This window comes from Phalacrocorax carbo, chromosome 7 (assembly GCF_963921805.1).
Source record: "Phalacrocorax carbo chromosome 7, bPhaCar2.1, whole genome shotgun sequence".
Lineage (NCBI taxonomy): Eukaryota > Metazoa > Chordata > Aves > Suliformes > Phalacrocoracidae > Phalacrocorax > Phalacrocorax carbo.
Genome location: NC_087519.1, coordinates 40,535,354 through 40,809,314, shown reverse-complemented (window position 1 = coordinate 40,809,314; position 273,961 = coordinate 40,535,354). Strand labels below are relative to the sequence as shown.

General features: G+C 39.2%; 5 protein-coding genes and 1 long non-coding RNA gene across 18 annotated transcripts; 1 reads left to right on the top strand and 5 right to left on the bottom strand.

The window, feature by feature from the left end:
* Positions 1-3,600: 3,600 nt before the first annotated feature.
* On the bottom strand, positions 3,601-19,415 carry LOC135314381 (uncharacterized). Of its 2 annotated transcripts, none has more exons than XR_010373883.1 (6): positions 17,335-19,415; positions 9,271-16,850; positions 7,093-7,169; positions 6,067-6,141; positions 4,927-5,779; positions 3,601-4,350 (listed from the first exon to the last, which is right to left on the bottom strand). It is a non-coding gene; the product is annotated as an uncharacterized LOC135314381 (long non-coding RNA). The 2 variants fall into 2 exon arrangements; XR_010373882.1 differs by having other exon boundaries at positions 5,731-5,779.
* Positions 15,084-35,179, top strand: CPB1 (carboxypeptidase B1). Its single transcript, XM_064457653.1, is given in 16 exon segments — positions 15,084-15,170; positions 15,267-15,335; positions 16,982-17,004; positions 17,006-17,119; positions 19,371-19,467; positions 20,934-21,039; positions 21,802-21,905; positions 24,236-24,291; positions 24,293-24,330; positions 24,424-24,516; positions 25,239-25,281; positions 25,283-25,323; positions 25,326-25,402; positions 33,628-33,712; positions 34,936-35,065; positions 35,067-35,179. Coding segments are annotated over 16 exon segments (1,218 nt in total). The 3' UTR covers positions 35,122-35,179.
* A 13,705-nt stretch (positions 35,180-48,884) lies between these two features.
* On the bottom strand, positions 48,885-53,229 carry NCBP2 (nuclear cap binding protein subunit 2). Its single transcript, XM_064457649.1, has 4 exons — positions 53,125-53,229; positions 52,177-52,358; positions 51,272-51,410; positions 48,885-50,679 (listed from the first exon to the last, which is right to left on the bottom strand). The coding sequence occupies exons 1-4, from the start codon at positions 53,203-53,205 to the stop codon at positions 50,608-50,610; spliced, it is 474 nt and encodes a 157-aa protein (XP_064313719.1). The 5' UTR covers positions 53,206-53,229; the 3' UTR covers positions 48,885-50,607.
* A 2,712-nt stretch (positions 53,230-55,941) lies between these two features.
* On the bottom strand, positions 55,942-59,263 carry PIGZ (phosphatidylinositol glycan anchor biosynthesis class Z). 3 transcript variants are annotated; one of them, XR_010373881.1, is made up of 3 exons: positions 58,687-59,252; positions 57,825-58,244; positions 57,142-57,259 (listed from the first exon to the last, which is right to left on the bottom strand). XR_010373881.1 is itself a non-coding variant. In XM_064457648.1 (2 exons), the coding sequence occupies exons 1-2, from the start codon at positions 59,082-59,084 to the stop codon at positions 56,683-56,685; spliced, it is 1,911 nt and encodes a 636-aa protein (XP_064313718.1). In that variant the 5' UTR covers positions 59,085-59,263; the 3' UTR covers positions 55,942-56,682. The 3 variants fall into 3 exon arrangements, 2 of the variants coding, with proteins under 2 accessions (XP_064313718.1, XP_064313717.1); XM_064457648.1 differs by having other exon boundaries at positions 55,942-58,195; positions 58,687-59,263; XM_064457647.1 differs by having other exon boundaries at positions 55,942-58,244; positions 58,687-58,898.
* Positions 59,264-59,934: 671 nt separating this feature from the next.
* LOC104046548 (melanotransferrin) lies at positions 59,935-80,636 on the bottom strand. Its single transcript, XM_009506708.2, has 15 exons — positions 78,862-80,636; positions 76,154-76,308; positions 72,294-72,393; positions 70,631-70,813; positions 70,125-70,281; positions 69,177-69,244; positions 68,247-68,434; positions 67,883-68,063; positions 66,791-66,942; positions 66,291-66,387; positions 65,239-65,433; positions 63,463-63,619; positions 62,458-62,525; positions 62,166-62,353; positions 59,935-61,343 (listed from the first exon to the last, which is right to left on the bottom strand). The coding sequence occupies exons 1-15, from the start codon at positions 78,905-78,907 to the stop codon at positions 61,065-61,067; spliced, it is 2,214 nt and encodes a 737-aa protein (XP_009505003.1). The 5' UTR covers positions 78,908-80,636; the 3' UTR covers positions 59,935-61,064.
* Positions 80,637-81,833: 1,197 nt separating this feature from the next.
* DLG1 (discs large MAGUK scaffold protein 1) lies at positions 81,834-249,802 on the bottom strand. 10 transcript variants are annotated; one of them, XM_064457636.1, is made up of 25 exons: positions 249,373-249,802; positions 248,957-249,088; positions 234,365-234,531; positions 191,761-191,925; positions 152,749-152,847; positions 148,451-148,504; positions 145,663-145,713; positions 144,499-144,623; positions 142,982-143,151; positions 142,185-142,324; positions 139,515-139,659; positions 130,380-130,506; positions 128,037-128,193; positions 126,777-126,879; positions 115,022-115,136; positions 108,183-108,359; positions 107,289-107,358; positions 102,072-102,171; positions 96,833-96,874; positions 93,633-93,683; positions 90,998-91,099; positions 90,573-90,745; positions 86,859-86,968; positions 86,392-86,483; positions 81,834-83,596 (listed from the first exon to the last, which is right to left on the bottom strand). In XM_064457636.1, the coding sequence occupies exons 1-25, from the start codon at positions 249,389-249,391 to the stop codon at positions 83,490-83,492; spliced, it is 2,793 nt and encodes a 930-aa protein (XP_064313706.1). In that variant the 5' UTR covers positions 249,392-249,802; the 3' UTR covers positions 81,834-83,489. The 10 variants fall into 10 exon arrangements, with proteins under 10 accessions (XP_064313706.1, XP_064313708.1, XP_064313710.1 ...); XM_064457638.1 differs by having other exon boundaries at positions 102,072-102,168; XM_064457640.1 differs by lacking the exon at positions 102,072-102,171 and adding an exon at positions 101,340-101,373.
* Positions 249,803-273,961: the final 24,159 nt, after the last annotated feature.

Sequence of the window (273,961 nt, the reverse complement as noted above, 5' to 3'; positions counted from 1 at the left end):
TTCCCCTGTATTGTTGTTGACCTCTTTCTTATGTCTAATCTTAAAATGAAATGTTGTGCAGACAAAGGAGACAAGTCCATACATCTGCTTTGTAAATTCTTTTGTATATTTATGATGCTGGATAAACAACAATACAATTTAGAAAACTATCTACGTTTTTTTAAAAAAAGATAATTTTTTATTACAAAAATATCTGAGCTTACCTCATAACTCTGAATTCATAACATGAACCTTCGAAGATTTCTCTTTACAAAGACCCCACCACAGTTTAAATACCCTTTTTGATAGACAATAATTTTTAAACCTTTTCTGTCATCTCAAGAATAGGAAAGACAGAAGGGCTAAAACCACTTCTCTGCAAGAATTGTCATATAACACATGAAATGTGCATTTAGAAGCAAGGCCAGAACGTACTACAGAAATACAAAGTATTAGAGAAGTACTAAGACTAGACTCAGGCTAACCCTGCTTCCGTTTGTATATGTAGTCTGCCATTTGCTAGAATACATTGCCTCTCAGGAAGCTATTTTAAGACTGAAAAATAATAATATAATCTTTTGACCACAGCCTTTTAAAACAGCTACTTAATTTACAACATCACACCCATCAACCCAGTATCAAGTGCATCCACAGAGTCGCAACAATTTTCTTTTAAAGTTTCATTGACAGATTGTTAAATACTCCCCAGTTTGCCAAATTTTCCAAGAAATACAAACCTCCATTAAAAAATGCTGCTGTGAAAGACAATTCTGTGCAAAGTTAGATACACAAATAAAAATAAATCAAGCTGAGACATCGTCCCATGTGATTTCCTGAGGGAGAATACCCCATAGGATTTCCCGAGCTGGGAACAAAACAATAAGAAACAATCCATGAATTAATGCTCAAATCCAAACATAATCACTTTATTCATCAGAAAAATCACTTTTATCCCCTCTAAAACTTTTTAAAAATGTAAGTACTGTTATTTATCAGCTCCCTAGTGAAAAATATTTGTGGGTTTAAAAAAAAAAAAAAAGATGAAGCAAAACAGATGCTGCAGTGCAGAGAGCACAGCAAAACAAGGAACAGTTGTTTGCTTGCTCTCCAGCGTACCATCCACATTATTTGCAATCATGCAAGACCTCATTAGGCCATGTGCTGAGCCAGGATGCAGCCCTACTACCTTGGGAGCTGCACACGTGCATCTGAGATCAGGATTTGGCCACACACTTTGTTTCCCAGCCCAAAAAGCATAATCCTTGCAATATAAATTCTTACAGATGCATAGGCAGTCATGGCTACAGTATAACTTCACCGTGGCAGAGCTCACGTTCTCTGCGTCGGACACAGCTCACAGATATCATGCTTGCACTTTCGTCAGGACACCGACCAATAAAACATGAAATGAGACTATCTGTTCACTTCATTTACCAGCTAGCACAAAGAGCAAGGAGCTCTTCATAATTCTGTCACGTCAAAGCCCACCAAACCGTCAGCTTACCCCAGAAAGCAGCACTGTCCTCTTGCTGTCAGGCAACCAGTGGCCAGCGAGCCTGTGGCACTAGTCCTGCAGCCTGGTGCAAGCCCCCAGCTGAAGGGGAAGGCAGTTACACCAATCTTTTGCTCCCCCCAGCACAAAGAGTTTGTTTTCGGTGCAGCACAGGGCTCACAGAGACCCAAGCCCAAACAGGGGTGCCCCGCTACAGAGGAGAGAGGCGGCCTGGGTGCTCTCCTGCACAGCTCCTGACAGGGCTCTGCCCCAAGGTATGCACCAGGCTACAGCCGGGCTGCTGGGAGAGCAACCTCAGTGCCCTGGGGGCACTTATGGGCCTTAACGACCCTGACAAGCACCACCTACGAACTCTCCACCCTACCCTTGGCCCAGGACCCCATTTCAGCCCAGCCTGGGACTCTCTGTCCCAGCTCCAGTGACACTGAAGGACACTGGTCTCTAGTCCCGCCCCAGCCCAGCCTGTCCCCAGCCCCACAGCCCTGTCTGGCTGTCCTAGGCTGTGTCTGACCCTGGTGCCCCTCACCAGGCCTCATCCTGAAACAAGAAATCTGAGAGGTTTGGAATTAGTCTGGTTGGGGTCTCTGGGATTAAGAGCTGGCTGTAGCAGAGACCGGGATGTAAAACTTTTCCACACAAGTTTAGCTAAATCCTGCATTGCATTGCATCCTACATAAGCCACACTTCAGAATTCATAATGAGGGAGTGCTTTGGATGGGATTGCCAAAATAATTTCAGTCACGTTTTAGCATCTAGCTGCTTTTTAAGACTCAGTCTCACCTGGCGGCAAGTCTGAGTTTAGTTGGAGATTTAACTCAAGGTTTCTTCCAAACCTAAAGAGTCCACCTGACAAGCATTAAAAAAACAGGCAGTGAAGAGATGCACAGGGCAGTCTGGCTTTGGCCTAGCGCAAAACTCCTTAGCAGGCAGGTCAAATGAGACATTTAGAGTCCTGAACTTGTAGCTACACTCTGTTACCATTTTCTTCTTGGCTCCCTAGACCAGAATCCAGACTTGGTTTCCATGTTTCAAAGTTCAACCAGTTTTATCCATTCATAAACAGCTTTTTCTCAAAATGTTATTATTTCTTTTTGCAACACCTATGAGGGGAAGTTTTGGCACTCTGTAGCACTGGAAAATTTTAATAACAGATGGTTCAGACAGCTATCAGGAGTGACATGTTATCCAGCTTTGGGTCAAAGCAATAGACTACCTAACTTGTGAGAAACTTTCTATCAGTTTAGAGACTACTTGTAAGGCAGAGGCTAAACTGATGGAATAATTTACTTACTAGACATCAGCTTCAGATTTCTCAACTCTTGCTGCGGTTCATAACAGCCGGCAAACTCTCTGCCGTTCATTAGAAACAGTGTTGGCCTTGTGCTAAGGTCACAGTTCATGATGCTGAAAACATTAATTTATAGCAGACAAATACAGCCTGTGATAAGCTTGGAACAATTAGAAGAGGCCTTGGCAGAACTTTAGCACAATTTGAGATGTTTTTTTGGCTTCTTGTCCCTTGGAATGGTATTCCTCTAATAGGTGTTGTTTCACAGGAAATCATTAAGATCAATACACTTGAACTACCTTTGACTCTTTCAGAATTTGCAGTCTCTCCCACCAAAGAGCTTACAAACTCTGATAGCAGGATATACAGTTCAAAGATGGCAGGAGAGACTCTGCTTTACGATGTTATTTGTACATTCTGGAAGAGGCATGAGTCACGGTGACTTACATTTATGATGAACTGTTTGTGTTGTGAACACGTGCTTTACAGGGTTCATCATCTTCCCTGTAAAGCTTGTAAAACCTTGGAAACATTGATCCTAGAGACCTGCAAAAAGTATACAATTCTTCAAACCTTGCAGATTTGCAATGAGGAATGTTCTTAGATTACAAAACCTATGAGTTATTTGACCCTGCATGTAAAATATAACTCCCTTCTCTCCCCTAGCCTTAAAACTTGGTCTAGCTGGAAAACCAATCAGAAATTACTCCTCTCAGGATTTGTGCAAGAGTTAAAAACAACAAACTGAAAAAATTTAGTTCTGAATAACATTGAAACGAGACTTCAGAGGAGCTAAGACAAAAAAAAGTAAATAAAAGCTTTCACTTCTTTTATTTAGGGAACTTTATTTTTTCTTTTTAAACAAACAAATTTTTCTTTTTTCTCAGCACTGGGCTACTTCATAGCAACATCATTACATTCTTCCTGAAGGGCATAAACCTTAAACAGCTATTTTATTAATGTGCAATTTGGGACAAAATGGGGGAAAAAGCAAATAATTACCTGAAATAGTATTAACGCAACTTAAAAAAAATCAACTCGTAACACTATATAGCTTCCCGTAATGATCTGCAAAGATCTTCGTACAGTTGCATCCTTGTGACTGCATGGGATTGTGGCCTAAGTCAGCACTTCTCAAAATGTGGTCCCTAGAAAGCAGACTGTTCCCTCCAAGTTTCCATATGCTAAACTGCATTAAAAGAAGTACAACATACATTAAACTCTTTTTCCTTGTAAGTAATTGCTGCTGTAATGCTAGAAAATTATGAAAGGAATGGAGGTCAGCACAATTTCTGAATGGGCAGAAAAAGACTACACAGGCAATCTTTCTCTAACCAGGTGGCCTAGCCCAGAAACAAGCTTAAGAACTCCTGATGCAAGTCCATTTGCAATGCAGATTGTGGATTGTTTTTTCTTTAAATGCTTTTTGCTTGTCAGGTTGCTTGTATATGCTTCCATAGTTTGTCTGCATCCTTTGAGTCTCCTAGCCTTCTCCCTGACTGCAGTTCCTCAGGGCAGAGTGAATTATAAAAGAAAAAATGGTATAAATCAAAAGTCCTTGTAGATTACACTGTGGGGGGAAAAAAAGAAAGAAACATAATGCTCTTACTGCCTAACTCTCAATTATAGAAAAATAACATCAGTGAGAAAATTACTACTTTCATAATTACTCCTCTCAATAACTGTTTTTTGAAATCCCATGAAAAGCTCTCAGAGAGCATTTTAAACTTTGAAGTAGTGAAGTAGATCAAAGTATGTGTATGTTTATTCTCTCTTATTAAGGAAGCTGTATGGTATTTGACAGCTATAGGCAATGTGAATTGTGTAAAACTTGTAGGATCATAACAGCAATAAACTTGAAGCAGTATGTACCTTTATAGATTTAAATACCAAATAAGAATGTAATGTTGCCAGTTAAATGGATTGTGATGTTTTTCTCTCCTCCTCAGGCTAAACATGCAGTGTTTTAGACAAGAAACAAAAAAACCCTCACGGTTAGAAAGGCAAATGATATTTCTTTTAGCCATGAAAAGCATAGCCTTCCTGTGCTTTAACCAAACTGTATTTGGGGAAAAAAAAATACAATTAAAACAAAGTCTGAATTGAGGATATAGGGGGTAGGACATAGTTAAATGGATTAGATCACCTCTGGAACAGAGGCTTTCATCAGGAACATGTGTATTGCTACATCCACTATCACCAAATCCTCAGTGCAGAAATACTGCTATGGATATGAATAAATCAGAGGCAGGGTTAACAGATGACAATATCTTCTTTAACAGAGAGAGCAATTGCAGAGAGATTAAGAACACCTTTTCTGTGTCAATCAGTGTCTTGACCAATGAGTCCATCAGCATATCTGTTTCTTATAAGGCATGGATACATTTGCTAGATCTATATCTGGAAAGAATGTGACCGCTTAGTGTCACTGGCCCAGACTTTGCAAAGAAAAACTCACAGAGAAGCAAAACATCGAGGAAGACGTTTTGCCTGAAAGCACAAGTTCATCCTCTGAAGCAACATCTACCCTTCGCTTTGTCAATTTTCCAACAACAGCTGCTAGTTATCTGTCATATTAATATGCTTTCAATATACTGTGCTTGAAGCAGCTGGACCAACTTGAAACCAATTTGAAAAACATGTTTATAGAGAAAGGCAAAGGAAATGACCTGTAACATTTTAGACACAATATGTTCCACATGAGAGCTCCATCAGCTGAGTTTTTACCAACTCAGTTGTTTTATTATCATTCAAGGTCTCCAGTTTTCATTGTGCTGCTGTTAGTAGGTCTGGGATGCTTCTGACTTCCAATCTGTCTTCCCAGTATTTTCTGTGGTTCTTTGGTCCCAGAGAAGAAGCAGCAGTAAAACAGCCATTTAAGTGAACAGCTCCACCACACATCCCTGTGCACCTGCAGCGGAGTGCAATGACTAAACAGAGATTTGCTTACCTAGTAGGTGCGTGAGAATAAGCAAGCAGGGATTTCCATTCTTCTGTGGCTATGAAGAGAATGAGCTTTGAAGGACAAGTGCTACAACATGGGTCAAAATAAATGTTTTTTCTGCCAAACAACTTCCCTGTAAAATGTGACGAATCTTCCTTGTAACAGTGTGACCCACCTCCCACCCACCACCACTGATTCCATAAGAATTTTGTGAAATATAACAGTTAGAAAGATCACAGTTTTAACTATTTTGGATGTTAGGGTCACATCTTAGAATGTAATGAAGGAGAAAGTTGATGAAAAGATAATTCGCTCATCTTTCGTTCTGCATAAACTTCTTACCTTGATCCAGAATTATTTCCAGTAAGACAAACTAGTCACTTTTGTTTCATGATCTTTGAGGCTGAGAATGTGAATCTGAAAAAATAAAAACCAAACACACAAACATTTTCCCTACAAGTTCTATATTTTTTCACATTTCATAAAGAAATTTATACATGCCTTTAAATGGGTATTTGATAAGGGAAGTACTTCAGGCCCATTGGTCTCACTTGGTAGTGATAATTTTGAATGTTTTGGTGTTTTTGAATTTAAATTCTCAAGCCTAAACCCAACATTTACAAGAAATCTCCTTTGTGCGCCCATGTGATTTTAAAACGGAAGTTTTACGGTGATCAGTGGCATTTTAAAGTAATGAGCTTTGCAAAGTGTCAGTTAACTAGAGAAAAGATTAATGTACAAGATTGACTAAAACAGTCAGCCCTACATGTTCTCTGTCAGCTGATTAAGATGCTGTTGCTCTGCAGAAACATCCTTGTTTCAGTCGTGGTCAAAAACAAGATGATCATAAGCTCCTGATGAAATACCATCATGGGAAAGACATTTCAATGCTACAACGTGTGACATAAAGTGCTGTCAGGAGTTAGAAAGGCACTGATGCTATTAAGCAAAGTCTCTAGCCATTCTTCCTCTGAAATGCTAGTTGGTTAGCCAGAGATAGAAGCAGAAGTTGAGACTGAAACAGCACAGAGGAAGACAGTGAGGAACAGAGTGCATGCCTGTCTTACAGTCTAGCAAAATAAAATCTGAGATAGGATTATTCCTCATAAACACAAGACAGAAAGGCAAATGAAGCTCTTCTAAAGCTAAGGGATAATGGTGGTATGTTAATAATTGAGTATCAGCTTATCATGAACAAATTAAGGTTATCAATTAAAAGGCAGTTTCCAACCATCAGAAGAGTGATGATCACGAACAGTTTTCCAACAGAAGCAGTGGGAGCACCAGGCTAAACAGACCTAAGGCGGCAGTTGGTACATTTGTGAACAGGTTAAGACAGCGTGATGGCTGAGAAAGTAAGGAGCAAACCTGGTTTTGAAGCTCAAAGTTCCTGTTCCCCTGGAAAACTGCATTACACAGCTCCTGATTTTGATGCACTCATTGATCTGGAATATCAAGGGAAATAGGTATAAGACCAAATTTTTGCGTACACTGAACATCCTGGAGGTCTGTAAATTACTTTTTTTTTCCTGCTTTTACTCTGTTCTGGCAGCATAAGGGAGTATTTATTTAAATAATACTTAGACATACAGTAAGTAAATGTGAGTGCACACACACCTTGCAGGGTATCTGAGCATGCAAATATAAAACCTTTACTAATGACAACCACATTTTTTTAGACAGAACTGCATCTATTAATGAATTGAAAGTCTGCTGATAGTGCAGTAGAGGATTGAGACTCTTCTAATCTCAGTCTGCCTTTCACCTCTTATTCTCAACCTGGCTTCCAACTTCTTATCATGCCTTCAAAATTTCTTACCTCTGTTTTACATCCGATCAGCCAGGGGATACGGAAAATCCAGCTGGAACTCAGCAGCTTCAGATTTTAAAGACTGTTTCTAACTTTTCTGTTCAGCATGTTGGCTGAACTGCTTTGCCACCCAATTTGAAACATTGCTTTTCTGTGAACCTGCTGATACCTGCATCAGGATTTAAGCTAGCAAATCTGCATTGCTGTGCCCTGTGCCACAAGGCCTTGTGAGCTCTAGAGCCTGAAATACTAGGCATTCCTGCTCCATGCTCCATTTATTACTGCAGAGGGTTTATATGGGTTTGGAAATGTCGCCACCCCAACAGACCCCTATAAGCACTACCAGGATAAAAGTATGAACAGCAACGCACCTTGAAGACACGTGAGGGCTGTAAAAAGACTTAGAAAGTCTATAAATTGACTCCTCTATATAATATCACTGAGTTCTGCACTGCAGAACCAATGAATCCTTATTGGATTTTTCATTCAAAATGGAAATCGGACATCAGCAGTAGGATAAGGAGAAGCAGACTTTTTCCCCCTGGGCCTACGCATTCTTTCAGCAGTGCTGTTAGTCAAACCCCTCACCTACAAATTACAGTGCCACTGAGTATATAAAAGCCCTTGCCTATATATCACAAGAACTGCAAATCTTAAACATTAATAATTTTAAAAATTAAAATGCAAATGTATGTTTCATTAATAAATTATTTTCATGTGTTTTTTACTAAAAGTATGATGAATCTCTCTAACAAATTCAACTCTGCACTTCCGAGTTTAAATTGAATGTTAAATGTCAGTAAAGCAAGTAATAATAATAAAAAATGACCTCTCCTTTAATCTTAAATACCTCTATGTTTAGCATAATTTGGAAGGTTTATTCTGGGATTGCGTAAACCTCTCAAGGATACTTTTCATGCCTACTAAATGTAAGAGTGGTCTGTCTCATGTAATGTACACCCTGTTGGCTTGCTCCATGCGGATCGCTCATGAGGAACAGGGCTTTCCATTAGCACATGCTGAAGCTTCAGTTGAAAGACCTTAAAATGGCCAGAAGGAAAGGGGAAAGTTTCTGCATCTCGAGGGTACTGGGATATGACTGACAACCTTACTGGATTTGATTGCTATTATTTAGCCCTGACAAAACCACTCAGTTCAAGACCCAGAAGCTTGTTATTCAGTGGGGTCGAGGCGGGGAGGTACTGAACACCATGATCTGTTCTTATTTTCCTGTAGTAAATGATGATTACCAGTTTCTTCAAACATGTGAGAAGCTCCAGCAATTTCTCTACCATTTCCATGAAGCACTACAGCAACATTTCCACATCAAAATATATCTTTTTTGAGAAAATGTTTTCAATAATTCACAGAAAGTGTAAGGATTTCAGGTAGCTGTGATGTTTCAGGAGGCAGTGGATCAAAGCATGGCCTCTCTCTCTACTCCTCCTTCATCCTTTCCCAATAGATCTGATTTCAGGGTTGTAAGCTGAGAAGTGCAGAGATAAATTAGTAGCAAAAAGCCTCTGGCTAAAACCAGACCTGCGTGGACCCCATGTTTGAAATACCTGTATTACAAACTAGTTTTACAAACTGTTTCCAATCAAGTTGGTAAAAATAATATTGTTTCAGTCATGCTCTACCAAGCAAAAAAGCAAAATGGCTGAATTTAAACATCCAGATTGGCATGGGTGTAACACAGCAGAATCTGGACACTGAATTTGAAGCAGCTATCTTACCTCTGATGCGAAAAACATTTCCATGTGTGCAGGCAAAAATATTTCCCAAGAATGGTGCTGGTTTGTGTTCTGCAGCTTGCTTTTTGGCTTCATCAAGGTCCTTTTCGTGCAAGTTTAACAGAGGTGTGTCCAGCTGAATTAATTTCCAGAAAAATTAATGAAAGTGAGATTAGACTATGGCTACATGTTGAAATTTTTTGCACTCCGCATGTTTTCCTTTGAAGCCTTCTGTTTACTGAAAAATAGCAAATTATTCATTTCTTGGGAAGTCCAGTTTTATCTTTAGTCATTGACTTCCTTCTATGAATAAAAGGAATTTTTCACCTAGACAAAAATCCATACCTCAGTCAGATTTGGTTCCACACACTTCAGTAGCATGAATTTGATTTCTTGTTATTTTTCCCTGTGATGTCTTACAAATAGCTAATACACTTGCTTAAATCAGACAGAGCCTCCACTCAGTTTGAACTTTGTTTACTTACAAGTTCACAGAGGAACAAAGAGTGCCAAGATTAATTCATTCAGCTTAATTTGCTACCCCATACTCTTATAATGAGTGAGCTCTCACTATGGGTTTTGCAATTAGTGTGTTTTAATAATGCTGTCCAAGTATAGATTATTAGTGCAATTAATTGCTTTGGGAAGAGTTTTATGAACACTTCTGATCAACTAAGAACGACGAGTCTTTTGAAAAGGAACATATTGTTACATGAACAAACTGATGTGCAGAATACCCAATTAATCTATTTGTGCTTTTTGGTTTGGTGGTTTTTACAGGATTTTTTGCTGGTTTTTCCTTTTTGCAATACGATGTATGAAATCTAACTCCAGACTCTGGTAAAAAGTAAGAAGGAAACTAATTTTAATGACATTTTAATGTATATGTTTTGATGGGGAGGAAGCCAGAGAATTAGCTGAAGTTCTACTTGACCATAGTGGAGTTCTACTTTCTTCTGCAGCTTGTGAGTTTGGGTTATTTCAATAAGTGTGAACTGAGAAAGAGTTTATCATTTTCTAAATGGTCTTATTTTTCTGAAACAGTAGAACTCCCTGACCTTTGCCCAGGTATAACAGCAGTTGATACAACCTGCCTCTCAGCAAAGGGCACCAGATTTCAAAATCATTCAGAGTTGAAGGTCACTATCTAAGCACTAAGCTTCAAACTTTTATCAAGTCTGCAGATGAAAAACAAGCTATACAGGAGAGGAAGAATGTTCATGATTTACATAATCCATGAAGGCCAACACATACAAAAAGCAAAAGAGAAGAGTAAATGACCCAGAAATCTGTAAAAAGAAATTTCAGTTAGGCCTAAGTGCAGAATGAAGCTGCTCAGTCCAATCTCTTCCTTGAACCTTTCTTGCTGACCTTTTTTTTATTGCGTCCTGGACTCTCCTGTCACCTTTCATCTGTCTTTACTCCCACTCATGGTGAGCCTGCTGTGCGGTGTTAACTCCAATACAGCATCGCTATCTGGATCATATTTAGCTGGACAAAATGGAGATTCATATCTCTGTCTAAATCCTTCTGTTAAAACTGGAGGTGGATGATTGCACACTGACAGCCTGATTTACCTTCAGCCCCTGCAGAGCCCAGAATGGGAACGAGGGGAATACTGAGAAAGACAATGTGCTAACAACCCGTATTAGATATCCTGGAGCGGCTTCAACAGTGGGCAGATACTCCTGTATCTCGTTACAGAACAATTCTAGCACTGCCTCAGCAGCATCTGTTTCTGGACTTGCTGGAGACATCATATAGGTGTAAATGTTGTGCTGATCTACACCAGAAGAGAAACTCCTACACCCATTAGATACTGCAAGATGTTGAGAGTTGAAAGTTTCAACTGGCTTCTTTTAGTAAGAGTACCGCGCATGTAGTTACTTGCGTACTTTTTCAGATCATTAAATTTTCACTGTAGTCATGATCTCTCACTATGCTGATCTCAGTGCCTTAAAAATTGTAAGGGGAAGGACCTTATGCTTTTTTTGTGTCTTTGATCTGTCACTGAGTCCTGCCACGACCCTGCCAGCCTTACAGATGCCAGGGAATAGGCTTGAGTATGAGAACCTGCCACACTCTTGTACATAACAGAAAGCCCAGCCAGAGGACAAGCTAATTAAACAGAAGCTGTCCATAACCAATGGGTGTGAGGTCAGTCCTTCTCATTGCTTCATTAAATATCTTTTCTCTGGCACTAAACAGATTCTTTGTGCTTGGTTGCTGGCACCGCCAATACCTTCATTCACTGCTTCTATTTTTGTATATTTCAGACTTTGGATGTATATTTCAGAATCTGGATGTATATGATATATAGAGCAACTTCTAGCTGGGCATATACAATACTTCCAAACACTAAGCAATCCATGCATTGATCATATAATGAAGCTGCAGTACATTCAGTCTTAATCCTGACTACTAGAGGTCAGTGGTAAAAATATGATATCTATTTCACAGGAGATACCCTGGCAAGAATCAAACAACCCTACAAAAGAACAGTTACAGTTTTGATAGCAGAAGTAGAAACACATCCCAAAGTCACAGAAACTCCATACCCTAGATCTCATCACTCCCATTCTTTCCTCTCCTTATCCAGTTCCTATTCACATGTTGAATAGCATCTGTAAATGGGGGGGGGGGGGGATAAAAAAATACCTCCACATAGCTACCAAAACTGTAGGATATGATCATGTCCCAGGGCACTAAAGTTGAAAAAGCCTTTGATGAATTAAAAGATGCAATATTAATAATATATAAACACAGAGAAAGTGTCAAGAAAGCTTGGAACATATGCTGGATAGCAGATTCTGCTGACCCTGGCCTCTTCAAAGTACTCACAAAGGTCTTCAGAATATATTCAATAGTATTACTCTTCGAAACTAAGGTTAGCACATATTACCTTAACAAATACATGATGATAAGAAGGTCCCCATAATTCAAACACATACGGCTGGTGTGGCACATGTTACGATTTTGCTACAAAAGCAGTGTTACGACTGGGCATCGAGGAGTTTCTCACTGATCTTTTAGAACATAATAAACATTAAACAATATTAAGAAGATAAATTTTTCAATCAAGGATTATAAGAACCGATGATATTTTGTGAATAAAAGATAGCAGACTTTTAAAAATATAGCTCAACAAACTATCTGATTCAGGAAATCTGTATCTACTGAAACTCCTAGAAAAAGAGACATTATTTATCCTCAGACTTTTGGACTTGGTTTGATAACAAATGGGATGAAAGGCTTCATAGGATAAAGAATGCTTCTGAAATGCTAACACTGATGTGTATTTTTTCATTTTATCAATCTGTGGTTAGCCTTTATAAGCTTTTCAAAGTGGAGTACCAGAGTATTTCTACTCCTAAAATTGAAATAAGAAATTACTACAAAAATGAATTTCAGCTGGAATATAGCCAATTACTAGCATAAAAACTTTTTACAGCTCATGTCACTAAACAGGGAACACACTTTGTGGGTGACAACATCATAGAAGGCTTTATTTTTAATCATCAAAAAAGCAAACAACTGCAACAAAATTGCAATAGCTGACACCTTTTTCAGCTGTGCTCACCTTAAGTATAAGACAAAATACATGTCCTGAGGAAAATTACTATACACCCTCCTTTTGGGATTCAGCTGGTTATGTTACTTTCTTGATTAAAAGAGTTAAATCTTCCTTCTGAATCTTTTCAAAGATATAGGTAACACTAGCCTCTGCACTCAGTGTTAAGTAGTAAAGGTCAACTGATGTGCTGTTGGCTTGTAATCAGACATGAAAAAGAACAGAAGGCTTAACAAAATTTAATTTGCTGCCCCTTTATCATACAAATATTAAACATTTATATTGTACAGTTAGAAAAACAAGACAATGTTTAGAGCTAGTTTATGAGCTAATCTGACAAATAACCATCAATCCTGAGATGCAAAATAAATCACTTAATTAGGACTCCAGGTCATTGTTTTTTTTTCTGACCTAGCCTGGGATGGAAACAGCAATGACTGCCATTAGAGTATTCAGAAATGCTTGCCAGCTCAGTAGTTGCTGGCAGTAACGCTATGTCAGTGATCGTTTGGACAAAAAGAAGACATACAACAAAAAAACCCCATCTCCAACTGCATGAAAAAGCAAAGAATTTCTTACAAGTAAACTCAGGCATTGAAATCTGGCAGTCTTCTATCTCCAAGACACTTCTCAGTGCTCAACAGGGAATGATGACATCTGCAATTTGTTTGATCACTTCTTGTGATCATGTATTCATTGCAAGATCTGGGCTTGATCATCTCTGCATTATTGTCTTAGCAGTGTTCATGGGATCAGACCATTTTATCTGATACCATTGATCTCATCATCATAAAATTAAAACTTCTGAAGACTTTGCAGTATTGGTTTGGCACTCTGACAGAGTAACTCCCTCTGTCATCCTTCTTAGGAGACTTGAATCTAAGATTATTGCTGGGCAAAAGCTGCAGTGCTACAAATTATGTCCTTAATTGTAAAGTAAATTCAAATTCTATGATTTGGCAAAGACAGTTTTGGATAAATAGGCTCAGTGCAGTTTCAGAATCTCCTTTGAGGAACATATTTATCATGGGTCATATTGTTAAGCATAAACCGCTTCATTTTTGGTACATTGATTTTAAAAATTTATTTCTAGGTATTCCGTATATAAGGCTGCTGCAGCTTTACTGAGTTAACTCCAGTGAACCTCACAAATAATAAGGTGCAGAGTGTGGTGCCACATTCCTTCTTAGAATGGTCACTGACAATTCAAATTTGTCAATAAAACAGAAGGCAGAACTGAGCTCATAAATTCCATCTTTAAATATTGATATACTGATTCATTTCGAGGTTCCCTGTCGAAAACATCAGTCACATCAGGACACAGAGCCAACTGACAATTAACATGACATTTAATGCCAAGTACTCGTTAATGAAAACTAAACAGACGCAAGTGCAGTGATGCAAACGTATTGTTTCTCAGATAGTTCAAGCACAACGTGAAAGGTAAAGCAATAAATGCTTTTGTATGGCAATATTTCATTGACCTTCTTGGCCTACATGTAGTGCCCACAATAGTGCTTAACTTAAAAGATATTTACCTCTGACCCTTACATGATTAAATTAGAGAATATGCAAGAATCAATGAATGCATTATGGGGAGTGTATGTACAACTCTACTGCAACTAGAAATTTCTGCACTCTCGGTTCTGCAGACACCTGACTTATAAGATTTAGCAAAGTGACTGAGCAAAGAACAAATTCAGTACTTTTCTCCTCTGCTGGGGAAAAAAAAAAAAAAAGATAATTGGTACATCCCAACTGTGCTTCCTCTTCCTTTGTCAGAGTCAGCCCCCTATTTTTCAGGAAGAGGGACAATGCTGTGTGATTAAGACCAGTCACATTGCAACAACACCTGAGACATCTACCATTACATAAAATAACAATAAAGTATTATAAAGTTTGTAATCCAGCAACCAAATTATTGCAAAAAAACCCCAACTTAGTCAAAATTCGCATAAAACAGAAAAGAACAAAGTAAATTAAATTCACTTTCTCCTACCAAGAATTTATCCAGCTCAAGTTGCAAGATTCTTTAGCTAGACACCCTTGAGACTTTCACACGTTTTCACAGGTGTGGAGCAGAACACACATTATAAATAGTATGCAAACAAAACAAGGCCAAGGGAATAATCTATCAGTTGATCAGTGAGTTGTTCTGGTATATAATTCATAAAAAGCATGATAAAACTTGTTATAAAAGCAGCATAGAAGAACTGAAAACCTGGAGGTTTTCCTTTAAACAAAAATGTGGGCACTCTTGGTTCTTATAGGTACTGCAGCTGTTTCTGCTCACCTGCAGGATCTTGCCTCGATGAGTAGGAACAGACATCAAGTTATATATTTGCATAATTTCTTCCGCATAAGCAAAAGCCTCTCAATTGACTTACCTGTTTCAAATGCAAACTTTTTCTCCCCTTTTAGGCAGAAGGTGTTTCATGTGATTCCACAGAATGATGAGCAGGTGGAAACAATCAATTCCCTTGCCAACAACGTGCAGGTGAAGAACTTGGGGAAGGGGCTACATTGCATCTGAAAGGAACATTTCTCCTTTTGTTCAGCTAACAGATATCTTAAACAAATAATGGATGTTACTGAATTAAAGACCTAATTTTGATTCCATTCAAGTCAGCTGGTGTGTTTCTTCAGAAGGAACAGGACAAGGTGATAAAGCTAGAGCTATGCAAATACATTCCAACACCTTCCTAGAAAATCTGGTTAACCCAGTCTGACTATCAAAGTGCCCACCAGAAGTTATTAATAGAATAAGTTAATCTGAAATGCTGTATTCAGTGTGGGGTGCTTTGAAGAGTGTATTAGATGATAAAACATGGACATTCCAACTACCAGAATTTTTACCATTATATTTTGTTCATGTAAATAATCTAAAAATCCTTACTCGCACCAAATTGAACTTTTCTTTGGCCTCTAGTCTCTCATGTCATCTTTTCTTCTCTGGCTTTTATTTAAAGCTTCCTTTCTGTCCAACCAAGCTGCATGTTTCTTACTGACCTTGATGAAGATATATGACAAAAATCACATGAGAAAAACAATAAAGACAGCAAATGTGTTTTCAATATTTCTCTTCAGCTTTGATGTTGTAAAATAGCAGTTGGTGAAAAAGACACCACTATCTGTAGGATGAAAGGATGGTATTTTTAATAAAGTACAGATGTGGAGAACTATCATCAACAGGCTAGTATAGCATGCTGGAACAGCATTCTGTAGAAGAATATGATATTGGAATGGTGCTGCCAGTATTATGTAAATTAATATACCATGCCTTCTTTTAAGTGTGTAGTATAACGGGATTGTTTATTTTGTTTTTCTTTTAAGCAAAGAAAATATTCCTGGACTACCACTGTTACGGAAAGCAATTGGTCAGGATTGATGTAGTAGTATATCCTGGAATAGTCATCTCGCCTGAAGACACATAGTCCATGGATATGCCCACTAGCCCCAATTCCCTTTACATTCATGAGATGGAAGACTGAAAAGGCATAAGGTTGGCAAACTAGCTTTGCTTTCATTGGCCTTTAATAGGGTGCTAAATCCAGATGTCTGGAAGCCGACCAGCAAAAATACGTGAAATAGTAATAGCACTGTCATTTGTCCACCCTTAACTAAACATCTCCAAAGGCACAGGCACCTCATACCAACTTTAGTGAACTGAGTCTTAAAAGCACACATACAGACCACAGTCCTTTCCCACCTTATTTGTGTAAAGTATTCATGTACCATTCCTCTACTACTGAGTCAGGAGTCCATTCCTGTCTAATGCTTATAGACAAAAACCTCCAGTGAAATCCCTACAAAGAATGAAAGAAGTTGTAAAGATAGCTATAATATTCACAAGTCTGTACGCACTCAGATGCTGTAGAATACTTGGCATTTGTGAAACTGTCACTGCCGTCTCCAGAATTCTGCCATATAAATTGCAGGGCCTAATAAAATCTTCTTAATCAATTTCCAGTTAAAATTTAGGTTGATACTTCTGGCAAGCAAGGTTGGGTCACTGTAATAGAATAGGAATGAAATTCAGTATATTAATCACAATCAACATCACCATCACACATACACCCACCTAAGAATCACAGCCATATGTACGTATTTATTTGTTTATGTATTCGTTTGGCCTTCCTTCAGTTTGACTTTTGGCAGCCAGACTCTCACACTGGTAAGGCCAAAAATGCAAATTCATTTCCGAGTTGAAGTTGACAAATCTTTTGAGGTTGAAGATCTTTTGAAAGAAAGGGGAGTATAGGTAAGTTTGCTCTCACTACTGTATTTTGAATAGAAGAAGATTCAATAATGGGGAAAAAGTGTTTTATCTTTTCATATTGGTCAACTGATTTTCCTGTCACAAACTTCATCCCTTCTGTGGATGCCTCTACTGGGTTCAGCTTTCCTATGGCAATTTAAATGGACTGTAGCTGCTCTGCATTAAAGGAGTGAAGTGAAATGTTGTAAGAGGTAAGAGACAAGAAGCAAAGACTTACTACCAGGAATTTCCCTGAGGTAAAAGCTCACTGCAGTGCACAGGGCTGGAGTACCTAGAGGGGCAAAAAACACAGCTGGTGACAGTTGCTGGGTGAAGGGCTAACGGAGTGGGGAGAAGAGATTCCCAACATGGCCTTGGGGTTACGCAAGTCAGATGGCAGATCCATGGCAAGGACTTCTCCAAAGAGAGATCTCTTAATTGGCTGAAATATTTCATAAGTATATTACCCAGAAGAAAAAAATCCCTGAGTTTTCATGACCAAATACAACTGCAGCATAAGTGGAAGGAACAGACCACACTGCCACATTACACATCCCTGAGAACAGAAGCATTGTAGTGAGTAGCACTAATGGGAGGGTAAGGGAAAAAAAGAGCAGGACCAGGCAACTGCTTATGCTTCATACCTTCCAGTCACCATGCAAGCATTAATCGAGGATGAGAAGTTGACTTGGGGCTGGAGTGGAGCGCGGCTGCCTGTCTTCATTGCTCCTTTAGCTCCACCTGAGCTTTGTAAATTGGATCAGCCCTGGCTTGATTATCAGGCAGCTTCAATGTGTTATGGCCATTCTGTCAACATCATGTACTCAGACACTGAAAGTCAGTGTTAACTTGATCAAATTCTCATGACTTCATTTGGCTGAGTGGAGAGTTTTTGTCTCTCAGCCCCATTGTTGTTGCCACCAGACCAAAATCCTTGATTGGACACCACACAGTTCTCATTAAACATAACTTCTATGATCTGCTAAATACAAGGACAATCCATCCCTAAACTTACTGGCCTCATGTTAACCATGTCTGATTTGGACGACGCTAGAGGAACAAAGTCTAGAAACATTCTAGAAGAAATAACTTTCAATAATGCCACAGCCCGCATACAGCACAGGAATCCAATTTCAGTGGAATTTCCTCTTTGGCAAAGGAGAAGTTACTCCACACGTGTTAGTTTTTCCTATGATATTCGTGAACTCCCTCAGGTCCATGCACAAATCTTTTGATTTGAATCTTTTTTTGAACAAAGGCCATAATGTCTGGAAGGCGTCCCTGACAAACTTGAGCAGAGCGTCCTTGTGACAACCCAAGCTGTTAAAATTCTTTTGAAGTGCAGCTGCAGTGCCATGACATCATGTCAGTGTAGTCATTTGCACTGTTTGTTCTGAAGGCTGGTGGTGCCCCACAAACTGGCCTCCTGCTCTTCTATCCCAGTCACAAATGATCAAGGACATATCCTGGATGAGTAAGATTTGTAAGAATGTTAAGACAAGCACTGGAAAAACAAGAGGACCTCATTTTTTTGATAGCCAAGGTTGAAATATAAGCAAAAGGTCCTCAAGAGTATGCTAGACCATGAGCTGTGCCTTTGTGTGAGCCCCAGGGAAAGAACAGGAGAGATCCAACCAATCCAGACAAGACGCTGGGGTTTTCTTGCCATTGTGTATTCTGCTTTAATAGCCCGGCTTACATGCAGTAAAGTAGCTTGGAGGATGGATAACACTACCTGTAATAGAGCTGTCAAACCACACCTAAACTTTGGAAGCTTGGTTCAACACAGAATTTCATCAGGTAAACACCTCTGGGTTGCTGCATGGGAGTGTTACACTGCTGCAGTCTAACTGACCTCCAGTGCCTTAAGTTCAAGAGAGAGCCCCTTTCCTATTGAGGCAGAGGCCATCTGGCAGCATGAGGTCAGCCCAGAGCTCATTTTCTACACACACTCTGTCTCAGCATTGCCATTCTTCTTAAGGCAAACCATTGCCACCCTGGAGGTTTGTTAGTATGGGAGTAAGTAGGCAGGTGCTAATTAGAAGGAAGCTATTGCTCCCTGATCATTCTCACAGCAAAGCTGAGTCAGGAAATAGGTTGAAACCTGAACCTAATATCTCTTATTTTCAAATGCATAAATCAACCCCCCACATTTTCCTTCACAATCCATGCAGCCTTAATTCCAGGAAGACCCTGAAATGTCTACCTGGTGCTTACTTTCCTGCCAGCAAATTGTATGTTTCTCTTTACAATTTTCATGGTGCCTTATTGCAGAGTTCTGACTGACAGCCTGCAGGCTGCACTGGATGCCCAGTTTGACAGCAAGGCCCATGCCACCAGGCACAGCTATGAAAAGTACAACTGGGAAATGGTAAAGCCTAGAAGTTTGGCACTTTATTAGCTTGGTACCTTAGCCTCTGTAGTCAAAATGGCTTCTGATGTGCTTCCAGCCTTCTTCCCTTTTCCTCTTCTGTTCCATCCATTAACATGATAACTCCTTCTCCAAACTCTCCTTCTCCTTTATTGCTCATTACTGAGTTAATCTGTATAACCCATCCCCCTACAATTTCCTCTGCTTCTGCTCCCGGTGCTGCAAAGAAACTGGCAGAAATCCAATGACTAAGCTTCAGTACTAGTTTGCTCTTTCCTTTTTACTCCTTCTCCCATCCCATCTGCTAAAACACTTTATTCCATTCCTTGCCCCCAACTCTAACTCTTCACCTTCCACCATAAGCTCTCCCGTCCTCCCTCCTTTTTCACAGCCATGCTTATTGTTCCTGACACATACTCTTGACCATATCACTCTTCACACCTTTGCAGTGGATCCTTATCATCCATTGCATCACAGTTCTTATACTTAAAAGAATGACAATCTCCCTTTCATGTCTTTCCTTGCAAAAATCTTTCTTTTTTTTGCCAATCGTTGCCCACTACACACCTGTTACATTTTCAAACAAGAAAATTCATATTTCCTCTCCAAGCAGTATCTATAGACGATATACAGACCTAATCAATTTTTTTCCACCAGAACTCTCCTAAAAAAAAAAAGTTTCCTTTTACAAGGCTATTTAAAGAACAAAAGCTCCTCTGACTCTGCAAAGGTTATTGGCATGCAAAAAACCACAAACATCCATAATGTCAACCATTATTTCTAGTATTCTGTTGCCAGTTTGTCTAGATCTGTCTGCTGTTTCCTGTCTTTTTCTTAGTTTATAGGTAGCTCTTTGGGCATGAAATAGATTTTTTTGTGTGGCTGTGACAACTTTTTGGTGAGCTTCTGAGGGCACCTGTAACAAAGGGAATCTGTTTCAATATTAAGATAATAAAGGCTGTTATGACTTCCCTTAAATAATAAATGGAATGAAGGAGATTTTCTTTCTTTTGTATCTGGCATTGGCGAATTGCTCCTACAAATGCCCGTCCAGAACTTCTGTCAGTAAATCAAGAATGATGACGAGAGCCATGAAACTGAAAAACATTACAATGCGTATAAGATGTAAGGCATTCAATCTACTTAGCTTAGAAAAACCGTTTTCTTTCGTTAAGGGAGTTTAAGAGTTGACAAGGTCATAACTACATAGGGTTAGCATTCAAACAGTTTTGTAATCCACCAGACATACCCCAATGGCGGGTTTAGATAAATTCATACTAGAAAATCTTAATTCAGACATATAGCTCTAGTACAAGGAGGAATTAATTCTTAGAAATCTATAAACTGTATTAAATGTTAGGTCAAGTTAGATGCTCAGAAGGACTGCTCTGGCTTGAAGTCTGTGAACTAGTTACTCTGGATCTGAAGATGGAGACGTCAGTAAATTCAACCTCCTTATAAAACAGATAGCTGCTTGGACTGCTGATATTGCTGCTCAGAACCCAGACCTTGTCTCTTGCAGTGTAATTGGGGAAATGTAGGAAGGCTGGCCAATGTACCTTCTCAAAGTAAGTGCTTTGATTTCTTTGTACCAGACTTGTCCTCTATTAACCTCCACAAGCTTATTATGTCTATTAAAACACCAATGATGCTAAGATAGTAAAATACATTTTGCATAAAATTTAATACATTTTGGTCAATACTACTATGATATTTTTCACCTTTTAAGATTTTTCTTAAAAAGAAGCATGATGAATTATTACAAGTTCAGACATGAATTTAACCACACTCCTAAGAGCTATTTGAACGATCATATACCTTTATGTTTTCTCCATCTGTTGTTTGTAAACCCATTTACTCTAAAAGTATCTAGAAATGTTAGTGTCTCTAGCAATAGTAAACAAATTTGTTTGTATCTTCATCTTATATAATTTTTTGGCATAACCTTTATGAACATATATGATATGACGACTTAAAGGTGAAAGGATAAAGATTACTTGCCAAAATTACATAAACATTTACAATAATATATCAGTCAAGCAAACAAGATCAACTCTTAGAGACACTACAGGAAATAAATCAACAGTGCAGAATAATCAAATAATTGGGGGAAGCTTATCTACATTAATAAAAATGAAATCATTAAGAGTCTATAGTTTTAGCTTGAATATCATGGTCAGCTAAAGCTGAGAGCACTTGATAGATTTCCAGTTAATCCAGGAATACTATATTTGTATAAAGTTTGACTTTTTAGGCCAGCAAGCTGACTGGCTTGTTCTGCATACAAATTATTTTGTTCAAGACCTGGGGTTTTTGTTGGTTTTGTTTTCCTAGACATAAGAAAAAGTGGTACAAATGAGAAGGCCATCTTTATGGAGTGTAGTTTCCTTGGAAGAGAATGGATCTCCCCTGCTTTCTGCCAGTGTTGTGTGAAAGAAGTCAGTAAGCTTAATGATGAAAAAATATTTTACAAAATGCAACTATGTTTAAGAAAATCTTAAGTGAGCAGCATGAGCTGAGGCTAGCGCAGATTGCCTTTTTACCTCTAAGTACCTTTCTGCACATCCCTTCTCTCACCTCAGATGGTTAGGAAGTAACTACTTAAACCAGATATTAATGGTTGGACCAGTAGCCTTTCAGCATCCTAAGACTACCTAAAAGCATGTGTAAGAGGTACTGACAACTACACGCATTACTTACGCAGTCTGTAAATTCCTTTTTGCACCTATAGTCAGAGAAAGGTGAGAGACAAGCAAACAGGTCTTATAATACTATAAATATAGTTCTGTTCAAAGAACATTGTCATAAGGAGTAAGGAATAAGAAAATTCAAGGACAGATCAGAAGGCATCTGAATGCACGGCAGAACAGCCACCTTCCTACAGTGTCATGTGCTGTATGCCCTGCAACCAGCTTTACTCAGTAAGGCAACAGAGAGGGTGGAAACCTACCTGCACTGAGTAGAAATGCAGTGCAAACTTGGTGCAAAGGGTGCACTGAGGAAATGTACCCAAGAGAGGAGGAACACTCTAAACGAAGCTCCCTAAAACTCCACTCAGGAAGAAGGAAATGCATATACCTCCCTTTGAGCTGCCACTTCAAGTGGCCACTTTAAGAATTGTTTCTAAAATGTGAAACCATAATTCAGGAAAGAGCTGCACTGATGAAATTAGCTTCACTTCAGGCTGGGATACTTTAGGCCTCTAATTAAACAATTTTATCTTCTTTGTCGTATCCTTCTCACCACCTCCTTTTAAAGCAGGTGGGAGTTATCAAATGCTGCAGAGTCTTCTCTACAGAGAAGAGGTATATTCCCCCTCAGTGGGGAAAGATCAATCGACTTAGCAGAGCAACTCACCGATTGAACCTCAAATTTTGCATGAATTCCTGCTTGAAAAATTAAAAAATAAAAAAATCAAACCCAGAAGCAGCAGCTGGGATTTAAAACTCAAGTAAAGGAAAGCCAAAGTACGTGAGTGAACCACGCTGGCAGAGGCCTTGGTGGCAAGTATGATCTCAGTCTTATCAGACAGCCATGAGGTTCTGTGTAGGGAGCAGCGGAAATTGGAAGTGACATCTAAGTGGAGTCAATGGGAATGTAATTTCATTGTCTCCTAATAAGGCTGCAGACAGTATGTGCTACCATTTTTCTCTTAGCAATTCACGTCACTACAGCTGTCATTTCGCTGTCTGGTCACTTAATTCATGGGTGTACCTGACACCAGCAATGTCTCTGCTCAGTGGATCCAAGTGTGGATAGGCAGAAGTGCTTTAAAAGTGCAGTCCTCTGAGAGTCATCAGCGGTCCACTTGGGATTGCTGCTAGACATAAAATTAAAAAAAAACTAGAGAAAAACATGACCAAGATGGTTTGTTATACATGTCTCAAAAAAAAAAAAAAAAACCAGGAAAAAACAAAACAGGAAAAATTAAGTTCTAGTGATATGAAACTGCTTTTCTAGATTCTACACCCAACCTTCCCACTTGCTAGTTACAGGACAATAGATGCCTTTCTCCGTTCCATTGCTCCCTGTGTTGTCCTTTACGTCTGTGTAGAGTAAAGGAAACATGGGCGCAACATGCCGCTTTGAGCAGGCTTCCATGTTCATTGCATGCTCCCTTGAGACTGATATGCATCTGTGAACGAGCATACAAAGTGTCAGGCCATGAACAATCAGGATATACAGGTTTATGGCAGGAGTTCTTATGTTTGTTATTCATTGTGTGTCCGGAACAGCGCAGGGAAAAATCTGCCTCTCTGTGAATATGTGCATTCACGGCATTATGACTGGAAATGCGTAAGGATATTCTTTGGAAATATTCTCTATAATTTTGTTTATTGATGAAATTTCTCTGCACAACAGATATAAAAAAATGGGAATAATGATTTTTCCTTCTCACATAAATTGAACCCAAACCTTTAAGGTGACAGGATTTAGGGAGAATATATGGACAGGAACTTTGCTCTGTCTTTAAACAAGAAGCTCAGTAGATAGAAATCTCTTTCCAATGATTTATTATCCTATTCAAAATCAACATTTCTTTACTATATAATTTATCTACCAGAATGAGATGGCTTTCTAACAGCAGTGTGGTTTGAGTCAGTGTAAATCCTCTAAGTATATGTAATATCACAGACCTGCCATCTCACAATGTGGAGTGACCTGGAGGAATTAATTTGTTCCTGATCTAGACCCAGGCCTTTAACTACACACAGAAGATACAGATCTATGAAGGCATCATCAGCTTTTTCTATTTTTCTCCAAGTAGGCTGTTGAGACCTTTGGAAAAGATACTGTCATGACCACACTTCTCAACAGCTTGGACTGTTATTAATATTGAAAATTACATTTACACTTGGACAAATAAGTACATTCTTCTTTCTCAAGAGTATTGCTGGAAAAGCCAACTGTTAAAACTTTCTCTTAGTTTTAATCTATGCTTCACCATTCTATTTCAGGACCCAATGTGGAGAAAGACACACTCTAAAAATGCTTGTAGCCATTGCATTGGTACAGATCCCAACAGGAATTTTAATGCTGGCTTATCCAGTAAGTCTCTCCTAACAATAGCTGCAAGTGATCATAGAGAGGTGCAGTAGCCAAGGTGTTTAATTACGGATATTCCCTACTTGATGGTTGGTCCACCTTAAGCTTGAGTGAAGACCACCAGTATAGCATTGTGGAGTAGCTTGTGTTCAATTTTGGGGGCAGTTTTGGGCAAGAATCAGACTTTGGTTACTAGCGCCATCAGTATGGCTACTTCTGTGAAAATAAACACGCACGTGCATTTATAAAGACATATATACAGTTACACACACGTATACACACACATATATGTATATATACAAATGCATACTTCTATGAGCTCAGAACAGAAGTTCTCTTTTGGTTGGTTTCACTCAGTGGAGAGGGGTCTCTTTTGAGTGGTTTCCACTTGGCTGTTCCCTGGAAGCATCCTAGAAATGGGGGAGATATGCAAGGAGAGGACTGTCAAGTGCTGAAGCAAATCAATATCCCAAATCACTTACATAATGTAGGGCATTACATCAATACTCATGTTCTTCCAACTATACACACTGTACAGTGCATATTTATTTGATGCTATGTCATGTTGCCCAGTGCCTTAATGGTGCAATAAAATATTCTCTCCCCTGATATGGCATGTGTGTCAGTAGGCTTTCCAAAGCTTTTCTACAAAAGTGGTGTAACATGACTCTCCTAACAGCCAACTTTCTTCATTGAACACTCATTAAATTCACCTTTCTTCCCAGCTCTTGGGGCCTCAGAAAATCCTTGTGATTCCACTTACTGTGGCTGATTTTATTCGTGAACATCTTTCTACAATCAAGGCATACTTGAGATTCACTCCTATTCCCAGCTGCTACTGTTTCCTTATCTGTATACTTACAAATTACCATTGAATTACAACGAACTGGTAAGTCTTTTTGTCATTTTGACATGGTGAAAAGAATAAGTAAAAATCATCACTTGCTATTTAAGTCCATTTAACTTCAAGCAGTTTCTTTAGCATCTGGAAAGAATCTGTACTGCCGGTTTTTGAAAATACTTCAGTCTTTCATAGCAAGAACAAGGGAAACCATGATGATTTCAAGACAGTTTAAGCACAGGATAAACTCAAGAGCCTTATTTAATTTCCTCATACACAATGAATTTGCCACAAGGTCAGGTTTGCCTTCCAGTCATGCTATACAGAAATCCACTGCACTGTGCAGCACTGCTCCAGCCTGACTCAAGAGGTGGCTGTGTATGCAGCTTTAATACATTACTCAGAAACATTATGCCCCCTAAGTCAAGCTAACAGCTTGATAACTGGTATCATCAACAGCAGACAAGGATCTCTGTCTACCACTTCCTACCGACCCTTATTTCTCACTGAGGTAAAATGGTGAAACTCCTATTGGTACAGGTTCAGGCCAAAAATTAAAGTGTAATTAAAAACAGTTAGATACAAAACAAGTAAGCTGTTTCACTTCTGAGGCCTTTCTAAACAGGGCTGGATTCAAACACATCTTTTATTTGGAAGAGGAGAGGATGAATGTGGTGTTTTAAAGGACAACACCTCTTTTATTCATCCTAGAGAAAGGCCATACCCTAACACCACCTAAGTAAGATAACAAGAGCCTGGAATATATTTTTTTTATCCTTAAAAACAGAGAGAGGGATTACAACTATTAAATATGTATAAAAGTTGTAAACATTTTATAAGGTCAACAATCAACACTCATGAATAATGATATTACTTCAGTTCTCTGGCATATTAGTAATTAGAAGCTGTTGGCAGGGAAAACAACGTAGCAAAACAAAACAAACAAATCTTGATTCCTCCTCTTTCCTGGATGCTGCCAAAAGTCCAAGGCAACAACACTGTGTTTTGCTCTGCTGTGCCGGTTTGACAGATTTATGACTGCTTCCAAATCGATGTCATGATTCTGAAGCACAAATAAAAACCGGGGCCAACAGTGAAGTTTCTTGTTACATTTTTTACAACTTAAAAGAGAGGATGAATTTTAGATGAAGATTTTGTTTTCTTAATTTATATTCCAGAAACTTTTAATCGTAATTATTCCAGGGAACTGTAGTAATTTCTTGTCTTCAATTTTTACAAAAGCTTCACATTTCACACACTGCAGTTCAGTCTAAAGTAATAAACCAACACAAAACCCTTGGAGGTACTTTGTTGTCAAGATCACAAAGTTCCCATGTGTTAAAAATTTGCATGACATTCTGCCCAATTTTTTGAATCAGGAGCAACTGTGATGAAACATAACTAAAGGTACAACATGTTTCTCACAGTATTAAATGGGAAAAGTTTACACTGACAACTCATTATTAAAACAATGCTTAACAGAAGAATCTATGTGCTTTTCTAGGTTTTCAAATTCTTTTACTAGATTAATATTTTATATTAGCAATGTTGTATTCTAACACACAGTAAAATTTAATGAATCACCCCTCAATAAAATTTTTATCAATAAAAACTCTCCTGCCACAGAGGGCAATTCTGCTGTTACTGTTCAGCATAAAAAAGAGATAGCTCAGGAATACAGGCTATATATTTCTCTTCAGCCATTTAATTCACTTTGTAAGTTAGTCTTTCCAACATCACTTTATCCTGTATTTTAAATCGGGCACACTGATCCCAGAGGGAGTTCCATTATTTTCCACTACAAAGCAATCACAAATCTCACCACCATGACAAGGTGACCTTATGAGTGTTTTTCACGTCTTAATTAAGGGAAAATATTTCCTTTATTGGTGATCCCAACAAAAAGACAGCAGGATCCCAGAGGTGTTCAACTTGTGCAGTATCTGATTTTAACAAGGGAAGACTTCTTGCCCAAAATCCTTCTTTTGGAGAATGAGATCAGAGTACCACCCAATCAACATTGCCTGTAGTTGGGATAATTAAACAGAAAGGGCCTAATTCACTCCAATGTCAGTGAATTAAATAGAATGACTGACTTCAACAGGCTCTGGGTCAGGTTCGAAAGTGCAGCTTCTCCGGTTACTTCAAATAACTAAAACACATTCATTTAAGCTCTGACTGAAGAAAATATGAGATTTTCAATCAACAATTGTACTTGCTTGAAATGAGACAGCTACCAAAAGAGGTATTATTTTGTATTCCAATTGTTGTGTTTCATGTCTGAAAGTTCTGTCTAGATTTAGAATTTAGAGCAATGCTAAAGAATGAGAATCTCAACTGTTAACAGAAATTGTTTGGGCAAATAAAAGGATCATAAATCATTTTACAAATGAAAAAGCAAAATTTATAGCACCATTATCTTAGATGTTATTTTTACTCTGACAGATCTAATAAATTAAAGGAAACAGCGTTGCAATTCCTTATCTCTTTCAGGGAGCAACTGGACATGTACTTAAACAAAACCTCACATGTCTGCTTATCATTAACAACATTTTGTTGCATTGTATTTAATTAAAGGTAGCATACTAGCATGGGTCTTATGCTGCATTTCAGTGCCAGAGATACAGAAGGGCACAAAAATTGAGTAACTTGAGATTGAAGACACTAAGTCTGCAGAAGAGAAAGATACAGAGAGTGCTTGTACCTTCCTTTCCTGCAAACATACTGAACAGTGTGTCCTTGTGGCTTAAAAGACCTTTTCTGTTCACAGCCTCAAGAAATCACCAGAAGGCATAAAACTGTTCTGGTCTTGGTTTCACAGGTAGAACAGGACACTCAGAGAATCCCAGACATCCTTTATGCTCCACTGTATTGCTATAGCAAATCAGAACAACCTCAAAGTTACTTTGAATCGGGGATTAGAACTATCCCTCAACCACCGCCAGCCCTGGGGTGTAAAATTTGATGAAAGTCACATATGCCCCTTCCTTCCCACAACTTCCCACTCTTCTCCTCAGATGCAAGAGGATCTCTGAGAATCTCAACTCCACAGCTCACAAAGATTTTCCTAAAACTTTTCTCCCTTTATTCAGGGTTGTTGTTTTGCTCCTACACACACACACACTCCTGGGGTCTTGCATGGAACTTTCACTGTTATCCAAACAGTACTTGAACAACAAAAATAAAAACACCCAGGACAGGAAAATCTAGGTCAGGAATTTCTGAGAAGTTACACAATATTCTTGTGATGACACCCTCAAAGAAATATGTACTAATTTTTGGTGAATCACATTTTGCCTACTTCATAATCCTCTCTTGACTTATTTACTATACCCTGGAGTGTTCCCCTGCACACGGAATACACTCTTGAATCCATCTCCTACAGAGAATAGAAGCATTAGCTTTTCACAATTAAAAAACGTGCTTGGCAAGACCAGTATCTCTCCACACCCCAAAAAGATTGTTTTAATCATTATTTTACTCTACACAATTTTGTCCTCTTGCAATAAAGAGCTCTGTATTTAATCGTACTTTTCATAAACAGTTCAGCCTATATTTTTTAATCAGTTCATACTTTGGCCTTAACTTCCTATTAGGTCACCGTATGCTTTCCTCATTTTCAGCAGACAAATCCAGCTTTATCAATTCTTGTTTGTATTTGAATTGGCTCTGAACTATGATTTGAAAGAGCTAAGGAACGTATATTGTGCCCTTCCTTCCTTTCCAGGTTCGATTCCATTTCTCAGTTGGAACAACAAACTCAGCCCCAAATACATGTCTGCAGCCAGCTCATATACATTGTCAGATTAATGTATGTGTATTATTACAGTTTGGCAGGCTACAGAATATTACATTAAATTACAATCCAAGATAATTTTCTAGACACGTGATTCCAGTTTGTATTGCTTGAAGGTGTACTGGCCATACTGGTTACTGTTTAAACTCACTGAAATTCACCTCCCATATTGGGTTAGTCTAGTATTTCATTTCCTCTTGAGTGCTTAAAAAAGAATATAGTAGAAAGTGGAGATATGGCCTGAATCTGTGCAACCTGCAAGAGTGAATTTCAAATATATTGCATGACTTCGTGAATATCAGTCTGATTATTTAACCTGATGTCTGGGAAAAAAAGTCTCTTCACTCCTGACTTCATTCCTGAATGTGTTTAAGATATACATGTTTAAGATCTGTGGGTAAGAATTTTTGAACAGCAAAAATCCTATCATCTAAGAGACTCAGACAATCCAATGAGGAGTTGCAGCCTATGCTGCTGCTGTTGCATCTGGGCTGTTGCAACTCCTGTGATTGTACTACTTGTTACAGGTAAATACTGGTAAAGGAAGCACAACAAACAGGAAAGTCAGCTGAAAAGCAATACTTGGAATTGGTTTCACAGCTCCTCCAGTAGTTTGCCACAACAGATGTCGCGCAACAGAACTGCTCCGTACTGACAGTCTTACAATTGTGAAAATGATGTTTTAGTAGCAGAATCTTCCAGATGAAGCTCAAGTATGAATCTGGCTCAAAGATGAGAGTTTCCAACAGGTGTAGGGCACATTCACCTTACCTCAGTCACACTGGAAACCCCCTCACCAAGGACTGATTTCCTAAACACTCTGTGAGACCACCACAAATGGACTTGCAAAGAAAAAAAAGAAGCATCATAATGAAGTCCTCCACTTGGCTGGATTCCCTGGACTCTTAGGGGAGATGCTTAACTATGAGCAACAACAGAACAGTGAACTAAATCACACATCAATCATGGACTCTTTTGAGGGGAGTCTGTTTTTATTGGCAAAACAAGAAGCCTCAGAAATGTAGCTTCATTTGGCTAAAGCTAACTTTGTAAATACCACATTTTCAGGCTTCTATTACAAAGGAAGTTGAGGGCCACATAAGTAGCACATGAGACCAAGGTGAAGTGAAAATACAGTCTTCAGCCTCGCAAATCAGTTTGCAGTCCAGTGAGGGACAAGAGCAAGAGGCCCAGTTGATCAGTGAAAAGGTTTCTCCAGATCACTGTCGGTCTGTGAGGGCAAAGGGAGTTGTCCACATGCAGCAGCTGCAAAATCAACATCCCTAAAGCATTTCTAAACAGCCACAATTTGCTGACAAATCTAGCCTGCTGCTACAAGAATAAAACGAGGGACATGCTTCCAAAAAAATTACCTATTAGCACACAGAAGATGCTTAGCCTGATCATTTATCTTGTTAGTTCAAAACTCCAGATGTGGTGAGAAAGAGAGGCCAGTAACATATCTTTCATTAAAAGCTAATAACTGAAAGAATAGGTTTAAAGATTGTCAACTATGTAAGATAATGTCAACTGAGAACACAACTCTGCTGCTTCACTGGCCCGTGCACTCTGTACACAAGATCAAGCAAAATGGTAGTAATTGCTGGGTAAATACAGATGGTCGATGCAGGGAATACTACCTTCTCCTGAAATGACCAGCTCTGCGAGTTCAGCTGCAAGTCAGAAGCTGAAAAGCCATTTCTGCTCCCAGTTACAAGGTATTAATTTGGAGTTATTTCTAGGACTTCAGGGCACCAGTTGTTTCTCTGCTACTATAACTCTTAGCAAAATTTTCCATGCAAGAGAGGGATTCTTAACAGTAAATAAAAAAAACAAACAAAACCCCAAACAAACTCCAAACAAACCACAACAATTCAGTTAAGCCAGTTGTACAAAGAGACCTAAAAAATCACTCAACAGCAAAGAGTATCCTCAAAGGTCAAAAAGACAGCAACGTTTCTCCTTGCAGCTGTATTCCACGTAACATACATGCTTGAAAATCCAAACCACTTTTCAAAAGCTAAATATCACTTTCCCTTTTGGAAAATGTCGGGTGTTATTTATATACCTCTGCATAAATCTCTATGTTATTTCCCTGTTACAGATGGTTTTGAGTAATTGTATTATTTTTAAAAAGACAAAATTTTCCTTATATTTTGTATTTACATTCACAAGTATTTACTTAATTTGTATTTTTTCCTGTTGTTTTATATTATATTATTATTCTTAAAAGGTGATTTTAGTTCCTATAAAGTTGAAATTTCTTTTTTTTACCTTTAGGTTTCGGACTATAACTTTATTAGGAAAGCAAATGGTAGAGAGTCATTTCAAGTAAAAAAAAAAAAAACAGCAAAACTTTTGATAAAGTGTCATTTCATGATGAAGTCATAAATGCTCAGTCATGTTTTTCACTTAGAGACGAGCTGCTTCCAGATCCAGAAACCTGGATCTCCAGCCTGGAGAGCTTGAGGAAGTTGTTTATTTGGATTCCAGGCTCTTAGCTGCTGGAAATCTCAACTGCTCTTTCTACAAATCTCTCTTTTTACAACTTCCTGGCAATAAAAAAATCCCTCAGGTAAAAAGATTTCCTGACATACTTTTTCTGGTATCTGTTCTGGTATGACTTAAAGCCATCATTTGGCAGCTGAGTGAAAGGAATGCTCTATGCTTCCGAAAGAGCAGCTCTGCTGTTCTATAGTCCCTACCATGCAATTTGCTAACGAGAGAGCAAATACTACTTACCAACAGGTCCATACATAGTATCAGACTATCTTTACAAATTTAATTTCCACTTTGTGTGTATTTGAAAAGAGGAAGACTCAGTTTACATCTAAAAATTCATTTACTATTGAAAGAAGATTTGACTCAATCTCAGCTGCTGATTAAATGTGTACATTATAAACAAAAGATGACTGAAGAAAACAAGGTATCACTAGCAGATAGTAGCATCCAACCTGCACAATTCCCTCAACATGTGTTAAAAATTATTACGGATTTTAGAAAAATCAGCTTGTTAAGGGATTAAAAAAACCCAACCAAAACAAAAAAACCCAGCACTGGAGAAAGCTCAGATACCCCAATTGCTCTGAATCCTAGACGCTGAAATGCAAAGCAATAACATTCTTCCTACAATTGCTTGTGTTTGGACAATAGGGAAACCAGAAACTAAATCCCACAGTCAGGTACAGTCAATGCTAAAGGTGGAAGGACAAGCTTCAAATACTCTGTGGTCTGCCTGGTTTAAATATTCTTAATGTGCTAAATGACCATAGATTCCTACAGCAAACTCCCACAATTCCAGGATGTTCAAAATCCAACATTTGGGAATCGGGAAACACTTGCAATTCTGCAATAATGTAGGCTGCAAGTGCTAATGCAAACATATTTTGATGCTGTTTTGTAGAAGCTGAGAACACTCACTTAACTAAGATTTTCTAAACACATTGTCCAATATGCCTTTTTTAATATTTCACAGGAACACTGAAGCATAGGGATGAACAGAGAATATTTTACAATATTTCTTCTACTGGGAAGTAAGCCAGAGTATAACCTACAGAGAAAGAAGGGGTTTGAGGAAATTCCTAGACTAGTAAGCCATTCAGCTGCAAGCTATAAAGAAAGATATGGCAACCCATTGCTTATTCTTATACTGAACATCTGCTTTCAAAAATCGTTCATATTTATCATCTGTTAGTAATAGTTTTCATGTTTTATTACCAACATGCTGTATAATGAAGAACTGGAAAAGCCACAGGTTCCAAAGAAAAGGCTGTAATTTTCCTTAATGCAAACACACAAAGCTTCAGAGTACTATTGATGGGCCTGATCCAACCCTCACTGAAATCAGTGGGAGTTGAACGAGTCCCTCTGTGCACAGGAAATGAATTGAAATTAATGAGACTACATATGGTTCCAAGGTAATTTATGCCTTTTTCTGGCTGTTAATATTTATAAGACCTTAATCTGCTTCTACTTGTATCAGTGTTGAACTCCACTGACTAAGCTGACTCTACTCTGAATTTGTAGCTGCATGAATAGAAGGGAAGGAAAGGCGCGATTGACTGTACCAAGTTATTACTATTTTCTAAGATTCCCTTATCTCTAAATAAGATTCCTTATTTAGTTTTAATCTTCTACAAGTTTCTTCTAAGTATAGAAAATCCTGTTACCTATTGTCCCCTTACCTATCCAACGTATTCCAGACTACACAGCAGGCTGTACACAAATAGAGCAACACACAGACTGGACTATACTCCGTTCAAGCTTGGAGGATGAGGTCTTTAGTGATAAACTCTTTCCACATCAACAGGACAAGATGTGCCTTGTCAGCTACTGACATCTAGTCATTCCGAGAAGTGAACAACAGTTTTCAAATAAAAACTTCTCAGGCATGGCTTTTCAGTTTATTCAACAATGTATTTGTTTAGATTCACTCAGCTTCTGAAAATCCACATTTATCATTCTTCTTTTCGTACAGAATTCCATTGCTCGTGCTGCATCCAAACAGCTGGGCAGTTTGTGAAACACCAAATACACATACGGCCAAGGAGCTAAAATGATCTGTAAGTACCGGCCTACATATACTTGCCATACATATCAGGTGCTACTAGGACTATCAAATGCAGTTTTCTAGCAATTATTGTTCCCCTCCCTAAGCAGTCCCCTTCTCTCTTTGCAAGCATATACTCAGAGGTACATATGGAATCCATAATTTCTAAAATATGTGATGATATAGTCCTTAAGGATCTCACGGAGTACATGACCCCTGGAAGGTAAAGTGATATGGTAAAGTGTTTAGGAATCCATGTGCATAGCGTGAATTCCTAAATCATACTCAGCCTAGATCTAAACATAAAAATCTCAAAATGAGATTTTCTACATTTCCGGTACCTCCAAGTCAAAGTGAAAAGATGATGTGAATCCTAAAGAATGGCTTCAACCACTCTAGCAACACAGATAATTATTTCTTTTACTTTGCATTACAGTCTGAGAAATGTACTAATTACAGTTCCATTCTTTTACCCTTCTTGAGATCTCAGCTGTCAGGATATGGCCTTTGCAGTGTCAAAAGCCAATCTGAGGTTGCTAAATCTAGATTTCTAGAACTTTAATATCTCCTATACTTAAGTTCTCTTAATTTCCTTTAATATGGAAACTAATCTCTTTTCCCTATTTATCTTGCCTTAAAGAATTAAAAAAAAACCAAACAAACCAACATTTAAAAAACAGTTTCTCCCAATGTTTAGAATATTTATGGAGATTTTTCCTTTAAAAAGGCTTTGGTGATGCTTAGCAATTCTGGAAGCTCCTTCCTTAGCAAAAGAGACTGCCTTCATTGTACCAAAGTACTGCAAAGGGAGGGCACCATTTGTCCAGGAAAAAAAGATGGAGCTGATATCCCAGATCTGCAGTTCTTTCAGATCTGTATGAACCCAAAAAGCTACCCAGTGAGAGGGTATTTGCTTCTGATACCAAATTTTTCTAAACAACCCCATGCATGCGTGCCCTTCTCTTCCCCCCATGGTCTCACCACAATATTGACAAGGAAGGAGCGGTTTAACTTGTTTACATTTGCTTGGATGCATCAGCTGGAACAAAGCTCACAAACGGCCAAAAATCACAAAAGTTTTTCCATGAGCAGAAGAAATCAACCAATTCACTGAATATTCCTTTTTATCTGTCCTTTCTGCATTTTTGGCTACGTGACTTGACTCCAAAGTATATCACATTTCAATGTGTAGCCACACTTTTCCAGTTAAGCTTTATTTTATTTCTTTATCAACAGATCCTGCTGCAGGGGGCTCTGACAACTGGGCTTACAACCAAGGCATCAAGTACTCTTTCACTTTTAAGCTCCAAGACACTGGTAGATATGGTTTTGTTCTCCCTGAATCTCAGATAAAGCCAACCTGTGAAGACTCTACTTGCTGTTAAATATATTGCCAATTATGTACTTGCGCACTTGTATTAGAATCGAGTTCTAAAAACTGTTAAAGAAGGTTTTATTCAAAGATTCCTTCCTTTTTATTCTTCCCTAACAATAGGTTTTTATTTCTCTGTACTTAATGTTCTTAGTCATACCCTTAGTCTGTCATAGGTCAATAAAACTACAACTTTGTCAGGAGAAATTATACCTTTTATTAAGGCAACTGATGTAGTCAGGAGGGTCTAAAAAGAAAGAGCACAAGAAGCTTAATCAACTTAAGGTAAAGGTTGCCTTAATGATTAAAATTATCTTTACACAGAGCAGACAGGCAGAGCATTAGAACTTACACAGCCGAAATGCTAAACAGAATGAGAACCGCTAGGTGATTCATGTAAACGCACTTTCACCCAACCATTCTTTGCCTAATGGCAACAGGTGCAAGAAAAAGTTCACGTCACATACTTTTAAAACAATGTTACCTGTGATATGCTCTTGTGAATGTTCTCAAAATCCACCCTGGATCTGCCCTGTCACTGAAAACTAGTTTGGATCTGAGGTCACTGCTAGTCTGATCTGAACTTGGTGCTGAAGCTTATAATTACTATTAAAGACCAAGACTTGATACAAATCGTGCTATAAACTACCCTGCATTTAAGGCTGTCATGCTCACCACAGTAGCATTTCTCAAAATATTCGCAGAGTCCTGGTACTTTCTGGGGCTCCACATGTTCCTACTGTCATGAGCAGAAGAATCAAACAGCCATAAAGACTAAGTCTGGTGATAAATGATTAACTGTTTCTTTCATGAGAAGCTGTAAAGAATTATCCCCTCCCGATCAATTTTCTATACAGGTAACGTGGGTCTGACTGGGTCAGAGCGAGTGAGAGTGATAAATAGTCACTCTGGGCAGCTTTCTCATGCAGCTGCAGAAAATGTGTTTGGCATTTATTACTGCTGTTTAGAGCTTGGTTAATATGGGACGCACTCTGCAGAAAGATCGGTAAAAACCTTAAGTCAACACAGAACCTGGCTGATCTCCCTGCCATTGATGGAAGCTCTGAACAGAGACTTCTGCTGTCCGTTGATGCTCCTGGAATTAGCACTGTTTCTGGCAGGTCCCTAGCTGATGCACTCAAAACAGCCCATGAAATGCATCTTACAGAGAAAATGGTTCTCCCAAGACAATCACCAAATTCAGAGCTGTCAAAAACTAAGCGTTCTCCTTTTTTGCCTCTTTGTGGAGGGAAACAGAAAGACAAGGTCCAATTTAAAATGACACTTCCATTTACGTGTGTAAGAAAAAGAAAGGAACACATCCACTAGCTCCCACCAATTAGCCCAGCAGCACTCAGATTAAACTAGTCCTCACACACGACCGATCCATCTGTTTTTGATCACTGGTGAAACTGAACCCATGTGTGAAAGTAGCACGTACTTAAGTAAAAAGACATGTCATTCTGTTTTGCAACAGAATTGGGGGAAGGGTAATCAACATTACTAAAAACAGCACAGGATGCAAGCAGAACATGCTGGCCAGAGCCAAACATGTCACAAAGGGCAGGAATATAACTTACTCAGAAAATAAAATATTTTGGCTAATTTTAACTAAGTATTAACAACCACCCAGGGACTATCCTAACTAAAACTGTGTTATCTGGGAAAATACCACAGGCCTTACACTGACTGCAAGGTGAATCATTGATACTCAGCACCATTCATTACTAGGAAGGCTCTTTGTAGGACTGCAGGCAACCAAACACAGAATAACAACTGCAGTTAAGGGGTAGGTCATGGCATCCAGCAGCTCCAGCAGTGGTAGGGTTACCCCAGTTAACTTAAAACTGTGACTCTGAGGCAGAATACGGCATGTTTGGTAGCTCTGACATTCAGAAAGTCAAATCACAGCAAGGCGCTGATATGCAGCTTTTCTGTGCCTTCTCCACAGAAGGCACTCACTAGCACCTCTGGTCAAATTACATAGAGGCAGAAAAGAAGAGCAATTAAACATGATATATCATCTATCCAGCTTGGAAAATAAAAAAAAAATACAGGGAGAAATTTAAGCAGGAAAGGACATTCTGCTAGCAGGTAAGCTGTTGGGACAGAGACACTGGAGAAAATAGAGAGGAAGCAAAGGGACAGCAACAAGTCACAATGCTTCAAATTTCAGCATTGCTTTCAAAAAACATAGGAAATCCACATGCAAAACTGATGGATATTATATTTTCAAAGACACCATCATAGTTATTTGGAACCAATTCCTCAGTTATGAAATAGGTCTTACAGAGAACTAGGAGAGAGACAGCGAAAGAAATAAAAACATATATAGACGATGGAGCTACATTTTGACATTTGTAAAAGGCAGAATTTTTCAGCAACCCTAAAGGAAAATTTCCAGTGTTCTCCAATCTGCGTCTTTTTCTTGCTTTCTAAAACGAACAAAATCCATAAAGGAACAGTAATATTTTACCAATGTTAAGATATAAATAGAGCCACCTTCTCAAACAATCTGGTTTTGATTTAATTGCACAGTTTAAGGTGAGTCTTTACTGTGAACGCTATAAGCCCACACTGCAATTTTGTAGCATATATTTTTAACCATAATCATGTTTATTAAAAAAAAAACATGAAAAAAACTGGGGAGTAACTCTGTAGCCCTGACATACCTGGGAATTTTGTCAAGAATGGAAGGCTCTATCAAAGAAATACCAGCAATGCATACTCGCGGCAAGGAAGGCTGGCATTGTCCTGGGCTCCTTAGGCAGAGCAGGGCCAGTGGGTGAAGGCAGGTGATCCTTCCCCTCCACTCAGCCCTGGTGATGCCAAATCTGGAGCACTGGGTCCAGTGCTGGGCTTCCCAGTACAAGAGACATGGACGCACTGGAGCGAGTTCCATGAAGGGCCATAAAGATGAGTGAGGGACTGAAGCATCTGTCATACAAGGAGAGGCTGAGAGAGCCGGGACTGTTCACCCTGGAGAAATGAAGGCTCAGGGGGATCTTACTTTGGTGCATAAATATCTGATGTGAGGGTGTAAAGGACACAGAGCCAGGCTCTCCTCAGTAGAGCTCAGTGGCAGGACAAGAGGTAATGAGCACAAATCAAAGCTCACGAAACGCCATGTGAACACAAGAACAGGTCACCCAGAGATGTTGTGAACTCTCCATCCTTGGAGATGTTCAAAACTTGACTGGACACGGCCCTGGGCAACCTACTTTACGTGACCTGCTTTGAGCAGGGGGTTGAACTGAGTGGTCCCATCCAACCTCAGCTGCTCTGTGGTCCTGTGAAATTAATCTCAGCCTGATGCAAGTCAACCAAGGACTGAGATGAACAATTTCAGCTTTTCCTATTTGATTTATACTGCTCCTTTAATTAGATAACATGAAAAGGAGCATTCTGTTTTCTTGGTTAAGAATCACATCGAAAAGCTGCCTTCTTATATTAAGCTATTGTTTAGCTAAATACATTCAAACAGTCAATTCATTTCAGTGCTCCAAAACTCAAAAGGGATTAAGAACTGATGATCTAAAGACAATGTACTGTCCAGGAGCCAGGTCTCACAGGAGCCATACAGGAGATAACCGACCACTCACAGAGGGAATGACCCTTCAGTACAAATCACAGCTGCAAAGGCCCAACAAAGGCAGCACTGTACAAATTCTTGATTCTTTAACATACAAAGCAGGTAACTCACACGCACAAATTAATGAAGTAGAGTAAGTCCCGACAGTTGTGTGAGTGTTAAACATGTGCTTCTGGAGCAGACATCTACAAGTTTGTTCAAAGTTCTCAAGCAGCTGCTGACACATAGTGGTAATTCAGGGAAGGAAACTTTTGTTTTTAATGATCCAGACTCAACTGCCTCAAAAACTGTACTAGAAATTAAACCTATGCTTACAATGCAGCCTGTCCTGAACTCCGCTTTGCTGACATATGGCCTCAGCATGCTTCCTGTCACTTTGAATTTTTCCAAGGACAGATGTGGGCTGTGCATTGAAGCAGGTTGCCTCTGTGCTCCCCACTGCATTCAGAACAGCTGCATTACAGCTGCATACAGTCTTTTACCACAAGACGAGAGGAAACCACCGAATGCCGCTTTCGAGAATGGGATTGCATCCCTGTCCTTTACAGAAAGGACACTAGGCTACTTGCAGTAAACTTTGCAACCACAGAAATCAGGGAATTTGCTATCAATCAATTAATATATAGACAATAGGGAAATATTACAAACATCTACAATCTTTTCTTTAAATCTTTTTAAACAAAGCAACCCAGTTTCTTGGCAAACACTGAAGTGTTTTCTTCCTGCATTTAACAGAAGACCTAAGATGCTTAACTCTGGAGTTCTTCAGGGAAAGAATGAATCACATTGCTTTAACATAAAATCAACTCCCAACTGGCTTCATGGGGGGAAAACCCAAATATTCATGTTTCTCTTTAATACATTGATAGATTAGGCCATAAGAACCAGCGTAAAGGCTGTAATGAAGAAAAAAGGAAAACAGTTGAGGAGTAATGGCTGTCGTCCCTGCAGATCCCTGTGCTGCTGCTGCTGTGAGAGAGTGAGGCCACAGAGTACAGCTCAGTGTCACAACGATCAACCAGTTCATGTCCAGAAGTGATACAGCTCAGATCGTCTCTGTTCCTACCAGTTAGTCCATAATCTAATCAGCCTGTTACAAAAATCAAGAGATGCTAGTAAATTTTACAAATGACAAACAGAACTCAAAAGACAAATATGCTGTGATGCAGCATTGACACCATTGTTGACAGGTATATTGCATCATCAGCACGGTCCCTTTTCCACCATTGCAAATGTGCAACATCCTCTGATTATGAAACTGTAAGTACAGTAGTAGATGCACAAAGCCTGCTTTTCACTATATTTTCATGTCCCTGTTCATAGGATGTGTGTGCATAAAGATAATAACCTCACATACTTAAAGTTTTTGAAGTTCAAGTGTTCAACACACTTTGCAGAAACATTCTAATGTCTAGGATTATAGTACATTCAAATCCAGAAACTGAGATCCTTTTCTCTTAAAAAAATATCCCTCGCATATGACAGCAGATAACTCTGTTCACCCATTCTCTTCCTAGGTCCATGCACAGTAATGACACCAAGGTCTGTGAATTCACCCTTCATCCACCCTTAAGTACAAGAAAGGAAAAGCAGGTCTTCCTTGTGGTGTATTCAACTAATGAGTTCAGGCCTATTGAAATCAACAGTTATTTCATTCAAAAATTAAACTGTGAATACTGCAAAAAACATTGGAATTTCACTGAGGGCTTTTTATGTTATTTTTCACATAGCTTCTATTAATTCTTTAATTCACATTTTTTAAATGTGTCCAGAAATTGAATGAATAAAGGGTTCAAAAGGGAATGTTCATTTTATACAGACTTTCAGCAAACTGTTCCTACATTTTTCTCCACAAATGGAAATGCTGTTCATGACCCGAACACTTTCTTTAAGGATCATAAACAGAACATTTCCTATTCGAATGGTACGTTTTATACCTTCCCTTTTCGATATGTATCTTTGATTCACGTCTGAAAAGCAACAATATAATCCAAATGTGGAATACCTTTCCTCCATTTAAAAGGACAGCTGAATAGTAAATGAGGCTTTATTTCCAGCTTGTGTCACCACTATTCCTTTGCAGTTTCAGTCTCTCACATCTCTACTGGACGTTATACCATCACTGACAGCAGTTGTGTAAACAACATATTCAGCAATAAAAATGTTTAGAAATAATGAATTATTTTAAAAGGTTCTTAACACAAAATGAATTAGTATTATACGCTTTCTGAATTAGAAAAATAATTACACCTCAGAAGTTAAAAAAGAATTAAAACTTGCTTTTAAAAAAGCCCTATTACACTATACTTACACTAGACTTCTTCAGCTATCTGTGTATTTTGGAAATCATGAAGAAGTTAATTTCCTAGGATCGTGATGATAATGTAGCTCAGAAAGGAGAACTTCCTGGTTCAATTGCGTAGCCCAGTGCAAACGTCTGGCTAACAGTGAAAAAGTAATTATTGAGAGACAGACAATTCTGCATTTTATGTGCACTAAAATATTCACTTCAAAATTATTAAAGCTTAAAATATTAAAAACTGAAATAAAGATTCCAGTGCCCTCACATTAACCTCATCCCAGACTAAACTCTATGTGGTTGTATCTGTACGCCCATAAAACATATTACATTCTCCTAGACTTAACAGCTGCAATGAAACTCTCTTCCTGAACAGAGTAGGTGCTTGCCAAAACCATTAAAAAAGGAAAATCATGAGCTTTGTTATAGTGCCATGCATGCAGGGAAAAGCACCCTGACGCAGAAGGCAGTCACAGCACAGCTGTCTGCATGCTCTGAAGCCTTTACCCGATATAGCAGTGATCATCCTTCAACAGCTGGGATAGACACATCCTTTTGCAAATATCCAGTGAAAATATGCTCTCTCCAGTGCTGCCCATCAAACTCTACAGTCTGAGTGCCCATCACAATCCTGAGCACCTTAGAGCTTTGGTACTTCAAGCATACAGCTTTGTGTGACATGTTTTCTCTCCTCTCAGGACAGCTCTGGGTTAATTACTTTCAGATTTGTCTGACGTTGGAGCCCTGATTCATTCTTTCTAGAAAGAGATTAAAACTATCTAGTTGTCAGTTCTATTCATCTCCATATTGACAATAAATGTGTTGTGCTTGCCGATGCAGGCACCGCTCATGGAGAACTCCAGCCTGGGAAGTACTCGGCTCAACCAGGAAGACAATTCACAGAGCACGACAAGAAACAGCCCCGCTTGTTTATTTACATCAAAGTGATTTTGTTTACTAACAGGGAGTGAATCACACATTAAAACTCAGTCTCACACCAGTTTTAGTTCAATTAAATATGTTTAGGGAAAAATACATGATCAAACATAGAATCATCACCGTATCTGGGGACTGTTGATGGACACCATGTGTTTATTCAGGCCTCTTTTAATGTTTTATTAACTTTGCCTTGGTGACCATTTTGTGTCTAGAATCTGAATTACTGGATTAGCACAAATCAGCTGGAATCTTCCTTTGCTTCTCATACCCTGCCAGCTTCCCGTGCTCTTCTGAAGCAAGGTCTTTCTCTGTCAAACTCTGTAGACCAAGTAGTATTTGTTGGCCCTCATGGCCTTGGATTCTGAGAAAAATACCGTCCTGCAACTGATTTTGGATGTTTACCCTGAGGGATTTTGAATCTCTCCTAACAAAAAACCATGGTTACTTTTTGTGACACTGTTTTGCTCAGCTTCCCTGACTCACTTTGAGATACAACAAACTAGGAGTCAATACTGTCCCCACATGACCTTTCAAGAATTCTCCAGGCATGTTAGCATGTTTCATGTTTAGTTTATGGAGAAATAAGTAGATAAAGTTCATTAAAGCACATTCAGTACCCTAGTGCTATGCACACAGACCTCACTGAACTCACCAGGAGATAAAACTAAGTTCCTGACAGGGCTGCATTCTATAAAACAATTCATCAAAAGGTCCACCATGACTCAAGGTGTGTGTTTGTGATCTGAGTAACTTACAAATTCTCTGCTGAGTTTCCCTCTGGGGAGCTTAGACAAGACCAAACACCTTCTCCTTACAGTTGTGCAGGATGGAACATTGCAAGGTTGCTGATTGAAGGTTTTTTTCAACCTAATATGTAGATTTCAAAGAGGAAATTCAGCTGGGAATTTAGAGGAGTAAAAGTGCAGACTTTGGGACACTCCTGGATTTAATGGAAAAAAGTCCTTTCCAGATCCTGGAAACACATTTCTCCTCTTACTGGTGTAAATTCAGAGGGGATTAAAAAAAAACAAACTACAAAAAACAAACCACAAGCCAGTCCTTTGCCAGCATGCACTATCATGGTTACTACACACAGAACCTTTCAGTTCTACAGTGCTCAGTGTTAGGAGGCATGCTACATCTCAGCAACCTTAAGGCACTTCTACCTCTGCTATTTCAGGGTGTGTTAGCAGATAGTTTACTCAGACACTAGTCACTTTTGTTTCAAGCAGAATCCAAACATAAAAGAGTTTCTTCAAGAAATTGAGACGCTGCAGTAGCTGTACAGTGAAATGAGATGCTTTTGGAACACATCGTTCCAGAACAACCACTAGACTTAGCTGACTGAGGACTCACAGAGCACACTCATCTTGAAGCGAGACACGGATTCTCATGACATCTTGTGGCAGCGTGACAAGCTGACAGGGGTTTTGTTTTCACAAAAAGTAATTTAAGATGTTGCAAAACAGTGATATTACAGAAAACCAAACACACAGCAAAAAAACACCAACTTATAATCAAATTAAGCTGAACAGACTAGCAACACTTTTTCAAGTCAGAAAATTTCCCCGTAAAAATATTTAAAGATACAAGGTCTAAAACAAGGAGACCATTATTTCAAAGTAATAAAATAAGGTCAGAAAACTCAAACAAGTTCAGTTTGAAGCAATTCAAACTGCATGTGAGCTACAGATCTAAAGACAAGTATGTATTATTAATATATTCTTACCTATTCTAACTAGAAAAGCAGAACCTTGTTTTCAAATTGTGGCTTGCAGGTACAGAAGGGAAAAGCTTCATTGTCCAGAAATTTATTACAAGCTGGATCAATTAGGCTAATTTGTGCTGATATTTATGCTGCATATAATTGGAGAAATTCAAAATAGCAAATTTTATTTCCTATTTGTTTTCAAAGTGCGTTCTGAGGAAAAAGTCTTTTAATTATACCTGAAATAACATGAATTGTGGTTCAATACTGTCCTAATTGAAAAACATCAGTCCCAGAAGAACCAGTAAACGGCCCATCTTGAAAAGGAAATCAGAGGTAGCTCTAATTAAACAAAATTAAACCCAACAAAATTACTTAAAATATAGAGTTATTTTCAAAAACATACTCATCCTTAAGGTAGTCAAGAAAGATGTTTTCCCAGTCATTAACTGAGTAACGCTTAAGTCATGCCATTTTTTGATGGAAGGTATTTCAGGCTCTCTCTATGCAACTTCGCATCTGAAATACTGACTCAGCCCCTCATAAGCTTCTGGAACAGCTGTAGATTCTCCTGTCAGAGCAGAAGCAACTGGCTTCATCTAGACTTTGTTGGAGGATAACAGAACAAAACACAAGCAGGTTGTATGTCATCAGAGATTATCATTGGAGAACAAAGAGAAAGCTTCTAGGAGGTGAACAGTCAAGAAAGGGTTTTCAAAAGCAAATTTCTGCTGTAGCATCTTCAAAGCAATAAAATCCTACACGAGGAATAACTCATATTTGGCCTTTAAATGTGAAAAAAAAAATTCTATATTCCATTTATATCTTGCACTCTTACATTACTGCTTCTGCCAGATTTAGCCACGGCACAAAGGTACAATGAACAACTAAGACCCTCTGTTCTGCAGAGGGATTCACATGAAAAGCCATTCTATGCAGTCCTGTTCCCACTGATAAACACCCCCTGGAAATCCAGGTGAAGGTGCTCCTGGGAAGGAAATGAAAAAGGAAAGTTTTAAACATAGTCTTTTCTCAGTTGTTCCCTAGCTGTAAAATGGTACAGCAGTACCGTCAGACTAGTGGAAGACTTAAGCAAAGATGCCTACAACTGCTCTGGAAGGTATTAATATGAAGCAAATCACATCAGTCCTGCATGGAGAGGATTTATTCTACTAGCTCACTACTTTGTTCTTAAGATATTTTGATTATTTTGTAAAAATGGTTTAAAAGATCTGCTCTACATCCTGCAAGTACTGCTCATCTTTCCAAACCATGTGTAAAAAGTGTACTTGTCTTCCTTACACTCGCGTGTAACTGTGTCATGAAATACATTAGCGCAGGTAGGCAAGACAGTATTGTCAGAGCTAGGATTGAGGAGACCAAGAGGCTCAGCTCCTCATCCATCACACACTTGTCACACACAGCATAAGCCACCTTATGTGTCAGATCAAAAATTTGTAAGATTAAAAAAAGGCACTTTGCCACAGAAATCCTCTGAAGCAATAGACATTAAAGTCTGCAAAGTGCCTGAAGGACACCTGTAACTCCACAGAAATTAATTGGACATTTAAGACCCTGCCTACTGACTTGTCAAGCCGCACACCTGCGCTTTGTATATAATACAGAACTTCTTTTCATAACCTGCTAGAGATTGAAAAACAGATTTTTGGCACAAGGGGATTTGCTGGCACAGTTGTACTAAATATAATTAATGGGAGGCTCTGAAGCATGGATTAGGCATCTAAGAGTCAAGCTCTCCTTCAATACCACAGGTGTGCTTTTAGCAAAATCTGAAGAGGTTGCTGGGGGTAGGGAAAAAGTCACTAGAGGCAGCGTATCACATATCGCAGTATAAAAGACAACTAAGCGGTCCCTAAACAGAGAAACAGCGATGGGCTACAAACCCACAGATCCTGATCTCTAGTTGCCTGCACTCTGAAAAATGGTCTACAGATGAAAAGTAGTGTTTTGTACATTTTTACAACACAAACCACAGCAAAATGTCGAGACAGTACGACATGCAGCGTGCTGCGCAAAAGAGCTTTCAGCAACTGTCTTCGCTATGTCAGAATACAAAAGCATACTAACTTCGTAGTCACTAGAGGGAGCCATCTGGCATTTTACACGTGCTGCTCCTCAAGTGTTTGAAACTCAAATTTCACAGTTCTAAAGGGAAAGATTATTTGCATCAGATCTAAACATACTAGCTAGAAGAGTCTGGCTACATATTTACTATTATTTTTACTACTATTTATTATTATTATTATTACCTTTTTTTTTCTGTAAGGAACCCTAGTAGAGACTCAACCTTCACGTAGAAGCTAAAATAATCTTGGAGAATATTATCTCACTGAAGTAAAATACATCTTTGTCGTCAAAAGCAGGCTGGGAAGCAGAGTGGCAGAGGTTCCACAGTGCATAAACTGTGGAATCCTGACACAAGAATGAATTTCTTCTGCTTTCAGAAAGCAGTCTCTGAAGGTCAGGAAACCTCCTTCTTCATGTAACTGTCTTCAACTGCATCTTCGTGGTGCAGTCACTGGGTGAAGTTATATTGTCTTAATGGACAAATACTGTATTTTTATGAATTCTCCAGACCTAGATCATTTGCCCAGAAATGAGAATGAAACGTAGAAGTCTCTGCTCAATCCTAATCCACAATGTGCTATAGACAATAAAACGTAACTGCGAAGCATTAAGAAAGTAGGACCTGCAGAAGACATCTCTGGGCCAAGCTTAGAGCAAATTATACATGTAGGTGATAATGAAAGACTTTTGTGATCTACTTTTCTCTCAAATTCTGTTTTCTAGGATTGATCATGACTAGTTATGTCTCTAATGGGATGCTATGCTGGGAACTTCAAATGCCTGGAGTGCACAGTTCTAACTTTGTGTGTACATATTCCTTATGGGCTATACAAGGCTCTGGAATAAACAAGATTGTGACCAATATGCTTAACTGAAACTTCTAAAGTATCTCCTTGTGCAGGACTGATGGCTGTTCCTGGATGTGGAAGAAAGAAGTAAACTTTCTTAATTTCCATAGTTTAAAGTCTGAAAATGAGCCTTGAAGGAGCTTTATGCTAGAAGCCTTTTACCTCAGCATACAAATCATAAATTAATTTTTAAAAATTGAGCAATTATGCCCAAAAAGAAACTGTCCCTGTCCTTTACTATGGCTTCTCATCCAGTCTGGATAGAGCATGTTTTCAAGAAAAGAGCAAGGCCTGTTTTCAATTTGCACCATTACTGAAACCTTGGGATTCAAACACAGCCAACCTTGAATAACCTTCCTCTGTCTACATGGGACAGAAAGAGAGATGAAGCAGTAATAGGGACAACCCCCGCCAGTCACAAGCTGGGACTCAGCACTGGTCTTAGCTAGACAAGGGCAGGGAAGCCTCCTCCCCCAAGCCATGAGAAACATTTACACCATCAAGTTATCCCAAAAAGGAGAGCAGGAGTTGTGTGCATTACTACAGAGCAGCTCAGAGTATATCCAATCCCTGTGCAAAAGCATGTTTAGATAGGAACGGGCAGGAGACATAATGAAAGCAGAAAATGAATAAATTAGGCCATTACTACCCAAACATGATTGATGTTTTGAAGCCCGGGACACTTCTCTCTGCAGTCTTCACCAATTTTTGGTACTTCACCTGTAGTCATAGCAGGCCCTATGCTTATCTGAAAGTACCAAATATACTGAGCTAGGAGCAGAAATCCCAGAGACTGCAAAAACGAATGCCCACTCTAATTCTTCATTTATCTGCTATAGCGTAAGGTACAACTTGTGCTTTAGAAACTCAAATGGACAACAGTTTGTTAGCTGTTCAGTCCTTGTGGACTGCTTTCCTGTGACTAGTATTGTCTTTGACTGTATAGACAAAGGCCTTTGTACAAACCATCTGGATTTTAGTAGTGTTTAGCAATATTTACCTTCACAGGAAGATGAATCTGACAAGATATGGAAGGTGAGCTGCTGATATTAGCTTAAACAGTTGAAACATTTTGTCTTTCAGAATCATCTGTGTAGACAGAACCATTACATTAACACCAACAGTGGTTGCACTGGCACCAACCTGAGCAGGAGCTTTGCTGCTGCACAGGGTGGCAAGTACCTGACTGATACAAAGACCACCTTGAATCAAGCTTGCAGGGACACTGGTAACAGGGATTATTTTATCAGTCATCGAAAATGAAGGCCTTTCATGCTCCAGTTTACACTCTACTCATTTTACGCTGTAATACAAAGACTCAAATGCTGTGAATACAAACCTTATTTGCAGTTACTGGTGCCAGAGAGAGGCATGTAAATCAACCCATCACGAGCCTGCACAAGAAACTGAAGCTCTTGCTGCCTTAATTTATAACAGCCTCTCTTCCATCAAGGCATGTCTAAGCTTTCAATCATATTCTTAGCTGCTGCGTTTCTTTATGGATACAATTCCATGAAAGTACATAATTATGATGAAAAAGTATTTTTAAAAGCTAATAAAGAGCTTAAACTTCTATGAAAGTGTATATAATCGTACTGAACTGGCATGTCAAAAAATCACAGATCCTGTATTTCCAAAAGAACCTAATCACAACGAACTGGCATGTAAGAAAGCTAAACTGAAGTTGTAAAGACTTAATTCAATTACTTCTGTAAAGCACTAGCTTCAGCAGAGGCATGTCCGATTTCCATTAGGGAAGGCAAAAATAAAACCATGTTCAATCAATTTCCTCTATATGCGCTTTGGAGATAGTAAGACTTCACATGATATATCATGTGCTTTTAGATCCCATTTTGATTGAAACTTCTCCCAAAATAGAAAATCTCACTTTAAAACAAAATCTTTCCATATGCATTGCATGTATGCAGTGAAAGACAGTGATAGTTTTGAGGGAAAATCTTATCAACTCAATTTCATTTGAGAACTACTGTCTTGCAGCACTTACAATTAAAAAAAGAATTAAACCTCATTTTTGTAAGGAAGTGCACCCTGAAGACTACTCGTTACACACCGAGGACTTTCATGTCCACTTCAATGATTTCAGTAAATAATTTCATTCCTGTTCTATAATCCAAAAAGTACCAGAATGAAGAGCATTAACCAAACATCTTTCAGCATCCAGTTCAGAACTGAACAAGACTGAAAATCCAGTCAAAGGGAAGGAATATTCACTCTCTCCATCTTAAAAGACACTAGAATACAGGACATGGACAAGAGGCTGAACACAGCTCCTTTCTCTCACTGATTATGTTAAAAAAAAACCCAAACAAAACCAACAATCCATTTTGATGTTGCAGCTTTATTTGAAAGTGACTTAGTTTTGGCAACACAATTTTAAATACAAAATTGATACAATGAAAAATAAACTTCAGAGATTTCCTAGAGCAACTTACAGGCTGTAAATTAATAATCAAGTGTACTATACAGAAAAAGGTAGCTTTGTTCAAAGTCATGTTTGCAGACCAGCACCAAGTGATCCTGAAAATCTAGTTTTATTCTATGTGCCAAAAAAAGCAAAGCCCACCTGAAATCTCACTTCCTAAGTAAGCAAAGTGTCATTGCAGTTGTTCTACCTCACTCTATTTCCAACTTACAGTAACAGTTGTGACTAACTGTACACAAGAGACACATCAAGGTTTCCAACAATATCTTCAGTGAGTAAAGATCGGCTTTTATATACCTGCTATTTTAAAGGTTTTTAAGGAGTCATGGACGATGAGGTATTTGGAAAAAACTTTATGAATTGCCAAAAAACTCAGAAGTCCATAATAAAAATAATCCAAAGCCTTGTAACGGTTCCCTTTAAACTATTTCATTTCAGCAGGTCAATTTCACCAACCTTGGGATCACTAATTATTTTCATTTCTATGTCTGCAGTACATCAAAATCCCATCATATAAACTAGCAATGTTAATAGGATCTGGCGGGGGCGGGGGGGGGAACCTAAAGTCCTGCAATTCTTTTACCATTCTTACCACATGCTCAGTAGAAAGCAGAACTCTCAAAAAGGCATCTTTTTTTTTATTTTTACTTTTGTCTGCAATCAAGTTTCTCAAATAGAAAATCTATTTTAAGAACAAACTTTCTCATTATACACACTTCCTCAAACATCCCATTTTTGGGGGTAATTGTACAACTTGGCTTTATGGCATCCTTGTAGGCATGGGAAAGAGACTGTTCCTCAAATATTAAGGCCATAGAGAGCTACCAGACAGGAGCAAAATACTGCAATCCAACTGTGAAAATAACTGCTACTGTAATTCTTACACTTGCTGTTCTCTGTATCCCACAAAGCAAAATGGTTCTCAATCACGCAACGTCGTGCAATCACATTATACTTTGTAGAAGACTACAAGGGTCTGTGTTCTGCTCTCTGCTAGGCTTCCTTCTCACCTGATGATTCCTGGGCTCATCAGTCTGACTTGGTTTATTGTGGCCGTTCGTGTTGGTGTGCTAGGAACAGCATCAGTGTAAAAGGATGCTAATCCAGTAACCCCAGGAAATCTGCAACTTCAAGTCTTCCCTAGAAACTGGAAAATTTCCTTAGAAATTGCACTTCCTTTTCAGCTTCTTTGCCTTTTTCTTTCATCTCTGAAACCTACACCAATCCTCCTTTATCGCCGCTCTCCACCCTGTGATACCAATGTAAACGAAACCCAGAAACAGAATAATCAAGTTTTGCCAGTGAAAAAAAGCACCATACCATTAAATCTTTGTTCCTTTTAGTACAGTTACAGCAGCATTTAGAGACCAAAGCCTCACACATACTATTGCTTAAAACCTTACTCCCAGGTCCTCTCTGTTAATGTACTCTGCAATGCTTCAGAACCTGGTATTAACACAGAAGATATATTGATCATACTATGTGATCACAGGAACACGGATAGTAGTTTCTGTTAATTTCTAGCTACATAAATTTGTGTGCAACAGACCTACTTTGTGCCTGGTGACATTTACAATGCAGATTTAGTTCTCCCCCGAGGCTGACGAGTCATTCACCATTCACTGGCATTGAACAGTTTTGCCATAGCCACCTCTTCCAGCATCATAGTCTTGCCGATATTCATCTCGGACCTTACGAAGGAGGAAAAATGGAAAGTCCAGTAAAGACAAACAATTTCTCAAAAATGATCACACCATCAGAATATAGTCAAACTGAGTTCACAATATTTAAGTGGCCACAAGGAGCTTACTGACAAAACAGAAGGCAAAGGGCATCATGCGGAAGCCCAGAACGCAGCATAAACTAACTTCCTTTTTAATAATGTCCAGGGGGACCCTTTAATCAAGACAGCCAAAGTGAGAATGGCTAGCCTCACGCTTCAGCAGTAAAAGCATCTGCTACCTGCTCAACTTCATGCAGCTATGTGCTGTCCTTGTGTGTTCTTGACAGCCTTATATTTTCTGGGCCTATTTATAAGCATTATCCCCCCAAGCAGCCAAGAAGCTTCCGAAAGCACTTTCAGTGAAACAGATGAAAAAGTTATTTATTCCTTGTGGATAACATCATAATTGATAAGATGTCTTACAGACTAACATATAGTGCTACCTTAAACAATAATTCCTAAGCTGCTATTTCTGAAGTTGTTCTGAATACATTCATTCCAAAAGCAGTAATTTGGCAAAGTCACCAGTGCCTTAAAAACTAGACTGTACAACAACCTACCTGGCCCCCTGATCTTCCACGACCGTACTGCCTACCCTCCTTAAATCCTGCATCCCAGTCTGTCCTTATGATCCTATCATCAAGTCTGGTTCCATTGATGTATCGCATTGCATTTTCAGCATCTCCTCTTGCATAATACCTTAGGAATAGGTTAACGAAAAAGAACAGGGCTTCTATTTTCAACACACGAGAAAAGGAACAATATCCAATGGGCTACAAAACCAAGTATTTGCTTGAATCATGTTCCTGCTTGGCTAATTCTGAAATCAACTGCTTTTATGAAGCTATGTGGGCTGACAAAACAGCCAGTGAACACAACAGTGTGCAGGAACTCAAGCATATTAAAAATGTGTATATCGGATCAAGTTCTTTAACCATGCTCACCCTTAAAAGTGTAAAGGTCTATTACTAAAGAAAGAATGAGAAGCCCCATGCATGCTCCGTTCATGCTGCAAACTTTCACCATTTCGGTGAGTTTGCTGGAACCAGTAATGGAGCAATCTCAGACACTTGCATGTAACGAAGTCAACGTATGACAGAGATGCAAGATACCAGCTGAAACTACACACGTGCTTGTATGAGAAGAAACATCTCTTTACTCAGGCAGAGACTGACTGCAGTAAAGTTGGTCTCTTCACTGCAGAGACCAACTGTCTAAAAAGTGCCTGGCTTAAAGTATCAGAGTGAAAGCAACCTAATAACCGCCACTCAATGTGAGGTCTAGGCTTGCCCTCTCTTGCCTGGGGCTCCCACAGACACTTTAGCAACCAAATAATTTTATTCTCAGATGAGTTTCCTGTGACTCAGAGCCTGCATCTGAGCTAACCTGTGCCCTGCCTGCTCCTGCCTGCCACCGCAGCACGGCTCCTGCTCCTCCCACCAGGGGGGATACAGCAGAAGGATACTCCACGAAGCAGAAGCCGCAGGCAGTTTTCTTCACTTTGTCCAGCCCCATGATGACCTTCTTGATGTCGCCGCTCTTACCAAAGAGCTCGTGGATCTGCTCCTCCGTGGTGTAGAAGGAGAGGTTCCCCACGTACAGCGTACAGCTCTTCCTCAGCAGCCGCTCCTGCTCGTACCGCGTCCCCTGAGCCACAATGACAGCGTTACCCTGGTACCTCAAATGTACGTATTCTTCTCGGATGAGATGGAATAGCGCACGAGTTAGTAGTAGTTAAGGAAGAATCACAGTTAGGAGTAGAAACTAACACCTGAGAATTTTAACGAGGTAGTAAATAATGCTTAGGCCAGATAAGAGAGTATTAGCAATGCATGCCTCACTAATGAGAGCCTCCTAAAAGACTGACAGTGGAGACATCCCGCCGCAAAGAAGGGTGTGAAGATAAGGGAAGGCCAGATGCGAAGACACCAGTGATAGCAGGGAACATCTTGGCCCAGAAGGCGCCGAAACATAGAAACTGTGGAAAAGATAATTCCGGCGGGGGGAGATTGCGACCACCGACCCAGCTGAGAGACGAAAGGAGTACCCCCCGCCCCACCTTCAGCATGCGCAGTGAATTCAAATCACACTGTAGCTATTAACTTAAGCGAAGAAGATACAGTCCAATGGAAGAAGAGGATGCTCAGTCAGGTCAACGGTTATGTATTAGACAGGCGCGGTGGGGTAACTTTCACGTGCAAATGTCAAAGAGGAACTACAGCAGGTGTGCGTGCTAGGCGGAGAGACCCCCATGCAGCCGGCGCCGAATCAGACAATGCCTGCTCTTTAACACACCCGGTGTTAAGGAGTTTTATTCCCAGTTTTCAGTGACAACCGCACGGCGGGGCCGACCCGGAGTCTGGCCCAGGCGGACCGCGCGGCCCCCCCCCGCCACCGGCGGCGCCCCGCTCACCCGGAAGTGCTGGTCCCGGTACTGGCTGAGGTCGGCGTAAGAGTCGCTGCACAGGACGCTAAGCGTCCCGCCGGAGCACATGGCGGCGGCACGGCACGGCACGGCACGGCACGGCACGGCACGGCACGGCCCGCCGCACCGCAGACAGACAGACCTACCGCCCCTCAGCGCCCCCGCGCACGCGCCCACCGCCGCCCCACGGGCAGCCAATGGCGAGGCGCGCCCCGGCTCTCGCGGGAGCCCCGCCCCCCTCTCGCGAGAGCGGCCGGAGGATGGTGCTGCGGCGGGTGCTGTGGGCGCTCCTCAGCGACCCGCGGGTGACCGAGCGCCTCTCCCAGTGGCGGCCCCTCCGCGCCGCCGCCCGCCTCACCGCCGCCGCCATCACCCGCGGACAGCTCGGCGCCCACCGGGCCGCCCGGGACCTGGGACCGCGCCTCACCCGGCTGCGCGACACCTTTCTCCGCGAGCTCAAGGACGGCGCCCGGGCGCAGGGCTGGCCGTGGCCCCCCGGGCGAGGACCGGGGCGGGGCGGCCGCCCCGGGGGAGCGCCCTGACCGGCCGCCGCGGAGCCGCCGAGCCGCGCCCGCGGCGGGATCCCGCCCCCGCTTCCCTGCGCCCGGCGCGGCAGGAGGAGGAGCGCGTTGGAGCCGGCGGAGAAGCGGACCCGCCGGCCGGACCCACCGGCCGCCCCCGGCCCCCAGCGCCGGCCGCCGAGGAGCCCAGCCTTACCCCGGCCGCGGACGTCGGCCGCTTCTCCAGAGCCGCGAGCGGCGCCCGAGCCCGAGCATGAAAACGCGAAGCACGCTGCTGATCGGTATGATGGATTTTCATTGCACAGTCAGTTTACACTTTCCACAGTACTCGGTAACAGGCAGAAGGCTGACTCACATTGAACATCGTCCAGAACACTGTCAAGATAATCACTTCTAAGTGCTTGATGAGAAACTCGAAATAAAAACAAATTTCTCAGTGGAGTCCCTTTAACAATTTCTGTCTATACAACAGTAATTTTCTACATTTATATTGCAACTTCAGTACAAAAAGAGCTCTAAATGTCGATAGTGGTGGTGACGGGCAGGATAATCGCTCACTTTACAGGTAGGTAAAAGAGATTCAGTCGCTATCCTAAATGCACACCTCAAGTCTGTGGTAGCAAGAAGTGTTTAGAGGGAGAAAAAAAATGACGAATAGAGCCATCCTAACTGTAAATATGGGAGAAGATGTATCCATCATATGTGATGCACTGGGCTGGGTTACTTCAGTTGCTGTATCTAACATGTGAGACTATAGCAGTCAGCCTTCCTTCATAGCACGTTTCAGTATTTGGGTCCAGCTGACTAGATTCTTAGTTGACTGGGGAGGATGATTTCCATTCTTTGTATCACCCCAGGTGAAAATAACCTTGCAAATTATCCAAGATAGAGTTCCCAGCATTGCTGGTAAAATTAAACCTCCCACCAACAAGGACTTAGGTGTGCAGGGATGGAAAAAACTGGATCTATGGTGTAAATGATAAAGGTATAGGTAGTGAGACAAAAAGCAGTGTGTGTTCAGTCTGAATTAGTGGTTGTAGTCCAGGTTCCTGTCCTGGCTCTATCGCAGGTTACCTGTGCAGCGGTGGAGAAGTCGCCATGCCATGGGAATGGTGCTCCATTGCAGCCCTGAAGAGAACTCCGGTGATATGGCCAGAGGTCATAAGTTTTTTGAAAATAATTTTCAAAATTTAAAAGATGCTGTTTAAGAAAGCTGAAAACAGTAAGCAGGATGTGGAATACCAGCTGTGGCACATGTCTGTTGTCCCAGTGTAAGACAGCAAAAACGTAATTAACTTGGAAAACAATTGGCATCATGATCCTTTCATAACTACTTCCGCTACTTCATGAGTCATCAGTACAAACACACATACACCCCCTCTCCCCCCACCTCCCCCAAAACACGCACCTTTAATTTACAGGCCTGTCAATATGAAGGATGAAGGGTGTGGGATGAACATGTAAGGGAGACTTACCACAAAATGCTTTAGAAGAGAACAAGAGCTATGTTTGTTAAAAATCTAGATTGTATATTTACTTTGGAAGGTACAGGCATGTCCTTCACACCGGGATTTTTCCTAACTTCCCTTCAGAGCCTGGCCTCAGGCTATACCCTCTCTGTTGAAAAACTGCCTCAGAAGATCTTATGTAAATCTGGGTGGATGAAAAACTGCAAAAAGCATTACTGCCTTTGTGAGCAGAACAAATTCAGGTGTCAGATTTGTTTCGCAGAGAGAGGCTTGACGTACAGCGCATGTGCCAATTTAGTATCTCCCTCCGCATCAGGATGGTTTAGATCTAGAAATTCACGCAGACAAAAATGAAAATTGTTATTTGTGCTACACTGTTAAGCATATAAATCATTCTCAGCTGAAGCTCGGGGTTATCTGTATCCTGCTTTAAAATCAGACAGCTCTCCAGTAGAGAGGATGCGATCTGTCATTCTCACTAAGCTGCTTTAATGGGGAGTGGTTACTGAAAGGGGAGGGGGGTGCAGGGGATGCGGCTTCTCCCTGGGATCCTCACACGCTCCCCTGCAGCAGAACCGGTGGATCTCTAACCCTGCAGTAAGACAGTTTGGAGATCCATCTGCTCAAACACATACACAGGATCAAACCCCTCTGAGTTACCTGTTTTCCATCCGCGCAGCTCCTTGACCCAGCTCACCGTAGGGCCGGCAGTGCACCGCTGCGGGTGCCAGAGCCACGACAGAGCGATGGAAGCTGCAAGACATGCAGGGGGAGCACGGAAGGGAAGGACTGTCCCATTTGCGGTAGCTAAACAACAGACAGGCTTCATGCCATCAAAATGCAGCATTCTCGAGCTGCTGTATGCAATACATATGTAGCGCGTCCACAAGAACAGAACTGTAGCAAGAAACACTGAACAGGCAAAGCTTGGATTTTAGGATTTAGTACAAGTACTTATGCTGAAGCATCTTCTGTGTTCTAAACCACATCAATGCTGGTGATTTTTCAAGACACAACCACCCAAGGCAATATTACAGCGCTGATGCCTATATTGTGGCTGCAGTCTGGTCTAGTGATTGAGTGCGGGCTCCGAATTTTTAAGAGCGTAAAATAAAAGCTTAGAGTCAGAGCAGCTTTCGTCTAGTCCTGTAAGCTCTCTCCAGCAGCTGAGTTCATGCCTAGTATCAGTAAAACCCACATAATCCACAAACCTCTGTCAGAGGTTATAAGAACTTTCAAAAATAAAGCTCACATGGGAAGAGCTAAGCTTGAATCAGAGTTTTGTTTCATCCTCTGATTTCATCCTCTCTCTTCAGGAAAATTACACAAGTTGATATGAAACACCACAGGGGCTGAATAACTCAGATCTTAAGCAGGTTCTATCCAGAAACTGGCTATACTGGTGAGCGTGAGAGTTTGAAGGGAAGAAAGAGACTTGGGAGACCCCCTAGTGCCACTGCTTGGGCTGAAGGTGGGCCTGTGAAGAGGAAAGTCTCATAGCACCTTTAGGCAGCACCCAAGTGAAGTGGAAAACTAAAACATTGCTCTCCTGAAATCTAAAGGCTCTGCTGATCTCTGCCTAGCTGAAGGATGTAGAGTCCTAACTGACTTCTCCAGTTCCCACTGAACAGGAAGGGCATTTGAGGTGGGTCTTCCATTGATAAGTGTGGAAATATCAAAGTCTCATTCTTGAACGAGACACTGCATTTTGTAATTGTGGCTCTGACTGTACCAGGGATTATAACAAAAACCTGACAGTCATTGCAGGTAAAATTGTTTGCACGCTGCTCAACTGTTTGGCAGAGGGTTTCCTCTTCAGACCCAGCCATATCAATGACTTCTATATGCGTGTCCCTCTTCTTGATATTAAGCAGAGACCTAGGAGGCATGTAGGTGTGAGCAAAGAGTAGAGTGTAATGTCTTGGGTGGTGCGGGGACTCTGGAGAATGCACGAGGTGCTCCAAGTGAAACAAGCACGGTATCAGTCCTCCCTGGTGTAAGCACCCAAACAGCAAAGCCCCGAGAACATTGAAAATAACAATGACGTGTTTCCACTTCACAGCTCTGTTCTGTGATGTGCTGAACAGGACTAATGGCACGATGAGAGGAATGAGAAACCGAGGTTCTTGATGGCTGAACAGGGAGAGAAATGCCAAAGGAACAAAATAAAACAGCAGTAACATTGGATTGCCCTCAGAATGCACTAATAGCCCAGATGGCCCATGGTAATATGACTTGACCCGTACTAATTGATGGATATATTTCTTTAACATTTTAAAACCAGCACCAATGGCCAGAATATGTAAGATCCCAAAGAGCATTATTCCGTTGACTGTAAAATGTGTAATGCGTGGGTGACTCCCATGCAGTGCGAGATTATGAGGATTAAGATTATAGCTAAGAAAATTGAAAGGGGTTACTATAATTTTCTCATTCAGTTGACCTATTACATCAAACAGGCTGCTCTTTTTAATGTTGTAGAGGTTGCCTAACTCCAGGGAGGTGAAATAGAGGGTATCAGCTGTTACAAAAACAATGGCAGTAAAACATGCACATAGGACAAGCTTCAAAAAGTGGTTTATGGCAGTTTTAATGCTCTTTTGAGAGTCTACAATTAAGCCTGCCCAGTAAAGCAGGGGCATTAGGGCAAAGGCCAGAAAGGTTGGCCTGTTGAAAAACCCAGCAGTCGTTATAATACCTATGAGAGGGCTGCTTGTAGGCTCTGCTAAACTGCCGGCAGACTTTCTTGAGGATACCAGTACCATCAGAAGAGCAAAGAGAAGTCCCTCAAGCGTGTTGGTAAACGTTCTCGTGTAAAATACCAGAGTGACATACGATCCGGCAAGAAGTACCAGTGCTTTCCATGGATCCGCTTCCCAGGAAGGAGCTAATCGATAAACACTATAGTCGAGTATGAAAGAAAACATTGTAAAGAGAAGGCGAGGTGATACGAGAAGGGTGTAGCTGTTGATGCAACTTGAACATATGTCCAGCTGCTGCAAAGACTTGATCACCCAGTAGGTAACTCCAGATGTCATTAATGGGAAAACAGCTGTTCTGCAAGGAGAGCTGGAAAGGAACTCCCACGGGTAATAGACCTGTAGGTTTAAAATATCTCCTATAAAGGAAGAAAAAAAAAATACATCCATCTATAACGTATTTTATTCAGTAATTCAGCACTAGGGACGCAGCTTAGAGTAAGGCATCACGATGCAGAGCAGACCATAAACTTTTGAGATTTCTGTCAACACGGAAATTTCCCGGAGCGCGCCGTTGACCTTTGCACAGCCTCAGGAGAACAGAGAGGCCGCTGCGGCGCCGCGGCTCCGGGCCGCGCCCGGTGCGGGAGCGGGTGCCTGGGCGCCGGCTCCCCCGCCGACACCCGACGGCGCCCCGCGGCCGGCAGCGGGGCCGGGCCCCAGGGCGCTCCGGGGCCGGGCCCGAGGGGGCTCCCCCGCCGAACCCGCAGGAAAGGGGAAAGGCAGCCCGCGGGGTGCGGGGGCGGCCGGCACCGCCCCGCTCCCGCCGAGGGCTCGCCCCGCCCCGCCCCGCCGCCTTACCTGCCATCACCTCGGGCGACTGGAAGAACTCGTCGGGATGCAGGTAGCCGGCCTGCGGCAGGAGGCACCAGCCCGCCCGCAGCGCGGCCAGCAGCGCCCACAGCCCCCCGGCGCCCATGGCGGCACCGGCACGGCCCGCCGCCGCCAGGGGGCGCCCGGCCGCCGGCCCGGCCGCCGCAGCGGGACCCTGGCGCGCATGCGCACCCCCGGCCCCGCCCCCGCCCTTGTGATTCTCTCGCAATTGACCGAAACGCGGGGCTGACGTAGGGCCCAGGAAAGGGGCCGCCGCCGCCTGCGGGTGACGGTTCGCCAAGAACAGAGCGCGAGCCCGGCCGTTTCCGTCGTCTCTTGCGGAGACCAGAGGCACCCCGGGCCCGACGTGACGGCCGCGCCGCCATCCCGCAGCCGCATGGAATTGCTCATGACGAGAGCCTCGCTGCGCCCGTCAGCAGCTCCGTCACCCAGGCAGGCCGCAGGGAAAAGGGCATTGCTGCCCCTCCTTTATTATACTGCGCATGTTTGAGAATAACTTCTGTAGGAGGAAACTGCGAACGTGAAATTAATTGTGCAATTCCTGCCTACAAGCAAAATCCTTCCCTGAAAGAAGAGAGGCGATGAATCCAAACATTTGTACAAACAATGCAAGACAACAAGGAGGACATAGGCTCCTCTTGGGCCCCTCCAAGGAAAGGAGTGATGCTCAGTAACAGTGGGGTAATGACAACACTAGCAGCCCCGCAAAACCAAAGGACTTGGAGATCTAGCTACGTATCCTATTTAAAAAGCCACTCTGCAAGCTAGAAAGGACCCACATGTGGCAGAAACGTACACACTAAACACGTGGATTATGCATCTAATACATCAACTACGTATTGGACAGAAAATCTTAACACTGCATATTCCAAGGTACGCGGACAGGAAGCCGCGGCCAAGAGGCTTCAGCTGAATGGCCAGAGGTGTCATGGGTGGCAGGAGCAGAGCTCAGACCCAAGGACTTCAATCCTATGTGACTGCAGGTTTGGGTGCTGCTGCATTGCATCACTACTTGCTACTGCAGACACAGCTCTAAAATATAAAACGAATAGCAGGAGGCCATATTTTCTTTCTCTCCCTCTTAAACCCAGGTAACCTTGGAGCAAACTAAATGGGTGACAAAAACTGGGAAGCACGATAAGAGAAGCAAGGAGTGAGTGTTAATTTCCCAAAGAAGCGAGAAACTGTAGTTTAGCTATCAGGCCAAAGTCTGGATAAATTGTAATTACTTCTCATGTTTATTTATTAGTTTTCATTTATTTACATCATTATAATCTAGTTTTACCAGGGTTTTTAAAATTATGTTGAATGTCTTTTCATTGCAGCATCATGAGGTGGTAGGTGTAGTCAGGAGGACACTGCCTGCAGCAGCACAGCAACGTTTGTTGTTATTGCAGCTACAGATAATAAAAACTGAAAGCTACTAGCCAGTAGGTACAGAAACAGTTAATCAGAAGTGAACTACTCTGTTTCACTAACAGCAAATACAAGTTTTATGCACAGGCACTCAGCTAACCCCAGGTAGGACAACAGCCACAAGTTTCTTGATGGAGATAGCATGAAATTAAAGATCCCAGGGCAGATGACATCTCTCTCAAGCAGAGAGCACTGGTTGTGGAAAGTCGACAAGCTCAGTGGATGCACACATTTGGCTTCATTCTTTCCTCTGCCAGCAGGTAGTCCCTCCAAGTCTCTCTGGCCGCCTTTTTTGTCCAGTGACCTTGAGATTCCCCCTACTGTCTTCTGCTGGAAGGTGGAGGACCTTGCCCGTGGCAGAAGCTGTATTCTGGACTGCAAGTCATCTCTCTGTCCACAGCCTGTCCATCCTCTGTGCACTTACCTCTTCTGGCAGCAGAGCTCGGGGGATCTGTTGCCCCCAGCAATGGTAGGATGGGATAAGCAGGGAGGTAGGAATCTGAGTGTAACCAGCCAGGAGGCCAGAGAGGATTCACTAGACAAGATTTTTGATACTGCCTTCCAAGGTGCAGAAATTCTTCTACAGGTCAGAAACCCAGTATCCATATAACTGCATCTGGGAATCCTCCAGCCCAGGGTGGTTCAACATCAGCAACGATGGCAAAGGTGCTCCAGTTTTGGTCTGATCTTGTAAACCATGCTGACACTGTATTGCTGGCTTCTGCCCAAAATTCCACCCCATCCACCTGGCCAGCGGCAGCTTCCAGGCCCACCCCACTCCCCTGACAAGCAGGTGCTGTTAGCACTTGCCCTGAAAAGAGGCAGGAAGAGGCATCCAAATGTTAGCACGACACGTAATCCATACAGCAGCCTATCTGAAGAAGGGGTGGTAGGCCAGAGGTGGCCTGGAAGTTGCCATTTGAGCCATGCTAGTCCAAGGCTCGTATCTGACATAAAATAAGAAGGGGAATGACAGTAGTCATGAGTAGGTGTTGTCTTATCCTACTACCTGCCCCAGAGCACTGTGGTGTTTGCATCCCTTCAAGGGAATCAATATATTCACTCCCCAGCCATTCTACATAGGTCCGCCTCTCTCCTACTGGCACAATCTCAACAGCAGAATCCTTGAAGATCAAGTTTTTTCCTTGAAAAGTTGAAGAATCAAACATTTTGAATCCATTTCCATTGCTGCTGTTTCCAAAGTAGACCTGAAAACAATGAAAAATTTTCAGTATTTTGCAAGATTAAGTGCCACACTCCTCTCATACAACACAAAAGATGATAGGAATTGTTTTGTAGATGAAAAGTTCATACACAACTGCAGAACCTCTATTATGCGTTTGGTTTTATATGCTCCAGTAGATTAGATACAGAATTCTGTCATTGGCAATTACAATAACAGCATTTGTGATTTTGTTTTTTTTAGTTTCTATCTGGAGAGTGCTGTATTTTTAAAAAAAATCTTCTGTCTAAATATTGTTGTGTAATACAGGGTTTGGCTGCACAGGAGTTACAGAAGTGACTGAAGCCTAGCATGGAGATACCCAGCACTGCTTTTAAACTAGTTAACTTCAGTACTGACAGGAACCTAGCTGTGTCAGCCAGGCATGGCCTGCCTAGATGGTTTACCATGTACGTGGCTGCAGCATAAATATACCCAGCAGTGTTCGGTTGCATTCCTAGGAAAATTCCAGGATGGAAAAGTGTTAGCATGTACTCTATTTGTTGTAGACTTTGAAGTCATGCCATTTGGGAAAACAGTTGAAGCTCCAGGAAAATTACTACTGAAACAAGTGGCTGCGCAAAAAGTTGAAACCTCTTGCGCACCAGGGTGGTTTTACTGGGAGAATTACACGGGTTGTATTTTACTTTCTCCGTCCCGCTCCAAAACAGGGCTTTGCACAGTGCACACTCTGCCAGTCCCATGATGCAGGGGACATAACATGGCAGTATGGCCCTCTTGCCTTTATCCTTGGCCTGTGTTAGACCATATATAACTTCCCCCATAGCAAAAAATGGATTATTAATACCTGGGCTTCATCCAGTAGTCCATAGAGAGCAAAAATGCTGGTATCTGGGTGAACCATAATGGCCTGAGCTGGCACCTGAGCCAGGTGACACTCAGCAAACTGGGTGACTTCAGCCCGGGCACCATTTGGACACAGTAACTGGAAATCACTGGACTTCAACTTTTGGGCCCAACTCTCAGTATTCTTGCCTGAAAAAAAGAAACTGGTCATTGTCACTCTTTGAATGCTTTAGAGCAAAAAGGCTCTAGAAAAATTACTGTATTATAATAAAGAGAGATGTAACACTAAGTACCATCTGTGTTCTCAAACACTGTCGAGTGCTTCACAAAGGCCACATCCCCAGCATCTTGTGCCAGGCACCTTTAGGAAATGAGAGATAAAAATTCAATTTGAAGCATCTTTATGTGAACCACATCTTTCTTCTAATAACTGACAGGTTTAGAATTCTATTTTTCTTACATATATTCCTACAAACAAATGCACTGGACCCTAAGGTAATAAGCAAAACCAGAGAAATGGAGCATCTTGAAAGGCGAGAAAACCAACATCTTTGCAAAGTATTAAAAATATTCCAAATTAAGACTTTTAAGAGAGAAATACAGCAGAAAATTTTTATTAAAAGCAGATTAAAAACAGAAAAGGCCAATACTAGATGAGCAAAGAAGAAATATTACGTGATACTCAATGCAGTACTGCCCAGCTGCTAAGTTGCTTTCACTCCTTTTTATATCATCCACAAAGTATATATCATTAAGACTTTTTTTAAATAACAAAATTTGAGTGCATAACCCAAGAGTTTATCAGATTCTGAATACGTGCTTGTGTGCACAGTCACACATATCCTTTTTTTTCCTCTTTTCTTTCCAAGTTAGAGTGACCTTGGCACTGGCACAGACACTGCTTTTACAGCCCTATACACTGGAGATACCTAGCTAATCTAACCACAGTTTCTAATATTGTTCCAAAACTAAGTTCAGTTTCCTCTAATTTTCTGAAGCAGAAGCAGCCCAGCATGCCAAGGGCACCCTAAAATCTCCTCCTCTCCTACGACAGACACATCCCTACACCTTGCAGAAGATTGTGACCCTCCATTTTTCACCCAAATCATCTAGTGTAATGAATTATGACATACCTGTATTGCTGAAGACATCTGGGGACACATGTCCTGCTACATTCACGGCACATACTATCTAATTGTACCAACAATAGCCCCTTTTTGCCGACTGGAATGGAAAATAGTTCCTCCTTGCAGTTTGACAAGCTGACAGACTAAATAACAACCATATGTATTAATTACCTGAAGGCTCCACTGTAGCTGTAATAACGTTCTTGGCTACCTGCACTGCATTTATTGTTTCCACTATTGTCTCCAATACACAGTTCACAGAGTTTTGATGGGTAATTGTCTTGCTTAGCTGAAGGCACGCAGCTGGCAGAGAAAAACTCACTCACAGCTGGGGAAAGAAAGACAAACCAATATGATGAGTGAAAAGCATGAGCTCTTCAAAAGAAAGGTAGTTACACTGTCATGAAGTTATAACCAATGCAGGTTTCAGTAGAACACTAGGAACATGAGTTACAGCTGCCTTACTGGAATTCACAAACTACAACTTTTAAAATATTTTCAAAGCACTATTTAGCTGATTATGTTATGAAACCAAAGAGCTTTCTGGCAGAAAGGAAACAGGCAAGCAAAATTTGCATCTGGAGCCCTATGGTCATAGATCCTTTGCTTGTTGTGCTACATTGCTCCATTGCTAAATACAGTTTGAAAATAAATGCAATAAAATTCAGGATAGGGATACATCATTTACTGCAATGATATCTCAGAGCTGGAAGTACTACCTAGAGGGGATACATCTGTACAGACAATGTTGAGTTTCTGTGACTATCCTATTATTGACCTCTGACTTGGGTCAATATCCTTAAGCAAAAGCTGCGACAGCCAGGTGTGAAAGCAGGATTTTTAAGACCATATGATAAGCTTAAAGTTGATTAAATACACAAAGCAATGGACTCTTCAAATGCATCTCTGAAAACTGCAACAAACTTTGGCAGTTTGATACACCGGAGCCCAGGGCTGCCATTGACAGGCTGGAGAAACATGCTGACAGGAACCTCAAAGTTCAACAAAGACAAATGCAGAATCCTGCTTTTAGGATGGTGTAGGACCATGAAAGGCTTGGGGCTGACAGACTGAAAACCAGCTCTGTAAAAAAAGGACCTGGGGATCCTGGTGGACAACAAGTTGACCAAGAGTCCGCTGTGTGCCTTTGTGCCAAGGAAGGCTAATGGCATACTGGGTTGTGTTCGTGGAGCAGTCAGGGGAAGTGATGATTCTCCTCTGACATCTATGCCAAGTTTTGAGCTCCCAGAGTTAGAAAGACATTGCCATTCCAGAGCAAATATGGTGGAAAGAGAGTAGGATGCTCAGAGGGCTGGAGCACATGACTCAGCACTTACCAGGCTGAGAACCAGGTTTGGTTGGCCTGGAGATAAGACAGCTAACAGTGTATTGCTGTTTTCATTTACACAGTGGGTTTTTCAAGAAGACAGAGCCAGAGCCTTCTCAGAGATGCAGAACAAGAGATGCAGAAAAGAAGCAACAGACCAAACTTACAAAAAGGAAAATTCTGATTAGACACAAGAAAAAAATTCTTTATACCAAGGACAGTCAAACACTGGGACAGGGGTTCACGGAGGTTGTGTGTGAATCTCCTTCCTAGGAGTTACTGAAAACCTGCCTGGGCATGGCCCTGGGCAATCTGATTTAACTGGATCTGCTTTGAGCACTTGGTTGGACTAGATGACCTTCCAACCTAAATCAGCCAATGATTTTGTGACAAAGGAAGGGAATACTTTTGTGTTAGATGTAACATTCTCAGTATGACCCCTCCCTTAGCCAACTCTGGTGGCAAACCTAACATTTCAAATTGTTACATTAAAAACACAACACCCCTTCACAAACAGATAAGCTTAATATAGAGTTACAAAGTATCAAAATTACTTCCCTAATCAACATTTATAACTAGACTGTTACTGCATTTTTTGATAGGTAGTACTGTTGCCTTACCTTGAGGAATATTACAGTCTCTGGCCTTAATAATGCCCCTCTTAATTAGTATACCAATGGGGATATTCCACCCAGCGTTTCTCCCGAACCCTGTGTGGCAGGACTTCTTCCCTTTCAGGTCGCTGATGGTGAATGCATTGGACAGATTTCGCTTCACTAACACCACAGCATAGTATGCATTGCTGGTGTCATCAGCTTGCAGAAAAAAAACAAAACAGATTACAGCTTCCTTTAAGCATACCCACTGCTTAACGACCATCTACAGATCCATGACATTTATCTGGTGCCAACTTCAATTGCACTGACAATCAGCTAGCCAGGAGGTATGCACGTACGTGTAATTACTCTTCACTTCTACTACTTCACAATGTTGCATTCCCTTATAGCCTGTATACTGGTACTGCTATGCACTTGGACTGAATAATCTAGAGACAAACATGAAAATGTTCTTGTTGATACCAGCTCTTATAAATACATCCCTCTGAAAAACATCATTTGGGTCGTTACCGATTTAGCAAAACTGCTTTAGAAGTTATTTTTATATGAAAACCTCAAACCGGTATTAAAAATTTCCATGAGTTTTGCAGCACATTAAAATCCTGCCCTAGTGACACAGTGGACACAAGCTCTCTTTTCATCAGTGACTCTGATGCAGCCACATTGACAGGAAGAATTTGTTTCTAACTAGAATCTACTGTGTAATTTCTGTATTTTTGCTTCTGTTAAAAATATTGTGATTTTGCAAATACTAATTTTTTCCATTGTAAATATTTTTTTTTCAGAATTGAAAAGACAAATAAAGAGGTACAAGACTCAAAACTGCCAAGGACTCAACCTGGTTCTGCAGCAGGACAGATAAAAGTTGCCACAAACTCACTGTAGAAACCCATCCCACACTTGTTTCCTCCTCTGTCCGTGACGAGGGGATAATAATTCTCATTTCCTTTAAAAACAGCTTTCCAGCAGAACTAGGGAACAGAAGCTTTGCTTTTAGAGGTTTTCAAACAACTTGGAAAAACAAGGTCTATATTTATGTTTCCTGACCTTCTTACCAGAGTAACTTTCTCCAGCAGCTGGTACAAGGCCATATGTCTTCCCAGCTGTGTAAATATCAGCTCCACCCAGAACTACAGCATCACTTTCCTTTTTCTGAAAAATAAAATAAAATTTAGGATTTCTGTGAAAAAAACAGCATATACCTTCCCTGCTACAATGACAACACCTCTAGCATCACACCTGTTGCATCTCAAAGGGCAAGTCTGACAGCAAAAGAGCATAGACCGCTAAAAAAAATACCCCCAAACCTGCATAAAGCATCATCAGTGAAATGGGGGCAGGAGATTTCACACATACAGAGCTTGACCTAGATGGGCAACCATGCCCCCATCACAACTGAAGATCATCGGTGTTCCTGTCCATACCATGTGAGCTACAGATCACCTTCTTGAAACCCAGCGTCCCTGCTGGTCGCCACGTATCTCTGATCCTACCTACCGAGCAAAGAGCAGCTTGGGTTAATACGGTTTATGGCACAAGGACTGTAGCAGCCTACCTGGATCAGCTCCATGCACTGTTCCTTTGTCTCGGCTGAAACACACTGAATTGCTGGTTTCAAATTCTTTTTGTTAAAGGCAATGGCCATTTCACCACATTTCCAAATCTCCTCAGTGGATACAACACACCAGTTCAGGCTTTCTGGCAATGCTGCACAAAATTGGAAAGCAAATACTACAGTTCACTTGCTTTGTAATAGACAAGGAGGGATACACACTGCCCACTGTCACATACGTACCATACACGTTACTAAAAATGTTTACTTCTGTGTTTCTCCCCAGCTCAGACTTACACCTGATCAGGAACCAAAGAACTCTCCAAGATGTGGACATTGGTATGTCCACACTGCAAACCTCCCCATAGCAAAGGAACAAAAACTCCTGCAATTGCTGAGCATTAAGCACAGCCATCACGCGTTGGTTGAGTGCTGCAAAAACCACCCTGAACACAGGCTTCCTCATACCTGACAGTCACTGGGCAACGCCCAGAAGAGTCCAGGAGGTAGGGGGGGGCTTTGTCACAGCACCCAGCACCTCTGGGAGGCTCAGCTGCCACGATTAAGCTTCTTAGGGCAGGGATTCTTACAGCCTGTGTTTCTGACTTTGCCAGAATGCACATCAAGTGATTTCTACATTGTTTCGATAGTATAAAAGACCCTAACACTTCAATAAAGAGCAACCAGGGGTTTCTTCAGCTTCTGGAGGAAATTCTCTGCTAGGAACCCTTCATCCATTCTTATAGACTACCCAAGGATTTACACAGCAACACATTACTATTTCCCCTTGTTAGCAGGTAAGAAATGGAGTACCAGGTATCAGTAGCAGTTTACCAGATTAGTGTGTCTCATATACCAGAAAGGGTAGAAAATGCCTGCACCTTATAACACAAAGTGGGCCAGTTTGCACAGGAAAGTATTCTGCAATGTGGTAGTGTTTCTAGGCCAAGAAGTGACCTTTCTCCATGCTCAAAGATTAGAGGCATCTTTCCATAACCCTCCAAGAGTCAGAAGAAAATAGAGCAGAATAAAGGCAGTCTCTGTTATCAGCTATCTTTGTCCTTGGTTATGAATAGTAATCTAAAGACAACTTACTGTTGGGGTTGCAGCTCAGAGCTTGCATGGCATGAAGATACTCATCCCCCAGCCATGCCTGGTAATTCTGAGCTGTGATTGCCACGAGCGCTGTGGTGGAGTCTCTGAACAGAAGGTTCTGGGCACCGTAGGCTGTGGAGTCAAACATCTGAAACTTGGTGTCTAGCCCACTAAATCTTTGCTGTAACGTTGAAGAAAGAAAAAAGCACCTGTCACATATCCCTCTTCCTGGATTGTGTGACATCGCACACCCCTCCAAACCCTGCAGAGCTGAAGGTGCCCAGATATCCTGTCTTCAGTTCAGCTACGTGGGTGGGAGAACCCCTCTAAAATGCAACGCGCTGATGAAAAAACGGTGTCCTACTTGTCCCTTGTTCAGGAGCTGGAAGACAACTGTCCCATCTGTGTCAGGCCGCACAACCACAGCACGAGCTGGGATTCGGGCCAGGTGGCAGGTTCTCCACTCTGTCACATCAGCTGTGTTGCCGTCACGGCACAAAAGCTGGAAGTCCTGGGAAAGAAGCTGCTGGGCCCACGAAGAAAGACTTCTTCCTGAAATCAGACAGAACATGCTTATGGAACAGACATCAGGTGGGGCTGATGTTTCCAGCTCCACAGCTGCTCTAAGCATCACACGCGGAGCAGAACACACACCTCTTCCTGAGCATCTTGGAACTATTCCTGCCTGCACAGTCTATCCCATGCATCTATGTGGTCCTTTAGTGTTGTAACTCTGACAAGACAATAAACAGCATTAACACTTGTGAGACTGCACTGAACTGTACTGGGGTCCGCAGCAGTACCAAGAACATCCCTAAGTCCAGGATCACATGCAACTTCTTTGGGTTTTTTGTCCCTGTAAATGATGGTCAGACAGGCCCAGTATGTTAAAGTAACGCTATGCTCAAGGTAGATTTCACAAAGTGCCAGATAAGGCAGGCCACATCTTTTTAACTTCTGCTAGTCTCTGCTGAAATCCCTGGGTAGGCAGAGCAATGTAACAGTCCAGGTCAGCATAAAACTAAGAGTTTAGTGCTGTTTGAGCTCTCTTTCCAGAAGAAGCTAAAGATTCCACCTCGAATCTTTAATGAAAAGCATTTAAAAAAAAAAGATCACGTGGACTCATCTGTCTCCTGGTGCATACATCTGTGGGTACATCTGTTTTTACCATTAGAGCTTTTTTTTGCTAATTCCTCAATTCAAAATATATCAAACATTTTACATTATACTGTCATTACAGACACTGTACTTCAGACCTTGCAGCCACTATTCAACAAGGTTCTGGATTACTCACCATCTGTATTTTCAGGAACTGTGGTGTGCTTCACAAAAGCGACTTCTCCAGCACCTTCAGCCAAACACCTAACAAACACAAAACCAACCACACAGATGCATTACGAAGCACAGCTCCCATGCACTGGACACTGCCGGCTGACAGCCAGAGGGCTGTAAGCTACGTTCCATCACCACAGGGACTGACCTATTTCCTTGTGCTGAGGGTTTTCCTCAAGGCAGAGACTAGTGGCTGTTAGAGCATGAAGTGATCTACCACTGTCATTTGGTAAAGATGGAAAACATGCTCAGTGCCACCTGGGACAAACACAATGACCTTTGTCTAGAAGAGTTCTCTAAGGCAGTCACACAATCCTTTGGGGAACACGCAGGGAGGCGCAAGTGTTTCACATGAGCAAATTCTGCCCTTGCTTGGTCAATGCTATTACTGAGGGAGCGGGAGCTGCAACACAGCACACAGGTGGGAAGGAGGAAAATAAGGGAAAGATTGCGGTGCAAATATGGAGGGCAGAGCAAGTTGATAATTCAGTGCAACTGAGGTGGGATGACTGAAATAGGTGAGTAGGGTGGCAGCTCAGCTCTCAGACTCCAAGGGTCACCAGGCCTTACTGGGAGAGATACAGCCTGCTGGAACAGAGTGTCTTGTGTCAACAGCTGCTGGACAAAGCAAACAGCAATGGGACTTCCCTGCCCCGCGTAAGTGCTAAATATCCACTTGATTTTATTACTCAGCTATTAATATCTGAAACAGTGGGTTTATAATTACTTTTGTTCAGTCTCTATGTTCAAAGCACGGTTGCCCTAACGCAATGGCAGATATTCTAACAAGATCAGCAAGAAGCTCTAACAAGAAGTTCTCTGGCTTCAATTTCCTGTCAGTGAGGCCTGGACACGGTGACTATGGATAGAGCATAGCGATAGAAGAAAATGACAGAGCCGTGATTTTTACCTGAAAGCCCCACTGTAGTCATAGTATTGCTCTTGGGAATTTCGTTTGCATTTGTTCTGCCCAGCCAAATCCCCTTTGCAGAGCTGACAGAGCGATTTGGGGTAGTTTACACCATTTGCTCCAGGAACACAGCTTGCATTGAAATAACCACTTACAGCTAAATGTGGAATTAGAATGAGAAATTTTTAGCAATGAATAAACAAGATCCTACAATCTCATTTTAACACCTCTACACAGTACATCTCTAAAACCATTTACAAGGCATAAGTCACTTTGTTCTTAAGATGGTTTTCAAGTTTAAAAAACAAAACCAAAAAAAACCCAAAACACCAACAGAAAACCACCTGCAGTCTTCATCAAACCTACATTAGGTCTATTCCGTCTTACAAGGAGCAACAAAGGCAAGGAACAGCAGCTAGAAGCACACATTTCTGTCCACACACAGGGTCCCAAGACCGTACAGAAAGGCATTGCTGAAGAACAGATCCTTCCCCTGTAACTCTTACCTTTCGGAAGGTCACATCCCACCGCTGCCAGACGCCCACTGTCAATTAGATAACCCACTGGCACATCCCAGCCTGCAGTTCTGTTGATGCCTGTGTGACATGAACTAACACCCTTCAGGCTGTTGATGGTGATGTTGGAGCTCTTCCTTACCACAGCCACGGCATAATAGGAAGTTCCAATCTCTGCAGCATAGGAAAAAGAGAAGCAGGCAATGTAGCCTCGCACTACAGTGCTATACACTGATCTGTGGCCTGTGCGGCTCCCTGCCCACAGGCAAGTCACTGTTCACATCCTTGCTGAGAACCTGCTGGCTGTGAGTGAATGTCTTCCATTATCTTTTCAGTGTGAAAAGTCTTGGGTTAAAGGCCACAGGCAACCTGTTCTACCTTTGAAGGTCACCCTGTTTTGAAAGAGAGGTGGCATGAAAGACATCCAGAGGTTCCTTCCAAGACAACGCCTTCCATGATCCTAAATATGTTTGGATTGAAACCAGTATAATTAATAGTAAAAAAAAATTATTCCCCAGTTGTCTATGAATTTGATCTTAATTTTGACACAAGATAGCAAGTTGATGTCACTGTAGCATTGCAGCTGATTTCATTCTCTGTGTTTTACAGTTTGATATAACAGTCAAGAGTTTAGGGTCTGAAGTGACCATAAGGTCATTCAATCTGACTTTATTTAGATCAGAAACAGTTGAATTCCATTCACTTTTCTCTATTTTGAGCTCATAACCTGACTAATGGAGACAGCCAGCCCCTTGATCACAAGGCCCATTTGGTTTTGAGAAACTGAAGTACAGTTCCCTCACCAGGGTCATGATGCCTTTAGCAGTGGTGGTGGGGTACAGGTGATCCAAGTCCTTGTGGACTGAGCCCAACAGGCACTTCTGAGGATGCCTTGTCCAGATCACACTAAGACCCAGCTGCAAACCAAATCCAGCTCCATCTCCCAACAGAGTGGTGGGACACCACTGATTTCAGTCTGCTTCCAGAGCTGTTCCTTCCCTTGGGTCTCTGAAAGTCATGGGGGACATCTTCCAGCTCTGACCTACACAAACGCGTTGATACTGGGCCCTTAATCAGGATGACAATTCACCACTGAATTATTGTCTCCACCTTGAAAAGAACTCAAAGCTTAAGGGCACCCAGATAAGAAGCAGGTAATCTTTTGCACTATTAAAAATAAAATCTAAATATTCTAATTTATGGGATTGAGAAATAAACCTAATAACAATTCATGCTTTGCAATTCATTAATTTATCTGCAAAGTACTGAACAGAGAAGACAGTAAGCAGTGAAACAAAAAAAAACACCAAAAAACCCAAACAAAACCACACACTAAAACACCACACAAAAAAAAAAAAAAACCCACACAAAACCAAAAACCAACCCAAACAACAGTACCAAAACACAAAACAACCCAACAAACCTATTACAGCTATTTTGACATAACTGTTCCAGGACAGACTCTGCCACAGCCCTGCATCTCCTGTTTCCCCAACACATTCTGTTATGGGCAGGAACATCCAAGAGGGAAGCTGACCATTACCTACTGTTCAGAGTCTTCAAGAGGAGGACCCCAAAATAAAATTGCAACAGTAAAAATGCATAAGAGCGAGCTCATATTAAGTAATTGAAAAGCCATTTAGTTAGAATATACCTTGATCATATACTTCCCCAACCACAGGTTTCAGACCATGCTCCTTTCCAGCCTGGTAAATCAAACGGCCATCCAGTGTCACTGCATCTGCCAAATCATCCTGTGCAGAGACAAGGGCAGAATACAGGCTGAAGCTTAATTATCAGTATTTCTCAACAGCCAGAAGCAGAGTATCTGTGACTTCAAGAGAAGAGGCCCCTTAACCTGCATTAGTGAAATTTTTTTTCTCCAAAAAGTTCTTTTAAGAGCACTCAAATTTCAGAAGAACAATTACCAAGGGGGATTTTAGAACTTCAGAACAGCCTTCCTTCAGAAAAAATGCAGAAACCAGCCCTGGAACATGATGGCCTCGCCAGCCTTCATAGTCCAAAGGATCCTGCAGTTCTGTGATGAATGTTAAGGCCCATCGATTTGGAGTTTCATTCATCTCTACAGCTAGTGCTCCTAAGCTTGAAGATTTAAGTAAATATATTTTTGAGGTCATATGCAGGTAATTTGAAGTAACGTCTCTGGGGCTGCAAAATCTGAATGCCAAAGTGTACTCAAAAGCAACCTTAAAGCATGCTGGTTTGTACCTCAGCAGACAAACAGCCACACATTTTGGGAGGGGGGGGAAGCAGACGGCAGTGAATTTCAGAGCAGGAGGAAGGCATTTAGAAAGTGTCCAATACACTTTCTGTGTATTGTGGGGGAATACAAATCCAGAGCATCCACTGCTGGGAAGGTGTCCAACAATACTCAATCTTTTCAGCTGACTATAACCCCAAGCTGGCTGGAATTCTGCTACAGAGGCAGGACTGCTCCGGATAGCACAGGACAGGACTCCCCACAGCAGCAAGGACTAGACAACACCTCTGGCCAGCCAGACCTGGCTCTCACTGTGTACTGAATCTAGTGGGCACCAGGAGAGGGCATCTCGCACAGAGACGAGATACCGCTGAGAAAATAATCAGCTGCTTGACATTTTGCATTTCTAAGCTGATTCCAAGTTTCTTATCAGTTTGCTTAACCTCTGGTTCAGCACTGGAGGGGCTAAACTAGTTTACCCATCCCTTGGCACTTTGCTGAGCATTGGTTAGGGTAGGGCTAGGCCTATACTGCCTAGTATATCACAGTCATTTCCCACAGGCTGAGCTACATAAAAAGCCTGAAAATTTTTTAAGGGATCAAGCGAAAGCATCACTAATACATTGATGTTCATACCTAAATCAGGTTCGAAGTTGCCATGTAATTTGAAATATTTTATTTATTTGGCTCAAAGGAGAAAAGAGGTTATATTTATTAATTAGCTGAAAAAATAGATGTCCTAACAGTTGCTTCTCATGAAGGACTGCTGAACAAAGCTCCAAGGGAACCTGGTGAGGAGTTGGGGTTGGGAGATATTTGCATCTTAAAGAACAGACCAAATCATTCTGGAATAACCAGATCTGATACTCCACTGGTGAGAGTTGGAGCACAGGATGACAGTTTAGCAATCAAATATGGCATGTTGTTTAGAAGGGACACCTGACAGTGAGAGGAAGAGGAGGACGTGGGAGTCAGAAGGACCTTACCCTCAGGGAGAACAAAGTGAGTGTCTAGAATTGGTGGTGGACAGGAAACAGAGGAGATACTATGGGAAGGGCTGGCCACTGAAGACAAGGACTGTATTACATGGACATATTTCCATGTGAGACAGCACTTTTCTGATGGGAAAGCTGAGCCTTTGAGCTCTGTTTAGCACAAGAGCCTCCTATCAATGGCTTGTGTATCAATAACAAAACAAGACAGAAGAAATGCCTATTGTATTTAACATGAAGTAGTTTACAGGCTACAGACCTCTCCTTTAAATGCATACAATCACTGCTGAGGAGTCATTCCAGCAACTGTGTGGGTATTTTACTGGTTTTTAGTAGCAAGCATTTACAAATACATTTAGCAAGAGCATGGGACTATTCCACATATGATTTTTTGGTAAGTGTGCGTGCGATGGTAATACCCTGTCAATTATTTTCAGAGGGACTTAATTTCTGTGTGTCACAACATTTAAGAATTACCTACAGAAGTGTTTAAAGACCTGCTGAAGAATAGCTCTTTGTCTGGTCATATCTGATCGCATTAAATATTGTCAGGTTCCCTAGTTTAATATTTAGACATTTCTCAAGTTTTAAACACCCTAAAAAAAAAAAAAGGGTTTTTACTTCATCCATGTGCTAACACATTCACAGGACTAAGTCCAAGTTATGTAGTGTTATAAAACTGCCTATCTCTGCCTCTTCAGCCATTGCATCCCACTCCCTTTTTGGCCTCAAAGAGCAGAGTTCAGTGCGGATGCAGACTCAGGGGTTCCACACAGTCCTACACAGAGTAGGCCAGCTTAAATATTTAGCAGATTATTTGCACAAGAAAAAAAAAAAAAAAAAGGTCTCAAGGACAAAGCCTCATCTGAAGCCTTACAATGAAGATTGATTTTATCAGAAAGCTACTTACTCATGCTATCTGCCTGCAGGTTTCTGAGTTCAGCTAATCAAGTTTTATAGGAGTCTGAGGTTTTAGATAGGTGCCTGCTGCTTGCAATGGCTTACAAACGCAATTCTCTGTGCACTGTGTTTCAGAAGCAGACACTCAGCAGCCCTTTTAATAACCTCCTTTGCAGAGTCTAACAGGTCCCTCTGTGGAATGCAGCAATCAGCCAAGCAGTTTTAGGAATATCTGACATGACAAAGAATTTCCCGTCTAATCCTGAGGTAAGATTCACATATGTATCAATATCTGCTAACGTTCCTCAATACTGTCTTGATTACCTCGCTCAAGAACAGTATTTATCAAGAGGCAATGCGGTACTTTTAGCAATCAGACAGCCCTTTTGCTTCTGTTGACAAAAATATACAAGATAGCAATTTCTGAAATTTGTTCCTTTTTTCTGGCCACACAATGACCAGCCCTCCTCTCCCTTCAAACTGCTCTGCCAGGCCTCGCGTTCTGGCTCTGAACCTCTTGTCCTTGAAAGGCTGCATCTCCTCCACAAAACCCTGATTTTTGGGCATCTCTACACAGGGTACACAAAGAATATTATTTATTGACACAGCCATCCATCCTCCCCTTCCCCCACACTCTGCCAGTGAAGACAACCATAATTACCTGCCTCCACATTTCCTCCAACATCCACTTGTTGCCTCCCACCCCCTCCTAAGGAGGGAATTATTTCCATGCATCATTTTGCAAAGCCACATGTTTACAGTCTTTAAAACCTTCCCTGGATCTGTGCCCCTTTTGGAAACTGACCACACTCCGGGCAGCTGAATTAATACAGCTGGGTTTGCACGCCCTTTGCACACCCTCCTTGTTGCTTTCTCTCTCTTGTACTCTGGTATTGGGAAGTATGATTTGGCTTTACACTCATCTCATCTGTATATATAGCAATTTCCATGATGGGACCCTGAAATGCGAGTTTCATCCAGAGTTTATTGAAATACAATCTACTTATAGGCTCAGCAGCACAGCTTTACCTACTCTTTGCATCTTATAGCTCCATCCCTTCTTAAATATCTGCTAAATAAATCTGACACAATTCCCAAATCAAAGATTAGCATTTGGGAGGAAATATTTAAGACCCTTGCTGTGTTCATAATGACTGGCCATATGTGACTACCCAAGTAGATGACACAGGGCCATTCTGACACTCAGGTTCATATGTAAACCTTTATATCTTTTTTAGAAAATGCACGCTTTGATTTCTCAGAGACATGAATGCCAGGAGGCATATGGTCAGCTGCCTGGATCATCAGACACTCACCACAGAGCTGTGTACACTGCCACTGGATTATTATTAGGCACATGGGGAAATTAAATCAATGACACTGCTGTCGCTCACAACTCACCTTGATCATCTGGGTACAGTTGGCAGCTGACCCCCCCACTATACACTCCAGGGGGGGAAGGATGCCAGCCCCACCAAAGGCCTTACTCATGTCATTACACTTGGAAAGTTCTTGCTCAGAGACAGTGCACCACCGGATACGTTCCAGGCTGAGAGCTGCAAACACAACACCGAGAGAAAATATTATAAAACACATTTGTAGCAGAGCTTACCATTTAAAGGTTCCCGAATAGCCAACCTTTCATTCCATTCTTCCTCCCAAATGAGAAAGAAATCAGGGGTCTTTCAATAGTGAGTCTTTAGAGATAGTTCTCACTTTCATTTAGATTAACAGGAATACTGAAATTTTTTGAACTGGAAACAGGATGGACTCAGATACTGAAACCCAGTGGCATTTGCTTCTGACGTAAGAAACATGGGTACAGTGGAATAGGTCAGGGCACCCAGACTGTTCTTAAAACCTTGCAGAATACATCATCTTTTCTCAAGCCAAAAGTGTTTAAAACAATTATTCAAAATTATATACTACAAAACCAAAGAGACTGTCCAAAGACAACTCTGTCTCCAGCATTGCTAGTTAGTACCTGGAGTCCTGCCCAAGCCCTTTTCAGTCTGAATAAAAAAACAGAAAAAAGTAATCTTAGGTCTCGCCACTAGGCTTATTATGAAAACTAGAAAAGTAAACTTGCCCCTTCAAAACTGTTCCATAAGAGACTGTTTCCACAGTCATGAAAAGGGGAAGGTGGTTCCATGAACGAAAAGACTCAAGTTCAGTAGTGGGGATTCCATTAGTCAGCGAAGAAAGGTGTCTTCCAGCAGGCCCAAACCCTGCCCTTCTAAGCACCAAGCTACAAACACTTTGTTGCTTTTGTGAGGGTATGTCGTCATGCACCAACGATGCAGCTGTACAAAAAATGCATGTGCAAGTATTGTTTATGCTGATAAACAGGGATAGATCGTTTATGTAGCAGGGGGCACCACACTACATTGCTTTTCTACAATTCTGACTTTTAAGCTGGACTCTGCTGTAAGTTGTCATGTGGTTTTCTAAAAACTCTAACCAGCCCTCTAGTTCCCCACCATTCACATGCTGCCGAGATACCGCATCTAACCTTGCAAGTTAAAATTACTCCACTAGTGCTCGATAGTAGCCATGCACATTTTCTGACTTAGTGGCTGAAGACTGAACATTTAAGTCATAAAGCTTGTTTTGCACCCGATACTGAAGCAGAGGGTTTGTCTTGCTGTTCCCCTGCAACTCAGAGCTGACCCTACGGCTGTCAACAAACATTAAGTCAGACTTGGAAAACTTGCAGGAAGTTTTCATGGCAGCATCTGCTAGGGGAGGGTGAAACAATTGCCCACCTCTGAGTTGCAGGAATTCTGAGAACCAAGACGATTAGAAGAAAGGGACAACAGAGTCATGGTAAAGAGGCATCTCATGGAAACTTAATGTCTACCTCATCTACCTGGGTGAAATTTTCACCATAGATTTCTCGGGGCAGGAGGAAGAAACTAGGTTTTCACTGATAAAGGGGTATGGGTTTTTCTTCTCCTAAACACAAGTAGATGGAAATTAAATTGGGGTTTCCACATCTCAGTATGTATGGCTGACTGCCATTCTTCAGCCTCAGCATTCTGGTTTTAGATATAAACACACAGGAGATAATGCATGAACTGTATGAAATCGTTAGCCATATACACCTGAAACATGAAACAAAGCTCATTTGGCTCCATATTTCAGCCAAAATAGTAAACCAGCATGAATCTGTTGGTTTTTTCCCCTCACTTATCTAAAAGAGGTAATTAATTTGTCCCTTTCCAAACTGCTGACCTCATCTTTATAGGAAAGCCAGATCCTGGACAACTTCGTGCTTCCCTCCTTATAAGTTAACCTATTTGAAGTCATCTTGAGCACAGGTAAGATCTGCCATTAACTTCTCTTCCTACTGCCAACCAAGAACTTCTTTAAAAAGCAGGTAACTCTCAGAACCCAAGTTTATTCACAATTTTGGCCCTTCTTATATCTGTAGATATACATAAAGCATGAAATGGCAGGAGCTGGCAACTTCCATTTGAAATAGGCTCAAGGTCCTGAACAAACATATATCAACAGCAAACATCCAGTTAACTCCTTTGCTGAAAGTAACAGTACTACACTGTGTAACATCTTATCAAATGGCTATTAATACAGCTATTAATACATTATCAAGGGTTTTTAACAGAAACAATGTAAAAAAAAAAATACTAGAATCATTTATTTTTTAAGAACTGCAGAGTGCTTCAGAAACAGCGTCTACTCCTCCAGTGAAATTAAAAGCATTCACCTTTAGAATTTGAGAATGACAAGAGAAAGCCAACATGTTGCACAGAGCACGATAAGTGGAATAAAGCAATTATTTCTGTTTTTACAAAATAAGTGTCATAGAACTGTTCACACCTGTGAGAAACAGGCACCACTGAACCAAAAGTAGATTCAGTGCTGAGGAAATACAACCTTTGACACCAATGAGTCAAGACACGTACATGGTGTTCAATATAGCTTTTTCCACTCCTTTTCTATTTTTCCTGTTCTTTCTTTGTATTCCTTTTTCTGGCCATATAAGATTGGTTCTGAAATGGTTCTAGTTTCCCTCTGCTCTCTCACATCACATACAAGTCAACACCAAAGGCACTGTACCACAGCAAAAGTTTTTGGAGGGTACTTACCAGCATGAAAGAAGAGAAGACAGAAGACATTTCTAGAACTCTTCATGGTGAAAATGTTGGGATTTGTGCTTTTTCCAGCCTTCAGAACCCCCAAAGATCAAGGCTCTGCAAGTGTGCTCTCCCCAGCCTGCTCCTTGGTGAAAATGAGCAGCGTTCTACTGCAGGTGCACTTTGTTCAACAATTTATCTTGCTTATCTTGGCACACATCACCTTACAACTACTACTAGGAAAAAAGCCTACCTCTCTTCACACCGCCTCTATGCTTGCAAAAAAAATTCAGACTAGGACATTGCAAAATATCTGAGGCACCATTGAGGTTGTTACTGCTTTAGCACCACCTATAGACTTAGACAAACAGCTACACACCGACTCTCAGGGGTAAGGCAGGGCTGTGTAAAGAAATCATAATTTTGGGTTCTACGTATTCCCTACGTGTTGGGGCTCAGGATGCAAAAGTAGATTCAAGTTCAGCGCTTCACCCGACAGAGCTGATGGTCACTTTTTCGCCACATTCTCAGCATTGTCATGAATCCCATAAAGCCATAAGAAGAAACCCAGGCTTTTAGAATAGTGAAGCCTATACACTCTACACGTGGTACAGTGCATGCTTAGTGCCCATCTCCTGAAATATAATAGCAAATGCTATGAAACAGCTGTAGTGGTTTGATTTTTTTTTTAAGGTTTTAGTGAATGCCCAGGAAGGCTTCTTTCTCCCAGAAAGAGTAAACACTCTGCTGACAGCAGCTCTCTCAAAAGCTGCTGTGACTTTTAGACTGGCTTTCACAGAGCAACACTCATTTGTGCTGCCCTTTTCTTCATTCCTCATTAGTCAATGAGCTGCAGCTGCCTGTACACTTTGTTTAGATAAAAGCCATTTAATGCTGCTTTGCTCTGCTGACTGCCATTTCTCAGCTCAGCACCCATCTACCAAAAAAAGAACGTCTGTGTCCTCCCACGAATCCACACACACATATCTTTGCCATCTTTTACTGAGAGCATGCCTGACAACACAGCTGATGCACCCTTAGATAGTCCATACATCCAGTAATGTTGCACAGATGCTGTCCGGAGTTAGTTACTTAGCTACTTGACTACAATTTGGCCAGGCTGCTAGTTTTAACACCTACTAGTACCTGTAAGACAACAGCTGAGTTTAAGTCAATTAATTGCTATTTCAAGTGGGGAACTTCAAAACGCAGAGCATGACCCCGCCAGACCTTCTTCTTAAACAAAACCTTATGGCTGAACTCTGATTCTCGCTATCTAGACTATCTGGAATTAGTCATCCCCCTTTGTTGCCTGAAGCGCTAAAGAACAACCTGGCACCCCTGGAGTCCTTCCAAACTTCTGGAAGGATCCGTTATTCACATCACTCCTGTCCCCCTCCCACTGGCCAAATTAACCTCTCAGGCCCTCCGATGCTTGCACAAAGGCTTACATAAAGATAGATGACACGACTGAACCGCAGTCCTAGCACCAGTTCCTTAAGACTGCAAGGGCAAGATTAATAAAAAATAAATTCGGTACCAGGCCTCTCCTGTGGTGGTTCTGATCCTCTATGGGAAAGGTTCAGAAGGCAGATGAGCAGCCTTTTTGTACAGGAGGCCTATTCTGAATGCAGCCCCCTCTAAACCATCACACAAGCACAGCTCATGATAATTTAGCTCATTTTCCTATTTTATTCAGAATTCTATGAATATCTATGCTTTAAGGGGATATTAAATTTCTTAACCTAATTTGCAGCAAAAATTAGCAAGAATGCTCACAAGGGAAATGATTAATAAAACTTAATAATAGGGAGCAGCAAATACATCATTGAGCATGCTTCTGTATAGCAGTTACAAATAGTTGGGTTAGCAGGCAGAGAAGAAAAGCCATGGTGCCTTCACCAGGTCAGCAAAAGTAGGGTGGTAATGCATCTGTGTAACACCATTTGGATTTCCTAATTACTCCAGTTGTTAAACTGGAAGTCTTAAGAGAAGGACATGTCTTGTAAAATGTATCTTTAAAATCCAGAAAGAATCAAAGATATATCGGCACCCGAGACTGGAAAAATGAGATCCAGAAAAACAGCAATTAATGCAAAATCCTAAGAATTACAAGATAAAACAAATCGAACCTGGGCATCGGGGCTACCAGAATCAACTCTTCTGCCAGGGCTCAAGGGCAACATCTGAACTAAACAAAACCAAAAATGCAAGATACCCCAGAGTCCTTTGGGTTTTCCTGATGTGAGACTGGTTTTCACTGGAGCATGACAGCTGTGCAAGGTAAGTACTGGGGACTTCAGTCCAAGTGCAGTATTGGGGGCCGCCTAGCTAGTACAGGACAAATGCCTGGGAGAAAAAGTTCTGTGAAAGTTATTCAGACATTCCAATATATGACAGAGTAATTCTTCACATATCTACTCAGCTGAACAGGAACTATAAAATTCTCTGTGGGTTAAAAAAAGAGATAGGAAAAATAAAAATGTACACAATATAGAGATCTCAGACGTTATTTTGGTTTTCAGATTTGATAGCTGAGATTAAAAAATATAAGGATCTAAAAGTTGGTGTGTTTTAAGATGTCTCACTATACACCTCAGATAATCAGTAACTTGCAAAGAGCTAGACTACAGTAAGCTTTTAGCTCCTTTTAAAAATTTCTGACATTATTTATCAAAAGTTGCACCATTCTTATAAACCTTCCACTTGCACAGACAGGAGTCTCAGAAAGAGCACACTTACTTCACAAATATAGAAAAACAAAAATTATTTTGGGCCATGCACCAGCAGCTTGTGCTTACTCTTAAGTCTTATAAGCTTCCACATAACACCAGCAATATTTGTGTCTCAAGTTTAAACCTGCGTTTGATGTAATAACTTCACTGGCCCCAATCTAATATTATTGTCATTTACAGTCGGAGCCAATTATTTTAAAATGCTACAACATCTGTATTTCTTTTGATTAAAAACACACTTGACAAATATATTGTACAATAAAGTTTATTAGCTGTTCTCCTCTTTCTAACAAATGGAATGGATAGTGTTGATAATTCTTTACAAACCAAAGTTAATTTGGTTGTGTGACTGCCCCATGAATGCTCTAAGTACATCCCTCTTATAAACAATCCGTTTCAAGTAAGCAATGGCAGGTACCAAATAATATGGGAATTAGAGAATTTAATTACTGACGGTAGTTTCATGTTTTGGTACAACATATTTATAACATTCAGCACAGAAATTTGTGCGTTGCAAATGGAAGATCTTGTGCCTATGCAATCCGCGATGAACATGTACAGAAAAATAAAAACGTATTGTTGACTCTGAAATCTCCCTTTGGTTAAGACATGCATATTACAAGGCAGGGGAGGGGGAAGGAAAAAACAAACCCCACACCTGAAATTCCGTAGAAAAGAGGAGAACTTGCACATATTTTTTTACTTGTAACTAATATTCCCTGGACTTTATGCCCAGTCACCATAGCCCATTTGATTTCTCGTGGTTAAGGAAGGTAGATTCTAATTTGTATTTTTATTCAAAACAAAAAGCTAGGAGTAGGTGGTAAAAGAAAAATATATATTTTATATATATATTTATATGTGTGCGCAACTATGTAAAGAAAATAATTCCCATAGTTACAGAGTTTAGTTAAAGAAAGTTTAATATATATATATTTATTATAACAAAATAGGCAGTTATTGTGGGTAAAATAGTCATTAAAATCTGACCCCTAAGAACACACACGTTTTTAGGCTACGAATCACTCTCTCATTGCCCTAATGACCATCTCTGCAGCTGTTTTCTGTAGTACTGCCAATGGAAATATGGCATTCCTCTGAAAAATACAAGGTTTCCTAGCACCTAAACATATTTTAGGCTCAAAAAATGTGTGACCCTTATCTATAAACAATTTCTGTAAGACACTATAAATAGTGTTTCACGAGGAAGATTAAAAACATTACACATCTTTGTCCCTAGCAATTTTATTGGCAAAAAAATGAAAAAATAGATTATAAGAATATCCATATGAAATTATGAAAATGAATATCCCTTGAGGAGTAGTAATGGGAGGTAATGAAAATGTTAACTCAAAATTTGAAAGTTCCTCTCTAACTGCCTGGAAAGAAAGAAAAAAAAAAAGCACCCAATCCCTATGAGAATAGAATTTAACTCCGAAAATAAAACCTGAAATTGATTGCCCTGACCAAACCATGCTATGAAAGTTAAGCGTGCAAAGTTACTTGTGATTTACAACTTCCTTGAATACAACTTTTCTTTCAATTGTTATGAAATTTTAAAAGAATGTCTATAAAGCTTTTCTGAAAAATCTTTGAAAGTTACTTTCCCTTAAACATTAAGGAATTTTAACCAAGCAATTCCCTCCCACCCCCACCCCAAACTAGTAGCTGGTCAGGCCATTCCACTGTCATGTTTGAAAAATGGCAAACCAACAACACACAATAATACAAATTATTTAAACTAAGAGAGACACCAAATGTAAAGCATTATGGGAACTGCAGAATGTGATGGTTAGGGTATGAACCACGCTGGAAAGAACTAGATGCAGGCTCCACCGGAAGGGCTTAGAGTCGTCAGATGTAGTAGGTGATGTCAATTAGAAAATGAAAAATAAAAATCTGTTTTCATAATTTCTCCTTTGCTGGAACCCAGATGTAAGGCCCAGACTGCTCCTCTATGATCTGTTTCACTTGGTTGTAGATTTCCTCCAGTGTGTCTCCTTGGACAATAGCTGCAAAACATAACGTGGCAATCAGCACTAATCTTTCACAGCTCCGTACAGAAACCAAGATGTTCCAAGCCAAGCTGTTCTTTTTTTCTCAGAGTGGCAAGAGGATTTTAGATCACTGAAGGAACAGACACCTACTGGGATTCCTGGTTTCTGTGCTGGGGTGAAGCACATTGTTGATGGTATCACAGGACACACAAAGCACCATCTCTCCCACTCAGAGGCCTGGGATTAGGAAGTGGTTTTCCCTTTACTGCAAGTACGCAATACAACTGAGGAGTGTTTTTTTGCTGTTCCTAACCATGTTAGAGTTTGTCTGAGTCAATTTACATCCTCTGGTATTATTTTTGGTCCAACTTTCATGTGTGTTTCCAACACAACAAGGCAAGACAGAGTACAGGGCTGTGTCCTCATGCAGTCAGTCTGAGGCCTGGCTTGGTGGAATGCAGACTGGTGAACTCCTCAGCTGCATCCTGAAACTTCATAGCACAGCTGGCTGACCTTGGGATTTCTAACTGCTAGCACTAAGCTTTGCTTTTGGCCAAAAAGAGGAGGGACTCATGGTGATTGCTGCCCACCCATTAGATTCAAGTTTTATAGACAACAGGCTCCCTTATACAGTTAAAAGTGCAATTTATATTCAGATGGTGTAGGCTAGATATATTTTCTCCAAGGCTAGAAAATAATTAGAAATGAGCCAACATGGATGTCATATCAGGGTAAAGTACAGTCTGGTGAAAATGAGGATGAAGTTTGAGCTGTTCTTACCACACTGCAGTCTGAAAATGCAATCACCATTAGGCAGCAGCTTCTTTTTAATTAGGATTACCACCTCAGTGTTGGTAATCCAAGAAACAAAGTTAAGCATGAAAGATAATTTTGGACGCAGGTCAGGCTCCCTCTTTTATGCATTAATATATTAGTGCTGCTTCCAAGCTTTGCTTTCATGCAAATTGCTTCCTTTTTATTCCTACTCATCGTTCCCATCTCAAAAACTTTCTCCCCATCTGCAGCCCATTGTCATAGTGCCCGTGGGAGGAGGCTGTTCAATTATTGTAGCTCATGCATAATATTCACAGCACAACAGTGCCTTAGAAAGACTCAGCAATGTCTTTGCAATGCAAACAGCCACAAGCTTCAGCATCTTATGTCTCTCCAGCTATGTTTAACCACACCTCTTCCAAAGCTTAATACCCTCAGAACAGAAGATGGATGCGCTCTTCATGTGCTTCAGTACAAAGTTTAAGTCTGTTTAAACTTAACCTGCTGATGAAGTTGATTTCAGTTGCCCCACATGATGTGGTGTTTTTTTACCAGGTTAGGGAATGCTCACACATTCTGTTTTACTGCCTGACTTATATGGGTGGCAGGCTCCAAATTGTAAGCAATAAGTGGGATTTGTAATGTCTTCAAATCTCAAACAGGTTCAGAAAAGGATTTCTAGCCTGAACTGGATTATCAAGGGCAGAAGTCTGACCATGGCTATCATCCTTTGTCAACAAGCCTTATGTTTCTGAGAAGAAACATGGCCCTGAGCACAAAAGCTCTTAAGAAGTCCCACAGTTTTTTGAAACATCTTGAACTATGTCCCTTAATTTCCTGAAAATGTGTCCTACATAATGCCCTGAGACAGCCTCGGAGAACACCGGCTACCAGATAAATAATTAATGAATATGTATTAAAATAAGCTCGTTCATGTCCTGAACATACCTGACACATTCGCAAGTCATTTGGTAAGGGACGCTATGACTGGAAGGCTTTGCAATATATGTTAAAGAGTCCCATAACTTTCTGGGTGCAGGCAGATAGAGAGCTATGGGAAGACTGGGAGAGCTAGATGCAGTGTTGGGATTAACCGATTGCTGCGAGGCAGCAGGGAGGGAGGGAGGCAGGCAGACAAAAAGGCATGGGCTCAAGTTGTTCATTGTGTGGGTGGCACGCAATGTAGGGAACAAGGCAGCAGGAAGACAGAGGAACTAGTCAACTTCCTGCCCCAATCTTCCTCCCATGTAAAGCCACCACCCCTTCCCATGTCTCTGCCCAGGTGGAGCAGGCTGTTGCATTCACAGCTCTGCCCACATAGATGTGTAAGCAGGAACTGGTCAAAGTAGTTGTGTCACAGAAAGGAGGTGAAGGGGGCAGCAAACATTGAAACACTGCAAAAGAGAACATAACATGAGGGAAAGGAGCGGGAGTCTATCTGGGACAGGAATAGAGAAGGCTCATTTCTGTCCTCCAGAAAAATCCTGAGTTGATCAATCTCCTCGTCTGCAAGCCACAAAGCAAACAATTAGCATAGTTTGAGTGCTTGCAGCCCATCCCTTGCTGTTAGAGTTAAGTCCATGGCACACACAAATTTGATTTGCTAAGTACCATAATGCTGTAATGCCCCATTTCCAGCAGCTTAATTAATTACCATCATTCCTTACTTCTTGATTTTAAAAAAAGGAAATTAATCATTTTCTACAGGGAGCTTTGCTGGGCAATCTCAGCTTTGCAAATAAAAAGCTTTAAGCATGCAATATATCAACAAAGCAAACATCTGCATTACAATACCTAGGAAAACAGGAGAAAGTCTCACAGTTTTTAAAACCTAAATTAAGCTCCCAGTAAATATTGAATTATTTGATCAAACTGAAATCATTGTAAAGATACTAAGATGGCTCTTTTCCTCAGAACAATCACAGATTAGCCAGAAAACAAAGTTCAGCCTTACCTCAGCAGTGAGGCAATTACTATTTTACAGCAAGCAATAAAATTTCAACTCTGGCAAGGGAACAGTTCCAAGCAAAACACACCTGTGAAGTGTTCAGTAAATTCTTGCTCCAGTTTCATGGCTCTCTCAAATGTCTTCCTGGCTTGCTCTTCCGTTAAGCGTTTATTCATTTCCCTGCAATTGAAAACATTGTAAATTTTAAAACTACTGTCAAATACTTGGAGGCTTTTGAAATAAGGTTTTAAACTTGTCTGAGTATTAACCCTAATCAGATGCAGTCTCCTAAATGACACACCTAAGCAAAGACTGTAGTGGGAACGAGCTGTTTTGACACTATGTTGCATGGCATTTAGCACAACGACATTCATTCTCAAGCACTTTAATTTGAATTAGAAATCCCATCTAAAAGTCCCTAGAAATTAAACTCGGGAAATTAAATATTGTTTAAAATGCAAATATTACAATTGTCTTCACATAGCCTCCAGTTGGCTTTTCAAATACAATGACACTCTCAAACAATTTAGCTTGAAGTACTTTATTTTTACTCACATGATATTTTCCACTGTTTTGGGTTTAATAAAAATGGAGATTGGGTACAGCTGGGCGATCTGCAACCTTTTGATCGCATTACCAGAAACATCAAGAATGCAATGTTTACCCTAAAAAGTGAGAGAGAAGGGAAAATGGCACTAAGCAATGTTTAAGTCACAGGTATACACCTAATAATTTAGAAGAGCAAAACACATCTCCACTGAAGCCAACAAAATTAGAGCATTTGCATCAATGATATTACAATTTCACCACTTTGGCACAAGGACCCACAATGCTCCTCTGTTGGGATCACACATCATTTGAGATGTTCCTGACCCTTCTTCCTTCCTTTCTCCACCAGCTGTTGCAGCCCAATCAGCAATGCAGAATCATCCAGTGGAACAGCTGCACTTCAACCACACCACCAAAATGATATCTTTTTTTAAAAAAATAATTTGAGGATCTTTAGGTGACCGTGTCACAGATGCAATTTAGAGCAGCCAGATGACTTAACTGCATACCTGAGGGAGTAATCACCTCTGACGGCAGGGAAATATGCCACCATCATCAGAATCGTTAGATGGAACTGAATACAAGCACTCTCTTCCTCCCAGGTACCACACAACAGAATAGCAAGTTTGAGGTGGTGAATGCAATTTATTTGGGCTGATTATTTTTAATCTCTTGAGAAACAAATAAAACTTAACCGTTCCTTGGCCAGTTGGAAGACAATGTAGTAGGGTTGCTTTTCTCCCCACCTCTATTCTCCCACTGTAAGCAATTTTCCAGCTCTTTGGGATATCTCATCTCAAGGACTCTTCCTGTTCCTCAGCTCCTCTCATCTCTGATGCACTCATTTCCACCTCACACCTTTTTATTTCTTTCCAAGTAGTATATGAGTAATTTGGCATACCACCATTTTAGAAAGGGATGGGGGGGAGAGGAAGAGAACACCACTGTCATGGGACTAAAATAAGAAAAGCTTTTTCTTTAGCAGGAGACTATTGTGAATAGCAGAGTTCCATGAGCCAGCATACAAACCCACAATCACCATAAAATCAAAGGTTACTCATATCATACAACACATTTTCTGAACTCCTGGGAGATCATTCCTGGAGGGCACTTTGAAAAGCAAGGAAGTGACTGCAGTCTGAAATGACTGACACATTTCTGTTTCCTGGCAGAAGAGATCACTAGGATCATTTACGTATGATCTCTTGCACAACAAAATCACAGAATTTTAGTTCAGGAATTCTTAAATAGGGCAGAAGTGTTCTTCCCACACAAACAATACATAACTGCTTGCTTTCAACTGATGATAGCTGTTTCCCTGATTCAGTCCATGGACCTGGATACTAACTGGCATCATTTAAGAAAGGTGTTTGTATGTTCTAGCAGAGTATTTTACTACATGTGCTGACCCATCCACATGTTTCAAACAGTTTCCCTTTAAATGTGGCACATGCTCTGAGAATTGAGAATTAAGAGCATTATGTGGTCCATTTTCCTTTTCAGGATAAGACACTTAGTATTTCCCGCGTTTGGCCCAACAACTGATGCCAGGTGACAAAGGATTTGGGGCAAAGGGTGGAGGACTAGATTGCCAGCACAGTACCTGTACTGAACCTTATGGGATATGACTGTGACAGTTTATTCCAAATCAATAACAAAGGTGCATTAACAGTGGTCTCGGACACAGAGCTTTGCAAGCTGCTAGTGATTCCAAAGAGAATATGAAATTTTCTTTCAAGTGAAGATTAGGAAGACAAGGAAAAGAAATCAAGTACTTCATGATATTATTATCATGTTTTCATCCAGGCAAGCTATTTTGCTCTTTGCACAGTGTATTTACACAATATTTTACTTATTTTTTAGTTCCCTACTTGCACTGCATCTGATTGAGATACACAGCACAGCACTCTGCCTTTTACAATAACTGAACAATGACATCAAAAAGCATCTTCATCTGTGTCTGTTACAGGTCAGGAAATGAGAGAGGTAGGGATCACCTAGAAGGATGGGCAAATGAACACAATTTAAAGCTACTGGAAGAATATTATTTCTGGTACTTTTAGGGTAGTAGTGGTCACTTCTATTGTGTCTGCCCCTAAATTCATCATAGAAAACTTGGAAATCATCTTTTGTACCCCAGTAATAAGACCCACTGAAGAGACTCATCTCTTAAGCAAGATGGAGAGGACTACAGGAGGGAGTAGCCCCAGATCAACCCGTTTGCAGCCCTGTCATGATTCTGAAGTCAGGTTCTGAAGGAGAAGCCATTGTTTCCCAGAAAAATAACATAGCTGGAACTGAGAAATTGCTGCATCTACCCAAAGTCCCACAGGGCCTGTGCAAGAGATTTAATAGCATAGAGACACCTGGCAGTTCTTTGTTCTTCATGTCAGTTTATAAAAGATTTACAACCATTTTATACCTTACGAAGCCCACTAGATGGGCAAAAGAACACAGCCTATTTCAGGTCTAGGATGGAACCAAAGGCTTGTATCTGTGCTATCAGGTGAAGCAACTGCCAATGGGTTTATAGTGTTTAAGCTGTTCAATAAACAGTTTCATCATTTAACCAACACACCACGTATGATATTTTCACAACTTCGTTCAGCCTCCAAAGTACTGTTCACTTACTTTAACAACTTTGTAATTAGTTGGGGTTTTTTTTCTTTACTTTTCTCACTATATACCATAGGGTATATTCCAAAGGGTGAGAAAGGCAGCAGAAGAAAACTTAATCACATGAACCACAGAATCTCACCATGTTTACGCTGTTTTTGATTCCAGTAAATTACACTTGCCAGAAATAACAATACTCGCCCATTTGGCCAGAATGGTCTCCACTGCTTTCCAGAGGACTAACTACACTCCGGTGTCACACAGGTTAACCACACTTACCCTCTTGCATTTCCAGACTGAAAGTACTCACACTTGTAAGTTCCAACATAGAAATGAGCTGTTTCTTCCCACATATAGACCAGATAACATTGTCTACTTTAAGTGCACCATATTTGTAAGAAGTAGAACAACACTCAACCTAACATGGAACATCTGTGAAGAATTTTCACCAAAAATTTTTCTTTAAAACAAGCATTTTACTCTAAGAAATATGCTTCCTTCTTCCCACTCTTCTTCAGAGTAAATTCTCTAGTAAATTTCACCTTGAATTTAGAAATATTTAGATTTTGCAAGAAATAGTTAATTAAAATCCGATCAAGATAAAAACAGTAAAGTCAGTCTTCAAAATGTAGTTATGTAAACCATCTTTCCAAAATGGAGTTTATTACATTCAACTCTTTTTCTTTTGTCAGCTAAGTATATAAAGGGAACAAAGAATAACAATTTTACAAGTCGTCTTCTGCACAGGTCTATATCAAATGGATAATCACATTAATCAACTCCACCACCACTATTCTTAATTAGTTAATGATCTATGTATGTGAGCTAGGCTAATTAGCCTGTAATTCCATTTATTTCTCCTCTATTTTCTTTTTATAAGAGGGCACAAACTATGGTTGCTCTTTTCCCATAATGCAGTCATGATACTTTCATTATTCCAAAGCTTCATTATTTCCCTAAATGCATTTGTGTGTCTCTAGTTTTGTACAAACTCCTTTTAAAAGTCAGAAGGTTCCTAACAGCTTCTTGCCATTCTTCTATTTTCCCCTGTCAGCACAGTCAGATAACCACCTTGGTAAATGAAAGTAACTGGCACTGATTTACCTTTTCTGCTACTTCTCGCACTGACTGGACACTTGTTCCATAAAGATGATTATTGTACTGGCCAGCTTCAATGAATTTGTGATCCTGAATATCCTTCTCCATTTGCTCTCGAGAAGTGACAAAATGGTAATCACGTCCATCCACCTCATAATCTCGTTTTGGTCTAGTAGTATCTTGAAATATAAACCAGTCATTTTTAAAGCAAAACAAAACACAATGACTTTTTTATCCCTACAACATCCAAAAATAGTCTCCCATTTACACTGCAAAATTGTCACAAGCAAATAGATGACTGACAACTAAGATAGCTCTATAAAGTTTAGACCATATATTAACTCTCTTAAACTTCACATGCAGATGATGTCTATTAAGAAAATTAACACAAAAAATCATTTAGAATTGCTTTAGTATTTGCTGAGACTTACGTGGAACACACGAGCCAAATTTGTCTGGAAATTCTGAGATCAGATCATCATTTATTCTGTCTTTCATGGGTCCCAAAACAATCACAGGTCGCGTGTAACTGACTATTAAACATAAAGGAATAACATCAGTTACATTTCAGTATGATTGCTTTCTTTCACAGTTCAACAAAATAAGCTGTATCACACAGTAATGGTTTTAATACCTAAAAGAATATGTAATCCTAAAGAGAAGAAAATATGTTGAAGCATGACTACAGCATTAACTGATATACAAAGAAAGATGTCAGATCTTCACTCTCAAATCACTATCCCAGGGGATCAAAGATGTCTGAAATCATGAAGTCTTGGCGGGGGGGGTGGGGGGGGTGGGGGAATCTTTTCACAAGGTAACAACCTTCATTCTAGTGAAAAGAGTAAAAGGAGGAAGTTTGAAAATCTTTTCATTACAAAGAGGTACCTAAGAACAAGCAGAGTTCATGAAATTCTAGTTCTGTGTTGGGAGAATCTTCATCTTTTCCTCTAAGACCGCAACTTAAATAGTCATATATGAAGAGACTCAAATATATATAGTTTCTGTAAGTATTAAGATCCTTATAAATCCTTATAAAATGAAAGTATAGCATCTTTTAAAAGCAGCTTGGGTTTTTTATAAAGTTATAAAGGGCTTTTGGCTGGAAATTAAGCTCAAGCAGAAAATATATGATTATACTGCAAGAACCATGAAGACAATAATGTCCAAGTATCTTGGCATTAGCATATAATTTCAGCTGTATACATTTTAGTTTTCGGTTCAATCTGTCTTTCCTGCACAAGTAAGTCCAAATTAAGTCAAGTCTGACCTATAAAATATATTTTAACTTGACACTCAGAACTATTTCCTTTCAGGGGTATTAATGTATTCATAAAAGGAACATCTGAGATCCAGTAACTGCTAACCTATCAATTTAACAATAAACATCTTTGCTTAAAGTCTAAGAGTGGCCCACTAGTGTCTCAAATCCAAGCACCTTTAAATCTATATTCATCATTACAGTGCTTTATTCCTCTGGGCTTCTTAAGAAAAAAAAATTACTGTGGAAGTGAAGTAGTGGACAAATGCTGATAACATTTGCAGGGAATGTATTACTGCACCTAAGCAAAGGAACAAGGTGCTGGTTCTTTTATGGCCTTCCCCATACAATGGGTCAGACTCATAAAGGGAATTACAGTCATGTATTTAAACGCCAAAGCACTTGTCTCTAAAATCTTCAGTTTTACAATATGGTAGTTACTAACCATCGGCTGGTGTGAGGTCTCATTCACATCTTTTCCCTTCAACCCCGACATTAATTCACGTGGTATTACTATCGTTCTCACGAAACCATTAAGCTGTCAGAACCTGGGAAGCTAATGCCAGGTAAAAAGATGATTCTCAATTTTGTGAGATGCTCTGGGGTGCATACATACACAGACCCCGCAGCTGCTCATTTGAGGGTAGCAAACCTCCAGTGCCCTAGCTTAAGCATAGCTTACTTAGCACATCGAAGAGGGCCTACCATTTCCCCATTTCTAGCACGGTCTCAACTCATGCATTTCTCATCCGTTATTTTATTTGGAGCCTATCAAAATACCAATTATATGATATAAACAATATAGTTTGTGTTAGTCTGGTATAACAATTTTTACTACTTTTGGAAGCTTACTGATGAAATGGAGCCCACATGCTTCGATTAACAAGTTGGAGTGGAAAGCCTATACAGGCATGTGTTCCACAACATTACTAAAAGCAACCGGGCTGTGCCACTCATTGCATGAAACCAAAAATGAAATCTTGACACTCAAAACTCATGTAAATACATGATGCATATTAACTTCGACTGTCACCTTATTTGATAGGTACTAGATATCCAGTGTTCCCAAAGGACATCCATTTTACATATTAATTTACAAATATATGTGCTATATATCAGATAATGTACATCAATCATTAGCACCTGTGGTGGTGAACGGGAACACTAAAAATTCTCTGTTATACACAGTGAAGCAAGGTCAGGACTGAAGTGAAAAGCAAATGATAGTATCCCATCAGAAGTCAGTGAAAAGCATTTTATTTTAAATTTAAGTGTAAGAAAATATTTTGCCCTATCAATTTCCATTTCACTCAATTTTTTTCTTAAAAAAAAAAAAAAAATCACTTGACAATTGCTAATGAAATTAGCCATATAAGAAGCCCATACAGAAATGAGAGACTGCCATGTGTTAGAGACATTTCAATTAAAGCTTACTAAAATAGACAAATGATCTATTGACATTTTTTGCTGTGACAGAAAAAAGGAACTGCAACTGTGAGAATGCTAAAGCAATATGAAACAGAAAAGTGTAATTTCTGAGGTTCACACTGACAAAACTGTTAAACATACCCTATTTTCTTTATGCAATGTAAACCACACAAGTTATTTTAAGTAGAATGCCTCTGGATTGTGCACTAAATAATTTAGCAATTGCATTTAATAATTTATGCCTTTATGCTTTATTCATTTGAATAATGGAAACAAAATAGTCAAGAAGTTTATCGTGGTGCTCAGTGCATAAGGGCACATGAACCATTCTGATAATTCAGCTGATATTTATTTTATACTGAGTGCGATCTACAAACCTTCTTGTTGATTGACTGGTTCATATGACAAGACATATTCCTCTTGGCCACCTAAAATGTAAATGCAAAGATATATATGGGTTTTTTTCTAAACCAACACATTTAAATTGAGTCATTCAATGAACTCTAATGATACAGACATTCCTCAGTAATATGCATTACAATGATACTGATGAAGGACATTTTTCAAGAGCGATGAATTATAAAAATCAAAGATAGGCCAAACACAAAATTTTAAAACGTAATACACATACACTATAAATCATTTCCTCATTTACGTTAGCATGTCAAACTGACATCAAGCACAAGAATTTAAAAGCATTATTGAAATGCTCATATACACGTTTCCCTGAATGAAATGCATGCATGCCATCATTCACTGCTAGAGGCAATGCCACCTGCATCATGAACATCCTCCACACTTTGAAGCCAGCATTTACAATAACAATTTTCTATATTTATACAGAGCTGACCATGTATGTCAAGGCGTATATAGCTTCCATTAACTTTATCATGAAGTGGCATTTATACGAACACCTTCAGTCACACTAATTCTACTAAAAAAATATGACTGTATATACTAAATAACTATTATTTATTAATGAATTTTTAAAGATGAACTTGAAAGCAAAGAATGCTTTGTATTGGTCTCAGCTCCAGAAAGCACATCAGCAGTGAATGAAACTAAAATAACTGAATGTTGACCTTTGACAGCTGCAGGCTTTTTAAATGTTAGTGAAAGCATCTGAAATATACCTCAGTTGCCAACTCTCTAAAAGAGTATTTCCAGTCTAACGAGATATCTCCGAGTAAGGTTTCTTGCAATGGAATTGCTAAAAATAAACTCTGCAACAGCACAGAATTTACAGTCCTGAAGATATGAGCTCGAATTGTATGAAGTTACTATGATCTCTAAATAAAACACAGTCCTTCAATAACTCACTTGTGTTATTTTTGGAACATTCTTTGTAGTTCATAAGCCATACTTAAAACAGGCAAAGGAACATACCAATGCTATACCACAGTTGCACAGAAAGAGATGGCAAATAAAAGCTTTGAAAAATTCATATATTGCTTCTATACATCTATTCTTTATTTCATATCAAATACCACTGATCTTTTAAATCCAAAATTTACCATTTCGTTAAGAGAAATATTTCCCCTATTGGCAATAATTTTGCATTCAAACTACTACAGCAATACATGAATGAACATTTTAATTTTTTTAAGTTTTTGCAGGTGAGAAATGTTAAGACAGACATGAAAACATGCAACCTGTATATTTTAATATCTCAGAAAGTTACTCATGCAAATGGATTTTAGAAGGACAGTATATACTTTCAGAACCCCTTTTAGACTAGGGAGAAGAATAGGGAATCGCCAGCTATTGACTCATCTATGAAAGATCCAGCTCCCATATGATCAGATACTTATTTGGAGAAGTTGCATTGCTACAAGTTCATCAATTAGTTAAGCAGACTGCTAAAGAGAGAACAATAAGTAAAAAGCATCCCCTGACTGAGGGCAAAAAGTATATATTGTCACAGCTTTTCAATACTTTGGAAAAATGAATATTAATAGAATGAACCTTTTGAACAACCGTACTCATCTGTAATCAAGATAACTTTCATTAGACAGCAGTAAGAAGAAATTAAAAAAATAATTTCAATAAAAAATGCTTGGAATCACACATTCATATAAGTAAAACTATGACATTCATAATGAAATCAGAGCTTCTCAACTAATAACAGAGAAAAAAAGCTAACTAGTAGTAGCAATAATGAGCTTTAAAGATACATAAAGCAAGCTCTGGAAAAAACCTTGGAGTGAGGGGGAAGAGAGGAAAGCAGCAAATTTATGGAGAAACAGCAGTGGTTAGATAGTTTTAATGGCCTGTCATTAAAAACAGTTAAAAATCTGTAAGTTTGTCATATAGGCAAAGGCACCTTCCACACATGCTCAATTTTGTCTTATTCCAAGGAACATGAACACCTCCTGCAACTGGTTTCTTAACAATTAGTCTATGACACTGTTAGCATTGCAAGTGCTGGGGATTTCATACACATGCATAAATTCTCTCCTTGAATGTAATCATCTGAAAAAAATGTGGATCACCACCTCTGATAAGATCTACAGCTTCCAAACAAATATATCTGTTAATGGACCACCTTCCTTATTACCCTAACATAAATAATCTGTTTCTGAAGTGCCCATTACACAGCTAGCAGGCAACCAAGAGCTGATCAGTGAGCCACTCAGTGCCATGCTGCATGACTTGTACTGGTCCTTCTTTTCAAATTCCTCTTCAAATCCTCAACTTTTTCATCTTCCTGCTCTGGTCTATCCTGGGTTCCAGGTCTGGGCTGTGTGACCTTTACTGAGGAATTGTTCACTGGAAATGACCGGTGGGATTGAAGTTCTGGCTCTGGTTTAAGACATTTTAAAGCATTGTAGAGCAGCATCATGCAGCATATTACCCACTGTGAACATGTAATACTGCTGTAGCTTGGGTAATAGTAAATAGTACTGTACCTTGAACTAGTAAAAAAGCTAACTCAGTCTAGTATTTAAAAGATACTATGTCTTCAGAGAGAGAGAGAAGACGTGTATGTGTGTCTAGCATGCTCATTTATCATAACTGACTCCAGCACTTAATGTTGTGTCATATGCTTTGAACACAATACTAAGCACCCACACTTGACAAAATAGGTAAATGAAAGCTGAAAGCAAGGGTAAATACATGTTTGCTTATCTTTTCTTTCAGTTGTGAAAAACTGTACACAGTTATTGCATTATTTAACAGATTTCACAGTTCAGTTGCACTTCCAGTATTAAGCTCAACTACAAATAATTATATTTCTCAGCATTAAATTTACATTTAGATTTTGATAGGTCTAGCTAGCTTGCATAAGTAAAAAAAAAAGGAATTAATTCAAATTAAGCTGAACTAAGAAAATCATAGATCATAACTAAAATATCCATAAAGGAGGTTTGCAATGATTCTCTCTAGTCAGTTTTTTAAAAACAAAGACACAGCAGAATTTGCAGTACCCCACCACACACATGAATATGGATTTCACCTGAAGGTGACTGGGAAGTCCTGTTTAACATAGAAATATCCAGAAAGACAGACAAACAAAACCAAAGGAAGAGCTACTAAACAAAGGTTCTAAATAAACAAAGAACTTAAAACCACTTACGGTAACTACTTTCACTATCGCTGGCATTAGAGGTTACATGCTCTGAAATTGCAACACAATAAAAAAAAATAAGAAACGTACACTAATGGCATGAGTCCAAAAGAAAGCAAATTGACACAAAATAATCCAGATGAAAGACAATACCAATCTCAAAATGCTGAAATCAATACCTATTGCATAATAAAGTTTTAAGATACTTCTCATAGCTCTCAGGATCAAGCTTAATTTCATACAAAAGGAATCGATGTTAATAAAAAGAAAAACATTAAAGAGCACATCAAAATAAGATTACTAGAAGTACACTAATTCATAGTTCGTGTGTACCCTGCAATTTTTAGGTTTTCACTTCAAGATGAATTCTGTTGTGCAAAAACTATAGGATTATGCATTTCAACTTTTATGCAGGCAATTTACTGATTATACTGAGAGTCTTGTAGCAGAAATACTGGACTATAATGCAGGAAATATAGTGCAGCACATTCAATAACATACACTTTCCTATGGCATATTAAATGGTTTACCTGAAGTGCAATTCCTCCCCCCCTCACCCCATAATACTTGAGTTTTCAAAAGCTCCTGACTTTTATTCTGAACTATCTATATCAATTTCATGCCTTTTGCAAGGTAATCAATATACTTCAGTAGCTACAAGGTGTTTATATTTAAGCTATGTAACTGTGTTAAATTTGTTTGTGATAAAAATTAACACAATTGAAGAATTTCAGGTATCAATTTACTGTTACCTGAAAATCCTACAAATCCAGTGAACAAATATGAACTTTGATATTGCTGAACTTTACAATAAAGAATCAATATTATGCCACCCAAGTAGTCTGTCTATTTGTAATGAAGAACACTAACATTCACAGGTTAAGACTGCATAAAGAAGCTTGTGTTTGACAAATTCAGTAAAATTAAATTTGAAGTTATGTACCTGTGTGCTATAATGACACATATTGTTGTCATGAGGAGCCTTCATAACACATTAAATTCAATGTGGTTCCTCTCTTACAAGACTGAAGAGATGGAAGCAAGGGGACTAGAGAGGTAAGAAAACCATTATGAAGCAGAAAAGGAGACAATTAGAAGGGCCAAAGCCCAGTTAGAGCTTAATCTGGCTACTGCCATAAAAGACAATAAAAAATACTTCTATAAACACAGTAGCAGCAAAAGGAGGGCTAAGAAGACTCTCCAGCCTTTATTAGATGTAGGAGGAATCATAGTGACAAAGGATGAGAAGAAAACGATTGAGGTACTTCATGCCCTCTTTGCTTCAGCCTTTAATAGTAAGACAGTTGTTCTCCAGGTACCCAGCCCCTGATCTGGAAGACAGGGATGGGAAGCAGAATAGAGCCCCTATAACTGAAAGGGAAATGGTTAGTGACCTGCTACGTCACCTAGACACACACAAGTCTGAAGGAACTGGCAGAAGTGCTCACCAAGCTGCTTTCCATCATTTATCAGCCATCCTGGCTAACTGGGGAGGTCCCAGTTGACTGGAGATTAGCAAATGTGACACCCTTCTATAAGAAGGGCCAGAAGGAGGATCCAGGGAATTACAGGCCTGTCAGTCTGATCTCAGTGCCGGGGAATGTTGTGGAGCAGATCATCTTGAGTGCCATCATGCGGCATGTACAGGATAATCAAGTGATCAGGCTCAGCCAGCATGGGCTTATGAAAGGCAGGTCCTGCTTAACTAACCTGATCTCCTTCTATGAAAAGGTGACCTGCTCAGTGGATGAGGGAAAGGCTGTGGATGTTGTCTACCTAGACTTCAGTAAAGCCTTTGTCACTGTTTCCCAGAGCATTCTGCTAGAAAAACTGGCAGCTCATGGCTTTGACAGGCATACTCTTCACTGGGAAAAAAACTGGCTGGACGGCTGGGTCCAAAGAGTAGTGGTGAATAGAGTTAAATTCAGTTGGCAGCTGGTCACAAGCGGGGTTCCCCAGGGCTCGGTGTTGGGGCTGGTTCTGTTTCGTATCTTCATCAATGATCTGGATGAGGGGATTAAGTGCACCCTCAGTAAGTTTCCTGATGACACCAAGTTGTGCGGGAGTGTTGATCTGTTCGAAGGTAGGAAGGCTCTGCAGAGGGATCTGGACAGGCCGGATCGATGGGCTGACGCCAGTTGTAAGAGGTTTAACAAGGCCAAGAGCCAGATCCTGTGCTTGGGTCACAACAACCCCATGCAATGCTACAGGGCTTGGGGAGGAGTGGCTGGAGAGCTGCCCGGCAGAGAAGGACCTGGGGGTGCTGACTGACAGCCGGCTGAACATGAGCCAGCAGCATGCCAGTGGCCAAGGCGGCCAGTGGCATCCTGGCTTGTATCAGGAATAGTGTGGCCAGCAGGAGCAGGAGCAGGGCAGTGATCGTGCCCCTGAGGCCACTCCTCAAATACTGTGCTCAGGTTTGGGCCCCTCACTGCAAGAGGGTCATTCAGTTTCTGGAGCATGTCCAGAGAAGGGCAACAAAGCTAGTGAAGTGTCTGGAGCTCAAGTCTCATGAGGAGTGGCTAATGTAGCTGGGGGTGTTTAGCCTGGGGAAGAGGAGGCTGAGGGGAGACCTTATCACTCTCTACAACTGCCTGAAATGAGGTTGTAGTGAGGTGGGGGTTGGCCTCTTCTCCCAAGTAACAAGTGATAGGACACAAGAGGAGACAGCCTCAAGTTGTGCCAGGGGAGGTTTAGTTTAAAGATTAGGAAATACTGCTTCACTGAAAGGGTTGCCAGGGATTGGAACAGGCTGCCCAGGGAAGTAGCTGAGTCACCATCCCTGGAGGTGTTTAAAAGACGTGTAGATGTGGTGCTTAGGACATGGTTTGGTGGTGGGCTTGGCAATGTTAGGTTAATGGTTGGACTTGATCTTAAAGGTCTTTTTCAACCTATACAGTTCTGTGTAAAACTTTGTGTAAGCAAGTATGCTTCTAGTGATTAATAAATATTTTTAAAAGTTACACTCATCATATGTACGCTTATTAACACTTTCAAATGTTTTTGGATAAAGTGAACCAGTATCTTTAAGCCACAAACCTCTGGCTAGACTGAACTCCCTCTGAACTTCACTTCTGTGCAGGAAAAATAGGCCAGTATTTCCAAATGTTTGAGACCAGCAATTTCTATCTACTTCCATTTCATTTTCTTTTCTTGGAAAAAGAGTGTTCATATTGGAATGGAAGAGGCAAATAGTAATGTTTGAAATGTTTAAAAGCCTCGTGGTAGAACATGAAGGGGAGACACTGTCTGTTCAGAATAGAAGTATTGTGACAGCCTGATAATGGGCACAATTGGTAAAGAAGCCTGAAATGCCAGCAAGGACAGCAGTCTTGCAGAGCCCAAGTAACAGTAAGTGTGTTAAGACAGTTTCAAGAAGTCTGACTGTGCTGAAGCTATTTGTTTTTATAACAGAATCACCTAGTGACATTTCTGGACCATAGTACATAGCTCAGACTAGGCATGATAAGGCCATAAAGGTTGCTTATGATCATCTGCTTTAAACACTAAGGCCATAAAGGTTGCTAAGGCCTTCTGCTTTAGACCAAGAATTTCCTTGAAAAATAGCCATTTTAGGAATGGAAAATTAATGTTATAGATACTAGAGTTTTTATTTCATTATTGAGGCCAAGTATAGAAGTATGCCACTTCTTACATGCAATTTCAGGAACACTGTGCTTAACAGTTATGCGCTGGGAAGAAATGTTATCTTTAATTACCTTTAGTCTTTAGTGACAAATTTTACCATTCCATAAACATATAACAATGTATGTGTTTAACACTTGTGATGAAAGCAAGGTCTTGACATTTATTTTTTGCCACTTTAGTACAGTGGTGATGTCTGTGTACCCAACAGATCTGTTAGAGTACTCAGCAACTTTTGAATCCTACTGTACTCAAGTAACATTTCTGCATGAAATGTAACTAATGCTTATGTATTTCTTCTATTAGCTATCCCTCTACCTCGTCTAAAAGTGTCATAAGAGTTCAAAAAAGTCAGGCAGAAAAACTCTCATGGCATTTGTTAAGCAAAGGTTTTTTGTTTGTTTTAAGTAGCTGTAAACATCAGTCACCTAGAGAGAGGACTAAAAACCTTAATGGTTTGATTTAATTTAACAGTCCAACTTAATTTAACCCTTTAATGACAATGACTGTACTATTACTGTAAAAAGCCATAGGTTATTTTTAAATAAATCAAAACCACAAAGACAAGATAAAAGTGACATAAAAATAATCACCAAATTAAAAACCACAGTACTGTTAAGGACAAACAAGTAAGCACTGGTAAGCTTCTGAACAACAAAAAAATCTAATGTGATAGTCACATGAACTTAAAGTACCACGTTCCTGAAAGCAAAAACACCCAGAACATTACAAACCAGAAAAACCTTATGAAACATTTTTAGAGTCAACCTCCTTATGCCAGTAGAGCACCAGTCTCAAAGACATCTGTTAAAAAAAGTAGTCATTTTTCAGATGGAGGTTAAAATAACTTGGGAGTATTTTGATCACTTACTCAGGCCTTTTGATCCCATGTCGTCAGGGACCTCCTGCAGAGTAGTCCCCAGAGGGCAAGCAATAAAAAGACAATCACAGAGAAAATAATTGTCAGTAATATATAAAATTGGCGCTACGACAGGAGACAGTTCCCAGAACATCACAGGGTAATTCTACAGGATTTGGCCTGACTGGTACATGAAGTGTAATCAGTGATGCAAACAGCAGAGAATGCAGTTTGTTGTAGACCTGGTCTGAATTAGCAAATTTATGCAACTGGTTTTTTTGAGAAGACACTTTTTTTTAAGTGCTGGCAACAACGATGAAAATCAAAGTAGCCTCTCTTCATTAGGAAAACCAAATTAGAATGGAATGACTTTGAAGTAACCAGTCTAAAGGGACTGTTTCGAGAAGTCTGTAAGCTCCATTGCACTTTCTTCGTTTCTGTATGCTCTCCTCCAAGTCAGAAATGAGGAACCATCACTGACAGCACTGGAAGGCTGTTATCTCCTCCAGCTATGTAGACATTGTTACTGAAGAGTATTACCCAGTTTATTCCAAACTGGTATACTCCTGGGCTAAATTTTACTTTAACAGCAGTTTTATTGATTTTGTAGATTGGTTTGTCATTGGCACCTCAAGCTCATTAGCCTGTTGCAGCTCATGAAACTGTCTCCATGGTAACACCCTACTGCAATCTAGCAGGCCCTTCTACATGTGCTTCGCTCTCCATCGAATGCCACATACTTACGGTCAATATCACTGGTTTCCTGCTCACTCTGGTCCTTGTTCTTGTAGAAGGGAAATTTTCGGGAAAAGAGGTTCTTTTTACGCTTGTCATTGAATGACTGCTGAAGAAGAGAAGGAGGGGCAAAACAAAGGATGTCTAATGTCTGTGTGAACAAAGGCCCAGACCAGCAGCTTTGTGGAAGCTGACTCCTATAACCACATTATGCAGTGCAAATTTCAGTTTAACATTATCTTCTCAGCTCATTAAAAATAGAGATCGGGACCATGGCTTTGCTCACATCTTCCGTATTTCACATGCTTGCTAATGAGAGAACTGGCAGGCTGGTTCGTCTTATATGGCCTGACCTGTACTTCACAAATTTAGGCCTGCTGGGAGTATAAAAAGATGGGGAAAAACAGGCTGCTCTAAGGTGGCCAATCCATAATGAACTCAAAGTCAGTCAAATCACTGATCTTGTCTAATATAGGGGTTACAGTATTTTAAAAAGCCATTGAGGCTTTACACAAGCTTTTGCAAACAGCTGACCTCATAACAACACACCAGAAGTATCTGCCAATCGCAAAGGCGAAACTGTAAATACTTTGGTGACAACTGCTAAATAATATATCACACAGTAAAGAAAAATGGAAGTTAAAAGCTGGCTTCGTACTGAAGGCTCTTATGATAATACTAAGTAACAGTGAAATAGGAAAAAAAGGGAAAAAGAAGTGTGTCTAGCTAAAATATCCAAACAATAAGAAAACCCAAAATAAACTGTATTTGTTTCAATCTTTCACAACTACAATTCTTTGCAAGTTCACCAAAATAAATTACTTCACTCCACCTAAGTCTGCATCCCAACACCAAGATTAACTTCCAAAAGATGCAAACTCATTTTATTTGTTCACTATGGCAATTATTTTTTCAAGGCTGCATTTATAGAGAATTACCATGTGATAAACCCTGTACATCCAAGGATCACATTCAGCAACTTTTGAGATTAACTGCTTGTGTTGCTGAAGAACTTCTGCATTGCAGTTACTGCGAAAACTTCTAGTGTCATCTATAAAGACAAATATATATCCAACCATTTGAATATGAACTATTACTGTGCTCCTTGCCTAAGTGATGGAAAGCATCTACGTATTTTCATTCATATATAGGTAGGTCTACAGGTGTAATTAAAACAGAATTTAGTAATATCTGCCATGTCTTCTGCTGAAGACATTATGTGACTACAGCACCTTTAATTTACTGATCAAAGTCAACAAAGAATCTCAATGTATAAACAAATGGGTAACATTTTTATTGCCATTATACCCAGAACTAGGACTAACTTGAAGCCAGGTGAAATTTCTTTTCATCTCGAGGCATAAGTGAATCACCTGCCCAGTTTTGCCAAGACATGATATTTGCCACGTTTTTGTCATTTGGTTTGCAGAAACTCTATTACAGGTAGGATGACAAAAGGAAGAAAATACCCCCAACTTTCTTTTGAGACCCTGTGCTGCAAGGGGACTGTTTATTTCTAAGCCAAGCAGAGCCCATGTGCAGCAGGAAATAATAAAACTTCCATAGAACCATTTTCTAAAAGCTACTGAAAAAAAATAATTTTTCTATTCATACATTAAAGACTCTATTAACAGCTATTTCTAAAATTTGGAGCATATTAACTTTCAAGTAATTGTCTGTCTGTCTTCAACCAGTGAGCGCTCATCTTCCTCTATTATATTCAATACAGTTGCAAAAAGATATATTACCTTTTTTACCAGTTTTAACTATGGAATGAAATAGTGTAACAACTAGGGGTGAAATAAGACAGCTTTCTCAAGCAGTGGGCCACCTTCTTTGGTACAATTACAGAACTAGCATTTGGCCTTCCTAAAGAGAATGCCTATAGTGCAACACAAGCTGCATCCTGCGACAGTATTAACAATCCTTCTGGCCATCTGTTTTAATACAGACTTGCTTGGCAATATCAGATACTGAAACATCCAGTGATATTTTCATTACCGTTGTTTAAAAAAAAAAGTTTAACATTAGCACCTGGTAAAGAGGCACATGGCACCATGGGAGCACAATCAGTGACATTGAGCTCTCGAAACAGCAATACTGTGTTAAGCAGAAAATCCATAAAACCTTTAATTGGCTGGCATCTCTGTTCAGCTAAAACTGTCAGTCCACTGTAAGAATTGGTAAACTTATCAACCTGACATATGGACAAAAGAACTGGTTTTGAGCCAATCATATGCTTCCAGGAACCATAGTTGGCATGGGCAAGGTTTTAGGTTATGGTCCTCCTGACCTTCTTTATTTGAAATCAACAAATCACTGTGATCAATTTCTCATAACCAGAAAGATTAATGTAATCTACAAAACAAGGGCAATAAAGAAACTTGCCCAGAGGAATAGATCATTGCCGAGTATGCTGAAAAATACTGTAACATGAATTTGAAAAAGTAAAAGTCTCACATCAATATAATTTTTCCATTTGGACAAATCCCTCAGTTTGAGCAAGAGAATAGGGGAAATAAATGTAACAAAGCTGAAATGGTGCAGTTTAACTGAGGTGGTGAGACTCTGCAATTTGTATAGTTAAAATAAAAGGACCGGCTGATTTATTGTACTTCATAAAATGTAATTGAGTTCATTTCACTTCTGAAAATATTTCATAATTATTTTAACTTTCTGTACAGTAAATCTTACTGAACTAATTAAATTTTATATACTGCATGTATAATGGTCAGAGTCAGTTCCATTGCCAAAAAAAAAAAAAGAGAAAATAAAAGTTATATTATACTGATTTTGCATAAAAGATTAGCCAAAAGATTATTTTTAAAAGATACCATGATTATAAAAAGCTAGAGAGAATGGCTTATTAGTTGAAAATGCACAGTAATTGTATTAAATTTTTCATAAGCCCAAGTCAAATCATAAACAGGCATCATAAGCAAGAATATATTAAAACAGAAGCAGCACAGAAAGTGAGACAAATGTGTATATGAAAGGAACAAACAAGAAAAAAATGAACCAGTTCTACCCCAGATCTTTTAGCTTTCCTTAAAATGAAGAGAACATGGATTTGAATGTTTGCCATCACTAGGGTTATTCTTTAAGGTTTTAATGTAGAAGTTTTGAAGAATTGTACAAAGTTGGTATTTCATCCTGTCCAGGGAGTACGATTGTATACAGCCACAGGAAGGCACACAGTCCATGAGGACATGTATGGTGCAGACAGCTTACTGGGAAAAATATCACCATGACAAATACAGGAAGAATACTTCAAGGAGAAACTGTAATGTTAAAATATTTACAGCTGAAGCAAAAGATTGTCAACAGTGTAAGTGTGTTTGCAAAATGAAATGTTACTAAAGAAAAAGAACTGCAGTTCTACATCAATGGCAAGCGTAGTTGCTTTTCCACTCAGTATTCCATGCACATCGTTGGTGCTATGCTAGTGCACAGTCACTGTGCACTAACTCTGCTATTGTCAAAATGTTATTTCAAATACATCGTTAATTAAGTTAACTGTTTGCAGTTTATTGCTAGACAAACTACAAAACCATGCAATTATCTTTCAAAGAACATGGTAACATTTGAAAAATTACTTCATGTCATTAAAATAATCTGAAGTATTTAACCCTTTCTTTATGTGACTTCTAAGAAGTGAACTCAAATTATAAAAATCTTCAGGTTAAAAATTACCGCACCTGTTGATAACATTTTTTGCCAATACCAAATTATGAATGTACCAAAACAGAAAAAAACTGCAAATAATCCAGTGAGTCGTCAAGGCAGTACCGCAATTGTTAATCAGAAAATAGAGATACTGATTTCCTTTTAAACAAATACTTACAGAAACAACCATGACATTTTCTTCATTAATAAACTAAACTGAAACCTTTGCCATGTAGCAGAGGGATGTACATATGGATTCCACAATCTTTAAAGTCCTACACTATCAGGATAAAGTACTGAAGCTTTGACACTTCATATAGGTGATTTTTGAAGTTATGAAAACATTGTAACTGAAATAAATGGCTAAAAGGAATAGTTGGGATCTACAATAATGACTGACTAATGTTACAGCATTAGTGCTATTAAAAAAATTATTATTATTTAACAAACAGCTTCCTTAGGAGCTTAAAGCATGTTTCAGATTTTAAAAAATGATAATATACTATTACTTTAGAAGGCTCTTACATCTAAAACGCATATACCTGTGTCTTGAAATTACTGGTTATACAGTACTGGTAGAAATTGTAAGGTTGCAAAATTGTCTCTCAAATTTCAAAATTAACATAACACTGCAAAAGTACCTCACACTCAAAATAATAAAAAAAAAAGGCTGCTTACCATTATGAAATTGCTATAATTTTGGCTACAAACATTCTTATTACTACTTAAGTAGCTACCCTGCTTTCTGACCACTCGTTCCCATCACAGGTACTGGGACAGGGATTGCATATCTTGCAGTGAACTGCATCAAGCAATTGATTAAAATTAAAACCAGAATTTCTTTTGGATTGGGTTGTCATCTGCATTGATTATTTTACATTATTTGAGCGCAGCCACATCAGTATTTGTGCCAACAGAGAGTGGTGGTGAGAAAAAACATCTTTGAGATGGAGATTGATTCTGGTCAGCAATGGCACTAGCCTTGCAAGGGCATAAGCCAACAAAAACGCATTAAATTGTTTAAAGCTTCTACATCCATAACTATAACAAAGAAGTTACTTTATGCTGTCTGCATAACTGTGTATATAGTAAAACCTCATTTTATCATAGGGACCCTGTTCAGCTCTACTTTCTTGTTTCCTATATGCATTAAAAAACTTTAAAGAAAGGAATATAGTACTTTTTCTGAAAAATTGTAGTAAGCTCCTCCCCACAAGAGCAAGTCCAGCAGTACAGTCCATACTAAAGGACTAAACTGTTTTATAAACAGCACTTACAGAGCTGTTAGAAATGGCATCACTCAATACTTGATTAGTATCTAAAATTCCTATTACATTACAGTATTAATGATGATATATATTCCTAAGCTAAATCTTCAAACAATTTGCAGTGTTTCGGCACTGTTATTACTGAAGTCAGCTTTGGTACGCAGATCTATTTCTATTTGACAGAAATAGAAAAAAACTGAAACTAAAACCTGAAACTGAATCTGCATAGATAAACCACTGAAAAATGTTACCATTGACGATGGCAGGTGTAATTACTACTTAATTAACTCACCCCTTTATCTCCTCTTGCTTTGGAATTGAATTTCACTGTCTTTAAACGGGCTCGTTCTTTTTTCTCAACTCTACCACAAAAACATACACAAAACAAAAATTAAATCAGCAAAATTCCAGAACTTTAAGTTACTACTTGTTACAATGTAAGCATCTAGGTGTACCTTTTGTAGTATAGATTTTTGCTGGTGATGACACCTTCAGAAAATGGCAGCCTGCTAGTGGCAGACTGTTGGAAAAGTAGGATATTATTTCAAGTGATGAGCTCTGAGGGGGTATTGGAGCATTTTGTGATTATACAGCTTCAATAAATTGAGGGACAAAAAGTAGAAGCATGTCACAGTAAGTGAGCAGCCTCAATTACCAGTCAACAGCAGATATTAAGATTCAGAGCCCCTAATCTCTTATTTCGGTCTCTGATATCACAGTAAACATCATCTTTCTGTTTACTCTGGCCACCAAAGACTTTCCAATTTCCCAGGTTTTGGGTAGAATGAATTCATGATAATGTCGTGATTCAAACAAAATTTCCTTGCATCTTCTCTTAGGTAAATGGAGTAACGTTATTAAATGCGTAACTTGTTTACAGTGAGAACAGCAATGGACTTGAAGTTCATTAACTTCAGTATGCAATTTGTAAGGCAATACAGAATTTTAGCAAACTTCACATTGAGTTATTCAAAATCATCCCACTACAGAGTATTAAGGAAAAAAAAAACCAAACACAAAAAAAGACCCACAAACAAACAACCCCAACCAAAAAACAACACCCACACCAAGTGGCTGATGTGGTACAGAATTAACAACAAAGAACAAAGCATATGCAATATATGTATTAATCATATCAGACATTTAATAACAAACACTTCAAAGTCAATAAAATATTATGACATACCTGCGTTTGCTTGGAATAACTCCAATTTCATCACTTTCTCCATCTGGAGTTACCTGCCGTGCTTGCCACCATTCATCATCAGAAGCATTAATGACGTGGAGAATATCACCAAATTTGAAGTTCAATCCTTGACTTGGAAGGCCACTATCTTTAGTTTTGTCATAATCAAAAAGAGCTCTACATTGAAAAGAAAAAAATAAACATTGAAAAATGAAGAAAAAAACCAGGGGAATATCAATAGCACAAAAAATGAAGCTGCCTGTGTTGTTCACAAATGACTGCATCATTCTGACAGTTGCTTAAAGCAAGAATGCCGAATGCATTCTCTCATACATACACACACACTGAGAATATATAGTATAATATTCTCACATACATTTAGAAGCTTTAATGAATGAAAACAAGCTTTGTCCAGAGCAGAACTCTAGTACTTTGCAAAAGGTCCACAGAAGATGCCTCCTGCAATTCAACGAGTGCTTTGCATAGAGCAAGTTACTTTTCAACCTAGGGAAAAACAGGCCAGTATTTGAAGCATACAGCACTATCTAAAGTTCTGTAATGTATGCTGTTTTATACTAAGTTACAAATTGGACTTATTTTATTAAGCAAAAATTACTGTCTTTAAAGTGAAAGTCGATATCCTGCTCACAGGGTAGCAGGAAAAAAAAAGGAAAAATAAAAGCTTAGAAGTACAATCAGAACACGATTTGCTATTCCAGTACCCAAAGAAGTGCATTCTTTTGGAAAATTCCCAACCGTTTTTCAATATCATCTCATCCTTTTTTCTAAGGTAAGCCTGTTTTCAAATAATAGGCCCTAGCCATACCTGAACATCAGCTGGATGGCTACAGCTTTATTAACATTCCCTTGGCCAGCAAGGCTGGTTTATGCAAGTCCACTATTATCCATAACCACATTCATGCCTACTTTGTACTGACTCCTTCCCCCTTCTTATTTATGAAAGCAGAATTATCTGGAAAGGCACATGGTGCACCATACCATGGAACTGATCTGGGTTAAAATTATTCTCTTTTCCCCCTGTTGGATCATTTTATATCTGGATCAGTTTCCCGAGGAACTGAAGAGACTTGCAGCATGTTTCTCCAAGCACAAATGAGGATTTAGTGAAGATGTAGAAATGAATGACGACAGGAGCCTCTTATCAAACTGTAAGAGATACTCCCAAGATTAGGCCTTATAAAGGACTCCTATATTACTTTTAAAGGTGTATGAACCTCGCCGGTGTAAGGTTAGAAGCACTTGTAAGACTCAGGCCAAAAAATCCTCAACTTTATTTCACATGCAAACTCAAAAGTTTGTCAGTGATGCATTTTCTAAATTATATTCTATCTCATTTTAGAGCCTTGATACCAAATCCCTCTCAACCTTAGGGAAGTAGCAACAATAGATTACAATATGATTTAAAATGGTGTCCTTTTCCTCGGCCAAATTCAGTTAGTTTCTTCTTCCCAAACACTAGTTTTATGTACCTTTTTCTGCTAGATTTTTTAATGTCTCAAAATTTTTTTAACCCATGTAAGTACCTGTAAGTCATAACTGTTTGCTCCAAAATGTATTCTAGCTTTGTGAATTTTGCCTTTTTAAAGCACAGACTGTATTTCTTTGGGTTTGAACTATTTGCTCATAACCAATGTAGCATTGCTTAGAGGGAAAAATTTCAACATTTCCTGTCAGATCAATTCATCTTTACCATAATGTCTACTGCAAAATCAGAGTTGGTTGAGACACCATGCCTTTTGGGGGCCATAAAAAGTATCAAAAACTTTTCGTAATGAGATAAAGGTTTTGTTTTAATAAATATTTTCTTAGACGTATATAACTAGACAGACATTTTAAAATGGCTTCAAAATATTTACTCTTAAGATACACAAAGCCCTTTATTTAAATGTGTAATAGTTTTAATTTGTAAAATTTATAACAGAAATCAGGTTTTCCATTTTGAAAGTGCTTGGAGGTTGAAATACGACCTTCCTTCAGTAGTGCAACCTCCACTATAGTACCTCTCATTTAATATCATATTATTGCTTTGTGTGTAAAACTTGTATTTTTATCTCCGTTCAGAGCAAATAGAAATGTTTGTTCAATCTTGCTTCTGCAAACAAGATAAAAAATATTTTTAGTACTTGAGATATGCAGACTCTTAAAAAAAACCCCTGAATTCTTATTTTCTTTGAAATAGTCCAAATACTGCAAGTAAGAAAATTATGCGCCTAGTAGTACTTATTCCTCCAGATTTAGTCTGCATACATTTGTTCAAGAACCACTACGGACAAACATTATTTCATATCTCAAAACAAATTGCATATAATCCATTATGTACTTTTAATGCAGATTCAAGTTGTTTACATGTTCACTGAATTAATTAAAAGCATCATGAAATTTATTGCCTGAGAATTCCTGTTAGCATTCAAGGAATGATTTCTACTAGTACTATTTTGAAGTTTTAGTTTGAATATAAACTTATATAAGCAGTGAGCTGGGCCTAAGAGCATTAATATGTTTTGACTGCATGAGAGAGAAAAAAACACACAAGAGCAAAATGGAAGCACAAATGGATACACACAAATATTATCAACACATCCTCTTCAAACTAGATACATCGTTACACTGGATAGTTTTTGCACAATGAAAGGCAGTTTCATCAAATACTTTTCCTCTGGTAAGGTCACTTCAAGAAAAGTCATTTTATTGGGGAAAAAAGTCAAAGCTGATAAAGATAGCTTTACAATAAGATAAATTAGGATGTCACACAGTAGTGACGAAGCTATGTATCCAAAATTTATAGGAACACCAGGAACTTGTAATGATCAAATAAACAAGCCAAAAAGCAAAACAGAATTAACAAAAATCTCTTTCTATTCTACCTGATTAACATGGCTTTTCCTGTGTGCCTGGCAAGTCACCAAACGAGAACTCATTTCAGAGCCAAGATGAGGTATTTATCTACAGACTGGTATATAAAAATATACCTCCATGATTAACTCCCTGTATGGAGACTTCTAATACAGATTAACAGTACAGTACCATGTGTACATTTATTTAGTGTAAGTTATAAAGACTAACTAACTTAAAAAGAAGTTTGGTATTCCTGATCAACTACTGCTTTGAATGCAGTCCGATGATATTTACACTAAAGTTCTCTTAAATTTAAACTGAGTCATAAAAATTATTTTACAGAGAAAGCATCAAGTCCTTTTTATTTCAGCTTGTATTACTCAGCAACTAAACAGCACTAAAAAAGGTAAATTGGTTCCTTCACTTACTAGTCTACAGAAATTGAAGTAGCATGTTTCATGAGTGTTTATGCTTCAAAGGCAAAAATTTAATGGCTGTGTTAACAGTGCCAAATTTTCCAGAACGTCTTTTTACCTGGCCATAGTCATTAATTTCAGTATCAGGCTGTTGATCAGGTTTTACTGAAGCATCTCTTTAAGGGTATTCCTGTTGAACTGAGTAATCAGGAATTCCTGCAGCAAAAGCATCTCCATACCTTATTTCATGAAACGTGAATTAATCTTACCACTTCAGAGTGAATAAAGGTCAGCTTATAAAGGTGGCTCTCTTTTTCTCCCTTAAATTTTGGGAAAGCAGTTTGAAACTACATGTTTGAACTACCAGAATAACACAGGGATGCCCAATTAAGCTCCTCCTGCAGGCCAGTAACTCTTCAGGCCTGGTGCTAATGCCAGATCCTGTTTTTCAATGATTTAGTTAAAATTTCCTAATGATTTCAAAACTACGTTTCTTCCACTTGGAGATGTAACCATTTTCTACTCTAATCCAAGCAGGAATCAGTGCCATTATTTGAATTTGTAGTGGATTGTGCTGGTCAGAAATGCTCAGAGATAAAAGTAATTTTCAATTTTGAATTCTACACACACTGCACAGACTGGATTTGGCATACAAGATAAGAAGAAGTATGGAAGAAATTTACTCCCTGTCAACAGATTCTCATAGAAACTTGATACCATGAAAGTATCTCACTTTTTCATATGTGCATTTTGCATCTGCAGATGAAAGAGGAGAGCGTATAGATGGATTTCGGATGCAAAACCAGAATCATCATATGAGAGAATCTCTCTCCTCTTAGAATAAAGATGTGAAGAAACTAAAACCAAAGTAAGAGAAGGCCATTTATCAATACATCTTAATTAGTGGGGGGGGGAAAGAATTAGATGCACGAAGAGTTAGCTGATGCTGAATTGCTATATTTGTACTGCCCTCCAAGGACTGTTTGTTACATTGCTATTCATCATATATTTACACACATACAACTAAGAAAAATCTGCCATTTTACTTCAAATATGTAATACTAAGGAAAACACAATTGTGTTTGCCTGAAAATACAAACACCTCCAAAATGCTGTTTACAGTCAGACTCTCCATAAAGACACCAAGTTTCAGTTACAAGGACACAATGATGTATCTGATTTTATTTGCTATTTTGTTACCATGATTTTGAGAAATCTACAGAGATTGTTATTTTTAGAGTATTTTTATTTGATAGGTTTTCTACAAGTGTGGTTGAATGTCTATAAACATTTTACTGTTGGATTTACCATTCAGTTCAGCATTGTGTTATGTAACCGGAATCCTTTAAGGCATATCCAAAACAACTATTACAGAAAAATGATAGCTTCAGTCACAAAAATTGGCTTTGCATTGGTACAATTAAGAAGTACAGAATGATCATACCAGAGTGACTTATAATAAGAAATAAGCTGGATAACTAACATGTTCTGTCAGTATCTAGCAACATGTGAAAAGATTCATAAAACTCACACTTCAGTGAGGTCAAAATTACATCAGAAACCAGACAGAACAGATGTGAACCCATCCTGTGTATACCAAGTTGCCTACCACTCTTTGGCAACTTTCGGTGTGATGACAAGAGTAGATCTCAAAAGCCCTAGCAGCCAGCACCCTCTGTTAAGAATGTGGGTGGAAAAGTACTTTCCCTGAGAAATTTTTGCGTTTTAGATTTTTTGTTCTGACTTATAACAAAAGCTGATTCCAAGAAAAATTTTTGAGAAAGGTAGAGGGAAACACCAGCCTCCATGAGGCTTCTGTGAGCAACCTGGAGAGGGGTACATTTTCTGTAGCAGCTGGCAAAGTCTAAAGCTCTACCTCAATCATTTACAGATAACGACTTCCACCAGTGGAATAAAAGCTACGTAAACACAAAATGCTTGTCAGTGGCTTAAAATACCAGATCAATGTGTGAACATGAGCATAAGTCATTTAGAAGCTAATCAGGCTTTAGCTAACCAAGAAAAATAAAATAATTTAGAATTGTTTAGGCTTAGTTATATGATGAGGGCTAAAGCAATGTCTTGGGATTACGGAAAGGAAGAAGGCCTCACCACAATATCTATAGGTACACCTACCTCCTGTGGAAATTCTAAGACATGGATAGCTGTGATATCAAGCACTTATCCTTAGTATGTAAGGCATTAATCCTTAAAGATTTAGATTTTGACCCAAAAAAATATTTAAGGCAGACAAAGTGAAGGGGGGCGGGGGAAAGAAGAGAGAGAACAAGATCTGCTCTGCAAAACCAGAATCAGAATCCAGATAAAGCTACTAAAATAATAAGTGAAGACGTAAGGGCTACCTACCTGTTATAGTCAATCTAAAGAGAAGCCACGTATGAGTAATTTGCTACATTTGTTTCAAAGCCCTCAGAAATATGTTGCAAAGGACTGAGGCTTTTCTGGGCACAGATGCAATTACTCAGCTAACTGCCTTGTGTAGGACTCGCTTCCTCTCCTATAGCTCAGTAGATACAGCACCATGAACAGTATCTGCTTTGGATGGGAAAAGTCAGCAGCACCCGAGCCTGGGGTTTTAGCAGGTAAGCCAGTGAGGTCCTACAACATTTTAAACCAAGTTTAACCCAAGCACTAGTACTACTGAAGTCTTCCCTGCCCTACTAAAATGTTCTGGCCCCTGCCAAGAGGCTACTGCTGGCCCTTACTCAATGCAGAGACAAGCTGGTTCGGGGAACTCAAAAATCAATTTTTTTAAATGCAATCCTTTTACCCACATTCCGTACTTGAAAGGTTATGCTTTATCAGTATATGATAACTGATGCAGGAGTTATTTGGCACATGAACGAGCTGCACCTTGCCGCCATTTCCCAGTGAAACTACCTATTTTCCTAACTACTTCATACTCTCTTATACTTCCACCTCCTTTTAGCCTCCTTCGTGTTTAATTCTATACGAATAATTTAACAAAGAACATTCAGTTCATTTGCTTTGATGAATTTGCTCTCTTGGTTACCATGGAAAATATTCTGTAACAAAATGCTATTGGATATAAGAATAAGATTTCTTAATGCAAGCTGAGAATACAACTAAACTAAGTTGAAGGGAATAAGATGGAAATCTGTCGATGCTTAAGTAAAGGGAGACTATAAACTTGAACTCAAGAACTGAACAAGGGAGAATACAAAAACTACTGTCACAAAAACCACAAACTGAATTAAGCAAGTTGTTAAGACTTCACATACACTGACTTAAAGAGTAAATATATATGTTTTGGCTGAAGGGTTATCATCTCTCTAAGAGGCGGGACAAAAAGCAAGTAATAGCACCACTCTAAGTTCACACAGGGTTCTCAGGGCTTGTACATCTTTTTCAGCTATATTACATTCATCGATCTAAATTAAGCGTTATTTTTAATATATTTTGCATAAGAATATAAATTTGTTAAGTTCAATGACAACAAAACAATTGTATAAACATGCAAATACAGAAATACTAAGTCTACAGAAAAGCAGAAAATCACACTAGCAATACCATGAAAAAGATTACCTGACATAAAGGGATCTCTTCTGGCTGGTTCGCAAAGATCCTGATCCTGAACTAATGCTACTGTTCATCATCTGTTCCCGTAAATCATGTATTTTAGCTTCAAAACGACTGTATTCTGTAAAAAAGGGAGGCACTGCAATTAATTTCCTCTGAACTTCAGCAATTAGATTACAGAAATGCTGAAAATCTCAGAGAATAAGCATTTGTTACGGTTTTTCTGTTACAGGAAAAACTCTCAAACCCCAATATTTTTATTAAGCACTATGTTTTGTAATTAAAAGCTATATGAAGTTTTACATTTATCAATATTAATAGAAATACAATCTGAAATAATTGTGATTAGGCAAAGCAAATAAACAGAAGCAAATACCCATTATACTTTAAAATTTCATGTTTTTAATCTATAGTTCACGGAACCTATTTTTTTTCCTCATTAAAACAAGCATTTCTACTAACAATTATAATTTTTATAGTAATAAAAAGACTGGTACGGATAAGTTTTAACCCATGACAAAATATAAACTTCAGAACATACATTTGAAATACTTATGTTTATAACCAAGAAGTATATATTTTAAATTTTAAATGTTAAGAAATGGCAGAGAAAAGTGTCTGTAAAAACAATATTGAACTGATACTTTTAAATGACTGGACTTGACTTAGATAAAGAACTTAGCACTACAAGGTAGGAAATATTCAAAATATTTTCTCATTAAGACTATGTTCCCATGGGAGCTCAGGAAAGGAAAAAAAAAGATAAAAATCCAGAATTCTGGCATGAATCTCGATCCACTTGGAAACGGCATTAGCAATTCAAACTCCCTCTGCAGAATTATGTACAATGTTAATCCTGGAAAAACGGATTGTGTTCTTAAGCAGTACTGTGTACTAATAAAACTAAGCTAAATGCATCTGATGTTAGATACAAAGGCAGGCAGTAAAACAGTAATAGTTCTACAGGACAAACATTTCCTGAAGCGAGGTACTTACATGCTGTCAGCATAAAATATGAACTCAAAACAAGTAAGTTTTTCCTTCAGCTGAATAGTTTGGACTTCAGGGTCAACAGACCCACTTGTAAAACCTTTCTAGTTAAAGGAAGTGCTCTGCAGCCACCACCTTCACCAGGAGACCATGTGATGCCAGATTATAACAAGTCAACACTGGGAGAGCCAGGGTGTGTGCAGCAAGCAGCTGCTGAACTGGGTAATGTGTTGCTCTTCCTAGCTGCACCCTCATTCCCTGCAGGCATCAAATTTACTCAGGAAATGCAAGATTGATAGAGAGCTCTAAAATGCAAAAATCTTGAGGGTATCTGTAAACTAGGGTTCCTTCAATAGTCATCTAAATACCACGAACGATTTATCATATTATATTCTGCAGCACTCTCTCCCCACACACTCATCAGAGAGGGAGCACCAAGGCTTAGACTAACCAGCGCAGAAGAAAAAAATATTTAAGTGACAGAAGACTATTCCATGAACCAGTTCCTGGTATATCACTTCATTCATCAAGGTAACTATAAATCTGATGCTCTAGCAATAGCAACTATAAACCACCCTATCCAGATTATGCAATATGAACAGTCTCTTAAATAACCCTGACTTTTGTCCTTGAAAAATAAAAGCTACTATCTCAGTTTTTAAAACAGCATCAAGTGCCTTTTTACAAATAAAGTTCAGATCAAGTAATTTACTGGCACTAAATCAGACTGGTGAGGTTGTTTGACATGAGAAACAAAAACATTATTTCCACCCCTACCAATGCTATCACTAATAGCAAAAGAATTTAAGATAACAGAATGGTAAACTAAGATGAATGTGAGAAAATGACATTTTTAGAAAGCAATGTCACTTAGGAGAAGGACCCAGATGCAGAGAAAGAATAGCCTACTGCTGCCATGCTACTGCTGCACCTCATGGCCTTGGGTAAGTCACCACATTTTACTCCTTTATACTTCAGAAAAATTGTCTTTTAAGCCTCTCACCTGTTTCTTGGGTGTTTTGGAAGATTAAACCTCTAAACCTCAAACATCCTGCAAGAAAAGTAGCTGAGATTTCTGATGGAAGACATTTTTTTAACGCCCCTCTGTGAAAGGAAAGCAAGCATGGAAAAGACCAGATAAACCAAGCATTTTCATGTGCTACAGCCTGTTCAGTACTGAAAATACCTGGAGTTCTTCGCAATAGCGACTGGAAAAGACTACTAATTTCTGTTAAAGAATGATGTGTCGTCTGTTAGAAGAATCAGATTTCTTCCTATGTAGTATATAAGAGAGTAATAGGGGAGACTGTTCCTTACTATCACCTAACTGTACTTTATACTATATATCATCTTCAGGTTGCTGGTCTTGCAGTTTTCTGGAGTAATTTAATTTTTCTCATCAGAACTCCTGGGAAATAAGTGCTGAATGAGTGACAGGGACATCTGTAGGAGTAAGACGGAGAATAATTTTTACATAGAGGCTCCTGCCATACCAATAAAGAAAAAAAAGAAACTAATGAGCTAGGAATGAGAAGGCTCTATGTTCAAAAACAAGGGGTGCCAAGAGATGTCATATTTAGGAAAAGCTTAAACACTCTGTGCAGATGGAATCTGGTAAGCTCCTTTGATGTAGAGCAAGCTAAAAATTTGAGTTATATTCCTCCTGCAGAAGGTTTTAGGAGGAACAGGATGGATAGAAATCTCAAAATCACTGGGTTTGGAGCTGAAAAGTAGACACGATTTTTGTTTTTAAAAAAGAAAGCTTAGTATTAGAGACAGCAGTACTGAATCTAATGTTGGAGACAGAAAATAAAACAACAGCAAGACTCGACAGCATCAGAAAAGCAGTATCAGTTTGGTACCCAAAGGATCAGCACCCATCCCCCGCTGACTAATTAGGCTTATTTCAACCTTTGCATTATGAAGTAAAGTGTGAGCTCTGCTAATCTGGCGAAGAGTGGCTATATTTCTATATCTATGATTAAAAAGAGTTGATGTCAACTATCTTTAGCACCTTCAGTTTCTTATTAAACTGAAGAACGCTTATGGCATCTGGTAGTTTATGAAATGTAGAAAAGTAGTTGCAGGATAGCAGACAGAAGCTATGTGAAAGCTGTCCACAGCTGCTCCATCTTACATGCCCTACAAGAGTGGAACTTCAATAACTAACAGCTGGTAGCAAGACTAGAGACTCATATCTGAGATGCATGTGTACCAAATGCGATCCATACAAAATGCAATTTTATTTGATTACAGAAGCACCAGAGAACTACCTACGTGTCTCCATGTTTTTAATCAATCCCTGCAGTAATACCTTACTGCTTATTAAATGCAAAAAAAAAAAAAAACCACCCCAGCAAACAAATGGCAGAGAAGTAGCATCAAACTTACACTAATGGAAGACTTCATATAATGGGTATACCAGACATAAATGACTTCGTAAGAAACCCCTTAGCTAAAATAACATAACAGCAGAAGTACTGCATAAAACCAAAAGCACAATTTTAGCTTAATACTTGTTTCTTACACTGACAAGAAAGCAAGTATTTAGGGGTCAGAACTAGGCAAGCACAGTGTGATACACAGAATCCTTCAAGTACTTTCCCATCCTCCAGTATTTTCAAGTTCACAGATTTTCACTCTATGTTTAAGTTACCTATTTCATTCAGCTTATCATCACTGAATTCTCCAAAATACCAGAGTACTGTTTTCTTCACAATTCCATTTTTTCTTATGGGGTATGCAGAATATTACATATATAGCGTATGACAAAATTTACCATATTTTTCCCCCTAAATCACAATGAACAGCACAATAAACTTCCATATGGCTAAGCATGTCAAAGCCATACAATGCACATATAAATATAAAACTTTTTTTGAAGTTTTACTTGGCTGCTTCAACATTCCAGAAATTTGGAGCTGGAACAGGCACAGTGAAGAAGATAAAAAGGACACTCTGCTGTCTTGATTAAAATGAAATTAAGAGCTTGGCTGAGAAGGAATATGATTGATCTCTGGTCAAACATGAGTGGGGTAACCAAACAGAAAGGACAAACTATTTAAATGAAAAAGCAAAGTGACTTTAACGTGAATGGAGTAGGCTGGTCACAGGAGCTCCATCTACAAATAATGCTTCCAATTTCCACACCCATCAAAACACGGATATTCCAAAATAGTATTTTAATAAGAACTATAGCAGCACAAGAAACACTGGCCCCCAGCCCAATTAAATTTAAAAAAGCAAAACAAAACCACACAAACCAAACCCTCGATCCTTCTTTCAGGTAAGAATTTGGTCAGGATCTGAAACCTGATGTATATGCAAGGGCAGTGAATGGGACTTAACTCAGGATCTCTTCTAATGTTCTGAATTTTAGGAAAGCTGCTGATGCTATGCATCAAATAAAGGGTAACAGGCAGCAAGACTAACATGAACTGCCATAAAGTAAGAACATAAGAATAGCAGTATCTCTTCTTGGCCAGAATTTTCTCAAAGTTTCCAATAAGCTTAGGGGCAGGGAGGGAGTAGTGCCTGCTACATAGAGCTTGAGGAAGCACAAGCATCTGCTGCTTCAATTCATGGCATTTATCCAATAGTACCCCAAACCAAGCCTACTCTGGTTTATACATAATCAGTTGTTAAGAACATTGGATGAATACATCTGGGCTCAAGTTTAAACTTCAGAATTATACTGGATAGGCAGATGGTACTAAATTAGAATAAATCTGCTCTATTTCATGTCTGCATGTATTGCACAGCAACGAACAAAAAGGAGCGGGGGGGGGAGGGGGGAAGCACGGCGATTAGGAAATCCTGGAAGAGCCCTCTGCTCCTGAGCTCCTAAACTGATTTTACCTAGAAACCTGTAATGTTTTCAATGTCAAAGTTTACTTTAACAGAAATCAAAACTTCAGGGAAAGGGTATGAGCAGTGAAACTCTCCTGGACTGCCTATCTGATGAGCAACAAGACGACAGTGATAAACACAGATACAGGGTGAATAGTCTACACAGGCAGGGGAAGAGAAAAAAGAGGCTGCAATGAAAATGAATTTGGTCTGGAACACACATTCTAGCAAATCAGGCAAAAGAACAGAAGACTACAGCAAGGGACGGAAAATTCGGCAAACAGTGCAGAAGGAAAAGCAACTCGTGGAAGCATGGATGTGTGTACAGGGAACAGATGGCAGCCCAGCACTGAGAAGCAGAGATTCTGACATACACTGAATCCACGAAGAGCTGAAAAAGTTCACTTCAATTAAAAAAAGTATGCCCCTTGCTTCCTTCTTCCCATCTGTCTGTGGAAAGCCCTCCTTTAGCAAGACCCATTGCATCTGTCAAGGCAGGACTCTTGTGCAGACGATTTTATGTAACTACTGATATATATTCTTTTCTCACTCTCAGAATACTCAATTTTCCTTTTCATGGTGCCTCCAAAACAAACTGAGAAACAGAGTCTGGTACTAACTTAGGATGGCCACCACCACACTGATCATCTATTGACCTTCCATTTGTTTTCAATTCTAAGCTTGTGAGGCAGGACTGCCACAGTATATAGATGACTGAAGTTGTATTTATGAGTTCTAGTCATGTACTACTACCACCCCTTGATTATCTATACTGGTATTCAATAAATTCATAGGTATAATTCATGTTTTGCAAATCTTTTCTTGTTACAGACTGTCATATAAATGTTAGTTGGTAGAGGAGGTTGTGGAGTTCAGTACAACCATTCAAAAACACTAGCAAAGAGGTTACCTGTTAAAATGTACGGACCACAATGAAGACATCATAAGTCATTTCTGAGGAGATATAACTTTGCTTCAACACTTGCCATTTTATACTAACATGACCTGAGAGAGCCCACAATGCATTCCACATGCTATTGGTGGCTTTCATGCACTCTAATGCGTAATGCGCTTGTACCTCATTAATCACTGGGAAGACTAAGCCACAGAATTTCAAAACAGATTAGAAAAATTGCATTTGTATTTAGTTAAGAACACGTCCCGCTGAGCCTGCAAAACTCAGAAAGAGACTAGGTCCGCTCACTCCTGAAGTGAATTCACCAAAAATATTGTTGAAGGTTTACCACACATTCACAACTTGTAAATGGCTAAACTGTTCAAGAAAAGCGAACAATTTATTATATTAAAGAGCAGGAGTGAGATTTTAAAGGATTAAAACACATGTAAGCTGCCTTATAGCGTCTATCAGGAAGGACTATATATAGCAGAACCCTTCTTCTAATCTTAATGAGCTCAATTTTAAAGATATTTTAATTGACTAAACTGGATTACTTGCAAATGAGTAGGACCAGGTACAAAACAAGCAGGAACAAAAGTTTGAAAGACTAGAGACTAAGTACCCTAAAACAGGGTGAACTTTAATTGTTTGGGGTTTTTTTTAAAGAATTTTTTATTTTATGAAATTGGGATGTACTAGTCTTTTAAACCACCTTTGTTTAAGACAATCCATGTTCTCAGCTAGAAATTAAGGGAAGCTCACCCTCTTGATACAAAACAAATATTGAAAACTAAGTTTTGCAAAAGCACTGTTGGCTCTGTGCCACACCAGCTGAACTTTTACAAACAGAAGATTTACAATGTATTTCAAGACAAATGCTCATAAAATAATCTTAGCTTATACATATAAAAGCAGTACTGTTTCCCAGAGCTTCGTTATTCTGTTTTAAATTGCACTAGAAAACAGTGCATAGATGAAGCATCACAAACAGAAAAACTGACCAAATACTGCCCATTGAAGTTTGGGGGTTTTTGTCCCCCCTGCATTTTTGGGTTTTTTTGCCCCCTCTTTTGACTCATTTGTTTTAAAAACAAGAGAGAATGAAAAATACAAAGTTGTCATACCTGGATCTTATTTTCAGTAGATGAATACATTCTTTCAAAACAGAAAACACACATGAAAATGCACCTAAAAATCTGGCTAACAAAGTATGAGGCATTTTGACTGAACTGTGAATCTTGAATACATTTTGCAATGGCAAATCACTTATTTGCTTTAATAAAGTTGAAACAGAAGTTTCTGTTAAGAAGCAGAGGTTTTAGAAAAAATACCTTGAAATTTTCTCTTAAGCTTTTGGCTTCACCTTCTCGTAATCTTACACTGATCCATCCAATCACCTAAGAACATGGAGCTAATCCCATCACGTAACCATCTTACTACTCTTTCAGAAAAGAAGTGGATGTATAGAGATAGACTTGATCAGCTGAACTACAAAGACAGACCAATGTAGATTCTAAATTCTAAACAACAGGCAACTGATACCTCACATGAAAAAAAGACTGCTGTACTAGTTAAAATTAGATGGAGTTTTTTATATGTCAGGTGGATCCTTGAGAAGCAAAATATTTTTCATCCACAGAATTATTTTCCTACCAATTATATATTCATATTTTTAATGTCTGTCTTTGGGTATTTTTCTTGTTTTTAAACAATTAAATGCACTCAAGCTGTAATACAGTTATGGTAGCCTACTGGCACTCATACATTTTCAGAATGGCAAAATCTAACCTTCCAGAAATTCTGAATTTTGAGCTATTACTATTACTATGTCATCATCAAAACGGAAGGGTCAATGTGACATGAGGGGAGAGCCCTCCAAGGCCTGCACAGTTCTGAACAGTCATACCCTTCCCCTTGCTGCTTCTCTCCTCAACTACATTCCCTTCAAGCACTAAGACTCTCATGTTCCCATATCCCCGCTATGTAGCATGATCAGAATTCTGGCCACCTCTGAATCCCCAACTCCCAGGAGATACACATGTATCCAAACTGCCTACAGTTCCCTCTCATTCCATCAAACTAATATCACAATTTTTCCTTCCCACCCTACATCTATAGAAAACCCAAAGAAGGGAGACAGCAGTGTGGCACTGAGGTGTCTCTGCAGAGCCAGGGAGCAACAGGAAAATTAAATGGTTCAGAAACCTCTACAAATGAAAATGGCTCATCAAAATGCTTTTGTGTAATGGAGCAACATCACTTCCTTTGGAACTGCTGCAGGTACTTTATTTCCAGTAGAACTCTGGTAAAGCAAAATCCCTTTTTATTCATGAATGATGTCTTAAAAGGAGATAGAAATTTGTAGTACAAGTGGGGAATAAGTAAAAGCTTCCAAAAGAAGAGGAAAAGGAGTACGACATCCTGACTTTCCCACCACTTCTACAGGATAATTCCCATTTCCCAAACTTCTGCTCTGCTCCTACTATGGACTCCTCACAGGTGACTCAACATTTTACAACAATAGCTTGTAGGTAATTTGCAAGATAAAGCATGGACTCTACAAGGAGAAAGCAGAAGTCAATTGACTACAATTGTGGTAGTACAGAAGCGGTGTCTAATGCACGAATCACTTTTGTGAACAGGAGAATATGTTCACATTCCCTATTTGGCTTTCAGCTATCCCAAAGAGTGCTGGTAAGTTGCTGAAATTTGATTCAGTATAGCAGGAATATTTTGTAAGGCATCTCTCAAATTTGCAGAACACTGCTGGAAACTAAATGAATGCTCATTCCTAAAAATATCCTTCTGGGATTACATCTGTTTTCACCCGATTCTATAACCAAGGAACATTTCAGAGATTTAAAGGGGGGGGTGGGGAAGTCAGCTGTTACATAATTTGAGCCTGGATATAATTAAAGAAGTATCATTCAGCCTTATGAGCCTACTCCAAATCCAATAACTAGTGTTTGATAAACTGCATTGTCTAACTGGATTTGAAGAGACAGATATGGAAAATTCAACGCTTTCCATGATAGGGTTTTTCCAAAGATGAATTTTTCTACAGCCTTCTCAGGCTTTTCTGCAAGACAACTGCTTGCAAAAATCCTCTTTTCCCAGAAATCCAAAGAGAAAGACAAATGGGGAATTTCTGACAGAGCTAATGTGGTAGGATGTAAAAACATAAATTAGCATTCCCCACCACATCTATGAACATACAAACTGTCATATACAATTACAGGGAGTCAAGTGAGCTGGTCCCAAGTGTCTTCCAAATGCTCCTATCATACTGAATCTATTTACCCCGTTATAATGAGCCCTGATGGATGTCTAGAATCTCCTTGACATGTCCTAGCTGTCAGCATTTTTTTTTACAGAATTCTCCTGGATTTATTAATACAAATAAACTATATATGCAACACAAGCACTTAGAACTGATGCTCTTAATCTTTACAAAGACATTTGAGAAGCGCCGATGATGAACAATTTCATGAACTCTTCATTTAATACTTGTTAACTTTTTTTTGAATGGCATAAACAAAACGTGTAGATAATTATATATTAGATGTAAAGTTTCCTGACTTAAATGATCAAGTGAGGGGAAAATAAGACCATCCGCAGCTATAATTTAGAAAATCTGAAGATGATCAAAGAACATATGCACTTTTATCAAGTACTATCAAACGGATTATATTTTTTATTTGGAAAGTCAGTTCTCAAACAGACTGCTTTCCTATGATAATAAACAAATGGTAACCTTTAAGGAAATGTTCTCTATATTAATCTTTAAGGTATGAACAGTGAGTATCTGATCCAACTTACCTCCACATCAGACATGAAAGAACATGAAAGCTGGAGCTCCTTTCAAGCTCTTTTATGAAGAGTAAAAAAAAGGCAAGCAGATATGTCAAAGTCAGACATTAGTAACCTGAGCTCTCTGAGGTAGGTTGGCCATATCTCAGTTTATACTTTGCCTCAAAATTACAATGGATCTCAATCTCCTAGTTACACTTTTCCTTCATGGTATACTTCAAAAGCATAGAATGGTATACTTCAAAAGTATAGAGTAAGCCCTTATATGCTTCCAACAACTTCACTCCAAATGGAGATTTTAACCGATTTCAGAAAGACAGACAGTCATGCAGACCAAAACATCTTAAAAAAAAATAAAATGCCTTTGTTTGAATAATGTGTGCCCATAATCTAGGATAACTCAAGTAACATCTCCCACATGCATCCTCTCAAATGGGCCCTATAATTCTTTCAGAATTGCACTCTCAATACAGCTCAGCTGCATGCAGTCTTGTTCTGAATGCTTCAGTAATCATGCAGGAATGAGTACAGCTCTAGGTTTGAAGTCTACAAGTGACAGTTGTCGAGGAATTTGTAAAAGGCAGCATATGTTGTTCTGGGCAAACCTCTGCGCCATGACTCAAAATCCCATCAGTCAGTCAAGCACCTCAATACATGTTGCAAGAAAATAAGTCATCTGCTTGGACAAGCGGTAATGAAGAAAGCTGTTATTTCCAATGCAGAAAGAGCAGGAACCATCCAAAATGCTTAGCGCTCTTATTCTGAAAGGAAAGAATGAGTTCCGACATTCAGAGTATGAAGGGATTCTTTTCTTTTTAAAGCCTGAAACCCAGGAGGACGACTGAAAAATTGCTGCTTTTGCATGCAGTCTGGATACATAAGGAAAATAAGAAGCGCTTATGTCCTGGGATAGATTCTACCAGAGAAACATTTCTTCTGCTACTAGGAGACATATCTCAACACATCTTTCTGGCAGAAGAAATAGTGACCAAAAATGCCCTCTCCGAACAAAAAAGTGTCGAGATGCTCAAAAGGACAACTCATGGGCAAAGAAAAGCACAAGTTTTATTTCTCACTAGGGTGAGGGATCCCTATGCAGGGAGCAAGAATGTGTACCAATTTGACCCACCAACACTGAAGAGCTAAGCAGAGGACAGGCCAAACGTCTATCAACTGAAATATTTGACAATTCTGACACAAAGCCAAAGCAAGTATTCCAGAATCAATGGTGACTCTACTGTTCTTTCAAAAAAGTAGTCTCAGAGCAAGCACTCCTAGACAACAAATCCTGGAACAGAGCAACCTACAGATTCAACATGTGAACAGGACACACCCCCTCTCAGGACAATACAAGCACTAACATGGGCTGGATGCAGGGATTTGACCATGAACCTGACACAAACAGATCAGCTGGCCTGATTACTGACAGTTACTGGGTCAGTGGAGATACATTATGTTGATGTGGGGGGAGGGGGAGGGGAAAGGAATGTAAAAGCCAACATTTCAAAGCCTTGGGGAAGACAGGATAAAAGAAACATGACAGAAGAGAAGAAAAAGAATCAAGAAGTGTGCAGCCATCAGCCACCTAAATTTCAGATGAAGGCAGCAGTCCTACTCAATGTCCAGTCCTGATAAACAACTACACTTACCCCTTGCCAGTACTATTAAAGAAAAGGTTTAAGCAGACAAATCACTGCAAGGGAGATGCAGTGATCAGAGAAAGCTGTTGATCATCACAGTTCATAATAAGACATCAAAATTGTCTTATCTATATAAACAATAATATATGGGTTTACAGACTCAAGGTAAGCATTTAATTTTAGACTATTGAATTTTTCAGGTCTCAAATAGACAGAGGCATTTGAAATGTGCTGTAGAAATACAAAAGGGCAAATATGTGTATTGTGATGAGGCAGTATTATTTGGCTTCTGCGGAACACACAAGGATGGTGAATCAGCATCAGCTGCAGTCTCCTCTGGACCAGAAGAAATTGCTAGATAAACAGAAATACCAGCTCAGTATAACACAGAGAAATGAAAACCTGATGGTCTCCTTAGGTCATCTGAATCAACACAACAGAGAAGGAATTAGTCTTTTATCCTCCTACCACTAAGGAAAATAAAACCACCACATTAAAGGGTGAAGACCATTGTCAAATATAAAAGTTAACATGTTTTTTCTACCAAGTTCTGAATGTCTAAGGCAACCCTTACCTTCTGGACGGTACTGAGCTACAATAGTTACGGCTTGGCCTGCATTCTTCAGGGCTGCTGCTGCTTGTTCATGGGTTGCTGCTTTTAGATCTACTCCATTTACCTACAAGTAATACAAAAAAGCTCTTGATCAGAATAAATGTTTGCGTTTCTCATGACAGAACAGAGTTTCCGTGCCATGTGAGTTTCCCGTTCCCAACATTATAAGCTAGCTAATAAAAGCAAAAATTACTGATCCTTACTGAAAACCAAAGTCAATAAATCCTCTCTCACATATACCTTCTGTTAAGAAATACTGTAATCATCGCAGTATATCGCTTAATGAATTTGTATTCGCTAGGTCAATTCTCATTTAAGACCTTTTTCTTTCTTTATAAGGAGACACAGAGCGCATTACTTTCTGCGACGGTTCACCTCGCCTTTCTACAACAGTGCTTCAGGGTCCTCCTAAGCCAAAGCATGCCTACAGGATGCTGTCTAGTGACAAACCACACCCTCCATGGAATTGTCTAGCCTTGTTTTCAATGTAGCAAATTTTAAAATAGTGTCAGAAAAAAACTGAAGCAGAAATGTGTGTTACATTTTAGGCCAGAAGTATTTCTCATAGTTCAAACTAAACTAAAGATGCACTTTATTATTAGCAATTTAATAACGGTAGAGTCAAAATTATTTTTTCCTCTCAAGTAACTACCAAATTACAATGTAATTGTCCAAAGAAGTGATCCTCCTTAAATAAAGTAATTTCACAAGGAAATCCACAAAATCTTTATGACCTTCAGTACTAATACAGAAAAAGTTCCTAAATTAGAAAAAGTCCTTTCTAATATAGAAAAAGACAGGTATGAGATTGATCTATTTAAAACTAATGGGAAATTTAGTAGTTACTCCAGGAAGTAAAGCACACAATTTTAGACACTACTGCCAATTGTCTCCATCTCATTAGAAGGCTTATTTCTGAAGCCTGCATTCTTTCAATTTAGACACATGCACCCCTCAGCTACCAGACTAAGCTGAGTTAATGTCTTCACTGAAAAAAATGTCTTTGAGATAGGAAAGTGCTATTTAAATCAGGTTACAGATGAGAAACTGAGGCAGACAAATGTCCTGAAAGATACTCTGGAAGTATATTAGCTTCTGCACCATTGTCTCAAATTTAGGTCAGTAAATTATATTCTTTGCATATAAATTATATTAACTGGCACTAATGTCCAGGGAGGGGAAAACTTTTGTTGTTTAAATAAAAGAAGCAAGGAATCCTACAGAAATTATACGATCTCCTTTCCTAAGCTCTCCACTCAGGTCAGCTGGCCCTCCTGCAAGTATGAAAGAGATGAAAATTCCTTCTCCATCTTCTCCTCCAACAATGTTGAAACCAAGACCTGTTGATCCTCGATGCAGGATGACCTTTCTAGGCTCCCTGAACAAAAGAAATTAATATGAAATCTTGGTCAACAGTCATGACTAAAAGTAAAACAAACAATTAGAAAACCTAAGTTCTCTGAGAGAAGTAGCATTTGAAAATTTAGGCATCAAAAGTTACATATTTCTTAAGGCAACAATGTCATGGTGTCCCAGACCCCTGCACCTGGTCCTCCCCCTCAAAGCTTAGACTTTCAAGTAATAGCTTCTATTATTTGTATGCTTTCAATTCTGCTTGTTGTTAGGTGAACTGAACAATTCATAAGTATTTATGCATTGTAAATACCTTTTTGCTACAATCCTGTTCAGCACTAAATGCCATTACTTAACACTTTCCATATTATTCGAGAGCCTCAGTATAGCCCACAGTCTTATTCTATCTAATGGTAACAGCAAGCAACAAATTATTATTTCCCTTTCTGAAATTTAAAGAACAAATTCTTGTGGAAACACCAATAATGAAAAATATGGCCTTACTGCTTTAATTTCACTCCAGTTGGTCAAGGAATAGATATAGCAAAGAACAATCCAAGAAGTATGCATAAGCATTTCACGTAAGAAAAAAAAAATATCAGAATTTAGGGCGTTCTCAAATACCTTTGCTGTTTGTTTGCAGCAACTGCAACTGAAAAAGTTAAATGTAAACCAAGTTGTTGCATTCTTTTTATAGGATACCCTCCTGGCTTAGAAGAGAGGAAAGAAAAAATACTGATCAAGTTAAAATAAGGCCAATCAACTACTAATGGAGAAACTCTCCTTCCAAAATTCTACTAATCTGCTACTTGACCCAATACAAGGAAACCATAAATGATTTCAGAAACAGACATTTCTAATAAAGTAGAACAACTGTGCACTGCATTTGAAGAATCACTAGAGAGCACTAAAGAACAATTAACGGACATTCTAAAGTATTTGGAGACATTATTAATTCATAGGATAAACTGAGAAGCTGCATTTTTCCAAAACAAACAAAAAATATCACCTAGTCTCATCTTTAAAAGACTCACTCCATTTTTGTGCTAGCTCTTCAATCAATTTAGTGTCAAACTTAAACTTTACCCCCTATCAACTATAAAGTTCATCTTTTCAGAGTACTATTATTACAAATAAATGACATAGTGAAAACCTATGTATATTGCTCTGGATCACACTAATACCTTAACAAAAATGCTGCAGTTAGAGAACATAAATACATAGTATTTTTTAAATGACTCAAAATTTCTAAACCTCTTTTTGGCAAGGAGGAAGTGGAAGATGGGAAGGTAATTCAAAGAAAATCACCTAAAGGCTTCTCTGAATAGCCTTTGTGTTTCAGAAGAAATCTGAAAACCTCCCTTTACAGTAATTTTAAAGGAAAGCTATAAAATACTAATTCAGCAATGCTATCAGGATGACAAAATCACTTTGGCTTATATGCCCACCCGACCCTAAGTTGGAAGTAACTACAAAGACATATTCAAGGCTCTCCTACCTTCCAATACACTAGAATTAATTCTCCAACTTATTATACCTCTTATGTTTTGACCCTGGGTAGACCCTGCCTCAGAAACTAAGTGACATTATCCAGATCAGATGATGGCATAACAGGGAATTCAGCAACAACATACTGAAATTGCAGCATAACATCCCTATAATTGCAGAACAGAAGGCTAACAAAATTAGAAGAGCTTCCCTTTATCAGCAATGATGAACAAAAGATTAATGCAATATATTGAATCAGTGAAGGAATGAATAGTCTGTTAATGGGAAAGGATTAAGAGCTCTCTAGCCTCTCTGCATTTACTAATCCATCAAAAAAACCCAAACATATTCTGTGGGGGGAAAAAAAGAAAATAGAAAAAAAACACTGCTGGCTTTAAAGTAAGAAATAACCTCTAGTCTAGTCATACTATCACCCTAAAAAGCTCAGCCAACTCATGGAGCATTTTGGCAGGGCATTCTGATTTTAATACTATTCCTGGACTGATAAATCATATGTTTGTGTGTGCACACGCACACACATATATATATATGAAAATACAGCCATTTTTCTCCTTACAGCAATGTTTACAAGTGTTAAGAAACTAATGATTTTCATTTATTTGTTGAAACAGATTACAGTATTCACTAGTATTTTGCCCACAAACACATCTTATGAGCTTCCCTGGTTAACTAATTTGACATGTAGCTTTGGTAATTCATTACCTGGTAATCTCATCATCTCCAAGCATTCCCTTGGGAATTGGGGAGTATCTCCCTGGTGATGCTGGGGGCAAGGACTGTGTCAGATAGGCAGATGGAGTGATATGGTTATCCACTGGCTGAGAATAAGCTTCAAAGAGGAAAAAATTAAAATAAAATATAACAGTTCAAATGATACATTATAAATATCATAGTTCTAAAATACTACATCACATCTACACATTCCCCAGTCTCCTCACACTTTAAGCCAGTAAGCCAATTTTTCAGTTTGACTGTGTCTCAAAAAACCCACTTTTTTAGAAACAGACACTGTGGACAGCTGAAGCCCATGAGGACAGTCTGGAGACTGATCTGTCTTTAATATTATCTTCAACTTGACTAAAGTCAATTGAGAATTTCAGTTTCTTAAAAATCACTATGTTGGTGCAACAGTGAAAACGACAACATTTTAACATTACACTTCTTCCAAACCGTCAAGTTGCCTACCTCTTTCTTTTCACTGTTTTGACGCAGAGCATCCTAGCATCTCCAGAATGCTCTGGGCCGTTCTGATTACCAGGTGTGAACAGGGAGGGATGTTACATTTCTTAGACACCAAACAAAACTATCTTTAATAGACAGGCACTGGTAGTGATACTAGTATGTGCTCAGCCAACAGCAAACATCAGGAAACAAAGGCAGGATAATTCCACCTCCTACTCTTCAAGGTAAGAGGCACCAATTTACTGAGAGGAATAAACAAGCTACTGCAACAAATTTCAACTGTACTGCAAGGGTCCGTTGCTGTATTCACAGGTTCATTGATTAAAACTAGGAGTATTAAAAGGATTTAGTCTAACCTCTTGCATAACAGGCCATGAATCCTGTACATGAAGTGCATATGTTTTACTTGAACCACATCACACATACCACAAAAATTTAGCATCCTAAAGATTTCAAGTGATGGAAAATATTCGACAATTCCAGAAGAGTTGTTCCAATAAATAATTAAAAGGGTACACTGTATTTCCAAGTTAGGCATATTAATTTTAAGTGTACATTCGCCAGGTGTAGTCATACCCACTGTCTCATTACAAAGGATATTCTACAATTCAAAATCTTTTTCCTGGTGTAGATGCTTCAGGCTTTGAGGCTTAAACATGGAGGGTGGGGACACTTCACAGATTCGACATTATTGAAGTTGCCAGACTCTCTTCGCTCTTAGTCACTTGGTGTATCTGATACAGTGCTCAGTCTTTGAGGATTTACACTAAAACCAAAGCTTTTTAACTGAATAGACATGACACAGATTGTAAAAACGACCTGCATATTCTCCTTTTTTGTTTTTAAACCACTAGCAGAACATTTGGATCACATAAAAACTTCATCAAGAGCATTTTTGCTAAATAGCCAGCTCTGCGTTCAGGTGACTGAATTTGAACTGGCACCTGAACTGGGTGCAAATCACCCAGTCTGCACTGGATTGATTCTGTATAATTCTAGGCTCCTAGTAAACCTACGTGCAGTAAATTCCATACATGGAGAATGTATCACATCAACATCATCTTACCCTGATCAATGGTCTAATAAAAGAGGTACTGAGCCAGATATGGAACCACCTATAGTGCCTTAATGCCTGGCATACAGCATCTGGTATCATATCTGATTAGCCACATTACTTCTTATTCTTTAAAGCTTTGTCCCAGTATTAGAGTTCTTTCTGTTTTCTAGAATGTGTTTCAGCAAGCATTAAAATCCACTAGTAATAGCTTAAGTAGTTTAAAAGCACCAGCTATTAAGTATTTAAGTGTGTTATTCAGGCAAAACAGCCCTCCATGAGTTGCATGCTCTAGCCTGGGACTGTACAGAACTTCTGGAAATTGCAACTCTGTATTCACAAGTGGTTTCAGCAAAAATCAGAATCTGAGTGCAAGAGGTAGCCTGTCCCCTTCTAAAACACAGACAAAAGGAAGCTTCCTCAAGTCAGCTTCATGAATTCTACAGCAAAGAGAACACTGCTTTTGCTACAACCAAGTGATCAACAAAAGCATTCGTATTTGAGAATTCCCCAATAATCAGGAGTCGTTCACGACACGTGAGTCCTAAAACCATTTTTTAGAACAGCTGTAACACATGTCCATTGCACCTTCATCCTTCTGTCCCCTGCAAGGATTCAAAAACTAGAGATCCCACTACTTAATTCTTTCTGACTGCCCCTGGCACAATACGTAGCTTCTATTCACTGGTGAAAGATTTGGACAGTTATTGTCAGTTCCAAAACTTGTTTTTTAGCCACACTGGAGTGTTAGCAACGGATTTTCACAATGATTACCAAACCATACAACAATATTTGCTTTTCAATGGAAAATACTGTATGTATTTTAATACAAAATTCTATTTCCATGTCCCTGTACACACTTTTTGTTTAAAGCAACTGATACTTTAAAAAAATGACTCCTGTACATAAATAGTTATTTTGTTTTTCCTCAGAAAATTTTACAAGTAAAGCACAAAAAAAATGGAATGCAGACTTTATGAGCTCTTTTCTAATTAGTGGGGTTTTGATTAAAACCTAAACAACTGTAGCACAGTATAGCAGGTCTGTACATTCTGTCCATACTCTAAGTCTTCTTATTTCACAAAATGAATTTACAGTTGCTTTTAACAAGTCAGTGGCACTATAAAGATGCATATTTTGTAGGAATTAATTAGATTTGTCATAACAAATTCTTTGTTCATTGACTTACAGTGCTTTTCCTTTAATTGTTCTTAAGGTTCCTAAAGCTTGTAACTGCACCGTGTTCAGAAACATAAATAACATCTAATACCGTCTTATTTTTTAAATTTTGTATCCTTTCACAGTGTAAGTAAAACTCAGCTATCAAGCAAAATAAGTGTTTATTATTTCAGACCTGTGGACTGTTCCACATCAGCACTGACTACATCTTTTATAAAGTCCTACATATGGTACTTGCTTAGAAAACTCAGGTCCATTTTTAAGGCTGGTATTCTCAGTGCTAGGGAAGCAAATCTACAAGGTGTAAAAAGGTTCTCCATGGAGTTCCTGCAAAAAAAAGCGCCTGCGCGTCCCTAAAACTGTTTTAGCTGGAGATGATACCTGAAAAACATTCGTGAGGAGCGCGATGGAAATAAAAGGCAAGCCATTACTTTCTGAATCCTCAATCAGGTCTAAACTTCTATTTCCAAGTAAATATTATCACTGATGTAACTGATAAAGGAACTGTGTTTTGGATAAACAGAAGATTACATGCATAAAACAAACTTGCTTTGACAAGAAAAGTCAAAACTCTTAAGGCGAAATTCCATTTCCAAATCCACCCTGCCTTGACATAGCACAGTTCTACACAAAAAGAAGATTAAAGATTTCCTTATAATCTGCAAGTCGAGGACACCAACAAGTACAATCTCTAAAATGGGAAATAAAATTAAAACTTTATTGTAATTTACTGTAATTACACATTCCTCTCTTCCTGTATTTATGCCATTTAAGGAACAACAAGGCTTTTATGTCTCTAGTGAGGACACGGATTATTCCCTACCTTGCAGTATTCTTTTTCTCAATGCAGGGTGGAAATACGGTAGCAACGTGCACACACACAAAAGACAAATACTTTAAAGCTGACTAGGAGTCAAAAGTGCATCATTAGTAATGACTTCAAAGGAGGCCTGAATAGAAAGCAAGTCCTCTGTCTCTCAAAAACAGTGTCGACATTTTCTAATTCTGATATTCTACAATACGCACTATACAGGTAATGTTGGTGTTTTTAAATAGCAAGTTCTAGACCTTCTTAGTAATACTTCAGCTTTAAAGCATTTATACCAACAAGTTACTGGACATTTGTTCCAGGAACCATTTAGTGGCCAACATTTATATGTAGATTACTGAGGCAGTTTACATTCCTGACATACAGCCTACTACAGAAGACTAATAGCGATGATTATTAAACACACAAATCTGTTTAGTTGCCAACGGTGCTAGCCAGCTGGGTGGCATCAGTCCACAGGACCATCCCACTTACAGTGCTGCTGTTCCTCTGCATACAATGAACTTAGGTTGTTTTGTTGAATTTCTACATTTCCTATACTGGAAGTTCTCATCTTGCACTGTCTCACAGGCTGGATGCCACACAGGAGAACAGTACTCAAATGGCAATATGCTCAGAAAGAACAGTCTTCCATAACTGCATTCATTTTGACTCAGAAAACAGATATGACTGTAAAGTACATGTTTAAACTAGCAATCCACACCTCAAGGGTTAAAAGAAAAACCTGATGGGAGTGATAGAAGCAGGCATAGCACTTGAGTATTCCAGACTGTCAAGGGCTGTGGTCAAGCTTTCATTGCTCACAGTACCAGTCTCTAGAGCTACAGCCCACAACTGAGATTTTTTCCACTTTCATTGCCTGCTACATGCTATGGTCTCAGACAGCCCCAACTCTTCTGCAACAAGATCTTCAACATTAATTTCCCCCACGGGCAGCCAGAAAACCGTTCACTCTGATAAATATCAAATGACAGGGGTCAACTTTCAGTCCCAGGTGCACAAACAACCACATCGGTAGGATCTGTACTCAATAAATATTGCCATAAATCAGAATCTCAGAAACCTCTTGATCAAATGTCCCTTGATACAAAGACTCTAAGCCCAAAGAAATATCAAATATCAAATTATTTACTTATCTATATGGATGCTAACTTACTTTGCCCCATCTTTTGCACCAGCAGACCGGATGACAGGACCATAATATTGTGTGGCTGGTACTCCTAGTACAGGAGTTCTAAAAGAAAATGGATTTTGCAGAAAACCTAGATACTGAAATATGTGAACCTGGTTCTCAGTTTTTCAGTATCCTTAGCTCTGCATTTCAAACCCCTATCACCAAGGGAAGTGAGGCAGCCCTATAACTAAACCAGACCAGTTCCAGAGATAAAGTCTTAAAGACAATCAAATTCTGAATTTGGTATTTTGTGGACTTTTGAATGAGCTACCATGTTCACAGAAGTCAGCGTAATGAGCAAACTACCGCATGTTCTGCAGACAGTACAGATACCAAGCCGGTAAGTACTGTGCACTGTGTTTTTTAAATTTTGTGCATTGGGTTTTTTTTTCCCCAAACACTAATTTTATCAGAAACATCTAAAAGCAAGCACACACACACAAAAACAACCAAAACCCAACATCTGGACAGTGCACAGTCTACGTATATACTCAGGTAGTAGACAGGGTTTCTACCTTAACATCATTTGTAATGGGTACATCCATAGGCAGCCTCTGTGCAAATTTAAGAGATTCAGTAGTGAACGGAATATTACGTATTACCTCTCCTTTATGATGGGCCTGAACTCCTAAGAACCTGGATAAGAGGATTCTGATGGATAGAAATACAAAGGAGGATTTCAAATACATGTCTCAAAACAGCTGCAGGTGAGTAGGTAAAGAAGGAAAACTGGTAACTGTTTCAACACTCAATCACAATCCAGGTGGTTCGAGAACATACCTCTTTAATAACTGACATCTGGGAAAAGCTCTTCAGAGTCCCTAGCCTGAAGCTCCTGAGCCAGGTACTGCTCTGCCAAGGGCAACGTCACTTTTGGAGGTCTCATCTGAGATGAGAATAACGGCGCAAACAATCCTTGAAATGGTGGCCCTGGAAACATCAGCTTCTAAAACACTGTGTACAGGAGCCACCATGTTTTGGTATGAGCTCTATCTAATGGAGCAGCTCCTTACAGAAAGCAGAGGTTTTCTAGTCACAAAGTTATAGTACTCCTTTATAAAGAAGCAATAGCCTTTGAGGAGATTCGTATCTCCTTTTGAAATTTCCATTGTAAACGGGAAAATATTGAGGAGTCCTGAAAAAGCTTTTGTTCTGCCCTGTATTAGAAAAATGACATTTAGCATCTTAGCCATACACAGTTGTTTCTGATATGGAAAAGGCTAAACAGATTGCCTTGAATTAAGTCATTAAACATCTCGGGCAAGACCTTTGGGTCTACTTTGTGTGCAAAATTCAGGCAGCAGATCCAGTCGCCGCCGCAGCTGCAGTAACAGCCAACTGCCCTTTGAGCAACAGAGACACACAAGCACATGAAGCCTTGGCTTTCCTGTTGTACGGAAAAGACAGACTGAAGTTTCATCAAAGGGCCCAGCACTTTGCAGAAGAACGTTCTTTGGTTAACTGTTAACAGAAGTCTATCAGAAACAGCATAAAAAACCCAGAGTAACTTCAGACAGAGAACTAAACAATAAAACTGCAGCTAAATGAAACAAAACCCAGAAAATCTACTCAAAAGTACAAACAGCACTTTAGCCCACAAACCTTGTCAAAGGTCACCAAAGGACGTAAGACAGCCAGACACCTGGAATCTGAGAATGTGATTTTTTTCAAAATGCTTCATTCAGGGGGGAAAAAGGTTCCCAGACGAAGCTGCTGGAGCTTGAGGGGAATGACAGCTCAGGAGATTGGATTTTCACTTCTCAGTGTACAAAAGTGCCACTTTACACAAAGGACTGGATACTGGGCTGCACAGAATGCCACTGTCTCTCTCAAGTCCCACTTACAGGGAGAGCAGCCAAATGTGAAAGAAACTTGATAGGGAGGACAGCAATGGGACAAATGAGGGTCTATATGTGTAGCCAGGTCACTTATCTCCAGAAAATGGATGTGAGACTAAGTCATGTATAGTGGGAAAGTAAAGACTCAAGGCAAGATGGCAGTGCACATCTTCATGGCAATCATGTGGGATTACCCTTGACAGACCTTTCCTGAAGAGCCAACGACATGGTAAGAAAGTATTCTTGAAGATACTACTGTCTCTTTTATGGGTCTATGTTACGATGCAATTAACTTCAATGAACTCAATCTCCAAGCTCATCCACCATTTGAGAGAAAATAATTCGCTGCATGAGAAGATGGCCAACAATATGCCCTTATGCATACTGCTAGAGCAAATATTCCTTTAGAAGTACATATTGATATGGATAATGTGAATATAAAAACAAAATAAACACCTAATGGAGGACACCAATTTGTAGTCAAAGAGGAAATACGACTGCTGCTTTCAATAAGACTCTCAGCAGTCTGATCTCACCTACCTAAAACCGAGCTGCTCAACTACAGTAATGAGAATCAGCCATGCCAAGTTTGCTATCTCTGTTCTTAACTTTTTGAGTCTACAGACAGTCTTTTAAGATCAAAGTATTGTTTAATGAACAGTACCAAAGCACATTAACATTTTAAATGAGAATACATATTTATATCCAAACGTTCCTGCATGGTTGCCTAGTAAAGGAGTAGGTTCCTTCCTCCACTCACACAAACTGAACAGTTTCAGTTCAGTTTTCCTCTCAAAAGAGACAGCCAGTCCTCTAAATTGCTATAGTGCTTTGTTCTTTTCCATTTAAGCCTTATAACCAAGTTGTTTTTTAATAATCAGGGGGACTGAGCAAGAGTCAACAAGTATGACTTTTGCCAATATCAGGGTATCATTGACTTATTAGGATTGGGCAAATTATCAGAAACCAGCTCCTTCTCTAACTTCCTCTCCCCAAACTTTCTTGAGGCTTTGCCTTTGCCCCCACAAACGATTCAAAGTAAATATCCCAGTGATCGAGTCAAGATACAGTAGTAACAGATAAGATACTTCTATTATTGACACATGACCACCCACGGCAGTGTAATTAATTGCATTACTGCAACACTACCAGGAACACTGTGTACAAATCATGTTACCTCTCTCCCAGAAAAATCTGAATCCAAGCTGAAACATATGAATAGGTCAGTTACAATGGAGAGAGAGAAAAAGAAGTCTGCCTTCCAAGGACACAGTGGGAAAGGCTGAATATTTGGACAAACTAGATACCATAAGGAAAAATGGCTGCTCTCTAAGCATATATATAAAACTGGGGATGAATAAGTGAAGGCTGAAAATTAGTTTTTACGTCAAAGAATGGAGCATTCAAGAATATCCTTCTAATAAGAAAGCGAAGACATTAAAACCTAATTAGCTCCAAATTGTAATTCAATAAGCTTACGAATAGATTTAAAGATACTGTAGCTATTGCCAATAAACGATGGGCTCATAAGGGCCTTCACTGTGCAGCATTTTTGTTGTTGTTCTTCACATATTTTTTAGATTATATCAGTGGGTTTTAGTCCAAAAGTGCTACTTTTTTCAACTGAAGTAGTATCTGAACAGATCAGTGCTACATATCAATTAGTTGTACCTAACAGCAGGAAGAAAGAAAGAAAAAAACCCCACCCACTAAAATAACTCACTCCAGAACCATTTTATTTGACAAGATGAGTAAAACTGGTCATCTAGAAAAGTCCACCTATTCCATCTTGGAAATATTAAGTTATATAATTCTCATTCCTTTCTCCAAACATTAAATGGTAATATACCTCTTGAAGAAACAGTACATTAAATTAAAATTTTTTCTTCACATTGTAGTTCAACCATGAACTTTCTGAATTTGCATGTTTGACTTCAGAAAGACTCCTTTAAGTAGTACCCTTATGTAAACAAGAAATTCTTCTAACTACTTTCAATACAACATTCACTGGTTTCCCACTTGAATTATCAACAATTGCATCAAAACTGAAGTAAGATTTCAAGTTAACATGGAATTTTACAATATATTTGCAAGCAGACATCAGAGGTGAAGACTTGCCTCTCCTCCCAGTCTCTTTTATTCAAATATGTGCAGCTTGTGAAAAAGCAGGAAAACAGAAAAGTCAGAACATCACCAACCTCCACCTGAAACAGTATTGTCTTATGCTCAGTTCACAGGACACTGAATTTCTACTCAGTGCATTGTTACTCGTCACAGCCTCCAGAATAGGCGTGTGTTCTTGTACTCACCAGCAAGTGATCAGAAATATGGAGTCACTAGGACAAGGCCACATCAGTCACAGAAACACATGAAAAGCCCCTTTGTTGCTCTTTTTTCAGTACACAAGCTATAGGATGTTATTCTATTTAGCATATAATTTTCTTGATTAATCAGCTTTCTTATATGAGATTTTCACACTGTATAATTTTAAAAAGCTTGAAGCTGTTAAAATACTAAAAATGGGGTATGTTAAAGCCGTAAAGAGAAAAATAGTTAAATCACAAAGATAAGCCGAACTTACAGTTTGTGATGTCAGGAGGGGTGTAACTGTCATTCATGAACATGCTGGTAGGTTTTGCAACTTTCAGATAAACAAAGTCAGATGTGTTTTTTAAGGCAGTCACTGCTTCTTCGTGAGTAACTTCTTCTAAGCAAACACTGTTCACCTAACGATAAAAAGAAATTCTCAACACAGAAAAATGTACATTTTCATAGAACACTCACTGAAAGCTGTTGGAGCACTCTGGCATTGAAAGTGTTTATTAGGATTCATTTGCCACAGATATAATTGGTTAAATAAATAAAAGTTATACAAAAGGTGCTTCCCTCAAAAGATTATAATAAACTGTATGGACTCTAATGTTGTAAAGGACACGAGTAATAGGCCAAATATGACACCCAAAATGCCATAAGCATGGCCGATCACAGCATGCTATTGCAAGCACTGAATAGAAGAAAGTTTATTCTAGTAAGAATAAATCCTACATGATCTTGTCATGACATAATTAAGTTTTAGACATTATAATGGGACAACATATCATCACAAGAGGTCAAAAGGAGGGATCAAAACTGGAGAAGATCCCAAAGTGACTGATTTACATAGCCAAGTAACAAGAACTAGTTTAACTTTACAGGCAACAGATTTTTCTGAACTATTGCTATTCAGGTGGAACACTTCCTTTCATTCACAAAAAAAAAGTGTAAATTCCTTTATCAATTAGTGTCGCATATAAAGCCTTAGTAAATTGAGCTGCTGACCCTCTCTTCCATATTTTGAAATAACTTCTGTAGATAAATCCGGGCAACATGGGAAATAAGGCTTATACTGCACTGAACGGGACCAAAGACACTTTCCTCTGATTATTTAACTTCATATACTGTGTAAAAACAATTAGGCCTTGTCAATTCTCTTACAGGGGAGGGGGGACAGGGAGATAATCTACTGCTTAAATATATTCCTTCCAACTGTATTTTCTAAATGCCTTTTTTTTTAAAAAGAGATTTCAACTCCTACCATTCCTGTACCTGAAAAGTCATTTTGCAGTGCATTGGTAATTGCAGTACAACCTAAACACAAAGTTGCGTTCCGCAAAACATGGGAGCTTCTCTCTACATTAGTGACTAAAGCTTTGACTAAGTGAAATTCAGTTAATCAGAAGATATTATAGTTGACATTTTACTCACTTCTTTCCTAACTTAATGAACTGAGGGAATAATTACAGCTACAATAGATTAGGACATTATATTATTTATATCTAATAGCATATTGTATATGCTCGTTGCATCCACAACATAGTACCTGATATTAATCAAAAGTTATTTCACTTCTTTGTCAGGCAAATTTCTTTAATGGATAAGGTAATACTGGACAAAGTAATATGTCTCAAAAGTTTGATATTTCTAGAAAAACTTTCTTAAAACCTTCCATATATTTTACAATATAAGTTAGCACAAAATTTTCTTGTACAGGTGACAAATTATAGCTCTGGAAGGCAGTCTGCCATTAAAAGGAAGCTCTCCAGTGCCCTAACATTGTGCGGAAGTCCTATAATCAAAACACTTCATATGATTCAGATTTTAAAACTTAAAAACATCAAATATGAATAGCATTGTCATCAAGCAGCTGGATCTTTGGGTTTGTGACTTTGCATGGTATATGAAGGTATATGGTTATTGTGCAGCTAATTGTAAACATGATACATTCTCTTTTTCCTACCAATTCTCATGTGAGGATTTGCTCATGTCTCAAGCTGATTTCACAGAACTATAACACCAAGATCTCATTCCCAATACTTTAAAAAAAAAAAATTAGGATTCTTTAGATAAAAGGATAATCCCAGGATTCTTTATCTTTAAGTAGCTCCAGTTTTCCCAGCTCTGTACTTGTGACAAACTTATCAAAAAACTCTTTTTACAGGTGGCAAACTCTGCACTAAACATTTAGAGTCAGTTTCTTACTGTTTGAAGAGCGATAGAGCACACGTTCTGCTGTCATGTACTCTGAGTACAGATGTAGAGTACTCAGATGTACTCAGAGCTCTTACAGAAGCAGGTACTGCCTGGTAGACGGGTAGTGAAATTATACCTTACAAGAGTTGAGTTTACAATTCAGAAATTAATCCAGAAATTCCTGGCTCTGGCCTTGTTTTTCTAGCCAGACAACTAGATTTCTGGATGTATTTTAAGAAAGTTGAAAGTTATTTTTACTTTGTGTATAGAAAATTCAACTTTGAAATATTCCGAGTTTAAAAAAAGCCATTCAAAAGCATTAAAAACACTGAAATCCAATTTAAGCAGCAGTTTCACTACAGGCTGGCCAACCACCAGTACATGGAGTTCCTTTCCACTCTTCTTTTTTGAGAAGAGAAACAATCCCATTGTATGCTGGTTTACATTCCCATCACTCATATCCCAGAAAAACAATAGCAGGCATCAGAGATAAACAGGGTGATTAATACAGGTTTTGCATGAAACACTGCTGATGAACAGATTTCAGATTTCCTGATTAGATGGTGTTGAACGCTGCAGATTTAATTTTTATCATTGATTTGCTGGCAAAATCAATTTTTTTTTACCCATTTCTATGAAATAACACTCCATTGGCAGACAGCTTAACCAAGAAGTGAATTATGCCCCTCCTGGGCCTGAGAGTGAACAACCTTTGGACAAAAAAAAAAAGTGCAGCTCTTACAGCTAAAAGTTTGTCTCCAATCTGAAGTTTGCCATCTTTATGTGCTGCCCCGCCTTCAATGATTTTGGTTACATAGATGCTGTTGTCACCAGGTATATGCTGATTTCCTACACCACCAGCAATACTGAAACCAAGACCTGCTTGAAGACAAAGTCATTACTCAAAAAAACTTATAGCATTCATTAGATTCAAATTATTATCTAAATAATAATGCTATCTGTATCACATATACACATACATATATATTTATATAAATATATATTAAAACATATTTGGCTTGAAGCAATACTGGATGCCTTTCCAGCTGAACTCCACAATTTTCCAGAAAGTTCTGGAAAAGACATAGCATTTGCAGAAGTTCTGAAGATCAAAACCTAAATCATTTACTTCATGCCTTGTGAAAGATGCACACAGTACCACTGGTATTTAAAGAACCGTTCTCCAACAATTCCCCATATAGAAACAATATAATACTTTCTCTAAATGTTTGTTAATCTCTCAAAGATCTTTCTAGGTAATTAAATATTTTACTCCCGCTTTTATTTGATGTATTTGAAATTACTAAATACTATCAGAAATGTGTTTCTATCACTTGAAAGAAAAATATGCATTCTACAAGAACAGTTTCAAGACACAGGGATGAAAATTCAGAAGCATTTGAGATGCCATTGTATTCTTTTTCATCATTCTGCATTTCCTAGAACATATGCAAGGTACTACTTTATTTCAAAAAATAAATGCAGAAATAGTCAACTCCATCCTTCTTGTGAAACAGAAGTTTTGTACTTCTTACATACCTTTAGGGCCTTTTACAAGTTTGATTTCCACTATTTTTTCTGTGACTGGTTTTCTTCTTTTGACATACAATCGTACAATTGATCCCGCTTCTTTCAATGCTTCGACTGCTTTGCTGTGTGTCACATCACGAACATCCACCTCATTTACTCGTAGAATACAATCATTAACCCTAGAGACAGAAACATTCACATTTAGCTGTCACATTAGAGAAGACACACTAGGAGCCTAATACATTTTAACTACAATACACTACATATTAACACATTAAGATACACAGATTTTCCTTCAAAATTATATTGATTCAAGACAATGCTCTAAAATTAATTATTAGTGCTTAAAGATAAAACAAGGATCACTATAAAACTTTTAAAAAGAATATTTTATCCACAGCTGAATAGGACACCATCTTATATGTGTTTCATTAAAACAGTATTTTAAACAGAGCTTCATACAAACTACCTTTTATTTAGGGCTATAAGAAAGAATTAAAAAATTCAGAAACTAGGAGGCACGCAATGAGAACATGCCAGTTTTAACCTCCATTCCTGCTCTTCACAAGCTGTTTAAGTGCTGGCCTTCCACATCATTTAACATGTTGCTGTAGTAACACTGAGCTCTCATTACAGTAAGTACAACGCCTGACCCACCTGTCACCATGTTCTGCCAGATGTACCTCTGACAATGGCCAACAAGCTAAAATGAAGCCTTGAAATAAGCTTATGAGGACTAAAAACCATAAGGCATCAGGCATTTGCCCTGTCATTACAGGGCAAGTTCTTGACAACACAAGAGAAAAAAAGCTAGTCCTACAATTGGATGTGGGTTTTTTCCACAAAGTGATACAGGAGTATACTTAAAGGCTGTTACGGGTTAGAAAAATAATTCGGAAATTAATACGAAAATCAGAAATTAATAACAGTACTCTTCAAAGGAAATTGCAAATATCAGTTGCTATCACCTAATACTACGCCGACGTTTTCTCACTAGGAGTTAAGCAGTAGTATCAGTCCAAAATTAAATAATAAAATTAGGTATACTGGAGAGGGAGTACTCTATTAATTTAAATAAAAAATATGGCTTTCAAAGATGTGTACTAGCTTTGAAAAATTAAGACACGGAATTATACCAAGCATAAAAGAGTTTTATTAAGCTCTACTATCATAAAGATCAGAAAATCTGCACATGGATAACCCAAAAGTTACCTATCCTGTCTAAGCTTTTCCTTTATATATTGAATTAAGGACTATAGAACATATGGCATAATCAGTTTATAACACCAAATAGAAAAGATAAAGTTCACTTAATTTCACTTAAGTGCAGATTTTATTGGTTTGGGGAGGGAAAAAAAATGGTTCACTCAAACATTTCTCATTATTTACAAAATACTTCTGTAAGAAAAAGTTATTTTAAATGTAACGTGGCATGATAAAACTACTTAAAGTAACAAAAAGCATTTTACCCACTGTTTGAAAATACAATAAGAAACATTTAGGAACTCAACACAAAGTCATCATACCGTAATCTTCCATCCTGTGCAGCTGCACCCCCAGCGATAATTTTTGTAATGAAAATACTGGAATCATCCCCAATATGTGGGTTGTCTGTACCACCTGCAATGCTAAAGCCAAGTCCTGAATTTCCCTAAAGGTAGAGGAGAAAAAGAATTTACATGTCTTTTTTTGGGAAAAGATATTCTAGTATATCTATTTGATTCAATACAAAACCAAATCTATGTAATTTTCACTGATGATAAGAATTGAAAGACACTTTAAGCAGTATATTACATATAACCATATGGTAGACATAACTATACTTGTTTTCACAGAAATAAGGAGAACATAAGCCATTGCATCAACTATAAGAGATAACAGTTCCAACCCAACAGCTTTCTCACTGAAGTGAGCTCAATAAACTAGATAAAAACTTTCCTCTCTAGTGAGCCAGATCTTTGAGATTATTCATACAAATACTTGCTTCTCACTAAATTATTAGTGACAAATTATTTTTGCCAGAGAAGCCCCCAAGTAATCTGTGTCACATATGTGATATGTCCTCACAGGTGCAAAGACTCAGACTGATATTTCCTCTTCAAAGGTTGCCTGCCCTTGCTATCACCTGCAAGACTTCTTCACCCTCTCAGTCACCACCAGAACCGCACAGGTATCAAATACAACTATTTATTTCTTTCTTTTTGTTAACAGTGCAGCTCAAGAAGAAGAGAGAACTGAGATAAATCTCTACATCATTAACCTAAGAAAGCAATGCATAAGAGGAGATGTCACTTGTCAGCTCAACTGGAAGCCTGAATCTCAATATATAACTTAATGGTATAAATAAAAGCTTATCATAAATGACAGTATAGGAAATTAAATCATAATTTGTGCTACTGCTCTCTACAAGCCTAGATAATAACATTAAATGCAGTAATGTCTCAGGGAGATCCTGAGATCCCCCCCATTTTACTACTAATGGTCAAGGATATTAACAAAAACTGAAAAACTGCTGCTCCAGCAACTGAGTGGTTTTTTTTTAAACGTTAAATAATCTACCTAAAGGGGAAAAAAAAAGGTAAGGATTGTTTTGGTTTGCCATTTAGCAGTATCAAGAGGTTAATTTTTCCATATTTCAGTATCATAAATCCCATTTAAAACACAGTACAGGAAGGCATTTGGCATGTTACCCTTTCAAGAGTAATTTCTTCATACTCGTAATCTGCATCCGTCCCATTGACCTAAAGAAAAAGATACGTGAGACAAAGAATTTTACGCATACCACAGTTTGCTCAGCTGGTGGTTCATTCCCATCAAATCTAAGCTGATTCACACTGACCACTGAGCTCAGAGGGGACGTGCGATTTTCACTCTGTTCTGTACATGAATCAAACACTCTTTTTGTATGAGTTTAGAAGTCAAGATTTCAGAGAGCAGACTGTTCTACACAGATACCATAGAGCAGAAGCACTCTGCTTCTGACTGCCAGGAAAAAAAAAAAAATGCTCTTGAGATCCTCAGTTGTTCCTCAGGCCATATAGCAAGCAAACTGTCCTTAGTAGTTTGTTCAGTGGAAAAGATACTGTAGTTTTAACAAACAATATTTCTCCATTAAAAAGGGAAGAGGTTTTGACCTTCTGAATACATGAAACTGTATCTGCTTCTACACCAACACCAAAGAAGCCACTGTGATCAAGAAGTTTTTATGTTAGCTTAGTCCCTGAGCCATCATCTATAAGAATGGCAACATGTGCTAACTGAAGCAGTCATCTAATATTACAGTATCTGGGAAACAGTTCATGACGACTGATCAGTATGTGGCCTTTTGGTTTTTTTTAAATAACAAAGACAATTAATCATTTCCCTAATTCATTACCATTAGGCAAAACAAAGCAGACTTTTGTTTATTTCCATGCACAAAGTTCTGTAAACCAGGTTTAAAATATCATCTAGGTAAACAAGAACAAACAATAACCTCCATTTTTACCTTTTGCTTTAGCTCAGTTCTATAGCCCCTTTTTTGTTGTTGGTTGGTTGGTTTGGGGGTTTTTGGGGGGGTTCATCTTTGTTTTGGTTTTTGGGTTTTTAGTTGGTTTTTTTTGAGGGGGGTGGGGATGTTTAGTTTTGTTTTCTCAATAATTACCTTTGAATTTATTTTATCTAACAAACCTAACATTAGCAAAGACAGAAGCAATGATACGTCAAATGATAAAAATCACTGTCTAATTTACCTTTTACAAGTTTTGAAGTGTCTCAGATCCACTAAGCCAAGATTATTTGCAGGGACTTCCCCTGGATGAAGGAAGTTCTATACAAATGATGCAATTACGCCACAACAGAAATGCAGCATCTTCTTTAAATGTGAAAACCTATTAGTAGTTCATCAGAATTTGGTTAGAGCCTTTTGGCTGTACTGAAGTTAATTTTGCTGGTACGATTAATCTTTTCATGTGCTATCAATTTGAGTGAGTTTGTATTTCTTTGGGCTTTTACAAAGAATTCTGGAAGAAGTGCTTCTTGGTGGTTTTTTCCATCCCAGTTTTGAGTTCTAAGAGGGAGCATTTCCTCAGCAGCTTTATAATTCAGATAACGAGTTGTGTTCTTGACCATTTGTTCCTTGATGACTTTCTAGATTCATATTTTGCTTTTTTCTTTTTTCAATAGTAAAAGCTTTAATAGCTAAGGTTTTTGCAGACTCATGATGCAGTTCCTTCACAAGTATGATTTTACGTTACTTATCACTTAATTCCATTAGCTACTTGGGAATCTAGAAGGATATTCCTTTACTCAACTTCGTATGATTACAGAGTAGGTTAGATTACAGGTAGTTATGGGCTTCTTTGTTTTACATTCATTGCAAACTGATAATTTAGATAGCTTATAATTTTGAGTGCCAGTTTGTTACGTTAATGCTATTTTCTCTTCCTATTTCTACTATGTATTGTCCTGCATGTGCCTCTATCAGATGGGGCCTTCTGAAATGTGAATACATATTTATTAATCACTTATCTTCTTGGTTTAGTTTGTGTGTGCAGGGAGACGCCTCACCTTCCGTACGCTTTTCTATATCTGTGTTACATCACTAAAAGGGCCACATACTGCAGAGAACTGCTGTGATCTTTCAGTCAGAGGCATCATCATAACACTTGGGACTCATTTATGAGCCAATTATGTCACTGTCCTAATCTTTTGTCTTCTGCTTAAACTGTTAATGCGTGCTTTTGTCTGTCTTGAGTTATTACAGCTCCTTTCTACCAACCTTGCTAAGTCATGAATGCTTTTGGTAAAGGCAAGATTTACATTTTACTTGCTAATACCAGTACTTAAACTAAACACAATATAAAGCAACTAGTACAGGCATTAACCTGATCAGGCAAACCACAAGCAAGAGGGATATAAGTAACTGCAGGACGAAGGTACAGGAGCAAAATTCAGACCTGAAACCAATGCCAAACTTACATACATTCCAAAGCTTCTGAAGTCTCTATCTGCCAGTGGTATTCCCATCACAAAACACACTTCCAAACACAAATTTTAGCCTCCACATAACTACAGTTATTACCTTAACATTTCACATTGAACCAACCCATTTTTATTAATATTTAGAGCACTAAAATCTGAGTATAGCCACTGCATTAAGAAATGTTTTTGAGAAGTGTGAGGGAAATGGCACATTAAATATTAAAGCATGTGCCTGCACAGCTGAAGAAACAGATTGTTCTTTGAACACTGAACCTCTGGAACCTCAAACATCTGTGTTTTGCACTATCACACACTGTTAGTCACACAGAACCTTCTACCTGTACAGCTTTTATCCTTCCATTAAACAGCTATTTAAGGACTTCAAATAACCATGAGGACAGCTGATGAAATCAAGCAGCATCAGAGTAGGTTTTATTAAACAGTAGAAAGAGACCTAAACAGCCACAGACATAAAACATTATGTAAAGTTATAACTGAAAGCAAGTGCAGGCTTACGTATGTTGGAGTCTCCAAAGAATCTGTATTCACCAGCACTGGAGCAGGATTTGCCTTTAACAGAAGAATTAAAAAAAATAAAATAAAAAAAACCATGCATAAGAGAAGGCAATACTAACGACAATTATATGACATTTAATCTGCTGTGATTCTCAAAGTTCTGTTAAAAGGTAGCCTCAGCTTGAGAATCGCAAAACTTCCACCTTCTGAAACACTTGTTCCTACCCTGAAAAAAATGTTTTCATGCCACAAAGCCACACTCTTCCAAAACTCTGAGATTGTATCTTATATACAAGTTCTGTCATTTATTATTTTGTTTTGCAAAAGAAAAACTGAGTCGTGCTACCATTTGACATGATGTCAGTTACCCTAGTACTTGTGATACGACATTCAGAAGTTGCTTTACCAGCCACTATATTAAAACCAAATTTTAGTGGATTTGATACCTCTTTCTTCGTAGCAAGAACACTTCCCCCACCCCACCACCACCCCCAACCCACTTCAACCTGCAAAATAGAAAGTTAGAGAAATGCAACCAGAAACAAATATATAGGAGACATTCATCTACTGCACAGTGGCATGTGCTTCCATCAGAAAATTGCTATGGATTCACAAGCCGTACGCAGAGATTATTGCTATAGAAATATGAACTAGTATAGCATGTTTGATAACTTGTTTGCTAGCTAAGAACTGGTCGAATAAGGTAACACTTTTGCTCTCTGATGTTACTGAGAATTTTTCTGTGAAAAATGGGGTTTAAACTGCAAGAAAATCCATAGACTGGTGGTTTTTACCTGAAATGCTTCCAAATAATTAGATTTCCTATTTTTGCATCAAATGCATTTAAAATAGGTAGCATCTAGCCTGCTCTACGAACAAAAACAAAAAAAACCCAAAGAAGTGCACAGATATATTCCAGACTCCAAATACTGTTCATGTATTAAGTTCAACAGGACCTAAAAACTCAGTGGCACAAAACAAAGTTAATTTCCTTACTGCTTTAATGAAGCGCAGATTTTTTTTTTTTTGTATGTATAAAATTCCATTATCCTTACAATTAAGACATTCTTTTTTTCTTCTTTTTAATCTCTTACTTGTGCATATATGTGTGGGAATTAATTCAGGGACAGTTTAACAGGCTGCAGTAGAAGATAGTATTAAACTCATTCAATGATAAACATAAGACCTACAAAAGTATGACAATTACATTAACCTATTCATATTCTGCATTTTAGTTTCACTACTGTGACAACATCCTTGTGAGGAATACATGATTTTTAAAAGCCCCCCAAAGCTGGGAAGTAAGTGATGATTCAGAAGTTCCTGACAAAAGACTGAGATGAATAATCTACCATCACTAGGCAGGAGTCATCAATCTGCTATATCAGGTCGCTGTGTCAGAAATTAGGCCTGTATCATTTACTAAGTACTAAAATCAGGTGGTGTATATGAAAGTTAACAGAGTAGACCATTAAAAAAGGAAACAAAGGATAACACTTATGATTCTGACAAGATGCTGCCAAACACCTTTCTCACCCAGCAATTCTCTCAGGAGAAGCACGGGCACATTTCATGCAGTAGAGTTACTCATATCACGATAAGAATCTTTCTTAAAACAATGCTACCCCTCACTACCATGTTCTGCCATTAAGTTACATTCCAATTTCTGCTTCCTATTCAAGTACAAGTTCTATTAGAAGAACAGTAAATTAAAAATAAGATCCTGTACTAAAAATACCAGTTAATTAAATTGTGCATCACCATCCCTGTAAGAGCTTTACAATTAAGACTATTTAAAAAAATCAAAACAATACACTGTATTAAAAAGAACCTGACTGAACATGAGGCATTAGGAGTCTAACTCTCCACTGGATCTACACAAGAACAGCATACATACATTTATTTTATGTTTGTGTATAAACTATGAAAATATTCTTAATGTATAAATAGAAAACAAAACAAGGATTATTTTTGAAAGTTCAGTCACATTCTTTACATTTCACTCAATTCTAAAATTTATTTTTATTTAATATTAGGATTCTGTAATATCCAAGTATATTCAATAAAAGCAGTGCCAGTGAAAGCTGGATCCATGAATCTTTTTCTTGAGGCTGACAAGTGTTCTTGTGTTAATGTCTTAAAAAAAGAAGAGGAAGACTAGCTATTGAGGAAATATAGAGGAATAGAAAGGAATATAGAGGAAATTGCTACTACTAGGTAAGGTTTTTATGTGAACAGTATGTTTGAGACACAAACTAGCCAACAGATGCAAAACACCTTCCATAAGTTAAGGAATCTTGTCTAGACTGTGCTCTTCCCAGAAAGGTTGGACTAGATGATCCCTGAGGTCCCTTCCAACCTGTGATTCTGTGAATTGTTCCTAACACCCCTTCTGCATTTACTTGAATTCTCCATCAAGAAGCAATAATTTAGCATCATCTCCAAGCAGGAAGGAGAAAAGCTTTGTGCCAGGCATTCCAAAGGTACGCCTGGAGACTACGAAGATACAGGGCAACATCCAGCAACCCATCAATTGTTTTTGGAAGGAAGACCTGGTATTTCAGCCTGTTATGCAAGACTCCTCCAAATTACCAAACACTTTCAAGCTTCAGTGTCAGGGCTCGTTCAAATATTTAAAAGCCATTTAACAAGTTTGTTTACAAGCAGACTAAGGGCTTGCCTAAGGGGTAAAGTGACTAACAAAATAGAGAGACATTAACTATTGGACAAAAATGCATCTGCCAAATCCAAAGTTGATAATAACTTTCTGTGGTATTTCCTAATTGCTTAGAATCATGTATGATGCAGAATTATATAGCTAACTCCTGCAGAGATTTATATGCACGCAGAAGACAAGCACAGACCACTCAATTCTTACTCTTCTGCTTGTAATCCAGTATCATCAACAGACATTAACACTGTCACAGCAACGGCAGTGAAAGAAAATATAAATACTTCTGGCACTTATTATTTTACTTTAGATGAAGTTCAGCCTACTGGCAATTCCTGAAAGTAAATCTACTGGAAACTCAGTTATCTTCATGCACCAAGGCTTACAGCACAAGACCACTGGTTGCACTAGCCTGTCTCAAATCCTGATGTGGGCAGAATCCCTCCATAAGAAGGAAATAGTTCTGAAACTAATCAAATCTCTGGTCTGACTGTTGGGAAAGGACGGGCGACAGGTTTGTGTAAACCTACATCCACTAGAAAGTGCATTAGAAATCAGCCAACTGTAAAAACTTTTTATAATTATTGGATAATGTAAAATTTAGCAACATAGCAGAGATAAAAAAAGATTACCACCTGTTGCAAGTTTAGCCATGTAGCTTGAAAGCAGAGCTTAAGTTAAAAAGAAAATACTGACGTGTATACTACAAAAATATCCCAGTAGTATTCTGGATAGCTTAATTCCCTTCTGAAGTTAATAAATATCTGTCATCAACCAATTATAAGAAGTGACCCATCTTTTCAAAAGGCATGCACACATCATTTGAGATTTTTGCACTGCAAGTTACAGTAAAGTCAAAAAACAAACGCAGAATGCCATTCCAGATGCAAAAATATAACTGCTACCTATCCTAAAGTATTCCATAGCTTGCCATGCTATGGTCACATATTCCAAGTTATGTGCAAGACAGCAATGTTAACTCATGATTACTGCTTTAACTTGTCTTGACAGGGTGGGATGGTTTTTTTGTGTGTGTGTGTGTTAACACTATGTGACCTAAAGGATGAAGGTCCAGAAGGCAAGCACATTCTATGAGACAAATATGTTAGGACTAGAGGGGTAAAAACACCCCCAAACCCCTTTTGTCTTCTAAAGGCCCCCAAGCACACTAATACCAACAAATGGCTGGAGAACAGAAGTAGTATCATGCAACATAGATGAAACATAGGTATTAAGTATTTGTATACTAGATGAGACAATTTCTCATAAGTAACTACATTGAGCAGTAACACTTTAGTAAGGGTGAATGGCTCTAAAATTATTACGTCAGAACATAAAACATCCTATTGCTTCTTTCCATTCTTTTTGTTTTTTTTCTTTAGCTATTTCATGAATTAACTAATATACTTTCATATGAAAATATAGGGTTTTTTTAAAATGGACTAAAAGCTGCTATGAAACAAACAATAATTAGGATGAAACTTCAGTGTATTACTAATTCAGGTGCTTCACGTTCATCTCAAACCTGTGTGTAGAAGTGCCAAAACGTGAATATAAACAAAGCAATGAAATACATTTAATAAATGAAAGTTGAACAAATTTAACAAAAAAAAAAAAGAATAAAAACCTGTGGTATGGTGGATGGGATGACAGTGGTCTCAGCAGGGACTGGTGGGACAGGGATCACAGGGACAATGGGAGAAGAGGAAGGAACAGCTTCTGTGGGCTAAAAATCATCAACAAAACGTCAAAAATAATGAAAATCAAAAATATTTTATAACAAAATTAAAATTTAACAGCTTAAAAAAATAATTCTGAAATAGCATAAGGATTTGGAGACTGAAACACAGCTGAAGACAAGCAACCACCTTTAACCACGTTTAACCACATGCTGTCTATGGCAGTGCATCTCCAACAACGTGAGGATGCCAGAGAACCCCAAGTCGTAAGACATATCCACACTGCTTATTTATCCCAAGTTACTCACCTTGTAGTACAGAGTAATAACACTTTGCACTTTGGGGTCCAACAGAAAACCTGTTCATGTCAATGGACAGACTCAGGCTTTTTGTGGGCTGGTTTCACAACAGAAGCCCTTCACCATAATACAACAGTGGGCAAAAGCCAGGTAACAGCGGCTAAAGTTGATAGCACTAAACAAAGTTAATACCCCTTTTTGATAAAAGGGAAAAATCAGAAGTACATTAAGGTTTCTAAACCAGGCAAAAATCAAAGAAATCTTCTAGTCAAATGAGCAGAAGAGCCTAAAACAGATTCAATCTACCTCTCAAAGATCTTCACAGAGGTTTACCACACCTTCAGACTAGTAGAATTTTGGTCTTAGAAATTTTCATTAATATACTAACCAGGAAAGCTACTGACAACTTAAGCTGCAAGGGAACAAGATTACAACTAGCAAAACATCAACTCAAATAATTTTGAGATGTTAACATACTGGTTGTCAACAAGTTGTCAGCAACGTAAACTTCTGGCAACCATCATCAAAATTACAATCTGAACAGCAGATCAAAGCTGTTGCAGCTTAGTTGTTCCAAGACATTCTTGTGATCTTTAAATACAATAAAGAATGACAGAAGAAAATACTAAAACCTGAAAATGAATGAAAACCCCAGAAGATAAAAGTATTAAACGTATTTTAAAAGCTTGAGATACTTTAAAACACAAAGCAACATACACCAATAGCATACACCAAATTAAATGGTAAAAGCAAATATTAAAGAAACCTGAAACCGCCCAAGAGTAGCAACCCTTATTAAATGTACATACAGTATTTCTACAGGGTGTTTTTTTTTCCAGCTCAAAGTCAATCTACCCAAAATGAACAGCTGGTGAAAAATATTGCAGTTATTGGAAGATGTAAGGACAAGATACATTTGATACGTCAGAAGATCATTATTATTATCATTTAGACGTTCTTGTATCTGTGGAGAACGGCACAATCTTTCAGGTGTTAAAAAGCGGGGGTGGGGTGAATATAAATTGGTCTAGAAAAATGATAATACACATTCTGCAAAGGATGCAGGAAATGGTCAGTGCAACAAACCTCCAGTTACTGGAAGAACAATGCAACCTTTAGAGGACAGATCAAATTAAATAGCCTGAGCGATTACTCAGCCCTATATATGCAAAAAATAAGCCACCCCTTCAAGACTGCCTTGCTCCAAAGTAAGCAGCTTCCCATGCATGCACACAGTAAAAAACTCCTGTTAACCAAAGTTTGATATATACATATTACCTATCAAAATATAACACAACATTAAAGCTGACAAGCTAACCGTTAGCGGGTCAAAAAAACTCCAGCTTTACAGTTACATCTCCTGCAATAACAGAAGGTTAAAAACAGATTGAAGTTATTCTTAGATACTGACCACACTCCCCTGTCCTTTGACTTAGCAAAACAGCTGACACAGTCATAGGTGATGTCCTTATGGACCAATCTGCACCAAAGGGCAGCTTTGTTTTCCCATTTCCTTTCCTTTTCTCAATTCTTAACTCTCTCTGGGCTTCTCATTCCCTAACACTTCAAGAAGCCTCCTGACCAGTTCCAATTTTTATCTTTATTGTTTTAAAACTGACATTGTTCAAAGTACTTCAATTCTTTCATGTTCCAGTCTCTTAAGTTATAAGTAATGCCACTGTATTTTCCCTTTGTGCTGATGGTTTAGTATCCACTAACTCCTAAAAGCTACTCCCTGCTCCTCCAAGCATCCTGGCAATGTTCCTGTTAAGTGTCCTCCACTACCATGTGTGTGAGGAAAGAGGTGACAACACTGGGAACCACTTCCAAAGGATGTACAAAATCAAATGAAGGTAAGACTGTCTTCACTTAAACACTTCACGGAATACAGTGAGTTGATGTAGGCACTGTGGCTACCACAAGGAAGGACAACGCAAGAAATGAAAAGATTTCTAACCATCAGAGCAAGAAGACCTGGAACATCATTATAATAGAAGAATGCTAACTTTATTTTAGTATGGCACATTATCAGTATGACAATCATTATATGATACGAGTATTTGTGAAAGCAGCTGAATAGGCTCCAATAGCTCAGAGTATTGCTTTCAATGCTCTGCCTTCCAGGAATTTTCAAGAAGTATTTGTGATTTTTAGGAATTCTCCACATTAATACACTACAGTGTTCTGGGGGGGGGGGGGGGGGGGGGGGGGGGGGGAAGTCTATCCTCAAAATAACTTCAAATAAATATGTCACTGACTACAACATTTAATAATTCTGGTTTAAATAGACACAAACTTATTTAAACTGCAAAGAAAGCAAAGGACCAATTAAAAACCTTGGTCTGAATATATATGAACTATAGCACACAAGTATGACAGACTATCGTATATAGGAAAGCATGACTTGAGCAATAACTCACTTTACCAAAGTCTGTCAGGCTAAATAAACGTGCTAACACCTACAATTAAAAGCTATTCTGTTACAACACCACAACAAATCTCAAGTAATTCTTTTTAAAGTGTAAGGATGGACTTTAATATTTATAACCAAAAATAATCATTCCATTTTAAGTGGTATGTTTTAAAAAGCTAAGATCATAATACCTTTAAGTGATCAGTTAAAAGGAGTGCCTCCAAACCTAAGTCCAGATGTGGTGAAAAGGAGGAATGCATGCATTTTCTCATATTTAACCCACACACAAAATAACACTTTCCATGAGGGAATGCCAACTGACCTGAAATTACCAAAGCACCATGTACATCCCGAAGCAGATCAACTAAACCAGCAAATTCCACAATGCTGCTGTTTGTCAAGTACTAAAAGACCTGTTTTGTAGACCAAAGATCAAGCAAACCAGACTTTCCTTGCTGTCAAGAAATTACTATAAAAAACCTACACTGTAGAGAGTGCAACAATCTTAATGGGAAAACACTGAGCAGTATTTCTTTGCCAGCTCAATTTCAATTATTACTACTTTGATTTCTAGTGATAAAATACAACAGAAGATTAATTAACATCAAGTGTCTAGAAATAGCAGAGATAAAACCACAGAAAGAAAGTGTGACATGCTTTCTACAGTTTGCACCAAAAATGCCCATCTGTAAATACCTACTGCAATACATACCTTTTCTAATGAACAATTAGAACATGAGCCATCAGACACCCAACTACTAGCAGCTTTTACTTTTGCTGTGCTTTTTGTAGGACTCCTTTTTACACTGTCACGTAGGTTTATAAATTTTCCTCTGTGTTTGGAAGACACTGACGTCGTGGATGAACTAAAAGATGTACAAATGCTCAGTGCCCGCTGCTGATGCTGGAAAGGATGCTTTGGCTGCATATGAAGATTTTGACGTATTTCCATTCTCGGGCTCCTCGTGAAATCAGTGAGCTTGAGCGTTTCCATTTCACCATCATCTGTAGCACCCCGGTATTTGTCGTCATGAAAGTGAGTAGTCATGAAATTAGCAATACAAACAGTCTTTTTTGCAAAAAAATGGAGGGAAAATAAACCAAAACATTGCTTCCTGAAACGCTCAAAATATGAGTGTTTCCTAGATTATGGTCATAGGAAGATACATTAGATGTTGTTTTATCTAGTACTGCATGTTGTGTACTCTCTACTCTATTTAAAGAGCACCATTGAACCACAACACGACAGTCAATTTGCTGGGCATAAGTAATCAATGCAGTGCACAAATTATTGAATAGATGGCAAAAGTTATCCACCTTTTTTTTTACTAAAAGAAGCTATGAAAGGTTACAGTTATTTTCTTCCATAAGCTCCTATTATCCCTAAACTTTCTTGTATTTTACCACCTCAAAACTTCTCCAAGGTTTACATATAGAAAATTTTAAAATATACAAATTCCTCTACTTCTCTGAACAATTATGGGGGCTGAAAACTAAGGAATTTAAAGAAGCTCATGAGGAAAAGTATATGAATTGTGAATAGGCAGATACATAGTACAAGATTTCAACATTAAACTTCCAAAGATAACAAATTTATTCAGACCATAACAAAAACAGAAATTACTTTGTTTTAATAATTAAGAGTTGCATTTCCATGAAATGCAGCAGCACTGAGACCACAATTTTAAGGTGCATGTTGTTTAACTAAAAAGCTAATAATAAAAAAGAAAAAGCCCCAAAACAACTCCTACCTCCTCATTCCCCCCCAAAAAAGCACAAAATGAGGAGCTAGTTTGATTTAATCATGCTGTTGAATATTTGACTTTACCAGCCAATCATTCTAAAAAGAGGTAAGGATCAAAAGTTAATTTCCCAGAGTCTACATGAAAATTGACAGCTAAAGAAAGACACCTATATTCCTAGCCTCACAGAAGGACGCAGGCTCAGAGTCAGTGATCATGCAGTCTTCTTGACAGTGGACACAAAACCAGTATTTGCACAGCTCTGGACCAGCCATAGCACACACCACCTGCCTCTTGCCCCATGGGTCAGTTTTAGGAATATTCCGTGAACCTGAATATCTGGCACTGGCTATGATAAGAATGAAGGACACCAGCCCAGAGGAAACAAAGCTTGATTAGGTCAGCTGTACTGTATTTGGATAAAATGGAGAGATTTATCAGTTCATAGCATTAAAGCCTGGTTATTCTCCCTCTCACTGTACACTTTCCCACAGCAAATCTGAATATTTAATTAATGAGTCAGCATACTTTTTATACACAGAATTAAAAAACTAGAAATACAGACCAAAGTACAAACATTTTCAGTTGTTTATAGCATGGATATTAGGGGATAAATAGGAACTGACAGATGCTCCTCTAATCACCAAGATCTGCCATGTCTCATCTTCTACCCAGAATGGATGTAATCAAGAACCGCATCATTAATGCATTATTCATAAATGCAGAGGCAGAAAGGTTTCTGGCCGGTGACAGGATCCTGGAAATACATTGGTCATACCAACATTCAAGACTTGCACATGGTATGGTAGGTAGGTCTTTTGCCTTAGAAGTACCAGGGAGCTGGAGGACTGTGTAGCGCTAATACATACAGGCAGACGCACCTGGGTTGTTCTCCTCTAGACAATCCAAGAATCTCTAGATTTTGATACTCAAGGGCAAAAGCAGAAAGGAGGATAAGCATGTTATGAATATGCATATAGGTAAACAGTTCAAAACCCACACTTCACAACTAACTTTTCTTCTTAGAGACATTTCCACAGACGCATTAATACTGCGCAACTCTGAAGCGGACTTCCTAGCCTACAGGGATTACACAGATGGAGGCTGTGTCTTGCATCAAAGCCTCAACCAGTCCTCTTTGGCAACAAGTGTGCCAAATGGCTGCTTTTGTAGACCACAAACATTTTGTTTTCCAGGGATGTTATCAAGACTGCTTGAGGTTTAGCAGGCTGCATTCATACCACCCATTTTACTTGCACATCAGTACTCTGTATTTTCTATCCAGCGTGACACTGACTAATTACTAAAATATAGAAAGGAAGGAGCAAGGGGGTTTGGGTATAAGGGTTTTCTCTTGCATACATAATAAATCCCAAAATATGTGATGTTCCAGATTCAAAAGGAACATCTTCCTGGAAGTATCAACTTTGTTGGCAACATGTAGACTAACTAGCCTCTTGATTAAAAAGAAAATCAGCTTTGAAGGATGTTAAGCGAGAAAGTGAGGGCAAGGGGAGGAGATGCTGGATACCATATTCATAGAAACCCAGTTGTCTGGCTTCCTATGTTCTCTTCCAAACAAGAAAGAGGAAGAAACAAGGCAAAAGATGAGACACAGGAATTCACATCTCCCTAGTGTGCTTTCAGACATGCTGACTTCAGTGGCAAAAGAATGAAGATGAGGTAGCAGATAATCGGTAATTGCACAAGGTTTCTTCTGGAAGTCCTCATGCCTTTGGTCCCTGAGATGATATCAATAAGATACCAATAATTAAACAAAAACTTGAAGGTACTTGTAGTTGTGAAAGCAACAGTCCAAGCACCAAAACACAGCCAAGGAACAGGAGCTACAGGTGGAATACCTAACTCATCCAGGGCTGCACAGTGTGCCAAGGCAATCTCCAGGGAAAAAGCTTAGGCTGCACTGAAATTTAGTGTTATGCAAGTATGCATAACACATAGAATATGTTTTATTTCATCTCAAAAATAAAATATAGCACCTTGGTCAAAACAACATGGGAAAAGGAAGAAGGGAATATGTAATCAGAGCATAGTAAGGCTTATCTAGAACAATCGTGATGTAGACAAAACGAAAACAGACAACAGGAAAAAAAAACAAAGGAAAAAAGCGAGTAGGCAAGAATGATATTCAAAGAGATTAATCAGGTATTTGAGACTCATGGGATCATTCTGCCCAATTACATTCACACATGTGAGGTAAGGCAGAGCCTGCATTGCATAGAATCATAGAATCAGAAAAGACTTTTCAGATCAAGTCCAACCATTAACCTAGCACTGCCAAGCCCACCACCAAACCATGTCCTAAGCACCACATCTACACGTCTTTTAAACACCTCCAGGGATGGTGACTCAGCTACTTCCCTGGGAAGCCTGTTCCAATGGTTGATAGCCCTCTCAGTGAAGGAATTTTTCCTAATATCCAATCTGAACCTCCCCTGGCACAACTTGAGGCCATTTCTTCTTGTCCTATTGCTTGTTATTTGGGAGAAGAGACCAACCCCCACCTCACTACAACCTCATTTCAGGCAGTTGTAGAGAGTGATAAGGTCTCCCCTCAGCCTCCTCTTCTCCAGGCTCCACAGCCCCATTTCCCTCAAACTCTCCTGAAAAGACTTGTTCTCTAGACCCTTCTCCAGCTTCGTTGCCCTTCTCTGGACGTGCTCCAGAAACTGAATGTCCCTCTTGCAGTGAGGGGCCCAAACCTGAGCACAGTATTTGAGGAGTGGCCTCACCAGTGCTGAGTACAGGGGCACCATCACTGCCCTGCTCCTGCTGGCCACACCATTCCTGATACAAGCCAGGATGCCACTGGCCGCCTTGGCCACCCAGGCATGCTGCTGGCTCATGTTCAGCCAGCTGTCAACCAGCACCCCCAGGTCCTTCTCCACTGGGCAGCTCTCCAGCCACTCCTCCCCAAGCCTGTAGCATTGCATGGGGTTGTTGTGACCCAAGTGCAGGACCTGACACTGAGCCTTGGTAAACCTCATACGATTGGCCTCAGCCCATCGATCCAGCCTGTCCAGATCCTTCTGCAGAGCCTTCCTCCCCTCGAACAGATCAACACTCCCGCACAACTTGGTGTCGTCTGCAAACTTACTGAGGGTGCACTCGATCCCCTCATCCAGATCACTGATAAAGGTGTTAAACAGAACTGGCCCTAACACTGAGCACTGCAGAACACCACTCGTGACCGGTCATCAACTAGATTTAACTCCATTCACCACATGCTTTGGGCCCAGCCAGCCAGCTTCTTGGCCCGCAGCCAACCAGGTGACCAATAGCCAAATCCATGTATCTGTTTACAGAGCAATAGGGACCTACCTAGTGAGGACCAGGGGATTGTCATTGGTCTCCACTCTGAATGGTTGGGTCATCCATTAAAAGCTTTAGCAGGGAAGCAGGCAAATAGCAGCCAGATTCTGGCTGCTGTAAGTCCACGCTGAGAGTGGCAGGCTAGTGACAGGGAGCCAGGCATGGACCTTGACTATCTTTCCCAGGTGGGCCCTGGGGAACCCCACTTGTGACCAGCTGCCAACTGGATGTATTCACCATGACTCTTTGGGCCTGGACATCCAGCCAGGGTTTTTTTGCAGTCGCACTGATAGGAAAGGGAAGAAGAAGAAAAAAAAAAAAAATTCTCTGGCGAAGCAGTGGGACATATGCATAATTCAAAGCAAGAAAAAGCAGTTATGTAACTAAAGCTGCACAGGTTTGGCAGATCGTCTTTTGACTGCAGAAAGCCTGAACCCGCAAGTGTTCTCTGCAGACTGTATTAATTACTAGGATGAACTGTTCCACTCTAATACCAAGCACAAAGTGATTTTTCATAACCAGAGAGGGCTCAGGATCAGGTTGCGCTTTCATATTACATACAAACTCTGAACAGTTTGTTGCTAACACAAAGCTACATCATCAATATTTCATTCTTTTAAATTACTACATCTAATGTGCAGTGCGCACTTCTTTGAAGCAATCTGTTAAATCGGCAGTGATCTTCCACAAGTAGCATTTCTTCAAGAATCATTTTCTTTCTTCATACTATAAGCCCAACTCAGTAGCTGGATAACGACAATACCCGTGGAAAGGGAAAATAGTACTAATATTTGACTACCAGTGTCTACTGCAAAGGTGGTGTTTTTTTAAAAATATCCAATAACCAACTTTCCTTACTTCCAAAAGCAATTCTAATAGCTGGGAGAATCCTCCAGAAATAATTCTGTACTTCACCCGTTTGCCTTCAAGCAGATACCACAAAATCAGCAGCTTCTGTTAATATGACTTGACTGACAAAAACAAAGCTCATATTTATTACCTCTTCTTGAAAGTAGGAAATAAAATATCTTCCAAAGTGAACTTTAAAAGTCGTAGGAAGAAAAAATTTTGATTCAATACCCAGTGACGAAGCTGAAGGTAAATGGCATATATTCTTTCTAGAGATATATAATTTAAGGTCTGGCAGTGTAGTTATGTATCCTTTCTCAGAACTACATCCTAGAATGCCACAGGACATTCCACTAGTGAAGTCTGCTATTTTAAGATCTTTGCATCCATCTTCCTCAAAATCACAAAAGTCAATACTCCTCTAAACATACCTTCAGGGATTTATAGGCTGTTTGGTGGGGTCTAATGGTGGTACAAATGAAGCACACCTGCCACCCATCCTCATTCATAATCCGTGCTAGCTGTATGCTGCCCAGAGCATTTAAGTCCGAGCACACAGCTAGCATTAATATTGATGCACCATCTCTGCCATATTCCTCCCTAAGTCAGTTCCATCCTGTGGCCTGGGCATGCCCTTAGTTCCACAATGTCAGTGACTTGAGCTGTTAAGCAATAAATTTAAGACACACACACTCACCCTGAGTGTATTTCTCCAGGACTTTAAACAAAATGTAGCATCAAGGGGATTTGGAAATATAACATACAAATATTTCCCTACTGCCAAAACAAAGTTTCACAGAAATCAAATAAAAAATTATCAAGTTTCACACAAGCTAAAAAAGTGTAGAACATGCTGGACATAAGCATTTAAGTATTTGCTTGAAGTTCCAAACAATGTTTGTATACCAAAATAGCACATAACACATTCAGACATGCTAATATGCTGCATTTGACCCAATTTGACCCAGGCATGAGTACTGCCATTGCTGATAGGCTAGTCTAAAGGGTAAAAAAACCATGTCAAATACAAAGCAAGGGAAGCAGAACCACCAAAAAAGGAGAATACCATTAATACAAGCATGACTCAAGATTTTCCCTCTACAGGTTTGTGACTTCTTTCATGTGAGAAAGATTCTCTCTGATCAACAGACCATTACTTTGCTTTAAAAATGTGCTTCCCACCCAATGAACTCAAACGCACCTGTCCACCTTGCTCAGCATGTTAGTACAGTAACTCTCCAGTTTTCCCATGGACACCATATCTATTTCATACATGGTGGCTAAAACCCAAGTTATTTAAAATACACACACTGTTTCAGCTAACCACTCATCCTTATAAATTTGTGACTGCATTTGTATCACGTGTACTTCATGGGGGTGGGGTTGCTGTTCAGATTCTCCTATCCAAGTCACCATACTCCACACTTGTTTTCAACAATAAATTGATTTACCACAAACAAAACCTTAAGAGAGACTGACTAGGGCAAATGATAAGCTTGATTATGATGGCCCCAACCCACAGGTGGTTACAATTAAGCCTGCCTATCATTCTGTGTTGATAAAAAGATTAAGAACTTTTGGCTTCAGATTTGGGTTTCTGACCCACCTACCTCTTCAAGGGCTTTCCCTGTTCCTTGCCATGATGGAGCAAAGAGATTCCCATGACCTCCCAAGGATGAAGATGAAGGAATAAAAATACCTAGATCTCCACCTGGATGCTATCTAGGTCTTTCCAAGGAGAGTTTGGACAGAAAGCACAGAAAAGAAGCTGAGCCTGAAGACTGTCAAGTATGTCTACACGAAGATGGGTAGGTCAGTACATAACGGTTTCACTAAGAGATTTTGAGGACAGACAAGCCATCTTGAAGCTGTAATATCAGTTCAGGTAAGTACTGCAACAAAACAGTTTTTCTCAATCCCAGAAAGTATGCAGCCCTTGTAGTTTAAAAGGATTAGTCTGAATGCCTGTGGCTCTACTTTAGGTCTCGCTTTTAAGAGTAAACCATGGCTCTTAAAAATCATGTCTATGTGAGCACTCTTTTAAAGACACACAGCTGGCATGCTAGATATGAGTAAACTGTCCAGTTTATCTGGTTGTTTGTTTGTTTTAACTCAGTCAACAAATTGATTCTCTAACCTAGTTTCCTCCTCAAACCCCAGAGCATTTTACAATGAACTCAAATGAACTTAAAACTCTGAACTTAAAACATAAATACGGGGGGGAGGGACCACACAGAACACACCAACCACAGTGACAGCAGAGTATCAGTAAAATCATAGATGGTGACAAAGACCTGCATTGATTTAAAGACAGATAAGCAATCTACTCTCAATTCTTTTTTGCAATCTTCATCTACAAAAACATCCCCACGACAAACACTTCGCATCATGATTACCCAAGCAGAAGTAAAGCAGCAAAGGCAGTGACAGAAATACTTCTACTTGTTGAGGCCTAGCAAGCAATTTTTAGAGCAGAAAATAAAAAGGAAAAAAAAAAAAGGAATGCTATAACCGTAAGCAATAATACAGGACAAAACAGACTGTCCAGCAATTTGTGGGATGAAGTTCTACTCTCTAGCAAAAGTAGAGATTTGTGTATGAAATAAACGGACACCCACAAAGCAGATGTGGAGAACCTGGAAATACAACACTGTCACCAGTGCTCTCACACAGTATTGAGTGGTTGTTTGTTAAGTAAAACTTTCAGGTGCTAATATCCTCATGCAAATACGAAAAATAATTTGAGCAACCAGCCTTTCCTCTCTCTAACAGGATCTAAATATGGACCCTTACAGACTTATCTCAGTGTTTCATACAAAGCAGACTACCACCGTCCACTTCTTACATCTGGCTGTCGGAAAGATCTACTTAGCTGAAACTAGTTTGTCCTGCCAAATTTCTCAGGGATTGCGTAAACAGTTGAATTTCAGTCATATTCCAAATTCACAATATACAAAATGTAGACAAAGTTAACATTGATTTTAATTAAGGTAATTCGTGACTTTTGTTTTTGAAGTACTAATGTCTAGCACTGAACCCTGTGCAGCGGGTTAGTCATCTGTATTCACCAAGCTACCCAGCACTCAAAGCCCAAAATGGAACTGCAAGGCTCCTCACTGAGGTTCATAAGTGCTATTGAGAATTAATTTAATGCATTAATTTGCAACTTAAAGCAAGGCCTAGAAAGCTCCATTTAAATTAACATCAGCCTTAAGAATAGTAGCTTTCATTATAATGCTAAAGAGTCCACAAAGAAGCCCATGCAGGGTTTCGCAACCAGAAAGAGACCAGAGGAAGATAAAATGAGGTTTAAGACTTTATTATAGATATATAATGGCAGCTCTAGGGTGTCAATATTTCAGGTTTTGAAATTCATGGTAGAAAGGGAATGCAGTGGTAGGAAACTGAGATGTGACAGACTGTTCACTCCTGAGAACTCTCTTAAATCAAAATACAACAATAAAGGTTGGGTACTGTTTACATACTTTAATAGATATGACACTTAAAAGCTCTTGCAACACAGTTTCCAATCATTCCTAAATTATTCAGAAAATAAATAAATCCTCCGAGACAGCTGACTATTTTTGTTCCTTATAATTCATTCAAATACCAAAGATGACCTATTTAGCTCTGATACTACAAAGTGATCTCTCTCAATACTAGAAATGCATCACTTAACTCTAAAAACTATCCCACTATTCTCCCAAAGTTCTTTTTGTCAGTGACTTTTTTTTAATTGAGTAAATCTGTAAGAAACATTATTCATAAAATATTAATATGAAGCATGTGAACCTCATCTTACCTTTCTTTAGGTTAACAAACATTGAGGTTCAATTATAGTACCCCACTGCCCTCAACGTAACCTAAGGGTACAATATTCGACCAAGGAGTAATCAAGTGATCTGAAGAAAGTCAGTCAATCTAATCTAGAGCTCTCCATTTTAAGACAAGTATTTACTATTTTATTGATAATTGTATTATTCTGTGAGTGACGTGTTAGTATCTGTCCAAAAATCTCTTTATAAATTTTCCCTAAAACACTGAGCATGAGCAGAAAGTCATTTACCTCACCTTAATGAACAGCAAACAGACAACCACACAAGAACAGTCATCTATAACCACCCATTAATTAAAATCCATTAGCTATTTCAGGACTTAAATGTCAGAAAATTTTGGAAAATTAATGACATGATTTATGCATAAAATGGCTTTATACTAAAGCCACTCCTTATTTCATTTACAAAAGGCGTCATACATGTAAGTAACATTAGAGTTTTATCTTTACACTGAATTATTCCCAAACATTCACTATCACTTTCACTACAGTTCTGATAGCTTTATCTTGCTCACCAGATGCTTTGCTTTTTCATTGCTCAGAGCTAAGGCTAAAATCTTTACCATGCAATTACTAGCTAGGTACCTCATCTGATTTTGTTCATTCCTACACCACAGAAACACAGGAAGCTCCTCAGACTTGCTTCCACAACAACATGCAGTTACAATACAATCTCCACATAAGTACCATTCGACAACACACCCAGGCTCTAGCATGAGTCAGGAGTCCTACAACCATTCAGCAAAACAGGCACCTTTCTGTAGTGCCAAATACTCATTGTCTTCAGTAAATTAAAATACTATGAAAGTTTTAACAGGTTTAATGCCTAGCATTACTTCAGCAAGCTTTTACTCCACAAGTAAATAAAGACTGACTCCTTTTCTTGCAATGCTGTTTGCCAATTCTAGAGATTCTAGCACTTTTCAGTATAACTTAGTAAAGAATGTAGCCTTATGCAACCTTGCAATGAGAAAACAGATATTTATGTAGAACTTTAAGTTGACATTGACTAAAAACAATGTGTTTTTTAAAAAAAGGTTTACAGATAAACTGATTTTTGGTCCAGATCATCAATAAGCATTTTATCTGGGTTTCGGGTTAATTGCACCATAGCAGCATATGTCAGATTTGATCAATTTATGATTAGTGCTGGACAAACAACTATGGTGCATCCATATCTAGCTCTGCTTAACCTCTCAAGCAGAAAGGGAAACCTCAGCCAGTCATTCTGGGCTCCACACAAAAATAGTCTGCCCATATCATGAACCGGAACTAGTCCAAGTCAGCTACAACTGGAACTAAAATGGAGCTAACTATGGCCTTGTGTATCCAAACTGGGTACAGAAGTCATTTGAACAGTTCCCTGCAGTTTCCATGAGCCAGATTCCATAACCCAAATTAGCAGCTGTCAAATAAATTTTCCAAGTCCTGCATTACAAGAAAGTAGGTGAAAGTAATAATGTATGGTATAAAAATTAACACCAGACAAAAACACCACAAAAGCCAGAAACTGAGATTTGATTCCCTGCATTTAACTCACATTATCATCAAGCTTCATAACATCCCCTAGAGATTTATCCAGAGTTTTTTTCCTAGTCTAATTTATTCGGAAACATCAAATAATGCAATGCACTAGAGAGACAGATAACTTTGTTAGTTCATGTCCCTCTTCATTAAAAAAAATGCTCACCACACAAACAGCAGAAACTGCCATGCTGGATGAGAGCAAAGGCCGAACTCGTCAGTAATCTTACTAACAGCAAAAACTGATAGATGGGCAAGTAGGAGTCAGACACATGCCCGTAATTTTCCCAGAAAACTGTCTCAGAACCTGTCACAGTGTTCCCGAACCACTGTCTGTAATAGCCACCTGCCCTTTGCAAATCCATTTAACTCCATTTTGAAATCATTCTCTTTTTGAGCTTTCTCTTCTCCACAGCATTTTGTGACAGTGGCCTTCACAATTTTGGCAGAAGTTGTACAGGACAGTTATGACAGATTTAGAATTAGAGAACTATTAAATAATTTCTAATTGAGAACCTTCTTAATTTCATTTTGTATTTTTTAAGTCTCTATCACATTCTCCCTCAGGTTTTTTTTCTTTTTGTGTGTTTATTTTTAGATCAACTGTCCCTATAGCTAACTAGATTATTCCTCTTAATGCTTTACTACCCTCTTCCTTTTTTACTTGTGCTATATCCTTTCTAATGACAAGGAAAACTGAACACTACACAAAATTCAAAATACAGATACACCAGAAATATACTCAGTGTCATGTTCTGTGTTATTCTCTACTTCTTTAGTAATTCCCATCATTTCATTTACCCTTTCCACTACTGCAGAGTACTAAGATGACATTTTCAGAGAACTATCAGTGACAACTCCAAAATCTCTTTCTGGAATAGAAATACTTCATTTGAAGTCTATCACTATATGCACATACACAGGATTATCCTTCTAACTCTGTTCCTCATTCATTACTGTACAATGAAGGTCATCAGCTATTTTTATGCCCAGTCATTCACTTCTGTCTGCTATTCTCTGCAGCTAGTTAACCTGAAAATTAAAATAATTTAAAAAAAAAATCTATCACATGCCTCTTCCTCAGAGCTTCCCCTACCCACCCACCAGATCATTCACAAATACAGACTCCTGGGAATCCAGGCCAGGTTGAATGCACCTGTTTTAATCAATTGAAAAAAATCTACAAAACATCCTTCCCCTTTGTGTCATGGCCCCATTAATTTTATCAGCCTTTGATCTAAGAACATTATTTTCAAAGATTTCTGTAACTACAATGACCTTCTGATGACCACACATTTCCATGTAGATTTTTATCTACATGTTGCCTCTTTTCAAAGAAGTCTGGAGGATCTGCAAGTCCTTATTTTTCCTTTACAAAGAGAAGCTTACTTCTCTTCAAGATATCTGTTTCTCCATCTACCTGTTAATTCTTTTCCAATAATGAAAAATTTCTCCAAGTTTGTACAATAGTACAATAAGGAAATCAGACTAGCTCAGCTGTAGTCTCAGAGTACAGCTTTTTGCCTTTTTTTTTGTTTTGTTTTGTTTTTTAAATTTTTATTCTAGGAATGGCCACACAGTTTAAACAAAAAGGTCACACACTACAAAACAGACAGTTCAGCCATATTAAAAACAAGTTGCTTAAGAAATCCTGAACAAATGTCATCTCCTATTGATCACCTGTGTCTCTTATCACATTAATTTAAATTCTCTTCCATTGGCAATTGAATGTTTTTATTTTTAATACAGTACAGTGAGTCATAGGAACAAGGCTAAGCTCAAAGGTGGGACACAGCCCTAGCTGATTTTTTATTTTTTAATTTTTTTTTAATTTTTTTTTTTGGCAGAGAGATAGGCATCTACTTTGGCATTCCACAATTATCTGGGAATATGGTCTTAGGTCTGTACTATCACCACCTTGATCAGTAGTGTTTCACAGTCAATTTGCATACCACTTGATTTAGCATCTAACTATTGAAGTGCTGCTCTGTAATGAGGCTTGATGTGCTCAAATCCTAAAAAGCTGTATGTATACATTGTATACATGTATGGAATTTTTCCATATGGTATTCATCTTTTAAAAAGAGTAACAAAAATGATAGTGTTAAAATAAATATTAAAAGCAGTAGTGAAGAGATATAATGAGTTTTTTTAAAAAATATAAACTTCTTTCCAGCAGTTTACAGCTTCCAAGTAGCACTTTAAAGTCCTATTAGATGTCCAATTAGTGATTCTGTGATGTATTTTGACATTTTCAAGTACAAACTTCATTTGTCATTATGCTTTTGGCATAGGAAATACTAATTTATTACCCTGATTTGGCAATTACATCATGTCCCACTAAGATTTTCATATGTTCATTATATTAATATCCTTCTTTAAATTAAATTTTCTGTCTAAATTTGTCTAGCTTCAGCTCCCCAACTTAGAATACAGATGCCTCTTCTGTTAAATAAACAAGCTTTCTAGTTTCTAAAATCTATCCCTATATATTTATAGTCTGTGACCAAGTCATCTCCTGACTTTCCTTTGCATGAACTAAGCAGAGCTTAAGTTTCTTAAAGCAGGTCTTTCTGAACACAATCTGCAGTTATAATCCCTTTTCTGAACACTCTCAATTTATCAAGATCCCTTTTCAGGCGAGGATTTCAGACTGGAGACTGTACAAGCTATGGACAGAATCCAGAGTTCCCTCTCTCTCCTTCTCCAAAGGGAAAGCCAGCTCCCTTCTCGCCTTCTACTTCACACTGTGTAGTCAGATACAGCTAGTTATCTAAGAAAAACAACTACAATTTACTTACTAAATTAAATTGGCTTTGAAGTAGAACTGTACAACAGAAGCACAAGCGATCTTTACCCAGCTCCCTACTCTGGTATAAAACCCAAACGCTATTACCTGGGAGGCACATAATACAGGTTGCTCAACTAACTTCTACAGGCTTACAGAAACAATTTTAAATAAGCAAATGTAAACAGTGTGAGGCAGCACTGATAAAGAGAATGAAGGTGGAGAGGCTAGAAGACTCATCCAAAACATTCCCACGGTACAGCAGTTTCCAATAAATACCACACAAAGCAGTGGGAAGGAACTTGAAATTCCATGGTCAGAGAAAAATCCTGTGCTATACCTGCATCCCATAAAATATTTTAAGTCATATATTGGAAGACTGACACAACTACATAGATAATAGTAATGGTAACTTAAAAAAAAAAAAAAAAGGAAAGAAAAAAATAGAATACTCTTAAGCTGACTACAAAGACATGAAAAAAACCAAAACAATAAGCATTTCTATTTTACCAGTGTCAAAATAAAATTTTAAACTATTTTATCCTGACGCTTTCTTCTTGTCTATGAAACATATGGATAAGGTGATCTGTTTGGTCTTTTTTAAATCATTGCTTAGATGTATGATTTTACAAAAGAGACTGTTGCAAGGGACTAGGATATACACTGGAAACAGTTTAATGGAGCAAAAGACTGAAAATTCATACATGCCAAGATCAGCTTACAAGAGAGACAAAATGAGTCATAAATGTCTGTTATATCTCTGGAGAACACGTCAGCTCAACTACATCCTAATGTGTGGCTAAACACAAACTGGAAGAGCAGCAAATGCACAACAGAGACAAGCTGTAGAGCAAGCCTGATACATTAGAGAAGTGGGTTCCAGGCAGCAAAATGAAATTCAATACTGACAACCAAAGTCACATGGAATAGTGATAAACAACACAGAGACCCTCCGAGGAATACCAAACTGCAAAACAAGTCCAGAAGTGCTTTGGCTGGTGGCAAAAAAAAATTTTTTAATTATGATAGACACAGAAGGAAGTCCTTGCTCAACACTGACTGCAGTCCTTCAGAACGCTTTTTTTTGATACTGACCCTTGTGCGTGCACAAAAAAACCTGGTACATGTAAGGAAGCCTTAAGTCTTTCAGAAAGTAAGGGACAGAACTGGACAAGTTTTAGGATCCCTAACAGCTTTTTAGGAGATAAAACCACCATATGGTCATGATACATAAAAGGACCTTAAAAAAGGCAAGAAAATAGGATCACAGCCCACTGAAACAAGTGCCTCCTCCTACCCCGCCTCCCCAGAGAAAAGTCTGTAGCAGGTTTGCTTAAATGCACATTAGTGTGGAACAGGTGGCTTCTACCCACCAGAAGGTAAAAACCAGCCATGTTGGTCAAGTGGAGATTATTAGACCATCACTTTAGCAACTTTAGCATCTACTCTAGCAGCAGCTTCTAGTAGGTAATGTTTGTCAAACATCATTGAGGTACAGAAACATACATGGCTCAGGAGAGCCAGGAAGCACTACTAGGCTTATTGTCTTGGAGTCAAAGTAGTTCCTGAAAGAAACTCAAGCTAGTAGCAAAAGGTGACCACTTGAAGTGGCCAGTGATGATCCTAAGTACAGAAAGGTTTAGTTTAAAATATACCACAGCTTTTCAAGTACATCAAGGAGTAGATTATTATTTTTAGTTTAGTTTAGTTCAGGTCATGATGGACTAGTTCCAGGGAGTATACTGAGCTAATTAATACTGACTGGTAGAGAAATTACTGATGCTAATGCTACTTTGGCCAAAATGAGAAAAAGTAGGTCCTGAAAAGGTACATTCAGGATTCCAGGAAGACTCACTAGGTGGTGGTGGTGGTATTTATTAATAGGAAGTCAGGTCTCAGTACCGATTTTGGCCTCTGTATTACAGTTTTCTGAGCTTCCTTGACAGATGGCACAAGGATATCCATCTTCGATGTGAAACAGGAATGCTTCTACCCATTTTGTAAGGGGCAAAATGCACTGAGAGTGCTGGCTTAATGTGAACATGGCATCTGACAGGGTGGTTACATCTTCCTCAAAATCTACTGATGTATTGATACTATTGTTGTTGCCTATGTCCAAGACTAGCACTGCAACTACAGTGCCTTTTTCGACTTAACACCTGCTACAATTTCATTACAGTGCTTGGTTAGCAAAGCCTGCTTGGTTGCAGGAACAGCCCCAGCTGACCAGAAAGATTTCTCGTCTTCTACCTGGAGAAACCTTTAAACATTCACAGGAAAATACCTATAGAACTATGAAATCTTCACTTGAATGAAATTTGGGAAGGCGCATTAGAAACAATATTCAAGGAAGTACCTTTCCTCAAGGGAGGAAAGCATCCACTGGGACCTGTCTGTTACAGAGTCATTATTTGATATGCAAAGTGTGAACTATGTGGTTATACTAATAAACAAGGATGAGGCACTTCATTTCAATTGCACATAAGATGCATCACATTCGTGGCATTTTGATCTTCTATGGATCTGCCACAGTAATAAAGAAACCAATCACCTGTACTGGAAATGTTTTGCAATATGCTTGTGTTTGAAGTCCAGTGAACAGTAATAAGTCAAACATTAGTTTGGACTCACTCCCAGGGAGAGTATTGAAAAACAGTTTGTCACTCAGACTGCCATGCCTCCGCAGTGGCAGACATTGTGTGCGTAGCCCAAACAGGTAGGCTTAGTCAAAAAGAATTCAGGCCCTGCAAAGACATCTTCTTTATACAGGGATCTACAGATACGCACATCTGGTATTTTACAACAGCTCCAGACTGCACAAGTGCTTCCATGAACTGAGTAGTTTACACAGGGTAAGACAATTCCTGAGAACCAGAAAAAATCTAAGATAAAATGATTCAAACATTCATACAGAAAACTGAACTTTAGAAAATGCTTTTCCCAGGGAGGGGGGAGGAAAGGAAGACAAGTGCTCAAGAGCCTACCTGCTTCACTGACAATTTTAATAAGTAATTGTTATTCATAAAGACAATTTCAAGTAAATCCTCTGTTTTGGAGTACAGGGGAAAGCACTGGCCTCAACAGAGGTTCCAAAAAGGAGAACCAAATTCTTCTGAAAGAGACTGCACAGCTAGTATGCACATAAAGAGTTTGATTTATCTTGTTGTAACAAGACAAGAATTTCTCTCCTGGAGTTACTATAAATCCCATAAAGGCTGTGGATACAAAATTTAACAAGACACTGAGCTGGGTATAATATAAACTAAAAGTCTCTTATGTTGCATACCATGGTATGTCAGCCGTCAAGCACGGATGCAGTTAATTCCAAAAGACAAAGTCATGTTTTCTAAAAACATCCAAGATATTTCTGTTGCATTAGCTTCTTCAAACTAAAAGAATCATCCTGCACATCCTTAATCATAATTGAGAGTGCTCTTGATGTTGTAGACCAAAATAGAAGAACAGGAAGAAGATGGTGTTCACTCTGGATTCAGTGGTTCTTTCAGACAGTCATTTACTTAATAATTATATTAACTGAAACATATACAGCAGCTTTGGCAGCAAAACAGAAATGCTATACCACAGGAGCCATACTAGAGCTGTTCAGTAAGCTGACAGCTGGTGAAAGACAGACTGGCCTGTATTTGACTTTCAAAACACTTGTCAATCAATACAAGCCTCAAATGAGAGGGCAACTATCACAATATAAAATAAATTAGCAAGTTATATAACAGACCTAAGGAGTCCTACCTCTTTCACAGGCTTCCATGCACTTGGCTTCATACAGCAAGACCCTGTCAGTCCACCCGAGTTCTTAGCTGGAGTTGAAGGCAATGGATTAAGAGGGGATCCAGTACCTGCCTTGCCTAAAGGTTCAGGGTCTCGGGCACAACGCAGACAGAAAGCCCCTGCAGTAGCAGTAGTACTCCAAAAGCAAAACATTCTGTGTCCCCTTCTCCTTTGTTTATCAGATTTCTGATTCATTCGGAAATGGTAGTTTTGTTGAGGTACAATGGAGCAGAAATAGGAAGAAATTCTGTTACCCACTCTGGGTGAGACAGAACAGCAGCTGTGAGAACAGGTGAAAAAGTGGAACCTAAAACCCTCTGGCAGCAAGCAGTGCCTGCAGGTAGCCGGAGGACCGGTTCAGTTCTTATCATCACTGCCGTGCTGCAAGTGATTAACTGAAGTAACGCCCTGCACATGCCAACATTACAGTCACACACATGGGTTTGGGAAGGAAGAAGCACGCTTTCATTGCTCCATGAGCCTACTGCTTGACTTCATAAGAGAAGAGACATTAGGCTACAGCAGGAGCCAGCATGATGCTAACACAATCTATACAACATTATATGATTCATGATATATATGGGGGTTTTAATATGCTTTTAAAACTGCATTTTTAAATGCCAAGGAAACTTCAGTCTTGAGAAGTTTCCATCTCCACTGTACACAGCTAGGAAGTGTTTATAAAAGGTCCCATAGACAGTCCCTTAAGGCTTGAGTTTAAATTGTCAAGAATTTCCTATTTCTAGTGTATTGATTAGAACACATACTAACACACTCCTCTTACAGCATTATTCATACCATTTTTTCTCTGCTATAATGCCCTCTCATAGAAAATGCAACCAGTGACAGAACTAAAATTTGCAAAATAAATTCATACCATTACAGATGTGTGATATTACATAGCTAAAAATCAAGAATAAGAAGGAAACTCAGCAAAGTAAAACTGGTGTAAATTTCAGAAGGTGCTTTCTTATAGTTAAAAATCACCCAAAGCAAATATGTTTAAAGTTGCTTTCACTCGTGTTCATCACAATATTAGCAGCAACAATTTCCAGGCAAAGTATGGTTAAATTTTAAACTCAGGGAAAAGTCTGCTTTATAAATCTAACAACGACAACAGTCCTACATATTCATATAAACTCCCCTACAGTTACTTCTGTAACTCCTTTCTTCTTTACCGTATCACTTATTTAAACCCAAAAAAATGTATTGAGTAAATACTGTGAGTAAAGAATTTCATGTTATGCCATTGCTGGCATATTGAAGTCCCAGTTTCACTTGTAAACTTCAGAGAATGCTAAAACAGTTGCACATCCACACCAAGGTTTAACACTGTTCATAAAACCTATCACCCACAGTGACACGTCCTGATACGCCTAAGACATTTAACAGTTAAACTGCTATCAAGCCCTCTGAACTTTTAGTTGCAGTTTCTTCCTGCTGCAAGTTCCAGATTTAATTCCATGTCTTACATTGAGCGCCCTCCCCTTTTCTTTTCAACTGCTGCTTCTTTAATTAAACCTCTACATACTGCATTAGAACTACTTCATCTTTTCTTATCTCACATATTTTTAGCATGTGCCTCAGTGTTATGGTCTGTATGTCTGGGTATATATAAATACTTAAATAGACCAAAATTATAGGAAGGATGGTAAATACTGCTGCAAGAAATCAAATTCTGCAATTCTTGACTGTAAGAAATAAAAAGGGATTAGGGTAGAGACCTGCTTATTTTAATCATTATCTTTTAAGCATACCTTAAAGCACCCCTACGTTGTTGGCTGATTACACATAGCATTTTATACATGCTAGAACTATGCTCATAATATTTAAATAATTTGAAAGTAATATTCTAGGAGTAATGACATACAGTAAACCTTACCAATATCTTAAGAGATAGAAAGACAAGAAATGACTGGGCTCAAACAAGTCACATGCAGCTGATAAGCTCTGAAATTTAAAGTTAAGTTTCTGAAATGTGTAAGTGGAATTAGGAAGGTTTTCTGCCCCCCTTCCTACTCCTCTCCCCTTTCCTAAAACATGTCCTAAGAACAGAAGTATAAATTAGCACAGCAGAGTCAAAGAGCTAAACAATTTTTCAGTATCAAGTGCCAGAAGTTTATTATACTATGTTACATGCTAAGAATAGCCTGAACACCTTGCTGTTAGAACCAGTTTAATGCCACGTGAGTTTCAGACAAATCAGTTTTTGAATCCGTAGCACAACATGGGCCAAATACTAGTGAAAGTTAAAATGCATTCCAAGACATGATGGCTGTATTCACTGTCAAGAACAGGTGCTTCTCAGAGCTCTGGAAAGATTCTGGGGGAAAGAACTGCCCTGGATACAGTTATCTTTGTTGATGCAATATGCATCTCTCCTTAGGACAGCACTTCAAATTACCCAGTATTTTTCATTTGCATAACCAGATATTTACAAAGCTCATGACTTAGTTATTTACCCTTATGACAGCACCAGTTTGTTGTATGTTTGTTTTTATCCTTACCTTCCATTTTATGCCACAGATTTGGCTTTCACTGAAGAAATTAATAAATTTGCTGACAAAAATTGAAAGACCAGCTTCTAATCAAATTCTCTAATTCTTCTAATTGAGTAACTAACTCCTCATCACAGAGGACGCAGAAGGAAGACACAATAAAGGCCTCAAATGCCTGAGCATATTAGATCAGCTTCCCCAGACTCGTACAGGAGACTGGTGTGGTTAGCAGGGCAGGAAGGCATTGCTACCTCTACAGCAGTTCAACACTGCAAATGGAACAGGTATTAACCCAGTGGGATGTACTGCTGCTGTGTGGACAGACTGTAATGTCTGATCACTGAACTTGTTGCTGAAGTAATACAAAGCCTACAGATCTCTAAGACCACCTCAAGTTCCACACAAAGCATCCTGGAGACCTTGGCTAGGGCAGGACACACTTTACTGTCTTTGTTTACATCTGTTCACACCATCTGTTTCCACTGCTGCCTTTTTCCTATGAGAGATGGGTGATTTGTATCATCGAACAACATTAAAAAGGGGCAACACTAGTAAATAAAGCACCTTTAATGTTTGAAAAAGGATTGCTAGTCTTCAGGGTGCTGTGGCTTTTTACAGTAGCCTTTCACCCCTGACTAGTCCTTCATGCCACAATGCATTTGTGCACGCATGCATTCTTTCAGGCGTAAGCCTAGCGATAATGACAGAAAAACGTAGTGCTACCATATCCATCACCAACTTCTTCCTTGCTTCTTTAGGGTACAAGACCCCATACTCAAAAAAACACCCTACCCCAAAACCTAAAGTCCCTTCTTCAGCAAAAGTCCACTTACTATCTTACCACTAAACCAAGAGTTTAGTTTTGCATATGTTAAAAATCAAGATGTCAAAAAAACAAGAATATATAAAGCCTATCATCTCAAGCAGAATTTCAACAGAAAAGGTTAGAGAAGCAGCTAATGTCTAATTATTTATCTGGACTCTGCAAATGTGATTACATTCAAGTGATGGGGATGTATCTGAAGTGAACAAAAGTAGTCAAGAATTTTCAGAATACTACATCAGAGAACAAAAACTGAAGAGAACTGAAAAATAAAACTGCACCACAATAAGCAACCTTTAAATATCTTTTTCCCTCCCTGGGGCCAGAACAGCTGCAATGGGTAGATAAGGTAGGAGGATAGTACATCTTTCCAGAGGAAGAGGCTTCAACAAGCTCTTCTGTTTTCAGTGCATTACATCTGAATATGCTCATTAAGTTTGGGGTTTTTTTACAACCACTTCAAAATATTTTACGGGTTTTTTTCCCCCCTCCTTCTGGCCATAAACATGTATAAGCAGTTCTTTTTAACAGAAGAACTATCAGACTTAAGAAAAAAAAACTGGCAGGCTTTCACAGAGGTAAGCTATCTTTTTCACAGCAAAAAAATAGAACACTCACTGTGATGTTCACAGAATCACAGCTTTGCTTTGAAGGGATCTCAGGATCTTTGTTTGGACCAACCTACACTCAAAACAGAGGCTATTCGGTATTTTATTTATCAGCAAATTTTTAGTCCTCACTACTCAGTCCAACTGCAAGTTTCACACATTCCAATATTACTTGTTCAAGCATTGAACAAAGAGCAACAATAGTATTTATTCAAAAGGCGAATACTGTATATTTTGTCTTTAAAAAAAATAACAGTATTTAAAAGCTATTATGTCTACCTAATGCATCACTTGGAGTTGTATAACAACCCATTACAGAAACTACAGGATCCCTCTCCAACATTCATGTACATTTGCAACAAGAAAATGAAAAATCCCCTTCTAAGATCTCCTATTCGTTCTTTATTCTAAATTCACAAGCAAAAAGCAGGTAACAATAAGCAGACTTCCAGAGGAAGCACCAATTTATCATCTTTGAAACAATTACCAACGGATATAAAATATCTTAATATGACTGTGTCTGAGGGTAACAAATTTGTACCTTTTTAAAAAAAAATTTTTTTTAGTAATTCATGTAATTCATGTTGTACAACATCAAGAAAGCAATTATTCTTGAGTAAAGCTGCATTTAGCTTGACAGTAAGCAAGCCAAATCTGCTCTCGTATTTTTTAACCAATGCTGACATTTCAGCATTCTTCCATGTATTTTTTTGTTGCATTATCCAGGAAATACTCGTCTGCTAATCCTAATAAGTTTAAACTTCTCTCAATATCAACCATAAGAACTCACCCCAAAATCCACAGACATGAAATCTGCCTTGCCTCCCTTTACCTGACTTTCAATGATCCCTAAAAACATCACTTAGAGCAGACTGACAGTTGAGTTGAAAATGTAAATTTTTTTTATTTGTTTTGTTTGGCATTGTTGTTTGTTTTTTGTTTTTTGGTTTGGTTTTGTTTTGTTGCTTTTTGTGGGGGTTTGGGTACTATTAAATGTATATCCTATATGTAAGAAAGGCATTCCTTAATCTTATTTACGGATTAGTAGCAGCCAAAAAAACCAGAAAACTGATAGACTAGCATTTGTTGTGCTACATATAATTAAGACTAGATGATTTAATCTTTTAAACACAATTCCTTAACATGGAAATATTTGGCCTTTATTTGAACTATTATCTTACTACAGCTACGAAATTGGTACTTCTCAACTACATTATTCCCCTGCAGGGCTAGACTGTAGAATGCAAACTACATTTTTCAGTATTTCATTAGAATACCTCATATTTAAACCTGTTGGAGGCTCACCACTTGCAAAATAACTTTTAAAAAATCAGGTCTCATTTAAATGCTTCTATTTTCATGCTTTAATGCTAAAAATTATACGGAGCTGTGCAAAATATGAACAGGAAAGCAGACAGAAAGCACCACTCAAATCACCGATTATATGAAAGCATGCACATATAAATAGATCACTATTTCTGACTAGCAAGTAACCAGAAAACAAACATGCAGACACAATAATATCAACAAGTGGCATATTACCTGGGTGGAGCTGGCAGCAACAGAAATGCAGTCAATGAAACCATGTCTCCGAGTGAAAAATGCAACTATCTGCTGCCACCGGGAAGGCTCATTCCGTAACTCATCTGTCGAGCCTTTCTTTGCCCACTGCTTGTGCTTTGGGCCTACAGAACTGTGGCTTGAGCTAGTGTTGCCTCGATTGGCGCGAGAATAGAGGAGTGTGTTATTTCCGAAAATGTAATTCATCTCTGCAGCTCTGCAGGTGGTTGCCAGGCAGTCTTACTTCCCTACCAGCTGCTGAGCGGTGAATGAGCAGAAAAAAAAAAATGCAGATAGAATTACAGCAGCATCGTTTGTAGCTAAATTCTTGAGAGCTGATGCTATTTTTTCTTCCAAGCTTTTTTACCCCCTACATCCCTTCTCTACCTGTGATTACAAGGATGAGCATAATCTTGAGCAATTAAAAAACCGCAAGCAAATGTTTTTCTTATTTTTCCTTTTTCAGAACCCACAGGATCGGAAGCTTATTCTCCCTTCCTAGCTGACAACAGATACAAGAGAAACGGGGCAGCAGGTACAGTACAATGTTACAGATTCACAGCTATGAGGATGGTGGTGCATGATAACAGCTACTGGGTGGAGAAAGCATGGATCAAAAATAACCAAGTTTCAATCACTGCCTGTAGTAAGATCCAATAGCATCTTTTCACTTCCTTTCTTGCATAAATTATAAACCTGAACTGAAAAAAAATCCAGAGAGCACGCAGTATAATTGCACTTGTTCACTGATTCTGTCTTTCTGAAAATGTTTCAGAGAGCAAAAAGACCTTAACAACATGTTCAGAAAATTATTCAAGTCAGAAGCATTTACTGGTGTCTTCCTCCCCCCCTCCCCAGTGCACAAAACAGTTACAGAGGGAGGATATCATTGTGTCACAACACAGTCATTTTGTGCTGCATATCAATGGGTATGTAGTGGGGTTGTTTTGTTGGGATTATTTTTAACCAGCAAGAAAATTAGGGATATTAAGATTAAACACCAGAAGTGAACACACTGTTGCTCTTATTTTATGATTAATGTGTCATGATCATAACAACTATTTCCAAAATTCTGTGAATACTGTAAGCATAATACTTCTCAAAAGTATAGAATTAGCAAAAATTAAAAACCCTTACTATACACTAATGAATTTTCAATAAAATTGCAAGTCACAATAGTACTACTGCTACAGGTGTGCATTTTCTGTTGCTGCAGTATCTCAGTAAAAAAAAAAAAGTCACACAGTAAATATCAAAAACATTATAAGAATTCAAGTTACTTTACAGATTTCACCATTCAAATTTTTGTAGTCAACTATTTTAAGAAAAATCCTCCGGCTCGCCTGAAAGAGATCACTTAGGAAATCAGTTAAGTGTCAAGGGTTTCAGTACAACCTTGCCTCCAGAACTCCAACAAAAAGTTACCAAAACTCTTTGTGGTATACTTCTATACAAAATGCTTTAACATTCATAACCATAACAAATGAAGGCAAACATTTATTCAAAATAAAGAAAATTCTGAATATATGAACCAAGGTAGAAGAGTTCCTTACAAAGCTGCCACAAGTTACAACAATATGATTCTACAAATTCACTGACTCATGATGTGCATTTTAGTGGGCATTACCAAACTCCCAATATACTATTTTTTTGTGAAAAGTACTCTTCAGTTCAACAAATTCTTACTGACAGCTATCCTATTCTGGGTAACAAATTTTGCCGACAGATTACATTATGAGCAGAAATAAGAAGTGCATTAGTGTTTTAAATTGTAATAGGATCAATGCACCATTTACTTCTAGTCACTAGTACAGCTCAACATATCACATACAAATATTTTGAGTACATCTTTCAGACAGAGTTAATTAATATTAATAAAATACAATGGTTTATCAGTGTAAGTCATATGAAACTTGGTCTGACTTACAAACATAGCTTTGAGGGCACTGCACAATAGACAATGGAGGTAAAGAAATACCTAAGACATAGTAGATACAATGATCCATTTAAATGGAGAAGCTTTCCATGGGAAGATTGCTGCCCTACTGAGCCCTACCTTTTTCCAGACTTGAAGAAAATACCTAGTCTGAAAAATGCCTATGAATTTATTACTGGAGAAATTCCTTAACCCCTGACTACGACTGAAAATGTTTGGAACAAAGTACAAATTACATGTGTTGAATTCTGAGTCTTTTTATAAAGAGTCAAAGTGAAAATAATTTTTCTGTTTTTCTTCACATGGCCTTGGAATGTTGCACAACCGTACATTTTTAAAGATCTGACAGCACAAGAACATTAAATTTATTTAAAGTTATGCTAAGAATTCAATTTTTTATATATATGAAATCTATATACGTGTGTGTGCGCGTGCATGTCTCCACAGGTTTCAAACTGAGAGTCACATGCGAGAGTATTATTTAAAATTCTGAAGAAAAAAAAAAAAAAAACAGCAAAATATGCAGACAAGCAATGTACCAATTACTTATTTTTCTTGCTGTTACAGCAATCTGTCTGAAGATGAGACAGTTTTACTGTGTTTTAAGGTAGTTTCTTCCAAGGATGATTCCTACCCACCCAGTGATCAACTGTGGCATTGCTTACAAAGAGACTTTAGAAATCAGCAAGTCAGGAAAGGTGCATATAGACCCTCAAAAAAAAAAAAAATCCTGAAAGTGAAGCTATGATCTCATTTCAACGAAGACAGAAATCCAGAGAAGTACTTCAGGAAGAGGTTATGCAACCACACTGGTGATAGAAGGCAGCAATCTGTGTCACCTACACTCCATATGGATATTAATGGTACTGAGCAAGATTTGCTGATGCCTAAGTAGTTATTTGTAGAAGGAGCCTGTACTGTGGTGATGAGACAAATCCTGATTTTTACAAGTTACAAGCCAACCTGAAGATAAAGGCATGGCATAACTCTAGAGATTATACAACATCCGGATAATGCAAAGGAGTCCAGGCTAGGAGAATGGTTGCTTGTAACAGTTGAAAAAAACACGGGTAGGAATAAAAACAAGGTCTTGTTTTGGTCAAAGAGCATTTCAACAGAGGGTCAAACACCTACAAGAAGAAATCGGCGGAAGTGCTATTTGGACAGAAAAAGAAAGGGGGCAATCTAAGAATCATAAAAGCAGAGGTGGTAGCTGAAATGGCACCTGTGAATGACTGCCTATGGAGTCAGGAGGTAGAACAGGCAGGCTCACCAGGGAATCTCAGGAAGTCATAAAGGGAACTGAGAGCTTCCATCATCCCTTTTCATATTCTGGATATTGAACTGACATGGATAAAATTAAAAAAAGATACATCCCACCACTACAAAAAAAAAAAAAATCCACCAAAACCAAACATCACAGCAAAACAAAAAAAGTCCCTCTGATGTGAGGCAAGAATTGAGAATTTGCAGATTGGAAAAAAAACCACCCAACCCAGCACTCAATTAAGATTTCTACATCAGTGCACATACCTTTCTGCAGCTCAATGAATTTACTAGAAGATACATCTGCATTTGTAGCAGATGCAGAGTAACATTTGTTCTGCATCTAATTAACAAGAATACTTGATCAGTTACTGAATTTAAAACCTAACATCAAATACTTGCAATGAAGTTCCTCCAATTTTGTACCTGAGCCAATTCTTATTATCTTGCTTATATTCTTAATAATTCTTATTAACTTGCTGGGACAAGTTAAAACATGACATAATGCCCTATTTTAATCTCAAAGACAAAGTTTTCCTGGACAGACCTTTACAAGCTGCATGCATACCTTGAAATTAAAAATGCACAGCAACAAAACCTGTTTGCAGACGCAAACAGCAGTTACATTTCAATTACCCTTTTTAAACAATAACAACAAAACCCCTGAAGAATTTGAAAAGTATCTTATGCTAGTTTTATTGCTATCCTGCTAAACAGAATATTGGCTAAAATAAGCGCACAACCTACAGGAATAAAAAGATACACTTAGAGAAAATTCAAGAACCATCTGAAACAATGGCAAGGATTTATTTTCAGTATCACTTAGGGTTTTACCAAAAAAACACATACCAAAAAAAATGTGCAGAACCCAATTTAAACACTCAGGTATAGACTATGCAACTTTAACTCTCCAGGCAGGGGAACAAAAGCCACCACTGAAAATGTAGATATAAATTCATCTTTACTTTTTGCACTTTTCAGAATTCTATGTTTAATAAATTTTTACTGGCATAACAAATTTAAGTCTCACAACAAGCATATGCAATATTCTAAGCCAAAGCCTGAATGCACACTACTTAAACTGGATGCTGTGGAAAAAGAAATCATTAACTCTTTCAGGTAAGATACATTAGAAAGCCTATCTTAGCTTTTAGTTGAGAGACATGACTGAAAGGATAGCCCTTGATCAAGTGTGATTTACACAGTCAAGAGATTGTACTGCTGAAACTACCTTATAAGTAACCCAGCACTATTACTCTGTAATGATACATTTTAGTATAAATATTGTATATTTTACTTATATGACACCTCAGCCAACCTACCAATCTGTGCAGATTAAACTGCCTGGTCTTCCGTACCCTGTTCATGAATCTCCAGCCCATCTTTTTGGCACGCCAGACTGATAAAAACATCCTGTGCTTAATGCAAGTTTCTTTAGGGTTTCTTCAGCCATCAAAATGAACCCAACTGCACTGAGAGTTCAGGGGGAATCTCAGGCGAAAAGAGTATAACCAGTTATTAAGACGACTTGCTGTCGATTAAGGTATCTTAGGTTGTTCTGATGTTTGGATTAATCCATGGTCCATCTGTCACAGTTTCTCTTTGTTGCCTCTGTTGACAAGAATTTGTTGAGCAGATCCATACTAAGAAAGGTGCAGATTTGGTCTACTGCTTCTTACTATAAGACACAAACTGACACCTTTGCACATATTTGTATATTCCTCAATTACAGGAAGTTTAGAAGTAGTAACCTATCAAGAATCTGTGCAAGGCATTTTAAAGACTGTAGAGCACCTCTCAAGAGTGACCACCAAAGTATGATGCTAGTCTAAAAATGAGTATTTGAGTGTATGTTCAAGTTTTTCTTATTATTTCCGCTATTACAGGTTATGTTCCTAACTCCAGAAGTACTGTCTTCCTGCTGAGGACATCATAAAACTTTAGAAAGGTCTCAATTTAGAAAAGTAACAGATTACTTAAGATTATGAGAAAGTTTCATCTCAAAATCGTAAATAAACCTATCTTGCAAATTACATGTCATCCAATCTTTAATTTCTAAACGGAAACAGCATCTTTATCTTCAGGGTAATCTCACCTACCTGCTCAGACAGGAGCAAGATTCAGGAAATAGTATAAATAAGAAAATGTACTAGGGCAAATAGGAAATAACAATTACTTTGACAGCTAACCTTGAATAAGCCTTCATAGTTCCTCAAATCATAAAGATCATCAGTTCTTTCTGAGAGAAGAAACACTCTCCGAATGAACAGAGAAGTCTGTTTTAACAGAAGCTCCACAAGCTCTAAAAGACTTCTGGGCAAGCACTGGAGGGAATGGGGAAACTGGAGGGAAGACATACCAGGAGATAAAGAGAAGGGAACCTATGAAGCTTATTAGCACAAGATTCAGGTTCATGGGGAAAGGAGGTTGTCCTGCATTAAAGGAAGCACGTGTGTGTATATGCGCCTTTATATAAATAGTTATTTCCTATACACATTAGTAGGAACGAGTTAAATAAAGGTGGTTGCTTCTAGCTGAAAAAAAAACCAGGCAGAACAGACAAGCAATACATGCTGTAGTACCTTTATTGGTGTAGCCAGAAACCAGAAGACTATCAGCAGCTGAAAGATTAAAGTCAGAGGCTGGCTATAGATCACTGCATTTAGGGGTTAAGACAATTAACACCTGCTAATTTATATTTCTGAATATAAATTTGCATTTCTGAAATAACAATTCCCTAGTCATTTTCACAATTTTAGTGACCCAGCCTCACTGACTGTAGTTTTATTGATACCTCCTAACTCAGCTCCTTCCCAAACTGAGGAGTCAAACTGACTCACCCTTCACTGTACAGTAGCTGCCCCTGCCTCTGACCACTCTTACTCCTCTCCTGTGAACCATTTCTAGACTGAAATGCCTTCTTCATCAAGATAAGGAACAGAGCAGATTGCTAGTGATAAAATAATGCAGTTTTATTCCCATTTGCTTCCCCAGATATTCCTCGTATTCCATTTGCCTTTTTGACTGTAACTTGAGTGCTGAGATGATTATTCCATTAATCTGTTATAATCCTGAGCTCTCATTCCTCTGAGGTGATGCAATGAGAACACATTTTCCGAGATCCTTCTGGCAACCTCCATCCTTCACGATTACTGATCTTCTCTTACCCTTTACTTTCCTTCTGTTGTTTGTTCTGGTTTTTTCTAAACAATTAAATCCCAAGCTTTTTTTTTTTTCTTTTTATTCCATGACAGCTTAAATTTCTCTGTAGGCTTTTTTTGAGGAATTCTATTGTGTGTATCTAGAAACCTACATCAACAAGATAATCTTTATGCACGTGTTCTAAAAGATCTGTGCAGCAGAACTTCTCTTCACAATGCTTTCATTGCTTCCTTATCTGTCATTTCTCCACATACTTATTGATTCTGCTCTTTAGAATAGTTTCACCCTGTTTTGACAGTACAGAAGTGACAGTGAGTTCTATTTCTCCTCTCCCTTCTGGATGCTATTTTAAGACTGAGTACCACCTTGCCATATTTCATTCCTGTGATACCACAGCCAATTTAAGTAGACTGTTAGACAGCATTGCAGCACTGACAGATAAGCAGTTTCGTATCAGAGTTCATTTAAAACCATTAAGCTTAAATACCATTATGGCCTGGAGATACTTTTCCAAAGATGTCTAAACATGTGAAAAAAAGCAGGCATACAATAAGTGGGCACAAGACATTTCTTTCACAGAGCAAAACTACAGTGCATGTAGTCAACTGGAGCGCTGAATCACGATTACAAAGCCTATCTTGTAGGTTTGGGTACCACTGATAGATACTGTCAGAAACTTTTTTGAAACCATGTGTACAGTACACTAAATATGGGGTATCTGTCACAAAAACAAGGGCCGCTGCTTCTAAGCAAGAGGAAAGGTAAGGCTGAAGACCATACCCAACAACCACATAATCTCAGTGCTAGGTCAAATAAAACGCCCAACTAACTTACTGTCTGTGTCAGTAGCTGTCTCAGCGTAAGCAAAGAGTAATCCTTCCCGCCCCACTATACCATTCCAAGCTCCAACAGTTCAGAGATTCATAAAGCCAAAGGTAAACTCTGTGTTACTGCTTTTATTCTAATAAAGGACTTCCACTCTAATGCAGACTGAGCCTGAATAAGCTTAGTTTCTCCCATGTCTGACACTGCTAAGTAAACAGAGATAAAGCAGAGGGGTACTGACACGGGGCAAAGCTATTGGTTCAAAAATATTCAACATATTATGACATTAATATTGGATGCTTCACTTGGACAAAAAGATTCTTGTAGTTAGAATTTGATGTTAAAAAGTGAAAGTTTTTCATCTTTTTTGATGAGGAACATTGTTTTACCTTGGTTTGAAATACTTCACTGTTGAAAGACAGAAAAACAGTAACTCATTTGCATTTAATGTCACAGTGTTACGAAGTCACAGTTTTCTTCACTGAAATAAGTTTCTATAACCACAAAAGATTCCACCACTGTGCTCTAAAATGGGCAAGCAGCATTAAACCACATGTCTAAAACATTTTTTAAAAAAGGTCTTTGGTATAGGGAAGTAGGGATTTTTACTGCAGTATCTGACGCTCGAGTATACTCTAGCGGAACGTAACAGCACTCAGCCGGAATGACAGGTCTTTGCATGCTGTCAACCAGGCAGTCAGTATTGAAAAAGGCCAATCGCTGTGCTGCCTGACCTGCTCAGTATTGTCTTTTCCCAGCATCACTTGTACAGAGATGATAATTTCTGAACACATGCAATCAGTAAAGTAGCCAGCTGTGTTGCCTGAAATATGTACAAGAGTCCATAATTATGTAACCATAAGTTAAAGATTATCATACTCCCCCCAAATATATTTTCCACAATTCCTGGCTTGTTCTGCTACTTCACTGATGATTGCACAAAGGTATTCTAAAGATGCCAAATATTCAACGAGCAGAATACCTTTAGTTCCTCATGACTAAGCATGAATAAGCAATTTTATACACCTTACTAGACTAATAAGGCTAGTACAATGTTCCAACTAAAACATTTATGTTCAGCTGTCAATGCCGGCTATGCGTGTAAGGAACAAACCAAGTGCAAATGGTGTTCTCATACCCCTTGAAGAGTGGTGTTATGGTGAAAATCTCCAGAGACATCTTTCCAGCACAAAATGAATTTAGTAGTTTACAAATTATTGCATGTTTTCTTTGGAGCTTCTGTGTTTCCAGTGAAACAATAGTCACAAATACCAACATGTAATAAGCATAGTGGAGAGAGACATACAATCCCCAACCAGGGTCTACACTTAAATATTGAATTGCCATTCTACATCATAAATATAGAGCTATAAATACAATATTTTCCCTTTAATGCGCAGGTTGTTTAAAATTAAGATATGGCAATTTAATATAGATTTTTTTTTAATCTTATTACATCATGACCCATTTTTTTAAAAAGCTTGTAATAACCTATTACTCAAAGCTTTTTTTTTTTTCCCCCCTTGATAGACAAGTCCAACTTCCACTCCACAGTTTAAAAGCTTTTTTGGTATCATATCACATCTATGTCAAATTTCACTTGGTTGAAAGTATTTAATAAAAATAAATGTTAAATTCAAAAACGTCAATCCGAAGGTATGATAGAGAAGCTAAATTCAGTTTTATAATTGCAATATATCCTTTTGTAGCATCACCATCTAGTGGTCAATCTTAGTAGCAATGTATTGCTTCAATTCAACTTCAGCACATTTTATTTAATAACAACTCAAGGAACCTCGCATTGTAACTTCAAGTTTCTATGAGGAATTTTGAAACCTTATACTGAAGAAATTCTGGTACTAGCTGCCTACCTACATGAAAATATTCTTTAAAACATCTGGGACAGAATATTTGTGAAGGATTTGAAGTTTGACTGTTCTATCTGTTCATGATTCTCTACCATTAAACATTTAAAAAAAAGCTGCTGTTAAATAGGGAACAGAGGACACATCTCCTGGGTCAAGTTTACTACTTTGATGCTCGAGACATTTGAAGGACATTTCATCTTAAACTGGCAAAGCTCCACCCCAACACAGCAAAACCTTCAAGCCCTGTCTCATGTTTAAACTTTAAATCAAGTATAGCCAGTGTCAGTTATTTCATGCTAATTCCAAACTTGCAATATCTTACCCCAACCTGAATCTAAGGTACCCCACCCCTCCATCAAGAAGATAATCCAACATTACTAGAGTACTTAACGTGCAGTATTTGCTAAGTAGTAGTCACATGCTCATCCTCTAAAAATTTAGGATCTGTTTGTCTTTTTGGTCATTGAAAGTTGCTCTTTGAAAATTATCCACCCATCCAAGCAAGTTGTAAAAGCTGTTTTAAGTCCTAGAAAATTTGAAAGCTACTCTTCAGTACTAAATGTAAACTTGTTAAAACCAGACACTTCCCTTCTTCACTATCTTGTATTCATGGTCTGCATTATTGCTTTAGACCACAGAGGGCTTGCTATAGAAGGTAATCCTCAAAATCTGATTCTACTGCCCTCTGCAGCATTTCTTAAAAAGCAGTATATGATCAACACACCACTGTTTACATTTGTTCCTCAAACTAATAACTCTGTATTTGAAATTTCAAGTGTATTTAACATATATATTTTTAAAGAAATCGCCTCTTATTATTTTATTAATGTAATAAACACAACATCCTCTTACATTTAGTTTCCTTAAGCAAACCTACTATTGAACGAACCTAATCAAGATCTTGTATATTAGCCAAAACCTGGTCCCTACACAGCACATCACACCAAACTACCAAATAACTTAGGCAAAGCACTGTTAACTCAGAGCTCTGTTGCTAAGTTGTCCTTCAGCATGAGCTATGCCAAAACTATGAACGTCTTGCAGATCATCCAGCCAAAAGAAGAGAGGACCAGCTATGTTAATAATACAATAGCAACCTTGGGTTTTTTCTGACATACTCCAGTTCCATTTCTAACACCATTTATTCCAGTAACTTCAGCAAATCATCATAAAAGAAATTTTATGAGCTCAAAGGCACACAGTTAGGGTAAAACTAAAAGGTCCCATGAAGACTCCCAGGGCCTACAAACTATGGATGCACCCCTCACTCCAAATACCTTAAGACCTCAGACTGATGATAAAGAATTTGTGCAGAGAAATTAACGTCTTCAGGACAGGAGCAAGTCAGCAGCCAACTTAGCAAGAGAATTCAAAGTTCCACAAAATGCTAGTCATCAACTGAAACCTGGACCACCTGACCTGGTTTTCAAATGAACAAAGCTCAGAGGAATTTCAGTTCTGCTGTACATTGCTTTGACATTAACAGTCATGTGAAAATAATCAGATGTATGATATAAATGGTAATGAGTTCCACAATGATACTTCTCTTACACAGTTTCTTTCCTATCAAGTGGTGATTTTCCAGCGCTTCCCAATTTAAGAAAGATAATAGCAATTCTCCTCAGAGACCCAAGATGCACAGTATTTTGAGAAGGCCTCACCATATTTTGTAATTATACTTACACACTGCTTAACTCTATTTCCAGAGTAATTTAAATAAGACATGGGTTTTTTTTCTTCCAGAACAGCGCAGCAGAGTTGTATATTCAACACACCCAAAAAAAACTAACAAATTTTCACCTTGATCACATCTGAGCAGAGGAAGGCAGAGTACATTCATATCTATTTCTGTAAAACTGTTCTGAGTTTTACATAAACTTTACGGAAAGTTACAGTAGTTAGATAAAGCTCATCTAAAACAGATAATTAAGGGTCCCATAAAATAACCATATAAACAAGCCTCACTTTTTTGTGAAGACTGCCTAGTAGGATCTCTGAAAGGTAGACATCACTTGCACTATAGAGAGGTAAGAAATTAAGTCATCTTCCATGGAATGTTAATATTGTCGATATCAAATCCTCACTTCTATATTTCTTTAGTTGGCTATTTGCAAAAATAATCTGAAATGAAGTCAAGCACAGGAACTATTCTGAGTTATTTGGTTTCCCTTAGATCCAAGCAGCCAGAAAGAAACCAAGGTAATTACAGCCTTTCGAACAGTCTCAAGTACAATGAAATTAACACCTAGTCAGTTCCAAGAAATAGATCTTCAGTCTCACATTGTAGTCACACCCACTCTAGAATTTTATTTTTTATTTCTATCAGTTTCTGGATTGTGAAATGCATTATACTTGATCACTTATTACAGACAGTTTTACAGTTTGCCTCTTAGTTGTTTTGATCCCTTTATGCTTTCTGAAATGCAAGACTCACTATGCTATGAATTAGGACAAGCTTGTGAATAAACAGAGTTGACCTTAAGTCGCCAGAGGCAGAGGATTTTTTTATTTCTAATGGTTGTACACAAAATGTGATGTATTACTTCCAGAATATCAACAAATTCAGGGAATTAGACTTGGGAAATTGTGTTACTGTGTGTCTACCTTCATTAGCAACAGAGGATTGAGGCCCTAGCCATTCTCAGAATGAAAGGTTTGTCATATTAGCTTTCTTACAAGGCTCTTCAGAGTTAATATAGCCCAATTCAAAAAGGTTATTCATTAGGGCTTAAAGAATTGAGCTTGTCTAGCTCCTGAAGACTATGGAAACACACAGAATTCCTTCTGGAGTTATAAGCAGAAATAAATAACTACGTTCAATACCACCACACACATTTAAAAAAAAAAAAATCTTAGAAAACCTGGAACATAATTACTGAACACACCCACCCACTGCAGCTGGTTCCTCTGCAAAACCCTTACAAGTCCACTATAAAGAGCTAACACATTCAGCAAGACTTTTCTTTATAATAAAAAAACACTCTGGAAATGTAACAAAGTTAAAAACAACTTTTTTCTTAAAATACAGTAGTGCTTGTTACAATACACTGCCAATTTCAGTCATAAAGGATACCACCACAACCAACAATTCATCCTCAAAATACCAAACTGTAGGCCTACCACAATGTAAGTCCACCTCATTATTCTAAAGCCTCAACACTCATCAGTATCAAATAATTTCTCCACTTTTTCCTCAAAACAAGCCATAAAGACTCAGAATTGTTATAGAAAACAGCATTTAGTCTGGCACACTATTATGCTGTTCAGAAAATTATAAAGCTACATCTCCTTGCTAACCCAGCAAATAAAACTACCTGCTACAGCCCCCAACCCCTGAAAACCTCACACTCAGTTTGTCCTCTTAATTTTTAAATCTACCTTGAAGTTACTGGAGCTGTCTTGAGAACGATGGTGCTATATGCTGAAAAATTCCAGAGACATATGTTACACTTGGCTTATTATGTTTTCCACATAAGCCCTCAGTTAAAAATATTTACTAGAAACAAACTCTGAATTGATTTTACAGGATCCTTGTAGAAAACCCAAAAAATGTAACTGACAGTAGTAACCATAGTACCCACCACAACTACACCCGAAACCTTAAGTTAACTACATTTGTTACCTGAGCATTTTACTATCCTGCATTTTTAGTCAGAATGTGTGGAACTATGTCAATGCCTTAACATCTACAAAGTGAATTTTACAAATGGGCAGTTCCATAAAAAAAGGAAAAATAGAAGCAGGTGTATCTCATGCGTTTTCCACACACACGTGCACAAAATTACATCCCTTAAGAGTATATCAAAAGCATTTACTCTTATAACAACTTTTAAAATGCCTACCTTTACTGGTGAAATATGAGAATGGGAAACAAATCCATGAACATTCTCAATTTGTGACAGATTCTTCTCTGATACATGAACGAGCTCTGGACCCGTCACCTCATTGGCAATGTGTGGAGAGCTGTGCTCCTGGGGAGGTGTGTCTTCATCCTGATAGCGGTATTTCTGAAGAAAACAATTATAGAAAAGATCAGTCCACCACAGATGTGTGAAAAGATGATCCAGAAAACCTAGGCCAGACAGAAATAGTTATTTTCTGACCCTGCTGACTTCAAGGCAATAAAAATCTAGAAATAAAAGTTTTAATTGGTACTTTCAGTTTAAAGACTGATCCTGCCTAAAAATGTTCCAGCCTTTTTAGTCTCACCTATAACTACTATAAAGCTACCTAATACAGTAACATGTTCCCAGTCCCTTTTCCACAGAACTTTTACCTTTACTAGGTTTTTTTTCTGACAAACACTAACACTAGATTATTCACTAATAGCAGAAACTCTCAGTACCAACTGGATTTACCACCTTGTCCTGCCTTTAAAAACTATCAGCCTCCAAAACTTTTTTTCTATACTTCCAATTTAGCATGTCTGCCAAAAGTGTTTTATTGTCAGCTAAAGAGTTTCAGCTTTTATACCAGGGTATCAATATAGCAATTCACTACTGCTAATGTCGTTCGGAAACAATAAAATGTGGTTTTGCTACTAGACAGATTAAGCTTCCCCAAGAAGCAACGTCTCAAACAGAAACACAATATGTTATTCAGTCTTGGTCTTATTAATTTGCATTCAATTTCAAAAACCAGAACCTATTACTCAGCCTCTAGGGATGTGTTCTAGTCAGCCTGTACTGTATCCACAGTTGCAGATCCCTACTAAAAGGTATTAATGAGGAGCATACATCATATTCACCTGTTGTCTGGACTGCAGAGTGAACTGCTCATCCAGCACCTCCAAACTCCAGAGCTAACATGGGCTCACACTACAAGTGTACTTAAATAGAAGCTTCACCCCAGTTTCACCTTTGTAGTCTCAGCCAGTTCTGAGGGACTCTAGATAGTCCATGCATTTTGTTGCTAGTTAAAGCTAAAGCTGAACTTTTCCAGCAGGGTTGACTGCGTCCACAGATGCACCCCAACATTGTATAACCACATTCACTTTCACACACTACTGCTATACTCCAGAGTACAAACACAGTTGTTACTAGTTTACAGGGAAAGCATGTCATGTCATGCTGTTAAAGGAACAAGAAACCCTTCTAAACATGTAATGGTTTTAAACTTGGATAAAAGATATTCCTATTATTAATGAAGTATATTTAGAATAGCAGACATGTCTTTGAGTTTTTTTTTAACAGAATTCTAAGATTTATGTACTACAATTTAAATAAAAAAGTCATCACCTTGGTAAGTCATTTCTACATTGTAATCCAATAGATCACTGCAAGTAATTCATTTGTCTATAAGCACATGAACACTACACCAAGGCAGTACCTGATAAACAGCGTATGATAACTAACTCTGTTAAAAGTTACATGAAAGTACTATTTCAGGCTACCACAAAGATCCCTGCCCTTCACAGAAGAGTCCTGCAATACCACAAAGTTACGAAGTCTACAGGATAAACTACAAAGGAACTGCTGGAAATGATCCATCAGTTACCAACTCCTGTAATGCTTAACCCATTCGTTTCCTGCCCACCCACCCCCGTGGGCCTGTCTTATAGGAAGGCTTAATGTTTTTGTCTATCCGGGGGGGGGGGGGGGAATCTCTAAGCATGGTCAAATAGGACAGCTAAGCTCCTAACAACAGGAATCTCTTACTCTTCCCTACCTCCCAAACCCTGGGGAAGGTACCATGTCCCCTTCCTTTCTTTGGTTCTGGCACTCAAATCAGCAGAAAATTGCCCACTTTTTCTCCTCCTTTGTGGGGCTAGACTTGTACTGGGTTACTAACCCCAAATAAGGCTGGGCTCAAAGAACACCAGAGACCACGCAAAAGGAGGGAGGAAATCAGGACAGGATCTCTCTCTTTTGGAAGTGAGCTATACATCAGTCTGCTCTGCCTTCTGTGGACTCATCATAAAGCAATACTGCAGAGTTTTGCCAGCAAAGAAGTGGTTACATGTGGCAGCTGAAGTCACATAACTGACTTTGCTAAAAGAAGGAAGATTTGTTTGCTCTTCTCTTCCCTGCCATGTCGTTCTGCCAAAGCTAAGGTTCCTTGGGAGACAACCTAAGTTCCCTCACTAACTTAGAAAGAACAACTTGCAGCTTTACATTTCCATCACCCGTTGCACTTCACCCAGTCACTGCCTGCCCTACAGCATGCCTTCCCCACCCCTGCGTCCAAACCTCAAAATAGCAACAGACCCACACCTAACCCACACATACAGGCAGACACTAAAGATGCACGGTTTCTTTTAGCCAGTAACTGATGAGATGTCAGAGATCTTTGACGTTATAACCCTGGCTTGGTTTTGTACTTAAAATAAAATTTTAAAAAAATCTTTATCCACCCTACTCAATTCAACCTTTCATTGTTGAGACCATACAAGATCATGTTATGCCATATGAGAGAAATTATGCTTTTGAAGTTATTAGAAATTATAAAGTAAGAGAATATACTTGTATTGCTTTAAAGATACCAATGATTAGCAGAGAAGTACAAGGCAGAAGAAAAAATTCTGAAAAGGAAAGCAAGAGCATTAACATTTCTGTTATTACAACAACCAACCTCAAAACACTTCCATACCTTCACTTTAGCTGAATGACAAAGGAGAGAAGGTGAATGTTGATAGTTGTGAAAAATTGCAATGCTTACTCAAAAAGCCCTAATTTTTCAAATCTTTAGTAGAGAGATTTCATGTGATAACCAAGCCAACTTAACAGCTCACTACTAGCAGAAGATGAAAGTTCTTTTTCTTGCCTTTCCCTGCAGCAGTGAGATGCTGGATTGCTCAGCTTCAGACTCTTGCCATTCATCCATTTTCTGAGATTGACTTGTTTTTAACTTATCAAAACAAAACCCTGAAAGAAATTGACATTAACTCTCTAGAGCAGCCATGTTAAACATCAAAAGCAGGGAAGAATTATCATTTAGAGAACAATGTTACCCAAAAAGGTAAGTGAACAATATCAGACCATAAATAAGATCACACTGAACATTAAAGAAAATAAACAGTTGAGCTGCAAGAAGCACAGAAAAAGCTTGCAACATAAGAGAAAGTAGGAATTCTGCTAGCTTAAAGGAGCCTGCTCCATTGGTGAAGGCAGTATTTGGCCGGACTTTTGATCCAAAATGTCCCTGACAGATCTCAAGCTTCGATTTGACTATAAAATACAGGAACATGGGACCTGAAAGTGGATTAAGTTCCCAGTTCATCTCAGACCTGTCGAAAGCTAGAATTGGATCATTCCAGTTTTATTTAAAAAAAAAAAGTGACAGCGCTATCACACCATGCCTCTTGCCTGAGGTAGTGCATTCCAGTGGTCTGGCACAAACAGCCTCCGTTCAAAGCTGCCCACTCCTTTCCTCTCCCAGGAGCTGCCACCCCTTGAACAAGAATTCAGCCAACTGTTGTAGTCACACCAAGTTAATTCTGCTGCTCCATATAAAGCAAAATCCCATGCAAGTTAGCTTACATAGGAGTCTAAAGGTACAGTTTCATAATGCAGCCTAGCTTGCTCAAAGGGGAACTACTGTCCAAAGGAACAGAACCAATTCAATCCCTCTTGGGCGAGCTGTACAACTACGTCTCCCTGCCCCTTGCAGCTAGTACACATATGACTTCAGATGGTAAGCAAGCTAATCCAGCAAAAGGTTTGTTCCCTCTTCCAGCAACATTAAATTTTCCTAATGCCCTGAAGTGGCTCACAAGATGAGACATGCAGCAGTGCTGGCATAACAGAGAGAAAAGCAGGTAGAGAGCAGGACCATCTCATACTGGCCAGCAGACTATTTCTCTGCTTACACCCAAGAGAATCCAATCCTGCACCCAAATCCAGGCTCCATAGAGACCCTAGTTTAGAAGAGCCAGAAAGCAATGGGCAGGATAGATCAAAGGAAAGAAAAGGCAGGTGTGGCAAAGCAGCTCTGAACTTTCAGACGGATTGCCTCCACGCATATCTCCCAAGTTTCCCAGCACTCAATTCAGTGGTACCCAAGAAATTTAAGTATTTTTAAGAAGCTTTATGGACTTCTGTAAAATGGATAATCGTAATTTAAAAACCAGAGCAACCAAGTGCTAAATATTTAACACATACTTCTGGCAGAAATAATGCCCCAAAGGATTCAGCTGCAGCTATACAGGTGCATCAAAAATTTAAAAAAAAAAAAATATTTCTCTTCTGATGCAACATAGTTAACAAAACTTCTTTGGGCTAGATTATATCTTCAATGCATTTTGAACTGTCACCAAACACTACAGACTGAATTATTTACTAGTGTAAACTACTGAAAAATCCCTTTATTTTAATAAACCAGTGCTAGTTTACATGAGACACAGATGGTTCAAATTCACCAGTGTTGAAGTTAAATCATTCGTGTTAGTTGTTCAGGCCCACAGCCTCCCCGCTCCAGTTCCCAGGCCTAGTAAATGTTAGACAAAGATAAGAATGAACAAAGTATCTCAATAATGTGCAGGACAAACAAGGATTTTGTGGACATTTTATAGCACTGTTTTTCAGAATATAGATCACCTGTTCGCAGAGAAAGCACAGAAAAGCTTTAGGAAACTCATTCTAAAAAAAGGTTCACTTCAGTCTGCCTAAGCTCTTATCTATATTTTAAAACCAAAGGTATTTCAAAGAGGTTTATACATAATCTACACCCTACAGATAATTAAGTTGTGACTTTATATTTTTTTAAATATCCTCTAATGAGAAATCTTACTGAAACAGAAATGAAAGGCAGCGATTTAAAGAACACTTAAACAATCCCATGCCCTAAACTGGTGACCCATATCCACAACAGCATGCAACGCTGTTATTCCGGAGAGTCAAGCCATACTAATGCCACGATCATGGACAGAAAATTAATTACTCAAGAACATCTTTAACTACCAGATAATTTAATGACAAAATGCAAGGCAGCAGTAACTACAGTTCTGTTCAAAGTGGAATGTGTGTCAAAATCCAATTCATATTAGACATACACATCAACCCACTGCCTTACATGAAAACAAATGTTTTCTACCCAGGAAGCCAAAAATGAGTGCTAAAACAACTTTAGTATAAGAGCAGAAGAGTGCTTAAAAATCAATTTAAAAGTTCATAAATTGTCTTTACATTCACTTCCCTTTCTCCTCCAGATGTGGACCCTCCCCACCCAGGCAGCAATACGACTCCCAGGTTACTGCGCACATCAAACAAGAAAAACTGCAAACAAAACCCAGGAAAGCACACAGCCTGACTTATGCAGTTTGTCCCCAGCAAGTTTTAATTTTCACTGTACAAGTCCAACCCATGTTTTGAAAGAGGTTAAGAATAAGTGAGGACTTCAATAAGTAAATCTAATCATTTGAATTCAATAAATATATAGAAGCTCACAGGGTCAGACCCTCCCTGACACAGTACGAACAGGCAGCACAATAAAACAAAGTGGCTTTAGTCCATTTGCACCCAACTCCAAGTTTAAATACTTCTAAAGTGGAGCAGTGACTGAACAAGGCGAAGTTAAACTAAACCTGAAAGGACCCTTCAAAAAAATCATTCCAGCAAGTGAAGCTGCTGGGAAACAGCACTTGACATTCGACATCTCCACTCCTGCCTGGACTAGGATGCAATATGTCAAAAGCAGAGGATTAGGAAAATCTAAATACCTACAGTTCTCCTCACATCTCCCAAAAAAAAAAAAAAAAAAAAATATCAACCTTCACAACCATGTCTTCTAGATACCATTCAGCAGAAAGCAAGCTCCAACAACTCTTAACAAGAAAAGCAACGGTACACCCAAATTTTGCATGATGTTGCTAAAAAAAACTAATCCAAAACAAATAGTATACTAAAATGTTAATGCATTTTGTACAAGTCTTCCCGTAGTCTAGTGGAAGTGCTAAACCAGAAACTAGAGCTCAGGAAAATAATAGTGCCTTTCTCACAGAGGAAAAGAAAAGGACACAAAACAAAAGGCCTGCTCCACTACTGCAGAACTGAAGCTAACAAACTTTTTGTTTGTAAAAGCCAGGCAGATTACGAAAGCCAAATAAAGCATCTCTGCAAGGTGGACAGCAATTCACACTGAAAAGTTGAAAGCCTGTGGCTAACAAAAGAAACTTGAGTAATCCAAGAAAAGAGCAGAGGTGTTTACGTATTTGCAGAACTTCTTCACTGATCATGGAATATAGGACATTCAGTATTATTTTCAATTTAGGCCTCAACACACAAAAAAAATGAATTACTTGAAATATTAGAACAGGCTTTTTGATCTTTGGGTTTGTTTTTTTAAACACAAGTTCAGTACTTTGAGTGACTAGGTGCTTCATTCTCAAATAAAAACACTAAGTTTTAATAATTACAGCTAAGACACAAATATATGACATTTCAGGGCCCCCCCCCCCGATATTTTCAGTTTGACATTGCATCTTCAATAAAACTGCATATAACGCATTTATTTAGGTCACAATGCTCCATCATATGTCAAAAATGCACAGCTAGTGTTAAATAGAAGAATTTACATAATGCTTCATGTCATAGATAGCCAGAAAGGATACAACAATCTAAGCTACGTGTATACATTTACAAAAACATCACAACTATTTGCAGTGAAGAAGTTCACCTCTTCCAGAATATCAAGGAAAAGAAACCAAAGAAGGAGCTGTCAGATCGCGACTGTTCTTTTCATATGTGGTCAAAAAACAGTAAAGGAAAATGGAAAACACTGTATTTCATGGGATTACTTTTATGAGATTAATTGCTTCTTTATGTAAAGCATTGAACAGGTTATTCTGTATTACGGTTTTGCATTGTCATTTAAATATTGATTCTTACAATATTCAAAGGCTGTCTTCTCAGTAGACAAGAGTATTTTTGTTTTAGTGCAATACAACCCTGCAACTTTTCTTCAAAAAAACGACAAGTGCCTAGTGCAAAATCTTTCTGCACTACCAGCAGGTCACCATTATTTAAAGCTAAATCCTTCAGTTCATTTGGGATGTAGATGGTAAAAAGTACCCATTCTCTGTTAACATCAAAATATGTTTATTTGAAAATAATTAAAGCCTGTGCATAAACAGGTATTTTAAAACATAACACCGCTAAATTAATTGTGCTCAAGAAACTCTTGGTCTGCAAGCCACACTTCTTATTAGCATACGGCCAAACGACATTAAAAATTAATTCTGCTGACTGTTTTGCATGAGGTGCTTCACCTCCCTCCTCCCACGCCTGGCCGCTCTGCCCGCTGCCCCCCACCATCCCAGCAGCACGCCCTCCGGCGGGTGGGCACCACGCAGCCCCCGCGGGCTGGGGCGCGCTCGGTCAGAGCAAGGTACGAAGTCATTAATGCATTCAGACAGACAAAGGGAGCCACTGACGCGAGAGTACAGTAGAAGATGCCGCCATCGCTCAGATCCGACACAAAATGCCTAAAGTGAATTCTGGATGTTTGCTGGATATTTTTAGTTTGGTCTTAAAGTGGACAGCATCTCTCCTCCACAGTTCAACTGGCAAAATTAAAATCAGGGTATTGTTTTCATTCTATGGCTTTCTTCCCAAGTTTATTATTTCAATACGAGAATATCTTACAGATAAAGAAGGGATGTGCAGTTCCATAAAAGAAGGAAAGAAATCTTAATTTTCCAGCAAATTGTCTCCAAATTGCATCAATACATACCTACATATTTGCAATTTGAAAAATGCTTCGGATACATGAAAGATAAGTAGATTCAAAACAAGGCAAATCCTTCCTTCCTGGAAATAAAGCCTTCAACTTTAAGTTTCATAATAAATCATTCACACTATCAAAAGATACAGAAAAATTTAGACTCCTCCCTCCCAACCCCAGGTGACACTTATTCAACATTTTGTCATATATATATAAATGCATCACACATATGCATATATGTATGTATATGTGTGTACACACACAGAGAACTGTTCCCAATTTATAAAATAAAATCTAGGTCAATTATTTTTTGTTAAAAATAATGAATGCTGACTTGGAAACACCAAATATGCAAAATAAGTTTTGGAGAGAAAGATTTCTGAACCTGTCTCAAAAGTAACTTTCCCTTTAATTTTAAAGGGGCTTTCCAGTACTTAGTGTTCTCACTTGTTAATTTTACAAAAAAAAAAAATCTGCCACAACACTGAATATATTGTGTTTACTATTCTGAGGATTACCAAATTATATATGTTTTTTCACTCTGAAACATAAATCGTTGATGCAGTCCTAAAATGACTAGATGCCCAAGGGCACTGTTAAACCCAAACCTGCCACTAACAATTGCTTCCATCAATATGATGTCAGGAGGCATTTCCAGCCCTGCATCTCTGTGCAAGTCTCCTGTGTATTTAATTCTCTACAGTTGAAGAAAATTAAAGCCAAGTGCAATAAACTGATTACATGATGATTAATGCTGATTAATGGAGAATGACGACATTTTACATGCTGCATTCAGTAAATTCAAAATGTTGTTCAAAGGGATCTTTAAACAGTCGGCATGATAATTCATTACTTCTGTCACAATCACCAAGAGCTCCGATAATCAAGTAAGGCACGGAACAAAATACACACTATTTAATCAGAAATTTGAACTACAGTTACATTAGATATAATGGCAAGCATTCATAAAATGCAGGTTACATTTCCAGGAAAGTCCCTTCATAGACCCACCTTACATCCAAACATTAAGGATATTGTGTTGTTGGTACATGCTACTTTACAGTGGCATAGCATCGGAGAAAAACAATCCAAGTTTTTTATGCTAGGAGACATTTTTTCAGACCCTGTGCACTTCAATCGATCCGTGACTGAGATTCCAGAAAAATGCCTCTGTAAGCGCTGCTTGCTGCCTGTCTTTGACATTTAAGCTAGGTCCATAGTGTTCAAAAATAAGCCTTTATATAAATAGGTTGAATCCTTAAGGAAAGATTTTGCTTCACGTTAGAAACCAGATCTTTAAAAAAAGGCAAAGAAAAAATCCTGTGTCCATTTTTAAAATTTTCGAGTCAGCTTTGTATTTAATTACATTAGCGTCAGCTCGAAGTGACAACTGTCTCACAGCCCAGAGTAATGCTCAGATCCTCCCAGCCAGACCCAGGGTTAGATCCACCAAGGCAGCTCCACCTGCTGCAGTGCAAGGTCTGCTATCTCCTCCATGAAAACAGAAGCAACTCTAGCAGAGCCACTATGCTCAGTGTATGCTGGTTGCTTAGGGGAGGGGCAAGATGTTGCAGCAAGGGACTCATTACACTGCCCGATAGAGATAAACCCAACACTTCCTGCAAGGTGCTTTCGCACTGCACCAATGAGCATGTGAAAACCCATTTTAAAATCAGCTGTGCATAATTATAAAACCAGGGAAGTTGTAAGCTTAACAGCAGGGAATTTGCTGATCTGCGCTTTGCACTAGCTTTTTCAAGGAAGTGTCAGCAGACCACAAAATGAATGGCTATGGGATATTTAATCCTCATTTTCGAACATTAAAAATTCAAGGTTATTTGACACGTTAAAAATAATGTTCTTTAACTGCTGAGTAAAACTCCTAATGGTCTACCAAAAGCAATAAAGAAACAGTTACAGAAATACATGAATATTCTCCAACTTCAACACAATGATATCAGAAGCCGCTTTCTTTCCCCAATTATCTCTAGGAAATCATGAATACTCTGGACTATGCATTAATGTGGTTATGAGGAGCTCTCGATAGAGCATTTCAAGCTTTGTACATGTGAACACTTAAACAGAACAGTTTGAAGGAAGAAAGCTTTTCTCCCTTGGAACTGAAGTTTCCTTAAGGTTTATTGGTCTTTGTTGTGTACTCACAAGTCTAAGACACAAAATTATTTTTAAAATGGTTTGGGCTTTTTTTGTTTGTTAATAAAGCCCTATAAGGATTCAAACTTTCTTTCTTTTTTTTTTCTTTTCTTTTTTAAAGTACAGGTGTCCTGCAGGATTTTCATGTGTTTATATATTTTAACAAATTGCACTACAGAATTTGATCAAAAACACATCCTCTGTGACGTCTCTGCTCTTGTACCATAAGCTAACAAACCTTTGCTAAAAGCTCCAATGAAATTATGTTAGCCATCACTTCTATTTTTAATTGCACTAAATGACACTAAAAACAGCATTCAAGACTTCCAGTGAAGTCTTGTCTGACCCCCTTTTTACGATGTGACTGTTCACCTAAGTTTACACCTGTAGCAGCCTTTTGTCATCTCTCTTTTACTTCATTTGGTTTACCTGATAAGCACCCCTTGAGGTAGAAAGTTTAATGCAGTGTAAAATTGGCATCCACACTTACAGCTCAGTATTGAGTAACTTCATGAATTATACTGAGACAGTCATCTTTATATAAATGTGCAGATTGATGAAACCAAAACTAAGGCAAGATGTCTGGAGAAAAATGTGCAAATCAGCCCACAGTAAACCTCAAAATAAACTTCATTTGCATGAGGACCTCTTTCTTGGTAGAATATTCAAGGACTACAGATGACAACATTTCCATACTAATAAGCATAGTTTTCTTTCCACCATGTGCCATGACCTACAAGTTTTCACGAAATAGCCTTAGACAAGGTTTCCCACCATAGGTCATCTTCCGCATGCAAGTACAGCAACAGGGGAAGGACCAAATAAAAATCTGTAACACTTTGCTTAATCATCATGGAAAAAGAAACAAAGTCTATTAAAAACACTAACAACAAAAAAAAAAGAATATACCTTTGTTTAGCTAAGTTAAGTTTTTCTTGCAAGAACATTCAAATCCAAGGGTAGCTCTAAGTATAACAGAATGAAGGAAGAACCTAAGAACCCCTTTATTTTCCTTCATCTGACCAGGGCTCACAGTACAGAATCTCTTGTCTGAAGAAACAGGGCAGAGCACAACTGAACACATGCTCAAACACCACACATGAAAAAGGAAAGAAATACACAAGGGGAAAGAAAACAGACTGTCTCTTGCAAAACACAAGAACATTCATATCCCACAAAATAACCTTTTCTATGCACCACAGATCGACAGTCCATCTTACTTCCACACCTCTAATTGCACTGTAGTAATATAATTTCTCACTAAAATAATACACAGTCAAATGCATGGCAATTTCAGGACACCAAATAAAGTCAACAAGCCAAAAGCAGTTCTTGAATGTCGCAGAAACAGCTTTTTGCGATGCAGCAAATACAAGGTCTAATGTGCCACGGGCATTGAAGAATCAATAAGAGGAAGATATAGTCTACACATCTACAAAAGATTCCGTCAGTGAGGTACAGCAGAGAAAAGCAAGCTTAAGTAACTTCAGGCAATTACAATTACATCGACATTCTTGGTGAAGACTACATAAAACATCCAAATCTTTCAGCCATATATTTGCAGCTGTAAACAAATAAATTGGTTACACTGCAAAATTGTCTTGATCTTTACACAAAGATGGAACTTTACACATCTTTCTGCCCACAAGCTTAAAAATACAATGTTTAAGCTTGTAAAATTAAACTATGTTCTTACATATTTTGCTGACTAAATCCAGACATTTAACTGTAATGAAGGTTTCTCTTGTTCAGAACAACTATTTGTACGCAAAGGCTTTTTAAATACACAGCTGTGAATGTAAAGCTTTCTGAAATATGAACATACAGTATGTTATCATATAGAGAAACATATGGAACAGAACATCTGAAAAATCTACTTCAGACCTCTAAAGAGACACATCCCCACTTATTTAACTATTGCTCTGATTCAAACTGAAGGTTGGATTAACATTTCAAAACAAAAAAAACCTATTAACACGACTGCGCCATTGGTAAGGAGTTATGGCTGTGTTCTTCTTAACTATCTATCAATTTATCAGTCTGTACTTTGTGTTATCCCATGCAACCTTGAGCTCCTATGCTCAGAGCCCACTGTTTCCATGCTGACCATACAAAACATCAATTTTTGAACTAGGAGATTGCAAGATACACACAGTGCCAGGACTTCACCCAATGCTGCCATATAGAGTCAAGAACACATCGGCATTCACTGAATATAGAAAAAGAACAACCAAAATTTTCTTCTTCCACAGGATGCTTCCACCTGACATTATACAAATGTTAAAATGACAGTTTTAAATAGAACCGTCTAAAGGAACCAATTCAAAACTTTTACTGGTAACACTTCCAAGTAAACATGAATTTTTTAAAAGTGACTGGTTTCATCCTTATGACAACACAACATAATCACCTTTATTTCAGGTTTTCTTCGAATGTTTACTTGGCAATAACCCATCTTGTACACATGGGAGCCATGCATAAATAAAAATATCAACATCATTAAGATCTTTAATTAGTGAGCAAGACTAATTTTGTTATTATCATAAAATAAGAAAGGTCCTGCTTCCAAATCTTCCTGAGCAGTTTAAGTTTCAGATAAAGAGAAACAAGAGTTATGCAGCATCAAAAAAACTACACTACAGCACTTTCAGAAACTTAATGCTTCTGTTCAGCACTTGCCAACTATTCTTGACTGAACACACATAGTACCTGTTTCATTGATCTATGCGCTCCACCCATATCCTCAACACAACACAGGCTAGGAAATAGCAATCTCACAAGCAGTAAGACCTGGAGCTTGCAATGAAGTGAGTAAGTGAAGGTCTAAGTTGACAAATGTACCAACTGTTCAGACTGCCAAACCAAAAGGGAAGAGTCTACACTAATCTTCGTATTTCTTCAGACAGAACATGTCCCTTACGTATCACTGCAGGCACCTGTCAAGCTGGTAGAACTCCAGTTTAGGTCCCTCTTCCCCAGAAGCCTGAACTTGTATACTTCCACAGTCCAATTCAAAAAGTAAAAAAAGAAAACAATGCTTTTGTGCATCAGAATTATTTAAATCCAATAAACTTATATTAACCTCTGCTCTGCATAATCTCAGTCTGTATGCTCTTGAAAGAATACACAGAATTCCAAAATTATTCTCTGTAAAAAAGCTTGGAAACTGGTTTAAGACTACCTTCTACTGTCATAATGGCTGTACTAACATAATGGCTGTACTGATTTCTTAGTCAAGGCATAGTAATTTTATAAGCATTTTCTGTAAGGTAAATGAAATTTGAACACTAGTTTTGTAACAACCGACGTCTGGTGCAAACCGTGCCCATCAGCACCCATGAAGCTCTCTCTGGCTTTGCGGTTCTTGCTCCCTGATGTACCAGATGACCATCCAAGCCAGTTTTGAGAAAGCAACCCAAAAAACTGTACTACTTGTTTTAACATGTTCCTAAATTGCCAGAAAAAATCATTTGCACAGTACTTTCAAGCAAACAGATTTATTTACTGAAAACACTATGAGCTGAAGATTCCCCTTCTAAAAGGTATCTTTAACAGGTACCTTAGAAGCACCTTTTTGTGAGCTTGGCAGGCAAATATGTTTGCAGGAGTTAAACCGGCAGCCACTGTTGTACCTCCAGTTCAGAACACTGATGTGCATCTGCCCTTCTTAAGAAGCTTAATACTCTCACATACAGAATTTTCAGTGCCCACTCGATATGACCCATACATGCTGAAAATAATCATCACCGAACTCTCAAAAGTTGAGAGAATCCTTTCTATTGTTTTGTCACCAACAACAGAAAAATATATATTGGGACAATTATCATACTGTAAATACAGCTGTCTGTGTCTCAAGTTTCCAAAATCTTGAAGAATACCACAGCCCCATTAACTTCAGAAGGAAGGTGAAATGTTACTTTGGAAAGAGGAATTTGATTAATAGTTGCATTTTTTAAAAACTTGCCCTGTAATGGAATTTAAGCCCAGAACAGGTCCTATGAATAGAAACTTTTCAGTGGGTGTTTGTGATTTTTCTCCAGTTTATTCCAAGTCTTAAATTGTTACAAATAAGACAGATCTGGGACATCACTCCGATGCGGTCCTTCATAAGCCTTGATAAGTCAAGCCAAAAAACCAGACAAGAATACTGTCCTTCCCAACTGAGTGACCATCATTATGGGCATTTCTATAAGCTTGCTTTTGGAGTTCTCTTCAGTCCAAAACAGACAAGTAAAATATAAGGCCATATAGAGAAAGAACCTAGAGGTGTCTGTGTTATGAAGTCCTCTATGAGGAAAAGTAATCAGGCTTCAAAATGCAAGCTGCAAAATAATGACAGCCTGAAGAGCATTCAGAAGCAAAACTTCACAAAAAAAACATGCCTTCCTGACAATTACCACTGGATAGAGGTCCTATGTATTCAAAGTGTGATTTCAAAAGATATTTATTCATATCACTTGCCTGTCTGCCCCAGCCTCTTAGTAATTATAACACTATAGGTTAATTTCAGCCAAATTCACTGGGGGAAGAGAGAGAGGGGTCTCTGAGGATATCAATCATTTGCAAGTTTCTTAGAAGCAGGTAGCAGGCAAGGGAATAAATATTAAAAAATCCCCACCAAAGGAAGGGGGAGCGGGGACGGGGTAAGGCTGCCTAAGTAACAGGCAGAATTTATATAATGAGAAAGATAATAAGAATATCAAAAGGGGCAGAAAGTATAGTAAAATGCTGTATAGTAGCTTATATTAAAATAGTGGCACACCTTGACAAAAAGTAATAAGAATTCATGCTTTATACGGCAGGTGTGAGGCCATTTCACGTTTTGGAATTAAAAAGGCCCAGAGTAGAATCTCCTTCCCTTCTTCTGACATTCTGAAAGTATTTTGCACTCCTGGAACATGCCTTTACATCTTTATTTTCCACACAAGAAGTTCCTGAGAGTTAGAGAGGTTACAGAATTGGCTAGTATGACTACTATGCAATCCAAAAATCCAACGTTACTTTTTCCTAGCTAGAAATCACCAAAATCAGGAAAATATCTTCAAAACAGACTAGGAAAAGACTGAAAATAAATGGTTCCTTTTGCAAGACCTCAGGTTTGATCCAATAAAGAAGATATAAATGCTGCCAATAGACCGAAGCCTATCTGACCTCCTCTGTTAAATTCACTGCAGAAAATTAATTTCATTATATTGGTAACATCTCTGTGAGACCGGGGGGGGAAGAAAATGGGTGACTCTGTTCTGAATAGACTGTACTTTGATTAGACAACTCAGCTAGGAAATCCACAAAATCAAGAAGTTCTACATTACTTCGAAGATATTTACTATGTCTAGAAACAGTCTGTGGTAGGTTGACCCTGGATGGCAGGTAACCACCCACCCAGTCAGTCAGTCAGTCGCTTCCTCCCAGAGGGATTAGGAGAGAATCAGAAGGGCAGAAGCGAGGGAACAAACCTCATAGGTTGAGAAAATAAGTGAAGGGGGGGAAAAAAACCCCACACATACAAGTGAGGCAAGCCAAATCACCACCTCCCACCACCAGACCGATGGCCAACCTGAGCAACAGGTACTTTGGGAAGACTTCCACCCCTGGTTTTATTGCTGAGCATGATATTAAAAAACATGGAGTATCTTCTCAGTCAGTTTGGGTCAGATGCTGCAGCTGCGTCCCCTCACAATCTCTTGCCCTTCCCCAGCCTACTTGCTAGGACAGTAGAGTGAGAAACAGAGGAGGCCTTCACACTGTGAGCACTATTCAGCAGTAGCTAAAACATTGGTGTCTTAATCAACAGTTCGTCACAATCTAAAACACAGCACCATATGGGCTGCTGCAAAGAAAATTAACTCCATCCCAGCCAAATCCAGCACCAGTCTGACCTGAAAAGTCCTTTAAAATTAGTAACTGTGAGATCCGTGCATTCAAAAAACATTGCTGAAATCACTCTGAAGTATGTGATTACTCTAAAGTTGCCTTTGATGTGTTGCTCCCATCTGTCCACAGATAAGAAAAAAGTAAACATATATAGGCCTAGACAGTTCCATCCAACGTTCAAAAACATTTCTAGTGAACACACTGAATAATCCCAAAGATAAAACTGAAGCCCAATAAGTAACAGACCTTCTAAAAGACCCAAACGCTTTACACCATTATCTCATCCCTTCCCCATACCTCAATATGAAGCTTCCACCCAGTTTGTATTTAAAGCAGATAGACTCTAAATTCAAGTGATAATTAGCCAAGCAAGGTTATACTTCCAAGGCTATACTCAGTGGGAAAGATTGAATCCAGCAGGGTATGATTAGCTGGGACTGTTCTTCCCAGTGTAAAGACCAGGCTGGAGCAAGGATCTAATTTATCACTCTGGATTGTTCCCTGTAGGACCCAGGCTGACTAGGCTAAGCATATCCTCCAAAACACCGTTTTTCTGAACAACCTACTGGGCTGAGACAGAAGGCTAGTTCAATTCTAACTGTCATGTGGGGGGACAGGCAATAGGAGGAAAGAGAGAAGATACCTTTGAGGTTAATTCCAGAACAGATAATGAAGATCCTTCAACTCCTGAAGGACTGCTTAGAATCTGAGTCATCCCATCCTATCTTTTTGAAAGAGCTCCCCTTGGAGCAGTAGTTTTCAGTAGTGAAATACCTTTTAAATGGTCCATGCAGTGTAGCCAAGAAAAGTAGCTCTGCTGCTGAGTAACTCTGAAAAGTATTAATCAAGCATCTGTGTCTCCACTGGAAAAATAAGGGCACATAGGTAAAAAACAAGTAAAAATGAAGGAGAGGAAATATACTAATAATACATGCCTTTTATCTGGTAACGCCTCATACTACTCCAGATTCGTACAATAGCCATTCATGCTTCCTTAACACAACAACAAGAAAAGACTGCAATTTGACATGTTTCTGCTCTACTGCTTTGATGTAGCACCAATGGAGTAGAGGCTAAGAGCCTCTCACAGCCAGTGGAGATGGAAGTGCCTGCACAATACTAATAACTATTTCTTTTTCCTCCATTGCAGACATCGAGAAGGTTGTTCCCAGATACAAACACAAAGCAGTCCTCCAGTCCCACTGCTTTAAAAAAAGAAACAGTGAAAACAGAAAACTATTTTCTAATTGAGTTGTGATCTGAGAGCAGGACAGAATCTAGGCAGCGATACTGTTCTGCTGATGCTCAAGTCTGCCAAAAGCTTCCAAATACACAGGGGCCTGTCACTAGGCTCTGTAAAAATCAACTGTTTTCAAAAAAGTCTTTTTCATTCCACAAAGTTGGTACAATGCTTAAAGAGGAAATTCCCGCAGTATATTTATTCTGTCATTCTAACAGATTTTAATATTTCAAAAACAGAGATGACTCCTTCCTCTAAGAGAGATCCATAATGCTACTATTCGACTCCAACGGATGAAAGAACTTGCTAGCCTACATTCACTGCAACTCCATCACTTTCTTCATCTTAAAACTCAAATCCTCTTACAGGAAAGGACTAAAATTGCCATCTCAATCCAGATAGGAAGGATATTGGCGATTTACACTTTGTTACTGAGAACAGACAAGGACGACTGTTATTGCCTGCAGGCCACTGACCGTCCTGCCATTTTCTGGGAAACGAAAAGGTAAAGGGGAGAGTTGCAAGAAGGCACAGAACAGACAGGCAGGCAGAGACCAAGGTTTTGAAAGGCTTCTGACAGAGCCTTTTGGAGATTTCTCATCTAGAAGTTAAGGACTCACAGGCAGGACAAACAGACCGCTACACGGGTTGAAAATTTGCTGGACCACCAGGCTCAAAATGTGATTGATACCTAGCTAGCAGCTGTAACAAGCAGAGCCCCAAGGACAGATACCAGGGCCCAAATTGCTCGATATTTCCACTAGCTGCTGGCTCTATGACACACAGCACACCCCAAGCAAATTGACAGGCAACACTCTGCTAGTTAAAGTGGCTAATACAAGAAACTGCTGGACGTTAACACAGACCTCTGCGACCTGGAGGACTGTGTCAGAAAGCAGTTCATGAAGCTCAACGAGGAAATGTGCGAAGTTCTGCAGCAAGGGTCGAACAAACCCATACACTGGTACTGGGAACAATAGCTGTACCAAGAAGCATATAATAGTTATGGGGGACAGAAGGCTAAGTAAGAGACAGTGCAAGCTACAAGCAGTTTAGGGTAGAGCCAATACTGCTAAAAAAAAGTGAGCATCAATTCTCTATAGTTTTTTAAAAGTGTTTTTTAAAAGTATTTTTCCAAGTATTTCTGCTGTTGTTAGCAGATTCATTCTCTTATGCAGTACTCCTTAATATGGTAGCCAGCGCAGTAATACTCGTAGAGCTTGCAAATAAGGAGGAAATAAGTAATTAACAAGCTGAAAAAAAGAGTTGGGGTGGGGGTGGTGTTATGCCTTTTAAAAACTGAAAACGCAAGTTACAACTCAATCACCATGACCGAACAGCTTACGTGAGAAGTGTGGGGACTGTTACTTGAACTGAACTGGAGCTCGAAAAAGGCATCTCAAATTACATTTTCTTATAGCAGGCTGAAATACCTTAATGTTAGCTAACACAAATTAAAACACTTATTCTCACAGTAAAAATCGCTCTCAAAGCCTAACTTTGCCAAGAATTCAAACAGTGATGGTAATAATAAAGTATGTAAACAAGTGCTATTACCTCGACCACAAGCTTACTCCAGTCTACCTTGGTTATATTTCACTTACTAATGCTTTCAAACCCTGCTTCTCCCCTCCTCCAAAACTTCATTATTTGAGAGAAGGCATGAGGAACACCCCGTATTCTAGCAAAAACGTAACAGTAGGTACTTCGACTGGCAGTGAGGTCTGAACCTGCTGAAAGTGATCTTCAGAAACAGTAACAATTATTTGTTTACTATTAACTCACAACTATTAAAGCATATGAATATTACAATCATAGTTTTAAAGCATACAAAAACATTTGCAACATTAGCAGCTCAAACCAAGCCTATCTTTGGTTTAGATTTGTATCCACAGTTTACGAAGCAAACTTTCAAATTATTGATAATAGATGCAGTCCTACTTATTATCCCTAGAGTCTCCACATATTAAAACACGTTTCTAAACCACAGTACTTCAGCAGGAATCTAGGGCAACACACTCACCAGCCCTTAAGAAACACCAGCAGCTGTTGGCAAACTAATTGCACAACTCTTCAAAACTGAATATCTCTTCTTAGTATGTTTTAGCATGATGCAGTACCTTGCCAGACAAAATAGTGCCCTACTTCCGCTTTGAAATTACTTCACAATTAGGACCCAAATACATGAGTGAATGTGACAGCATGTTTTAGCAAATGTAGGTCATTCTCCCCTTCCCTCTCCCCTCTGTTGCCTTTAAAACACCTAGGAAATGGTACCTTAACTAAAAAGATAGAGGAGTTTTTAAACCACTAAGTGGAGGAAAGCTAGTAACTCAGAAGAATAGAGTTCCAATTTTCAAAAAAGAAATTTGGAGGAAACCCTGAAGTATACTGAATTATACTCTGTATAATTTTGAGGTGTTCACAAGTCTTGCCTGTTGAAAACATTTCTGATCGCCTCATCTGAGAGAAGTAGCAACAAAAAAAAAAAGTACAGAGAATAACAGCAACGATAAAGATACTCGGTGGCTTCCATTTGGGAAGATTAAACTGACAAAGCTATTCACCTTATAAAGCAAGCAACTGAGCACAGGAACATGGTATGAGTCTTTAAAAAGATGAATGGCATAAAAAAGGCATATAAAAAGCAATTACTATTTAAGACAACACGGGCATTAGCAGACAAATTATCCTGTAGATGTTTTACAGGAAAAAAAAGAAACTACTGTAGAACCCCTTACCAACGACACCAAAAGTCCAAAAAGGAATTATAAAGTAGTAAGTCAAATGCAGATCAAGTTCTAATAAAAATGTGCAAGTGTAATCACTTTCTCAGGAAATCTTTAAGATGCTGCCTACTGAAGTGGGCACTTATCCTTTACTTACAAGGTTTTTCTTAAGGTGAATTACCAGTCACGCTCAGAAACAGAGTCCTAGGCTACATGAAGTTTTTTGGCCTCATCCTATACATGTTTTTCCATACATTATACTCTCCTTAGTTTCCATGAGCTAACTGTTTAGAAGAAATTAAGAATTTTGCATTATTGTTATTTTGTCAAAATAATTCCTTTTTAGTCATTAACCAGAGGTTGCATGTATCTGAAGGTGACCTCAGGTAGTACATAAGAATCATATCTTACACTAACCTAACAGAGAAAGTATTTTTGATAGGAGTATGGGCACTTTAAACTACCTTGGAAGCAGAAGAGCACTTGTCTTGCTCCCTCCCCACAGCATCACAATCCAATCCATCAATAAAGCAGTCAGGTCACCACAAAGCAAACTTCAGTTTTATTCATTTCGGTTCTTATGACACTGAAAAGAGGCTGTGTGAGGCAATAAAGGAATTCAAAGATACTGTCCTTATTTCAGCTAAGAGGTTTTTTAAAAAAAATAATCTTTCAAGAGCAACTTTGAACCTGGAAAATTCACATCCAGTAGAGTCCAGTAATTTTTTAAAAAAAAACTGTATTTCCAACTGTAGTCAAATTTGTCTTATTACTTGGCACTTAAGCAAAAGGATGAAAGCCAAGATGCAAGGACTTCTGTCAACTAAATCAGTGCTAAGAGAGTAGTAACTCTTAGAAAAAAAAGTAGTTTGTTTGAAGAATATTTCAAACCTGTACAAGAAAAAGCTGTTACATATTGTCCGAAACTAACACAAGGTACAACTGAACTAACTCAACAGGAAGTAGTAAAGAGGAGGAAACGTGTTGTTGCATGTGACACAGATGGGACATACTATGCCAGTGGTTTCTGGAGAACAGTCCAGCACGAAGACAAGCAGAAAGGGTTAACCAAGGCATAATTATTGCTACATATATTAGGGGCAACAGCACACTTGGCCCCTTCAGCTGCACCAGATCAACTGGAGAGTAGGAAGTCAAAGATGGGAGAGACCCTTGCCAACTGAACTCTCACTTAACTCTTGTTTCACAATATTTGACAGTCCTTCCTTTTTAAAGACTATTTGTACTCTGGAGGATTCCATTTGCATCACCTACTACTGGCAGAACATCAGAGACTCGGATCAACTCAAGGCTTCAACTGGGTGTCTTGAGTATCGGTTAAAGAGATGCTAATACAATGACAAACAGGAACAAAAAGGGGAAAGGGAAAGAAAATTACAAAAGCCTTAATGCACTCGTGCACTGTAGTGTCTACATAAGCCATACAATGCAAATGGCAGATCAGAAAGTTTTCACATTTCTATTGTCTTTATTTTACATTATAAGGGAAGTAATCATACAGAGTTGAGGATACTTTCACAGTGCTTGGGTTGCTGAGGTCACACAATTTCAAATTAAGAATGGAAAAGGATACAGTACTTGCCAAAGCTGGCAAAAGCCTTATATAACATTTCATATGAAAAAGTAGAGATGACAAACAAAAATGGTTTAGTGTTGCTAGTTCTCATATTACAGGAAATCATTACCTAGGTTAATGAGGGCTGGGATATTCCAATTTTAACAAAAATTACCATGGTAGGTTTTTTGTTTGTTTTGCGTTTTTTGTTTTTGGTTTTTTTTGGGGGGTGGGGGTGGGGTTGGGGGGTGTTTGTGTGGTTTTTTGTTTGTTTGGGGGTTTTTGTGTGGGTTGTGGTTTGGGGTGGGGTTTTTTTGTTTGGTTGGTTTTTTAGGTGTGTGTTTTTTGGTTTTTGGTTGGTTTTTTTACAGTGGATGTGGAGGGATATTGACTGTATGAAGCAATTCCCAAAATAATATAGGAATAAAAAAAAAAAAAAACACCCCACAATAACATCAACAAAGATCTTACAGCTTCATGATCAACAAATCAACAACTTAATTCTAGCCCTGTAACCTGTAAGCTAGTACAACAATTCTGTGATCCTCTCTACCTTTCCAATGGACAACCTCATGTATTTCAAATCTCGGAGGGCTGAGAAAGCCTTACCAAATTCTCGAGAGTGTAGATAACAGCATTGTCCTGCTTTTGTTAATCTGGGAAAAACACTGTATAGACAGTAGAGGGCAGCATTTCTCCATTTCCACTCGAAAGCGTTTCTCTGCTTGCTAACAGCATCATTTAAAGATAAGGATGTAAAACACAAGAGCCTACAGTAAATTATATTCCTACTTCCAAAGTCTTCATTTTACAGAAATACACTTCACAGCCTACAAAGACAAACCAAAAAATCTGCTATGATATCCAGCATCAGAACTGAAGCAAAGACAAAACCAGAGAAAATACAAGTTGATTCTGCCAGAAAGTTTTTCATTTCCTTCAGTATAGTCACAATCTGTTACCAAAGTTGTTCCGACATGCTGTTTATAAATTGTGGTGCATTGGTGAGGTAATGCACAAGAAGTCATTTGATTTTATTCTCTGAATGAATACAGAAACATTTTAATTAATGAGAGAAAAATTAAAGGTTTTTAGATTGCCAGTGAGTACTTCAGAAGTTGAAACAATCCTGTTTTGAAATTAACTTTCTGCTAGGTCTCAAAAATAAACTAAACCCTTAATAAACATCTTAAAATAATCTTTAAATCATCCAGCTACGTCATCATGAGCTCATGTTATCTACATTATTGTTACAAAAGGCTTTTATTGAACCAGTTACTTTAGCAGCAAGGAACCTTTTGATTTCTAGCTTTAATTTATTTTGGCTTAACTCTTACTGTTCCCATTTCAACACCATCTTGTTTGAAAAATTATTGCCATCTTTCAGTTTTGGAAACATTTCCTACCTCATCAAGACAAGCTCTTCCAGCTCCCCCACCCCAGACAGCACTTCCCTCACTGCTCTAACAGTACGTCTAGCTGTGTATGTACAATTTGGAGTAGCACTTAAATAACGCTGTATAAAACAGTGTTATTGTCACAATCAATCAAAATAAGATCAGGAATGGTGTTGGTAAAGACACCATGCTGCTTCTAGCCCAACCTCAAACTTCTCTCCAGTCACCAGAATTCCAGTTACTTGCATAAAACCAGTTGTGTACAGCCGATCCTGTAAACAGCCTATTAGGAAGAGAGGAAATAGAAAAACCAATGCCTTTCTCACCATGCAAGACACAATGCTCATATCCAGGAAATGTTTTACAAACAGTTTTTAAGATGCATTTATTGATAATGGGTAACTAAGTTAACCACTCCTCCTCATCTTACACTGGGATTTTTATAGCACAAAAGAGCCAAACTTCAACAAAAAAATCCCCAGTGGCTAAAGTATTCCCTAGTCATTTTCTTAGACTGAAGGAAGATGAAAGCAGCAGGCAAAAAAGTTTCATGTAATGAAGTAGTCCTACTTTTGCCTTCTTGAGTTAGAGTTAAGTTATTATCAATCTGAATTACAAATAGCAACAAAAAGGTGGTTTAATGAGGGGTGTTTCTTTTTTGGTTGGTTGGTGTTGTTTGAGGGGGTGGGGTTTCTTGGTTTTGTGTGGGGTGTTTTTTTTTAATAAATTGCAACAGCATCATCACTCTAGACTGCAGGATTATAACAGACATTTACATTTCTTCTTACATTTCTTTGGGTTTTTGGGAGGTTTTCTTTTTGAAGAAAACTGTACCTGTTTTAACTACTATTGCACTTTTCTAAACCAAAGCTAAAGCAATCAAAGTAGATTTTCAGATGCAGTCATGTAATAAATAGTTGTATTTTACCACATGTGAATTAAATCTTTTTTTTTTTTTTTTCCCCCTCCAAATAGAAAAATAGCAACTTGAAGAAAAGTCTCCTGGGTAAAACATTTACAAAACGATGCAGCAATATACTATGAGTCAAACATGCATAAATTTGAATTACTATATATTTTCAAAGCAATAATGAGTGTAACAAAAGTGAAAGGCCATCTTTTAATCACAGAAGAAAAATCAACCAAGTTCATCATTATAACACTCAAAGCGCTTCAACAGTTATTACAAAGATAAATAAAAACCAAGTGCAAGAATTGCATTCTGTGAATGCAAGAAGCATGACTGTTCTGTTCCAGATTCACTACTACTAGCCAACCCAGCTAGTTACGGGAGCCCAAGTCAGAAGAGCCTTTGTAGCCTGCTTAAGAGAAAAGCTCTGGAGCTTGAGCTACACCGCTTGCACATCATCTATGACATATGCGACACGCAAACAAAGCATTCCTCAGTGGTGGCATCTTCTTCACCAGGTAATAAAGGCACCCCAAACACAGGTGGCTAAATGCAACTATCACACTAGTTTTCCAACAGGAAAGAATAGCCAGAGAGGAATGAAAATTCACTGCAATGGAGTGCTGCATCTCAATGGCACATTTGAGAGAAACTTGAATGGTGGCTGGCACACTTGGCCTCACCAAGATAAGGAAGGAGCAAAAGTGTCCTCAATATACATTATATGTGGGAACAAGTAAACCCACTGTTAGAGTATGCACAAAGACTGAAAGAAAGAAGTAATTATTGTTCTCATGTTTTCACACAATGGAGGGGAGGGAATCATTCTTCCGGGCAATATGGGTTTGTCACTAAAAATACCCTAAGGACTGTTCATTCTCTGTTCAGAAAATGCTGATAATTCCTGCCCACACTGACCTTTAAAACAGCAGCCCTCAGTTACACTTTTAGTATGTATTATAATTTCATTAAAGTGTGTCCTTCCCTCCTCCAAACCAAGAAGATGTAGCAGCGTATGGTCTTCAAATAACCATCTCTTCAAAAAAAAAAAACAACCACACACCACCAAAAAGAAAATCCAACAAAACTTAACATGGCTGAATATCACTTAAACAGCGATAGTCTTCACTTGAAGATGTCTTCTGTATTTTCCTTTTTTTGGTCTGGTAAATACCAGTCCTAGGAATAGGATTCAAGTAATGTTACTACCACTTACGAAAGTATGAGTAATACCCACTGACAATAAATCAGGCTATGATTAAGCCTCAAATAAAGTGTAAAAAACAACACCTCGTTCACAAAGCCCTGGTGCAATTTACTGCATTCACAAAAGAGAAGTGATCAAGCATGGTTCCAGCTAGTAACACAAAACTGACTAGTGGCGTACCAGATAATCAGCCAGTGAGCTCCGCAATCCTGAAATCCTGAAATCTCACTTCAAGTAAGAACTTTCAGGTTTTTGCCATCAAGAAATCTAAATACCTCTGCCTACAGAAGGAATCGTGTTGGATTCGTATGTCCAACTACGAACAACCCCACATTTATTCACCCACTGTTTTCTCCCACTTTTTTTTCACAGCAACAGGAAACTATGCCACAGCTTTTCACTTTGAGGGTCCGGCTTCATGAGCAGCAGCCAAACAGAGCAAACATTTTGATTCTGCTGCAGAGAGAATCACTGCCCTCCTCCCCTTCTGCTTCCAAGTGTTGAGCTGTTAAGTCTTATCATTTTACCTGCCTTTTCACAGGCAGCTGAGTTATTTTAACTGCTCAATACTTTCCAACTCTTCACCCCAGCAGCCACCTTTTCCATGAGCTACTTTCACTCACTAGCCAGCAGAAAAGCACACCAGGTTCAACTACATTCCTAGTAGGTGAGCAGTGAAGAAAAGAAGGTAACAGCAACCTGGATAGATCAGTTCACTGTCACATATGAAGCCACAGATTAAATTCTTTTCCCATAGTAAACAAGGACAGCAAAACTGATCAGGAATGAATGTTTCAATGCTCTGCTCCCATTAATCCTACCTGGAAAAATTACTCAGGTTATGGTCATCAGCTCCTCTGAAATAAACCCACAGTTTCAGGCAGGCGAACAGAGTTGTGGAAGTGCTTTGAAGGGGACTTACAGGATCAATTTCAGAGAGTTATTCTCCTTTTTTTACTGATCTATTCAGCATCTCCAACCTAAACATATTCCACACCACGTTCTCCAAGTCAATCCACAAGTTGCATAATTCAACTGCTGGAAATACTGGTGTTTTCCAGGCATTTGTTTTATCTGCTCATCAATCAGTTCCTAACCAAACATGCCCAGAACTGGTGCAATAACCAAATATAACTCATTTATCACTTATTTGTAGTATTAATTAGCAGCTTTTACTTTTAAAGCAGGAGGGGAAATAAGTACATGCCTTAAAACAAAGACTCAAGAGCTTAATGTAAGATTCATCAGCCTCACATAAGCACCTCAGGTATGTGATATCCAGTTTCTTTGAGCACACACACTCAAACAAATACAAACTTCACTGATGTCTCTGCCTGGAAAACTACCCAATTCTAATAAGCTTTGGTTTATCAATGAAGCGACCCTGCATACTTGCAGTCATTTAGAAAGAGCAAGTGAACACACGTAAAAAAAAGATTACCCCTGGAGATGCTCTGTATATGAAGCACGTGCCACAGACTTACACCTTTGTTTTGTATTTTACGTGCATTTTGGTGAGACTAGACAATCCACGTAAGAGAGAGCCAAAGACTACTGCAGAGCAATTGCCTCTGGCCCTGGAAGCCCTTAAGTCCTAAACTGTTGTCAGTTGGGAGAATACCAAGTAACATGGTAAGAGAAAGATAACCGAATTTAAGAGAATGCCCTTAAAAAGAAGGTAAATGCAGAAAGCTTGTTATATCCTTGTAATCAATACACAGTAGGAATGTAAACTTCTACTAATGATTTGCCTTAAGTTAGTCTATTTTCGCATGCTTTCTTAGTACAGCTTTTTAGATTCTGCATATTGGCTCCCTTTTTCATTTCCATCACCATCACTCTGCCACCCTCAACTTCTTCATCACTCTTAGCGGCCTCACTCATCATCTTCAAATCTATGCATCTCAAAACTCAGACAAGCCACCTTCAGTTCCATCCATGGAATCTGAAATACAATATTTCTTAAGTTCTTTAGCTACAACTTCTGGACTTAACCAACTTCGTGCTACCTTGTGTTGCACTGGGCTTCTTTATTTACCACGTAGGTGTTAGAAGCGGGACCCCCTGCAAAAGTCCATTCTGTGGACTTCAGACTTTTTCAAGGCTTGTTCATGACCGCAAATACACACAGTTGGGACTTTATTTCTCCTGGCATGACCACAAGATCAGTATTCTCTGCTTGTATTCCTCATTGCTTTTATCAAATACCCTTTAAACCCACCTGTGACATACATTACTCACACACTTGGTCTCCTATGCCAAATGAAAGTTAGCCAATCCTTTAGTCTGCAGGCAGCCATCCTTGATTTTGACACTTAACTATCCTCGTAGGCAGCTGTTTCTTTGGCATTGCGTTATGCTTCAAGACTACATGCAAGAGCTATTTCATACCATCTGCTGACACCGCCAACATTAGTGATGCACAATTTTTTTCATTTTTATGATGATTGACTCTGCATGTATTTCTTCAACACTATAACTGGATGGCATATCAAAGCCAAGTGGTATATTATTAGCACTACTCAATTGGCTCACCAGATAACTATGATTTATATGCAACCTAATCAAATACATTTGGAAAGCAATTTGGTTTTTAGTGAGGACATGAAGTGTTGGCAAAATTATGTTCCCTGCCAAAACCCATCATGACACATCATTCACGTGTGCCAACTTGGAAGGGCTGTTGTGGACTATTTAGCACTCATGGTATTCCTTAAGCTTTTAGTGTCATGATTTCCCATATAACCGAGTATCCATCTTTTCTACAGTTTTAAATTCACAAAATTCTATATACTGTTCCTCTGCTTCAAGAAAGCATCATTCTCTGGGCTCACGAAGTTTATACATAAAAGCTTAGATTTTAATTGTTTCCATTTTCACGCAGTGGCCTCTATCACATTTTATTTCCTACCAACATTTTAGTTTTTAGGTTTTATGCATGCAGTACCTTCAGAAAGGTTAAAGCTTGTATTATAACTTCTCCTTAAGCTTTTTCAAACACTTGTTCGATCATATCTGGAATATAGGAACAAGTACAGTGGAGAGCCACCAAGATGTTCAAATGGCTGAAGCACAACGAAGAAAGGTTCAGGGAGCTGGGGTTGTTCACCCTGGAGAAAAGGCAGCTTTGCAGGAGCTAGGAGCAGACCTCTAATGTCTAAGAGGAGGTCACCAAGAAAACAAAGCCTGGCCCTTGTAGTGCACAGCAGGAGAGAAAACCTCAAACTGAGACAGGGTGAGGGGGTTTACAAGACCTAATCAAAGCCCTAAGTAATCTGGACTTAATTTTATGCTGACCCTGCTTTAAGTAGGTAGTCGGACTAGATTACTTCCAATGCAAAAGATTCTCTCATTCCCTTTTGCACTTGGAACTGGTAGGTGAAGAGGCACAATTCACTGAAGTTGAGGGAAATTCCAAAAACTGACAATAACAGCAAAGGGATTCTCTGAACTACAGTACACTGCACAACCAGGTGAGGAAACTTGCAGGAATCACACAAACTCAGTGTCATCTTTCCAACTTCAGCCACACTGGCTGTAGTTGTTGAGCTCCTGTGTTCAGGCACCATGCAGCCTCACACCTTGCACAGCCACATCACTGTGCTCGCCCAGACCGGAGATGACCCAGAATTTATGACGGCTCGTGACTTTTAACTTTAGCAGCTTAGAAAAAATGCTTCATCTTTCTCCTTTGGTAACAGGCTGATGCATCATACATGCATGCTTCCTCTCCCCCAGGATAGTGGTTTTCATCTACTGTCAGAAACAAGATACTAGACTAGACCAATACCGCTCTGGTATGCTCCAAGCAGCCTGCTTCTTAGTATTTTGAAACAGAAATGGTACACAACAATAGTTCTTTTACAGTAGTCATATTAGAGATATTATTCGAATAATTTTTATATCACTTCAAATTCAACTGTTTTACTGAAAATACACTACTCAACAAGCAAGCTAAGAATGACTGCTCAAAAATTGCTTTTCTGGAAAAAATAATAATTTTATATATATATATAGTCTGTATTTTTAACGACCATGAACTCATTTAAAATCGTTACTTAAATAAAAATCATTACTGTAAGCTCAGCCCACGTGCCTGCTCTTAATAGTATCCATGGTTGCAGTGATGCAAATTTGCCTACCTACATCAAACCAAATGTGCCCACGTAAGGAGAAAAAAATACTGTATTAATCAGTACTCTTTGCATTAGATTAGGGCAAAGTAAACCAGTTAGACCTTCGAAGACAGGACAGAAAGTAGTTTAAGGATGAGTTTGACCATCATGACTAGATCTTAATTCTGAATTAAGTAAAACAGAATTTTCAAAGATAAAATTATGAAAGGTTTCTCAAATTCATTAGAGAATTCATCTAGCTGACCAAATTCTTCGCTCTTCTATTCAGAAATAAAGAGTAACAATGAATTGTTTCAAATACTCCACCACTCAAGGTAGAGAAAGGGGAAGCATTTAACACTGTTACTAATCCTATCATGCATTTCTTCAACGCTGATTTCACAATTGTGTTACTTCCGTGCATTCATTTTCCTTTACTTTTGAGAAATAGGTTTACACACAAAACCAAGGCATGTATTTTTCATCTTTCAAGTCATCAGATGCACACACATTCACAGGGAAGCAAACAGTTCTTTTGTAAGCTCCACCTTGAATAAAAAGCGTTAGTTGAAGCTACAAGGTACTACAGCAGCATTTAGTTAAATGAGGCCAAAACTTCACATGAAACAGGCAGAAAAGATTAATTGCTGCTAAGTCCAGGTGGAAATGGATGATCAGTCTAAGCCCATCCAGGACTATGCTGTGCAGAGAGGATGATCTCTTCCTCTCCCGTGCAGCATTTCTGTGAGCAGTCTTACTTGCTTACCACTCAGAGCTAGGCTAATTATACTAAAAAACAATACTTTTTTTCCCCTAGAATATGTTTTCTGTTGGCTTAACTTTCCATAAAAGTTTTCCTTCTGCTCTGAGACAAGTAGATGCGGGCAGGTAAGCAAATGCACAAAGTAAAGCTGAAGTTGAGCAGTTCAATTATAAAAATTACAGCACTACCCCTCTCTTTTTTAAAATGAGTACAACACAATTAATATACACATCGATATAACCAAAGTCAAGGAATTAATATCCGATCCTAACCTTACTCTACAAAGAAAATAATCTGAAAGCAATAAAGCAGAAATGACTGCTATTAATCAAATGTGATTTTAAAAGGTATATTTCACTTCCAAGAAAACCCTGACAGTTCAGACACCAGAAAGACCCGTTTGCTGGTGAGAGACAAGGTAACTTCACCCATTCCAATCAGCCTATCCTTCCTTCTGTCAAGCAGTCCAATAAAGCACCCTGACCTCTTCTTTTATAAAAGCTATCACTGAACCCACATAATACTCTCAAAGATGTTCAATCTTATTATACTTCTTGAGAAGGGCATTTGTATGAACAAGTTTTATGGTTTCAAATTATCCAGAAGAATGCTAGAAGTCAAAGCAGTTGTTAAAAAAATTAAACCAGCAACTATTTGAACATTCAGGGAAAAGGGAGCAATACAGAACAACAGTTTATCGCTTGCAGGAAAATAAAAAGCTTCCAAAAAACTGAACTCACCAAGTCAGTATTTCAGAAGCACATTACTAATACATTCTGTTCATGCATAAGATTATCCGTAGCAGTTACAAGTGGACTGTATTAAAAACAATCCTACATAAAACTTTATCCTAGCACAAAAGTAATGACACTAAGCTATCTGGGTGTCTTCACCTCAACGCAGCACAATATCAAAATAACAAAGCAGCTTGAAACATATCCATCCTTAACAAGACTTCCCAGATTCATCATCTTCTCTTAAATGATTATTTTAAACATGTCCTGATAAAGATTATGTAAAACATCATTTGGAATTCCTTATTCTGGAATAAAAAGCAAACTACTATTTTAGCACATTTAAAGGGTGAATTTTTAGAGAAAAGAGTCTTACTGCAGAATGACAAAAAAATAAACATTCTATTACACTTGAGTTTTTCCAATATGTGCATAATGAGCTCTTAGAAGAATTAACATTTATGATTGTTCTTAGCAACAACTACAGAATTTATTTTGGCAATCTGTGCTGTTAAAGTTTAAAAAAAATCAACACCAGAAAACCGTCAAAGACATTTTCATTACAGGTAGACAAAAACTGGAAGAAAAATTCAACAAGAACTTCCAAGATTATAGGCATTAATCAAAAGCTTTATCATCTTACCTTTGTTGTTACAATGCATAAGCAATCCATCGTTTCAGCATAGCAGGTATCTTTCCAAACATTTAAAAGGTTTATTTTCAATCACAGCTAAACACCATCTCAACAGAATAAGAAAGAGCACACTTATTTAGCAGTCAAAACAGTAGAATGTGTGCCAGGTTTCCCTTTGGATTCATTCAGAGGTAGAAACACCGTGGAGGGGAAAAAAAAGCAGGCTAAAACAAAAATGCTTTAAGTTTCATGAAAGATTCTTAACCTATTTTGATTATCTATGTCTGAAAAACTTAAATTTATCCTTGAAAATATCCTACAAAAGATGTCAAATCCTATTCCACACCAGTTAAGTACCTCCTCATATTCTATTTCATATACTCCTCTTTCAGGATTACCTAACACATGAGCATCACAGGGAGTCATTTGATGAAATGCAATACAAAATTATTTTACAGCAAAAAAATCTTAATTCAGCTTTTCTTAGCTGGTTACAATTTCTAAAACGAAGCGTTTGTTCAAAAATAGTTTTGGTTGCAAGCGTTTCTCCTCTAACGTCATTTCAGCATTTGCAGACTGCAAAATAACTGATTTCTTAGGCAGTAATGAATGGAATATTCCATGTAGAAGAGGGAGAGAAGAAAGTGGCAAGGAAAGAGCAATGCATATTGCAAGAGAAACGCTATTTTGAGCCTTGAATTAACCTAGAATTTCATTTCCTTTTGTAAGGCTGTAATGCAGTGACAAGGCAAAGTTTGTATGCACAGGCATTGTCTTCTCAGCCTAATTAGCACAGCTGGGAAAAGTCAAACATTTGGGCACAGAAAAACCTTCTACATACTGTGAATCACTAAACTGACAGTTTCATATATTGGTAAGAACCTTACTACATTAATTTCCCACAAGAGGCACTGAAAGCAACTGGTTAACTCGGTTTCTGTTACCTTGTCCTCTTAGGTCTCCCACTAACACCTTTGCTACAAAGTATGATATACTTCATACTGATTAAGTATATCAGAAAAATTCAATAATTTCAAACTATTAAAACCCATCTGCATCATTTTGCTTTTAGCCCAAGATGTACAACTAGCCAAACTGATTATATTTTGCATCAACAAACAACTCTACAATATACTAAGTATGTATCTAGAGCATTCTCACTACTCCCTTTAAGTTTTCTCCAACTTTACTCCACTTGACTGCCTGGCTCTGCCATAGATACAATAGAGGGATGAAGGGGGGGAGGCCAGGAAAGAAAAAGTTAAGATAAAGGAAACTTTTCTGCCTAAATTTACACATTTTGTTTTGCAGGCAGATGGTACCTTTACAGGACTTAGGGGAAAAAGAGGATATTACAAAATCATTCTCCAATTTAAAAAAAAAAAGAACACACGCACACAAAAAAAACAAACCACACCCCAAAAAACCCAAGCCATTGAAGATGAAAAGCTGGATTGCATGCTAGGAAAAACAACTCCATTCAGCTTGAACAGAATTTCAAAGTAAATCTTATACCAGCCACCAAGACCAGGATTTTTACCTTGTGTGTCCAAGTCAAGCCAGAGATACTTTGAATTTTTACATTGTCTATAAAGTCTGTGAAGAATTTCTACTATGAACACCTGGGTGAAGTTTTCACTGCTGCAAAGCATCAGTGGGAAAAACATGCACCTTTCAGATTGATAAGGCTCAACCCAGACAGAAGTCTAAGAGTTCAGACTTCAGAAAGCAGAAAAGCACCAGTTAAAGTGATGGAACTTTCCTCTTTCTCAGAAAAGGAAAAAAAAACCTGTTCTCAAAGCTGAATGAACACAAGGGACCCCACATACAAATGATCCTTGAATTTCCCAAGTCTTCCATTAGGAAGACTGTAAAGTTCAGAGAAATTAACAAAGTGCAAGCATCCAAAAGGGTACGGGAAACTGAGGAAATTAATTTTTATGTTTTAATTTTTATATTTTGGCACATATCCAATGTCTTGCCCAGAAACATCTTCAATGACTAGTTCAAGACGTGCAGTCAGTCCACATGTGTGTTTCTTGCACAAACTTTGCTTTAGGAGCCCCAATAACACACACAAACTCTGCTTGTCCATCATGCTTTATCTAGAAGGCCAAAGATCAATCATACTGACTCGTCGCTCAAATTTCCCTCAGCCATCTTGGTTCAAGATTAAGCTTCTGCGGAGTAATCCTGGCTACAACTGGCTTACGTTCAAGGTCAATCACTTTCTTCTTTTCCCTCAATTCTTTATTCTCTTGTCTTCTTTGGGACTTTTTCAGAACTAAAGATCATCATCACACCTTTTTTTTCCCCCCCCTCCCACTCACTGTCATTCTTTTAACAAGACCTGAGGCCCATTAGTCTTGTCATAGAAATCACATAACTTCTTTCAGGTTGCCAGTGCAGACTATGAGATGCAGAAAAGATACCTAGCCAGAGAGGTGGGCAAAAGGCATTTCTTTGCCAAGGATTTGTGGATCAGACCGCTCATCATGAACAAGCACACTAAACACTTCAGAGCAGAGGGTACAGAGAGAAAGTCATCTCATAAAAAGCATGCGTGAAAATTATTAACACATCCACTGCACCAATCAGAATAGCATGTACAACCAAGCTATATTAGAGCCCTTTACCAATCAGTGCACCATTACCATGGATTGAAAGCCCTTCCGGTAACTCTCTGAGCAGTTCTCTCAAGACCCATCTTCAGCTAAGCACAAACAACAGAATGTCCACACAGTGTTCTGGGGGAGGTGCAGGATGGAAAGACACTAATCACACATACTGTACTGGTAGAGCAAAAAGTTTTGTAGCAAACATCAATACACATTTTCATAAATACAGTACAGAGATGAATAAGCCCTCAAAGCAGAGATCAGTGCACATAAGATATTTCCTAGACCAAAAGCAGTTTTTGCAGCCTTTTCATTGGAAATACTGCCCAAAGAAGAAATAAATATTCAAAAAAAATTGAGTAAGACAAACAATTCATGAGGTTTAGCAATGTCATAGAAACAATAAAATAGCTTCTTGGAGACAAATTTTAAAACTCTTTGATCGAGCAAGCATCTGTTAAGTTCTGGAGCTCAGAAGAAACAAGTTTTTCCAAAATGACAACCAGCTAAGGAAACCAGAACTAAAACTACTGGAATTAAACAATTTAGTAACTTCTTTCTTTGAAATTGTATTGTGAGGAGCAACAAAAACATATTAAAGGACACACCAAAACTAGAATCAAAATCATGAAATGCATAAAAGCCCCATTTTTAACGCACTGAAGAGTGAGACATTTCTGCATAGTGCTGTTAGCCATTACAATCACTATTATTCTACTGAATTTCTGAGAAGCATTGCAGTCTGTTCATATCATTCATACTTATTGAAAATAAACCTTTCTGTCCTGTCAGCTCCAAGTGATCTCACTAACAATCAGCCACAACTATTCTCTACAGTTTGGCCAGAAGGAGAAAGTGCATTTCCATTCGCCACTATTTCTGGCATTAATAATAAAAACGCAAAGGATGATTCTCACGTGAGAAACACAAATGAAAGAGATGGTCTTTTCTTGCCTTGAATTATCTACCAATTCTTTCAGGCTATGTTTGGCAGTCACTTTTTGTGCCTTCATAGGCTTATTCTTTTCCAGTGAGAGATTCTATCTACTAAATCATTAGATAACTATGTAAAGGAAAATTCATTTACAGATAAACCATTCACAGAAAAAATCACACAAATTAAAACAGTGCTTTGGAAAATACTGATTTTGCAGATAAATAATTTCTTCATCTATCCACAAGTTTAAAAGTGCATACGGTTCTTTAAATGCTAATTTGCTCTCAGATTCTATGAGAAAAGCTGCATGAAGCACAGCTGTCACAGGTGTAACCAGAGAGGCAGGCTCAGCTCAGCTTCACAAGGGTATGCCCAATCTCAGCATATTTCAGGAGACACTTCAAAGACTCAGTAAAGATCAAGCACTATCACCACTGCAAGCATTTTCTCGGCTGCTTTAGTAAAGAAAGCATTAAAATTGTAAGATGCTGTAACCTAATTTATCTAGCTACCTTTGAACCTGGCTGCAAGATGTAATACAAGTTTAAAAAAAAACCCGTATTTAGATACCAAATTCACATCTTTAACTTCTCTATTTACTTCTAAATTGAGAAAGGTAAGTTTTTTGGAAATAGCAAATTTTTATTGCCTGCCTATGCATCCTGAACTGAGCACAGGGTTTGTGTTTCTTTGCTTTTGCTTTCAGTTTGGCCAGAAGCCTGCCCATAGAAGACTTTTTTGGCTTTGGTTCAAGACTTCCATTCTTTTACTTGTACAAACAGCCTGGATTTTAAGAATTGAATGCAAAATACATAGCAAGCCAAATATCATTTCCCCACTGTAAAGTTATTACAGAAAAAGCAATGAGGCTCCCGAGTGACCTAAGGCTATACTCTTAGGCACTCAGATAAGACAAGCACACCATTTCTGCAGAAAAGGAGCTGATCTACATAATGGGCAATACACACATACCGACAGAAGCATCAAAGAGCAGTGTAACAACAGGGACTACAACAATCAGATGTCACATATCATCAAGCTAGCCAGTACTGAACCTTTATAAATATTAAGGCAAAGAGGGTATTTGAAGACAGGTCTGGGACTTTCCCAGGAACAGCTTGTTATTACAACCAGTACAACCGACTGCATTTGTAAAGGCCAGGTGACGATACTACAGTTAACAAAATTCAGAAACAGAAAAACAGAACTAGAGTATCCTGCTGGTGTAATAACACACTCTACATACGCAGGTATCTCCTTCTGAGATTTCCTCTAAGATCCCAATTAACTGTTTGATGCACCGTTTCATTTTGAATACAACCGCTGCTGATTAAACGCAGGGTTCTTTTTCATTCCACTAGAAACCATACGTCCAAAGTTCTTTTCTCTAGACTATATCAGCTCATCTTGTTAAGAAGTTACACAAAACTACCAAAATCTTAAAGGTTAAAAAGACATCACTGCTTCGTAAACAAAACCAATCCCATATTGTAGGTGCAAGTTAGGTTAGTGTAACTCTATCCCTTTTCAAAATATTCAGATTGACTATTATTTGGGTTTTTTCCAGATATTGAGCAAACAGAACATGAGCCTGCAGTATGCCTTAATAGCAAAGAAGGCTAACAGGAGCCACATTAGCAGAAACAAAGTCAGTAGTATCAAGCGAAACTTTATTCCCCTTTGCTTGGCACGTCTAATAAGGCATCTGGAACACTGCATTCAGTTTTGGGCCCCCCAATACAACAAGGATGTTGATAACCCGGAGAAAGTTCTGCAGAGGGCCATCAAGATGGTGAGGGGCTGGAAGACTTGCCCCTTAAAGAGAGGATGAGGGCATGGGGCTTGTTTAGCTTTGAGAAAAAAGGTTAGTGGAAACTAAAAGCACCCTTCCAGTACCTACAATGAGGTTACCCAGAAGACGGAGCCAAGTACATGCTGCATGATGGAAGAACATAAGAAACCGCAGATAAATTGAAACAGAGATTTCAGTGAGAAATAATGATAAGCTTTCTCACCATGAGGTTAGTTAAGCATTGGAACAAATCGGCCAGAAAGATTTTGCAGTTCTCATTCTTGGGGGCTGTCAGGGCTCAGCTAGTTGAAAACCTTCACAATCTGATTGACCTCACAGGTGAGCCTGTATTTTTTTGTTTCCAAGATGTTTAGAGAGTTTCATTTCCACCCTGCCTTGGCATCAAATTTGCACGTCTGTAATTTCAGCTATTTTCCTCACTTCCTCTTGTGCTTTCTTTTTATTAGGGAAATTGGCAAAAGGCCTTAGAAGACAGTGAGCCAGACAGCCTCTCTACGTGCCAGACACTAAACACATGGGTATGTGCAGATAAATGGGGAAACCACGGATCAGACCAAAGTACTTCAGCCACCATTACTCACTACACACACATATCTGTTAGCCCAACTGTAAGATTAAGACACTCCAGATCAAGTTTCCACCTCCTAAGACAAAACATTTCTATTGAGACAGTGTTCAGTGGGGTTTTTTTCCCCAACGTCTAAAATGAAGTTATTGTGGCTACTTTTAAACCCGAGAAGTTAAAAAGTGTGTGCTGTTTAGCTTGAATTAAAACGATCACAATATTAAAACATACCCTACAGATTTTAAAAAAAAAAAGCATCACAAGACAACTATTTCCTTAGCAATACACTACTCAAAATTAGGGCAAAGGAGATTTCTACCCGAGATTCAAGTTTCACCACTATTTGTCAAACACAAACTGTCCCACCTACAGATGGCACTACAGATCACAGTAAACTGCTCAGAAGACTGCTCCCTCCTGTACACATCTCTCTTCTCTCACACGACTACTAGCATTAGGACATCTTGCTTTTGGTTTGTTAGCTGCTTTGCCAATACACACTAAAACTCGGTATTTAATGCACATAAGAAAGAGGTATGCACCTTTTGTCGTTTTCAAATTGGATCTATATTCTTTTTTTTTGCTAGTCCCTAGTACTGAAAGGATTAACATTCCTTTCGTGCTTATCACTGTTTTGAACTTTGTTTTACTCTCAGTACAAGATGATGAGGTGAAAAAAAAAAACAACCTGTCAAATAATGTTCCAGGAAATATAAAGCATGGAAAAGAAAACATTGCTGTGAACAGGAAAACTGCAATCTGTAGTTCTACCTTACCCAATAGCTACCATACCAATAGCTATGGGGATTACAAGCACCAGTCTTTTGATCCAGAAGGAGGAAGGCAAAAGCAGAACTAGGCTATGTCCCATTAGAAGCCCTCAGCCAACCTAAGCTTGCATACCGCTATTCTATGTATATACACAAGCATACATTGCTAAAAAGTCATTCCCAAAGTCAGCTGTGTAGAAAGCTCTTGTAATACAATCCTTAATCACTTTAGGAGAGCATTATATTCCCAGTCTCAAGAACTCTCACATACACCATCACAGTGTCAGCTGGAAGAATAGTTATTTGGTCCAGAGTAACTACAGCAAAGATATATCATTAAGGAAAAAGAAACAAAGTTGAAAGGTATTACTTCCAAGGCTAACAATTTGCAAGCAAGAAAAACTGTCCCATTCTTATCACCTAGAGTCCTACAAGCCTGGCAAGCAACAGAGTAGCGCTAAAATCACCTCAAAGTGCATCCGTCATGCCAATCTGGTTATACCTGGTTAATGAACTAATATTGAATTGGGCAGCAGTATTGCAAGTCTAAAAAGTGAGAGTTTCTGTTACAGAAAAAAAAAAGCTGGCTCTGAACAAATTCAGATATCCTAAACTCAAGTTTCCTCCAATCTCTAGTAGTTTCAGCAAGCAAAACAAATCATTGAACACATGTTGTACCAAAATCATTTTGCCCTTGGGTTGATTAAAATCAAATATATTAAAAAAAAAAAAAATCTAAGTACCTAAAAAAGAAGCATAATATTGAAACCAAAATTGCATTACATTTTACAGGATAAAAATACTAATTTTCATGTACCACACATAGCAAGTATGTTGAATATGAACTGTCGATATATAAGAATTTCCCCTCAATTTTTGTTAACTTTAAAAATATTGAGGGAAAGGTATTGTCTTACAGGTATACAAAGAAAAAAAGTCACTGAAGAAGATAGATTTCAGGCCAATAATACATACAAGATGATATGTTTACTGTAACAATTTTCATACATTTCAAAGCTAAACTAAGACTTTCAGATATACTACAAAAAGCAAATTAAACCAGCACTGAGCTACCACTCTTCAGAAGTGTCCATCTTTACAACTATAATGTGGAAGCAGTATTCTAACTAATTTCTAATGAAATACAAGGTAATATTTACTGTAGGTGGCAGAGACTGTGAGAAAAGTTTGGTTTCTGTTTCACATAAACTAGCATCAACACCAAATATATTCAACTATGCTTTTAAATACTGGCAGTAAATGTAAAATATGACCTCCGTGTACTGAAGGTCAAACAACTGTCTGACTTTCACATGAAACTCAAGACAAAAAATCTGAATGAAGACAGGTGGCTTTGTCATAAATGTTCAAATCTGGGCCACTTAGAAAAATAACATAGTAATCCACGCTCTATCAGGTTCTGTTAGGTAACATAATATATACCATGACCACCACACTGTACTGGAGAAGCAGCCGCATTTTCTAGCAAACAGTTCAGCTGAGAACGAAAACTTACGTCTATGGTGAGACTCCCCAAATTACGCCATTCTTCCCTTCAACATGTTTGTGAACTTGCCACAGTAACATGTCATGCAGTCATTGCTGCAGTGTCATGGACAAATCCTTGTATTACTGGCAGTCTACTAGCACATGAGAATAAAAACTAAAGATGCAACTTCATAATTGTATTACACCTTCACATGCATCTTCATGTAAAGTTTAGAAAGATACAGGGACAACATTACCCTTTAGAGCTGGTAAGTCAGTCTTATTGTGAACTTCCTGGCAGCTAAATGAGCAAACTTCTATAGGATAAACTTTCCAGTTTCTGGACGGGGCCAGAAGGAAAATAATCACAAAGCCTGGATTTAACAGTATGCACTATCCTGCACTTCAGGTTTCAGCAGGTTTCCCCTTCAGTTAGAACATCATGACACAAATCTCATAGCAGCAGATACTTGCTCCACAATCCCAGCTGCTGGAATTAGGAGCATGTTTAACAACAGAATGGTTTGGTAGGAACCTAAGTCCTCAAGTCCATCACGCTATATACAGTGAATTGGGGCGGGGGGACACACAACAAAAAACCCAACCCAAACAAAAAGATCAAGATATTTATGCTGCCTTTAAAGACCTTCAATAAGGGAAACTGCCTATGTACAGCTATTCTGGTGCTTAGGAAAACATTTAAAACGTTTTTGCTAAGCTTCCTACTGTAGTATAAGTCTAACACACCTTGCATAGGCACAAAAATATTATCTTCATTTTTTTACATTTGCCTAAATTCTTCTACATCCTTTTTGCACCATAATACCTTAAATTTTACAATATGTCCAGCAAAGTCTTATGGAGACCAAGTAGAACAGAACAGTTTTACACCACACTCTTATGTCAATAAGGTGTTTCCTTTCATGCTTTAATATGACACGGTTGACTCACCTTGAGGTTCAAAAATGACCCAGATCTTTTCTGAGAAACCACTTCTGAACTATTCAAATTCTATGGGTGCTACTGAAATACAACTGAAGTGCAGGCCACTGTACTTGGTCCTGCTGAACTAGAGCCTGACCATTAACTACTTCAACTGCTAAAGGCTTCATTCTAGCCTTAAGCTTCTAAATCATAGAATCACACCATTCCACTCCCATGGTTTCAGTTATAACAATCAGGATATTTTCACTAATAACTCAAACAAGGATGCATTTTTTAGAAACTTCAACTGATATATTATCTCAAAAGATAGCCTGTTAAACCACGCCAAAAGTTTTACCAAAGTCAGAATTCATCACATTTACTGTTTCTTCCTACCACATTGGAAAGAAACTAAGTTTGACAAAACTGTTATTGATAACTATGATGGCTACTATTTGGCTCCTTTATCACTTTCAAGGAGCTACAAAAAGAACGTAGAATCATTCATTACTGTACCTGTTAAACCTGGATCCTCCTTTCCTGCCTTGCTCCTACATACGCTCTTTTTAAAAGATCGCGTTTGCTCATCTGCAATTTTCCAGAACTTCATCCATCCTTCGTGATTAAGGGCAACTGTAATGACTTAAGTTGCCTTATTAAGTTCTTTGCACATGCAAACATGAAATGCATTAGAACCAGCTTATTTCAAAACAACTCAGTAGACAAAATAAGCTTTGCCTACCCTATATTCTAGAGTCCATTTAGCTCCTGCTTCTAAGAGACATTTCCACCATGCTTTCAGAAAGGGAAGTTCTACAGCTCTAAGCCTAAGATTTAGATGATGGCATGCAAGTAAATAGTACAATGGTGTTTTCCATACTATTTCTAATATCCCCTAGCAGCACTCCATTTTCTCCAAAGCTGACAATTCTTAGAGAAAACTTTCATTAATGTGACTATGATGACAGTAGCCTTCTCCATGCAGTTTCAGGTAACTAAGATTCCAAAGAGACATACAATCTAAGTTCTCCAATGTATAAACAAGAGTGTCAAAAATCAAGGAGAATAATCCATTCCTACGCTGCAAGTTCAACTAGACTGTTAATCCCTCAGTGTTCAATTACTTACAAACCTGAAAAATATGGTATACCTAGGCTGCTCAGTTTTTTCATGTGAAGAGATTTCAATGACTGTTCTTGGCAATATATAACTCTTGTCCCTGGCTAGGCTGAAAAGCTGATCTTTCATCTACTAGCCATTTTCTACTTTCTTAGAGAACACAACACAACTCCCGGATTTCCTCTACAGTTTCCTTTAGGGCATTTCTCACACGTTTCATATTAGCTTCAATATGACAAATTTCAGAAAAGCTACAATAAGCACACTTTTTTTAAGTGCACAAACTCACTGGCACATCACACAGTTGCTTATGTTCTGCAGCTAAGTGGGCTTTCGTACACAGTCCAAACAGCCTCTGACAGAGTTCACTCAGTAAGGCACCCTAGCCACCTAGTCTTGCTGGGTAGTACAAGCTCCCAAGCTTCCCTGTGGGCTGCAGCACTTGCCCTTTGGCTGGTCTCCCCCAGCGCTCTTCCTGAGCTCTATGACCATTTCATGAAAATGGGCCATCACAGCATGCTGCCTTCAGGTATTACAGAGAACTTCACACATTTTTCCAACATTGTCGGGTTTGAGAGCGAAGTTCACCTCTTTGGGGACAAATAATTGGTCTGACGCAAAAAAATTCAAACAACATTATAACTTCAACTTGGGCAGGGAGACCTTGATTTAGTGAAAAAATATATATACACACACGCACACACACACATATATCAGTGTACTTTTCCCTGCTCAGTTTTCTCACCACTCACTAGTGACAACTGGACTCATGTAGTTTAAAAAAAAAAAAAAAAAATTCCTTCCAAAACACAGCTGTATAAGTAGCAGAGAATTTCTTACGAACAGACTGAAAAGTTTACTATCAGAAAGATATCACTTCAGATTTCCCAAATTATTAATGAGGTAATGACTGAAGAGTCGTCAGTATGGATGAACATAAGCATACTAAGCCTGTCAGCGAGGTTCCAAATTCAGAGCATAAATCCCACTTAATGATCACTTAATGGTATATTTGACAAACAAGTTTATAAATTGTTGACTAAGCAAAATGCACACATCTGTTATTAAAAATTTCAATAATTAAATCTCTTATGACTATTGATCTTAATAATGTACATTTTCTAGGAAAATAGATATTTTATAAAATGAAGGAAATGTAGAGAACAATGTTGAGCCAATCGTCTCAACAAGAAAAGTAAAATGGAGGTTTCTATATCATACCTCTACGCTTGGGCTAAGGCTGCTCGGCAGCGTTTCCGATGTCACTGTTGTGCTTGGAAGGCTGGAGAAGTCCCAGGTATTCACAGGCTGTATTGGTTCAGATGGCTGAGAGTGATCAATGCATTTTGGATTGTCCAATAAGGTCACTTCATAAAATTCTTGAATATCTAAAGATGTGAAAAAATTGAGAAGTTAGGCTTTATAGTCACTATAGCATTCTGATTTTAACATCTTCCTCCTGGCAAAACAAATTAGATACCTACTACTTTGTCTATTACAGATGAAACTTTATCACCAAAATCACATGAAACTCCCCACAGGATACACAACTCACTATGCCCTGTAACTCAGAGCCTTTGTGTCCCCCACTTGCTCTGGGCTTCTACCACCAACCCCAGGAACAGGGTCTACAGCAGGAACGGCAGAAGCATATGGAATAACTGCGGTGGAACAGCAGAAGGGATAGGTGCCTATGCCTCAAGGCATGGCATACATAATTTCAGCTAATGTAGCCTTTGGTTATATGAAATCTACCTTTCAAAGGCAATATTAGAAGGTCTTTTTTGTGGACTATTTTCTAATTAAATGACAACAGAAATAGAAGTATACTGATGAAATCAGCAGGAGAGAGAAGTTGCAAGAAGTTAAGAAAAAGGAAATGGATCAGGATGGGTCATCATCTATTTTTTCAGTCTGTGTAACAGAAATAGGATTAAACATTAACAGTATAAATTATGAGTCATACTTATGAACTAATAAACAGCTTCTCCCATAACCCTGAAGGCTCAACTAGAAACTTCTGGGGAACAAGAATCTGGTTGCATTAGTTTTTCTTACTGATATCCTATCAACTACATGAAGCACCAAGAAAAATAACACAATCTAAAGAAGCATCAAAACGTGCTTCTGTGGAAGTATAAGCATATGAAACTTGCTACCACAACCATAATCACATCCATAAACACTCACATTAGAAAAAAAATAAATCTGAAAAGGTACAGGCTAAGGAAAGGGCAGACAAATGAAGAAGTTGTCCTGTAAAGATTTTAGTCTCCCCTTCAAAGGAGACAGCTAAACAGGAGTTTGAAACGCATGTTTTCAGTTACATCAACTCCATAGATGACAAATATAAAGACATGGTTAGCCCAAGAAGTAAATAGGATCCAGCCATGAATAAAGAGGACTCTTCAGAATCTTGTAGCTTTTCAGCAGCTGCTCAGTCAGTATCAGAGGCACAACACCCAATTCCTTAAAGGAGCTGCACCGCAAAAGAAAGATCACGCAAATGAAGTCTTAAAATTGCTGGTGTTCCAGTCTTAGGTATTTTTTGTTATATATAGACATTGTACGTCTGCTCGTTACCAGTTCAGAAAACTGCAATTCTCAAATTCCACTTGTATCTTTTCTCTGAGCAAGAGTCAAATTCTTATCAACTGCTTACATTAATTTTTAAAGTTATAGTTGCTCTTAGCACTGCTGATTGGAAGAAATAGCAGTGAGGGTTGCAGAAGATGTTAAGTGACCTAGATATACAGGAGCAAAGCAGTCTAAGAGATACAAATTGCCTCTAAGTCTATCTTTCACATTAGCTCCCTCAGTTGCAGATTTGTCTTGTAGCTGCATTAACATTAATACATCAATCAAGCACACCAAGTAAAGATTCCTCCCCACCCCCAACAGAGAGTACTTTGTATATTAAAATAGGCAGTGGTTTAAGTTGATTCTATAGCTGCAATCCACAGCTACCAAGCCAGGAAGATTACTGCATTATTTATGGGAAGGGGTTATTTGTGCAACTGTTTTGCAACAGAAAACTAGGGCAATGATTCTCAATTCTGCTACTATTCTTTTAAGTCCCTGCCAGCGGAGGTAGCCATTTATTCACACTGCAGAATTACTAGTTTCAAAAAAGCACATTATTTCCGATACATCATCTCCACTTCTCTATGAAGGACACCACAATAGACTTACTACTGAAAGATGTCAGAAATATATACACCACTTATTATGGGGATTAGTTTCTTTTTACCCTTAACTTGCTCCAAATGATATCTACTTTTTTAACATGTGTTTACATTTTTACTGTTCAGAATGCAAACATTAAGTACTTATGAGTATATGCACCCTGAATGTATAAGGTACACAAAGAATGGGTGCCAGACATTTACTTCTTTTAAAGCCAGAAACTCAGGCCATACTAAATCTAACCTAAAAAGTTTCTTCTTCTGGTCTACTGCTATGCATCAGCTCACAAAAATATTTCATCACATGAACACACTTAAACATCTACTGAAGTCATATTAATCTGTGGATGCATTATTAGCATATGAAAAGTTCTAACATTTTCCTAATTCTTACAAATAGCAGGTAGTAAAATACCAATTTTTTAGTTACATTTATGGTTAGATTCCCTCTTCAAGCTAGTTGTGCTTTTTTCATGTCCCAGCCCCTTCCTCCCATATTAATTCCACAACAGATTACTTCTTAAAACTAAGTTACAGAAAACTAAGTTACAGAAAAATAATTCAGATCAGATATCACACAAAAGTAAAAGAAAATGCAGATGGAGAACATTTCTGACTAGAGGGGGAACATAAAAAAGAACAGCTGATACTTAAAAAATAGAAGCACAAAGCTTCAAGAAAGTCAAAGTGATGAGATGAATGGTAGGCAACACAGAAAATCATCCTGGAGTTATGTCAGCTTACAAGCAAAGCCACATTAAGTAGCCAAATCAGCATTTGATGGCAACAAGAATGAAAGTCTATACAAAGCAAGAGACAGGCCACCAGTTCTGAAAAGGAGGACTTTTAGGACATGCCAAAAAATTATTTTTCTTAACTTATTAGTAACATGAAAAGCTAAGCAGCTGTGACAAACAGTAATTTTTTTTCCACTATTCATTACAGTAGAAGTTGCCCAACTACAAGCAGTTTGCTGGTGTATTTTTTTCCCTCCTTCTCGTATTCTCCGCTCACCTTAGTTTTCTTGTTTGAACAGGCTCATCCACCAGTAATGCAATATACTAGAAGCTAAAACTGCTCACTCTTAAAGCACACAAGAAAGAGTTATCTACCAAATATAAATTGAAAGCCAAATCAACCTCACAAGAGAGTTCCAGGTTCACTAAAAACCACAACACAGTAATTAAAAGAACAGCAGAAGCAAACAAATTATTAGATCATCTCCTAAATTGAGTATATTTGATGGCACTTCAAGAGCCTACATCAATTCTGTCTAGAGGATCCGCCTCCAAGGACAAGGATTCTAACCGGCAACATGACACCACTCCTCCAGATAGATTTCTTCCCTGCCCCTTAGAAATCAGACATTAGGCCTCTGCTTGCCATTTCTGCTAGTATGTGGAGTGTCTGATACTTTTTGCTACATATTCAGAGAGTGCACTTGTAATCAGGATAACTTAAGATCAGTGCACATTCTAAAAATCTCCTTGTCAAGCCAAGCTCTCCACATACACTTTCCCTGCAGAAAATAATATGCAATTTTAGTACTGTCAGCTAGTAAAATAAGGCTGAGCAGAATTATCCTCTGCATTCACTTATGCATGAACCTTCTGACAACTGTAACTTTGCAAATTGTAACTTTGGTCAGGCATTGGAACAGGCTGCCTAGAGAGTTGGTAGAGTTGCCATCCCTGGAGGTATTTAAAAGATGCGTAGATGTAGCACTCCAGGGCATGGTTTAAGGCGACATGGCAGCGTTGGGTTGCCGGTTGGACTTGATGATCCCAGAGGTCTTTTCCAACCTTAATGATTCTATGATAAATCAAAGATGGGATACCTACAATTGCATTTTTCTTAGGAGAATGTTGTAACCTCATAAACAAGGTGTTGGCATTGTTTTTAACAGGCCACGGGCCTCATGTTAAGCTAATAACCAGGCCTCTGGACTTGTCCTGGCCTGCCTGGAGCTTTGTTTTAGCTTGTCCAACCCTAACAGCAATCATCTAAAGACCAAGTGACTTATCTAATTTGTATAGCTTTTACTTAGCTTCAGACAACTGTGTGATATAATACCAATTTTCAGAAATATTTATATATAAAACACAGCTTATACACAACTAAATATTTAAATATATATTTGCATATAAATATGTTTATATATCTAAATATATGTAAAACCAATAGGTATTACATCACACAATTGCTCAAAGCTAAGTAAAAACTATACGTAAGTAGATGCCCACACACAGATTGTATATACGAGTAAGAGAGTGTGTGTATTTCTGTAACTAATAGATATCAATAACAAGATATTTTGTAGGGAATGAATTACCTAAGACCCCAGAATAAAAAGCAGCACAAAAGAGCACAAGCATAGAATGAGCAGAGGCCTTGAAAGTAAAGGCACAGGATATCAGAGGCCTCAAGGCTATAAACAGCTCACCAACTGCTAATTACTGGTCAAAGGAAACCAACCTTGAGAACTGGGCAAAAACAGGTTAGGGGATAACAGAATAAAAAACAAGCATCCCACATATGTAAAACACAACATATGTGCAAGAAATTAAAAGGTAACATAGAACTGCAAAGTAATGAAGAAAGAACAAAGCACAGAGTACACTGGCAAACAAGAATAACCTCAAGAAAACACAACAGTGAGGAGGAAGAAACCATCAACACCGTACACCTCCACGGGAAGGATTCCCTGTACCACTCAGTCTCCAAGTCCCTGTTCTTCACTGCCCATACTGTAATACATTTTGGCTTTCTAACAAGTGTTATGCAACTCACTGTATTATTTACATGATGTCATTCTTTAGGTTTCTGATATTGGACCTTTAACGTTAAAATATAGAGGGAATCACTAAAATTTCACTGGCATTTACTACTTATTGAAAGTTGTGGGTTTTTTTTTTAAATAAAAAGCAGTCCTTTGATTATCACAGTAACCTACTGGTTTTAGGCTTTGCATTTTTACACTTTACGCATCTTGACCATTTGTGGGTTATAGGTGGTTTTTTCTTAAATAAATGCCAGGAAATTCCACACAAGCTTAACATTTCATGGAATAATACTCTGACACGTTTACTACAACAGACTGCACTGGACACTGTACCTAAAACAGTGAACCGCTGCCCTTACACCATACACTACACAAAGTTGTAAACTGCTACCACAATATACACAAAGTTAACGACATTTGTATATGCTGTATTAATTGTACCCTCATTTGAAGATTTTCAGTTTTAATGTATGTAACAGCTTTGTGCACGAACAAGAGTTTGAAAATTCATATTTGTTTTCTGTTTGCTCATTTTTTTTTAAAGTCGAAATTCATATCTTGCATTCTAAAAAGCAAAGGGGAAGGAAGGTCACTTCCCTCTACCTGCTGGCAATACTCTAACACAGCCCAGGATACTGCTCGCTGCCTTTGCCACAAGGGTACACTGCTTGCTCATGTTCAACTTTATGTCCACCAGGACCCCCAAGTCCTTTTCCACAAAACTGCTTTCCAGCTGGATGGCCCCCAGCACATGGGACTGTTCCTCCCCAAGTGCTGGACTTTGCACCACTTCTTGAACTCCATGAGGTTGCTGTCATTTTCTCCAGCCTGTTGGGGTCTCTCTGCGCAGCAGCAGCATGACCAGAATTTATGTGTTCCAGCTATATAGTTAATTCTGCACTGACATCAACAAGGTATTCCTTCCTGATAGATGCTCAACAGCAGAACAGACAAATTTCAGCCAATGTCAAAGCCAACAACCGAGAAAACCACTAGATACATCTGCATCAACATACAGACTTTACAGCACAAAGCATTTCAATACCAGCTTTGTCCAGGAGAACCTTTCAGTACAACCATGCTCCCTCAGGCTTGCAAGCAATCAAGGAGCTTATGAATTCTTTCAAGAATTGACTTATTTCAGTTTAGTATTTCGTTTGAAGATCCATCCATGTGAGCAATTTCTTTGTCATCTCTCATTGGTTTGCTTCTTCTCAGACGTTCGCAAATACCTGGGTTGTTTTTTTGTTTGGGTTTTTTCTTTTTTTTTCCCCCCAAATATGGGTAACTTCATAAACAAACAGGTTTGTTAAGAATTTGAATACCTGTACATTGTCCAGGAAGAAATATCATCCCGTTACAAATTAAGTACTTCTCTAGTTGCGGGGGGGGGGGGGGGGTGGGGGGGGTGGGGGGGGGGGGGGTGAGGTGCAGCACGACAGGGTGGCACAGGACCACACATCTATCTGTCTTAGGGCTTCCTGCCAGAGCACCTGAAGCACTGAAAACATAAGTCTTAAAACTACCAAAAAGAAAAACAAAGGTCAACACATTATTTCAGTTCAGGGCAATTTGAGATGTATGGCATCTGTCAAATTCATAGCAACCCCGCATTATCAATGTATAGACAAAATGTAAGTAGAGTCACGATCGCTGTCAGAACAGGCAAAAGAGTCTGCCAGCGCCACAGACTATCATTCTTCGGTTGTAAAGCAGCTCCTACTAATTCTAAGGAAGTCTCAGGCCTGCATACTTACTTCACTTGCTATATCAATCTAAGAATATCCACTTAACATAAGTAAACGAAGACTTGAAGAGTATATGATTAGTGATCAACAAGAAAACACACAAAGAAAAGCTTCATATCCATTTACTAAGCCAACAACCAGAGTCAACTAAGTATTCTCTGTGTATTCATTGGTTGTGTTGTGTCACAGTGTGTGTGTCTAGTCAAGAAATAAACATTTGCATTGACACTAGAAAAAATGAAAACCAGCCTCATCACAACCCATGTAAGACCCCTTTCAAGGTTGGTTGTTTTGGGGGGTGTTTTGGGTTTTTTTTTTTTTCCTTCTTCTTTAAAAACCTAAACTGCCTACTGCTGTGCACAATCAAGACTACTTAAAAGTGAAAGTTGCAAGTTGCAGTGCAACCTTCTCGCCACGTGTGCTGTTCTACAAGATCCTTTGCTAAAAGCTGCAGCATGTAACTTCTCACCCTCAGCTCTTCCACTTGTTTCAGTAACTGTCCTACCCTTTAAACCTCCCTTCTGCACACACTTCTTTGCTTAACTCAAATTCCAGGAGATGCTATTTTCTACTTCTAACACAAATGGTCCTTAATTTGCACTCAACAAACTGCCCTCATCTAACCTCAGATCTAGTTGTTTCCTTTTATTCCTCTAGCTGCTTTTTACAGTCAGGCATGTTGACTCCTTACCAGCCTGTCCACTTGTGCCTTCCAAACTGTATATTCATATTTTCCTTTTTATTTACAAATCACTTCTTCACTATATCTTCACATTGCCTCTTTCCAGTTTTTCTTCAGAAGCCTACAGGGTCTTCTCCTCTATGTTCAGAATTAAGGCAGGAAAAACTTAAAAAAATTAAAGTTGCCATCACACATAAAAAATTGGCATAGCAATTGTCTGCTGTCCAAACTCTTTCCCATTTAATACCACCCCGTGCACACTTAGGCATCAGCCGAAGCCTAAAAAAAAAAAAAGAACCAACCACCAGAAGATCAAAACACCACCACAACAAAAAACCAAGCCCAAACTAAAAACAAACACAGTGTTACCTACAAAAACCTGTCAGGGACAAAGGAAGTGTTACTATTAAGTCTTATTTGTAGGATGTGCCCTAAACAGTGTCAGTAGAGGACTGCGATGTTTTCTCTCCAGACAAATGCATTCAAAAAAAAATCAAACTATTTTGGGGATGAGTTCACTCAACACTCCAAATTGAGCTTCCATACAGGTGCATAGCTCTGCTTAGAGGAGACAGCACAAGCATTCATTTCTTCTACCAACAGTAAGCTCATAGATGTCAAGGTAATTATCTGACATTGGCAGCAACACAAAGATGGGTGGCACCACATACTAGCATCTTCACCAGCAGTAATATTTGTACACTACCTGCAGCGAAATTCTAACAGAAGTATCTGAAAACAGACTTAAATTCGCAACACTCTTACAATTTGTCCACAAGTTTTCCCTACTCCACCTCTGTCTTAAGATGACCTTTTAATTTAAAGCCAAAGTAACTCAGCTTTTTTGAGGACAGGGCTGGGAAGATGTTTGAACATGACAAGATTCCTGTAAAAGCTTTACCAGAGAGTTCTAGAGCCTCCCCTAATTTGGAGAAGGAACACGAAGCTAAGGAGGTTATTCTAGTGTCAGCCCTACACCTTCCATGGCCTCTTAACATTCTTGTAAATTTAGCCTAGTTATAATTCAGTCTGTGCAAGGTGACTACTACTCAGTTGCTAGAGCTCAGTTTTTTTGGAGATTCATTCCACCTGCACCAAAACATGCACCATCCCTCAAAACAGAGGCAACCAGATGCACAGGAGCACATGGCATTCCAGCTGCAGAGCAGAACAGGATGTTCTGCCCTTGCTGCTGGGATCACCAAGGAAGCAGGCCTAAGGTTAAGCCCAAATATCCTCTCGTACTTTCCCCCTTCCTCTACACTGTACCCAGAATGTATTAGACATTTGCACTGAAGCAATTGTTGATGGAGATTAGGAGCAAAGCCAGGTACACAGCAGCATGGGAGGAGATAGGCATCAGAACTAGGGAACACAGGTATAAGAACACAGGAAAGGAAGTGAAGCAAGAACAGGACAGAAAAGAAACTTTACCAGAACCTGGAAATTATACCAACTCTTCTCAACTTTTACTTTCTTTTCAGCCCCTGGACAAACAGCAGACTTATTGACAGAGTTCTCCTTGTCAATAGCGTCTTTTAATGGTAACCTTGTGATGGGAATAATGCTGTAATTGATAAATTCTACAGTGTAGCTATGCAATACTGAATACACAGTCAGTATAATAACCACAAGGATAATCTTTTGCCACAATACTATTTATCTGCATACCAGTAGCTACTCAACTTACACTAGTCTTACTTGCTATTTTAGGCTACCAAAAGCAGCACCTAATCCCAAAAATTCAATACATTGCACTGTCACACACACATGTAATACAGCATGGAAAACACTAAAAAAAAAAAGCAAGCACACAACCACCCCAAAACCTTCTACACTAACTGTATTACAAACATACAATACAAAAGTAGTCCTTTAAAAAGGAGGGGCAATGAGACTGTTAGGTTCCTTGAAGGGGAAGACACAAAGTTCTTCCAAAAACTAGGACATTCTGAAGCAATGACAAACTACACGGCAGAAAGCATACTAACAATGACTGAGTTAACGCTGCAGTCATCTGGACACCAATTAAAATGTTTTATCCTCCCCCTATCTGGATAAAGAAAAATCAATTAAAATAATCAAGTACTTAACTACTTTTGAAGACATGACCCAAGGTCAAATCTCTCTTAAACTGACCAACTTATGCAAAAGTTTCAGAAGGAGACCATAGGAAGCATAACCATAGTATATCCTTAGGTAATTGCCTGAAAAGCAGAAGCACCTCAAAGTTATAAGAATTATATCCATGGATGTTTCAGCTTCAAATATAAGCAAAGATATTGTATTACACAAGTTGCAATCTGGGGGAAGTCACAAAAATGCAGCAAGGTTTAAGATTTCAATGTGAAAATACCCTATTTAGTATCTACAAGAATTCCAGTAGCATCCAATAAGAGAAGATCCAATTCTCTCTGAACTTTCCTCTACTAAAGAAAAAAAAAAAAAGACAAAACAATATTCACTATCTAATCAGATCCTCAACTTATTGTCAAGAATTTCTGGATTCTTAATGTTCTTTCAGACTTGGTTGAATAATATTTACTTGTACTAGGGCCTCAGTAACATTCAGATGATGGGAAGCAGTTCACAAAGTAGCCTTCCTCAAGTTAACTGAAGAGGAGTGTTACACAATGACACATGCCCACAACTAAAATTCTCTGAGGCCTGAGCTGATTTGAAAGTTAATATAGCATATGGCATGATGACAGAGTTAACTATATCACTGAAATAAAAGCTTGTACTGAAGTTTCCCCAGGAGCAAGTACTTTTGGTTTCAGTTATGAAGAGCTTCTGCTTTAACTGTGTTTGATTTTAATTTAGTCAGCAAGTACAGAAAATATTTCCATGCTGGATAATTGAGAGGGAATTAAAAGAGCAAGAATGTCTACAGAGATGCCACACACAGCTCAGAGAACTGGGGCCATATGCCATATAGTAGCAGAAATGTGGTCAATCCACTCCAAAGGGACTAACTCTGATGAGTGCTGACCCAGTCCAGTCTACTTCAGTCTAAAATTGAGGGTTGTCTCCCTAATTCAGTTCAAAAAGCCAGTGTAGACAGAGCTAAGAAACATGCAGAGTATGTTTTATATTCTTAGAAGTTTCAGCCCAGGTCAGACTGTTGATAAATCTGAACAGAAAGTTTAGCTTAACACAACCATCAATTTTACAAGAATTTCAGAGACATGACTTCTTTCTCTGGTGTGTAAAAACATATTAACAACATTTTTAATAATTTTTGCCCAGTGCATAAAGTTCAGGAATCCAACCTATGGTCAAAAAACCTTAATGATTACCAGGGGGAGCAGTTCTTTGGTTCAGTAATCCTTACTGAACCCACTACATTTTTTTCCTTCAAAATTTTCCATAGCCAGCACATAAGCACAATTCTTAGGGCAGACCTTCATGTAAAAGGACCCCCAGTGAAATAAATTAGGCTGCTTACAAATATGTAAATTCAACACATTCAACCTCCCCTGGTCAAATTTGCCATGTTGTACCAAAAAGTCTCTACATGCATAGGTATAAAATAATATTTAAAAAAACAACAACAACAAAAAACAACCACACCTTAAGACAGGCAACGCAAGAAAGAAGGTAAGAAAGGCAGCACAGCCAACTCAATTGCCAGGTATGTACAGACTCTATTAGAATTCTCTTTTTTTCTGACACCTGTGCATATGGAGTTAGTCATTGTCAGGAAAAGAAATTTTTTTGAAGTAGTAAACTACTTCATGTTTCTAGCTATAGCTAGTAATTTTTAATTTTGGAAGCCTATTTTAACAGTCAACTGCAGTACACAACCCATTAAAAACAGATGTTAATTACACAAAGATATTCCATGTATAAATAGAAGTCTGCTTTGAGTTTTTCCCTCAGAAGTGTTAGACTTACACTTGCAAGCATTCCTCCTCTCATATTTTCAAGAAGACACATACATCATATATGTGTACCTTTACAAGAACCTGTACTTTCTCAAGAAGGTAAAAAAATGCCTAAATTAGAAGCAGAACTTATCTGCAGGATTACTACCTCACTTTTTGAGGGTAAATATTAAATTCTGCACCAAAGTGAAATTAAGTCTATCCCCTGCCTCTGTATGCGGATATCTTAACTTTGGTCTCTTAATAAACGGGCTCACCTTCCCAATTATCAGAATATCAATAACAAGCTATTTTAAATACAACCAAGAAATCACAAGCTAGAAAAGATACCACACAATTCTGAGACTGTACAGCAGGAAGTTTACTTAAACCTGACACTATTCTCAAGCTGATTTTAATTACAGGCCATTGGTATCCATTTAATTAAAGTACTAGACATCATTACACTGGGCTGGTTGAAGGAACTGCAATGGGAAATACCACATTACAGAAGACAGAAAATTTTTTTTAGAAAGGCTTTTCAGACTCTCTTAAGGAGATCACATTTGGTTACCAATTGTGTTACTAATTCCAAGTTCTTACAGTTATTTCACTTAAAATATAACACTGTTGCAATAGTGTCAATTTCATAACACCTGTTGTTCACACTCACTAGGTACCGCTCTACTTCAAATAATTTAAAGCCGTAACTATACATTTAAGAACCAGGTCAAGTTTGTAGATTGCTGAACTAAAGTTTTATTGATAGAACTAAAAGGAGAGGACAACATAAAAAGGCTCAAGTGAGAAAATAATACCATTCTTTCTTCAGCATCCAAATGGAAAGTCACAAAAAAAATTAAAGTTTATAATTCCTTCATGTGCATCTAAATACATGAAATATTGATCAAATATGTAGTTTTCAGGAATATTTCATTATCCCCATTATAAACCTAAAGATACATTTCTGTGTATAAAATAATGCCTATTTTTCGCCTGAAAGAACAGCATTTGATTGCCAAGTTAAAAATTATACTAAAAGAGAGACATGAAGTTGACAGCAGATCCTGACTACAGCCTTCACAAACATTCTCACCGATCACGGGCAGGCAGGTCTTGGATATAGTGCAGTAACTCGGCAGAAAAAGCAGAAAATAAATGGATGAAAGGGGCTTTTTCCTTTTTTAGTATTATTAAAAAAAAAAAAAACACAAACTCAAAGTAGCACACTTTCTGGAAGAAGTATCTATATGAGAAATAGCTTGGTAGTTGAGCTTGACACTTTCTGTCAGAACAGCATTGGCTATTTAAGTTGGGGACACATCACAGCTCCTCTAAAAGGCACACTTAAAAATCTGCTATGAAGTAATGTCAACCCACAGCACAACTTCATCCAGCTTGTCCCCAAAACTTCATGGAAAGAGGACAGGCAGGAGCAGACTCAAGGTCCTCCCAGTAACTGCAGCCATCCTCCACATACCACCTTTTCCAGCGAGTCCCCCCCACTCTTTACCCCCATCACGCAGTAGTGACACCATAGAAGATGTTTCCAAGAAAGCAATAGCCAGGAGCAGCCTGCCACAAACAAGAACTCCCACAAAGTATTTCCATGGATAGGAGCAGGTTAAAGGAGAAAGACTCAAGCTAACAGCATAAACTGCTTGGGCTTGGAAAGTACTAGCCTCCTGTGTCATCTTTCAGACAAAGAGTTCGGGAACATAGGCATACACTCTGTAATGAACAATCATACAGTGAACCAGTAAATGCGAAGTCAATGCAACGCAGCCAAGAAGCTTCTCACCAATTGTGCTTGCACAAATGAATTGAACCGAACAAAAACTAGGGTCATATGGTTGCAACATACAACTTCTTACAAGACCAGAGAACAGGCCACGTAGCCCACCCAGGCAACAACACATTTCTGTTTCCTGCTCTTGCAGAATGAAGCCAGCAGACATGAGGTCGCCTGCTGTTTCAAGTTTACTATTACTAGGTGTACTGTTGTTAAAACAGTGAAAATCCATATGTGTATGTGAGAAGAAAGTATGTCTCACAGGTTAGAATATCAAAGGCTAATAATCAGTATCTTATTCAATGAAAGAGAGAAAATTAGGTACTGCATAGATCTTCAAAAACAGTTTAAAAAACCACACACAGAGAACAAGAAAAATTGTAGTCCACATTGAAATTTGCCAGGTGGAAATAAAAAGGGCAACTGTATTACTTAAGCTTCTGATGTAAGACTTCAATATTCTGATCCACCAATGAGTGAATCCTGTTCACACATGTCCCACAAAGATTATGTCTAGCTTTTCATCAGGGAGTTGGGTTAGCATCAACTGAGTATTGAAGAGGAATGCACAGAGTTCCTGTAAGTAAAGGGTTTCTTTAACTGACCTATTTTCACAACTACCTTTCATGAACTTACACAATAAAAACAAAACACAGCAAGGTTACTCTTTTGAAAACCTACAAAAGATAAAATAAACGCTCCAGCAGAAAATATTCTACATGTAGCAATGCATGCTTATGTTTCACCTGTCCCTGTGTTTCCACCACAACATAGATTCAAAGAAGCTGCAGTACTACAAATAACAAGTTTAGCTACAGTGTTTGTTATTAGTACAATTCAGATACAGATTACTCTGTTAAAGCATAAGGATGCGGAAGTTCACAGATTTTACTCTTGAAGGTAAACTAACAAAATCCTTTCATTCATTAGCTGACATAAAGATAATGACAATCAATCAAGGAGAAACCACATCTCACTGCTTTTCCTGTAGAAATTTCCAAATAAAGTCAGGATTCTTCAAGTTGTATTTATGCTCTTTTTTTCTCCAAACAAACATTCTGTAAAATCAAAACTACATGGAAGTAGTTCAACAAGACTCATGGGAACATTTTAAGTGAAGCACTACCAATACTCTAAGAATTAGTAGTGTTTACAATACACTTTAATATGCAACAAAGGAGACAAAAAAAAAAAAAAATCACTGAAGTATTCCCTGAAGCACTAGAAGTTCCTTCTCATTTACTCTAAGTTAACATTGCACTTCAGGTATATGCTTTGTTATGTTTTTAGACATTCTCCAGCAGGTACATTTGCCTGAATCCTATCTTAGATGAAAACCATTTCGGTTCATTCATTAATCTGTTACGTATGGACTCACCAAAAAAAAAAAAAAACCACCCAAACAAAAACCAACCACAAAACACCAAAACCCTTAGAAGTTGTTTAGCTGAATAAAGATATTTGGAAGAACAGACTATGTAAAGTAATCTACAGTAACATGTCACAGAAGAAAAAAATGCACCACACTTTTAAGCTGTTTGGGCCAGTCAAAAGCCTCAAATAAAGCAAGTATACACAACAAGCAAACTGTTGATCTACAACAGCACGTGTGTAACTAGGCAAAACAAAAACACAGCGACAAAAAAACACATGGCTTCTAATGTAAGGGCAAAACACCTTTTCTTCGTAACACTGCAAGTGACAGCATAAGCAAGAACCAGCCGGCTCGAGCACAAACTGAGAGAAGTCAGCCTTTACCTATCAAAGCCTGGAAGAGATTACTTTGGAAGATGCTGATGACACGCTCTATGGAGTTTCGCAGCTGCCGGTCCTCCGCCTGGCTCAGCTTGGAGCGGTATTCCTCCAGGAGGCGCAGGGCTCGCTGGGTATCTGCAAGCGGAGACCAGACACACCGGTGACCCGGGCGCACCAGGCAAGAGGACCGGGGATGCCCACGCCGGGGTGCAACAAGCCTCCGCGCCCGGGACGGCCCCAGCCCAGCCCGGCCGCTTCTTTGTTCGCAGCCGGGAGAGCGCGGGCGGACCCTGCCCTCGGCGGGCTCGCACCGCGCGCAGCCCGCGGCTCCCGGCAGCCGCCCCTCCTCGCCCGTCCCGCCGCCGCAGTGAGGCGGCCACTCCGGCACTGCCGGGGCCCCCCGGGCGTGTGGCGCTCACCTTGCTTCCTGACGGGCATGGCGCTCCGGGGCCGCGGCGCTCCCCCGGCGGCCGGGGCTCCGCCTCACAAACTTTGAGCCCGAGTCGAGTCGGGGCGGCGCGGCGCGGCGGCGCGGCTGCCCTGCCAGCCGGGCACGGCGCGGGGACAGGGGGGGCACGGACGGACGGACGAACAGCGGCCGCCCCGCCTGACCGACCGACCCACCCGCACACCCGCCCGGTGGGCAAGCAGCTCCGCTCGGGGCTCTGGCCGGCGAGCGGGACGGGACAGGCCGGGCCGGGACAAGGCGGGCCGGGCGGCGCGGCGGCGCGGGGCGGGCCGGTGGCGGGGCGGGCAGTGCTGGGCCGGGGCGCTCGCGCCGCCCGCCGCCTCCCGCTCGCACTGCTCGGAAATTCCAAACTTTCCAACCAAAATGGCGGCCTGGAGGCTGTGGGGAGCGCGCCCCCCCTCCCCACGTGACCGGGCCCGGCGGCCGCCCAATCAGGGCTCGGCTCGGCTCGGGGCCGGTACCTAGTCGGCGGGGCGGGAGGAGGCAAGGTGAGCGCTCGCCGCCCGCCTTAAAGGGGCCGGCGCTGCCGCCGTCTATCCCCGCCCAGCCCGGCGAAGGGGGCGGCGGTCCCGGACATCCCTCCGGCCCCTCAGGGCGGCCGAAGGGTACCGGCGGGTCCGAGGGAGCGAGGCTGGGTCCGCTCCCCGGCGCCGCTCGGCACCGCCCCGCTGCGGGCGAGAGGCGCTGCCCAGCGCGGCGCTGCCCCGCTGCCCGGTGCGGCGGCGGGCGTGTGCTCCGGGAGGGCGGGACAGCGCCCGGTGTGCCGCCAGAGTTACCTGGTGGTGCCGGTTATCCCCCTTTAACTGCCGCTCACCAGATGCGCGTGCAGCTGGCAGGAGCTGATGGGCAAAAATGGGCTAAATAACTCCGCCGGCGCGGATCCCGCGGGAGTCCCAGGCGCGGACCAGCCCCAGGCGTGCTGCCTACCGCAAAAATGCGCGGCTGGAGATGTTCCTTGCTGCAGGAAGCTTACTGCCGAATTGCATGAGAGGAGCTCATGGCAGAGGCAGGGGAAGACGGGGACCTCGCAGGCGCTACCGGCCCACAGAGCCAGCAATGCACGGAGCGTTGGCATCCACCTGTTGCTGGTTTTTTTCCTTCAAGTCATCCTGGCCAAGAATAGCATGAGAAGGGGAGGAAGGGGTTATTTGAAGGGGGATAAAGAAATCGCTTTCTTTTGGTTAACAGAGGGCATAAGGTTAGCACAAGGGCGTCGTGGGAGAAAGCATGAAAAGCCTTGCTTACTTGAAAATTTAAGAAATGGTCTGTATAGGCTAACCATCCCAGACCAATGAGAATCATGAAAGCTACTTTCTCAAAACTGGCACAGAAATGGTAATGAGGTGCCTTCAAAAGCAATACAAACACCTTGCTTTTTTGCATGATAGCAAAGAGAAGACAGAGCACAGAAATGGGTGACTTAGAAAGACACACACGAGTTAAATGATCTTTGGAGCATATTCTAGATGCCCATTAAAGGGAAAATGTATATTAAAACTGGTGAATTAGAGGTAAATCAAATGCTTGTACGGAGGGGGAAGGTTACTTATTTCTCAATCAGATCAACGATCAGCCAGAATCTCAGATCTGAAGGACTTCAGACTGCGAATGTATGTGCATACAAGAGGCAGAGACAGACTTGAAAGTTCAAAGCAAATCCTGCTGGTGTGATTTTTTTTGATCCAAGTTTGCATCTCCATTTACACTCTTTTTGATTTAGACGCAACTAAAAATGTGCAAGAGCTTACCCAGGACACTTCTTGCAACTTTGCAGTCTAAAAATCAGGACTAGATTTGGCAGTGGCAAAGTCCTAATCTTAAATTAAAGGAAACTTACGCTGCCACAAATCTAACCCAGACCTGGAAAAGGCCTCTCACTGTCTCTGCCCCCCTCCACAATAATACCATGCTTTGTACTTAGATTTGCACCAGGAGTTTCTCTTCCTCCCACAGCTATGTACTACAAAATTGTTCAAATACCTCACTGAAGAAAACAGAATATAGATTTAGTGCTGACACACATTTCTGATTTCCTCCTTTCTAGTTGTATTTTCATATTTTCAGAGTTTTGGCACTAACTGGTACGGGTTCATATATTTTGAAATGGAAGCATGCTAAGAGAGAATATTGGCAGAAGCCTCCATCATCTGGCCTCATCAGTTTTCACTGTTTACAACAGCAATAAATATACTCTAAAGGGGCCATAGTCCTCTTGATGTCAGAGGAATATATATACAGAAGGAGAGGAAGAACAGCCTAAATTTAGCTAGCAGAAAGGAGACATCTGCAGCATTAGGTTGGTTTTGCTAACTTATGAAAAAGCATTATTACAAAGAAAAAAAATTCTTTTGCAATTAAAGGAACCACTATAAAGTAACTACTTTTTCATAATCATGATTTGATGTTTCCAAGGCTTTTTTGTTTTAAATAAGAGGTAATCCCATCACATATGTTCATTGTACTGGGGATAGAGAAATAATCCCATATATAACACCCTGAGACAGCATTTCTCATTTGTTACTAATGCTCCAGAAAAAAAAAAAAAAAAAAAGAAAACATCAAAGAGGGGGTCAGGATGATGGATCGGCAAGCCAGGAAGCAATTAGGTGAGCCTTATTGTACCTCAGAGAGTGGTGTTGATTCCCGGCACTTCTGTTTCACTTCTAGGAGTATATTTGTTGATTGAAAGTGGTTGAACCAGAAAGCACAGTATTAAACTTCAGTATATAGAGTAGTTTTGAAATTCCAGTGCATATAGAAAATATCCCAAGAATGGAGAATGGCATTTTTTTTACTAGCAAATTGCAATAAGAGTTGGTGTTGCAGAACTATCACATATTAAACATCATCTTTTTCAGACTCCACTTTTCAGGAAACTCTGTAGTTCCCTTGGAGTCAGGGGAAAACTGTACAAACAAGAGCATCGTTTATGCCATGGCTTAAGCAGTATCGTATAAATAAAAGCATTATAGGCAGCATATAGACAGGCTTGTACTTAAATTGACCACTGGTGTGGTCAGCATACAAGTCAGCATTATGCTGCACTCAACAGGCCCTGGCTGTGCTCCAGAATGACCCCTGAACTCTAGAATGATTATACCAAGAAGCAGCCTGTCACCATTGTAGCCCTCGTGGCCCCAGAAATGGCTGAGGATCTGACCAACAGCCTTCCCTCCCTGCCTTCAGTCTCACCATTAAAAACTCTTCTTTTGTGACCACTGCCAGCAGCATCAGTGGGACCCTTGGTCTGGGACCGTACCTCTGGCAGGGACAGGCAGCTTGCTACAATACACGTATTGCTCTGCCTGTTCAAGGAGACGGTCCTTAGCGGGGGATGTGCGATATGCGAGCAGGCAGCTGTTGACAGCGAGGAGGCCAGTGCAGTGCAAGCGTGCTGCCCAGATGTGGAGAAACTTCTGCAACAGCCACCTGATCCTAGCCCATGCCAATCATGCAGGGAAAAGCAGGCCCTGTGCAAGAGGCTAAAAAACCCAGTTTACAAACCCATGGTTAAACAGAGGCAATGCTTTCCCATTTTGAGAAACTACATCAGGGCTTAGTTGGCAGCTACCTGCTCTAAAAATGATCATGGGAGCGACCCCTGCCAGGGATTTGTACCTGATTGAACACCATCTTCCACCTCCTCAGGCAGGCCAGCTGCCACTTTGAAAACAGCTCTTTATGCTCTAGAAATGTCACCTGTATGGCTGGCACCCCACCGTGGTGAACGGGAATGCTGTCAAGCTGGTGAGTCTTGCAAGTCACACTTCGGCCACAGGCAGAGCAACATGACATGGAGGGGTCTGACTTCACACCAGCTACCTGGTGGACACCTTGAGTCCCACTGCAACAAGTTGGCAGCCACGTGAGCTGCTCAAAACGGCAATATAAGCAGATGTGTTGTAGCTAGCTCCCCACACAGTAACTGGAGAGGTATGATGAACTCAGAGCAGGAGACTTCAAGAAACATTCACTAGATCCACGCATAACACACCAATCAACACAGCAATAGCAATTTGAAAACCAAGACAAAAAGGACAGCAGACATCACCACATTGCAAGCGTTTATAGTTATCAGTATGGCTGAGAAAATACCATAGTAATGTGCTCAGACGAACTATTTCAGCAGAAGATGGGTAGAGTAACTCAGTAATTACTGGTACATGTATTTATTGCAAGTTGGACACTGGTGTATAAGGTGGCATATTGCTAGAATTGATAATATTAACCTTAGCAAAAAGAATTGCTGCCTGTTGAAGAGTAATGAGTAAAACTCTAGAGTTTATTTATATATTGTATTTCCTAATAAAAGAAAACACAAGAACAAGAAAGTTGATCCTTTCTATCTTATGTTTGTCATCTGTTTAATGCCCAAAGTCACCATATAGCATAGCAGTCACCATACAGGATACAGAGCAGATGATTTCACTTTTTCATACAGAACTGGGAATTGTTACTCATAAAAGGATCTCTGACAGCTGCAGAAAAGCTTTCACTTCACTTCCCCTGCAAACTCAGTTCAATGCCAACTGGGGAAGCAATGAAACTAATGAAGCCTAATTTCCCCTGGCTAATGAGGAATGAAGCCCGAGTAAAGTTAGCTTGTGTGTTATGCCTCCACTCATCTGGATTCTCCGATGTCTGATAAGATTGAATCACACACCACAGCCTTACCTTTCAGGAGCTGTCTTTTCAGGAGAGTGCCTTTTCTTTATCATCTGTAATTTTGAGGGTTGTAAGAGATGCAAACAACTTCTTACAGAAGCATTCAGCTTGAATTAAAGTATGGCATGGTAACATATGTCTTTTTTCTGCAAAAGCTACTGCATATAGCTACATTTCAGGAGGCTACTAAAGATTAAAGCTACACTTTTCATTATATTATGCCATTACTGTGCCACACAATCCAATGAGTCACGTGCCTGTCATATATACGGTTAACAGTCAAAATGCCAGCTCACTGTTTTCTATCATCTGTGCTCCTGTGGGTGAAATAAGTTGCTGCCTGTCACACACAGAAGGATCCAATCTTATTCCAGTTGTTAAAGTCAGTTTTATTTAAAAAAATTCACAGTTTAGCTTATTTAATTAAGCCTACTCAATAGAATTCTTATGGGATCATCTTATGCATCTCTGATTGTTAGATTTTAATCTTTCTTATAAGAGAAGACAGTAATACAAGCTTCATATATTTAATTTGTGAACTCTGTATCCAATGTAGCCATAACTGAAACTTATCTTAGGTTAATTCAATCTAGATCAGAATACAAGGATGCCTTTATTCTTAGGGTTAGTGAATCCAGCCGAGTATGACCAGTAGATAAACATGTTCCTGTTTACAGGGAGAGTAAGAGACAATTGGTCTTTTTTTAATCTAAAAAAAAAAAAAAAATTTTTTCCTATCATTGTGCAGTTTGTGTGCTCTGAAGTTGTTTGAGCTGTTGTTCAATTAGGGATTGTATGCCATGTGTATAAAGTAATTTCACCTTTCTTTTGCTCTTGTAATAGGGTATATCTATTCAGTTTGTGGCAGTTGACAATCATACAAAAAAGTGAGTTTTGCTAATCCAGCAATGTCAGGAACTAGAGCATTATAGGAAATGATACATGACTTCTATTTCTGTTTAGAATGTTTTATTTAAATATATTTGCTTAATGTATTGAATAGTGTAATTTGAATTTCTATAAACAGTTGAAGTTCAGTGCCTGCTCCAACACCTTCTGGAAGGCTACAAAACATCAAAAAACAAAAGCATACAAAGCAATATTAATTATAACAGTTAATTACTGCCAATAAGGCATGCATCAACCTAGATCATCTTCCCCCACATTTTCTATAATCAAGGCTGTGTTATATCAGCTAATAGCTTCTTAGTTATCTACCTGATGTAAAGATAGACACCATTATATAACCTGCCTGTTTGAACTTTCCCAGTCAAATTAAGCAGAGAGACTGGTATATTGTATGGAATGACTTCATCTGTGTGAAAACCCGACCCAAGAAGTAAACCCTTAAAGAGCGGGTTAGATGCTCTTCAGCAGTGTTTTCCTGCGAGGAGTGTAGTGGTTGCTTTGGGTTTTGCCTGATGAAATTCTAGCAGATGTGTTTAGAAAGTTAATTTGGGAATTTTTCTATGATCTAGTGCTACCCAACTAAAACAAAATCCATCTAAAATTAATCTGACTCTTCACATCATATGAACATATAACAAATCTCCCCGAAATAGCAAGGTTATCTAATGCAGACAAAACAACACAAGAAAGTGCTGTTAAACCTCACTGTGGGATTCAGGCACAGGCTACACAAAGCAGCGCCTTCTCCCAGAAAGCACAGAAACCACTTTTATTCTAGTGCTTTTTCCTTATTTCTGTGGCACAGTCCGCAGCATGCCTTGAAGTGGAGCCACTAGCCTGTTTACTCAGTGCTAACTCTGAGGCAGCTGCTCTCTGGAGGAGCTACCTCGGCCAGAGGCCTTGCACTGTGCCAGCATCAGCTCCGACATCTGTACAAGCCTAACCACCGCTGGAGTACAGAAAGTGGTGTGCCTGAACCACGCGATCCAGTGGCACACAGGAAAATGACATCACAGCATATCACATCAAGATACCTTTGTTTTCACAACCCAAACAATGCCGTATTTGTAGCAGAGAGCATGGGATTGTGCCCAGCCTTATGTCTCTTACACAAGGGTGAGATCTATGTACATTTGCCACCGCCACCACATTGTCCACCACAGGCACCTGAAGAAACAAATAGTCTTTGTATTTTGGGATTACAGGCACATCTAGCTAGATTAGGTGAGTGGAAAAGAACTAGAAAGGGAGTTTGGCAGTGATTTTTACAGGAATCACAATCATACTTGTCAAAGGACCTTCTTTTAACAGCTAAGAAGCAGTCTCCAAATAAACGAAGTTTTCTTGCAAGGTATTAAGACATTCTCATTTGCACCAAACACTGAATATTTCCAAACACTGCAGGAACACACTGAGTATGTGGAGCTTTTTGTGTCTTACAGTAACCCTTCTCTCTCCTGGGGTGACAGACAGCTTGTTTAAAATTCTCTCTTCCTATGCTAACACCTACCTTTTGAGTTCACCAGATAATTACAGAAATATTTATTTGTGAGCTGTTAGCAAAAGCACAGACAGCAGACTGCTGGTTTGCCCTTCACAAACTATAGCTTCTTCCATAGCACTCTGCTACTAGCGGAGGGCTATGCTATGGGCACCCCAGTCACAAACTTCCCCTCTCCTGTCCCTCCTCACGCCCTGCTGCTCAAGACTGTATAAGTTTTCTGCAGAGATCAGTTGAGAGGACGAGTTACTAGAGCTAGCATGCTCAGCTAGCCCTCAAGCTATGGCTGGTGGTGAGCATGTAATTGAATTATCAGGCACACCTTCCCTTTAATGGGTTTTCTTCCTCCTTGTTTGTGTAGAAGCTTTGGGAAGATAAAAGTGAGTATGTTCCACAGCTATGTGAAGGAAAAGAGCAGTGCTAAAAAGGAAAGCAGCTAGAGAATTCAAGAAAAGTTTTGTCTTGTTTAGAATTTTATGAATAATTTACATTGCAGGAGAGAGAGGCTGCCAGTGACTGAAGCTGAGGGGTGACTCTTCCACTGAGCAACTGCAGAGCTAGGGCAATTCTGAGTGAGCTGTGAGGAATCCTGGAAAACTATGCCCAGCTATTCAGGGATCTACTGACAAAGAGGACCTAGGAGCTGCAGAAGTTGTCCGCAGTTAATGCATCCTGCCCTTCACTCCAGGTGAAGTGAGCATTCAGTGGTGCTGAGCTGCCATTAACAACAAGCATCCTACAGTGCCTACACAGCTTTTCTGTTATATTTTCTGTTATATGTGTTTAGGTGTAGAAAGTCCTTGTAAACATGCGCTGTTTCCAAGAAGGAACTTTGCAGACAGCCTTCATGTGGGTTTTGTAAAAAATACCCTTTAAATCCTAGTAGTATTGTGTCTACTCTTATTGAATATAAAAGAAGTTGTCAGAGTCCAAAGGAACCTGTTACTGGTTCACATGCAGATTCCAGTTTGTCCTTTCCATAAAACCTCTGTGATAGATAGCTCATTTAAGCTTTCTAGTTTGCGTATCACTTACCTTGCCCCAGTTCTCTGATCAAGTAGTACTGCAAGTTGAGGTTAATGGAAATTTTAACAGTTTCTGCTAGTAAGTTCCCAAGGAGCTTATATTAGACCCTCAGAATCAGCACGACTTCTGAACACACTGACCTAAGCATTTTGCTGCTGTTGGCAAAGGCTTGCATGGACAGCTAATTTCTCCAGGTGGGTCCAAGCTGGATCTAGCTATATGCTCCAGAAAGCTAAAGGGAAGCTGGCTGCAGTAATCAAACGTGCACACTCAGAGACAACAAGTACTGTAAGGCTATTTACTACTGATATGCCAGTGCTTCTATTCCTTCCATTTGCTTTTTGTTCTCGCAATACAGCGTTTTTTGAAATAACATATAAATTGTTCTTATTTTCAGATTTTCATTATAGGGGTGGAAAAAAAAATCTTCCACTAACCACAACTGTGGTTTTTGCAAGGTAAAAAGTTATGTCACTGGAGGCCATACCACATGCCTTCTCAGGTCTGCACTATTGCAACAGCAGAGTGCATTGAGTAACTAGTTTGTCCGATACCAAGACTGACTCACAAGGACAAGAAAAGTTGGAAGACAGGTGTATGCTTGCAGTTCTTGCCCCGTTTCCTTGATAATTTAGGAATGTGGTAGAAGAAAACATTAACTTGGTGATGTGCATGCCCCTCTTCTGGAATGGTTTACATTCACATATTTGCTTAATGCCAAAAGCAGCAAAGTTCCTTTATTTATTTTTGGTTGCAGAGACCATGTGGGATAGGACTTAAAGGTAAAATATTTTCCCTTTTCTTTTCTCAGTAAATATTTTACACTCTGTGGAGAGACTTATAGAAGAAGCATGGGGTGACATGAGGAGCTACAGCAAAAGAAATGCTGTGAAGTTGGATACTGTAGAGATCAAAGTCATGCCAGGCAGGAGGGGGAAGCAAGAAATGCGGGTATTCAGCACAGGATGACTGTGAGCTCTTATTGAGATGTGACCATGAAGGGGAACAATGATTGATGCAGGCTACAGGAGAGAGATTTTCAGCAGGTAGTGTTATCCTGATGGCCCTGTACAAACCACTAGTGAGACCTCACCTAGAGTAATATATAACCATGGCCATCTGTGTTCAACAGAGGTAAATTCACACTAGAAGGTGGCAGAGGAGGGCTTCTGGGATGATGACTGGAGTGGAGCACCTCAGAGGATACCTTAAGGTCAGCAGGGCTATTGAGGAATAAGCACAAGGCTTTCCCAGAAAGCAGAAGACTTCCTGGGACAAGAGCAGTGAGGTTTAGAGCTGCTTCATAACTGGAAGAGTGCAGACAAGTCACTGAGCTGGTTTCAGGATGGGACTTGATGAAGCCACACGTTATGGTATCCTTTCAATTCAATGTCCTACAGGCTTGGTGCCTTTTACCTTGCGTACTCAAAGACTGCACCACATATTTAAAAAGAAAAGTAAATTTCACGGCCAGGTTCAAGCTGCGTCTGAATTGAAATCGGTCTGTAGTGAGGGGAAACAGGTTACAAAGATATAGATTTTGGTTTTGCTTTATTCCAGTAAATTCTCTCTTACACACACATAGTTTTTCTTGTGCCTTCATTCTTGGCATTTCTGGGGCCCTCTGGTAGGTAGTCTGGACAGTGTTGTAAGGTACAGCAGCTTCAAGATAGCAAGCTGCTGAAAGCCAGGAGTCCTGAGGACTATTCTGGTAGCTGAGGACATCTCTAGCATAGTAAAACACTAGATATGCCCCTCTACTGTAAAGTGAATGGGAGGGACAGACTAAAACCGCTCCTAGTTTTGGGGTGGGTTTTTTGTTTTTCCTGCTTTATGCTTAATCATATCAAGGAAAGGACAAAAATCAGCTAGCGGGGAAGAGTGGTATTGCTCTCACCAAAGCTACACTGAATTTACTCTAGAATTGCTATGAACTTCCAGGCCTGTGCACTAAGTGTAGACTCAAGAGAAGAGCTCAGGCCACCATCGTTGGTCTGGATTCAAGGACTCCTACCTACTTATCTAATCAGAAACAGCTCACAGATCTGGCATCATGCAGATGCAGGGCATGCCTCACATTTCAGAAACTTGCTAAGGATTTACTCAATTATTAACTAAAATCTCATTTGATTATGGTTTTATCACATGCTGGAGGAAGCATCCAGTTTCACTGCGAACAGTTAATTTAGACTCTCTGAAGACATTCCATTTAAAACAAAACCAGCAGTCAAAAAAAAAAAACCCTATCATTATTTATGGCATTACATTACAATTCAGATGGGATTAACTAACTCTGTTTCTAATCTTTTTAACAATATAATATGATGAAACATGCTGCCTGTGTTAATTATTGTTTGTTAGGGCTATTTATGTAGGGTACATCTTGGGCGTAGTTCCAGTGAATTTGTGATGCATCTTTGCCTCTGCAGATTTCCTTTTTCTCTGCTTTGGCTTAATGTAACTAAAAATGATAATTTTGTGGGTAGTCCTTGCACCGTGAGCCACATGCTCATATTTATATCAGAAACAGCTCATACCTTCAAGGAATTAGCAACTAAAGTGTGCTAATTTCTACCTGTGGCTGGAATTAGCTGCAAGACACCCATTGTATTCGTTTTTCACATAGGCCCACAAATCTGCAAGCATCAAAGGGGCATTGCATGAGAATAGAGCGGCCCCCTCAGATCTCACTTGCTTGATTCCTTACGTGGACTTCATTGGAGCTTCTGCAGTTAGTCAGGAAGTGTTCGATTCTGCTGCTACCCTCCTTCCATGCTGCCCGAGCATACACGGCACTGTGCTCTCCACGCTGGGCCACAGCATTTTGCTGGCCACAGTTGTACCGGTGAGGGGGCCAAAGGAGACCCACTGACTTTCAGCCCATATTGACTCATTGTGCTTCAGAAATTTCACTACCCATGCAGTAAGTGCTAGTAAGTAAACTATGTGGTCTAGCCCCAGTAAGTTTAAATTAACATTTCCACACAATACAAACACTTGCTGCTTTTTATATTTTTGTGGCAAGTTATTTCTGTAAACTCTTTGGATAGATGGAAAGTACTTTTGAAAATGTGGAAAACTTATAAAACTCCTCCAAATACCCTACAGGTTTTAACAGCCCACACATGGACCATTTCCATTTCATTGCTGGTGCCTGCAATGGAAAGCAGACTGCTGGCCCCAGGCAGCTAGAGTCCAATCCCTCACAACAGTGTCGCTATTAAAGCCAGGGAAATCGATCCACAATCACCACAGTCAGTATGAAATTATCAGCCTCGTACCACGACAGTTTCAGCAATGCTATATAGTGAAAGCAGACCACAGCTTTTCATTTTACAAACCTCTAGCATCTTTTCAATGTCTGTGCAGACCTGGGGAGTCACTTTTACTCATGAAACAATAGGCTTAATTTCTTGGTTCACTTTTAAAATATCCTTAAAAGCAGCCCATCCTACAGACATCCACAGGCCACGTGAGGAAAACCACTCAGCTAGAAGGAAAGATGAGGTAGCGTGTGGGAAGTGCAAAATAAGTCCATGCTAGTTTGTGTTGATGGAGCAGCACAAGCTAGCAGGGATCTGGGGCACCCAGCCTTATCACACGTGTACCAGCCTTGCTGCTCCTGGTGGCCTCTTCATCCATGAAGGCTGCAGGGAGAAACCACCTTTCCCTAGGAGTTACTGGGAGGCTCAGCTGGGGACCAAGCTCTCCTGACCAGCTGAGATCACTCTAGCTTTTCTCAGCTTGAACCAGAGACAACTTCAGAAATGTCCCTTGGGAATAGGAACAGCCCTGGTGCGGGGGAATGGGCACCGGGTAAGGAAATGCACTCCCTTACAGAGAGCTGCCCCCAGGGCTGAGGGCAGGAAGGCTTCTCAGCGATGGCCAGAATGCTCCACCACAGCATTTATTTTGCTGTAAGTGGTCATTGACTCTACCAGAAACAACCTGTAAACTTTCTTCTTCTTACTAAGGAGCTACGTTGCATGGGCTCAGATCTTTCACACTGATCCCTCCAGCAGCACTGGTGGAACAACTCTTCCTAAAAGCAACCACTCAGCTGATTTCTGTTGCTCATGCAAAAGCAGGAGCTTTTGCTTCACTTTCATTCACTTCACTGACAAAAGAAGCTTCAACTTCTTACTTCTCTTCTTATTGGCTAGCATGTTATTGCCAGTATTTCAAGAAGCTGTGCATTTGGTGCAGATGCACCAGTTGCAGGCAGAACGATTCCCCTTGCAAGTGCTGTATCACAGGTTCAGCACACCAGCACCCCCTGCACCCCCTGAATCAGAGCAGTTTCAGTGAAGCTTTCTCTGGAAGCTCTCCTATGATCTCATGCGTCTGTGGCCCTTATAACTATTTGTATGTAGTATACCTTGCAGCTTACTGAAATAATATTAAAACTGATTTTTTTATATCAATAAAAATGCCTTTAAAGTTTTTAAAGGACTCTGTACTGCTATTCCTGAACTCAGTAATCTCTCAGGACAGATGCTGTGCAGGCAGCCACAATAAAGCTTTCTTCAAGCTCTTTTACAAAGCACCTGAACATTGCCACGGAAGGATGCAAATATTTCCTCTTTGGTGTCTCAGATAAGCTTGCTGATAAGAAATACCAAAACTGCCTACCCTCATTACACCTGCCCTCTGGGAAATGGTCTGAAACAAACTTATTCCAGAGCAGCCATCAGATTGTAAGTCATTTCAGTCACTACCAACTATCAATATTGTTTGATTAAATACTGTATAGCAAGTTATCCAGATTCACTAGCACACCCTTTCAAAGTATCTGTGGGTTTGGATTTGTTTTTTTTTTAATTCCACAGAGTGAATTTTTTTAAACAGTACCAATCTGAATGGAGGGTGGCAGGGGTCTAAATTAGCAATGTTTTTGTGTGCCCATGTGCGGCTTTCCAGGTCAGACACAATCCACAAGAGTACACTAATACCAGGAAAGTCCCTGCCTCCACTGAGCAATGTTTTAGGCAGAAGAGTAAAGTAACATATTCTCTCACAGTTGGGGAGGCAGCTAGATTGTCTGCCCTAATTAATATTTCTGGCAATTTTACTATGCTAAATTGCAGCAAAAAGCTCTCTACAATCTCACATTCCTTCTTCCAGCTCTTCAAAATGCTCACACATAGCCTCTGCCACTTTTTCTGGCTGTATTAGACCACAGAATTATCATTAGGTTTGGGTACGCTTACAAGCAGACTTAAATGTTTTTAATGTGAACAGCCAACTCGTGCTCCACAGTAGGACAGTGTATCTACACATTTCTTCCCCTTAGACTGGATGTGAGGTTTTCCTTCTTAACACCTAACACTGGTAGCGTTTGGGGTACAGTTGCAAAAATGGCTCAATTTCTGGCAGGCTCGTTACATCATTCATAGCTGCTGCAGCAAATCTCAGGCTGCTGTTCTTAATTTGGGCTATAAAGTATCTCCAGTGCTGGCCCTTTGTAGAGTAAGATGGAAGAGCTATCTTTCATCTTTTCTCTTCTTTCATCAGCAAAAAGCGGCAGGAAAAGTTTGCAGGTTGCCTGTGCTGTGCTGAGGAGGCAAAATTACCATGTAATGAGACGATAAAGGGCTGATAGACTGGACTCCATGCAGCGGAGGAGCTGATGGCATGAAGGTAGACATCTGCCCCTCTGCCCCAAGCCCCGTTGGCCTGGGTCAGTCCATGGGATGTGCTGCAGCAGTCCGAGCATGCTCCATCTGTACCAGGCCGTAGCGCAGCAAAGCAGCGGCAAAGGCTCCGGGGTGCCTACATCCCACTGAAGGCAGCGCAGCCACTATCTTCGGACACAGAAATCCACCAAGCAATAGTCATTCCAGAGCAGTGAGAAAGAGCTAAAGCAACTGGAGCTGAATCTGACCCTGTTCATGGTTTTTCTGTGTCGGACTTTCTGTTCCTAAAGCCCTCTGCCCCACTTTCAAAAGGCTCTCACTTTACCAGTTTGATCCTGTAGCCTGAGACAACTGCAGCCTGTGCTCTGCAATTCTCTAGCTTCAGTTTTCTTCAAAATAAGAAGTGCCATTGAATTTCCACACATGAAACTAAAAGCAGAATAGGAAAAACCATACATATGCAAATGGTTATGCATAACTGTATAAAGTTCTTAAGAGATTGCATGGAAAATAGATGTGGAAATTTCACAGATTTTCAGCATGACTCAGGGGGCATCCAAACAGTAAATGTGACTCACGGACTGCGTAGGCATGTACAGGTATGTGGGTAGGCTTCTGGAAGCCATATGGTTTCCTGCAGGAGCTGAATATCAGCACAAGTGGTGGTGGTGGGGAGAAGAAATGTGACGTTTTATCACATTACAAGCTACTTAAGCACTGCCTGTCCAAGAACTGCTAATGGAGCAGAGCCTGGGGAGGGCTGGCTTCCATCAGCACTGCAGAATAACACGGCTCCTCTAAAGAATGGGATCTATTTACAGGAAACTCTTTGGAGCACAATGAAATTTAAGGGGGTGAGAGGCAATTATATTCCAAAATAATTTGTTTTTGTTGAAATTGGTCTCTGAAGAACTCTCTATAGAAGGCCACAGTCTGGCAGAAAAGGGACAACATGTGGGACCCTGGCAATATTTGGGCTTTGTGAAAGCAGCTGGAAGCAATTTCATCTGAACTCTAGGAATGTTTAAAAGTGAACAGCCAAGCTTGGATCCAGAGCAAGACACCTACCCCTCACAGCCAAAGAAGTTGTACCTGCTTAGCCCCATCTAAATGTGTTACAAAATACTGTAATTAAATATTCAGGTGGACTTCTCCAGTCAAAGCATGAGCATGCTGCAGTTGTCAGTTCCTGGCAGTGGATGGTGCACAGACCTGCTGTCCACTGAGGGTGAGGGAAGTCTGAAAAGCTGCTACACCACCAGAGAATTCAATATCCACCCCTCCTCCCTCTACAAGATCCATGAAAATTTACAGGGTTGTTTTCTCTCAGGAGAAGCAGCAAGGAGGTAAAACCAAGACATGGGCTTTGTGACTTTACATGAATAGCATGAGCCAGGGCAGACACTTATCAAAGGGGAACGACACATGATAAATATACATTGCCCCTCCTTATTTGACAGCTGCAGCTTGTCATTTATTCCCTTCAAGACAAAAGTAAATTGAAGGAAAAGAGTAGATATTTTCCCTCCATTATTCTTCCTACAGGAAGTTCTTCCCCCACTCCAACGCCCATAAAGAAACTGAAAAGGACAGGGTAAATCGCAGTCACAGGTTATGGGACTCAGATTTTTTTAATTTTTTTTTTTAGTTAGAAGACAGTATCAATGCAACATAGCATCTGGTGGATGTGGTGCATTTACACCTGCAGCTTCAGCATCAAGTCTGACATGAGCAGGAGACAGGTGAGGAAATCAGAATGGATCAATGTTTATTTTGTCAGCCAAAGGTACCTAAGGACAGGAGGTTCGCACCCTGCTTTGGGTTTGGATCTCATGGGTGCTGGGTGTCTGGAGATGGGACTGAGCTGATCTTAACCATACTCACAGCAAACCTGACTTGCTGCAGAGCTGGAGTAACATTTCCTCTGCACAGTGCAGGTGTTACTTTTAGTCCCTCTCCAAAGAAAATTTCCACCAAAAATGGGGACTGCTTTGCCTGAAAACATCAAAATCCTGGAGATGCAAATCTTCTTTTGAGATCTCATATGTAAAGAGATAATTACTCTGGGGCATTTGACCTAGGGCATGTCCTGTGGTCTGTGGCTTTCCATCCACAGGTAGCATTGATACGGTTACTCTGCTTTTGGGGTAAGTGAGAATTTTGCTAATATCTGTAGATGAGGTAATACCTTTCTGTCAGTGCTCCTTTTACCTTATAGCAGATTCAATGAAGGAAAAGAGACAAAGACAACCATCTTGATCTAACAATACTTGAGAAAACTTGGAATGACAGAAATAAAACACTAGTCTCTGAGCTGTCAGAACATCTATACTGATACAGGAGCAGGCAGGAAGACAGCACAGGAAGAGCAGGTTACAAAAACAGTGATCAACCGTGATGAAAGTTTACTTCCAAAAGCCATTTGAAAATTACAGCCACTGAACAGTGAGCCCTGTGTTCAGAAGCTGATTAGGGTGTTCGTCCACTATCTCCTGTTGATCTCTGCAGGAACAACGTTATCTGCTTTCAAACATATTGCTGGTACAATTTTAGCTAGACTCTCTGGGTGCAGTGCTGCTCCATCTTTTACTTAGCAGATGTAGAGAATACGGATTAGAGAGTCTTTCGGCTCCCTGGACAACTATGACACCTTGAGCCCTTGAAATCTTGGGACACTTAATGTAAACACAGAAATATTTTCTCACCTTCCAGAAATCTGCCAGATCTGCTTGGAGAGGACCCATCTCCCAGTGGTGGACAGGGAGGGTATGAGGGCAGTACTCATCTGCAGTACTTCTGAGGAGGTAGCTCCAGCATCCTTCTCCCACAATTCCATGTATGCAAGCATCCCTTGCCACAGGTACCAAAATGAATGCCCTGCCCCCAAAACGACTGCCTTCTGGCTGCCCTTCTCAGGCACATCACAGGTGTCCTCAGTCATCCACCAGCTGAGCCAGTTTATATCCAGGACACTTCAGGCACACCAGCAAAAATGAAGCAGGCAGTTACCATCAATGTGTGAAGCAAGTACAAACTCCCATGCAGGTTCTACATCCAGTTCACTTGTGGTTGATGCACTTCATGTTTCATTCTTGACTTAGCAAGATCGAGTCTTTACAAATACATGAAGGACTAAATAGACACGCCCTGTAAGTCTTACGTAGCTTTTAGATGCTAATCTTTCCCCAGAATCAGTGATTTAATTAATTAATTTTAATTTAACATAAGATGTCCCTGTAAGAGCTGGAACATAACTGATCATGAAATAACTTCAACATATCTCACTGATATTGCCGTTATCTGCACAAGCAGCTGGCTGGTCAGCTGCGTCCCATTGTCAGAGGGGCAGAGCACAGAGCCCTGCTCCAGGGATAGCACATTCCCCAAACAACAATCCTAACAAACTCCTTTGCCCAGAGGGTAGAGACCTCCTTGATCCAATGTAGAGCTAATGAGGTGTTTCACTACAGCAGCACAGCCCAGGAAGGGCAAGATCAGAGAGGCAGAAGGGATGTCAAGCCTTTTTAAAAGGAAACGCAATGCAAGTTTAGTAGGTTCCCAGATGGAGGCTCAGGTCCAGGGCACATTCTAGGTGCTCCTTCCATCATGAGGAAAAGTGAGAGAAGTGCCAGATTAGGGTAGAACAGCAAGCAATGGGCATGCTGCAATCCTCCCTGTGGTATCTGCAGGAGTTCAGGCTTGCCTGCACCTTCCTGATACCTGGAGCAGCCCCAGTAGCCACTCATCATCCAACTGGTATGGGGAGGTCAACCTGGCACAGGGGCAGTAGGAGCCACGTTCGCATGCAAAGGTTGCAGGGGGCAGAGGGGGTTTTTGTGGGACTCTTAACTCCAGACTATTCCCTTCTCCATTCCCAAGTGGTGATTTTGGCTCAGGGGCCAGGGCCCTGCAGACACCTCAAGCCATGGCTCTGTATAGAAAAAAGGCTGCGTGAGTGTGTCTGTACAAGGCATTGGCAGCTATGGCTTTCTGCGCTGTGAAAAGGATCAGGAGAGCCTGTGATGGGGGCTGAAAATTTCTCTTGCAATCTCTGTGGCAAGTTAATTGTTGTTGATTAAAAACCCAGTGCAATCTTGTTAATTTGCAACACAAAGCAACAGCCATTTAAGAGAGCAGCCCTGCATCCAGCTCCTGAAGCACAAAATTCTCACATTATTTAACAGCATGGTACGAGGCTGTTTAGGAAACAAATAGCACGTAGATCTGGTAAGGGCCAGAAGGGATTGAAAAGCAGATAATAACTGCCTGATTAGTAACCTGAGGTATTACACTCCATCACCTCTGCTGTGGTGGCAGCCTGCTCTTGTGAAGGTCAGGTCTCTGTTGCGCTAGGTGCTGCAGGCAGAAGAGTCACTGTACAATGCCTTGGTCTTGTTCTTTCTTTCCACTCTCATTGGTACTTGCCAAGGAACCCACAAGGCCAGCCGAACCTCTGGGCTGTTTCACATCTGTACTGCTGGAGCAATCCTGTCCCTGAACACTGGCAGGGCAAGGGGCAGGAAAGAAGCGACCCTAGAGGCAAAGCGACTTGTCGAAGGCCACCCAGCAGACCAGCAGCATGCAAAGCTCCATTGAAATGAGTGACTGTGGTCTGGGCATGGTGCCCCAAGCTCACCATGGGACGGGGACAGCATGTTTGTAGCTGGACACAGAAGCTTCTAGGCCTTCTGCAAAACAGCCCTTCAGGTAACACACTCTGAAATTTTGGCAGAACAAGAGAAAGCTGCAATTCTTCACTTAAAGCCTCCATTGGCCCTGCCAGAAGAGAGAGAAGGGGAATGGGATGAGGTCAAGCTCCACCAAAGAAAGAGGTAGGAGACACACATTTTCTGTGTCTGGTACCCTCGACATGTGCTCAGGCAGATCTATAGGACACCTTCACATCTCATGAATCAAGTAATTTCCTGTTGCTGAGAAAAGAACCACTTACGTATGTGACGCTTGACTTAATTTTTTATTCTAACACAGCAGCAAATAATTGCTTTATATAACATACTCAAAAGTGGGGTTTGCAACAAATCTGTGTTTTACGTTATTTTCTTTCATTCAAATACCATGATGTTGCATATGCACCTCTGCAACATGCCTGGCTTCTCACTAAGCTTATATTGCCCCTTCCCAGAGGAATGGGAGCAAGAGCAGCTCTACTGTGCTGCAGATTTCTTTGTGGCTGTCCCTGCTGGATGATGGTGACATAAGCTGGCTGTCTTGGGGATTTCACGTAAGCTGAAGCTTGGAAGGCTGAGCTACACAGAAGAAGCGTCAAAGCACACCCAGGAGCCCAAAATAGGAAGGAGGAGGCGGTGCATGGACTGAAGTGGCTCAGAAGCACTAGATCTGGACAGCAGGTTATATATAAATTGCTGTGAACATGGGGTTAGTCTAAACCAGCAAGAGAGGGATAAGATGTCCTGCAGTGTACTGCAGGCACAGAGTGCTTGTAAGTAAGAATTCTAACTGCAACCAAAGCAAGAAAACCCAACTCAAAGCCTAGTTTGGTTAAAAGCTATCAGTACCAAAAATATTTTTGGGGCAAGTGGAAAAGATAAGTTTTGAAGCAGCAAAAGGCAGGCGACAGAAAGGAAAGAATTAAGTTCGCAGGGTCCCTATGAATTCTGAAAGCACTGGTTATTACCTTCTATGTGGGGACTCTGAAACATGACACTGAGCATCCCACAGTGCTGGTGGGATCTGGAGTGACATCCAGATCCAAACATGGCTTGCACAGACCATTTGGGAATTAAAGTACAGTTTAAGCCTCAGTTACAGTCATGCTAACATTACTGCAACTGGGAGCGAAGGTGTGTGGCTGCAGATCTCCCTTTAGGGAGGGATCGCCAGCTTGTGCAGGGAGAGGCAGACTACTTGCAAGTCTTTTTTTCTTACACATTCCTCAAAACACCTTTGGTTGCTCCCCTTTTTCATGTGGCCACGTAACAATGCAAACAACCAACCTACTGACTACACCTTCTAGGTGACATTCAGAAAAATCATAGAAAAATAAAACCGCCTGTATATGAAAATTCAGGCTCTGACTTGCTAATGTATCCTCGCATAGCATGAAGCTAGGGCAACAGCATACAGGTGCTTTTTACAGATGGGTGTGAAGAGGGCAGAGATGTAATCACTGAACAGCTGTTGTCATGTTCAGGGATGACTGGCAAGTTTCAGGAAGAGGAAGTGTTCATCTTCCCTAACGAGCTGAATGTGAAGAGTGATGAGAAATGCTGTCACTTCATTGCTGAATCCAAAACAACATATTCACCTTTAATCTACTGCATTTTAAAAAGCATTAGTCAGACTAGGCGCATGACGCTGGTTACCCCAGAAGGAACGGTAAGTAAAGCTTAGAGTCTCCTAAGCAGTTTATAGGCTATACGTTATGCTCGAGTGCCTCCTCTAAGTAAAAACCCACAAAATCCTTCATCTTCAGCACCTTCGGGAGCAACAGAACTGATAACCAGCTGTGCAAGAAGCTGACACTCGTAACAGGGTCAGCACCCAGCACAGAGGTACCACCTTGTCCCCACGCAGCAGAGCAAGTGCCCCTGCAGGATGGTCCCACCACTAGCACAGGCACCGAGGCCGTTTAACATCTTCCTTGCTGCATCTGTTTCTACACCAGCATGTGATACCTCCCAGGCATCCAGGACTATACCTCTGTCCCTATTCTATGCACCACGGTCACTCTGTCAGTCTGGACTCTGTGGTTCAGTGTCCCTGAGATCAAGGGAATTTGTATCTGGATGAGATCCTACGTAGCTAGGCAGAAATACGTAGTCATGAAAGCACTGTAGTGAAAATAATCCTAAGCAGGAACTGGGGGACCACTCGCAGCAAGGAACTGGTTCCTGCCTGGTGCCTCTGTTGGGGATGGCTGGACACAATTCCCTTTGCAGATCAACATTATTCATATGTAAATCAAAAGCTGGTTCAAAGGCTTCTGTTGAATTCTTGATTCCCCCTGACTCTGGCTTTCAGTTTTCCCCCTTTATGCCAACAGCTTAGTCAGAAGTCTTTTGAATCACTGGAAACATCTCAATTATGTAATTAACCAGAATGTGAATATCTGCAAACTGCAACAAGGGAAGGCTTTGGCTGCCCAAGTTTGAGGGTATGGAGGAAGTTGGTATGCTATCAATTTTTAGCTAAAGCTGATAGATACGAAGCTAAAACCAACTGTGATCCTCTCTGCCAGTTCCTCCAAGGGCACGGCAGCCCCGGACATTGAACTGTGCCTACATAATCACATGCACCCCATGGCTATGTGGGGAGGTTTGAATTCCTTCTGTAAAGGGAAGGGATTGCACAGGAGGTGGTTTTTGCATCTTTAAAGGCAACTTGGCAAGCCCCAAAAATGCTTTGTTCCCCAGGGCCAGGCTTTGCAGGAGTGCCCTATCACCTGATCCGTATGAATAAGCCTTTTCCTATTTAAGCTTCACTCTCAGCTGATGGACCATGAAGTGCTGAGCCTTAAATGAAAGGGCAGGGCTGAAGGAGGCAGGAGAGTGAAGGAGTTAAGCAGTCACCAGCCAAGGGTAGTGAACAGGAGAGCAGGGATTTATCTGCCTGCAAAGCAGAGACAAAGATGAGGACAGTTATGAAGGCAGGGTGAAGGGAATGCAAAGAAGCACAGAGACAGGAGACTGGAATGCCACAAGGTATGAGTAGCCCTTGCGAGGGACATGTGGTGGTGGTTGCTCCAAGATATAGTGCCAGTGACAGAGCTTGTGAAAAGGGAATGGACAAAAATTAATTCTTATCGATTGAGCACATACTAATTTAGACCAAAACACTAAGAAACATAGGTCTGATTCCAAATTCCCAATTCCAAAAGGCAAATTGATCAGCTCTAGAAAATGAGACATCAGCTAGGCTAAGGAATTCAAGGCCCAAAAGTAAAAGAAGAAAGCTCTTAAACTGCTCGGGGACTTGTATCTCATGCAAAAGGGGTAAGGTCTGGAGCAGCACTGCAAGGCCAACTCCCCACTTCACCACCTTGGAAGAGTACGTGGAGCACACAGAGAATCCAAGTGGAATAGAATAGGGAATAAAGGCAAAGATACCAATACAAGACAGGTCAAAAACATTTGGTTATCACTTCTGGCAATCCTCAGACCAAACAACACATCGTGATAGGTATTAAGCAAACAGAAAAGTTTGGTCAGCTGTATGAGAAAAAGTAGATCAAATAAAAGAGAAGGGAGTCTTTTTACAGAGAAAATGGGGTAAATGCTAATCTCAGGATGGCCCCAAGCTAAATTAACTCTTTGTCTTACTTTTCAATAGGAAAACAAAAATGTTGGATATGAGGTAAAAGGCAAGATGGACAACAGGGTAAATATGATAAACAAATACTCCAATTGGCCATTTTTTCAGCCCAGAGTTGGAGAAAAAAACCCAACAGTTTCACATACTCAGCTGGAGCGGACTGACACATGAAGCTGCAGAAATAGCAATATTTGAGCAAGTTGGGGACATTACCATATGACTAGGGAAAAGCAAAATTACATGGATACTTAAGAAGGGAGAAGTGATGAGGAAAGCTCGAGGCCTAGGAGTCCAACTGCAGTAGAAACTTGAGTCTTAAAACAGATTTTGAAAGAGTGCAAGATAATAAAAAATAGAATAACATTAAATGTGGACTTTGCAAAGAGAAATTTTGTCACTTTGTTCTTTCTTCCTTTGAAAGCCAAAGGAAGCCCTTTAGAGCTCATCCCTTTGGACTTCAGAGAAGCAGCTGACATGGCATCAAAGGGAGATTAACAAACTGAAGATGCTTCTGCTAAAAGAAAAGATACAAAGTAGGAAGGAACTGGCTACAAGGGAGGCAACATAAAACAGCATTGACAGAGGCAGGATGAGCCTGAAGACGAATTACTACCACAGGTCCTTAAGGGTCTGCCATTGACTTTGATATTTCATCTGTCTCTCTGGCACAAGAAGTGAAGTTTGCTGTTGCTGCCTACATGCCAGAGAGCTGGATTAATATCAACAGACATGAAAGAGGGTACCACCAGGAAACCAGTCTGCTTCAGCAAGGACTAAGTGACTGGGTAGTTCAAGCTGCAAAAGAAAACCAGGGGAGATCTCATTCTTCTCTAAAACAGATCAGAAAACAGGCACAAGAGAGGAAACAGTTATTTCAGCAACCAACAGCAGCAGCAGAGGCTAGCCAGGGTATGCCCAGTGTGCATCAGCAGCCCTCTCACTGCTGGGGCAACGGGGGCAAGAAGCCAAACTAATTTCCAGATCAAAAGGAATTCATTTGCAAAGAGCAGCAGACAGGGCAGGGTAGTGGGTGCAGTTCCGTGGAGACACCCACACCAATGTAAGTCATCCCATTCCCTAGAAATATGCTGCTCCTCTCTCGTGCCGCCTGCTTCTTTTCACCCACGTTTGGGCAGGGTTTCACTTCAAACTGTGCCAAAGTGCTTGCACGGCCATGGTACATGCAGCACTGCCAGGCAGAGGCTGGGAACTGGCAGAGGTGCTCCACTGCCCAGCGCTGCTGGGACAGACCTCTTGGTGATAGCATGTGCCCCAGGAGCAGCAGCTTCCAAGTAATTCAGGAGCATTTCTAGCAACATTAGTCACCATCCTTGTACTGACACATTCTGGACCGTCTGGCCAAGTTAATGACACAGACGTTGCTTCACAGTGGTCAAATCTCTTGGCTCATAAAATAGTAACTTGAGTTTCCTGCCTTTCATAAAAGTCAGGAGACTTTCTGTATCCAGCTCATTCACGGAAGATAAAAATCTCTTGGCAGAGGCTCTTTCCTCACTTGTAGGTTAATTTCATTGTTCAGGCTCTGCAGAGCACTTAATACATCTCTCCCCTGTTAATCCCCAGCAAAGATTTTGACTGGTATGGCTGGATATCAGCCAGGCTCCACCAGTTAAGGGGTGTGTGTGTCTCTTTACCAGTATGTTAATTTCTTCTCCCACCTCCATAACCAGCAACACGCTGTGGGGTTGCACAAACCCAGTCTGTCATGCTGCCCCTTGCATCTCTAATTGGCCTCATCCACCACTGAAGACATGTCCAGTGTCTTGCAGTACCGAGGAAGTTAATCTTTTCAACTGGGGCAGGAGCAGCAATGGGACCCAAAGGTGTAATGGCAGGATGCAGGCAATGGCAGCAGCCACGTATCAGGGAAATGCTCCCAGACACAGCATGTGCCTGTAAGCACCAAAAGTGCTTGGGCCTTCTGGCTTTCCTTAAGGACCGTGCACAGTAATGGTTACAGCCAGCATCAGGTGTGTCCTGCTGTTCTTCATGATAATGGCACCACTCCAGCAAAGTCAGTACAGTTCAAAGAAATTAAGGAGCACAATTTTAATTAAAATTATAAACTAATGAACCAGGTTCCCAAAGGACATGGTAAAATATCCATTGCTAAGCTTTCACAGCAAGGCTAATTGCATAGCCAGAAAATTAACAATCCTTGGTCTGGAACAAGCGTGGGAACTGTGCAGAGATCTCTGCATCTCCTTTGGAGACCAAACCTCCCAACATCTTTGCCCAAATAGTACTCCACTCATGGCTTGCTGCAGATATTTACCAGTTGCGTCCCATTAGTATTTAACTAATGTGGTCATACAGACTGTCCAGCCCTCATCCTAAAGCTGTATCCCCTTTGTAGCCATCATCTTATCGCTGTGAATCTGCAGAGCTCATTTAAACCTGCTGCTGCCTGCTAGTGGTGTAGTGTTTTGTGTCAGCCTAGTAACTGAAAAGCCTTTTACTATCATAATTTAGCCTTACCTAGGAGTGTG

What these genes read in the sequence shown, in the direction of transcription:
- NCBP2 (XM_064457649.1), bottom strand. Translation starts at nt 53,205, where the DNA reads ATGTGCTCCGGCGGGACGCTTAGCGTCCTGTGCAGCGACTCTTACGCC. An exon ending in ACCGGGACCAGCACTTCCGG is followed by an intron (nt 52,359 to 53,124) that starts GTGAGCGGGGCG and finishes ATTGTGGCTCAG; the next exon opens with GGGACGCGGTACGAGCAGGA. An exon ending in TGCGGCTTCTGCTTCGTGGA is followed by an intron (nt 51,411 to 52,176) that starts GTATCCTTCTGC and finishes CCTATTCCTAAG; the next exon opens with GTATTATGCAAGAGGAGATG.
- PIGZ (XM_064457648.1), bottom strand. Translation starts at nt 59,084, where the DNA reads ATGGCGGCGCGGCCGTCACGTCGGGCCCGGGGTGCCTCTGGTCTCCGC. An exon ending in GTCGCCCGAGGTGATGGCAG is followed by an intron (nt 58,196 to 58,686) that starts GTAAGGCGGCGG and finishes GTTCCTTTCCAG; the next exon opens with CTCTCCTTGCAGAACAGCTG.
- LOC104046548 (XM_009506708.2), bottom strand. Translation starts at nt 78,907, where the DNA reads ATGAAGAGTTCTAGAAATGTCTTCTGTCTTCTCTTCTTTCATGCTG. An exon ending in AGTTCCTGAAAATACAGATG is followed by an intron (nt 68,435 to 69,176) that starts GTGAGTAATCCA and finishes GTCTGATTTCAG; the next exon opens with GAAGAAGTCTTTCTTCGTGG. An exon ending in AGTGCATGGAGCTGATCCAG is followed by an intron (nt 66,388 to 66,790) that starts GTAGGCTGCTAC and finishes TTTATTTTTCAG; the next exon opens with AAAAAGGAAAGTGATGCTGT.
- DLG1 (XM_064457636.1), bottom strand. An exon ending in TCTCTTCCAGGCTTTGATAG is followed by an intron (nt 234,532 to 248,956) that starts GTAAAGGCTGAC and finishes TCACATCTTTAG; the next exon opens with ATATTCAAGAATTTTATGAA. An exon ending in GCACAGGATGGAAGATTACG is followed by an intron (nt 143,152 to 144,498) that starts GTATGATGACTT and finishes TTCTGTCTCTAG; the next exon opens with GGTTAATGATTGTATTCTAC.